At 37.9% G+C, this 288,358-nt stretch overlaps 3 protein-coding genes and 1 long non-coding RNA gene across 4 annotated transcripts; 2 read left to right on the forward strand and 2 right to left on the reverse strand.

Moving 5' to 3' along the window:
- Positions 1 to 1,098: 1,098 nt before the first annotated feature.
- spry1 (sprouty homolog 1, antagonist of FGF signaling (Drosophila)) lies at positions 1,099 to 4,491 on the forward strand. Its single transcript, XM_065275207.2, has 2 exons — positions 1,099 to 1,449; positions 2,761 to 4,491. Exon 2 carries the CDS (start codon positions 2,810 to 2,812, stop codon positions 3,749 to 3,751), a length of 942 nt encoding a protein of 313 aa, XP_065131279.1. The 5' UTR covers positions 1,099 to 1,449; positions 2,761 to 2,809; the 3' UTR covers positions 3,752 to 4,491.
- Positions 4,492 to 51,981: 47,490 nt separating this feature from the next.
- ankrd50 (ankyrin repeat domain 50) lies at positions 51,982 to 83,496 on the reverse strand. The gene is made up of 5 exons (XM_065275208.1): positions 83,332 to 83,496; positions 79,981 to 80,708; positions 70,060 to 70,277; positions 53,315 to 56,841; positions 51,982 to 53,153 (listed from the first exon to the last, which is right to left on the reverse strand). The coding sequence occupies exons 2-4, from the start codon at positions 80,451 to 80,453 to the stop codon at positions 53,318 to 53,320; spliced, it is 4,215 nt and encodes a 1,404-aa protein (XP_065131280.1). The 5' UTR covers positions 80,454 to 80,708; positions 83,332 to 83,496; the 3' UTR covers positions 51,982 to 53,153; positions 53,315 to 53,317.
- An 11,802-nt stretch (positions 83,497 to 95,298) lies between these two features.
- On the forward strand, positions 95,299 to 207,696 carry fat4 (FAT atypical cadherin 4). The gene is made up of 17 exons (XM_065275209.2): positions 95,299 to 100,823; positions 144,644 to 144,775; positions 150,108 to 150,369; positions 150,607 to 150,957; positions 153,911 to 154,833; positions 158,214 to 158,385; positions 175,018 to 175,198; positions 177,436 to 177,686; positions 177,777 to 182,129; positions 184,012 to 184,116; positions 184,341 to 184,648; positions 194,296 to 194,381; positions 195,746 to 195,925; positions 196,185 to 196,309; positions 200,271 to 200,488; positions 201,156 to 201,417; positions 204,627 to 207,696. Exons 1-17 carry the CDS (start codon positions 95,718 to 95,720, stop codon positions 206,513 to 206,515), a joined length of 14,904 nt encoding a protein of 4,967 aa, XP_065131281.1. The 5' UTR covers positions 95,299 to 95,717; the 3' UTR covers positions 206,516 to 207,696.
- Positions 192,693 to 194,256, reverse strand: LOC135752488 (uncharacterized). Its single transcript, XR_010533176.2, has 3 exons — positions 194,026 to 194,256; positions 193,211 to 193,317; positions 192,693 to 193,133 (listed from the first exon to the last, which is right to left on the reverse strand). It is a non-coding gene; the product is annotated as an uncharacterized lncRNA (long non-coding RNA).
- Positions 207,697 to 288,358: the final 80,662 nt, after the last annotated feature.

The following is a 288,358-nucleotide window of genomic DNA, read 5'->3' on the forward strand; positions in this document are numbered from 1 at the left end:
GACGTTTGTGCTAGGTTTGGACGGCTATTAGACGTCTTTTAAACGCAAAATTGCTGGGATATATAAGATCTTAAAATATTAAGAACCTTTGTATAAACGCAAGAACCCAGAAATGTTACAGAACCTACAGTGCGAAACGGCCTCTCAATTCTGAATGTGAACATGCCTTTAAAACAAATATATTTTGAATAAACTTAATATAATGCAAATAAACATTTTTTATTTATGTATTTATTTTTATTGTGCACTAAAATCCACCAGAGTTAATCAGATCTGTTATTTCGCTGTCGTGACGCTCGTTGTGTTGCGCTATTGTCCGTCTGCGCGCGCGGCTCGTTTCCATCTGAATGTAAGAAATGACTCTGTGTTGAACTTTCCTTTCTCATGTATCCGGATGCGGCACATCCGCCACACACACTCGCACACACACACAAATACACACACACACAAATACGCGCACACACACAGTAAGAGCTGGGGGGAGTCTTTTTTAAGGTCGCACTAACAGTGTGTGTTTGTGTTGTGTGAGTCGATGTAGGCTATCCAACAAAACAAAACAGTCAACACATTATTTATTAGCATAACTTGACAAAGACTTCATTTCAGAATAAGAAGTGTATTCAAACGTGTAATCTGGCATTAGTACAGATAATATTGAAGTTTTGATAAACAAACGAATTCTGTTGCGTTTTAAATCACACGTAGTCCTTTCATATATCTAAAGCGCACTGATAATAAAATCTATTGATAGATGAACACACAAGTGCAATTGTAAGTAAAACAACAAACAATAACCAATATTGAAACGAGTGCTTTTTGTATTTTGCTTTATGCTTATATTTTATTCTTATTATTAGCACCGTTTTTTTATTATTATTTTAAAGCACACCTACAGAATGTGTCCATTATTAACAGTGAGCAGCAATATAGTTCATTAATGTCGTCTATGTAGGGCGCTCAACGGGTATTCACTCTCATTCATTCCATTAAGAAGCGGATGTGAGTTTATTTCACGGTAGCCTCCTTAAAGAGCCCCTCCCTGCCCTTTGAGATCTACCCCTCCTGTATCTGCCCCACTGATCGTCTTTCACAACCGCCCTGCGCTTCATTCATCACACTGTGTGTGTATGTGTGTGTGTGCGCGCAAAAATCCATCCACACGCATTTGATCCGGCGCGCTCACGCAGACACTGGCGCGGCGCGTGGAGAGACAGACAGACGCGCATACGGAGCCGTGCGTGAATGGTGGATTTAACGGGATTTTTCTGATGTTTTACGGTCGATCAGACTCGCGAAGTGAAGATCCACAGTGCGGAATTTCTCCCAGTTCGGATAATATTACCACCGCAGCCATGCGCTTCACATACTGTTCTGGGATCATTTCAAGCGTCTAAATGGATTTTTGGCACACGGACTAATGGATTTGACATTACAGGAGTCTATTTGCAGGTATGTATTATTTCTCACGCGCACAGTTCATGTGAAATAACGCAAGTTTATAGAGAGAGATTTGCGTTTGAGTTCTTTGCCATTGAAGCTCATGCTGTCCACAGGCCGTGTGCGCAAAAACGTCCGCAATCTGCTTGTTAATAAAAACCATCTTTATATTTTGCCTTTTAGATGCGTGTGTGTTTTAGGCGGATCGGGTTGAACACGCACTCTCTCACTCTCTCTCCCCACCCCATCGGTGTTGTTTTCATTCATAAGTTTCTTTTCTCGGTAGTTTTTCCTCGCTGTAGTTTTACGCGAACGAGTTCTCTAAAAGTAAGGTCTTACTTTTTTTCTGACGGACCGTTTTAAGTTTCTTTTATCAATTGTGCGAACAAATGCAAGTACACATTTATAGAAAAATGCAAAATTAATGTGGAGGATAAAAACACGGGGGGAAAAATCGTTAATATAACAACAACACATCGGAAACAATCAACAAATGTTTAACAAATATTAACTCAACTTGTGCGCAGTAGCGTATGACGACGCAAAATGTAACGCATCGTTTACTTTTCAGTCTGAGATTCTTTTAGTCCGTTTTAAAGTTTAATGATTGCTTACTGTTGTCGATCCGATTTATATAATTGTATTTTTTCTTAGTCAGTGCATTGATTTACATTTCCAAACTAAAGTGCTTCGTGGAAACCTTTATTAGGTTGCGCGCATTACAGGGCGCGCTCATGAGCGTGTTTGATTTAAAGGCTTCCTGCGCATTTTAATGTTAACCAGGCATACAGATGCAAATCAGCACGGGAAGTATTTGTACTTTAGTTAGCTGTGTGCTTATTGAGGTCAGAACAAAGTCTTGTTAATAGTCAACTCTCTCCCTCTCTCTGTGCTCGGGGGTTAAAGGGGTCTGTGTTTATTTCTTAGACTAGTTTATGAGGTCTGTCTTCAAAACTTCAAATCTGTGAATGCAACCAGGATGTTTATAGATAATTATCCGAAAGAAACTGCTGATAGCAGGCCAGAGGTGAATATTTGTGACCCCCCTCCCCCCCAAAAAGGAAGTAACAACAAAGGGTTAGCTAAATGGAGTTTAAGCATATAGAGATTGCAGTTTAGTCAAAGCGGAGAGGTTTTTTTCATTAAGCTCATTAAAAAGATAAAAACTGTCACTATTAATCACTTTATTAAAATCTTAAAGGTCATTTGGCAAACATGTCTTGGGGTGCCATTTGGATTGCACAAGATTAAACAAAACCTTATCAAAGTCTTTATATTTTACACACTGATAATAACTAGTCTCTCTCTTTCTCTCTCTGTCAGGGTGTCAGATGAACTTTCTGCTGTTGTTTGGAGTTGCTGATCGTGTCTTATGGATCATCACGGTCAGCGCAGAGGGGGCGTCAGACATCCGGACCTCCCCTCCGGGGCCATTCTGTCCCTGGACCAGATCAGAGCCATCCGCTCTTGCAACGAGTACACAGAGGGCCCAGCCGTAGCACGCAGGCCGGCCCCGGGCCCCCAAGTACCACCGCGTAGCGTGGACAAACAGGAAAGGACTCACGAGGTGATTCTGGTAAACGTTAACAACAACTATGAGCGGCGTCAATCGAACCAGCGACCGCCGGTCCTCAGCCGCTCCACAAGCACGGGCAGCGCCGCCAGTTCCGGGAGCAACAGCAGCGTTTCTTCGGAGCAGGGGCTCCTGGCGCGCTCGCCACCGTCACGGACCAGCTCCAACCTTCGTAGCTACGCCCACAGACCCGAGCGAGCTGTGCGGACTCAACCCAAATCCCTTAACTCCTCCCCGCACCTCTTTCTGCCTCCGGACGTACCGTTCAAGCAGACGCAGGTGGAGAAGATCGACTCCGCTCACCAGTATATCTGTGAGAATTGTGGCAAATGCAAGTGCGGCGAATGCACGGCGCCCCGGCCGCTCCCCTCGCGGCTGGCCTGCAACGGACAATGTCTGTGTTCGGCCGAGAACGTGGTGGAATACGGAACGTGCATGTGTTTGGTGAAGGGAATGTTCTACCACTGTTCCAACGACGACGACGGGGACCCCTGCGCGGATCAGCCCTGTTCCCTCTCGCACCCCCAGTGCTGTTCTCGCTTTTTGTGCATGGGCCTCGTGTCCACGCTTCTCCCGTGTTTGCTGTGTTACCTGCCCGCTAAGGGCTGCGTGAAGGCATGCCACTCGTGTCACGACCGCTTGAACAGGCCCGGCTGTCGCTGCAAGAACTCGAACACGGTATACTGCAAGCTACAGAGCTGGAACCACACGCCCGGGCACGTGCCGGAAAAACCGTCCTGAGGAACTCGCAAGCGTACATTACGAGACGTTATAAAGTCATGTTATTTCGTTAGCTGGATGAAAGCTAGCTCGCTGCTGCAGGCCGTGGAAAAGATCTCGGGACGGAGGAGGTGCCAGATGACTAGGATGGGTTTTATTAGCAATATTCCATAAGCTCGGCCGCTCGTCTGGAATTTAAACCACTTTTCGATTATGCATTTTCAGCAGGTTTGCTTTCACGAACCCGTCTTTGACTTACCTGACTGTGCCTGGCTATAATCTAACACAATCTGCTGATCTGAGGTTTTAGTGACTGGTGCTTTGAAAACAACCAAACCTGTGAAGGACCATAATATGTAGCTGTTACCGGATCTCTGTAGCAACGTGGAATTGTTATAGGAGAGGTGTGGTTGTTGTGAAACGGTTTCTATGCATCTGCTTCACAAAGGTATTCCTAAGGGCATTCCATGCAACGTTCCCAAAACGATCGTGGCATTCATAGACTCTCTGTTCGTTCTCATTCTGTCGATGTATAATTGTATGTTGAAATTCAAGAGAGGAGTTATGGCTATTTTTAAAAGAAAATGTTAAAACTGTCTTCTTTTTTTGGTGTACAAATATTTATTATGTGAAGTTCTATTATTTTATGATATTTATTGCAAATGGCAGATTACTCATGTCTGAATATAACAAAATATCAACACTTACTACAGGAGAAAAGATGGAGACATGTTAACTTTAATGCAAAAATATACAAAATTAATGCAAAACTCTCTCGTCCAGTCTCTTATTTGATTGGGAAAGTGTGTGCGTGTGTGTGTAAGTGTATGTGTGTGTGTGTGTGTGTGTGGGTTTGGGCAGGGCTTTTACCACCTGTGTTAGGGTCATAAAGTGATTCTTCTTTTACTGCTTGTTTCCTGCTGTCAGGCGTTTGTGATCTGTGGATTTCATTCCCCTCCTCCTTCACGCTTTGCTCTTCTGCTTGTTGTTTGGGGCTTGTTTCTCAAAATCAAACCAATTGTGTAATATTACACATTTGCATTTTTTTTTCGGAAAGGTTGATGGGTTTTTTACATTTACGCTTGAGTGTGGCTGACCAACAAACTTTACATTATAACTTACTTTATAAAGTTTGATTTATTAACATTTAATACAACATTAACTAACCATGAACAATATGTTTTTACAGTGTTTATTAATCTTTGTTAATGCAAATACAGTTCTTTATTGAATGTTCATTGTTAGTTCATGCTGAGTTAAATTTTAAAGCTGCAGTGTGTAGATTTTAGCGGCATCTAGCAGTGAGATTGAGAATTGCAACCAACAGCTCAGTCCACCGTTCACCGAAACGCTTTGAGAACAAACAGGACAAACATGTTGTTGTTTAAGACAATATACAGTAGTGCCAAAACACAGTTTGTCCATTTAGGGCTACCGTAAAAACATGGCGGCACAAAATGGCCACTTCCGTGTAAGGGGACCAGCGGTGTATGTAGATAAAAACGTCTCATTGTTATAGGTAATAAACACATAACAGTTCATTATCTAAGGTCTTTATACACCACTGATATTATATTTATGTAGATGATATTGCATTTCTGTCAAGAGATCCTTATAAATGTTACACACTGCACCTTTAACAAATGAAACAAATCTCAAACCTTATTGTCAAGTATTAATCTTCACATATGTGACCCATGTACCACAAAACCAGTCATAAGGGTAATTTTTAATATTGATATTTATACATCAATGAAAAGCTTTTTTTTCTTTCAGATGATGGATGGTTTGTTATTTAGCCGAAATACAACTATTTGGAAATCTGAGGGTGCAAAAAATCTAAATATTAGGAAAATCACATATATTAGCACCACATATTACTAATGATAAATATTTTTTGCATATATTTACAGTAGGGAATTTACAAAATATCTGTAAGGCACATGATATTTACTGAATTTTTTTATAATTTTGACCCATACAATTGTTGGCTATTGCTGCAAAAATACTTATGTCACTTATGTGACCCTGGACCACAAAAAAGTCATGGCTGCATTTGCTATTAAAGGCTTTAAATTAATTATTATATTAATATTAAATTTATATTAAAAAGTGACAATAACATTTAGTTCAAGTGTAAAATATAACCTGGACATTTTTGGTGTCTGTCTGCATGTGTGGAATTTATATGTGCACTAACAAGGATGTTTAGCACCACAATAGTCAACAGGCAATAAGAGGGAACCCTTCTTCCAAATGGAGTTGTTAAGTGTGTGTGTGTGTGTGTGTGTGTGTTTGTGCTCTCTGCAGGAATGCACCTTTTGTTGTTATGAATAGCTTTGAGGATTAGTGGCCTGTCTGTTTCCTGGATCTTCAGAGAGCCATGAGGGTCCATTTGGCTCTGATAGCTTCACAGGGACACCATAAAACACACACACATACGGGACTTTTGTTAAAGGAAATTTGAAGCTGCTCTTAGCTGATTATAAAAGGAAACATGCCTCTGTTGTTTCGTTTTACATCAATGCAAGAATTTATCCAAAGAAAAGAAGTGCAATTAAATGGTCTTGCCCTGAAGATTTAATCCAAAAAAAGTTCAATTGGTTTTATATGAGGTTTGCATTAATGTAATAATAATATGTCTCTGCTGCGGCTGTATATCCTCAGGGTTGTGTTTACAGTTGGATCCTCTTTCAGCGTCACACACACACACACACACACACACATGTATCAACATGCATAGAAACCACTGTGAATTATATAGGAAGTCACACACACACACACGCACACAAGTTAAAACAGCATTTAAAACCATACAGGAAATCCAAACCATTCAGTTCCCTAAAAACACTTTTCACTATTTCCTTTGAGCATAAAAATAGATCTTGACTCATGCTACGAGTGTGTGGAAATAAAAGCCTTTAACCAGCATGAATCAGACCTCAGATTAAGTTAAAGATTATTATGTGATTATGTAAATGTGCGTTTGATGTTTGTGTGCTGACTGAACGTTTCTGATTGAATTTGTGGGGCAGACGTCTCATCGACGCTCTCGCGAACGTTGATCTCGTTCCCTCTCTCTTTCTGTTTGTGTATTCCACAGGCGAGCGTGTGATCTGTTGTGATCATCAGATAATCAGTGATTGATTTCTCTTCAGTGTAGGAAACGTTTCACGGGATTAAACTCCATCTGTGAGATTGTCATTGTGTGTGTGCTTAAAGACAAGACCGTGAATGATGATCTGCCTGTGTGCTTATATTTACATGGATTCATTTGTCAGATGCTTTTTCGCATTATAAGCTGTACATTTTGATCAGTCTGGGGATCGAACCCGTGACCTTTGAGCTGTTAGCACAATATGAGTCGTGGCATAGATTCAGACTCCGGTCAGATCTATACAGCAGAGACTGAAGGTCACACACCATCACATCTCCTGACGTTTATACAACAGACACAACAAGCAGCTGCTGATTCAAGAGATCCTGTCCAGTGTAATCTCACACAGTAACCACTTCAAAACTGTGTTTGTGTGAGAGAAAGCATTTCCTGTAGGATCAAACAGAAGACTTAACGTCCTATTAATGAAGAGTGGGATTGAAATGTAAATGTTCACCGGTGTAGTCATCACTTACTGATAACACTGTCAGGATCTTAAGGGTGTGATCATTTATGTAAGGAATAATTGACATTATTTGAATATAATGCAGATCCATGGTGGCGTCGTGCACTGCAGGTGTGCATTATGTTCAAATAATTCAACAGCCCGTCGTTGATTATACCACTAACATTGCTAAGACATCGCTCTGTTGGTTATTTTTCAAGTCATTTGACAGGTCAGCGTTTATCAAAAAATAATGTAACACAGTCTCACCCCATGGCGTCAATATTTGACGACACTTGACCATGCGTCAATATGTTGACGCGGAGGGTATACCTTTCGCGTCATTTTTTGACGAACTGGGGACTTCAATACTATTACGTCCGTTGCATTCTCTTTCCTATTTTCTTACCATTTTCGCGTCGGTTTAGGGTTAGATTACGCAGAATTAAACAGTGTACGCGAAATTAAACAGTTGTCACCTGGCGTTGGGGTTAGAGTTAGGTACGCGAAATTAAACAGTTGTCACCTGGCGTTGGGGTTAGAGTTAGGTTTGGGTAGGGATGTCATTATGTAAATCTAACCCTAAACCGACGCGAAAATGGTAAGAAAATAGGAAAGAGAATGCAACGGACTTAATAGTATTGAAGTCCCCAGTTCGTCAAAAAATGACGCGAAAGGTATACCCTCCGCGTCAACATATTGACGCATGGTCAAGTGTCGTCAAATATTGACGCCATGGGGTGAGACTGGGTTGAATAATGCATAGTTGTTTCTCAACCAATCAGAGTAAAGCATTCAACAAGCTCATGACTGCTCATCAGAGGGGCGCAAATTAAAAATATGTGTTCGGAGTGTCGTGTGTTGCTCATGTTTTCAATATATGTGTTTGTTGCGTCACGTGCATCACGTGTTTTGTCAAAATAAGTGCTTGCTGCACACGCGTCAAAACCGTTTATGAGAAAAGTGACGCTCATGTTCACAAAATACACGCAAGACACTCCCTTAACAGTAAACTGTGATTACGCATGACATTATGCGAATATCTGGCAAACACAAGCGTCTCTTTCATCATAAACTGTTTTGACGTGTCTTATTTTAACAAAACACATGGTGCACGTAGGATCACTCGACGCGCAGAACACATATTTTGAAATGACAAACCATACACGACGGGCTACATACATGTTGTGACGAACTTGGCAATCGAGCCGCTACTGTTCAACAGTCCTGTGGTATAAATATCAATAAAGTCCAGATTTTCAGACTGAGGAACAAATGTCCTTAAATTTCATCCTGAGATTTAAACTGTGTAGTCTGTCTGTTGGATAGGATAATAATGACAGATGATCTCAGTATGATAGTTGAAAAATCATTAGCTTAAGCTGTCGTTTGCCTGGAATTCAAGTGTTTTTCATTGCGGTGTAATGGCAGGACCCAGAGGGAAAGACCATTCTGAAGTCAAAATGAAATTTAAATTGTTTTCCCACACGGCTCGCTAAAGTCCAAAGATTGTACAGTAATTTACAGCGGGATAATGCGAAATCATTGGGACTTATCTTAGTTGCGCTGTAGCCAAAGAAAGAAAGAAAGAAAAAGAGAGAAAGAAAGAAAGACATTTGTTTAATATTTGCCTGTATTAAGTCCATATGGAGAGATGAACAGCGGTTTAGACTGATGGAAAGACTTTGTGATTTTGGACTTGAGACACACACACATACACACACATGCACACACATGCACACACGCACACGCTGTTATAAGCACAAGAGCAATGAGAAGGAAGTTTTGATTTAGTGGTCTGGCAAAAGAGAGAGAGAGAGAGAGAGAGAGAGAGAGAGAGAGAGAGAGAGAGAGAGATTATGGTATTGATGAATTCTCCAGAGAAGAGTGTTTCAAAGCCTATCTAATCTTTATGAAATCATTTTTTTTATATTTTCACCAAAATGCCATGTAGGTACTCATAGTTTAATACAGTGGTTCTCAAACTTTTTCAGCGTGCGGCCCACCTTGTGTACGGCGCATCCTTTCGTGCCCCCCCAAAGAATATTTATGACATAAAACATTGTAAAACATTGTAAAACTTAAAATTTGAATTAAACACAACATACAACATTGTTTAATGTATTCATCATCAATAATCGGCCGCGAACAAAACGGGTTTGGAGTCGGTCACATGTAGTGCTGTTGGTAAGTAGCCTTATATTTTTGAGATTTAATTACACAGAATTTACGCTAAAATTATTTGTTTTAGAAAAACGGGCCCCCCTGGCATCATCTCAGGGCCCCACATGGGGCAACGGCCCCCATTTTTAGAACCACTGGTTTAATAGACATTAGCTAAGTTTCCATCACGCAGATTTTATGCGCATGTTCAAGGATCTCATAAGAATCGAGTGACGGAAACGCCAGATTTCTAATAAAAATCTCTTAATTTCGCAAAAAAGTGTTTTACTCTCACGTGAGGTGGTTTTTTACTTATGCGAAAAAGAGTAAATGCGAATAATGGGAGATGGAAACGCATTTGTCTAATAAATTCTGACGTAGCGAACATTAAACCCACGTGACTGATCGTCTATCTATTTGCGCTGATGTTATTTTTACCATATATGGGGCATGATGTCATCGTAATGCATTTCTTTTTCTGTGCTCAGCGTTCAGTTTGGTTATTACAAGCTGCGGTGCTAGTTAAGTTATTACTTTCCAAATCGTATCAAAATGCAGTCCTGTCTCTATTTTCTAAGCGTTGCTAGGTTACCAATACCACTAGGATTCACTTTGTTGGGTGTTTTTGCGAATTTTGAAAAGATTCGCTACATGTTTGGATGGAAACCCCACTACAGATGGGTTAGTTCATCTAAATATAACATTTACATTACATGACATTACCTTACATTTAAGCATTTAGCAGACTCCTTAATGTACAAAAAGTAGGAAACAATAAAGCGATTTGTCATAGGGAGGAAATAATACAAAAAGTGCTTATACCAAATCACTAGTATCTTTTGAAAGAGAAAGTTCGTCTTTTTCCAACATGATCTCACGGCAAATCGTGTTATAGTCACGAAATATTCAATTAATTTATTCGTGTCCATGGCATGAAATGCAGCTTTATTTCGTGCCTTGAGAACGAAGGTCTTTTTCATATCACTTAACACAAATTTCTATAAATAGTTTTTCGTGTCCGTGGCACGAATTTCTTTTTCGTGTCATTTTATGTATTGTTTTTTCGTTTTTCCACAATTTTTAAATCATTGTCGCTTGGGGTTGGGTTTAGATTTGGGGTTTGGATATACTTTTATGTATTGGTTTATACATGTTTTTTTTTTCGCTTTTAAAACTATTCTCGCCTGGAGTTGGGGTTAAAGTTGGGCTTGGGGTTAGGATGTCTAAAAATGTAACAGAAAGTGATTCTAACCCCAACCCCAAGCAACAATGGTAAGAAAATAGGAAAAAACTATGAGAAAACTATACATAAAATGAAACGAAAAAGAAAGTTGTGCCACAGACACAAAAAAAATTAAACGAAAAAGAAATTCATGCCACGGACACGAAAAAGACATTTGTGCTCAAAGCACAAAAAAGCTGAATTTCGTGCCATGGCCACAAATAAATAAATTAAATTTTTTCATGACTATATCATGACTTTCCGTGATATGAGTCTGTTTTTTTCTTCTCAAGTTGACAAAAACTGCTACTTTTTTTTGTGTAATGTATGAAAATGTTGGAGAAAATATTGAAGAAGTTCTGTCATGTGGGTCAGTGAGAGCAAATCAGGACACAGCCCAAAATTTCATGAAAACCTGACCGACCCGGTCTCATTTCTATAAAAACACACACAGAAGAATAATGTTGAAGTTTCTCCCACAAATTCAAACGTGTCTGTCACTGGCAAATGTTTAAGTTTTTTTACCATGGTACAACCACGGTACCTTTTTATAAGAGGTCTTCTGTGGAAAAGTCCCATCAGAATCCGGTTAGATTCTCCTGGAGGCGTTTCACCCCTCGTATGTGTGTGTGTGTGTGTTGGGTTTGCACATCAAAGGCCGTGCGCTCAGACAGGACTGATCTGCTGTTGATTTAGCTCTCGTTCAGAGATGGAGAGAGTTTGTGGAACGTGTAGAAGAGTTTCTCTTCCTCCACTGTTTCATCTCTTCATCTCTTTCTTCTGCAGGTCTTTGAACTAAGAGCCCTTTATGTAGGAATATACGCCTTCAGAACCTAGTAAAGAGGGTAAACATGTGCTACCAGAACCCCCAGAATACAGAGAGAGAGAGAGAGAGAGAGAGAGAGAGAGAGAGAGAGAGAGGGGCTCAATAAGAAGCAAATGGCACCAGTGCTCTGAGACTCACATTTCTTACATTTGATCTCATTAATATTCCTGTGTGTTAGCACATATAGCAGAGGCACTGAAGTCAACATATGAACCTTTAAGACATCCAATTTATAAGATATAGACATAGAGATGACATTGTACTTTCCTTAAGAACCATTTCAGTAAGAAATTATTGAAAATTAGTGTACAAATATTATTAAAAAAGTATTACCACACATTTTAAACCGTTTATCCAGCAGTCTGTTTCTCGGATCAAGTGAACTTGTGTTGTGTGTGTGTGTGTGTGAGAGAGAGAGAGAGAGAAAGAGAGAGAGACGGTCTGAACCAGTGGAGATCTCATTGAGTTTGTGAAGTGAGCCGTGACTGAGCGCAGGAAGTGACTTTCATTGTCTGGCTGTCATGACTTCAGCAGCTAAACAAGAGACGTTCTCCTTCACTGAACGACACACACACACACACACACACACACACACACACACACACACACACTCACGTGAAGTTAGTGTGTGCAGGTGTCATATTTAAAACAAGATAATGGTTTATTGTGAGTTATGTATAATAGCTATAATAGACTTCCTGAATTTAGCATTCAAGTGTTTGCTTGAAAATATGCAGGAAGAACTTGACAGTGCTGTATTTACTTTGATTTTTTTACTTTTACTTAAGTAAAAAGTACTTTTGTACTTTTACTCAAGAAAAATAAAAGTACACAATTTTTATGTAATTAGGTATTAAATCAATTTTAATATGCAATATAAAAGGAATAAACAGTATGATTCTTTTGAAATTTGTTTAGTACAGTAAAATTTTTCCCAAGACAAACACTCTGATAAAGCACAGATGATTGGAACATTTACTTAAATACTCAAGTAGTGTCCGCCTCTGCGAGCGGTTCAGTAGTCATAGATATATATGCCGCACAGAGTCGGCACTGCTGCTTCAGCTTTACTTCTGTGACTCGAGCTTTTGCAGTGTGAATGCTCTATCAGTGCTGAATAAAATATATGCTGCAAACGCAAAACCCACTTATGCATGATTAAACTTATTTGCTACAGTGTTGAACTGATGAATGTAGCATCTATGTACATATATGTCTATGGTCCGAGGTGGTACGAAAGATATTCATATATTGTTATCTATGTCTGAGCTGTGCGATTGAGTAGAGGCTAGAGAGACTAATTTGCATATTCATAGATCCACGTATACTGAATTGGGGAAGGGTGTAAAGTTACATTTAAAGGCGCAAAAGAGGATGTTTTCCGCCGACTGAGAATCCAAAGACCGTTACTGAGTTTTTTAAATGAGCGCATGCGTAAGAACAGCCTCCCTCCTTCACAGCTCATTTCTAGGGATGGCAGTGATTGACAAGCCAGAGGGCCAATCGCTCATGCGATGATTACGTCAACGAATGGCTGATGTTTTTAAGGCCCTACCTTATTCACAAATGACATATATTAAATTTATTACTTTCAGTGCACCTAATAAATAGTCTTTTATCATTTAGTAAAGACAGTTTCAAGTAATATTGCAAAAATGTATTAACCAAAAATCCTCTTTTCCACCTTTAAGCGTTTTTGAAGCATGAAAAAATAATCACAGGGAAAACTTTTACATATACTGTTTTAATACTTTAAGAAGAGTTTTGATGGGGGACTTTAATTACTGTTAATTCAATTTTTCTGTACGTCTGCGTCCCATAGACTCAAGGTTGCCAGATCCACATAACAAACCAAACAAACTGGCCATTCAAAATATTCCAATCACTATTTATAAATACCCAAATACCAACAACTTATGAACCAAATCCTTCCTTGTCTGACAAGCAGAAAAACATCAAGCAGCAAACATTTTTTTAAGGAGCCCAATTCAGAACTCCACTAAAAGAACTGGCAACGCAGCATAGACTCCTAAATGTGATTTTTATTTGTTGAAAACTGAGGGTAGTTAAAATCACTGTATATAAGTAGAGGTGGGCTGATCCAATACATGAGATTGGTATTGGTCTGATCCGGACCTTTTTTGCTGGTTCGGGTGTCAAAAGTCAAACTATTATAAAAGCACCATAAACATTTTTATACACTATATTCAAAGTGTTCCTAATAAATTCGACAGCTTTATGCCAAAAACAAATGCATATATGAAGATTTTTAAAGTCACAAAAACTGAATTTATGTGGTGCTTTAATGCACTGAAGTAGCAGTGAATTAAACGCGTATACACACACACACAGACCATAACCGTATTTTATATATCTTATTAAAAAGTGGATGAATGCAATACACTTCGTGCCTAGGATAAGTAAAAGTTATGTATGTATTATAGATGTATAGAGCTTGCAGTAAACCAACACACACACTCGTATATTTCTCTGTCTGTGTGTGTGTGTGTTTATGGTACAGGATGTGTGTTGTATTTGAGTGTCAGATTGTAAACTGTGTCTCAGTTGTTAAGAACACAGTAAGCGCTGTTTCCTGCAGTGCAGGGTCATTGGGTCAAATCTCATAATGTCTAACCAGAACTTTACTCTCACTATAACATCTGTGTGTGTTTGTAAACAATGTGCAATCTTAAACTCCTATATTCAGCTTTAAAATCTACCATAAAAGCAACTTTTATTTTAATCTTTTAAAGCTGAAAAATTTGAATGACCTTATTGAGGCTGTGCCAGTTTAACTCCATTTACACAGAGGTGAATTACACCCCCAATATCCCCACACCCTCTTTAACCCATGCTTGTTTTCTTGCTTATTAACACCATTTGGAGTTTCCATTACTTGTGCATTCGCCTTTACCTTGCTTATTTGGGCAATACAGACATTTGGGGCCATTTACACGACATATTTTTCCACAAAAACTGGAAACGTTTATGCGGCTTGGTTGTTCGTTTACGCAACAATGTCGTTTTGGTTTCCAGAAAATGCTAACTTTGTATAAAAGTGCATTTTATTCAAGGTGCAAGTTTTTGAAAACAACGGGGTTTTCGTGTTAATGACAAAAATGCAAATCTATGAAAATGGTGATGTCATGCGCATGCATATTACCTGTTCAGTCATGCGAGTACTCGACAACCATAACAACAATGGCCGACTGAGTTTGTGCCGCTCAAGATGCAGAGTTTATTAATGCTTCTGTTAAAACATTTACAAAATTCTGGGCGTTTTAGAGTCACTTGTCATACATAAAACCTAAACCTCATTGTTCGTCCACATGAAATTGCATGATGTTTTTGCCATCTGGATTGTTTGGGTGTATCGCTTTACGCGTGCATGTAATAACAACTAACCTGGCACACATGATAAAACATTTTAGTTGTGGATCCGTGTGAACGGAGAGCGTAGTTGTATGTATGCGACATAAAAAAGCAAAGGACAATCTTTCACGTTTTTATTACTATCGTTGTTTAGACTGTTATTGGTTGTATGTGTCAATCAGATGAAAACAACTAAAATCCCATTGATGAACAAGAGTTACAGTATTCGGAAAATAACCAAAACATGCAGAAAATAGCATAAGCTGCTGTATATTGACTTTGAATTGCAACCAACGGTTCAATCCACAGCGACTTTCGGTCTCAAGGCCTTAAATTGCGCGGGCTTGCTAGTCTACGAGTCCATAGGGTGTCCCATCTGTCATTTTTACGCTCCAAGGTGTGCTCATCAGCGCCTCCTTTGCACCCTTGATGTGACAAAATGCACTTTGTGGAACTGTTTGTCCGTTTAGGGCTACTCTAGAAACATGGCATTGCAAAATGGCGACTCTCTTGAAAAAATCTTTATTTACCTTTGATAATATAGTTATGTATATTAAATTGCATTTCTGTCAAGAAATCCTTCTAAAAGTTACACAATGCACCTTTATTATATTTCATATTCTGCATGCTCTTATAGAGGACTACTTTGTTAAGTGTGTATGTACACTGCAGTTTAGAGTCGTTTTCATATTTTAGCAATTTAAAGCCTTTGTTTAGCATAAAGCTATTTCAATCTTGAATTTTGAAAGATAGAGAGAGAGAGGCAGAGGTGTGACTGTGTTGCGTGTTTATGGGAGTTCAGGATGTAACAGGAGATTTGCCAAATCCTGCTCCAAACAAAGAACTCTCTCTCTATCTCTCTCTCTCTCTCTCTCTCTCTCTCTCTCTCTCTCTCTCTCTCTCTCTCTCTCTCTCTCTCTCTCTCTCTCTCTCTCTCTCTCTGTGCGTGACTGCAGGTGTTTGTGTGGTTATAACTGTAACGCTAAATGACTCTGTGTAATTTAAAGAAAAATTTGGATTTGACTAAAAATCTGAAATTCTTATCAACAGTATTTTTTTGGCATAATTATTATTGCAGAAAATCTCTTATTGTCCCTTGTCGTTTAAACTCAAGCAGAAATTAAGTTTACAGTTACACACTTTCAGTATAAAAACTGGAGCGTTTAAAAGTTGCCAAAGAATGCATTGAAATAATCTGTCTATATGTCTATATTTACAACCCTAGGATTTGCCTTTAGAATGAAAGGTTCATGAATAATAATGTGGAGCTCTGCTCTGATTGGCTGTTTCACAGAGCAGCTCATTCAGTAGCTCTGTGTGTGTGTAAACAGACCTTATGTTCGATCCTGTATCAGACGAAGATACAGAATCTGAGGAATAATCAATTATTCAAAGATTGTTAATGGGCATTTGAGTGGTAATTTTGTGTCTTTTCTAGCCTGGGTTTCCCATGCTGCCTTACACGCAAATTTATTCACGCTGCATGGAAACCACGGACCAATTTTTCCCCCGAAATAGGGAACCAATCACAGAACGGGGAGGGGGCAGCAAGACGATGACGACGTCTATGCGACACACCGAAGCAGTTTTGTTTATCAAACATGGCAGCAGACACGAAGTTACTTTCAATGCAGTGTAGTGTTTTAAGTAGTTTTGAACGCAAGTTTATTTAAAAAAAGCAACTTTTGGCGTTAAACAATTTCATATCCAAGAAGGATGTTTGGATATGGCAAGGCATGATAGCCACTAAGTTTTACAGGACCAACCTGCTAGGCATCGTTGTCGACGAAGTCCATTTAACTTATAAATGGTAATTGTTATTTATTAATCATATTGTCATTATGCCTGTACTGTGGTTGTCACAGTGTCACTAAGTTGTGTTGCTTTTCAATATCAATATACAGCTACCGGTTTAGTTGCATAGCTTTCAACTGTGCGCGCACATACCCGATAAAAGTTGTTGATTTTTTGTTTGAATTGATGTCGCTCTACATACGTCATCTGGTATAATTGAAACGATTGGCTATGAGCTACGTACAGACGCATTTAATAGACATTTGTTGCGCCAATAAACGGATCTGGGCATTTGGCCTCAAATATGAAAAAATGAGCATGTGGTTCCCAGTCTGGTGTTAGCCAGTTTATGTCTTTTCAGTATGGACCAACAAAACGTAACTGTAACGTCAATAGTAGAACTTCAGCCTAAATGCTAGCATATAGCATTAACCATATAACGCTAACTCAGCAGCAGTCACAACTTTGTTTTTACTGTAACAACATTGTACTTAATTTAATGTGTAATTTATTGTTGGGGACGTACATCTCGAATGTGACATCACAGTTGGTGTTATGTTGAGATTGGTCTGTTTTCCAGTGTTTTGTTTTTTTTGCATGCATGAGGTTTACATAAGAAGGGGAAACAATCGTTTTTGAGGCTCATGTAATGATATGTCATTACGTAGGCATAGATAAATAATAAGAGTTTTGTACGCAAGTACAACTTTGACATGAGGACTGACTAAAAACAAGATGCTTATTTTGTCAATGTCCTCCCTGATCTGATAAAACTCTGCAAGGACAATACGTTTTTACATACAGTGCTATGTTGTTGCAAAAGTGCCGAGTATAAGAGGACTGAGACTGGGTTCGTATGAATGAATTTGCTCATCTGTGTCTATGGAGGGCAGACGGTCCGTCTCTGTTGCTAGGTGACCTCAGCCGTTTGCTTCGACTGTTGCAACTGTTAGTGAAATTGATCACGACTAAGTCTTGAATAATCAGAATACCGTCAGAAATAAGAGATCACACACACAAATACATCTATTGTGAACGAAATATGAATGAACAGTTTTTTAAAAGATCATTAACCCCCCCACCCTCAGAGGAAGTTTGCAATTACAGCTCACTCGCTCTTGGCAAACATTAACTACCCCTGAACCATAAAACTGTGTGTGTGTGTACATTCCTGATGGGTTGAATAGAGGCCTGGTCAGGGTACGAGCCCTCTGGACTCACTCGGCTTCCAGGTCCTGAACTTTTCCGAGGAGCTTTTCCAAAGTAATCAGCCATGCGGAGTGGGAATTCTCTCTGGGATCAGAATGGAGTCAACCTCACGGCCAACACACTCCCAAACCTCAGCCGAGGAAACATTCATAAACAACAGAAATCAGTTGCTGGGTTCGATTTTCGGAACAGTTTATACTTTCTATCCAACTACTCACACACACACGCACACGCCAAAGTTTAATATTACAAATGCATCATGGGACATTTGCTGCAGCCACATCCTGCATGACCGGAGGAAATGATCTGCTAATGATTTACAAATGTTTCTCTCTCTCTGTCTCATTCAGGTGTAATTATTCCAAGAGCGATTGTGTGTATCTCAGAGCACTAATGGATGTTTATAATCTCTTTCCTGTTCCTGTTGAGTCAGAAACATATGCATGTGCACACACAAACTCCTGCCGAGTGTTTGTGTATTAAAGACGGGACAGATGGAATTCTGGGAAAATGCTTTTACTCGCCACTAACAGTGAGTGCATTTAATTTTTTTATGTATCGGTTGCTATGATTGAAACTGAAGAAATAACACAGTTATTTCCATTCAAAAGCAATCACAAGCTACATTTCCATCACCAGGGCTTTGAACCAGATTTTTTCCCCAATTGGTTCGTTCCGAACAGTAACAGAGTTTTAACGTTTCTGTTTTTCAACCCTAAAATTGACGTTCCTGAACCGGTTAGAACAAAAAATTACGTTCCCGAACCGGTTAATAACGTTACATGTCAGCTGTGGGACATACAAATAAGGCTGATCATTAGGACATAACTTAAATTATTAGTCTACATATGTTATTTGAGGTTATTGTCTCCTTAACTCTTTCCCCCCCCATTGACGAGATATCTCGTCAATCAAGAGAAAACGCTTCCCCGCCAATGACGAGTTTTTCCGTCTTTCCGCAATACCGCTATTATCCACTAGGTGGCTTCCGCAACTTTTTAAACCCGGAAGTATTGCCCTATGGCAAGCTGCTGCATGTCCGTGTCTGTTTTAAAGATCGCTCTGAATGGGATCTCTATGAAAAGTCCGTCACAAAAATGGAATTATCTCTGCTTTTTGCTCAAAATGTGGTGTTTTTGCAGAAACCTACCCATATTCAAAAGCTGATTACAAAAGAACTACTGAAGGTAGGATGAAACGTTTTTTTTTTTTTTTTTTTGATAGCAGAGGGTCTGTTCTTTCATGTGGTATATTGTATGTTTATATATTTGAAGAAGAACATTTTCTGGAAGACATTAAACTTTTGTGAAAATCATGAAAAACGCTGGCGCTGGCTGGCAACTTTTTTAAAAAACACTGGTGGTGAAAGAGTTAAGATAAGCACGGACCTGGTTTCTGCCTCTAATCTATACATACACTTAAGACATAAATGTTTTTTTATTAGAAAAAGAATACTGCTGTATTTCCAGATCATTTTGTTTGTATGTGGCCTGTCAAGAACAGAAAGTTTGTTTGCTTGCTTTTTGAAACGCGTCACCTCGTGTATGCACTTTTGAGTGTACTTAAATACGCACACGTGCACACACACTACTGGTGGCAAGCTTCCCATTTCTCCAATGTGTCAATGATGCCCGAATGATCAAGTCATATGGCACAAAAATCTTTTCAAAGAACGAATAAATAATGGTATTAACTGGTTACCATTATTTTAAATAAACGATTCTGTTCCGGAACATATTTTTTAAAAGTTTCTGGTTTCATTTCTGTTCCTTGCAAAACATCAAAAGTTTCTGGTTTTACGTGAACCGGTTCAAAACCTTGTTCATGACCATGATTTTATGCATATTTTGAAGTATCGCATAAGAAACGAGTGATAGAAATGCCAAATTTTAAATGATTAAAAAGAGATTTAAAAAAGATTAAATGGGAATAATGGGAGATGGAAATGAATAAATTTTGACGTAGCGACTATTAAACCCACAAGACTGATCGTCTATCTGTATCAGCTGATGTTGTGCTTATGTGGGGCTTGACGTCTTCGCAATGCCCTTGCTGCTAGTGCCTGCATCAAAAATTCAGCATTCCTTCTTCTGTGCACATATACATATACACAGATATACACATAAATTATATGTAAAATTTTACATAAATATATACTAGGGCTGTCACAATTAATCGTGCAAATGTTTTTTAATGATTAACGGTGAAATCCCGGCACATCCCAAAGCCAGGGGGCGCAGAAACTCCCTTTGTGCCACAGAAGAAGTAGCATCACAAACGCTATTCCAGGAAATGTATATAGGAATATTTATATGGCTGTTCTTCAAATTCTTTCAGGTATTTTCATGACGATTAAGAATATTTTGAATGATTTTGTTTAACGAGTGTTTTGACAGCCCTAATTGTAACTAAATAGTCCTGTCTCCATTTTCTAAGCGTGCCTTGTTTTATTTACTGTTGGTTACTAGATTACCAATACCACTGTCATTCGCTCGAACAACACACCTAAATCGCATTCGTTTGTTTTTCTTCTTTTTTTGGAAATTTTGAAAAGATTGATTTCAAATTTCGATGAAAACCCAGGTACAGAGACAACAAGAAATTATTTATATATCTCAATCATACAATTTAAAACTTAATTTAGATTTTTCGGGGATAAAAGTGAATGTTTGTCTGCGTAACACTTGCCAACACAATGCCAGAGCAGGCGGTTGACAGAACTAATGGAAACATCACTAAATAATGATATAGTGTATGATAGACATAAGATGATACGTAATCATTCCCTTCAATCTGTGGTAATTTCAAATTCAATTGTTTCTTATAACAATGCCAAATTTGCCCATTTGATTTCTTCAGTGCACTTTGTTGCCAAGCAGCTATACAGAAAATAAATTTTAGCACATAACCTGTAGAGCCATGGAGAGAGACATGTAAAAAACATATATGAAAAGAGTTTGTGCTGTAATTTCAGACAAGCTTCATGTGGTTCAGTAGATGTTGAGAAATGTGTGGTTTGTTAACATTACCAGATGTTGTGCATACTGAGACGACGATGACTTTAATTGCTGTTGTGTCTTCAAAGAATAAAGAAACGCTGGTGGACATTACAGCAGCTGACTCTTTCACTATTCACTTTTGATGTTATAAACTTCCACTTATCTCTGACTCACTTTCTTGTGAATTATGAAACCTTCTCTTAAGAGTTATAGTTTGACATCAGACTGAAAAGATACGATTTGATCAGATATATTTTGAAACACATACAGTATATATTAGCTATGTAACCCTTATTAATTTATACCTGAAAAGCTTTAAATGAAAGTGCTTTTGATATTACATCGTAAATGTGAATGAGTAGATCTTGCTGTTTACACTTCTCATAAGTCATGAGTGTTACTATGGGAGCAGCTTTATCTCCAAACCAGATCCATTACATCCTTCCCACCCTCCGGTCTGCTTCCTTTGTGTTTGCAGATCATCTTTTCCCTGTCAGGACTGAAACACACACACACACACACATAGAAAGAGAGAGACACCTGGCCCAGCTGAACAGCTGCATGGAACATAACGTCATTACAGTCTGACAGAGAAAGTGTGTGTGTGTGTTAATTTATAAAATTGTTTCAAAGTAGCTTTACATAAATACATAGTAGAATGAACACACAATAAATATAGAAATGTTAAAGGTAAACACCACCGTTTTTCAATATTTTACTATGTTCTTACCTCATCTTAGACAAATTAATACACCCCTGTCTTTTTCAATGTGTGCACTTAATCTTTGTACAGCGTGTCGTGAATGTGTTAGCATTTAGCCTAGCCCCATTCATTCCTTAGGATCCAAACAGGGATGAATTTAGAAGCCACCAAACACTTCCGTGATTTCCCTATTTAAAGTCTGTTACATGAGTAGGCTAGTTACACCAGTAAGTATGGTGGCACAAAATAAACCGTGGCGATTTTTATGAGCGGATAAAAATGAGAACTATATTGTATGGTGGTAGAGCACTTAGTTTGCAGCACTTCGACCTTGGCGCGCAGTAACTGTTGACTACTCCCGCTCTCGCTTAAACTTCTGTCAATATTACTGCGCCCAAGTAATATTACTGTTACTTTATAAATCCCATTCAGTGGAAGACTGTAATAACCTAGGCATAGATAAATAATAAGAGTTCTGTACAATAAGAGTAATGACATATCGTGAGCCTCAAACGTGATTGTTTCCTCCTTCTCATGTAAACCTTGTGCATGCAAAAGTCAGCTGAAAACAGGCCAAACTCAACATAAAACAGACTGTGAAGTTACAGTCGAGATACACGTTAAATTAAATTAATTACAATGTTGTTACAATGCTAAAAACTAAGTAGTGACTGCTAAGTTAGCGCCATATGCTAGTTAATGCTATATGCTAGCGTTTAGGCTAAAGTTCTATATTTGATGTTACACTGTGTTTTTTTTAGTAAGGACCTACAAAACGTAAAACACAGAAACGTCCATAAACAATCTCCAAACAATTGTTTATTCCTCAAATTCTGTATCTTCGTCTGATCCAGGCTAAAACATAAGATCTGTTTAAACACACAGAGCTACTGAATGAGCGGCTCTGTGAAACAGCCAATCAGAGCAAAGCTCAACATTATTATTTATGACCCTTTCAAATAAGGTCATAATAGACCATTTCATTCTAAAGGCAAATCCTAGCGTTGTAAATGGACTTATTACACGGCTCTCTGGAATGCTTGATTCTGATTGGTCAGTTGAGACATTTGCAGGTTCGTTCTTTTCAAATAATAACCGCTCCAAAATAATAACGCATAGCCGGACTACTTGCACGAGTAAAATCGCTCCGCGCCAATAAAGATCAATAAAGATTACTGTCTGTTTGGCGCCATCTTGTGACAAACACTCGACAACCACGACAAGACACAGACAGCTTACTGAGACTGAACTTGACAAAATAGAGCATGACAGCTACGAAGCCAACACACAAAAAAATACAGAATGGGCATTAAAACTTCTCAAAGACTGACTAAAAGAGAAAAAATGGAGACAAGTATGAAGCAGAGGATCTTAATAAGGTATTACGATCATTTTATGCATATGTGCAAAGTTTCGCGGAAGGATAAAAATGTTAATTTAAAACAAATATGCCAATAAAATGTTTCAAATTCATATTCATGTCCAGTTTTTTTCTTATGTGGCAAGTAGCCGTGTAATAAGTGGGATAATGTAGAGGCAGCCGGTAGTTATTGGGAAATAAGCCCCGACAGTGTGATCAGGACCCGCGCTTCGCGTCGGGTCCTGATCACACTGTCGGGGCTTATTTCCCAATAACTACCGGCTGCCTCTACATTATCCCTTACATGTAAAACTGTCTATGGATAATTTTTGGACTAAATAAAGTCACATACCTTGTATGTAGATATCAAAGAACAATTTAACAGATTATTTCATGCATTCTTTGGCACCTTTAAAACCTTAAAGGAAAACGCGCACAAACACACACAAGCCTCCGGGTCAGACAGGTTTACAACAGATATATATTTTGAGTCTCAAAAACAGCTGTTGTATAAGGAAAAGTGGTTGCTGGAATAAATATTTTAGGAAGCTCAGGTGAAATTTATAGTCTTACACGAAAGGAGGTATTTCTCTCTCTGTGTGTGCGTGTGTGTGCGTGTGTGTGTGTGTGTGTGTGTGAGAGAGAGAGAGAGAGAGTAACAGCAGTAGTCTCATTTACATGTACTGAATAAAATTGTTTATTTCGGCGTTTAACAAGTTACGTTGTGAAACTTCCTGTAAACACTCAAAAAGTTCCCTTAATCCTGTTTTTTCTTCTTCTAGTTTCTGTGAAAAACTTAGCCATGTGCTTACAGAGTAACTAAGCTGCTTTGATATCTCTGTGTGATTATTACTCTCTTCTTAGGCTTCATTATTTGATTTTGTTATCATGTGTATCACACACACACACACACACGCGCGCGCAAACACATATGCACACAAACACGGCGCACACACTCCTGACCTTCCTTTATCAGAACAGGAAATAGTTGGACAGCTGAAGGGCTCATCCATCATGATCTGGGCCAATCTGGAGCCAGAGAGAGAGAGAGAGAGAGAGAGAGAGAGAGAGAGAGAGAGAGAGAGAGAGAGAGGAATGACACAGACAAATAGCTGGTTGTCATTTGAGTTTGTGTGAAAAAGAGCACACAGATAAATAATGAACTACAATCCTGATGTGCATCTGTAATACTTCATTTTGGTCCATTATAGTCCCAGAAATGAACTTTCTGAAATTACATCATGTTGTAATTATGATTTTTGTAACTGTAGGAACTTCCCAAAAGCTGTAAAGTTGCCTACGAATGTCTTTCCTTGAGGATCTTGTGGGACATCTATGATCTTCTATAACTGTTCATTAGAGGGCACAACACACACACAAAGGCAGGGAAACTCCTGACACACAAACACACACACATAGATAAGCTGATATGTGTTTGATGTGTTCTCGATGTGATGCCCTGCAGGCTTTAACTCCAGATGTGCGAATGTTTGGCATTCATTGGGTCCGACTGTAATTCTCTGGACTCTTCCTGAGACTCTTTGAGTACATGATCATTACTGTTATTCCTAAATGTTGTGAGAGCTCAGGATATCGGTCGTGTTTGGAGACCACACACAGATTTCTGAAACTGAACTTGTGCTCTTGTTGTGTTGCACACACGTCTATTTAAACTATCTAAACATTCAGGAGAAAATCGCTTTCAGGTTTATTCCGAAATTAAAGGATTCATAGGAGAGGAATGTTTGCTTATTCTTTTACTATTAACACAGTTCCTTTAGGACACAATTAACGTCATCACTTTCAAACACAAAAATGTGATATTTATAGCCATAGGCGGCGATTTCTTTATCCGCTCGGCACAATGTCACACCGCTTATTAGGTTGCTTAGCAACGGCAGACGCTACAGGAGCGCCTAAGCACTTTGAAAAGGAGGAGAAAAGTGGTGCAGTCGCGTTTTTCACACGGTTTTAGACGCAAAATGTTAAGTGACTTATTCATCAAAAACATTGTAGATATTACAACCACCAATCAGAGAGGCTCACGATTAAAAAAAAAAAAATGTATTCAAATTAAATGCCACGGGATCGGTGCTTATGCGCAGTGCTACCTGAATATGTCAGTCCATTGAGAGCAAAACAAAGCAAAGGTCAAAACTTTGAATCGGTTTAATCTGATTGGTGATCTTAGGACCACAAACCAACTGCAAAAAACGGTGGCACATAAATAAACCCCACACAAAACTCCAAAATCGTTGAAGGTTGTTATCATGGATCAGATCAATGGGAATTTTGAATTTAACTCTTTTAATTAAGAGAAAACTTTTCCTTGCCAACGACGCATCCAGACAAGTTTTTACGGTAATCTGTAATTCCGCTATTATCCACTAGATGGCGAATTTATAAAAAAAACTGAAGCAAAAACTAATTTTATTTAATTTTAAACTCCATGTATTTTTGATAATCATTCTGAATCTGATTTCTAATAAAATTCCTATACAAAAATGCAATTATTTCAGCTTTTTGCTCACAATTTGGTATTTTTTAAGAAACCTACCCATATTTGAGAGGTTATAAAAAGACAACATATACTGTACAGGATGAAACATTTTTTGCCGTTTTGTTTGTTTATTTGAAAGCATAGGAACTGTTCTTTAATTTGATATTTTTGTATGTTTATATTTTTATAGATTGGAAGGCATTTTGTGAAACTTTTCTGAATATCACAAAAAATGCTGGTGGGCAACCTTTAAAAAAAAAAAAGGGTGGCGGGGAATGAGTTAAAGGTAACCCCCCCTCTCTCTCTCTCTCCCTCTCTTTTTAAGGATTAAGAAGCAGGATTTTTTTCTTTAAAAATCATAAATTTACAAATAAAAAAATCTCTTTTCCTCAAACTGCAAGATTTCAGGTTAATTTATGTCTGTAACACAAGTGCTGCTGGATGAGTTACACATTCAACTCTTATGATCATTGGACTTTCTCCAGTATTATTTATTGTTATTATTATTATTATTATTATTATTATTATATTTCACTGTCTTAACAAACTGAGGGCACCTACAGCAAGAAATCTCACCAGGTTCATTTAGATGAAGATTTTGGGCTGAAGTTATGTTTTTGTTATGTACTTTTGTATCATTTTACCTTTAAATTCATGCATTTGTGTTATCCAAAGCGACTTACCGTACACATACTGGTATAGCTTTGATGTAATTTTTTTCAAAGATTGAATCCATGATTTTTGCACTGCTAATGCAATGCTCTACCAACTGAGCTACAGATGTTTTCTCTTTAATATTCATTTTAAATTTGTACTAAAGTATGCCCTTTGAAAGAACGCAGACTGGTAAAGGATACAACTAGAAACCGAATTTCATTGAAACTGATTTGTGGCTTTGTCAGGTTATGTGTGTGTGTTCACCTTTAATTGACTCGAGTTATTCTCCTGTTCTTTCCTCAGAGTTTACAAGTTGAATGTGGATGTTGTGCAACTCTGCGAGTTCAATATTTCAGGAAGGTGACAGGTGCTAAAGTTGCAGTGCTGTAATTCATACTGACAGCTCGATTCTGTATCCGCCCTCCTGTCGTTCGGTCAGCAGAAGCTCCTGCAGGAATGAATCTGGCCATCAGCAGTCTGTTAGTGTACGAGAGATTCTTCACTGCATGGCTCAACACGCCACAACAGCAAACACAACACAACTTGCATTTACCCACCTGCCGGTGTGTTTGTGTGTGTTAGATTAAAGCTTGATACACATCTCTATCACACACACACACAGACACGCTGAAAGCACATCGGTCCCACCCAGCGTGATGACAGCTTTTACCTGAAGCAAGGTAACACGTTTACTAAAACATCCTGCAGAGCGGAAGAGAACAGAAATACACACAGCTGTTTCATGTGCACACACAAATACACTCGTGTACCGACAGATTGACCTTAAAGTTTAAAACTAAGATCAGCTTAGATAAAGAGTGTAAGCCCATGCGTTTGAAGTTATTATTAAAACTCGACTGAGAGAAAACAAGCAGCAATATTTCTTCACTAATTTGCACTTTCGGATCAAAACAAAACCTTTAAAGTCGACATTAAATCCACAATGAAATGTATTTATCATGGCAGGTTATTATTAATACAAACTTTTATTATTATCAGACATAATAATGTTGATAATTACATCAACTTAATATTGTGTGTAACTTTAACTTAAAGGTGCCAAAGAATGCATAGAAATATTATGTTAAATTGTTCTTTGGTATTTACATAAGGCTTTATTAAGTGCAAAAAATATCCAGAAATGTTTTATAATTTGCTTTTAACCATTTTAGCGATATGTTACCACCTTAACCCTACCCCAAACCTTACCCTAAACCCAAACTCTTCTTATACAAAATGTTTAAATGCGTAATGTATTCTTTTTATATTATGCAACGTAACGGACAGATATGTTTAGAAACATATTAGTAACAATATAGAATTCAATAGATATTTTACGGTGCTACAGTCCTACGCAAAACAGTTTATTAAAATCATTTAACGTTACTGTTTAAAAAATCAAAACAGACAGACAAGTGAAATCACAACAACTTATTTATTGCGAATATTAAAATCAGTACCAAAAGTAGTTAAAATGACGATGTGCTACAGCCGCGGTCCTCTCTGGAGTATATAAAGTAAAGTAAAGAGAAGTATTAAAGTTATTAATCCAAGAGGTTGATCAGCGTTGATCCGGCTTCCCTCTGTCACGGCGCGCTTTTTTAATTTCAAACGTACACAAACGGAAATGGATATGGGGGTAATTTGATGCCAATATTATTGAAAATGGACAGACTAAAAGTCACAAATAGATATTACAACTTGTAAACACAAAACACAATCTACAAATAGATAAAAAATCCACAAACACAGTCCTCGTGATCCGCAAATGTAAAACAAGATCTACGAATCGTCTTTGTGATCCACAAATATAAACCATGATTTACTAAAAGAAATCAGTGACGCAAATATGTCACGTGGCACTCAAAGAGCCAATGAGCTTTTGATATCACTGCCGTAAAGCAATGTGTCGTGAGGCGCGATATTTGAATTCACATTAACGAACGTGCGATATGACTTTACGGTTGCTGATGAGAACTCGAATCAAGATCGCTGGATAAAGGGCTGAATTTGGATCTGTTCCTCGCAATCGTATGAATTTTAAAGATGTGGATTACAGCAAATGAATAAAAGTAACATCTTTTGTGAATTTATGTTGTATTTTGTTGTAATTATTGCTTAGTAGTATTAATAACGTACACTGTAAAAAAAATCTGTATAAATTACAATGTTATTGCAGCTGGGTTGCCGGTAATTTACCGTAGATTTAAATTTATGTTATTTACTGGCAAGAGTTTGTTCAAAGTTAAATAAATTTTAAATATTAACAAGTCTTTATCTTTACAGAATAAAACTATACAATAACAGCCTCATGCAAAGCATTCTGGGAACCAGAAATCATCATCAACCTTTTTCTGTTTTTTGCTTCAGATTTTGTTTCCCAGAATGTTTTGCTTGATGCTGTTTTTTTAGTTTTACTCTGTAAAGACAAAGACTTGTATATGTTTAATGTTCATTTAACTTTGAACAAAATGTTGCCAGTTAATAACATAAATTTAAATCTACGGTAAATTACCGGCAACCCAGCTGCAATTTCTACAGATTTTTTTTACAATGTATTGCATAGAAGACAACAGGAGAAAAGCAAACAAACTAAATATAAATACAGAAAGGCTATTCATTTTAACGTTTTAAAATGTTAAATATTGTGAAATATTATAATCATTTCATTAGGTAAATGGGTAAACTGTCTTAAATAAATAAGTCAGAAAATATGACTGAAAACATGTCATTGTTATGAGTAAGAAACGCCAATGCCCGCGATTTTAATATTTATGAATAGGAATAACTTACGTACAAATTTGTACGTTTGTAAAGCTGAAAATATGTAAATAATTTACATATTAGTCCTGTCAAAACGTCGATATTGTACGTTTCTGTGTGTTCTAAACATAAGTAAATGTACGTATTGTACAATCACACTGAAACGTAAAAATACACACGTATTCTCATGAGATCACGTTGTTTTATTTTAATGAGTGTACTGTTAGTGTTAAACGTGTCCTATAGCCTCCAGGTTTTGCAAAAAAAACTCATGTAAAGTTTATACTGCAAACTCGCATTCAGCTCCAAAAAGGAGTATTGTGCATCAGTATATTCAGAAATACAACACAGAATTTAAATGTGTTAAAAACGTTGCTTCATGTTTCAAAGCAGCCAAATAATCCATAGTGACCTCTTGAATTTATCTGATAAAAGCAGTTTCGGTCCTGTGTTGATGTTTTTACCGAAACTGGAAGTTTGGACATAAGCTTGAAAGTCTGAATATTTACATCTTCCTAATGCAAATCAATATAAGTTCCCCGTAAACAAAATTAGTATCACTATTGAATAATTTAGTCCATTTTCATGACATAAAAAGTGTACATTTAAAAAAAGCTTAAATCTCTTGCGAGATTAAATAAGACACACAGTAATCATCGTACACCGACAGAGAGATGTTTGTGTAATGTCAGTAGTGAAGAGCTCATGTTAGAAATATTCCTGATGGAGTCCTGCAGTCATCTCTGCGCACCATATTTGGACATCACAAATTCATTCAAAGCCAAATCTGTCATATGTGTGAGAGAAAATCTGGCTTCTCTTGAGCCGCTCCGACTGGATCCAGAAACATCTGAAGAAGACACAAAACAAAGCAGCTAAAATAACTCACTGACATCTTTATAAGTGCTGTTTGTCAGTGATCATTTAAAAGCCATAACACTCGGGCCGAAATACCCGTTAGATGTGCACAGCCATTTTGTAGTAGTGTCCATATCTATAGTGGACATACAGACTGCTCTTTTTCAATCCCATGATAATACACCTCAATAATAAGCGTACAATTGACGGCTAGTGGATTCGTCCTCCAACTATAACGAAAGTAAACACACAAACAGCGTTGGACTCGTTCACCCCGTGCATGTTGTTGTTTGAGAGTAAACATCTACGTTGGTAATAATTTTGTGCTGACAGATGCATTAAAGCTTCAGTTATTGTGTGCTCTCGACAGGTGCGACGCGACAGCTGGGTGATGCCAACGGCTTACGTTTGAGGGAAGATCATCTACAGGGGTCATTTAAGAGGAAGTGACCTCATGCACTAATGGTCAGGTTGTCATAGTAACAAGACCCTTATCTCTTTTAACCACAGATTAGCAAAATGAAAAATGATTTGCATGCAAGCAGAATTAAATTAACAATTTTACTTCATAAAGGCGGACCTCAGTAAAATCTCAGATGTATATCTGATAAATAATAAATCATTTTTATATAAAAATGTTGTCTTGTTATTTTGTACAGTGGTGTGAAAAAGTTTTAGCCCCCTTCCTGTGTGCACTTTTTCACACAGGGCCATGTGGGTTTGGATTTTGTTTTAAATAAAACCTTGTTGCATGTTGCGTTCACTTTTGATTCATATTTAAATTTGTTTCATGATCTGAAAAATTAAAGTATGACAAACATGCAAAAAAAAAAAATTCAGAAAGAGTGCATCTGGGAGAAAAAATTCAAGGCCCTGGGAAGTTGTTGAAAATATACATACAGAGATACAGGTCATTGAAAGTGCTTGAATCTATTTTATGCAAGAAGTTTTTTTTGGAAAAAATCCATATTATTCCCTGTGTAGTGTAGGATAATATCATAAAAATTCTAGACTTTTTAAGCACATGTGATAAACTGTTTGCTTTAAATGCTTATATCTTCTGTATGCGAATGTTGATTCATACTAAAATCTTTTTTGCATAGTTATGTTTGACACATGAAAACGTCTAGGGTTACGTATGTAACTGTTGTTCCCTGAGAAGGGAATGAGACGCTGCGTCTCCCTTGCCATATTTCCTGTGTCCCTGTAATGCCGTCTTTGGCAATATTTCAGATAGCGATATACTTCCTGGCTCCCACGTCAGCCTGTCTTTGTTGTTAAGCCTCACCATTGGTTGAATTTGATATACACATTCAGACGCACTTACCCCTGGAGGCGTCCCCAAAGTGTCACAGCAGTGACGCAGCGTGAGTTCCCTCGAAAGGGAACTGTAACAATATATCTTAAAAGGTAACACAATGTAACCTTGCTCTCACTTCAAATGTGTCCCCACATTAAGTCCGTAAATTTAAGGGATATTGGACCTGGAAAGTCCTTTAAAAGGTCCTTGAATTTGAAGTTAACTAAGGTGTGGGAACCCTGAAACATCATACACACATTCAAACGGTCCCCCCCTTTTTTTAAGGATTAAACGCCATCTTTCTTCTTTAACGTGATGAGTATTAAAGTTCTGGATCAAAGGAAATCTCCGAACACCTCACAGATTATTCATGAGTTTTGGATTATCATTCCTGACATGGCGTGAAATCTAAACATCCTTTCGCTATTAGACAAACACTTTCTCGTGCATTCACAAACATTTGAACCTAAACATGTTGATGTTGATAAAACAAAGTTCACGAGCATGTTAAGTGTCGACTAGCCAACGACAAACAGGCCGAAACAATCTCTGTTTAACGTCTTCAAAGTGTTCAGATATAATCGTGTAGTTCTGTGGCCGGTGTCGAGCACACGGGATGGATTTGATCCAGCAGAGGATTCTGGGAAAACGCCACAGCTGGTAAAAATATGCGGCTTGCTTTAGTCACACATGCCAAAGCAGATTTTCCCAGCCGCAGAACGAGCGCTCACACAGACCGACATCCACACGAATAAACTCCTTGAATAACTCGCTCGGAAACACTGGAAAAATCATGTTTTATAATGGGACTGCTGGGTTGACACAATACAGATATTGATGTCTAATAGTATAATGTGATGTTTTAATGCATATGTGTGAATTGTATTTTTGGGTACTAACAGGCAAATAATATAAACAACTAGAGCTTTAGATTTACTAAAATTTACTAAATTTAAAATTTGATAAAGTATATCATTTATTTTAATCAGCTTCCCAAACAGAAACTTTTAGGTACGTTTGTAATGGGTTTGTTGTTTTATATGTTGTTGGCTAGAATCTAAATAAGAACTTGATTTTCATCAGCAGGTTTTGTGTCATGGTACCCATTGTTGGTTTGTGTTTTCCAACATTAAACTCATCAGGGCTTTCACTCTACCTGTAGTGCAGGTAAGACGCAGCTGCAAGTCTGACCCCAGGTGAACACACACACACACACACACACACACACACACACACACACACACACACACACACACACATATCAAACGTCTAAACACACACGATAATGTATTATCGGTAAATCATACATGAGCACTGAAGCAAAACTTACACCCTCATCGGACACACACACGCACCTGCGGGGTATCCTGAGGATGTCAGAGCACACTGTACAATCATTCTGGATCAAAACCAATCAATGTGCATTTAATGTGTGGACGTTGTAATCATTGTGAGATTGTTATTCAAACGAAAAGATAAAAATGTAAAGTAACCTGCAATTTAATGTTTGAAACAGGGATGGCAAAAGAGAGACAAAACTTTTTGCAAATTGCAGATTTAAAGGGACACTCCTCGTTTTTCGAAAATATGCTCATTTTCCAGCTCCCCTAGAGTTAAATATTAGATTTTTACTGTTTTGGAATCCATTCAGGCAATCTCGGGGTCTGGCGCTAGCACTTTTAGCGTAGCTTAGCATAATCCATTGAATCCGATTATTAGACCATTAGCATCACGCATAAGAAAATAACTAAAGAGTTTTGATATTTTTCCTATTTAAAACTTGACTCTTCTGTAGTTACACCGTGGTGTACTAAGACCGAAAGTAAATTAAAAGTTTTTAAGATTTTCTAGACAGATATGTCTAGGAACTATAATCTCATTCTCGTGTAATAATCAAGGACTTTGCTGCTGTAACATGGCTGCAGCAGGCGTAGTGATATTAAGCAGTGCCCAAAAATAGTCCCCTGCCATTGAAAGTAACAAACAAAAATATCATTGCACCTCCTGCTGCCATGTTACGGCAGTAAAGTCCTGGATTATTGCGCCAGAATGAGAGTATAGTTCCTAGCCATATCTGCCTAGAAAATCACAACTTGTAATTTTCCGTCGGTCTTAGTACACGATGTAACTACAGAAGAGTCAAGTTTTAAATAGGAAAAATATTGAAAATTTTTGGTTATTTTTTAGCGCAATGCTAATGGTCTAATCAGATTCAATGGATTATGCTAAGCTATGCTAAAAGTGGTAGCGCCAGACCCCGAGATCGGCTGAATGGATTCCAAAACGTTAAAATTAAAATGTTTAACTCTGAGGAGCTGAAAAATTAGAATATTTTCAAAAAAAGTGGAGTGTCCCTTTAAAAATGCCAAACAACTGGTTATCATTTAGAGATGATAATTGAATCACTCTGAATTGCTCTTTTTTTACATACAGTCTATCATTCAAAGTGATGCTGAGGTGAGTATACTGAACAGGAAGTGACATCGACAGTTTGAAAACACACTTGTTAGTCTCTGTTTAGATCAGTGTTCAGGCATGTAGATGTGCGTGCGTGTGTGTGTGTGTGTGTGTGTGTGTCTTTCCTGCAGCTGCTGTCCAGATGAGTTACTCTGTGCAGGTTCTCTCTCTCTCTCTCTCTCTCTCTCTCTCTCTCTCTCTCTCTCTCTCTCTCTCTTTCCTGGTCTCCATCATGACTTTGGACTGAATCGTGAGCTAATAAAGGAAAGGCAAATATTTGACTTGATTCCCGCATGTGTTTCTCTGCAGATGTTTGGAGAATCTGCTCGGCTTCTGTCTGCCTGTATTCTGCTGATGTCCAACATGTTCCTGTGCTCATCTGTGATGCTTGGGCACTTACAACTACTACTACCATGGTAACAGAAGGATAAACCATAATCAAACATCTAAAAGTAGAATGATTATAAATTCTTCTTCAATATTTAAGTTCAGCACATATGTAAGTGTGGGAATTTGTATGTACAGGTGTGGCTGTACTTGTGTGTCCAAATGTGTACCGTCTTCACAAATATAATGGCACACATCATAACGTTATGAGGACATTAAAGTTGTTGTGTGCGTGTGTGTTTCAGCACATGAAAGGGTTCTAAATCATGTGATATATGATCTCCATATGTTTGTGTTATATTAATAATATTAAACACAGACTTGTGGAACTTTAAAGCAACTATAAAGGGGACCTTTAATTCTTAATGATCAACTCTTTGCAAAAAGTTCAAGATGTTTTACACAAAGTTAACTTTAATGGTAACTAACATAAGAAGTGGATATCACTGTGTGATATAATACGATCATATGACAACAAGGTATCCTATGGGTTAAGGTTTAATAATTAGCAAATATCTCAATTTAATGGTCTTGCTACATCCATAGTCACATTTTTCTCACTTGTAAGTTATCTATATTTTATGGTATTAGTGTAAAATATTTTATGTACATCATAGCTTCAATTTGTAATATGCTTAGAGTTGTATTATGATTAATATGATACTTTTTGCTATTTGGCTAATTATGTACCGATTCACTAGTATATAATGATTTAGTCCTATTTTTCTATGCATTTTTCTGAGATGCATATTTTCTTTATAGCTGCGCAGATATAATGATCATATTACAGTCCTGCAGGCATTAGTATCAGTAATATAGACCTTATGAAAATATGGCAAATTTGCTTTATTATTATCACAAATAACATAACATTCCAACTACATTTATGGCGACAATTTTACTGTGAGTATCAACATAGGAAATCCTGCAGACAACTGCTGATATACACATCTTATAGAAAAGTTAATACTATACACGCGCACACGCCTGGTGCTTCACTGCCATCTAGTGGTGTACAGAGGTGCTGCATTTCACTGATGTTGTGTTAAAGTGTATTATTCAGAAGAAAAAGATTAATAATCATCAGTTATTCAGCGATCTCAGAACAGCAAATATCAAGAAGTAAATACACAGAAATGATCAAAATTGTAATCTCATATCATCATGATTATTCTTCATCTACAAGTTACTCATCTGCTTTCATACTTTAGTCCTTCTGAGCCATACAGCAGAAAATTTTTAAACTTACTGTACATTTAAATGTATGTTATTTATTGGCAGCAGTTTGTTAAAGGTTAAATGAACACTAAACATGAACAAGTAAAAACCTCATGCAAAGCATTCTGGGAACCAAAATCTTAAGGAAAAAAAACAGAAAAAAGGTTGAAGAGGATTTATGTAAAGATAAAGACTTGTGAATGTTCATTTAACCTTAAACAAAATGTTGCCAGTAAATAACATACATTTAAATTCACAGTAATTTACTTATACTTTATATATCTTATCAAACTTGTATACTTTGGCCAGGAAAACATATTTTACAACCCATATGGCAAAAAATAAGAAATGTATTTGTTGCCCCTGAAATACATTTTGAAATATATGTTAATATATAAAGGTTAAAACTAAATTTATTTTCAAATTCAAAAATAGCCTATATTTAATTAAGGTTCACTTTCTACAAAATGTATTTAGCATATATTTTAAATATATTTTTGGAAATTTATTTTTTGCCGTATGGGAAGTGAAGGTCGTATTTTTTTGCTGTAACTAGAGACTCATTAACTTTGGCAGTATGATCAAATTAATAAAAACGGAACGGAATCATCCACAAACATCTCAAAAACTCAAAAAAGTGCACTATTAGTGTAATAACATCTCTCCAGCAGAGGTCAGTGTATTTCCACACTTTATCAGACCGCGCATTGACCACTGTGGTGCGTCCACGGCGCCGCCATATTGAACAGGTCAAGAATGCTTCACAAAGAGTGCTTCATTTACTCATCAGTGCCGATTTTTTCTCTTATTTGGCGCTTGCTGAGTGTTAATTTTAAGTGCAATCTAATGTGGTTTGATTTAAATACTTATCAAAGCAAATTAAGACCATGCAGTGTGAATCAAAGTGTGAAGAACATTCTGATATAATTACTAGGCTAAACATTATCATTACCAATTAGTGATTCATATTTATTCACCTCCTACTTTTGTTATTTCACCGTCTGAGATTCTTACGGCAAAAAAATTATTTCTCTGGGCAAAAATATGTTTTAAATATATGCTAAATACATATTTAATTAAGCTTTACTTTATACAAAATATGTTAATATATGAAGGTTAAAACTAAATATATTTTCAAATTCAAAAATATATTTCAACATGTATTTCAGGGGCAACAAATACATTCCTAATTTTACAACCCATACGGCAAAAAATATATTTTCTTGGCCAAAATATAAATGTTTATCAAATTTTACATTTCATACACTCTTTATAGAGTAAATTTTTGCGGTTGAAAATATACTGAATTTTAACCTTTTCAAATCTGTTATGCACACAAGTTTGTAACATACAAAGTTTTTCTTACAAATTTTAATGCATATTTATTATTAAAATATATTTCAAAATATACATTAAATTGGCCAAAAAAATATACTGATGAAAAACCATTTTTAGCACATATATTTTTGGACCATTTTTTGAAATATATTTAATATAATATTTGAAAATATATATATTTTTGCCGCATGTTTTAATCACCATGATTTTATGCATATTTTGAAGTATTGCATCAAAAATAAATAATGAAAATGTCAAATTTCAAATAAAAATCCCTTTATTGGCAAAACTTGAGGTGGTTTTTGACTTATGCAAATGCAAAAGATGGAAGATGGAAACGCATTTTCCGAATAAATTCTGACGTAAGGAGCAAACCCACGTGACTGAACGTCTAGCTTGCTGAGGTTGTATTTACCATATATGGAGCTCGACGTCATCGCTGTGCCCTTGTTGCTAGTGCCTTCATCAACAATTCAGCATTTTTTTTTTCTGTGCACAGCATTCAGTTTGGCAATTACAAACTGCACTGCTAAAAATGAATAACTTTCCCTATTGTTTGTGACTACATGCAGTCATGTCTCCATTTTCTAAGTGTGTCTTGTTTTGTTTACTTTTGGTTACTAGGTTACCAATACCACCGTCATTTGCTTGAACAACTTGATAGAAACACCTAATTAGCTTTTGTTTGGTTTTCTCTTTTGCGAATTTTGAAAAGATTCCCTTCACATTGTGATGGAAGCACAGCTAGTTTCACTCAAAACAACTGCATTGCCTTATGCATTTCACTCCTGATTATATAAAGGCCATAAGCAGAAATGTCATCTATTCCTTTAAAAGCCAAAAGAGACACATCTGAAGGCCATGTGTATCACACACACAAACATGCAACAAGGGTTTTTTGGCTTTTGGATTATTGTTGTTATGAAGACTTCTCTGGGTTGGAATCATTGGGATGGGTGTGTGAATGTGATGAAAAGTTTTCAAACAGACTCATACTGTAATCATTAGTGCTGTGCCAATGATGCCTCTCCTGCCTCTAGTGTTAACTACTGGTACTGCATGAAAAGTACAACCTATGTTTCAGCATCTGATATATTAAGCAGGATCATTATTGCTCATAAGTTAAGATACAAACATTTAACCTGATGTAAGTTTATCTTTGTAGTTCTTAGAGGAAATCGAAAGACTGAATTTATAGGTATTTTATTATAGTTAAAGTGATGTGTCATGGCTATTAATATGTCACCATGTTATACATTTACAATATGCAGTACACTACTAGTCTTATTATACTGTAACATCCTTTTATTTTTTTATTTTCTACAATCTTAATTATTCTTTGTTTATTCAAGTTCAAGATTTCATATAGAATTTCTTATTTACTTTAGATCAAGTGTTGACATACATAAATGACTATTGCGTATATCATTTAAATACTCTACAGATCTCTCAGTGAATTTACTGAGACTTTATAAGTCATTCATATGAGGTGAATCACAGCTCTGTAAAGCTGTGTGTGTGTGTGTGTGTGTGTGTGTGTGTGTGTGTGTGTGTGTGTGTGTGTGTGTGTGTGTGTGTGTGTGTGTGTGTGTCATAGACGTGGAAACAGAGCGAGTGCAGATGTGGATGGCTGTAGTCCAGTGCTTGAGACGCAGCCAAAAGACCAAGCCATCTGAGTGGAAAAACAACACAAAGACTTTAGTAGGTCAAACACACATTAGACAACCGACACAATGACTGCAGAGAGAGAGAGAGAGAGAGAGAGAGAGATAGAGAGAGAGAGAGAGAGAGAGAGAGAGAGAAAGAGGGAGAGAGAAACAGACAGACATATGGTAAGGTGATGTGATCCTCTCTGTCCTCTGCTCTCATTTTAGGCAAGAGAATTTAAAGCAATCTGTGGGGTAGCAGTCTCTCGTTTCCTATCTCAAAATTCCCCAGGACACTCCACAGGAGGCCGGACAAACATCTGGGATTTACATCTCTGTATCTAATGGAAAGAGAGGGAGAGAAAGTGGGATAGATAGATAGATAGATAGATAGATAGATAGATAGATAGAAGAGAGAGAGAGAGAGAGAGAGAGAGAGAGAGAGAGAGAGAGAGAGAGAGAGAGAGAGAGAGAGAGAGAGAGAGATGAAGACTCAGGTGTCACAGGTTATTCACAGACATCCAGATGCAGCTACAGTTCAAATATCAGACCACCCAAAACTTCTGACCTCTTGCAGAAAAAAATCATAATTTATGAAAAAAAAAACATTCAGGTTGTCAACTTATTGTGTTAACGTATAATTGATTCAAATGTAAAATGCTGGTGTTATTTTTTTTTACTTTCAAAGAGCCGTGTAAAGATTCTTGAAAAAGAGACACATTAAAGAGATCTTCATCTTATTAACATGTTAGGGGTTATAAAGGTGGTTTCCCAGACTAAAATGCATGTCCGGTCATAACATCTTAAATATATCACTGACCTTGTTTTGTCTGAAGATGCACACCTGTAATGATTTTTTGTAATATATGTTTGTAAAAACTACTTAAATGTCCTGACTCCTAACTAATGCCTAGTCTTGGCTTAATCTAAACTCTGCCTGGGAAACTGCCCAATAAGATTCCAGCAATAATAAACAGGTAGAGAAGAGCGGGGCATAAAGTAACGTTCTTTGGCTCTATAATTAAAAAAATATTTTAGTTAGATTAATCATTATTTTATACAATCAACACACACATCTCTGCTGCAAATGAACACATAGGGGTGGTTTCCCGGACAGGGATTATCTTAAGCCAAGACTAGGCCTTAGTTTATTTTGGAAATATAACTAGTTTTAACAAACATGCCTTACTAAAAACAATACTTGTGTGCATTTTGAGGCAAAACAAAGGGCACTGATGTATTTTAAGATATGTCAGTGCAAGTTGTTTTCAGTTTGGACAGCTCTTACATTTATTTTAGTCTAGGACTAGTCTAATCCCTGTCTGGGAAACCGCCCCTTAAAGGATTAGTCCATTTTCTTAAAAAAAATCCAGATAATTTACTCACCACCATGTCATCCAAAATGTTGATGTCTTTCTTTGTTCGGTCGAGAAGAAATGATGTTTTTTGAGGAAAACAGGATTTTTCTCATTTGAATGGACTTTAATGGAACCCAACACTTAACACTTAACTCAACACTTAATGGTTTTTTCAACGGAGTTTCAAAGGACTCTTAACAATCCCAAACGAGGCATAATGGTCATTTTTGACAAGAAAAATAAAAAATATGCACTTTTAAACCACAACTTCTCGTCTATCTCCAGTCCTGTGATGCACCATTAAAGTTAACTAAAATGAGAAAAATCCTGGAATGTTTTTCTCAAAAAACATAATTTCTTCTCGACTGAACCAAGAAAGACATCAACATTTTGGATGACATGGTGGTGAGTAAATTATCTGGATTTTATTTTTTAAGAAAATTGATTAAGGGGCGGTTTCCCAGACAGGGATTAGACTAGTCCTAGACTAAAATAAATGTAAGAGGTGTCCAAACTGAAAACAGCTCAGTCAGTGTGATATATATACAGATATACAGATTGATTGTTAAGTATGGTAACCAATATTTAAACACATTCCTCTATATGACATTGCAATTCATAAACACACACACACACACACACACACACACACACACACACACACGATAAAGTAGGCAGCTATTCACTGGGGGAAAGGGTGGTCAAACGGGTGACCTTTAGGTTACGACTCTCTAACCACTCAGCCACGACTGCCCCCCAATATATGTGGCCCAAACTTTCTGTCACGTGTCCAAGTATGCTACACAATACAAGAATGATCACATAACATTATTTTGTTTCTGATGCACAGCCATCAGAGGGATGTCAGGTATCATTAAAGAGACAGATGTGAGGGATATATCCAACACATTTTAAACATAAACCATGTGTGACAAATCATTAAATCCAAACCCTGAAAACTGTCATGTGATGACTGCCACGTTTAAGTAGATTATTATTTAATAAACTCAACCGGTCAACTTCAGAAATAAAGTTTTCTGAGCTTTTCCTGTTTAATAGTTTTCATTCCAAACACTCAAGATCAGAGATCCTGCGAGTTTTCTGTATGAAGTCAATCTAGCAGAAGGTCAAAGGGTTTCTGTTCATCTGTCTGATGAGAATCTGACACGACACAATGAAGAGGCTGAAACCCTAATGAGATTCACAGATCGATGAATCTGAACACACACACGAGAAAGATTATTGATTGTATTCTTCATGCTGGCGACAGGAATCTCAAGACCCCTCGTGTGAGGAAAAACCTCGGAGGGTCACAAACACAAACGGTGGGACGATCAGCGTCCTGAAATCTCTCATTCATAAGAGAAAATCAGTTGGACAGAGATGAAATGCAGCTGATGCTTGAACACATGACAAATGTGTTTCTAAACAGATAAACAAAGAATGACGATAACTACAAACAAATCAAAAAGATTAATGTTGACGATGATTACTGATGACAAAAGACTCTGGTGTAAAGCCCTTTCACACATAGATTATGGAAAATACATGGAAAATGCATCCGGGAAATGTCCAGGAACGTTTGATTTTTGGTTTATTCACATTGAGGGTGGGATTTCCATTGCCAAAGCGGCCATATTAACACACATTATCCCCTATTTATAGAAATAGGAGTGCTTAATCTTGTTCCCATATCTTTGATTCCATTGTCTAGTTCTTCCAAAAAAGCTTATTTTATCAAACTGGTGCCATTGTTTCCATGCAGTCAGACATATTAAAGGGGCACAGTATGGCCAGTCAGATTGAAACTGGAGATTTCAGTCAAGAATGATGGGCCTCATTTAAAAAATGCTGCGAAGAAAACGCAACCCACCAGAGCTGTAAGATGTATAAAGTATCAGGAGGTATCAGTAGGCGGCTTTGAAATGACCTGCAGTGAAAACAGCGTGACGTTTATTCTCTCTCGAACAGAGACACTTCACAGGTCCAAAACAGATGAAAGTAAAATCATAAATGAAAAGAGAGACCGATTTAAAAGTAGCATCCATCTATCCATCCTCTTCTTTTATGAACGAGTCCACACTAGCCGTGTAATCACATCTCTCTTTGACTGATATCTGGCTCTTTGAGAGATCTTTTGAAGACACGTCGTCTTTGAGAGGGTGTTTTGTCTTCGGGGCGAGTTTAGACCAGCACACAATCGCACACCTGACAGCTTCATCACAGGTAAACAGGGCGAGGTGCGGCGGCGGGGTCCATTCAAAATAAATCACTTTCTCTCAGTAAGTTAAACACGCAGGTGCTCAAACCATCTAGAAAAAGAGAGAATTGAAATGACAAAGTCAACAAGAAATAAAAAAATGAACGCATTTACGTTACATATGACATTTATCCTGCTGGAAAAATCAGCATAGCTGATCATACCAGCAAGACCAGCATATGTTGTGTTTTGGTATCACCAGCAAGACCATGCTGGTTGGTTGAACATACACATTGTCTTGCTGGTCCACCAGCTAAACCAGCATAGACCAGAATGGGAAAATATATTTTTTTAGCAAAAAGCTGAAATAATTGCATTTTTGTCAAGGAATCTTGTTAGAGATCAGATTTAGAATGATTATCGAAACATACACAGAGCTTAAAATGTGTAAATAACGTTTTTGCTTCAGTATTTTTTAAATAAATTGGGTAAGTGCTATCTAGGGGATAATCACGGTATTGCAGATTAACACAAAAATTCATCAGGAACACTTTTTTATGAAAATGTTTTTATGCAAATGAAAGAGTTAAAGGGATAGTTCGGCCAAAAACGATATTAAACCCATGATTTACTCACCCCCAAGCTGTCCGAGTTGCATATGTCCATCGTTTTTCAGACAAACACATTTTCGGATATTTTAGAAAATATTTTAGATCTTTCTGTTCATTAAATGTAATGTCACGGGGTCCAGCAATAGTCCACGACCTTCAAGTCCAAAAAAGTGCGTCCATCCTTCACAAATTAAATCCAAACGGCTCCAGGATGATAAACAAAGGTCTTCTGTGGGTAATCCGTGCGGTGTTGTTGTAGAAATATCCATATTTAAAATGTTATTAACGTTATAAACTACCTTCCGGTAGCGCCGCCATCTTAGACTCAGGAGAGAGTATTAGCGTAGTGTACGCACTTTTCTTAGTGACGTATGACAAATTCGGAGGGCGGGGGCACAGAGCAGCAGCAGAGAAACTCTGTACGCTGCGTAAGCTCTCATCCTGAATGCGGATCACTCCAAGATGGCGGCGCTACCGGAAGGTAGTTTATTACGTTAATAACATTTTAAATATGGATATTTCTACAACAACACCGCACGGATTACCCACAGAAGACCTTTGTTTATCATCCTGGAGCCGTTTGGATTTAATTTGTGAAGGATGGACGCACATTTTTGGACTTGAAGGTCATGGACTATTGCTGGACCCCGTAACATTACATTTAATGAACAGAAAGATCTAAAATATTTTCTAAAATATCCGAAAATGTGTTTGTCTGAAAAACGATGGACATATGCAACTCGGACAGCTTGGGGGTGAGTAAATCATGGGTTTAATATCGTTTTTGGCCGAACTATCCCTTTAATATACAAAAAAGTAAAAAATTTGTGCATGAAAGTAGTATAATTTTAAGTATAGGCTTAGTGCTGGGCAAAGATTAATAAAATAAAAGTGCATTTTTGCCCAATATATGTGTGTGTGTGTGTGTACTGTGTGTAATTATTATGTATATTTAAACACACACATACATATATAAATAAAAAATTTCTGAAATGTATATATCCATTTTATTGTTAATATATAATAAAGAATTATATATATATATTATTTATTTATTTATATAATATAATATAATATAATAATTACATATAGTACACACACACATATATTAGGCAAAAATGCACTTTTATTTTGTATGCGATTAATCGCGATTAATCTTTGCCCAGCACTAATTTGTATATATTTAAGTGTACTTAAAGTGTATTTTAGTACTCTTTTATCCTTGGTTTTATGTATTTATTGCAATATTCTGAATAGTGAACATAAAAGGGCAAAAGAGTATCTATTACATATATCAAATATGTCAACTATAATGATAAAAAAACATTGAAATAAGTACACAGTATTAGTCAAATGACAGATTTAAGGCTTTACCCTTGGTTTAATTTATGTAGCACATTTTTTATGTTATTTCGTAGTAGCGCCCCTCATCTATCAAAGGCAACTGTGGAAAAGTAACTTCATAAAAGTTAAGATGTTCATGCAGTAAAGGAATGAGCTGGTGAAGCCTGTTTGTTCTTAACCCATACATGCATATGTTAAATATTAGGCCTAGTTGTGTAATATGTAAGTCATGTGTTTATTGAATATTCAATTTAATTATTCAGCTTATGTCCAGCGTCTGTACACTGACGACTCTTATTATTTGGCACTGTGATACTGCAGATGTTATAGATCTTCAAATAACCATATTAAGACAAATGCTTTGTGAAAAATTCAACACTGAGTCAGAAAACATGGTTAAATGGTCTCAAGCTGTAACTGGGGCAGTACCCCTTAAAAAGGTCCTAATATGTATCATTTAGGTACAGATATGTATACATTTGGTACCAATATGAGGTACTAATACTCTTTAGGTGCACAAGTGTACTTTTTGAAAGGGTACTAACCCATTGACGGCTAATTTTTTGATAATTTTTCTAACAGTGTACAACACTGCAAAATCTTTTGTTGTTGCTTATTGGGACTATAAAGAAGCATCACGAGAATAACACTGAAGATATGATTTTCACAAAAAGCTGCTGATGAGCAGAATGAAGACGGTCAGTTAAATCCACACCTGCTTTCTATCATCACCTCCTCATTTTCAATAATTCAACAGTCTGTCATCAAGTATTCGTAACAAAATCTTTTATTCTAGAGTAGCAAAGACTGATGCTAATGTGAGTGTGATCGGTTTTAACACCTGCCATTGTTTCTCCTCCCATAATGCCCTGCTGCGTGACAACAGCTGACACCGAGATCTTCCTGTGCTCTCACAGACCCATTTATATGCTAATACACACACATGCACGCACACCCCGTCCTTAAATGAACCCGATCATTAGTCACAATGTGCATGCACATCTGACTAAACACAAACACATATACAATTTATTTTAGGGTTTAAATACGGCTTAAACATTTACAAATATTAACACAGCACAGATGAAGAAAACAAACAAAGGATTCAGTCCACTTGCACCAAAAATTCAGTGTCTCTCATTGATTAAGCATGCACACGCAGACACACACACATGTGCAAATGAAACGTTTATGCTGTGACCCTGCTTGACCTCTGAACTCTGTGTTTGACAGGGTGAGGGGTTGAAAAGCTTTGTTCGCTTATAAGCGTCTGCATGCATCACTCAAGTTGATATTGCAAAATGAAGATTGTGTTTGTTGTTCATATTGTTTTTGACAAACAAACGCATCATCACTACAAGTATGCACATGCTTTCTTTGTCAGTATCACAGAACTACTGATGATAATACCACAGTAATTTGACATAAATATTACTGAATAACTGGCATTTACATGTTACTCAAAAACTTTTCATGGTACAAGCATGTACTCATGTTTTTTCCAAATACTTTTGTAAGTATAAACCATGAAATTCAGGCTAATGTCTTGTAATCAAATGAGCCGAGGAGCATTTGATTTCATTCATTGTCATGATCTAAGTCAATAATGAGGCGGTTTCCCGGACAGAAATTAGACTAAAATAAATATAAATGTCCAAACTGACAACTTGCACTGACATATCTTAAAAAACATCAGTGCCCTTTGTTTTGCCTCAAAATGCACACCAGTAATGTACTTTTAGTAAGGCATGTTTGGTAAAACTAATTATATTTCCTAATTAAACTAAGGCCTAATCCTGGCTTAAGCTAATCCTCGTCCAGGACACCAACCAAAAATATGTTACTTACATTATGCATCATATGTATCATTTTAGGTAGATAACAGTAAATCACCAATAATGACTTTGTTACAAAAAAATTTCACCAATATACTTTTATGGCCACTTTTTATATTTAAAAAAATATTTTTAAGCATTTACATTCATGTTACATTTGAATAAAAACTTTATACAAACTTTTATACTTTGGCCATATTTTTTGCCGTATGGATTGTAAAATTAGGAATGTATTTGTTGAAATATATTTGTTAATATAGACGGTTTCAGCAGTAACAACATTCGGCTTTCGTGGTCAACACGTAACTTCCGGTAAACTCTAGGATCAGTGTTGGGGAAAGTTACTTTTAAAAATAATGCATTACAATATTAAGTTACTGCCAAAAAAGTAATTAATTGCATTACTTAGTTACTTTTCATGGAAAGATGCTTACGTCAGTGGTTCTCAAACTTTTTCGCATGCGGCCCCCCATGTGCACAGTGCATTCCGTCGCGGCCCCCCAAAGAAAATTTATGACAAAAAACTGTTCTAAAATGTAACATTTTAATTACACAAAACATATTAAGTTATACAAAGTAGTGCTGTTGGTTAGTAGCCTTATTTTTTAGGTTAAATTACACAGAATTCATGATAAATTAATGTATTTTATAAAATGTCATAAAATTGAGGCCCCCCTGGCACCATCTTGCGGCCCCCGGACCCCAGTTTGAGAACCACTGGCTTACGTTACTTTTGTGTTACTTTTTCATGGCTTAGGCTTGGTTTCATGGCATGGCAAGTTTTTTAAAGTAGTTAATTTATATAACAAGCAAAATAAACAACACATAGATTACCTAGGAAACCAAAACATTTGTTATTTTCGACGAGGTATTTGTTCAAGAGTTCAGTTTAGCAACTAGTCAGACCACAAAAAAAACCTGAAACCGGAAGTAAAGTTCGGATCAGATGTGTATCGCGTCACCACAAGTGCGTCCGATGAAACCGTCTTTATGAAGGTTAAAAATAAATGTTTTCAAATTCTAAAATATATTTAATTAAGCTTAACTTTCCTATTTAGCATACATTTAAAAACATATTTTTTGCCCAACAATTTTTTTTGCCACATGGGCTGCATATGTGGACAGCACATTTTTGTATTTACTGGAAAATTCATGGTATTCCCCAAATTACTGTGCGAAAGATGCTGAAAGTTTTTATGTTTTATGATAGATGTTTTAAACTCCTCCAGCTCCTGAATCATCTTGGCTTTTAGCATCTTTTCCATATTTTAAACCCTGTTCACCAGTGACTGTATAATGTTGAGATTTATCTTTTCACATGGAGGATGATCAAGAGACTCTACTATTCAATTATTACAATAGACACAAACATGTTTGTTAAGTTTCACATCCATAAGTGTAAGTTTTCTAACAAAAAAACTTGTTTTACAGTGTTTAATAAAGAGTTGGAAAATTAGTTGGAAAATTAGCTCCAACATAGTACTAATTGAAAGGGAATTAAAATGGTCCGTTTGTGCTTTTTATTTAAAATTATTTGAGTATCGTAAAGGTCATGCAATATATATAAGATATGCACATATTGTAGTCAATACTTTATTCGCTTTTTGACCATCTCACCTAAACACAAACACACATCTGCCCAGTTCTCACCTAACCCAACCTTTCAATATCAGGCATTTTACAAATGTGTGTGTGTGTGTGTGTGTGTCTTGACTACAGGATGTTCCAGCTGTCTGGAAGTTCACACTATAATTCCATGAAAAAAGGAAAAAGAGAAGAACCGTGTCCTCAGTTCACCTCTGAACACATGCACACAGCTGTTCAGATATTAGGATTTTGAAAAGGACCGTTCACACACTTTATAATCTATTCAGATATTTCCTCATCCACATCTCTCTATAAAGAATTCAGTGATAGTACTAAACCCTCTCTCTTTCTCTTTCTCTTTCGCTCTGTTCATATGGAAACATCAACAACGTGTCAATTCAGAAAATTTGGTACCGAAGGCCATTTATTATTTTTGATATGAACCCTGACATAAAAAACATTTAAACCTCTAAAATGTCAAGTGCTGGTGTTTCTCTGCTGTCTGCTACATGGGTCAGTGTCACTTAAGCAGTAAATCGGTGTGAGGAGGAAGGAAAAATTTAGACATGACGGGCAAAAGTTTGAGGTTTGAGCAGAACCCCCCCCCACCCCCCTTCACCCTTACCCGCTGCCACGTGCAGCACAAGACACTGGTGTGTAATTATTACCCTCACCACAGGATTGTGGAAAAGTGCAGTAATACCAGCATGACACGCTCCGGTCCTTCATCTTATCCTCTTTGCTTCTCTTGGAGCTTAAGGGAGATGAGAAAAGAGTGAGATGAGACCTTCAGAAAAACACAGTGACACTAATATAAACATGAAATTAACACCGATCAATTATATCGACATAAAAATAAATAAACAAAACAATAAAGAAAGATCTGTCATCACGGATTTACCCTCATGTTGTTCAAAACCTTTGTGACTTTATTCTGTGGAACACAACAGGACATATATGAATTAGCATCAAACTTGTTCTTGTCACATGTTTAATCAAACATAAAAACTTCTCGCATTACACAGATTCAGATCTTTGTTCACCGAAAAAGAAAGTCAAGTGGTTTGGGAATAACATGAGGATGACGAATGACAGACTTCTTATTTCGAGGTGAACTTGTACCTTTGAAGGCCTGCGTTCACACAGTCAGCCTTTGTTATCGTCTTCGTGTCTGTAGGTGAAGCATGACCTGTGGATGCAAACCTGAGGGGTTTTGAATGTTACTGAAATCTGTTATCAGACATTTCGTGTGTGCAAATTCTTAAAGATAACACTGACTCTGTCCTGTGAGAGATCCAGCCAAAACATAACACAACACATTACATGTTGTATTGTATTTTCATATACAAATACTGTATGGCTTACACTGAAAGAAATTATTCCAGTAGATGATTTTAAAGGAAAACACCACCATTTTTCCATATTTACTATGTTTTTACCTCAACTTAGACAAATTAATACATACCTATCTTTTTTCAATCCGTGCACTTAATCTTTGTAGAGTGCGTCGTGAATGTGTTAGCATTTAGCCTAGCCCCATTCATTCCTTAGGATCCAAACAGGGATGAATTTCGAAGCCACCAAACACTTCCATGTTTTACCTATTTAAAGACTGTCACATGAGTAGTTACACGAGTAAGTATGGTGGCACAAAATAAAACGTGGTGATTTTTAAGCGGATAAAAAATGAGAACTAATGTATGGTGGAAGAGCACTTAGTTTGCAGCACTTCAACCTTGGCACCGTAACATCATCACTCCTGACTACTCCCCTCTTGCTTAAACGTCCGTCAATATTACTGTGCCCTAAAGGTAAGAACCATTAGTAGTTCACAGAATACGCTGGCAAGTAATTTGTGTATTTATATGGTCTGTTAAAGTATTGTTTACAATGTTTGCATTATGAGTTTAATAAAAAGGGGAAAAAATCTATGGCAACTATGTCAACAGGTCATGTCAGCAGCATGCACCATAATCTCCTTGTGAACGTGCATATTATTATTATTACTACTGATGGCACATGGACATTTTTGCCCATGTCTTTCATTCTTTTCTGGGCTTCATTGTGAAAATCAATCTGCAGTCTATGGGCCTTTCGGCTGTCATCAAAAATATCTAAAAAAAAAAAAAAAAAAGTTCGACAATCGAAGGACTTTGTGGTTTAGAACAACACAGGAGTGATTTATGATAAAATTTTAATTTCAGGGTGAACTAACCCTTTAAAGTTCTTATTCTGTAAAAAAGCATAAATAATCAAAATATTCAGGTGCAAGGGATTATGGGTATTCCTTACAACATGTACTGATAATTTTAAGGTTATTTGCCTTGAAAGTTTTAGTTTAATGAATTTTATATGCTTAAAAGTTAAATGAACTAAGATTTTTTGAAGTATATGAATAAAACTCAAAATTTTAAGTGATGTTTACGTCATTGTTTAAGTAAAGACAGTAATGGGGCATACACACCAAATGTGAAATCAACGATTTGCGCGAGTAGATTACATACAAAATCAATGCAAAGATGCGATCAGACACGTCCTTGCGCGGAGCAATGCACGGTATGGGCGGCGTGTTAACCGCGCTATGATCGCCTAAAACTCATCCCAAGTTGAAAATAATCAACTGAAGCGAAAAATTCGCATAATACGAAGTTAAAACCCACGAGTAATCTATAGCGAGTAATGCAATTTCCCGCATTTGGTGTGTACGTATCATAACAGTGTACACAGACGGCTTAAGGCTAGTCCTAGACTAAAACACATGTTGCAATAACAGATCTTAAAGGGCCGGTTTCCCGAACAGGGATTAGACTAGTCCTAGACTAAGATAAAAGTAAGAACTGTCCAAACTGAAAACAATTGCACTGACATATCTTAAAAAACATCAGTGCCCTTTGTTTTGCCTCAAAATGCACACAAGTACGAAAAAAATTATTAATTCAATTTCCTCAATTTTTTAAGGTAAGTGGTCGCAATGGATTTATTTATGCTACATTTAAACAAAAAAATTAAAAACAAAACAAAACAAAACCTTTTGTTTAAATGTATCTTAAATGCAACCACTTACCTTCAAAAATTGAGTACATTTAATCATTTTTTCAGTGTAATGTCTTTAGTAATATTTCCTAATCAAACTAAGGTCTAGTCCTGGTTTAAGCTAATCCCTGTCTGGGAAACCACCCCAAAATGTGCCAGTGCCATTGATTTGTGTCAAGATGCATACCAGTAACATCTTTTTCTAAGGCATGCTTAAACATTTTAATTTAACTATATTAAGCTAAGGCCTAATCCTGGCTTTTCGTCAATAACAAGAAGAAATATCGCAGTGAGCAATGAAATGCTTTGGCAGAAAAGCAGATAGCTTTATTAAGCACTTTAATATGTCAGAAAATCGAGCTCAATATAATACAGGAAATACCATTTCGAAATGCAAAAGTTTGGTCAGGTATTCGTGACCATTTTTTAAATCAACTCCAGGCTCAGACAAAAACAGCTGAAGACAAAAGAAATAAAGGCAGTCAAACAAATGGCTTGAGTTTACTGAATACTGTCCAGGGTTCATCTTCATATTTTAAGTCTTTGTCTGTCTGTCCTTGCAGAGACGTCTCGGGCTTTCTAAAGTGCCTTTCTAAAAAACAACACAGAATATGGCCTCGCTGGTCCGAGCACACAGATGTCTGAAATCCACCCGACTGACCTTCCCCCAGTACGATCTATGGCTCGGGGACATCAGATCCAGCTTCAGTAGATGGTGGGCTTTTCTGTGTGTTCTCACTGTTTTAACTTTGGCTTGAGGAGTATACATTTCAAACTGCGTCCTGTAACTCAAATTTTACTTCAGTTCGCTGCTTGGCATGAGTAAAAAGCATCGATGAACCTTTGCTGACCTTAAAAATCCCTGACGATGTCCGCCACTTTCTCATCCTGACGACAACTACTGTGGACCGGTGCATTTCCTTCTGTCACTGAGAACTTTGCATTTAGCACCAAACTTAATGATACACCGTTTAAATATGTAAAAAGAAAAAAAAACAGGTCCCACAGGGACTAAATAATGAAGTAAAGGCAGAGTATCTTCTTAGTAAGGACACCGATAATTCAACAAACACAATACAGAGTTACAAATGATACAATGCATAGGCGACACAAACATAGCACCATGATTTTAGCCACACGCAATACTTTTACCCAAAGTAAATGTGTAAGTAAACAAAACCTTATATATGTGTATCTTGCATGAAGACTTGTAAGCCTAGGTCCATCAAGATCGTTTGAATTGTGACATTTTCATAGTTGCTGTACCGCCTTTTGTATTTCAATGCAAAATGTATTACAGTATTTTTTCGGATAAGAATAGTGGCAATAAAATGAATGTAATCAGAATACTCATTATAAAAACAAATACAAACAACAAAAGCATCCAGACATTACAGTAGTGATAATAGTATTTTGTGTGTTATGAGAATTTGTTAAAATTGAAAACGTCTCAATGCAAAACATCTTAATGGTCCAAATATATATATATATATATATATATATATATATATATATATATATATATATATATATGTATATATATATATATATGTATATATATGTATATATATATATATATGTATATATATGTATATATATATATATATATATATATATGTATATATATATATATATATATATATATGTATATATATATATATGTATATATATGTATATATATATATATGTATATATATGTATATATATATATATGTATATATATATATATGTATATATGTATATATATGTATATGTATATATATATATATATGTATATGTATATATATATATATGTATATGTATATATATATATATGTATATGTATATGTATATATATGTATATGTATATATATATATATATATATATATATATGTATATATATATATATGTATATATATATATATATATATATATATATATAATATACTTAGAGCTCAGATGCAAAACTCTCCAAGTGCATCTGACATGTTGTTTTCTAAATTAGCATTTTTTTATTACTCAATGGATTCCAACAAACCGGTATTACTGAATACCTGAGGCCGAGATTAAGTGGATTTAAAGTTAAAGTATTTGCTGAATGTATAATACTCCAAAGAGCATTTGGTTATTACCATTATCTTGTTTTTAATGTCAGTGGCTTTACGCGGCTTTTGCATCTGAACTCTTCATATATTCCTGAGGGTCATTCAAGTCAGATCGGGACTTCTTTAATAAGATATGACCATGGTCCACAAAACCAGTCATAAGTGTCAATTAGCATAGGACAATATTTGGCTGATACACAACTATTTGAAAATCTGAAATTTGAGGGTGCAAAAAAAAAAAAAATTAAGAAAATCGCCTTTAAAGTTGTTCAAATTAAGTCCTTAGCAACACATATGACTAATAATAAATACATTATTAATATATTTATTGATAGGAAATTTACAAAATATCAACTTAATATACGAATGATTTTTGGCATAAAAAAATCAATAATTTTCTCCCACACGATGTATTGTTGGCTAATGCTACAAATATACCCGTGTGACTTATGGCTGGTTTTGTAGTCCAGGGTCACTTATTGTCTTTATACTCATGACTTGAACAACCATACATATGCATGTGTTTGTGTGCATATATATACCATGAGATTTACATAAATATGACAGAAAGTTTGCAATGTTTATCAGAGGAAACAACGTACTCCAGTGGCACATTGCTGTCAGTTTGCATGTCTACAGGCCAGGACAAAACAACAAAAATGCACATGACTTTCAAACAAACAAAGCATCAATAGGCAAAAAGAAATACATTTTTAAATCTTTCAAAAAAAAGAGAAGAAAATATAAAAAGTAAGAAAGTGCATCCACTGCCAATTAAATATTAATGCATTAAATTAAAAGCGTCTGTGTGCATCATGGTCACCACAAGAAGGTTGGAGCATCGACAGGCACAAGTATAAATTTTCATCACCCTTGGGCAAACATTTCCCCCATTTGGTTCTCTCACGTTCCTTTCTTCTTGAGATGTTCCACAGTGAAGTTTAAGTTCTTTTGCAGATGAAAGCATTTGCTTTGGCACAGTCTCTTTCTGAACATCTGAAACGGCAACAAAACCACTTGGATCAGTATTTGGTTGAATTCAAAGTAGACAAGCAATCTTAAATGTTTCAATGTTGGTGACAGTGCACAGAATAAAACACTCAGAACTGCATTATTATAAATCCACATGACAGTGTATATATAGAAATATCACATACCAGTTATAATGGGGTCTCTTTTTTGCAGTTCATCCCAGGGTCTGATCCTTCAATCTGCAGCTGTAGGGCTTGTTTCAAGCTTATTTCAGTCTCCCCTACTGGGTAATTGTCTAAAAGGTCCTGGTGTCCCCTGCCGGGAACAGTTCTGGGTACTGAAACCCTCCCAAAAAAAACCTGGTTTCCCTGCAGGTGGTAATTGGGATTGGTCATAATCCCATTCCTCTTCTTCTCAGCACAACTCTGTGGCTGAATGTAAAACTGCTCCTGTGATTGGCCACAATCTAGGCCACTGGATTTGCCTACCAAAATCTTACACTGTGGATCCTTCACTGCAATGCCAGACACAAGCCTTTTATCAAACTGAGTCAACTCGTACTCCAGTACCTGACCCTGTGGATGAGAGCTGCTCTTGGACTTTTTCTTCTCATTAGACATTCCTTTCTTTGAGCAGTTGTTGCCATTCTTAGACACTTTAGTGGACTTTAGACCTGGCTTCACCTGGCTCCAGTCAAACTCGCTGTTAGGAGAACCAGGCTGAGTGCTGACGGACCTGGTGGTGGAGGAAGGAGACACAATGGATTGCCGACTGCGGCTGCGAGGCAGCGAATGCTGTTGAATCTGCTCAACGAAGGAAAGGGCATGAACGCTGTCAATGGGAACAGTCTGGGCCGTTGCAGTGGATGAAGTGGTCCTCAGTGAAGAGTTCTTGGAACTTTTGAGCGAGTTGTTGGAGAGAGAGGACTTTTGTCTGTCCACTGTTGAGTCCGGTGACTCTGACGGTGAGCTGAAAGCATGAATAGGTCCGTTGGATTGTCCACGGCCTGTAGGATGAACATCTCCAGCTCCTGTGCTTCCAGAGCTGCTGGACTTTATAGTGAGAGACTGAACTTTAGTATTAACTGACATGGGTGTTTGTTGCTCCAGCGTGTGTATAGGAGACGGATTGCAGCCATTGAGACTCGTGGCACCGTATTTCTCCAAGAGTTTAATAATGGATGAGTGACCACCTTTGGATGCAACTCTCATGGCAGTTCGGCCAAACTGATCAGCGTGATTAGGATCTGCACCGTGCTCAAGAAGTATCTGAACCACATTGATGTGTCCCTCCTGGGCAGCAATGCCGAGAGCGGTAGCCCCCTGGTTGCATGTGTGGTCTACAACAGTGCCATTGTCGATTAAAATTTGAACAACTTTTACGTTACCCTGCCAGGCCGCCGACTGGAGAGCAGATCGCTTCTCGTTATCACATGAGTTTATGTCTGCATGGTAGTTAATAAGCAACCTGACCATCTCTACGTGACCCTGCCAACATGACACATGCAGGGCTGTCCTTCCTTCTGTGTCACTGGCCTCTACATTGGCTCCATTTTCAAGAAAATACTCTGCCATGCCCAGCTGATTTTCAAGTGCCAGGATGTAAAGCGTGGGGCGACCATCTGCGTCCTTGTAGTCGATATCTGCCCCCTGACTTAGCAACAACTCCACAATATCTCTGTGCCCCTCCAGTGCTGCAACTCTGAGAGCATTTCTCCCATCGTACCCTCTCTGGTCCGTACACGACTTGTTCTCCATCAAGATGTACACACAGTCGTAATGGCCCTCCTGTGCAGCCAGAACCAAAGGGATACGTCCATCGTTGTCAACTTCTGAGCAGCGGGCACCCTGTTCAATGAGTGCATCGCATACTTGTCTGTGCCCCTCAAAAGATGCCATGTGCAATGGCGTCCAGCCTGCATCATCACGGTGGTTTTCATCCAGTCCTCTGTCCAGCAGAGTTCTGACCACCTCCACATTCCCCTGGGCAGATGCTATGCTCAGCACTGTTCTGCCTTCGCTGTCGATACTGTCCACGGCCGCACCCCAGAAAAGCAGTGTATTAACAACACAAGCATGCCCCATGGAGGCTGCAGCAAGCAGAGGCGTTCTTCCATTATTATCAGTGTGATCAACATCAGCTCCTCCTTCTAGAAGCAGATCTACCACATCCACATGACCTTCGTAGGCAGCTACCAGAAGCGGGGTCATGCAGTCTTTGTCACAATGGTCCACCTCCGCTCCACGGTCGATTAGTAGGCTCACGACAGCAGCATGGCCCTTGCTGGCTGGCACGCAGAGAGCAGCTACGGAGAGCGCCGTTCTGCCATCGACATCCTCGTGGTTCACCTCGGCCCCGTGATCTAACAAATGCTCCACAATTTCTCTGTGGCCCATGTAGGCAGCAGCAATTAATGCAGTTCGTCCTTCATTATCTGCCTTATTGACTTCAGCTCCATGCTGAAGAAGATTAAGGACAATATCTTCATGACCTCCCCAAGCGGCAGCTCTCAGAGCAGTTCTACTGTCTGCGTCTGCGCAGTCCACCTTTGCCCCTGCGTACAGTAGCGCAGATACTACCTCCGAGTGACCTCCCCAGGCTGCCGACCTAAGGGCGGTCCAGCCGTCGTGGTCTGTGTGGTTGATATTAGCATCGCACCCAATGAGACAGTTTACCACCTTGGTGTGACCCTGTCTAGCTGCTAGGGTAAGTGCCGTTTGTCCGTGGCTGTCCACCAGCTCCATGTTGGCTTTTCTGGAGATGAGAAGGTTTACGACGTCCAGATTTCCACTGTATGCGGCATTGGCTAATAGAGTTCTCCCACTGGAGTCAGCCTGATTAACAGAAGCCCCGTTATCTAACAGAGTCCGAATAGAGTCCTCGCGTTCCAGGGCCTGTTGCACAATGCATGAAGACTGATCGTCTTCATTGCTGACGTGGGCACCAGCTTTAACAAGTAGCTGGAGGACTTCTTGTTCCTTTGGTATGGAGGTGGACAGGGAATCTTTAGCAGGTGTGCCATTCCACACCATCCACAGGGCAAGATTAAAGGGCTCAATCTGCAGGTTAGAGTTAATCAGGTGGTAGGCAAACTCCTGCACCTCTAATGGTTTAAGCTGCTTCGCTTTGCATGTGTAACTCATGGCCATCATTCGATGTCCTTCGGCTGCATTGCAAAGATATTTTTGTGTGCAGTGTTTAACATCCAGCAGCCATTCAGCAAAACTGTAGTGAAACAACATCTTAGTGTTGCCCAGGCCATCAATAAGCAGCTTGGAGAGAATGTCCATCTTCTTCTGAAAATCTTCCATGGTCAGAGTCATGTTTTTAGTCCAGACGGCATGATAGAGCTCTCTGACCGTCAGCGGCCTGCAAGCAGACAGAATTACGTTTAGAATGGGCTGGACCTTGGCAAACTGCTTTCTTACAAACAGTCTCTGGCAGAGCCAAAGGTAGAGTCCATTCAGTGTCCCAGGTATGTCTCGAATTTCCCGAAGCATGATAAAGTTTTCAACCACTCCGTCGAGAACGCACTCAAGGTACAGAAAGCAGCCGCTGCTTTTAATGTGAAGCTGGTTCAGCATCTCCGCTGTCTCCTTGGTGAGGTGTTGCCGCAGTGCCTCCTCCTGGTCCAGCCGATGTAAAATGTACTGTTGCACATCTTTAACGATGTAGGCCTTCCTCAGGTCGTCTAGGCTGATCTTTCGAAATCCTGAGAGAAAGTACAGAAAGATAACAACAGGTTATTAGTTTGGCGTCACACTTTAGAAGTTTACACATACAAATTCTCAAAATAAAGAAATGCATTAAAGAAATAAGTTGTTATCACCAAGTGAAAAGTCCCTCATAATAAAGCATATTAAGGATTACTCTAAATGTACGGTCACAACGTGGTCGTCGAGAGCACCAAAGTGTCCGAAACTCCTTCATTCAGGGTACCCCCAGGATTGTCAAACCTAAATTCAAGGCTTTTTAAGACCTTTTTAATACCACTTCAAATGAAATTTAATACCTACATCGCACCCATTCGGGTAGAATAAATCATTTTAAATAACGTAATATACCTCAAATAATTACTATTTACAAGTGTTTGAACATTCATGACAACATGCCTCTGAAAGGCTGAGTCCAAGGCCCAAACGGCCTAACCCTTATCTTTACCCAACAATCAAAACCAACAATCAAATAGATTTAATAGATTTAAATGTACATTTATTGTAAATTTGAAAATCCCTAAATCAGGGATGGGCAACTGGAGGGCCAGGGGCCACATGTGGCCCTCCTCTTTATCTTGTGCAGCCCGCCACGTTTTAATATGACCATTATGTCGGAGAAGGTAATTTATGTTAAAACAATAGTATTTTTTTGCTGTTTAATATAGTTAAGATAATAGCAACATCTAATAACACTCATCAGAAATGCTCTGAATCAGAACAATACTGACAAAAAAAATTAACAATATGGCAAATGAAACAAAAACCCCTCAAATACAACAACAAATTAAAATGTTATGCTATTTTGACCATAAAAGACAAGAGATCTGTTCACTGCACCAAACAAAAAACTGCACACAAGCTCATATATAGATATATTTCTGTTAATCTTTTCTGTTAATCTTTATACAGGACCATACTAAAGTTTTCTAATGCTAACTTAGTGTGACAATGTAAATTTGTAGCCTATAGTATATATTGCAAGATGATATTATCTAATTAAACATTTAACAAAATATATAATAGCTTTCAAATTTGCGTTATTGTTGCAGCTTATTATTGCATGGATCACACAAGACTATTGTTTAACATATAAATGACCTTCTCCGACATAATGAACATATTAAAACGTTTCTTCTCTACCTAGATTTACTAGAGACGGATTGTGGAACAGAAGATTGTGTGTGTCACTGATTAAATCAAACAACCGATCACAGGTGCTTGGACACCCGTCATTGTCCCGCCCCCACAGTCCCAAAGTCAACTTGATCGAGCAAGTGCGTGTTGTGCAGCTGCGAGCGCATAGAGAAAGTCGAGCGAGCGCTCATCCCAGCCTTTACTTTATCATCTCAGCCTTTTTACTTTGCTCGCGTGACTGTGTTTGTGCGCTTTGAACAGAGGTGCGCTCTCGGGAGGATGTTTTTCTGCGCGCTAATAGTGTTCTGTGAACACGTGAGAATGCTTTCTCGCGCGCGAATAGTGTTCTGCGCGCTTGCTAAGATGCTTTTCCAAACATGATAGTGTTCTGCGCTTGTATCTGTCGCTCGCGAGTGGTTTTTGTGCACGCGAGTTTTGTGTCTGAATTAACAGCATATAAATCAAAATTGATCAATTGAAAAATTAAGACCTCCGTGAAAAATTCAAGACTTTGAGGTGAAATTCAATACCTTTTAAGGCCTTAATATGGGAAAATGAAATCCAATACTTTTTCAAGACTTTTAAGACTCCGCGGGTACCCTGTTCATTTCTCATGAGAGGCAGCGAGCTCAGGTGAACATTGGTGCGGCACGTCTTGGACGATGCGAGCGTCAAGGAAAGTTAAAATCAGGTCAACTTTATGGTAATGAGCTATGATGTGGTCCAGTGGCAACCAATCAGAAGGCGGAAACCAATAAAAGTCCTCTGCGGCCTGCCCAAGAGGATTCTAGAGGATGCATTTAATTGTCAAAGCGTCAACTTATATTTTTCTAGTGTTGTTGGCAGGGCACTCAGAGCGTTTTTGACGCCCTTGTGGGCAGCGGTGTGAACGTACAGTTAGAATGGCATATAAACTGCACATAATCTTACAGTATTTACTAAATTCTAGTACTGGAATGACAACACTTCAAATATAACCTTTGAGTGCAAATAAATGGTATCTTTATTCAACTTCATGCGCTATGAGGCATATTCAGAGGTCTCATGTAAACTGTGATATTTACAGAAGACAGCGAGGCAGAACCCAGGGTTTTACAAACACACACTTTTGCCAACAGATGTCAACAGCTTTACTGTTCTGCTTCAGATAACTGCAAATTCCATAGTTTTATTTGGTACAACATTCCTGTATAACAGCAAGCCAAAGGACAAAAACAAGCATTTTATGCTCAGATTTTTTTATAGTTCCCATGGTCTCAAACCCCCGGAGGTCAAGGAAAAAGGAAATACCATGAACTTCTCTAAGGCTGTTCACATACATCTTCAACGTTTTGCAGACCCCATCGGTGGCAGAGAAGAACGATTTTTTCCATTTAATTTAACAGGCCAATTACCGAAACAACCTCTTTCCCCAAGTCAATTTTCTATGGGAAAGAAGATAAAAATAGCCCACGTCCTGTATTTACAATAAACGTAAATTTCCAAAGTGTGGAAAAGTGATAAAGCGGTGACACAAAACAGAACACTGATTACATCTTTCCTGTATGAAAGGTCACAAAACCCCTTTGTATGAGATTATATTGCGTCTGTCTTTCTAAGAGGGCCCAGGAGTTATTTTCTTTGTCTCTTGTGCCCCAGGCCCGAAGCTGCCATCAACAGCTGAGGTTTCCCAAATAAAACCTGTGTGAAATTTAAACCGGAGCGCGAAAGACAACAGAGGCACACCTGTGGAAAATCATCCCACCTTCTGTAATGTCTTTCTGCATTCTTCTCTTTTATGCCATTGGCCTTTATTATCCGGTTAATGGGTAACATTTTACTTTAGTTTAACTCTTACAATAACAATCTTTAAATGTTGCTGACTAGTGAATATCATCTACACTGGCCGCAGGTTACAGCCATTTCTATCTTCGGGCACCGGTCCGGCTGAAGGTTGTTTTTGTCATCAGTAGGGTATTTTCCATGACTTGTCCCATAGGATACAATTGATTTGTGGCCAGACTGACCTGGCCCTTCACCCCAGCTATACAAAACACACACAGTCTCAATGCATCAGTTTGTGCGTCTCCACAGAGGAAGAGGCCATGAAAGGGGACTAAAAGTGGGGCAGTGGAACAGATGACCCACATGAGTTATTTAGCCAGCGGGCCTGCGCATAACTAACTCATCTGTTTAAAACTAAGCTAAAGGGTTGTTTGCGTTGAATCGCTGCCACCAGTTAAAACATTCATTGGTTTAAAATATATTATAACTGTAACACTGTATCAATTATTTGTCAGGGTATTTCAAATCTCAAAGTTATGTGCGAGTCAAACACCATCTGAAGCAGGGCTTTTCAAACCTTTTTGTCAGCCGAACCCCCTTGACCTAAATAATTAAGTCAATATTTCAATAATTTAATTTCATATTTGCATGTTTAATGAAATATAGATTTTTGTTAGAGAGTGTTTTATTTAGATTCTATTTATTTTTATTTTATGATTTAATTGTAATGAATTAATGGTTTTTATTAACTCACAAACCCTCTGCAATTCCCTTGCAAACCACTAGGGGTTTGCGAACCAGTTTTTTGAAACTCTGATCTAACGGGTTTAAGCTCATTCAAGATCCTCATCTTGCAAATTTATCTGGTCACAGACCTACACTTCAGTACCAATGAGTAGCCAACACATCCACTGCTTTTTCTTCTTCAATCACTGGCATGCGTATCCAGGAAACTCTTAGCGCTTTTCCAGTAAACGGGTTAGCGATGCCCAATCTGTCCCTGTTCTGCATGTTTCCACAGATGACACGTTTTCTTAAACATCCTGGTCCCACACCAGGAACCACTAAAGTGGCTGAAGGCCAGGATCATGTTCTCATCTGTCAGGTTTTTAAAAATAACTCCGTCTGGTTGGCAAGTCACTGCAATTGTAACTTACAGCCCCTTCTGTATCGATTCTGAGAAACTTTTGAAGGTAGGATGATTATGAGAAAATGTTTTGTTTTGTAACCATTATTAGTGGTGTGATGGATCGTAGTTGATCTGTGATCCATATGGAAGGAATGCATCTGACCCACATATTAAAGGGGACATTTCTCAAGACTTTTTAAGATATTAAATAAATCTTTGGTTTCCCCAGAGTACATATGTGAAGTTCTAGCTCAAAATACCATATAGATAATTTATTATAGCATGTTAAAATTGCCACTTTGTAGGTGTAAGCAAAAATGTGCCGTTTTTGGGTGTGTCCTATTAAATGCAAATGAGCTAATCTCTGCACTGAATGGCAGTGCCGTGGTTGGATAGTGCAGATTAAGGGGCGGTATTATCCACTTCTGACATCACAAGGGGAGCCAGATTTTTATGACCTACATTTTTACATGCTTGCAGCGAATGATTTACCAAAACCAAGTTACACATTTTCTAGGTTGACAGAAGCACTGGGGATCCAACTATAGCACTTAAAGGTGACATATCATGAAAATCGGGCTTTTAACATGTTTAAAGGGATACTTCACCAATTAAGCATTCAGCTTTGTATCAGTAGAAACCCGGCAGTATTTTTTCGCGATTTTTGCGTCATCTGAGGACTTTTTGGCCTAAGTCAAATACTACAGTCAGTAATAGGAGCTATTTCCGCATGTTTTCAACCCGCCCATAGGGGTTGGACGGTAAAGTATGAATCTAAATAAGAGTCAGCCATCTTGAATCTTCGCTAAGGCTCTCTCTTTTCAGCAGTAAAAATTTATAACAACTGGCAATAAACAGGGTCAGCTATCTTAGTTTTGGAGACGATATGGCAGAAGGGGATTTTGAAGATCTGGTGCGCGAATCCGATGGTCGTGGCTACACGTACGAGCCTCAATATATTGAGAAACAAGAGGATGCCGGGGCAGCTGGTTTAGCCGAGGAGCGAGCCTTGCCTGGCGGTCAGGAAGAATGGCCAGAGCCCAGGCAGACTCGAGCTGGGGCGTACTGATTATTTTATACTAAATCCAATGGATTATAAATATTTCTCATATGTAATACACTGAATAATACACAAATGGATGTTATATTGTGAACGCTTAGCATGGACATTTCAGCAACGCAAACTAGCCATTGGTTAGGACTGACGCGCTGTTTCATAATACAGGTATGTCTTTTTATGAACTAGTGCAGTGCCCGTGGATAATCTGTTTTTGTGTGTGTTTTTAGTAATAGTTGGTTTGGTGTGTTTGAGTGCTCATTGTTACAATTACACCGCAAAAGTTCAGTGACATTTTTATTTGTGCATGGTAAAAAGAAAATACTGATACTGACATAATGATATACAAAAAAGGGAGAAACAGAGTCCAGAGTGTAAAGTGAGTATTTTGTTTTTTTTTCACGTCCGTCAGCTGAGCTATGGTTGTTATATTTACATCTATAAACCGTCAAAACCGGCAAATGATGGAAACCTACTGCTTGTCCGTTCCTGGTTTTGACTGTACATCCCGGTACAAAGCAACTTATCACAATTTCGATGTAAAAAAATGTATTATTTAAAATAATCTATCAACTAACTCGTCACAGAGAATCACATTAACCGGTGTCATTTCAGTTTTTGAGTCAACTTGCTGGTAGCTAGCCTAGTTGAATGTCCCCTCCCTCCTGCCCTCTCGAACCGGTAGGCGTGGCCTCGTAGAGCAGCGAAGCAATGCACTCTGGGATTTGGTGTTTTTCATCCACATAAGCCAAAAACACATTTTCTAGCTTTTCTCGGCCTAGAAGGCACCAATTAAAAAAAAAAAAAAATCACATTTATACTACAAAGGTGACCCAATTTCATAACATTCATATTTAAATTGGGTGAAGAATTACTTTAAGTTTAATATAATAGAGTGAAAGTTTAGGCACATTCTCTCTCTCTCTCTCTTTTGATGAGTTTAGCATGAAAGCGCATTATATTGCAAATATCTCAACCTAAACTGCTGCGCAGGACGAGTAAGAAGCAATCTTATTTTGAAGTCGTTGGCGATACACAGCCCTAGTCTTTCTGCCGCCATCACTGCTGATGCTTCTCCAACAACATACATGACAAGCAGCTGCTGCTCCGGCTTTTGCATTGATACTGTGGGTTACACCAGTAATATGCCTGTCAACACTGCCTAATCGCGGTCTGCATGTCAACACAGAAGCATAAATGAAAACTGATGTGTAGCCTATGATGTAGAGGATACGGCATGGGTCCGAAACAGAAGTATAAATCAGGCTTTAGTTCTCAATAGTCTTCCCAAACCATCACCGCAACCAGAAAACAGACATGCTGGTGTACTATTAACAATCAAGTTCATGAGATGAGGGGGGGCTGTTTGGGGGGGGGGGGTAACTGGATCCTCAACCTTTAATGAATTTATCATATAACCAAACCACAGATTTGTGTTTTTATAAGCTGGGGTCATGTGAACAGCACTCAGGTGTGCTAAATGCTAGGGATGCACCGATACAAAATTTCTGTGCTAATACCGATATTCCTTACCTTAAATTATATTAGTTTACTTAGAATAACGTCATTTACAGATATATATAGATAACGATATTTTGTTTTAAATTAATATGTTGTGAAATCCAGAGCTTGCAAAATTGTCACCCAATTAAAAATAATCATGCGAATACGAGTTTTTCCACCCCTTTTGATTGCCAGGACATAATCTGCCCTGATTATCGTCAGTTTTTAAACAACCAGCCAATGTCCAATAGTGGTAAAAGTCAGCCATCTCAAACATCTCTCATCGAATTATCTGAGCTATACTATCTACATGAGTTTTACAGCTTTGCACTTTTTTCGCCTCTACGATCATCTGGAGTTGATTTGGCTTCTTCAGTCCAGAGATGTGACCATGAGAATCTTTGAACTCTTGACGATGGGCTATTTTAAGTCTCCGCACGTGTGGTGATGGTCTCGCATGAATGAAACGCCGCTCGTCCTCCACCAGCCTACATATTCAAACATGTTTATAATTATGAGTTGAGCTCCTACCAAAGAGAGCAAAGCTTCTGAAAATATACTTGAATCAGCCCAAGCTGCCCAATTCAAAGCTCAAGTGTGTGTGTTCAGATTACACACAAAAGCTTTAGCAGCGAGTGCATGTGTTTGAGTCTGAGGGCTGGGTCCCTCTCATAAGACAGACACATACTCGAAATCATCAAATACAAAGAGAAAATCAGGTACAGACATGTATCACTGCACCAGAACAACGGCTATTCAAGTTTTTATGCATCTGATTTTTTTTTACAGTTGACGCTGTCAACAAAGTCACAGTAGATTAGTACAACACAAACACTTTCCAGATAACCACTGTGGTGTAAAATGAATGCACAATAATAGTTTCTCTTATTCTGTCCGTTTGGTGTCAGACTACTTACTGGAGTGCTGCTCTAATGGTGCTTTTCCATTGCATGTACCCCGCGGTTTGGGTCGGGTCAGCTTACTTTTGGGGGCTTTTCCACTGGGTGCAGTATGTAGTACCCGATACTTTTTTTAGTAGCACCTCAGTTGGGGTTCCAAGCGAGCTGAGCTGATACCAAAACGTGACTCGAAAACACTGTAGATCACTGATTGGTCTGAGAGAATCGTCACTACCAGCGTCATCACTATAGACCTTTTGCGTGTTTGCAAACAGAGATGACGTTTTTTTTGTGGGCGGAGCCCAACTGGTGGCAGAAAGTGAATGCTTCTCAATAGCTGTGTGAAGTGTTTTAGCATTAAACTGTGATTTTTAAGGATTCGGTGTTCTGTAGAAGTCTGTTTCCCCTATATTTCTCTTAAGTGTAATGTTTCTTATAACGTTTTCACCAAGTTACGTTTATTTTTAAATAAATTAAAAGTTTAAATGGCTTGGCTACTGATATGTGTGCATGTATGTAATGTATATGTATTGTTCTTTATTGGCAAATCAATTATTTTTACAGTATGAATCGCTGAAGTACCTATAAGAGCAATACTATTATGTATTCTGTATAATATCATTTATTAAATATTTCATCATTTCCTGTTTTCATTTTCTTCCTTATATTTTTATCCTACGTGTTTGATCTAAAACTTTTATGTTTACATACAAATTAATTTGTATAGGCCTGTTTATATATTATTAACACTTTACACAGTGTGTGTGTGTGAGTGTGTGCTATGTTTATATATTTATTAGTAAACATCATAATTTAGAACAAACAGGAAGAAGACATAGGCTAAGACATAAGGTAAAAAGAAGTAATAGAAAACGAAAAAATATAAAAATAATATGGTAATATTATTGATATTATGAACTAATTCAAATCTTTAATCTTTCTAAATAAATTATAAACGTAACGTGATGAAAACGCTATAAGAAACACATAGAGGGATCAGACTTCGACAGAACACCGGATATCTTCTCTAATTATTTTCTATTCAAATAATTAAAAGATTTTCAGATGATTTCATCACTCCAGTCTGTCCGGTTGAGGGCTTTTATTGCAACCATAAACACCTACGTTTATCTTCAAATGGTGTCTTCGACGACGGTATAAAAATGAAGGTCATCTATTTTGGCATTCCTATTCTGACACTCAACAGCACAACAAAACATTTTGTTATAACTCATTTTCTAGTGAGTTATATTGTTCATTTCACTCGTGTCTCATTCATTTCCACTGTTTTTCTGCCACCACATGCGCGCGTGACGTAACTGTGACGTCGACTCGCAAAAGGTCTATAATGTAAAAGATTTGCTTTACCTTCGTGCTAGCTTGCGCTGTCTCGAGTAAACGTTGTTATCTGTGCTTTGCTGTAAGTTCCTAAACTCCTTTTAAGCGATGAAAAACATCCACAGGTTGAGAATCAGCAACACAAAAAGTTTTTCCAGACTTGCAGTTTGTGGCGACACATTCACGACACAACTGACGCCACTGGTGTTTGAACAGAAACTGTTATGTGAGACCGAGGTAGTAATTAACACGATGTGCAAACATCTTTTTGTGGTGGTCAATTAAAATTTTATGGTGGACTGAGAAATAAATAAATGTATGGGAATGTATAGCATTCCAACAACGCTCTCAATCGTATGATGTCACAGCAGTAGGCAGCGCAAATATAAAGACACGCCTATAATCCCTCCCACTGCGAAGTGATACTAAACTCGATGGAAAAGCTAACCAAGCCAAAGTGAGGTGAGCTGACCCGACCTTAACCACGGGGTACTATACAATGGAAAAGCACCATAATATTACGGGGGGTTCGTGTAAATTCCGATATTTATAATGTTTTCAATTTGTTACACCACAGAAAAATGGCAAGTAAATAAAAATAAGTTTTCAGCAAATGCTACACAAACTGTGGCAGGACCCTTTTTGAAATTACTTTCTATGGGCAGTGAGCTTTATCTGCGTGGAAAACGTTGCAGATACATGAACACTCGAACAGCTGATATTACCCACAATTCATTGCGAGAAGGACCATTTTACTAAAGCTAACTTAATTCAAAAGTGAAGCATCATTCAGGGTTTCCCGCAGAAAATGAGCAAGTATAAAATAAAGTGAGCAAGAGCGCTCAAACAAATAGATCAACAGGCACGTGAAACTAGCAGGTTCCTCAAACAACAAAAAAATCACCACAAGCCAACTTACTTTAAATTTGCAAGAACTATAGACTAATACAATAACAGGCTTAAATAAACCCAAAACATAAGTCCACTTACAGTTCTCACGGACACGTGTTTTATCAACTGGCTATCCTCCAGACAGCTATTCTGCGCTATTCTCCGAGATGCACTTGACGGCCTTTTTGTGCAGCGAATTTCTTTTTTTTTGGACGACCTAGTTAAGGGGGTAGGGTTTTCCCAGCTTAGGCGGGCCGCCCGGACTACAAAGTGCTGCGTGAAACCCTGGTCATTTATTTAACTAAATTTTATCGGAAAGCTGAAGTGAGAGGAGTTGCATAATTTGATATGTTTGCATATGTTGTACATCAAGGCAGCATTGGTCATTTCCATTACACATTAATATGATCCAATACTTGCATACTCTGCACACTTGAATGCAAATACTTTCCTATGACAAAAACAGTACATACTCTTAAGGCATAGGATAAGTGGGCATACTATGTAGGTATAGATTTGGTGATTTCTCAGTCCAGCACTGTAGCTAAGCAACAGAACCATAAATAAAATGAGTGAACACTAACACAACGCTGAAATCAACACAAAACGCTGACACAAATATACAGCATCATGCGCACATACGCAACACCACCACCTATTATACAAGCTGTGTGTTTCAACACAGCGTGTGTGTGTTTGTTTCTGTGTAGTACAGAAATACTTCTGTGGTTTGCAGAAAGCCCACCACCCACACAATGCAGATGAGATGATCAGACAACGAATCATTTATTAATTTATATAACAAAAGCATTCAGTTTGCTATGCTGCAAAAGTGTCCACTTCAGTCCAGAAGAGAAACTGCAACAGAAGCCACTGAACTTTCACAAAGGCCTGACGTCATGCTTATAAACGCACATCAACCCAAACTTGACACTAGGATTCAGATCTACCACAGCAGAGACGTCTAAAATCTACAGTAGCATACACGGATGGTTAATTGTAAGTCTTGAAGGAAAAAACAGTAATGAAAAACTGCAATGCAAATGACATTCCTGGTACAAGAAAGCCTGATGAAGAAGCTTTAGTGAAATTAAACAAAATGATAAAGAGGAAAGCAAAGCAACTCAGACTCATTATCTCTATAGAGACTCCATCTATACAGCCAAAACAAACGGCGGTGTGTATCTGTCCTCACACACACTCATTAGAAAATATTCACACATCTGGATCTGATTTCCTGCTGCAGGCGTTTGAGAAACTCATCCAAACTTACAAGATCGGCTCTTCTGTCATTACCACTGCTAAACAAAACTACACATTATTGTGTTACTTCTAAACATCTAATTATGTTTTCATTTCTATGAAAAGTAACACATTAGTATTCCTCATCTCAGACCTCACAAAACGCAAGGCCCTTGCAGAATTTACACATACATTTTGCATATGATCTGATAATAGACAGATGGTGCGAATAGTTGTCTGCAACAGAAAATATTCAACTGCAATAAACCATCTTTTTCTGACACTTTAAAATGCTTCCACACTGCACATGTTTGCTGCATTTAAAAGCGGCTGCGGCTTTCACTCTACGCTGGTTGATATTTGATCGCATCATCAAAAACTTTATTGTTCAGTAAAATGTATTCTCTCTTCACTTTTCCTGCCTATTTTCTTGTTATTTTCGACCGAATAGTTTTATTTGAACATTATGTGCATCCCTAGTATCCCAAGTAATATTAGCAATGCTAATATTTAGGGATGTTAATGTTGACAGAATAACCTTTAACGAAGGTAAGAATTTGACAGATTAACTCATTCCCCGCCATTGACGAGTTATCTCATCAATTAAGAGAAAAAATTTGCATGAAAAAAACTTGTTCCTGATGAGTTTTTATATTTATCTGTAATATGTGATTTTCCACTAGATGATGCTCTTACCCAACACTGAAGCAAAAAAGTTATTTATTAATTTTACACTCCGTGTATGTTATAATAGTCATTTTGAATCTGATCTATAACAAAATTTCTTCACAAAAAAACAATTATTTCACCTTTTTCCGAAACATTTGTATTTTTGAAGAAAAATGCCCATATTTAAGAGTTTATAAACAGAGAAAAAAATATAGAAGAAAAATGCCCATATTTAAGAGTTTATAAACAGAGAAAAAATATATAGATAGAATGACCCCCCCCCCCTCTTTTGTTTGTTTGTTTACTGTTTGTTTGAAAGCAGATGTTCTGTTCTTTCATTTAATATATTTGTATGTTTATATATTTTTAGAAGAAAATTTACCTGGAAGGTATTTTGTGAAACTTGTGTGAAAAATAACTAAGCTTCTCTCTTCTGCACAAACAGAGAAAGGCGATGCAAAAGCAAAACTTGTTGAAATGTGTCCTGCTTTAGAAATGACCACTATGGTGAATGAAAAAGAGACAATCGGCCCTCTTTGTATATTAATCCTCTAGCCTGATCGCACACTCTTTGATAACGTAATGTTGCATGAAAATACGATAACGATTCATGTTCGATTAACAAGCTGCAGTTGTCGGTGGGGAAAATTAACATAATAATAATAATAATAATAATATATTTATTTTGTATAGCGCCTTTAAAAGTTGCTTTCTTAAGACACTTTCCAAGAAAGCCACATAAAAGAAAAAACATTACAATATAAGACAAAATATAATCCAAATCAACAAGAAATAAATCGTAAAACAATCAAATAAAAGCAATAAATCATCAAACAACCACATAAAAGCTTTCCTTAAAAAGAATGTTTTGAGCAAAGTTTAAAAACAGCTAAAGAATTGGCATCCCTAGTGTCAGTTGGGAGAGCGTTCCTCAGTTTTGGAGCATACAATGAAAAGGCCCAGTCACCCCTGGATCGTATCCTTGTTTTGGGATAGCTAAGAGACTGTGCTGAGAAGATCGTAAATTGGGAGTTTGCGTGTGAGATGTTAAAAGATCTGCCAAATGCTGTGGAGCGAGACCATGCAAAGCCTTATATGTAAGCATTAAAATATTAAAATCTATTCGGTAATTAACAGGAAGCCAGTCAAATGTCTTCAAAACAGGAGTTATATGGTCGCAAGCCGTAGCCCCTGTTAAAATTCTAGCTGCTGAATTCTGCAAGTATTGCAATTTGTTAAGAGAGGATTTGGACACTCCAGCAGGAAGAGCATTGCAATAATCAATTCATGAAAAAAAATACATTTTCACAAACAGAAAAGGACAACATACGCGGAATACGTGCAATATTTCCAATTTGAAAAAATTCGGTCTTTTTATCTGTTCTTGACAAAAGGCTCGAATGACAAAGTGGCATCAAAGATTTCACCAAGATATTTTTTTGTCAAGATAAACATGAAAGATCAACCCTACTAATTTTGTTGACTTTTGCTAAATGAATAGATGTTAAAAAATAATAAACAAGAGATGCTACAGTATTCAGCCAGCTTACACACACACACACATCCACCGCAAAGGTAAGAAAGTTACCTGTGAAGAGTTTGGTGATGTGTTTGTTTTGTCTGCGGGCAGAACAGATGAGCAGAAGCCAGGGTGGGAAGAGATCGTGATGGGCAGCTAGCAGCTCTGCAATGTTTCCTGACCTCTGATCTCGGTCCCCTAAAGAAGAGTCCTCGTCCACTGAGTCCACCAACACAAACAGACCCTGTGGAGGAGCCTTACAGCTCAACAACGGCAATAACACACACCTGAGAAAGACAGACAGAGAGAACAAGTTAGACCGACAAGCAGTGGTGGACAGTAACGAAGTAAATGTAATTCGTTACTGTACTTAAGTAGTTTTTTGGCGTATCTGTACTTTACTCAAGTACTTTTATTTTGGGAGACTTTTACTTTTACTTTACTACATTTTAAAGTCAAATATCTTACTTTTTACTCTACTACATTTTGAAAATTCGGTCGTTCCTTTTTATTTATCAGTGGATAAAAAACTTAACTGGATAAAATAACGCTGCAAAAAAAAAAAAAAAAAAAAAAAAACGCACCCGTGATGCGTCAAACCACCAATCAGGGTACAGCATGTGCTTTTGAACTTGTTTTGGTTGCCGCGCTGGTTCACGAAAGCTAAGCGAGTGTAGCAGCCAGCGTATCGTTTGGAGAATAAAACTGCATTTAAAAACAATGGAGGAAATGACTTGACCCGCCACAACAACAATGGCCTTAAAAAACTCGCGTAAATAAGTCCTTGAAATAGAAGAAGGAGTCCTTCGTGTCTTCTCTGCCTTCCTTGAAACTGTGCTATTTCGTTTTACAGGAATATTCCTTCAAATCTAAGGAAACGCGTAGAGGTAAGCCATTTTTATTCTGGTTATATTTTTAAAGGAGCAATCTTAACAGTAGCTTGCAGAAAACTGTTTCATTGTGTAGTTAAAATATATACGATGTTATCATGAATGAATTTTAAGTAAGTTAGCTATGCAGGCTGGAGCTATTTTTAGCCGTATAGTTAGTGCTGTGTTATTGTGAAATGACAATCAATCGCTATCAACACTGTTGTAAAATATAAATGACATTTTGACTAGCCATGCAGTGTATTTTGCTTAAACAGGCAGGTGGATTGGAGTGGTCCTTATACTACATATTATAACTAATATTTTCCAAAGTTTTGCTTCCAAATATATTAATACATTTATTTATGTATTACAATATACATATGACATGCTAAAGCACATTAAATGTTTCTTAAATTATATTCTGTAAGGCTTATTGTATTTGCCAAAGGAAGGGAGACTGGTTTCTAGATATGTATTTAATGTCTGAATCTTTTCTTTTGCAGAGAAAGCATGGTAGCCAACATTAAAAGGTATGTTACTGTAACATCATCAAGGAAAAGAAACCTGGAAAGTGAGGAGGCTCCATCAACCTCCAGATAGTAAAAGAAAACTCCTGTGAACCTGTGCTTAATTCAAGTTTTTACTACACTTAAACTGTTAAATTATTTAACAAATAAATCTTGAAATGAGACTTGCTGCTCTCAAATCCTGTTATTTCATTTGGTGCTAAAGGAATTGTTTGGCATTAAAGTGACACCATGTAATTTTTCAACCTTCATAATACATTTTCAAGACCCTTGTGATAGTACATCGACTTTAAATAGGTTGAATGACATGTCTACCATAGCCTGACGGGGTCTGTATCACTTTTACTCGTATTTTAAAACTTAGGGTTTCTGGTAGTAACCAGAGCACAAAAAAAAACTACAAAATTCGACTGCTTTACGGCATACGTCACTTCCTCCACACAATTTGTTTTTAACGTGAATTTTGCTGGAGGCTACTTAAGGAGTGTAGAGAGCAGTTTCTAATATGTGACTCTGTGGCACAGTCTTTAGTGTCACGGACCTATGACACGGGCGACCCGGGTTCGATTCCCCTTTAAGGCAATTTTTTATATAAACTGTTGATTCATACATAAATGCGATGTTCTTTATAAATTACGGCGATTATATTGCATATAGTTCCCTGTATTCAGATGCTGTGTTCACGTATTTACCTTTCTTTTTACTGTGTCTATGATATTTACATTACAATCCAGGATGCTATAGCACTCAAACTTGCTCAAAGTGTAAAACCAAACCCTATTCATTCACCAATCAGATCCGAGCGTTTCTCTCTTCTCTCTTCCTCATTTGCAGCGTTCCGCTGTCACTCGCGTGACGTATTACAAAGCGGCAGACCTAAACGCATCGGTTTACTTGGATTTGGAGCGATTTTCACACAAAAAAGAGGAATAACGAGCGCCATTGCGGAAAATCCTGGTGGCGAGGGAGAGAGAGAGGATGCAACAATATTTGTTTGGAAAAAGGCAAGGAAATACGTCTGGTCGTTTCTGAATTGGAAGGCTGCAGCCTCCGGAGGTCAAATATGCAGGCTGCACACGTCGTCAAGCCTGGGTTATTAAGGTAAACTGAGCATTACATTCGCAGGTCATAAGCATACTGCAACAATTTACGATTAACTAAGTATAATAGTCAACTTTGTAATTGTTAATATTGTGAAATAAGACAGTCTTGATGACGTATTAGAAATACGACATCCGGAGGCTGCAACCTTCAGATTGAGAAATGGCTTCTGCCACGACGAGTTCCTCATCAGAAAGTTGTAACATGACTGCGTTTCTCCCTGTTGTCTCAAAATGTTGATCGTTTAGCATTTTAAATGTTTAGTTTTTAGTTTAGTTTTAAGGTTGGCCAGTTCCTTGCCTTTGCGACAGTGCTGCGGCGCTTGTGGGCTCTAGGGGCGCTAGAAGTGAAAAATACGTGTCTAGCACCCCCTAGTGGCCAAAAGTTTCATGGTGTCCCTTTAAGGTTTTAGGCATATGATAATTTTAATAGACATCAGTGTCTGAATAATTAATGTCCTTCTATTAATAGATAAGTGAGCCAAGAGAGTTTTTTCACATAATTTGAGTTTCGTGACAATATGATACAGACATAATAAATCACAGTACTTTTGTACTTAAGTACATTTTAAGGCAGATACTTTTGTACTTTTACTCAAGTAAAAATTTTAAGCAAGTACTTCTACTTTAACTTGAGTAAAATTTTACCCTGGGTATCTTTACTTTTACTCAAGTACATGATTTGTGTAATTCGTCCACCACTGCCGACAAGTAAACAGCCATTAGCTTTTTGTAACATTACAGCAAATGCGCCTTTGGTGACGCATATAAACACCCATCCAGTGAGCCATATATTAATCCAGTAAATATTTAGACTGAATTACTGATTCAAACCAAAAACCAAAAGTTTAAAGGTTCAATGAAAAGAGTCAGTTGGCCGTTCTGGTACCCAGAGAATAATTCTCATAACAATTCTCATTTAGACTGCAAACTCTTTAATAGGACATATCATGTAAATCACACTTTTTCCATGTTTAAGTGCTATAATTGGGTTCCCAGTGCTTCTATCAACCTAGAAAATGTGAAAAAGATCAACCCATTAACTTAGTTTTGGTAAACCATTCTCTGCAAGCATGTGAAAAGATAGGTGATTGAAATTTGGCTCCCCTTGTGATGTCAGAAGGGGATAATACAGCCCCTTAATCTGCACTATCCAACTGTGCAGATATCTGCCATTTAGTGCAGAGATCAGCTCATTTGCATTTTAAAAGGACCCACCCCAAAACAGCACATTTTTCTCACACCTGCAAAGTGGCAAATTTTAACATGTTATAATAAATTATCTATATGGTATTTTGTGCTAGAACTTCACATACGTACTTCGGGGACACCAAAGATTTATTTGACATTTTTTAAAAAGTACTGTTAAATGTCCCTTTTAAAGACCAATGTAGACGATAATTTTATCACTTAAAACTCTACCATCCTAATAACATGTAAAAGGTTTTTCCAGTCACAGTAAATTCTTTGTGCTTTAAAACATCTTGAATGTAACTTTGCACCCTTGCCTCTTTTAGTATACATGGATCTATGAATATGTAAATAGGTGCTACATTTGGCACACAATGCATAAGTGACTAAAGCAGCAGTGCTGCAAGCGTTTCAGCACCAAGTCTATAGCTGGGGTTTCATCACACTGATTTTATGCGCATTTTAAAGTATTGCATAAGAAACTTGTGATGTAAGTGGCAAATTTGTAATAAAAATGTTTTTGACTCATGCAAGTAAATGCGAGTAATGGGAGATGGAAATGCATTTGCCAAATAAATTCTGACTGAGCGAACATTAAACCCACGTGACTGATCGTCTAGCTGTTTCCGCTGATGTTGTCTTTCCCATATATGGGGTTTGACGTCATTGCAATGCTAGTGCCCGCATTAAAAATGCAGCATTCAGTTTGACAATTACAAGCTGCACTGCTAGTAAATGTATAACCTGCCAAATTGTAACTAAAAGCAGTCCTGTCTCTTATTTTCTAAACCTCCCTTGTTTTATTTACTGTTGGTTACTATGTTACCAATAGCACCGTCATTCGCTCTAACAAATTGATGGGGTTTTTTTGCAACTTTTTTAAAGATTCGCTTTACGTTTCGATGGAAACCCAGCTTATGCTGCATAATATTTATTGCTCAAACTGTTCCACTCGTTTAACTCTGTTAGAAAACTGAGGCAAGTATGAATGAGGGTATGAATGTCTTAAAAAAATACTCAGCAATGTTGTTAAATGATGAATTTGCACATTTGGTTTGTCTTAAAAGCATATTAAAAAACACCATATAGACACATAAACAATAAAAACTAGATTTTCACCACAGGAGGACTTTACCTCATCTGAAATTGAATTAGTTTTGCTGCAGGATGCACAGATTCAACGATTCAATATTCACAGATGAATCTAACAGTAATCAAACACATAAACACAGGCAGCTGTCTCAATGTCTGTAATGTTTCAGATTCAGTAGAGAGACAGAAAATCACATCAGCTGTGAGTGTGTAGGAGTTGTTGATTCTCATCATCTGCCATTACATCACAGAGTCGAGTTAATGGACCATCACTGCTAAAGTCGCTTTAAACACCCACTGAAGTGCCTTAAAATGCACAGCGTTGTTTGATGCGTTGACGTAATTTCAAATGAAAAAAGTTAGGATGGGGCATATTATGTCACATGTTTTGTCAATGTTAAAGACCACAGGTGTATGCATGTGTGGCACAACATGACGTTTTCCATTGTTTCCCACAGATCTGAAATTTACTTGTGGTGGTAGCTGGTGAAAAGGGCAATCATTATTATCCACCGACAAAAAATGGTCTACTATACATGTAACAAAGAACTAATAATGTGTGACACAACACAATACTTTGATTTATAAAACATTCATATTAATTTCACATTATAGTTCATTAATCTAACCACCCCAAACTTTTTTTGCCATAAACAAAGCTGACACTGTTTGTCAAAGCACCACGAAAACACTTTATGTTTTTGCACTGATATATGAAGCAATTTGATGACCCCTTTTATCAAACTCAATTATATACAATACTATGTATACTATAGCCTATATAGACAGTGCAGGTCTATAGATTATAAATGTGACTGATGTTATAATGTTAATAACTTCTATAAGATAGGCACTTTTACTGCTTCTGCTTTCTATTTCTCTTTTGCTGATTAAAAAAAAGCTTAATCCACTAATTATTTCAGATTTAAAAGTCTACTTGCTGTCCCAATGACAGACTTTACATTACAGCTTTGCGTTTTTTATATCCTGAGTCAGCTAGAGCTTTGCTCATTCAGTATTAGCACTGCTTTTTGCTACAATCTCTGTGCAAACTGTTTAGATTTTAGTAAAGATATTGTCTATTAATAGTAAGATTATTAAAAAATGGGATAAAGAAAATTAGGGGTGTCCTCGACTAAGGATTTACATATTCGAATCAGAATTTTCGAATCTTTCCATAGTCGACCGATAGTCGAATCATCTATGTTTGTATGCATGGGTTGGGAGGGGGCCAGACCAGGTACAAATTGGTAACTTTTATTTTCTTTCACAAACAGCACACATAAACAACTGTCTGATAAAGTGACCAAAACTGTCTTTCAAGTAATAAACGAAGACAAAACTGACGATGCATTTATATATATATTTTTTTAAGGTAAAATGTAAGGCAACATTTGTTTAATTATTCCTCATAACATTTTAAAGCCACGATCTACAGAACATCACACAAAAATACATTTTGATAACTAAACCTAAAAAAATAACAAAGGTATTCCTGCCTTGGAAACTCCGGCTACAATTACGGGTTTTTATTTAATTTGGAGATAGCGCGTCAAAGCAGTCATGACCAAAAAAACCCGACAAATGAGAAATGACAAATAATTTGTGATTGTGACTGTAAATGATAAAAACTAATCTTTATTTACAATTCATTAAACGTTAATTTATAACAAGAAAAACACTGAAATTAATGATTATATAGACACTACGCGTTATTATTTAGCACAGAAATACCTGCTTGCTTGCTTTGACTTTGATCATCTCTGTATTCACTTTAGATACAGAAAGACCGGATGATATTATTTATTTCAGGAATCTCTTTGCTATAATTTGAAAGTGAACACCGACTGACCATAATATTAAATCACAAGAAAGACATTCGTGTCAGGCAGAAATAGGTTCGGTGCAGATACTAGTTTCCATTTCATCACCGAAATAAAAAAAACGGCTTACCTGTTTTGTAGTTTAACTTTAAGATAGACAATATATGTTTTAAATACATTTTAAAAACTTATACTCGTCGAAAAACATCCGTTTTTTAATGTTTAGTTTGATGAACTCCTAAATATGAGACGCAGAGCACCTAACCGTTCGGCTAAATTACATGCGCAAGCATGGCCAGCACGCAATAGCGCAACATCGATACAACGAAAAGCTATCCAAAATTTACATACTTAAATTAGATCGGAATTTACGTTTATAATAAATACAATTTTTTTTAATAAAATAAGGTCAGAAGTAACAAAGTGCAGAACAAATATGCAAAATGCCTCAAGTGCACGGAAACAAAACACAAGCCAAATAGTTAAATCAGATAACCCAAAGTGATTTATAAATAAAATAAAATATAGAAATTATTAAAAGAACGAAAGACATAGTTTAATTTGCCAGCTTTGTCTTTTAAATGTCGAAACAAAGAGGCAAGGCTTTAATAACATAGAGACCTCTTATGGACGTGAAGTCCGGTCACAGGGGTTGTTGGATTTATTAACGCATTTTAAAAATATTAATTGAAAGCTGCTACTTCACATATTATTTGCAGCATTATCATAATATGCAGTATATTAATATATTGTGAGAAGGCTGTTATATGTGAAATCAGATAATGTGTGCACCCATACGGCCAAAATTAAATGATCCTCATTTCATAACACATCTGCGACGATTCGACTATGAGATTGGTAGTCGAATCAGGCTTCTCCTATCGATGCATCGAATCTTCGACTATTCGGGGTCACCCCTAAAGAAAATGAAGTGGCGCGTGGTCGTGACAAGAGCCAGTTGCTATCGCCATAGAAACCGGAGGCACGCTAAAACCTAAAACAGCACTCGAGCTTTAGCGCGGTAGCGCTCACGGCCGTTCTCCGATCGACACGGGTTTTACACACAATATTAATCAGACTTGGGACCCGAAGTAATGAACTAGGACCGACCCGGACCCATCTGACCATTTAAAATATAAACCCGGAACCGTACGGGTCCCGCGTCCTCAGTGAAGAAAGACCTCTAATGGTAAAACTCTGCTCAAGTTCAGAAACATGAAAGGATACAATGTGACACTGAGGTTGCTTCGCGTCGTGCCCAATTCATTGAGAAACAGAGAGCCATGAAAGGGCACTCAACCGGAGAGACACAACGTGCTTGCACGCAAAATGAAGCCAACTTAGATGCTATAAACACATATGCACATAAGCATATGCGACCATTTTGGTCGCAGTGTGTTCCCTGGCTGCTCCGTATGTGCTGCTGCAGTTGATCCAGTTTGCCGCGCTGGATGATGAGTTTATGACGCGTGCATCATCTTCACGGTCACCCGACCCCCACCTCTCTCTCGCGCTCTCTCTCTCGCGCTCTCTCTCTTGCGCTCTCTCTCTTGCGCTCTCTCTCTTGCGCTCTCTCTCTCGCGCTCTCTCTCTCTCTCTCTCTCCAAAACACGGGTCATCCAGTCGAGTTCAGAAAATATGGAAATTCGTAAAGTGATTTTTTTTACCTGGGCGGGTCGCAATTTACCTGGGCGCAGCGCCCAAGTAGAGCCTATGTATGGGAAACACTGCGTTTTCACATGCTCCAAATCTAACAATCATACAGAGGGTGTTTCTCACAAAATCTAGATTTAGAAGGTGTCCAGCATCAGAATTTTTAAAAAGCCCTTGAAGTCATTTTTTTTAAATGTTAGTTCCTTGAGGGCTTAAACAATGATTGAAAATTGTTGCGGAGGATGAGAAAATTGGTCATTTATATTCCTTACTATTGTCTCTACATTTACCAAACACCACATGTTTCTTTACTGTAAATGTTTATATTATAACATGCACTAAAGCTTTTAAATTTTTAGATTTTTTAATTATAAATATTTCCATGTCAAAGAACCCAAATCTAGTCATGGACACGTTGCGGTAATGAAAATGTTCCCCTTAAATGTGGAAAAAACAACAAACTTGGTTTGTATGATGTCATTTGAAATCATGTGCAAAATAGTACATGAGATGTTTGTACCTGCATGATTCTTATTTTGATACTCTTACTTTGCATTTACTTTTTTATCATTTATTTATTTGCATTTATTATTTCGCAAGAATCACCCACAGATTGAAACAAAATCAATCAACAAACAGAACATATGTGTTCACAAAACTGAATTAAACAAACATCACAGCAAATATCAAACAACTGTAGTAAAAACACAGTATCTTATTAAATTCTCAATGAACTCACATGGGTTTGAGCATTATTATCTCTTTGCACATTTAACTTATTGTGTAACATTGCTGTTTTAGCATAAAAAAGATCAGCAAAATGTATAAGATTGCATCTGAGATGTATAAGGCGATTACAAAACATAAAGCGCCTCAATCAGATTGTTCTTCTAAATTTTCATTATCGTGCTTGAGTTGATAAGGCAAACCTGATGGCATTGCAACAGTTTACACACTGGAAGCCAAAACTGTTTATGAAGTCTAGTACACGCCAAAAAACGTTTTAAAGTTATTTATTATTCATTCATGACAAAGCCCAAGCTGACGCAAACATGAAAAAACATCCAAAGCAGAAATTCAACTCTCTGCAAGGTCATGTTGGGTAACAGCCTCACTCCGAGAGTTAACGTCTCTCTGAAGTGATAGAGAGACCGATCGACCTTCATAGATAATGGAAATATTCCCACAGAGAGAGAGAGGAGAGAGAGATGCTGATCGACCTGCAGGTGCCAGACCTTCACTCGAGGTCACACGACTAACAAACACAAAACTGACAAACACATGCACGTCCCATTAGACCAATGATTCTTCCTACACAACCTGAAAGAGCAGAAATCAATACAAGCACTGATCAATAATTGACCACTATACACATGTGACCTGCCAACTATCCCACACAAACACAAATGTGTGATTTTGCTATGCAACACCAGATGCACATACAGCAGCATGTGTGCATGTTCAGACTGACTGACCCGAAACTCAAAAACAACCGGTGCAGACACCGACCAGATGTTTATATGAATATTTACACTTTTCTTTAATTAGCAAAGTGTATTTAAACAGAGACCAGAGAAATAAAGTCATATTCTTGTCTTTGAAAATCCTTATTGCTTTGCATCCTGCTTGGCTTGTTATAACAAACACAGACAGCACTACTGCTCAACAACATTGACATCTTTGAAAATACAAATAAATGTGTTTTACGTGCGAGTCATTTAGTATTTCTCACCTTTTGAAACTCTCCGCTGGGTTCCTCTCACATTCACCGGGCTGTAGAGCGCTCTGAACCGTCAGGTCTCTCACCTTCTCTTTGTATTCCGGGACGAGTTCAGACCGGCATATCTGAGACACCAGCCCACGGACAAACCCGCTCACGCACAGCGTGTCTGAGTCCTCTGCTCTACAGAAGTGAAACCCCAAACACTGCTGGTGCAGTCCACGGTGGACACCGGGAACAGAAGTGGGCCACAGCAACTCAGTACATATAGCAGTCTTTCCACTGCCAGGCCCGCCCACCAGCAGAACCCCCCATGACCCGCCCTTCCCCACTCCAGATGGCGGCCCGCTGATGGCATTGGGTGATTCTGCTGTTCCTGGACTGGCAAGGTTGTTGGTTTTCTCCTGGAGGCAGTGCTGAATCTTATGAAAGACCCACTCTCTGCAGTAGAAGCGTTTACCCTGCAGTAGGCTGGTCTGGGCCATGTTCTGTGTCGGCAGGTCAACAGGGGGTTCAGATGTTCCCGGTCATGTTCAAATCATGTGAAAGTGTCTCCACATACGCCTGTCTATCATCTTGATGTGATTGGATGGCAGCTCCTCCCACATCCAGGACACCAGAGGGTGAATGAACACAGACTTGGTTAGGAATGCTGATGGTGTCCTACACTGTGAGATCTCGCTCAAAGCTCTCCATGCCTCTGAGGTCATAAAGCTGCGTCAACAGGCTGATGAGACACCCTAAAACAGACACACCATTACCATTGGTCAACAAGACATCAAAATTTATTGTTTTTCAATTTACTTTCCAATACACATACATGGTCTTACTGTGAATTGGTGCCTGTTATTCCAAAGAAAACATATCTTTGCATTTATAATAACTTTTTTTTATTCTGATTCACTACATCATTATGATGCCCATAAATACTGCAGATTCACCAAAACACAATAGAGATTCACTATAACACTATAATAATTATAAATACTGCGTATTCACTGAAATTCTATAATGTTCATAAATACTGCTGATTCGCTATAAAGCTATAATTTCCATAAATACTGCTGATTTGCTAAAATGTTATAATGTTCATAAATACTGCTGATTCGCTATAACGCTATATGTCCATAAATACTGCTAATTCACTAAAATGTTATAATGTTCATAAATACTGCTGATTCGCTATAACGCTATATGTCCATAAATACTGCTAATTCACTAAAATGGTATAATGTCCATAAATACTGCTAATTCACTAAAATGGTATAATGTCCATAAATACTGCTGATTCGCTATAACGCTATAATGTAAATACTGCTGATCCGCTAAAACGCTATAATGTCCATAAATACGGCTAAAACGCTATTATGTCCATAAATACTGCTGATTCTCTAAAACGCTATAATGTCCATAAATACTGCTGATTCGCTAAAACGCTATAATGTCCATGTCCATAAATACTGCTTAAACGCTATTATGTCCATAAATACTGCTGATTCGCTAAAACGCTATAATGTCCATGTCCATAAATACTGCTAAAAAGCTATTTTGTCCATAAATACTGCTGATTCACTATAACGCTATAATGTTCATAAATACTGCTCATTTACAAAAATGCTATAATGCTTATAAATAATGCTAATTCACTAAAATGCCTCACAAATACGCCCGATTCACTACAAAACTATAGTGTCCATAAATACTGCTTCACTAAAATAACATAATGCCTCAAAAATGCTGCTGATTCAATGTAAGACTTGTAACACTCATAAATACTGCAGATTCATAATACTGTAATGCCCATAAATACTGCTGATTCACTAAAACACTATGGGCTGGTTTCCCGGACAGGGATTAGCTTAAACCAGGACTAGGCCTTAGTTTAAATACGAAATATTACTAGTTTTAACAAACATGCCTTACTAAAAACATTACTTCTGTGATTTTTCAGGCAAAACAAAGGGCACTGGTGTATTTTAAGTCATGTCAGTCCAAGATGTTTTCAGTTTGGACAGCTCTTACAATTATTTTAGTTTAGGACTAGTCTAATCCCTGTCCAGGAAACCGCCCCTATAAGCTTAATGCCCATAAATAAATACTGCTTATTCACTAAAACAATATAATGCCTTGCAAATACTGCTGAATCAATGTAAGACTGTAACATTCATAAATACTACAGATTTACAGTAACATCCATAAAATCTGCAGATCACTACCAAACTATAATGCCTCATAAATACTGCAGATTAACTACAACACAGTAATGCACAATAAATTCTGCAGATTAAACAATGCACTGTAATGTCCAGCAATATTAGATTCACTACAACACTATTACAGTGCCCCATAAATACTGCAGACTCACTACAATGTTCAATAGTGCTGGGAAATGTCCAATAGTGCTGATTCACTATAACGCCTATAAATACTGCAGATTCACTACAAAACAATAATGTCTATAAACTCTGCAGATTCACCAAAACACTATAATGTCTAAAAACACTGCTGCTGATTTATTAAAACACTATAAGGTGCTAAATGCTTTTGCCTCAGGGTGTTTTTATCATGACCAAAATTAGGTCTAACTAAAACTAGCTGTCTAGGTAGATAATTCACAAGGCTGAGACCGGACCGGTGATTCCTGTGGTCCCAAATCGATTTAAGATGAATCGCTTTATTGTTTTCCTCGCTGATAAGTCGCTTTATAAGCGTTTTCCAAATGCCTTAATGTAAACATCCGGCCTGTTGCTAAACTAACAAAACCCATTACAAGTTACCACCATTACTTTAGTAAATAATATAAAATCATCGCAAATAAATGTGGGATCTTAATCAAAAAGTGACAGCAGCTTTCACAATCTTTACTTCATGATGACAGCGGTGCCTGAGAGCAAATGACTGCACGTTACTCTAGTAGAGAAAGTAAAGTCTATGTTGTTTTAAGCGGAAACTTTGATCACCTCAGAACATTACAGTGAGGGACATGATCACTTTTAGCGCTGCGACGTAAAGCACCGATCAAAACAAACCCCGTGCAAACACCCACACCCCAAAACACGAACTCCGCCCGCCCGCCGGGTGACAAAGAGCCTGAACACGCACGCACACACATCTGACGCTCCGCGAGTTTCCTCTGACTCTCATACATCATCTCGTGATATTTAAACCGCTAACTGTCATTTCAGAGATACCCTGACTGAAACAACCTGTATGCACTCAACGCGAAACATCTAAACGACAGTTATATCTAAACGTCGATTATAAGCATGAGCGTTCTGCTTGCGTTGCGTCGCTCGCGTTCAAAAGAACTTCAGCTGATTGTTGGACGGTTAATACACCGTAAATATCTCATAAATGTCTTACCTTCAGCGCTTCCTCTTAAATATCATCTTTCATTCACGCACGAACATCCTTGCGGCGGCTTTCTGTCGTTACACGCAAGCCCGAATCTTCTGTTTCACATTTTCCACTCGGTGAGTACGTCGCGAGATCGGCGGAGCTCCTCAACAACCCGACACTGAACGAACACACCGACACTCCGCCCATTAAGCGTGACGCATGCGCAGAGGAGGACGGAGTCACACAGACGCGCAAAGTCTTATGGGAATCCGAGTTCTGCCCTATAAATCCTTTTTAATTGAAAAACATGTTTTTACAATAAAATATAACATACACTCGGAATGTACAGAAATAATGAGAATTATGAATTATATAAAACACATCAAAAGAGTTAGCTCACCCAAAAATAAAATTCTGTCATCATTTACTCACTCTGTTGTTACAAACCTGTAACCAAACTATTCATGAGCCCCATCGACTTTCACAATATTATTTTTTCCTACTATGGAAGTAAATGGGGCTCATGATCGGTTTGGTTACAAACATTGCTCAAAATATCTCCCTTCGTGTTTATCGAACAAATAAATTTATACAGGTTTGTAACAACATGAGAGTGGGAAATTTTTCATTTTTGGGTGAACTATCCCTTTAAATGGAAAGAAAAATGACTTTCTGTCACTTCATTTTGTCTTTAAGGCCATTATTATTATTGGTTTTTAAAAACGTATTCAATAGAAAACATGTACACTGATAAAAAACACAGAAAATTAAATGAAATATTCCCTCAGTATATGATATGTGTATTTGTGCGATTTTAAGATTCTTTGTGGCTTCAGCTTTGCTGGGTCACTATAGGCTACATTAGATTATTTCCCCAAGTGTGTAGCATAAATACAGATATGGGATATGTGTCACTTTAAAAAGATCATGTATGCTGGTAGTCAAAATCAAACAAATCTGAACTGGGCATAGGGTTTGTTAATTATTAATTCTTCATCTATTCTTTATCTATTTGTTACCTGCCTGATATTTTAATAATAATGATTAGTTTTACCAAACAATATCTGATAACATGTAATAATTGATTGTCCAGTAAAACAACCACATTAACATGTCAAATGGGTTTCAAAGGATGTCAGCACTTGCCCCATCTGAGCTACTTTGAGCAACTAAAAAGGTACCCTTATAACTATGGTATTACCAAAAGTAAAGTTTTTTGGATATTAAAGTTTCTTTATGGAACCATACCGCAGTGGCGAAGACAGAAATTTTAAACTGAGTGGACTGTGGTGAAATAGGGTGGACCTCAGTGCCTACTCTAAATTAATTTTACAATACAGTAGTGGTTAAATGGATTACATTATGTCTTTTGAGTCATGGGTCGAATATTTTTTGGATCAGCGAAAAAGAGAAATAAGGAAAAGAACAAATCTAGAAATTATGTGAAAACAGAAAAGAACAAAGTTACCAATAAAGTATAACAGGAGTATTTAGGAACAAAAATAGAATAAAATTAATAATAACACTGTCTTCTTCATTCTATAAAATAAATATAACTAATCTTTTTAAAGATACAGAAGTTATTTTCATTTTGTCTTCTGTTGTGGGAAAAATTAATACTATGGAAGTCTATGGGGCTTCTGATCTGTTTGGTTACAAACATTCCTCAAAATATCTTTCTCCGTATTCATCAGAACAAAAAAATGTATAAAGGTTTGTAATAAGATGAGAGTGCATAAATGATAATTTATTTCTGAATGATATGCATTGGAGCAATTACTATTAATTATACCAAGGGTCTGTTGAATGCTGTATTCTGATTGGCTGAGAAAAGTTCTGTGGGTATGCATTAATTTCTGATAACCGCACACCTAACTTGTCAAATGTCTTAAAAATAGGCACCAGAGCACTGTTTGTGGTAACCATGGTATAAGAGGAATAATTGACTCCGGTCCTTAGAATTATTTGAAAATAATGCACACCGGCGGTGTAACGGAACATTGCACCTTTGGTGTGCATTATTTTCTTATAATTCAATGGCCCGTCGTCAATTATTCCTAACAGATTATCATAATTTATGTGTAATTTCTCTTTTGACTGGGTGGGCCAGCCGTCAATCTGAGTAGGCCAATGCCACCCTGGCCCTTATGTAGCCTCGCCACTGCCATACAGCCAAAAATGGTTCTTCTATTGCATCACTTAGCACCTTTATTTTTTAAGAATGTAGCCTAAGCTGTGTTTGTTCAGGTGTCTCATAAAAGAACAGGTATTGTCATATACAGTGTGTGTAATGGTGTACAAGTATCTCTGTTTTTGTCTCAGTATTTTACGGTGTTTCTCTTCTCTGCTGTTGGCTAACGGTGAGTCACACACACACACACACTCAAACACACCTGCATGATCCAGAGGGACACACACTCAACAGGTGAAACAGAAACACCTGGTGATTACAGAGAGACGAAAGAAAGAAAAAGAGCAGCGTTGAAAGAGAAAGACAGAGAATATTTTTTTTTCTTTAGTTTTTTTAGTCACTGTTGGTAAATTGTAGGTTTGGTTCAAGGAAGCATTTATTCACCCTCATTCCAAACCCATGTGACACCACAAAAGATGCTCTGAAGAACCTTTGCCAGTGGATCGTCTGATGCTGACCAGGGGAAAAACACCAGTAGTTTACATGACTCATGCTATATTAAACACACACAGAGGACTAAACACATCATCACCTGAACTAACAGACTGACCTGTGATCAGCATTGCTGTGTCTTACAAAACATCTCAGTATAGTGGATGTAAGTATGTGTTGAGTGTGTGGGATGGATTAGATAAAAGCTCTCTGAATAATAACCGAGTGGGCTGCTTTTAATACACATTAAGGACACACTCGCTTTGAAACCAAAGTTTAATTGTGTTTGATGACATCATCAGTTCATTTAGACAGACAGACATGACGTGACATGAGTGTGGTTATGTCTCATATAATCTTCTGGTCTTTGTACAGACAGACAGACAGACAGAGAGTCGCTGGTCTCCATTACTGCATCCTCTTATTTCATTAAGCTGCTGGTTAATGTAATATTAAGCCTGAAATGATTTTATGCATTTCTCTGTGATGCTTGAATGTACATCATGATAATGTATTGACAAATATGTTAAAACACAGAATTTCTGGCCTTAAGGACCTTTTTACACCTTTACTCAGATACATCTTTAGTTGACATACACATCACATAGGGGTTAACAGCTCCAAGTGTGTGTATGTGAAGTCATAGACCTTCACATACTGTACATCTACACAGACCTTCTGGGGTTCATGTGGCTTTTTAACGTCTGTCCATCCACCAGCCCATCATGTTCAACCATCCACCTTAATGTTAGAAGATGCTTGAGATGAAGGTGTCAGCTCAGTACTTTAACATCAGCACTCACCCAGAAGCATTAAACACAAGGATAAAGTAACAAGTGTTTAAAGACAGATCCACACACACACTGACTTTGACGCCGCAGAGCAGTGAGAAATGAACTCAAGCATTAAACCTTCTCCACATCGATATAATCTGAGACGCCACAGTCATAACAGTCACACAACGTTCATACTGCTGATAACACTCACCTAACACACACTTAAAACACACACACGGTCTGGGTCAACACACCCTCACTGAACAATAACATATGCAAACTGATATGTTTTTAATTGTCCAGAGGAATGCAGTTTTACAAAGTACCATGGCTTACAAACTCTCCAACAATATAAATGTGACAGGTGTATAAAGTGAATAGTCCTCCTATAAATGACCTAATAAAAAAGCTTATTACAGATTTTAAGACTTAAGGTTTGGATAAAAATTGGATGATTGACTACTCACATTTTTTTTCACGTAATGTTAAAATGTACTTTAATACAATCATGTGTCCAGTAGCCAACACCCTCTGCCTTGTTAACTGACGGTAAGACGGCACACACATCAGCATCCCCAATGCATTATTGAGTTTTTCATTTGGCATTTTTTTTGTTTCCACATTATCTGATGGTATTTTGTTGTCTTTGTATATGACATTTTATATAAGCCTACTTAAATTACATAAATATAGTTTATAATTCATTCGACAGACAACTAAATTTTATAAATTTATATTTGCTGTTGTTCTTATGTCTCTACTGTTTGTTTTATGATGTATTTTTTTGTAAAGTTGCTTTGCAACAATGCAAAATTGTGAAGAGCGCTATAGAAATAAATTTGAATGAAAATTAAATTGAACTTGAAAAATCTAACAAAGAAACACATCAACACTGTAAAAAATATCCGTAGAAAGTACAATGTTATTGCAGCTGGGTTGCCGGTAATTTACCGTAGATTTATATTTTTGTTATTTACTGGCAAGAGTTTGTTCAAAGTTAAATAAATTTTAAATATTAACAAGTATTTATCTTTACAGAATAAAACTATACAATAACAGCCTCATGCAAAGCATTCTGGGAACCAGAAATCATCATCAACCTTTTTCTGTTTTTTTGCTTCAGATTTTGTTTTCCAGAACGTTTTTCTTGATGCTGTTTTTTTAGTTTTACTCTGTAAAGACAAAGACTTGTAAATGTTAAATGTTCATTTAACTTTGAACAAAATGTTGCCAGTAAATAACATAAATTTAAATCTACGGTAAATTACCGGCAACCCAGCTGCAATTTCTACGGATTTTTTTTTACAGTGAACACATCACTGTAAATAAATATGCAGCATTTCTTGTCAAATCAACATATATTTTTATGTTACTTTAAAGGCAGGGTGCATGATTTTTGAGAACGCTTTGGTAAGGGGAGTCGGGCCGAGTACCACTTGTATCCAATCTGCAGTAAGCGACGTGTCTACTAACCGACATTGTTGCAGAGATCGTGATTCGTGCACCCCAACAAAAAAACTTGATTTAAGTAAGATAAGTTATGTCAACTTTTCACAAGCCAGAACTTAAAATAGTAGCTTGAATTGACTCGGAAAGTTGTTTAAGCCTCATGTTGCAAACCTTTTTTTTTACAGTGCAGATGATAAAATTAAAGAAAACAAGATTTGACTTTCATTGAATCATAATTAATAAAGGTACAGCAGGGTTACCAAAAGAAAACGCATAGCACAATTCAAGTAATTCAGTAAAACTAAATAACATACACACCCTAATGTAAACATAATCAAGTATGTTGTATATCAGTGGTTCTCAAACTTTTTCAGCATGCGGCTCCCTAGTTGTACAGTGCATTCCTTCGCGGCCCTCCCAAAAAAATTTATTACAAAAAACTGTTCTAAAACTTAATTAAACAAAACATTAAATTATACAAAGTAGTGCCTTAGTTGGTCGCCTTATTATTTTTAGGTTTAATTAAACAGAATTTATGATAAATTAATGTATTTTTTAAAATGTCATAAAACTGGGGCACCCCTGGCACCATCTCGCGGCCCCCACTTTGAGAACCAAAAGGAAAAACGAATTAAATAAATCAAATATCATCAAATGGAGTGTGTTATAAAGACTGGGAATGCCATTTTACTGGTTTTCATAAGTTTATTCACAAAAATAATAAAGAAAGAAATAGAAAGAAATATATATTACACTTGCATTGCATATGATGGGGTCATTCAGACTAAGGCTTAATCGTATATCAGTTAAGGCTATACAGTAACCAGGTTTTCAGTGTAGCATATCTATATTTTCATGTTTTACAGTTGTTAGACGTTAGGTGCTGAGTCTTTGGACACAGGTCTTGAGGTTGATGAACAGATAAACAGTTTCTTTTAAGACTTTGAAAGATAAAAGATAATTGTACAAGTCATGATCTGAGTGAGTTTGTATGACGCTGTTTTATCGTTCTGTGTAATAACAGAGCTGTGAGTTTGTCTGACTGAGATCTCAGAGAGTCATCTGATACTACTGCAGTGCTCAAAACTTCAGTGTCTAAAAGTTAAATGAGGCGCCTCAGGACTCATGGACCAGTTCACATTCTCTTTCTCTCTCTTTTTGACTTCTCTCTATATGACAGTTATCAACATTTATGGATATAAATGAAAGACCCCCCCTCCCTCTTTGTCTCTGTATCGCTCACTTTTCTTAACAGCACATTCCTCTCAGATCTCATGAATGATATCATTTTCCATCACACCTCAGGTGTGCTGAACCTCAAAAGTGCTCCACAACAATTCACAGATGTTGAACTCCAGATAAAGACCATTATATGCTTGAAAATATTTTCTTATTTGATCCTATCATACATTTATAAAAACATGAATACAGAATAAACATTTAATTAGCCTATAGATTTACCATGCATACACTGCTATGTTTACTTGTAGACTATCGATTAGATTAAGGACGTATAAGCCTACTTATAACTACAAGGATAAAGAATTAAGTTAGTGTGCAGTAGCCTATTTTATTGTTCATGATGTTGCTAAAGCGCCCTCTGGTGCAGATTAACTATTACTACATAATGATGATGATTATGATGATAAAGAGAGTCAGGATTACAAAGTTACACAAAATGTAAAAACGTTAATGTTAAAACACTAATGCTACATATCAGGGACTTTATGGTTACAAAAAATAAATGTAAATATAGCAGTAGGCTACATCACTTTAAATACAATTAAAATAAACGCACTGACGATGCTACCAGACAACTCGGATTTAGGATATTTCCCATCTCAACTCGGAAATTACTCAATAATTTATTACATTTATGTTTTAATGTTACTAATACTAGTTTGTGCATTTGAATAGTACTAATACTAATACATTTTATTTAAGTCAGACGTTATTTCTGACTTAGATTTCTGTTTAATCCGAGTTTTCTTGAAAGCAGCAATAGAAGTTTTAACTCGCAAGATCTATAGACCATTTCAAAAGATGTAAACAACACTGGTCCAGAAGCACTTCCTGTTTCATTTTGTGACTGTTTTTTTAATTTCACACATATATCATTATCTTTAAGATGTTTTTTTTTTAACTTTTTGACTCAGTTCTATGTGTTCTGTTGGTTGTATTTTATCCCAACGTTTATCTAGTGTTAAAAAACTGAAACAAGAAGTGCTTCTGGACCAGTGTTGTTTACATCTTTTGAAATGGTCTATACACAGTCACACTGTGTTGATGATTGTGTCATACTTGCAGACGTCTCTCTCTCTCTCTCTCTCTCTCTCTCTCTCTCTCTCTCTCTCAGAGATCAGGTGATTTACATTTGTGTATTTTGCACTGTGCATTTACGAAAACTTTTTTGTTTAAGTGTAACTTTAGCACATCTTCTGTTTGTAAATTTTGCAATGTATCAGATACTGTGTTTCATATTTTTGTTGATTGCTATAGAATCATACCTCTTTTGAATATTTTAGAAAATTTGGATGGGAGTTTTCAAAAACAGTTTTTATTTTTGGTTTTAAATACCTTAAGTTTCAAAGTGAGTCCTGCACCTTTTCCAATTTTTTAATTGGTCAAGCAAAGTTGACTATTTGGAAAGCATATAAAATCGAAATTGATGATAAAAGATTTATTAATATAGTAGAACTGTTTAAAGCTTTGGTGGAATCCAGAGTAAACTAGAGAATGAATTTTATAAAATTTATAATGATATGTGGTGTATAAATGCTAATTTTATCTCTGTGAATGATGCTGATAATTTAGCGCTTCAATGGTAAGCCTATTGTGGAAAGTTGACAATTAATATTGAATTGAAAATATGTACTATGTACTGTCATTCATTGCTATTTAAGTAGTGTTATTTATTACAAAAATTTGATGTTTTTCTTATAACATGATGTAAAATAAAGAAGTGGTTAAACGTCTCTCTCTCTCTCTCTCTCTCTCTCTCTCTCTCTCTCTCTCTCGCACACACACACACGCACGCACGCACGCGGTCTAAGTCTGATTCATGTAGTAGGCTACATACGTTCATCTGTATTTGGGTTTTGCTTCATGTCTGTGTTTATTTCACCAATCAGATATACTGTTTAACCAACTAAACCTTCTCACTAAAGGTCATTATAAAGCTAATAATAGGTGACCGACAGTAAAGATGAACTGATACTGCCCTCTACAGTCCACAATAAACATACACCGTAAACTCAAATTTAAAGGGCAGTTCACCCAAAAATGAAAGTTCTGGCATGTCTTAATCAGAGGTGGAAAAAGTAATAAAATATTGTACTCAAGTAAACGTAAAGTTACTTTAATAATATGTTACTTAAGTAAAAGTAAAGTTACTTGTCTAAAAATCTACTCAAGTAAAAGTAAAAAGTAAATTATTTTAACTTTACTCAGAGTAAAAGTTACTTTTTTTTACAGCGGGAAGAGGTGGAGGATTTTAGTATAGTTCAAAAACGACAAGGGAATATAAATCTCAAACTAGTTGTTTTTAATTGTAGGAACATCTTTACAATTAAAGTGCAATAACAAAAAGTTAATAAAATAAAAAGCTTTTTTAAAGTAAGAAACATTTATGGAATTGTTTAATGATTTTTACATTTGAGTTATGCACTTTTGAAGGTGGTCAGCAGCTGGTAAATATAATCACTATAGTAAGTTTGTAATTGATGTAGGCTATTGCTGATAATATACATTACTTTATTAAACTATATATAGTTTAAATGAGCATATAATGAGATGAATGCCATGTCTATATACATTTGACACGTTTATTATCTTCTTACTTCCCTGACCTGGGTACCTGATGACCTTTATTCTCTCTCTCTCTCTTTCTTTCTCTCTCTCTCTCTCTCTCTCTCTCTCTCTCTCTCTCTCTCTCTCTCTCTCTCTCTCTCTCTCTCTCTCTCTCTCTCTCTCTCTCTCTCTCGCTCGCTCTCTCTCTCTCTCTCTCTCTCTCTCTCGCTCGCTCTCTGCAATGTCTAATGACCTGCGCATTCGAGGACGTTTTGAAGATGTGTTTGACTTGACGCGAAGCTGCTAGACCTCGGAAGATAATGCGCATGGTATTAAAAACGCGTCGTGCAATTTCGTACTTAAGAGCATGAATCCTACCTTTCATAGAAATGAAACACTCGCTGCGCGTCAGTGGAAAGTGGTCACTTAAATATGACCAGGGGTTTCTTTCATATGATTTGAACTCAGGCGGGTGTGCATTAGCGCGCGCCTGTCTCGTCCGTCTCCATGGTTCTTTTTGCGCGTTCCCCCGGGCCCCGCCCATTTACATCCGTTGCGCGTCTTTTATCACCTTGCTTTTTAAAATATTTTATACTCAGTAACGGATATGATTTAAAATGTAGCGAATTACAATACTTTAAATAAAACATACTTAAGTAAAAGTAAAAGTACAGATTTTAAAAACTACTCAAAAAAGTAAAAATACACAAAAAAACTACTCAATTACAGTAACGTGAGTAAATGTAATTCGTTACTTTCCACCTCTGGTCTTAATTTATTTGTTCTGTAAAAACGCACACACACACACACACACACACACACACACACACACACACACACACACACACACACACACACACACACACACACACACACACATTTGTAATCAAGCAGGAAACAGGAGCACCATTGACTTCCATATTAAGAAAAAGTACTATGGAAGTCAATGGTGCTCACACATTTCTAAAAAATATCTTCTTTAATGTTCAACAAACCATTCACACTTTTTTGTACTTAAGTTTTAACAATATTGTGTAAAACAGAAGCCTACCACATTGAATTTAAAGTATTGATGCTATTTTTTGCTACTGCTAAGTCATTAAGAATGTGCACTTTGTCTCAGCACCTTCTCCCATTTTAGACTTAAATGCACAGACAAACTAAAGAAATTTTAGATGCTGAGTGACTGTCTGAATGTGGTCTCTGAACAATATCTTACTGTAGTTTTACACACACGTTTACTCCCCCGTGATGTCATATATCAGTAGTCGCCTGCACTTAGACTCCACACTTGCCAATTAAAGTTGATTTCCTGTAACAGAGAAACTTAAGCGTTTGTGGCTTGGAAAAGAGGGAGAGAACAGATGAACATTCAGGGAGAGAGAGAGAGAGAGAGAGAGAGAGAGAGAGAGAGAGAGAGAGAGAGAGAGAGAGAGAGAGAGAGAGAGAGAGAGAGAGAGAGAGAAAGAGAAAAGAGAGAGAAAGAGAAAAGAGAGAAAGAGAAGATAATTTTAAGGAAATCATTCTTATGGTTGACTATAAAAAAGCGATGGGAAATTTACAGTTTTTTCAAAACATGGTGACACTATACAGCAGGCCAGGTTGCGACATTGGGGGACACTGTAATGACCAACAGTAAAGTTAATTTATGAACTGTATGACCATTCACCTCAAATAGTCTTTCATTGTTAACCGTTCCCCTGTATGCTAGTTTGACATTTACTACAACAAAACTATGATGTTATTAATTTGGTTTAATGACAGAATAGGGACAAAATACACACAAAAAAAATCTATTTATGTAAGACATTGCATGGCCTTGATGGGAATAAATATGATTTCCCAAACAATCCTTTATTATTCCAAACAGCTGTTGTGTGTTAGTGCTGTTGGTCTTTTTGATATAACTGTTGACACAAAGCTCTCTACAAGCATGCAAGCAAGAAAGAAAGAAGTACAGAAAGAAAGAAAGAAAGAAAAACATTGATTGCTACACTGTAAAAATTCTTTGCTGGCTTAAACTTTTTTCCTTTTCAACTTCTTATTACTTACCTTGATAAGATGATAAAATGAAGTTGACATATAAAAATAATATTTATATTTAAGTTATAATAACTCATATAGTCAGGCAAAACAAAAGTAAGTTTAATTACTTGTAAATGAGTTGGTTAAAAAAGTTTTAGTCACATTCAGATCTATATACTGTCTCAAAGTCTTTCTGATATTGGTGTGCTTGTGTGTTTATTAACTAGGTCAGTGGAACATGAATGATTCATTAATGGAGGCTAAAATTAACTGACTGTTTTAATTACAGAGGAATAAACATCAAGGCATCAGGGCCAATTAAAAGATCTGCACAAACAGAAGAACGCTATGGGATTTTACACAGAGAGATTAATGGAATGAGGTCAAGGGACAGCAGATAATCAGCATTAATGTGGCTATGCCTGCTGCTGGACCTGTTGTGATTTTGACTTACCAAACAGACCAAATACAGACCAGATTAAACATTTAATGAGCTCTCAAAGATTTATTCTGCAGTATCATGAATGTAACAGACCAAGAAATACAAAAAATAAATAAAAAATAGCTTTAACCTTTGGAGCACAGTTTTGAATGTTTATTGAACTGATATTCCTACTTAATCTTACCTATAAATATTATATATATATTTGTTAATTCTTAACAATTGCAATAAACATCATTTGAACTTTAAAGTTCTTCACATCACCGCTAGATGGTACCACTCGCGTGTTAATCTGCATACAAACTGTGGGGAGATTTCATATAGCAAAACTGTTGTGCCTTCTTTTATTAATAATTGAAATAATGAAATGCATGACCTGTTTCCTAGTCGAGCATGAATTGAATTAATTAAATCATGCCTTTATCAGCCGAAAATGTAAATAAAATAAAATATATAATCTGCAGATTTTTCTTGTGATATTAACAATCTTGACCACAGCACCAAAAAGGTTTGAACATATATAAGTCATTAATATCATAATAGTAAGACAAATACAAATAATTGTATATGACAAATATAAACAGTCAAAACAAATGCAAGTGTCATTATATCAAAAAAGTGTTCAAAATTCTTTAAAAAATCGCTTAAAACAAGCGTTTTGTGTAAATGTGTGTTATAATAGGCGTATAACGGTACATTCAATACCTGGAGCGCAACTCTTCTAATGCTCGCTCTTTACATGATTGACAGGTCCCTTATCCAATCATCAACAGAGTCAATGATTTTACAATAGAACGGGGAGCCAGAGTGGGGCGGGCTCAGACACAGAGAACCAATAGGGAGCAAGGAAGGCGGGTGTTTTCTCAGCTCGGGCTTTTGTTCTCAGTTAGGACAGTAAAGTGAACTTTGGTCACCGTTATTCTGCGGGACGTCCCGGTTCACAAGCAGAGGAATCTAATCACAACTCATTTATTTTACTCATGAAAACTTCACGTGTGTCCACACACTGCGTATATCTGAGGATTTCCTTCACGCGGAGTTTTTTCTGTTCTGCACAATGGAAATTTCATCCCTGCTCGTGAGAGGAACGCTGTGAGTTTTACTGGATGAATGCTGACAGGATTTTACCTCGCAGAAAGTTTTAAAGTTATTTCAAGGATAACGTTTGGGAAATATACGAGGTGTAAAGTCTTTGGTGCTACTTTGGATCCGGTTTGGAAAAGTTTTTCTGTCTTTCTGGGATATGATGTTTTTAATGTGAGGTGAATGTGTCAGGTTAGGGAAAACCCTGACTGGATTTGTGATTATGGCGCTTTCGGGGAGATCTCTGGACAATTTTTACCTCATTTTATTCATCGTATGGACTTTTTTAAGGTGCTCGCTGTCCAGCCAGGTTCGGCAGGAGTTTAAAGTTTTTGAAGAGCAGCCGGTGGGCACTTACGTGGGCACCATTGAAACCAAACCCACTTTCACATATAGATTTAGCGAACAACACAAACTTTTTTCCATAAACGCCACGACTGGCGTCATTTACACTTCATCCGTGATCGACCGAGAAGTTCTTCCCAGCAACATCATCAATGTGGTGGTTCTTTCCAGTCAGCCAACTTACCCCACTGAAGTTCGTATCGTGGTTCTGGATATAAATGACAACGCGCCCGTGTTTCCAGACGCGTCGATCGTCGTGTCATTTAAAGAAGACGCGAGCAGCGGGCGACAGGTGATTCTGGACACGGCGACAGACGCCGACATCGGAAGTAACGGAGTCGATCACACAACGTACCGAATCGTGAGCGGGAACGAGCAGAGAAAGTTTCGCTTGGATATCACCGTCAACCCGAGCGGGGAGGGCGCGTTTTTGCATCTCGTTTCCACGGGGGGATTGGACAGAGAAATTACCCCCTTCTACCAGCTCCTCATCCAGGTGGAGGATAAAGGAGAACCCAAAAAGTTTGGCTATCTACAGGTTAACGTCACCATTCAGGATATCAATGACAATCCGCCTGCTTTCGAACAGGATCAGTATCAGACCGATGTGTATGAGGATGCAGCCATTGGCTCAAGCGTTTTACAGTTAACAGCCACAGACCTGGATGAGGGAGCAAATGCTGATATTAGCTATTTTTTAGACGAGGGAACTCCATTTCAGATAGATCCTAAAGCTGGAACTATTATTATTAAAGAGGCATTAGATTATGAGACCAGGAAAGAGTATTCCCTTACGATACATGCTGTGGACAATGGCACTCCATCTCTGTCAGGCCGGTCGGAAGCAACTATAAAATTACTTGATGTTAATGACAATGACCCTGTTGTTAAATTTCGCTATTTCCCCACAACCTCTAAATTCGCATCTGTGGACGAGAACGCTCAGGTGGGCACTGTAGTTGCTTTACTGACAGTTTCCGACTCCGATTCGGCCACTGCTAATGGCAATATATCCGTCTCTATACTTGGCGGAAACGAACAGAGGCACTTCGAAGTTCATAGTTCGCCAGTCCCTAATTTGAGTTTAATCAAAGTGGCCAGTGTGTTAGACAGAGAGCGAATCTCCTCCTACAATTTGACCGTTTCGGTGTCGGATAATGGCAGGCCTGTGGCACGCTCCTCCTTTGCCAGTCTTGTTATATTTGTGAATGATATAAACGACCATCCGCCCATATTTCAGGAAGCTGTGTATAGAGTAGACATTAGTGAGGACATTCCTAAAGGCAGCTACATTAAAGGGGTCTCAGCCACAGATGGAGACTCTGGGCAGAATGCCAATCTGCGCTACTCACTGGTGTCTGGAAACAGTTTGGGGTGGTTTGCCATCAGTGAGAACAGCGGTTTGGTTACCAGCGCTGCAGCTCTTGATAGGGAAATAGCATCTGAAGTAGTGCTGAATATCAGTGCCAAAGACCAGGGCCTGCAGCCAAAAATCTCCTACACCAAACTGATAGTGAAAATCACAGATGTCAATGACCAGGTTCCCACATTCGCTCAAAGCACGTATCACATCTCCTTAGTTGAGCATTCCCCATCTGGCTCGGAGCTCGTGGTGCTGTCCGCCACAGATTCGGATCTAGGGGCCAATGGCACGGTCCGTTCCTCGTTTGACCCTGAAACACCTGTGAGCATTCAAAATCTGTTTAGGTTAGATGCAACATCAGGACGGTTGAGCACAGCTACAGAGCTAGACAGAGAAGTGGAAAGCTCCTATTTGTTGCACATCAAAGCCACAGATGCAGGCATGCCCCCACTATTTTCTCTCTGCAAAGTAAATGTCACAATTAAGGATGTTAATGATAACAGCCCAGTGTTTTATCCTGTGCAGTATTTTGCTAATATTAAAGAAAACGAGCCTTCTGGCTCATTTGTCACATCAGTGTCAGCTTCCGATCCTGACCTGGACCGAAATGGCACTGTTAAATATGCCATCACCGCTGGTGACTCTTCAAAGTTCCACATCAACAGCATTTCGGGTAAAATCACAACCCTAGTGCCTCTAGATAGAGAAGAAAGAACTGCCTATCAGCTACAGGTCACAGCAACAGATGGAGGGGGTTTACGTTCACACGTACAGGCTATAGTCACCATCACTGTAGTAGACACGCAGGATAACCCTCCTGTGTTCAGTCAGAAAAAATACAGCTTTGTTATGTTTGAAAATGTGGCTGTGGGCACCATTATAGGCACTGTGTCAGCCACCACAGTGGATCTGAACACAAATATTACTTATCTGATAGCATCAGGGGACCAGCGGGGTCTGTTTGCAATTGGTAGTGCCACAGGGCAAATCACAGCTTTAGGCCTGATAGACAGGGAAGAGCAGGCATTTTACCAGCTCAGAGTAATTGCTAGGGGTGGGGAGGTTACAGGGGATGCATTAGTTAACATCACCGTAAAAGATTTGAATGATAATGCCCCCCATTTCATTCACACGGTAGAGCATGTCAGCGCTGTGGAGAACTGGGCCACGGGTCACCACATATTCCAAGCAAAAGCCTCCGATCCAGATGAGGGGACCAATGGTGTGATTGTGTACAGCCTCAAACAGAATCCTAAAGGCCTGTTTCACATCCATGAGAAACACGGCTTAATCACACTCACTGGCCCTCTAGAAGTCACCACTAGCTCCTACCAGTTAGAGATTTTGGCCTCCGACCTTGGTATCCCGCAGCACACCTCTAGTCTCGTCCTCACTGTAAGTGTGTATGATGTCAATGACAATCCGCCGATATTTGATCAGCTTTCTTATGAGGTCACCATTTTGGAATCGGAGCCGGTGAACAGTCGTTTTTTTAAAGTTGAGGCCACTGATAAAGACTCTGGGCTCAATGGTGAAATTGTGTATGACATTATTAGCGGTAACACAAATGATGTGTTTGGGATCTTCCCCGATGGACAGTTATATATTAAAGCAGATTTAGATAGAGAAGTACAAGATCGATACAGTTTATTAGTGGTGGCCAAAGACAGAGCTGTTGAGCCTCTGAGCGCCAGTGTTAATGTGACTGTACTCCTTGATGATGTCAATGATAACCGTCCGCTTTTTAATAGTACAAATTATGTTTTCCATTTTGAGGAGGAACAAAAGCGAGGCTCGCCGGTTGGGCGGGTTTTCGCAGAAGATAAAGACTTTGGACCGAATAGTGAGGTCCGTTACTCATTTGAAAACCCACAGTCGAACTTTGAGCTTAACACCATCACGGGTGAGATCACCAGCACGCTTCAGCTCGACCGTGAGTCTCTCATGAGACAAAGAGGTGCTGCAGTATTCAGTTTCAATGTCATGTCTTCTGATCAGGGCCTTCCCAAACCTCTCAAAGACCAGGCCAAAGTTCAAGTATACATACAGGACATCAATGACAACCCACCGAAATTTACAAAAGACGTCTTTCAGGCCTCTATCTCTGAATCAGCCCAGAATCCAACACAACTGCTCAGAGTGTCTGCCTCAGATGTAGATGAAAATAAAAATGGCCTTGTTCGGTACAACATTGCGGAGGGAAATGAGGAAAAACAATTTAGCATTGACAGCAATTCTGGTCAAGTGACTCTAGTGGGAAAACTAGACTATGAGACAACACCCTTTTACTCCCTGAAAATTATAGCTGAGGACTCTGGCATTGTGCCCCTGTCGTCCACTTGTGTGTTGAGCATCACTGTTCTGGACGAGAATGACAACTCGCCCTTGTTTCCCAAACCTACCCTCACGGTAGATGTTCTGGAGAACATGCGGATTGGGGAGCTGGTCGCCTCTATAACTGCTACAGACTCTGACTCGGGTTCCAACGCTGACATCACATTCAGTATCTCTGCCACAAACAACCACGGTACATTCAGCATTAGTCCCAATACTGGCAGTATATTCCTGGTTAAAAAACTGGATTTTGAGACCCAGTCATTGTACAAACTCAATGTCACAGCCAGAGACAACGGAAGGCCACCAAGGTCATCCTTTATTCCTGTCATCATTCATGTACGAGATTTTAACGACAATCCTCCTGTTTTTACTCCAGGTGACATTTTTAAGTCCATCCCTGAAAATCTTCCCCAATCTACATCTGTCATGACTATAACAGCTCGCGATACAGATGCTGACATAAACGGTCTGTTGGAATATTCAGTCGTGCAGCAAACCCCAAGGGGTGGTCACTTCCGCATTGACCCAGTGTCTGGAGTTATTTACACAAATGGGGAAATCGACAGAGAGTTCTCCAACATCTTTGAGCTGACCATTAAAGCGTCAGACCAGGCTGTACCCGCTGAGTTTCGTCGTTTTGCTCTCAAGAATGTGACAATATGGGTGACAGACCAGAATGACAATTTGCCTGTATTTATCTCCCAGAATGCCTTAGTGGCTGAATCAAACATTGTGATCGGTTCCATTCTTACAACCGTCGTGGCCTTTGACCCAGACGAAGGTCCGAATGGAGAGGTGGAGTATGAGCTAGTAAGAGGAGATTTTGATACGTTTATCATGGATCGTTATAGTGGGGATATCAGACTAGCGTCTCAACTCGTGCCCTCCAAACTCATATATAGTCTGACCGTGTCTGCTACAGATCACGGCTCAGACCGCAAGACCTCACGGACCGAGCTCACAATCATCCTTCAGGGTACAGATGGGCCAGTTTTCTCTCAACCCAAATACATCACAATCCTGAAAGAAGGCCAACCGCCCGGAACCAACGTCATCTCACTGGATGCCTCCAGTCCACGTGGAACTGGTGCTAAGGTGGAGTTTTTTATTGTCTCAGTTCAGAGCGAAGGGAAGGCTGTAGGCCGGCTTTTCACCATTGGCCGTCACACCGGGGTGATACAAACAGCTGCAGAACTGGATCGAGAGCAAGGCTCAAACCTGTACTTGCTGGACGTGTACGCCATTGAAGCAGACGCAAACCAGCCCAGAACGCAGCACGCAGAGGTGAGTAACCATTGGCTTTTTATGAAGGTGTCTGTGTTTTTGATGGCTCCTGCATATTATGTGAAGAGAAGTCCAAGGGAATATAATCTGAAACATGTGCTGAAGTCATTTGTGTGAATGTGGTGGAAAAAACACACAGAATATAAAAAAACAACTTTAGTGTTGAATAACCGTATGTGCATTACTAAAGTTCCTGTTGTTTTTCCCTATTTTTTTAGATGATCTGGGTTGTATTAAGTATAAATTGCTTTGCACTTGAGAATGCAGGCTTTGTTTTTTGGCAGGCAAGATGTATTGTTTCAGCTCTGAGAGAGCACAGGTCTTAATCTCGGAGAAAAGAGCTTGCTGTTTTTTTTAGTTGCTCTGGCAGAGAGCGAGGAACGCTGGGTAAATCTTCGGGTTCCTGCTGCGAGCAAACCAAGCTCCCTTATCAGCACGTTCAGACAGTGTGATTACAGATATTAATAACCTGAATTCACAGGATGGTGTTGGCCGGTTCTTTCTTATTAAAATGGTTTTCTGGCCAAGAAAAGGCAGGCTAAGCAATTGAAAGAAAAATGAGTGGTGGAGAGGAGCGTGTGGGATTCAGATACCTGTCCCCCACAGAGAGAGAGAGAGAGAGAGAGACAGAGAGAGAAAGACAGAGAAATTATCCGGGCTTTGAGCGCTCCGGGCGATGTTGGAGCAGGGTGGTCCATGAGATTTTGCTTTGTACCACCAGCTTTGCATGAACAGGCAATAAGTGACCATTAAATTCAGCTGACCCACTAAGTCTCAGTGAATAGAAATGTATTTTCAGATGGGGCCGAGCAGAGTAAGCAGGAAAGTGAAGAAATCTCCAAAAGTGAAATCTAATCTCTGTGTTCAGTTGGTACATTGCGTCGCATCTGTGTCGCTGCCGCTGAACTCTCCCTCGAGGGATAGAGTTAAACTCTCTGCTGCAGTACCCAGATGAAATCCTACACTGGGCTTGTGGGTTTGTGTGCGCAGGCCTCTCCTCAAATGAAAAACAAATGTGATTCTATATATGTGTTTTGGAAATTTCAACTGGAACTGAAAATGTTATGTTATTATAGGCTTGATGATTCGCATTTATAAATTGGATTTTTTTCCTCTGGTGCAGTAGATCTCTGCTTGGTCCGAGGAAATGTGCTTTGTGTTATAGTTTTGAAAATAGCTTCTTGAAAGGCGTGTTCTCTGTTCCAAAAGAAAGAGTGAACATTAGTACGGCCCAAAACTGTTTTGTTTTCTTTCTTTTGTTTATTGAGGAAATGCCATGGTTTGTGTCAGCTACGGTGTGCTAAGGTAATTCATCATAAATGTGCTTGGACCCTCTTTAGTGTGTATGTGTGTCTATTCAAATGCAATAAAACATGTTAATTCTCACGAATGCAACCAAAATATATAACACGAATGTTTAATTAAACTCTTTAAAAAAGCCACAATCTCTAACAACAAACTAAGAAAAAATACACTTTTTTAATAAAGTAAAATAAATAATGAGGGAAAAAATGTCAAATAAAATCAAGTTTATGATGATAACATTCAAAGTCTTTTATGGTGTTTCAGCTGGTGCTGGCAAAGGTTTTCTGCCAATCTGTTTGTCCAATCCATTTTCCAAATACAAAATATTTCCAAACCCACTATTTGCCCCCAGAAGCAATCACAATATCATTAGACATTTAATTGATGCATCGATCCATATCAGGGCTCCAGACTAACTTTTTTCACTGGGAGCACAGTGGCCCCCAACTGAAAATTTTGGGGGCACAACCAGAAAATGTAGGGGCACACACCGTAAATCAACATGCTAACCAAATATTCACATTTCTACTAATTTCCAATGTATTACTAATAAATACTTTGATGATAGATGCAGAAAGTAAAATGTGCTGTTTTAAATTCAGTGTCACATCACAAAAAAAGGTCAAATTTACTGGTCGCACACGTGCGACTGGATGTAAAATTCAGTGGCACACTTTCAAATTTTGGTGGCATTATTTGGTGGCAGTCTGGAGCCCTGCATATCGATGGACCGTTAGGGTGAACGGGATTTCACCAAGTAGGATGTGATCCTAGATCAACAACATTGTTGGTCCTGGATCAACACTTTCACTAACCAATAATGGTCGAACTATGTTTTTTTATGGCCGATACGGATATTATTAATGATATGAGGCCAATATAACACAAATGTTATTACAGTAAATAAGAGACAAACTGAAAATTGGTGAACCGTGAAAATAAACATTTGATAAGCATAACATTTATAAATATACAATTCTAAAGTACTTAAACATATTTACAAGACATAATTAACGTGGATCTGAGATCTCACAGTACTGTTTAAATAAGTGTGTTGTTGTGTGTGTGTGACACAACATAACGTTATGTTAAAAAGTGAATAATGATTGATTATTTTACTGTCTGTCAGACTTTGGCTTTACATTGAGTGACGCTGAGTGTCTTTTTATTACAAACAACAAATTTGATGTAAATCCACCGTTTCTCAATATTTTACTATGTTCTTACCTCAACTTAGATGAATACATGCCTATCTTTTTTCAGTGCGTGCACTTTTAATCTTTGTACAGCGCTTCATGAATGTTTTAGCATTTAGCCTAGCCCCATTCATTCCTATGGCTCCAAACAAAAGTTTTATTTTGCGCCACCATACTTACTCGTGTAACTACTCATGTAACCGTCATTAAATAGGGAAAACATGGAAGTGTTCTGTGGCTTCTAAATTCATCCCTGTTTGGAGCCATAGGAATGAATGGGACTAGGCTAAATGCTAACACATTCATGAGGCGCTGTACAAAAGTGCACGCACTGAAAAAAGATAGGGATGTATTCATTTGTCTAAGTTGAGGTAAGAACATAGTAAAATATTGAAAAACGGTGGCGTTTTCCTTTAAGTAAGAGAAATTTACTGGCCGATTGAAAAGATTTATTGGCCGATGCGATAATTAAACAAAATCTAAATATCGGCCTATCACTACCCTTAATACGTACATAAATGCTACACTTAGCTAGCTGCTAAGTCCGGTTTCACAGAGCTTAATGGGCTGTGCGTTTTCAGCATTAATTACTTTTAGCGCCGATGTTAACTAGGGCTGGGTATCGATTCAGATGTTCCAGATCGATTCAATTTCGATTCACAAGCTATCAAATCGATTCGATTCTCGATTCAATTTTCGATTCCAAATCTCGGGTTGGTTTTTATATTCAATTCTTAATTCAACTCAATGAATATAGATTTAATACAAATACTATATTAATAAAAAAAGAGTGGGTAATTAATAAAAAGAAATTAAAAGCCACAACACTACCGTCGTCGTCTTGCTAGCGAAATCTGAATGCCTCCATACCTCTTACTTTTTATGAGAAGGTGGCATCAACGTCGATGAAGCACCCAAAACCGCCATTTTAAGGACTAAATGAAAGAATGACAGGCTCACCTCTCGCTCCTTGGTAACATCACGCAAGGCAAAAAAGAGGGTGACATCTAGTGAAGACTAGTAATTTGATTAATGTTAATCTTACGTTCAATGTTTGCAGGAAAAAAAAAAAACGATTTTGCTCTTTGATAATCGATTCTGAATCGACCACGTTTTAAAAAACGATTAATCGAAAAATCTATTTTTTTGCCCAGCCCTAATGTTAACAGGTTTGAGCATGCTCAGAAGTAGAGCTGAAGCAGCTGCGCAGTGATAGTTTCAGAGCGAGTCTATGCGGCACTTATACATATGGCTCGAAGTCGAACTACTGATCAACTTGTTCACCTGTGTTTTGATGTAGAAAACCAAGGCCATTTCAAACCGCAAGAATGAGTCTGTCCTTGGAAAACTCAAATTTTATGGAAAAAGTACTTAGCGATGGTGTTGAATGATTGAATTTGCACATGGTGTGTCTTAAGGCATATTAAAAACACCACATAGACATATAAACAATAAAAACTTGATTTTCACCACAGGGAACTTAAAGTTTTTAGAAATTATAATCTGACACCCATAGGACTTTTTTGTGAGGGTAGTGTTTTCAGGCAAAATGTGATCTTTCTTGGTCACCAGGGCCCTTTTGTTTTTACAGAAAATCAGAGTTAAAACATGAAACTTGTCAAATCATAAATGAGGAGGTTTCTGTAACACAGCCCTGGATGAATATCTGTTTGCTTAGAAAAGTAATATCACACAACAATGCATGATTTAAGGGTCATTCGTGATTCTGTGTAGTTTCTTTGTAATTTAAACAAACCATCAGTTTTGAGCAAAATAAAGCTGATGCTTGACTTAACAAACACCACTAAACATAATCTTTTCGTTATTTTCTGGCATACAAGTCGAGAGCTGGATGTGTTTGTTTCGTGCACACAGAATTGGATGTTTTCTTAAGTGTTAGCGCAGTTAAATAGTGACAGAAGCCGTCATCATATGCTGGAACAGTGAAACTTTAAAAAGAGAGAAATGCGGTTGTAATATGCGCAGGCGCATGCACTCATATGCATGATTAAAAACAGCTGCGTGTGTTTTGAGCTGCAGTTTTACAAACTCAGCATGATTGCGTCTCCTAACACTTTCTGTCTGTCTGTCTGTCAGCGTGAGAGTGTGTAGAGACGCATGGTGAGCGTATTGTGTGTGTGTTATATTGACGGGTGACAGTGATTTATGGGTGTGTTTGGGGTCACTCTACAGGAAGTGACTTTGTGAATAAACTCACTCAATTCAGTTTGATTTGGGTTTAGGGTCACACCTTTGTCCGTCAAATCTCGCTCTGATAAAAGTGCATAAAAGATGATGTAACACAGACCTTTTTGCCGGTGTAAGCAATTTTGGGACTTTTATTATAAACACAATAAATCTATTTAAAATCATTACTCTATAGCTTTTATATTTTATATGAATGACATTTTTAACCATTAATCGACTATTGGCCAAAAGTTTGGACACTAAATTTATGATCTCATTGCTTGTTTAATCTAAAGGCTTAAATGCATGTGTGTGTGTGTGTGTGTGTGTGTGTGTGTGTGTGTGTGTGTGTGGTTGGTGCTTTGGGATTATGAATTAACATCAGTTTGTGTGGTCACAGCAGGTTCCTCTTACGAATGCTGTGTGTGTGTGTCTGCATGTGTGTCTTCTCTGTGTGTCGTCTTTGTATGTGTGACAGCTGACAACGATGTGACGCAAATCATGATATGCTTATTATTTCCCATCATGCATCTAAGAAGTGACAGTGGTGGATTTGCGATGCGACAGGCTTTACACAGCAGTCTCACATCACACACATACACACACCTGCAGGCATGCTAATGTGTGTCTCTTTGGTCAGTAAATTATTTTTTCAAAAAAATCATTCTCATGTTTCAGATTGCTCACGTATGGATAAAAAGTGTTATTATTTCTGGCTGTCGGGTTTAACCACTTAAATGAAACTGATTTCAGTCCTGTAACACGAGACAGATCGTGTGTCTTTGCAACAGTTCAGTTTTCATGTGTGGTGACTTTACGTCTGGATTATTTTACTCGTGACGTCTCTCTTCTACTGATCTGATTCTAAACCAGCCCTGCGTTTATTAAATTTGCCTTTGAGCGAGTGGAATCTGATCTCAGACCTGTGCTTCAGGTGTTTTAGAGGCGTGTGTGCGTCTGCTTTTATTGGTCATCTGGAGTTGATCAGTGACTCTTAAGCTTGATCTTCTGACAGTCAACTGACCTGTCTGCCCTGCACATTAAGTGTGTGTGCGACCGTATTAGCTCGAAATGTTATTCCACTGTTTGCATAGTCGCCAGGATTGTGTGTCTCAAAATCCTTCAAACAGCCTCCAAAAATTAGAGCTGGAGCAACAAAACCTGCTTACCGATGATAATGTCTTCCATATGGTTTCAGGACGTGATGTTGAGCTGTGAATATGAATCCAGGGGCGGCCTTGCTCATAACTCAATAACAGTCAGACACTGGTTGGCTCATGCTTCGTTTTCTTTCCTTTTTTTTAAGGGATAGTTCACTAAAAATCAAAATGCAGATATTATTTATGCATCCTCATGTAAGTGACTTTCTCTTGTGGAGTTGTAAAAGAAGTGTTTTGCAGAATAAGCCTTTATATGGCTTATAAAGATGTATGGCACATGCAGGAATGATAAAGAGGCCATCTGGTTTTATTTGAGTTTATTTCTGGGCAAATTCTTGCATTGTATACATTGTGAGTTTTTATATGGAAATAGTCAGTATACAGTTTACATTGCACAATAGTAGCAATTCAATAGTGGCTAGTATTCAAAAACCCTTACGAAGGCCGGTCTGGGCTGAAACGGGTTGGTGTTGTTATTTTTATATAAAGCCCTGTCTATATATACAGTCGTTATTTTTATACAGTGGCGCCGGTGACTTCTCTTTCAAGGGGCGCGAATTCAAAATATGTGTTTGAACTTCGGAGTGTCATGTGTGTGTCGTTCGTCATGTCAAAATAAGTGTTCAGCTCGTCATGTGAACCTATGTGCATCATGCGTCATGTCAAAATACGGGCATGCTGCACACGAGTTGAAAGAGTTTATGATAAAAGAGACGCTCACGTTCACAAAATACTCTAGAAACTTACTTAACAGTAAACTCTGATTTCACATGAGATCAAGCGAGTATCTGGCAAACGCAAGCGTTTCTTTTGTCATAAATCCCTTCGAAGCATCTACAGCAGGCACGTATTTTGACATAACATAGGTTCACATGATGCACCGAATACTTATTTTGACATGACGAGCCACACACGACTGGCTAAATCAGGGCTCGAATGTGCGACCAATTTGACCAACCATGGGTGATCTGGTGTGTTTTTTGAAGTAATTACATTTAAATCTATCTGTCGTTTTTCTGTGCTTTTCACTGCTTCTATTTATGTAAAGCTGCTTTGAAACAATTGACTTTTGTGAAAAGCGCTATATAAATAAAATTGAATTGAATTGAATTAAACTAACAGTAACTTTGAATTAATGTAAATTAATGTCCAGTGTCCTCGTGCGGGTTTACAGGGTTGGGTGCTTGTAAAACTGCAGCGTTAAATGTGATGCAGTCAAAAATTTGGGTGCACCAAACTTTTTTTTCTGGTGCACCTAAGAAAAAAAAAGTTTGGCGCACCAGTGCAACCAGTAAAAAAACCAGTCTTGAACCCTGGGCTAAATACATGTTTTGACAATCTTCGCATCGTGCGCCCTCGAAAAAGAAGTCACCGGCTGCCTTTTTAATTATGTGAGTGCTTGGGTGTGGTTTTTTGCCCTTACAACGGGATTGTGTTTTCAACACTCTCTCAAGGTATTTTGTATGTTTTTACGAGGTGGCAATTCGTATTACTTCCTACGACCACATTCGCACATTTTGTATAATTTGCTCTTGCGACGTTGGGCTTAGGGGGGAGTTTCATATCAGCATCGGTTTTACTGATAATGGTATTAATTTCATTCAAATTCATAAATATTAGCCACCTCATAAAATACGTACGATTTCTCGTGAGATCAGGCTGGAAAGCTATACGTAAAATGGTAATCGTGTGATTAAATCTTAATAAAATATTCGTGTTGCTGCTCCCAGAAAACATTGGTTTTAGTTATTAGTGTTTGGAAAACAGCGATGATGTTTGCATGACAGAATCTGATATTTAATATGGAATTAGTTTGTAAGGTTTGAATGTTATACACCGGTAACTTGTTTATTTGTGTCATCTGTGTTGTTGAAGCAGTCTTGTTAAAACAAAATTAGTTTTGTGTTTATAAACAGCTGTCAGACCACTGGTGTAGATATATGAGTGGCTGCTATTTTCCAAAGGGTGTTTGTTTGTCTTACCAACAAAATCATTACCTCTGTGTTTTACTTGAGCAGTCGCTTTAAATCATCTTTCATCATATACATGTTTGTAAAGTTAAAGATGGCTGAGGTCTGTTAGCGTTCTTCATATTCCATCATTCCTGAGATCTCGATACTTTGGTCTTCTGTGATGCGCTTCTTCTGCTCATTATAACTCTCATCGGGGTAATTTGGAGGAAGCTTCATTAGAGCTGCTCTTTATTTATGATGTTGTTTGTTATTAGTTATGTGCATAAATCAGAAACTCATTAATTACACAAAGCCGAGAGGACGGAGAATTCCCAGGACGCCTCGCTAAGATTTAACCATACACAAAGATTCTGATCTTCATCCTTACAAGATATTCTGAATCCTGTTTTCCTCTTCCACATCTCTTTTTCTCTCAATCTCTCACTTGATTGGCTGTGTATTGTCAGAGGGGGATTATGGTGTCATTATTGTCTTAGTTTGTTATCTCGTTTACCGGCTCCTCCAGATGTCCATCCATTTTTTCCATAGTGTGTTCACATGAGAGAGAATAGTTATATACTGAAGAGCTCATTCCAGGTTAATTGAGGTTTAGACCTAAACATTTTTTTAGCAAGGAATGAGTTTGTTGTTTATATTTAATTTTGTATGTTTCTGAAAAGTGTGAGAAGACTTGGATGTCAAAGCACAACTTACAAAAGCCTTTTTTACACAGAGATTACGGAAAATACACGGAAAATGGGATTTGTTCGGGATTTGTCCGGGATCATTTGATTCGTGGTTCATTTACACTGCCAGTGATTTTCCGGAATCTGTGCATGCATACACACACATACCGTAAATATCTTGTAAAGACATGTGACGTTTTTTTCCACAGCATCTGAGGTTTGCTAATAATCTGTGATTTCTTTTTCTAGAAACGTGCATACATTTTAGTTTATGACAACATCGTAAAGAGCGCGTGACGCGCTGTTCTGTAGTGACGATTTCCTAATCTCTGCTTCAGTCCAATTTGCCGACATTTCTCGACATGAATGTTGATCTGCATTTAAATCCCTTTGTCAAAGAGCTAAACCATAAATTATGCTTGTGATGGCATGCCCTTACAGCATTGTTTTTGCGTCTAGTTCATACAGAATGCTTTCTGTGCATGTTACGGACAATGTCACTAGGTCAGCTTTACGGGAGCGATCCCAGAACATTAACAGGATGCGTTTAGCCTCTCTGCCAATTTTATGGAGATTTTCTGGGACCAAAGTGCTGTGTGAATGAGGTTAAAAACTAGTTCAGTCCCAATTCTGGTCCTCGAGGACCCCCTCCCAAAACGTTTTAGATATCTCCTTATTTAACACACCTGATTTAACTCATCAGCTTGTTAGTGAGACATGTTTACCATTTTGGAAGGAGGCTGATTAGTTGAATCAGGCGTTTTAAATAAGGAAACATCTAAAACTTTTCGGAACGTGGTCCTTGTGTATGTCTCAATCAGATCCCTTGTTCAGTAGTCAGGGCACTGATCAGGGAGTCGGCCATTTTAAGTGCTGTCTCAATTGCAAAATCCTTCCAGTGCACTGGAACGTTCGTTCCCTAAAATTCCCACAATGCAACGCAAAAACCAGTGAGCATCGATGGTCCCTATGTTCCCTTACCGGAAATCACGTGACCTTTTTGAAGCTCGCCAACCGAAAATCACGTGATCCAACTCAATAAACTTTATGAAATGTGACAGAAGTTTTAAATAGACAAACGTTTGTTTTAGTTTTAAATATAAACACACATCACTACACAGTAAGGGACCACAATCTACTCATTATTTAAAATAATAATATTTATTTTAAATTGTAAAAATATATATATATATTTAAAATTAAGTAATTATATTCCGCAATTTTATAAATATGTAAGAGAATTATGACAGCGGTTTTCACAATGTACTGTTTAAAATGAAGTCAGAGAGATGTTGGTTTTGCCGGTTGTTGATGAGTAACAGCTGTGAGTGATCACAACGCGCTTAAGCAGCCACGTGACAGAAAAATAAGTGAACAGTGTCCCAATGTCAAGTGAGCTAGGGTCCTTACCAGTGCCCGAACCTGTGTACACGATATACTGATTCACGACCTCGGGAGCTAGGGAACGAATTGAGACACTGGGCAAGATTGAGAAGCACTGAACTAGTTGTATACTTCTTCTGAAGTTGCTTAAATGCTATAATATAGGTTGTGAGATGTGTAGCATTTGAAACTTCCCACTGGCTCTTCTGTTTCAGTCAAATTCCTGCAATTTTCAGGGAATTAATCTTTTTTTAGCATGAGCATCAAGATGCCGTCAACAAGTCTTTAGAGCGTAATGCTCTTAGCTGCTCATTAAGTTTTTTGAGCGTGTAACAGCGGTTTGAGGCCAACACTGAGCGCTTCTGTGTCTCCTCTCTGATCATTGACACTTTAATAAAGTCGTTTTAAGTTCAGCCGACTGAATTTTGCACCTTTTCTGCCGTTGCCATGGCGTCTTGGAAGCGAGGAGCATTCAGGGCTGTCCGCGAGCTTTTACATGCAAATGCGGCGAGTGAGAGTGTGAAATGTGCGCAGAGAAAGAGCTTTCACTCGCATCTGACAGCAACGAACTAAAGAAACTCTTAAAGCGTGAAAAACGCTTCACATATCCTCTCTCTCTTTCTCTGTCAGTTGGGTCAAAAAGTTGCTCTTCATGTTCACTCTTTAACGTCCCTCACATTCCCGCCATATTCACTTCCTCTTCTGGGCAGCCAGATAAAGAGGAAAACTATGTCGAATCGGTCACAATCACATCATTTACAAGTGAACTGACTATGAAGGAAAGCATTTTATTTTGGCCTGTAGACAGAGAGGAGAGAGATGAGGCGAGGTTGATGGTGTCGGTCAGGACAGGTCACAGTGAGGTGCGTGATGGGAAAAAAGGGAGAAAGATTTGTCCCATCCTATGATACACATTGTAAAATATATTTGTGCCATTCCATAAAAATAAAAATTTGACCAAATAATTAGTGAAGTAATGATGTATGGTTTATGTCTAGGCAACATTCATGATCAAACATACATGATAAAAATCTGACAACACATCGTTTTTTCACATTTTTAAAGTATACAGATCAATAAATGTAAATTTTTTGTAGCTTAAATAGCGGTAAGACACAAAATAATGTTTACTCATGATTTTTATTTATTTACATCATAATATGTGAGTCTAAGAATAAACAGGAAAAAGTTTTAAACTATTTTCTTTCTTTGTTTTAAGACAAAATTCTGGGTTGTTTTAACCCTTGTTGGGTCCAATAAAAAAATCTGGGTTAATTTAAGGGTCAGTGACAAAAACAAGATGGCAAGTTTGGCAAGATGAGAAATTCAAAGATCTTAAAAAAAATCTTGTTTTAAAAGCATGCATGCACCAAAAAATGAGAAATATTAAGGGCTCTATCTTGCACCCAGCGCAATTGACTTTGTCAGTGACGCATGTATCATTTGTATTTTGCCCCGGCGCACAGCGGGGTTTTTCCCTCCACAGATGCACGTCAGCAAACTAGGGAATGAACTTGCGCTCCCTGGGCGGTTCAGCGCAAAAAGGAGGCGTGTTGCGGCGCAAACCATCTCTTATGCTATTTTGCAGTTTCAAAAAACAATTGCGCTACTAACCAAAAAAAACTGGTCTAAAGTCAGTGGCGCGTTGCGCGTGGTTCAATATGCTATTTTAAGGGCGCATGCTTGACCATAATGTATAGCGTGCATAACGCGCATTGCTTATCTAATCTACACAGATGCAACAGTTATTTTTGCAAATCATAAATTGTTACAATAAAAAATATTAATACATGAGATAAGGGAAATCATTAAATCATAAATTGTTACAATAAAAAATATTAATACATGAGATAAGGGAAATCATTAAATCATAAATTGTTACAATAAAAAAGATTAATACATGAGATAAGGGAAATCATTAAATCATAAATTGTTACAATAAAAAAGATTAATACATGAGATAAGGGAAATCATTAAATCATAAATTGTTACAATAAAAAAGATTAATACATGAGATAGGGGAAATCATTGTGGTGTTCACGAAGATGTGGAGAAAATAGGCATAAATGTAGCTTACTAATTATTCAGGCTAATTATAGTAATGACGGATCAGACCTGTTTGCCCAGAAGTGACAAGACATATGTGTATATAAGGACATCTGACAAATTGGTTTGTCCGTCAAGAACCAGGAAAAAAATCGGAAGACTGCGAAATCACCTTTACCATATGTAAGTACATTAAAAACCTTAGTATTCAACTTACCAGTTGAGTTTGCTCATATTTTTTTATTTTGCACAGTAAGATGGAGTATGTCTTGGGACAGAGAATTAGACGCCGGAGGGAGAGGGTATACCGGCCAAGACTTACATATCTCTCCCTCAGTGAGGAGGAATGCTTATGCAAGCTACGCCTGACCCGCCAGGCTGTGACAGACATCTGTCATCTCCTGGCAGATGAGCTGGGGACTGATGCACCCTCTCCATATGCCTTGCCCGTTGCAGTAAAGATTACAGCAGCATTACATTTCTATGCGTCTGGGTCGTTCCAACACCCCCTTAGCTCCATTGGAGGCATTTCACAATCTGCCATAAGTTCGGCCATACATGCAGTTACCTCAGGTCTAGTCCGACATGCTGGGGAATACATCAAATTCCCCGTCACACCTGACAGCCAGGAAAGAGCAAAGCAGTCATTTTGTGCGAAGTATGGGTTCCCTGGTGTCCTTGGTTGTATAGACTGCACCCATGTGCAGCTACGTGCCCCATCAGAAAACGCACTTGTATACATCAACCGCAAGGGAACCTATTCAATCAACGTACAAGTGATTTGCGATGCTTATAGTAAAATCACCCATGTCTTTGCAAATTATCCTGGCTCGAGCCACGACTCATTCATACTGGCCAACTCTTCCATTCCTGCCATCTTCGAGGGGAATCCCCCGTTGGATGGTTGGCTGTTAGGGGACAATGGGTATCCGTTAAAGACATGGCTGATGACACCATTTTTGATGCCAGCAACAATGCGTGAAATGCAGTTTAATCGAAAACACACACAAACACGCTCTGTAATTGAACGAACGTTCGGCATACTGAAAATGCGCTTTAGGTGTTTGGATAGATCAGGAGGCACTTTACAGTACAGTCCTCAAAAAGTCGCAGCAATCATTGTGGCGTGTTGTGTTTTACATAACATTTCCATAAATCAAGGTTGTGTTGGTGACATAGATGAGGAAATATTAGAGGACTTAAGGAGACGTGATGGTGAACTGCATGTGCCGATGCCACTTAACCCAAATGCCCCAGCAGCAGCACGGGAGAGGAGAGCTTATTTGGCAGAAGAGCTGCTGCATCGTTTATAGTGAGGTATGCAAAGTTATCTCAGTCTAATGTTATACTAAATTGCAAAAATATAACCATACTCGGGTGGTGATTCAAAGAGAACGAGTCCAAAACATTCAAAAGTATTTATTTGTAACATTGATTTACATTTAGTCAAAAAGAAAACTCAATAGCAAACAGTAATTAATAAAAGGAAAATGAGGTTAAAAATATTTAAACAGAAAAACTGTCATTCTTTTTCCCTCCTCTAGTTTTGCGACGCGCGCTTCGGCGGGATTGGACACCTGAGGGTCCGGGAATGGCATTGCGCGGTGTGCGTCTGGTGTAACGGGTGGACGGAGATGGAGTGAGGGAAGGAGGAATAGGCACAACAGGAGGAGACACAACAGGTGGTGGTGGTGCGCTTGAAGGGGCACGCTCCATGGCTGCAGCAATCCTCTCCAGGCTAGAGGAGATGCGTCCGAGAGGCCGCAGCAACATCGCCACCCGGTCAAGACGGGCATTCACACTTCGCCGCATCCCGGACAGCTCCCGCTCCAGCATTTCAAATCCGGTTTGCTGGAGCTGCAGGAATGGGTGGTCTTCTGGTCTAGCGATGCTGCCACGGCGTGGTCTTGATTGATGCGCTGTTCCCTCCTCAGATGGCCCGTGCGCACGGCCCGGGTCTTCCTGCGAAGCTATTACATTATTTTTATTTATTGTGTGGCTGCATTAAAAAAAAATTATGCATATAACTATTAAAATATTTTCTTAAATTTGTTGTGTGGCTGTATTACATTTATTTCATGTAAATAATGATAAATAAAATGTTTTCATAAGAAACCTTAATGTATGTGAACTTGAATTGTAAGTGTACCTTGGGGTTGGAGTGCTTGCGTTTCTTGGGTGCCGATTTCAAAGCCCCCAAACCCTTCAACGCTTTCAGCGGTGAGAGTGGACGCAGCGATGTCCTCTGCTGGCGTCAGGTCCTGTGTAGAGGCAGATCCACCACCCGTTACACGGCGTGCCCGATTTATGCTGGCAAGCTTGGACTTCCCCCGTCTCCTAATATCATTGTAACGCTTGCGGCACTGGTGCATGGTCCTGGGGATGCCAGCTGACGAAACAATTGTGGCTATTTCCTCCCACGCCTGTTTAACCGACGCTGATTTGGGCGGGTTTCTCCCATCCCCATACAAAATAATTTCTCTTTCTTTGACTGCCCTTACAAGAACGTCGGTCTCCTCGGCTGTGAACCGCTCCTGGCGTGCGCCTGGTAAATCCGCCATAATAATAGCAACCCGCCATGGAACTTGCGCCCTTGCTTTTAAAGGGAATGTTGCATGACGTTCTGATTGGTTTATTTGACGCTACGCCCAAACCACACCTATGAATAATGAACCTAATTCAGACCAACCCCTTATTGATTTGCGCCCGGCGCAAGAGTTATTTCTCACGCCGGGAAAATAGCAACAGCGCCCAAGATCCGCCCACAAACTCACTTGCGCGTTGCGCTTCGCACTTGCGTTTCAGATCGTTAAAATAGGGCCCTAAATATTTTATCCACCTTGATGGCATATAAGCGTAAATAAAAAAATAAAAATTTTATTAGTTATTTCTAAATGTAAATTTTAATGCGTTTTTGTAATATTTGTCTGACAAATGCTGAACAGCTCTGTTTTAAAAAAAATCTTTGACAAATGATGTAAAAATTTATGTAAAAATAATATTACAGTAAACTTGATGATTATATTTTATTCCACATTTTTATGAATATATTTATAAATATTAAAAAAATACTAATTACACCAACTGACACAGACTGGTTACACCACATTGACATTTTTGCAATTATCCCCCAAATATTCTTTCAAAATGAAATTAAACCAGAAATTTTTGACTTGGTCCTCAAAAAAGAGAATGTATGCAAGTAATCTGCAAATTTATATAGAAATTTTAACCCTTTTACATTTAATTGAACTATACGGACACAAAATAATTAACATTACGTCATTGACCCTTAACCCAAATCTGGATTTGTCCCTTTTTGACCCAACACTGTGGTGAAAATAATCCAGCTTTTTATAGTGTATTATATAATTTGACAATTAACATTTTTGCTATGGTTTAAGACAATTCAATTCAGGTTTATTCGTATAGCACTTTTCACACTTTTCTGTCGCAAAGCAGCTTTACAGATTGTGGTATGGTATACAAATTCTATTACATATACACTTTAGGGTCTATTAAATATACACTTTAGGGTCTATTAAATATACACTTTAAGTTTAGGGTCACTTACTTGCAAATGAATATATTTAAATACATTTCAGATTAACAGTAAACTCATCAAAAAAATGAATAATTTTATAACAAAATAAAATTAAACTTATTTTTTTATCATCTTCAATGTAGACCATTGCATCAACAGTGCAAAAGGTCATGGGTTCGAACCCAGGGAACACGCCTTCTTATAAAAATATATATACCTTGTAATGCACTGTAAGTTGCTTTGGATAAAAGCGTCTGCCAAAGCATACAGTAAATGTAATGTAGTTCATGTAGTGTCTCAACCTGAGACCCCTGATTTTTAAAGAATATTGACTAGGGATGCACCGATAGGATTTTTTTGGGCCGATACGATACATATTTAAACAGACAACTTCTGGCCGATACCGATATTAAACACTTGTATACAATACTATACAGTTGGTCTATTAGCTAGTTTATTTATGCTTCAAATAATTTTTACTGAACATGGATTGGATCTAATTAACATTCAACTGACCAACACAATAAGAGAGGCACAAATTAAGCTAAAACAAATATAATAAGACAGCATGACAACCTTCAAAAGTGGTTTTTGCTATTCAGCATTTATTTTATTAACAACATGACCTCATTTTTTTTTTTTACATATAATGGATTTCTTTATGCAGTTAATTAATAAACATTCGGTATCGGCCTTTCTCGTGCTATTGCCGATATGCCGATTGTTTCAAATTCATCAAAAATCGGCCGATAAATATCGGCGGCCGATACATCGGTGCATCACTAATATTGACTGAGATCCCATCTATTCTGGACACCTATTGGCTGTTTTTTCTTCACTATTCAGTCATAGTAATTCATTTAAAAAGCATTTAGTTTTTAACAAAGGAAATTAATATGTTGCCACAATAATATTTATCTCCACATAGCTAATTTCAAAGACTAATGCCTTCAGATCAAAAGCTTTTTTAAGATCATGAAAAGCATTTAAGTCAAGTGACTTTATATCTCTCTATATACCAACATATGGTTTATTTTTATTCCATAAATTAAACATAACATTTTAAATTTGAATCTGGACTTTTAGAGACCCTGGTATATGCGGGCTGTGGAGAATAAGAGTATATGGAGGTGTATGTGTGTTTGTATTTGTGTGTTTGTGGCAGCAGTATTGTGTTATTGTGTGAATGGAGGGGAACATGAGAGGGTTCACACAAAGACCTTAAATAGAACACTAGCCCCAGTGTCCTTCTTCATGTGTGTGTGTGTGTTGCTTGTAAAGTTGAAGTGCCACTTCCCCCCGGTCAACACACAGTGTAATTCTCTGTTTGCTCCCAGACGCTTCGAGTGTCGCCCTGATGACCCAACTGCACCTCCATTGAGTGATGCTTCACAACTAATGTCATAAGAAAGAAACATTTTCAGAAGATTTGTGACCCTGCCTGTAAAAACTCAGCTAAAGTAATTAAAGTGATTAAAAGCCATGCTTCATAACATACGTTCTGTGAAAATATAACCTTGATATTTTATATAGACTGTGTAAGGTCATGCCAAAGATTGAAATCAATGTGAATTCAATGAGTGAAATCAAACTTTGATGCTCCACATCCCATCATTAGATTATGAGACTTCACAGGCGGGTCACATTTCTCTTTAATTTTTCAATTCTTCCTCCTAGATAGAAGTGAGATCGATGACAACCGATTTTTCATTTTTTAAATAAACTATTTTTTATAAAGAAGATGACAATTATAAGCCAAATTTCAAATGGAGACTTCTTATCTTGGTCTTCATCCTCTCAAATGTCTCTTCTGAGATGACCCAGCTAATCCAACGTGTCTTCTCCAGATTTTTAATGGAGATCCCAGTGTGTTCCCAATGGGATCCCACTGTTCTCAAATGATATGCCATAATAAACAGTAAAATATCTCAATAAGAACTTCAACATTCAAGTTCTTCTAATAAGGGGTACTCACCAGACACAAATTCAAGGTTTCGTGCAAGTAGATTACATATAAAGTAAAATGCAAAGACAATGAGAATGCAAATTGGGTGGCCCAATTGCTGCGAAAACACGTGCTATTATCCTCAAAGGTGTCTTCGCGCAAGTTGAAAATATTCATCTTAATTGAAAAATTACTATGTGAATCAACATCTGATTTAAAAAAATTAAATAATGTGTCCAAACCATTGAACTTTCCCGTTTATAGTTTTTGTTGTTATAATGTTGACCCGCTGTCACTGTAACTCCACTGGATGCCGCCTGACCTCAAAGCTCCCCGGGTTTAGAGCAGGAGGCTTCCCCGACCTTTGACCTCTTAGGGAGAGCTGGTCATGTCATTCCTGTGAATAAGTTATCTCCTACAGAGGGAGGCTTGATCTCCACCAGTGTGTGACTGTAAATGGCTGTGGGCGCGTTTGATGTCCGCTGCGGCACCAGGGGGAACCTGCAGCCCAAACACGGCGCTCGTATCAGGGACAGACTCACTCTGGAATGTGCTCACGTGCTCCACTGAGCCCAGAATTAATCACATTAACGTCCACAGAAATGGGTAAGACAGTTCCCAGGATGGACCCTTAGGAAAATTTTGTTGCTCTTTCATGCTTTGAAACAGACTTAATGGAGTTTTCATCCACGCTTCATTTCAGCAACAACTTCAATTTAGATGTTTTAACTACTTTATCATGGGACTGTGTGAGATCATTTATATACACAAGTTTTAAAGTAGCAACAGCAGTCTGAGTTAAGCTAGATTCGTTTTTACCGAGGGACAACCTTCCGATCTCTCGATGAAGCCAATACGGAAGTGACGTAAACTGCAATTCATCAACTGGCCGCTTGAGCCTGGCTCCATGTTAAAATGTCCAACTTTACAGTGAAAATAAAATGTTTACAGTCTGGTACAAAAAGTGTTTTTGGTCTGTATAGCTAATTTTACCCTTCATTACAACTGTAAGGGGGTGAATTTTTTTGTAACACATCAGTTTAAATTATATTAAGCCTTAAAGTTCTGTATAATTAACTCTTTCACCGCCAGCATTTTTCATGATTTTCACAAAAGTTTAATGTCTTCCAGAAAATGCTCCTCTTTAAATATATAAACATACAATATATTAGGCCTGGGCGAAAAATCGATTTAATGAATTAATTCGAATTTTTTGTTGTGGGCGATTTAAAAAATAAGTAATTCGATTTTTTTGTAATGGCGCATTTTTGGCTGCCCGGGGCTTCCGTAGCGTTATTATAGCAACATCAACAACATCATAGCACACGTGAAACAGCATCAGCAAGCGACAACATGGCTACCGGCGAGAGTGGGAAGTTTGTTCCAAAGAAAGGAATAAAATCATTTGTCTTGCTTTTGATTAAATAAAAGCAAAATTTGCTTTAAGTTGTCTGCCGTTTGTACTTATTCCTTTTCTTAATAAGTGGGGGGAAAAAAAATCGGAAAAAATCGGAAGTCGAATTAAAAAAAATAAAATCGGAGAGCCCAGCACTACAATATATATAATAAAAGAACAGACCCTCTGCTTTCAAACAAAAAAATCAGTTTTATCCTACCTTCATGTGTTCTATTTTTATCACCTCTCAAATATGTGTAGGTTTCATAAAAACAAAAACAAATTTTGAGCAAAAAGCTGAGATAATTCCATTTTTGTGAAGGACTTTTGATAGAGATCAGATGCAGAGCGATCTTTAAAACATACACGGACATACAGCTGTTTGCCCTTAGGCAATACTTCCGGTTTTTATAAGTTGCGGAAGAGCGCCACCTGGTGGATAATAGCGGTTTGCAGATTGACGAGATAACTCGTCAATGGCGGGGAAAGAGAAGTGTGTGGCCACTTGAATGATGGGTGAACTGCCACTGCTGTCACTAGAATCGAGCTAGGTGGGCGTGGTTTCAGGCACAAAGGATTACCACCTCAGCTTCACCCATGTCTCGCCTCTTTACCCATTTTCGGTTTTCTGTGAGGGATTCGTAGTGACGCGCAGCCAAGATGGCGACGGCACGCAATGCCTACTTTAAGCTTCAAAAACGATCTTCACAAACCAATGGGTGACGTCACGGACACTACGTCCATTTTTTTACAGTCTACAGTTTTTACACATGGGGTGCGTCCACGTATAGGCGTGTGATGCAAATTTCGGCATCAGAATAGTATGCGCACATTGTTAGCGCACCTCTGGATTTTCATCCATACCGCTCATACCTTGTACACATAGGTCATGCATGTGTGCAAAGGAAAATATAGTATGTAGCCCAGGAGATGCTTACTTATTCTTACTTACTTATTCATTTAGCTGACGCTTTTATCCAAAGCGACTTACAATTGCTATATATTTCAGAGGTCGCACGCCTCTGGAGCAACTAGGGGTTAAGTGTCTTGCTCAGGAACACAACGGTGTGTCACAGTGGATTCGAACCCGGGTCTCTCACACCAAAGGCAAGTGTCTTATCCACTGTGCCATCACCAACCCCAGATGCATTGCATTTTGTCAAGTGTCGTACATGTACTAGTCCAATAAACTATGCTTTGAAAGGCTGTTTGCTCAACTGTGTGCGTACATTCGCGTACATGTACAAAACAAACTATACTCTGAGCTTTACTGGCACAGAGATTGTTTCCAATTACTATTAAAAACTAGATCTGACCATAGTTAAAACTTTAGGATATGATCACTTCTTTTTCTAGCCGTAATGATTACTTTATACTGAAGGAATTTGATTTTTTAGGAGAACAATGAAAGAGAGACAGATCTCTCTCACTCGCTCTCTCTCGCACAGACAAAGGTTCTGCGCAATACATTCACTTTGGTAGCAGACCTTTTTAACAGACACTATAGGCACTGATTGTGGGTCTGCTGAGTTTCCTGCTTTTGTAGTGTTTGAGCTCTGAACATAAACACACAACACATTTCCTAACATCACATTCCTGGCAGATCTTAATGCTGCTAATGGAAACCACACACAGACAAATTCAGTTCTGTGCTCAGGATTTATACGATTGCACAGATCTATAACGTGATGATGTTTACCTGTTGGACTGTGCTCTGTTTATTTGTCTGAGATCCAATCGCCAATCTAATCCTTAAAAAATAACTGCAGTTCTTATTGTAGTGAGTGTGGTAAGTTAGACACAACAGCATTATTAAAAAAACTGAACACAGAATTTGATGTGGCCAATGTTATTTTTTCACTACTTGTTGAGCCAAATTGATGGGTTGTTTGTTTTAATCCATTGTTGGGTCAAATATAAACATTTTTGGGTTAATTTAGCCCATTGGGTGGGCTCGTCCCTTTTTGACCCAGCGCTGGGTTGAAAATTAACCAAGATTTTTAGTATTCTTCTGAGGTTTAATTGTAGATTTTATGATGAATTAATGTATTTTTTAAGAAAGTAAAAAGTTTTGTACAAAGCTCATTGATTTGAAAAGCTCTATGTCCCTGATTGGCCAGCTAATCTGTACGTTGTGATTGGCCTGATTACCTCTGACGTCAGCCGGAAATGTGACGCTCCTTACCATGTTTAAAAGATTCGGTCACAATGCAATGCTAACAGGAGTTAACTTACAGGCTGAGTCCGAGCAGGAAGAATTATGATAATGTCGGTTTTGTCTACATCATCATGAAGTATCCCATGAAGTTTACTGTTGCCTACAATCTGTGTGTTTGTTGTAGTCCAAGAAAAGTGATTTATGTTGGAGATGATAACTTGCGTTATCGTTTACTTTGTACATTTTGCATATCGTTAACATGTACTAGGGGAGAGCGGGGCACAGCATAATGCTTTTTGACTTTGGCTCTATCATTCCAAAAATATTTATGTTAGATAAATAATTTTTTTACACAATCAACACACACATCTCTGCTACAAATGAATACTTAAAGTTTGTTTGTGGGACCTACCGTTATCGTACAATTACACTGAAAGTGACAGGAGTGCAAACGTTACAACTTACCCCCATAGGTGGGGTAAATTGTAACAAACAGAGGGTTTGTTGTAACACCTGCTAGAAAATTTGGTTAAAAGACAAATAATTCAAACTAAAGGTGGATATTGTTTATTAATCTGTCTATAATAGATAGATATCCACACATTTATCCATCTATGGTCCTTTATCTAACCATCCTTGTATAAGGCATCAGTGCATATAAATAGAAAGGGCTGCACAATTAAGACAAAAAAAAAAAATCATAATAGTGAGTTATTTCCCCTGATATTGTATTAACACTATTCAAGTTATCACTTTGAATAGTAGTATTTACATTGTTTTCATTTCATTATAATTTTATACTGGAGGCTTAGTTGTAACACTGTTACAACTAACCCCGCTGTGTAAAACATTATTTCAATCCCAGCTATCAGTTACTAGGGGTTGCTGACATGTTTCAAAATGGTGTTATGTTTTAGGTAACAAGACAGTGATTAAACTAATATAAAGTTGTGTTTGGTGACTTACACACCCAACTCAGAAATCAAAAAAGCATAAGATGAAGAAATTAACTTTTATGCCTCCAAAACACTCTTTGTTCAATATCTTAACCATCAAAATTTTTCAGAAATTCATAGGAGATCCTATTCTGATAGTGGGAGAAAAAGACCAAAAGCACAGATTGCTCGGTCCTGTATAAATATGTAAAGTAGCTACGTTTCAACTAACCCCACGTTAGTTTGTGTCCTGCTCACCCCTAAAACACAGTTGCACACCAAAGGAAAAAAATCGTGAATCGGACCACAAGGGCTCTTTAAATTAACAAAGAAAATGTTTAAATTTCACCCCAGCAATTTTTAGACTATACAACAAGGAAGGCTTGTTTATTTACAGCATGATTTACTCAATACCAATAAAGAGCGAGCTTCATAAATACTAAGCTTCAGGGTCAAATAAGGCTTAAATAATGTTATCAGGTTTAAAATCATACATAAACATAAATCACAAAAGTGAGTTTGTTTAAAAATGAAAAGTAAAAGAAAAAAGTATAAACAAAACAGATAATTGTAGTGTAGTGAATTACAGTGTTTAAAAGGAGAATGCACTGTGAATCACCACCAAAGATTTTTGTGTGTAGATTTCAGTACTGCTGTGTTGATACTGCAGTCTATTTAATACAGGACGTTTAATTGATTCAGGAGCTCAGGGACACAAATGCTTTCTTCATGAGAGACAACACTGTCGTCTCTGGTGGTCTTCATTCTGAAACATCAGTAATTACAGCTCACAGTTCTGATGTTCCTGTGAGAGTCCAGCTAGGGGTTAATAACCAAACACCTTCAGAAAAGAGATTACACACTATCTAGCTCTCTTTTCACATCGTCTTTCCTTTGTGGTTTTGTGTCAGGATTTACGGTGTTGTGTATGAACTTAAATTCGGGTTTTTGTAACGCTTTACAAAAAAGCGCCTTACGTGGTGTCCAGGGCCGCATTCTTTCACCATATAATTACAGGGTTTACTTCACTATAGGGAATCAAACATAGACTCGCACAGTAGGCGGCTCGAAACTCTGAAAACTGCCTCACAATCATTGGTTATGCTGATCGCCTTTTTATAGTCCTTATGCCACTTTTTTTTTTAAATATTATTTTTTAAGTACGAAATAAAAGATTCATAATTAAGGTCAGCATTTTTGTTTCCTGAGATTTGATCTGGGTCATTATTGTTTTCCTTTTCTTTCACTATATCTTTCTTTCATAAAAATTACTTCAACATGAAAATATTGTTTTCTCTCACTCTCAAAGCACAGTTTGGTCATCCAAATGCATGATATGGATGAGCACGTCCATCTGTCTTTCTCTCTTTCTTTCTTTCTTTCTGTCTGTCTCTTTCTGTCTGATGATAGTCAGAAGGGTGAGTGTGTGAATGGAGGTCTGACGGATGGTGCTCTTGTTTCAGTCAGTGTGAGGGAAGCCAAGGACCCACACACACGTTCGGCTTTTAAATAGTGTGAATTAATGAAGTCTGCCTCATGAGAATGCCCAGCTACCCCCCAGGCCTGTAAATGAACAAGGGAATAAATAAAGAAAAGAAGAGCCACTTCCTTTGCATTTCTATAGCATTCCCAATCCAAAGGATTTATGAGTGAAGACTTATCACACCACTATTTGTGTGTGTGTGTCCCAGTCATTGAACCCAGACAATGTTTTAATGTTCTGATTTACAACTATCAACATAGAATACTGTAGATTACAGTGAAACCATAAATCTCTTCAGTTCATCACATATAACTTTTACATGTGTGGAGATTAATAGCTCAATGTATTGTTGTGGGTAAACTATCACAAAGACAGTAACAGTGTAGTGCACATGTTTTAGGAAAAATTGAGTAACTTATATATTTATTTATTTTTTGACTGAAGACGCGAGTGTCATGCATTCTTTCCAGAGATGTATTTTTACTCTACTCAAGTACATTTATAAGTATGTCTATACTTGATTTGAGTTTTTCTTTGGAAAAGTTTTACTTCACTACATTTTAAAGGATATAATCATACTTTTTTATTCCACTACATTTCTTAAAATTTCATTTATCAAATTACATTAAAGGGACAGTAAGTAGGATTTTCCCCCATCTAGTGGTGACATTGTATTTTGCATTCAAACGAATAGTGCTCTCTAGCGCCTCGCTTTTCCAAATGCGCGTTACAACTACAGTTGCCGTTATGTACTCACTGATCTCCTTGTCCGTTTCAGCTGATTCACGTGTTCTGAACGAAAACACGTTGCGGTAGGCAAGTGCTTTTTGTCCCTCTCTGCTATTATAGTTTTTCAATATGGCGGAACGGCATGGAAGGCTTCTGGACTTACCCGTTCAATGTAAATAAAGAGAAGAAATTCTAAGCTTACAAAGAAAAGTCAGATTATTGGCAGAGGTCATTTGACACCAATAAGGACATATTTATGAATAAAGACTTTGACCAATAAAATACTTAAAAAACTACACACTTGTCCGTTTAAAAATGTAGTTCTTTTTCCTTTAACTCAGATAGGTTTTACTTTAGGAATTACTATATTTTTATTGTACTTAAGAGCCTGTTTACAGATGGATTCATCGTTTTGGTTGAGTGGATAAATCCGCCTTGCGGATTCATGTGTACAGCCAATCCGTATTTTTTGTGATGCGACGATGTCATCAGCCCATGTCTCGACCCTAGTCAGACATCGCTACGTCGCGTAACAGCAACAACAACAATGGCGGACTACATGCTTGTGTTTGTGCTGAAGAATGTAGTGAGCCTATTAGCTTTACTAGAGCAACAAATGATTATGGACAACAGCGTTTATTGCGCATCCTTCAAGTCGTCTTTTCCGTTTTGGGTGTATCTCTTTTGCAGAATTACAGCACCAGATAGTGGTCTGCCATGTTTACTACATCGATTTGAGTCTTAGTGGTTTCGTCTGTATGCAGATATTTCTTGAGACGAAGCTGTGTTTACAGACTTTGCTCTGGCTTCGTGTGGATGTGGCCTAAGTAATAAATGTAAAACAACAACTTTATTTATGAAATGTAGTGGAGTAAAAAGTATGATATTATGCTTTGGAATGTAGTTAAAGGTGTAGCGGAGGATTTTCTCGAATTTTAGAAAAGAACCGCCTTCTCCACTTTTTACAAAATGCAATTGCGCAACACTCCTGATTGACAACTAGGGGGACCAAAAGTCTTGATGATCCACCCGGAAAAAGAAAATCCTCCGCAATACCTTTAAGTATGTTTTCCAAAGAAAAACACTGATAAAGTACATAGTTGAAAAATGTACTTTAGTAAGTAAAAATACTTCACTACTGTCCACCTCTGGTTTTCTGGAGTTTGTTCATAAGTGTTTCGTGCGACTGACTCAAAACATTAATAATCACAGTTCACATGAGTGACGCCTGGCTAGAAGCGGCCGTAACAAAGTGGATTTTTATCGGAGTTCTGCCACACTACAGACCCACATTCACTAGAGTCCAGCTTGGAAAACCACTCAAATCTCATTTTTCCTTCGTCTTTCCGTCTGATGACGATATGTGATAGTGTCTGATAACTTTTGGAGACAGGTTGCCGTCTGGCTACAGAAATCTCAATGTCTCTCTGTAAATGCTGTTATTAAGAAATGTTTTTCCATTTATGTTACGCCTTATTAACCCAATACATTCATCAGATTTATTTTAGGAATTTAAAAACTTGTATTTGAACCCAAATCTGTAGACAAGCTGTGCTATACATTAAATGCATATTTCTATATTCCTATTATATATCAACACATTTTTGTGTGTCTACAGAGGAATTTTAGGAGACATTTTTAAGACAAAGTTGATACTTCAATCATGCGTAACTGAGAATGCCATTAAGTCTCCTGAGCTATGAAAGAGCAACATCTGAGCAATGAAATGTCTCAAAGGGAAGATTTGTCTCCTTTCATTCTGTCTCTCTTTTGTTTATCCACATGGTTGTAAAATTAACACTATAGTGTTTTCTATTTCTCTCTCTCTCTCTCTCTCTCTCTCTCTCTCTCTCTCTCTCTCCCTCTCCCTCTCCCTCTCTCTTTCTTACAGGCAAATATTTAATGGGGTTTGTGGAATTTTCTGGTCCATTTAGTTTTGATGAAGAGGACAGATCTTCATACCTCTGAAGTTCTGTTCCAAAAGCAAGTGAGCTGTATCACTCTTTACTGTCTAGTTAGGCAGCTGCCTTCTAAGGCAACATCCCAGCTGAAGTGAAACCGTATAAGATTTAAAAGACTTTCTATGGGTGAATTCTGTGAAAACTGTTAAGATCATGTGTGTATCATTATGTTTCCTCAAAAACAAAAGACAATAAGAAACTTTTTTTCACCATTATGCAAAAATAGAAGTATAGATTAATTGTTTGATTGATATTATTTCCTAGAGACAATTCAGTGGTCATTGGTTTTTGGACGTCCCTTGTGTCCCTACCCAATTCAATGCCCTTGAGAGCAGCAGTTATGCCCTCTCTCTTGATTTTTGTCCGTCTTGTCAAGTATCACACACAAAACTCATTTATTTATAGCTTTATTGTAGTTGTATCTTTATGGGTGCTGACCAGCACTGCGTTAAAAGTACAGATTATAGTTTGTGAGTTTGAGGAGATACGCAGCGATCAGGACAAAGCAGAATAGTTTAGCACAGATGCCAAACATAACAGCAGAGGGAACGTTCAGAATAGACAAACATTTGCCTTCTTGTCCTGCATTGCTTCTTTTCTTTCTTCATTTTTCTTTCGTTTAGTGGTCTGTTGAACTACAAAAACCTCACAAAACTTTATACAAACACGCACAGATGTTGTTAAGTGTGACTGCTGTGTTGCAGTTTGTTACGGTTTCACTTACATTTTTCATTAAAAAAATCTGTGAAACTGGATTAGCGATCATGTCTGTCTGAATAATGAGATGTATGCAGTGCAATTTGTCTGTCTGAACAGTTAGACAAATGCATTGAAATCTGTCTGTCTAAACAGTGAGACATGTGCAGTGAAATCTGTCTTTCTGAACAGTGAGACACATGCAGTGAAATCTGTCTGTCTGAACAGCAAGACACATGCAAGTGAAATCTGTCTGAACAGTGAAATGTGTGCAGTGAAATCTGTCTGTCTGAACAGCGAGACACTTTCAGTGAAATCTGTCTGTCTGAATATTGAGACACATGCAGTGAAATCTGTCTGCTTGAACAGCAAGACACTTGCAGTGAAATATGTCTGTCTAAACAGCAAGACGCATGCAGTGAAATATGTCTGTCTGAACAGCAAGACGCATGCAGTGAAATATGTCTGTCTGTACAGTAAGATGTGTGCAGTGAAATCTGTCTGTCTGAATATTGAAACACGTGCAGTGAAATCTGTCTGTCTGAACAGCGAGACACTTTCAGTGAAATCTGTCTGTATGAATATTGAGACACATGCAGTGAAATCTGTCTGTCTGAATATTGAATCACGTGCAGTGAAACCTGTCTGTCTGTACAGCAAGACACTTTAAGTGAAATCTGTCTGTTTGAACATTGAAACACATGCAGTGAAATCTGTCTGTCTGAATATTGAAACACGTGCAGTGAAATCTGTCTGTCTGAACAGCGAGACACTTTCAGTGAAATCTGTCTGTATGAATATTTAGACACATGCAGTGAAATCTGTCTGTTTGAACACAAAGACGTTTGCATTGAAATATGTCTGTCTGAACAGCAAGATGCAGTGAAATATGTCTGTCTGAACAGTGATGATGTGCAGTAACTGATGTGAACTGTAAGACAAGTGAAGTGAAACCTGTCTGTCTGAACAGTGAGACACATGCAGTGCACTCTGGCTGTCTAAACAGTGAGACGCATGCAGTGAAGTCTGTCTGTCTGAACAGTGAGAGTCATATGCAGTGAAATCTGTCTGTCTGAACAGTGAGACATATGCAGTAAAATCTGTTTGTCTGTATGAACAGCAAGACAAGTATAATGAAATTTGTGTGTCTGAACAGCAAGACGTGTGCAGTGAAATCTTTCTGTCCTTTTTGATGGTATAGTAGAGGTTCTGTCTTTATTGTGTATATCTAATTTTCTGGTCTAGTGTATGTTAAATTGTGTTAATTTATTTCCGATCAGGACAAAGCAGAATAGTTTAGCACAGAGGCCAAACATAACAGCAGAGGGAACGTTCAGAATAGACAAACATTTGCCTTCTTTTCCTGCATTGCTTCTTTTCTTTCTTCATTTTTCTTTCGTTTAGTGGTCTGTTGAACTACAAAAACCTCACAAAACTTTATACAAACACGCACAGATGTTGTTAAGTGTGACTGCTGTGTTGCAGTTTGTTACGGTTTCACTTACATTTTTCATTAAAAAAATCTGTGAAACTGGATTAGCGATCATGTCTGTCTGAATAATGAGATGTATGCAGTGCAATTTGTCTGTCTGAACAGTGAGACAAATGCATTGAAATCTGACTGTCTAAACAGTGAGACATGTGCAGTGAAATCTGTCTTTCTGAACAGTGAGGCACATGCAGTGAAATCTGTCTGTCTGAACAGCAAGACACATGCAAGTGAAATCTGTATGAACAGTGAAATGTGTGCAGTGAAATATGTCTATCTGTCTGAACAGCGAGACACTTTCAGTGAAATCTGTCTGTCTGAATATTGAGACATATGCAGTGAAATCTGTCTGCTTGAACAGCAAGACACTTGCAGTGAAATATGTCTGTCTAAACAGCAAGACGCATGCAGTGAAATATGTCTGTCTGAACAGCAAGACGCATGCAGTGAAATATGTCTGTCTGTACAGTAAGATGTGTGCAGTGAAATCTGTCTGTCTGAATATTGAAACACGTGCAGTGAAATCTGTCTGTCTGAACAGCGAGACACTTTCAGTGAAATCTGTCTGTATGAATATTGAGACACATGCAGTGAAATCTGTCTGTCTGAATATTGAATCACGTGCAGTGAAACCTGTCTGTCTGTACAGCGAGACACTTTCAGTGAAATCTGTCTGTTTGAACATTGAAACACATGCAGTGAAATCTGTCTGTCTGAATATTGAAACACGTGCAGGGAAATCTGTCTGTCTGAACAGCGAGACACTTTCAGTGAAATCTGTCTGTATGAATATTTAGACACATGCAGTGAAATCTGTCTGTTTGAACACAAAGACGTTTGCATTGAAATATGTCTGTCTGAACAGCAAGATGCAGTGAAATATGTCTGTCTGAACAGTGATGATGTGCAGTAACTGATGTGAACTGTAAGACAAGTGAAGTGAAACCTGTCTGTCTGAACAGTGAGACACATGCAGTGCACTCTGGCTGTCTAAACAGTGAGACGCATGCAGTGAAGTCTGTCTGTCTGAACAGTGAGAGTCATATGCAGTGAAATCTGTCTGTCTGAACAGTGAGACATATGCAGTAAAATCTGTTTGTCTGTATGAACAGCAAGACAAGTATAATGAAATTTGTGTGTCTGAACAGCAAGACGTGTGCAGTGAAATCTTTCTGTCCTTTTTGATGGTATAGTAGAGGTTCTGTCTTTATTGTGTATATCTAATTTTCTGGTCTAGTGTGTGTTAAATTGTGTTAATTTATTTCCCTCAGTAATGTTATCATGCAATAATAAAGACAACTGTGTCAAAGAGGGATAAATTCAATTAGGTGCTATAACATCATGAACATAGCCAAATTGTAATTTTCTTCAATCCAATTAAAATTATGCTACACTGGAGTCACTGAGATGTTGACGTCAAAGTCCCACTACAGGTCAAATAACAAATGACAACACTAGACTGAGGTCAGGTCATGACCCCTTGGTCATGGGTGCTTCCAGACTGTCACCTCTTAACAGGACAAATCACCGCCTATTGACCTCCCCGCTGATCCCGACATCTACAGCAGAGAGACAGAAGACAGAGAGAGACAGGGTGGAGTCTACCGTAGTAATGTGTTTATGGTTAATGTTTCTAAAAGAGATTCACACAGATTCTTCTTCCTCTATTCGTGAGAAACAAAGAGTCTGTCTCACTTTTCGAGGGGCAGACAGCTAGTAAAGGCCTCAGTGCTGTGGGTTACTGATGATGTTCTGAAGGGTGTAAATGATGAAAACACAAAGACTCAAAGAGACAAAACATCTCATTCGGAAGATAGGAGTCACTTTTGCAGGGTGACCCGGTCACATGAGGAAAAAACCTCTCACCTCCTCGCTCACTGTGGCTTAACACTCTCCGTCTGTTTTGTATATGAGAAAGGAACGAAGATTAGGAAGACAAACAGTTTTTCCTCTTAGGAACAAAGTTCATTGATGAATCGAATAACAAAACCACCAGGAATGTGTATTAAGAAATTGAAGAGTCGGCAGTTTTGATATCTTAACGTTTGTAATAGGATCACATACCATCCACGTCACCAACATCATGTTTGCAATTAAACAACTTGACGGGTCACGCACAGAAAACACCATGTGTGTGTCGAGACAGAAGAAACTTTTTGTGTTTTGTGTTAAATGACAAACACAGAGAGTCTGCTGATCTAATCAGATGAGAGAGGAATATAGTTATTAAATTAAAGAGTTTTCTTTGCTAAACTGAAGAGCATGAAACACTCGTCCTAATGAAGATAAACGACTCTTTTCTGACGAGAAACAGACGAGCCGCATTGTCCACACGTACTGAAAGACACTTCACTTGCTTTGTGTGTATTCTCTCTCTCACACACACACTACCCTCCCTTCTGTCTGTCTCTCTTCCTTGGTCTGTCTTTCTCTCACACTACCCTCCCTTCTGTCTGTCTTTCGCTCTTTTCCATGAATAGTCTCAGCAAGAGGAATGGTCTCTTTGGCCAAGAAACGTTTGTGAGTCGCTCATGTTAAACGCATCAACATTTCTTTTTCAATTTTCCAGTCTGAGACTGAACCCAGATATGCTTTCTACCCCTGATCTGGAGAGAGAGAGAGAGAGAGAGAGAGAGAGAGAGAGAGGGAGAGGGAGAGAGATATAAATTTTTTAAGCCCATGGAATTTTATGACTTGAATTTATGAACTTGATTTAACTCTGTCATGTTATTTTGCATCATGAGGTCAGCATCAAACTGCACTAAAGCTCACATAACACATGCTGTTTCTGCATTTCTGATGTACCTATAGAGTAGCATCACATCCTTTATATCTCCGAAGAGTCTTTAGTTTAATCAGATTTATAAAAGAAAGATAAGCTTTACCGATTCTTTCTGATACGTCCGAAAAAATGAAGAAGGAGAAGTTATACCGCGGGAGGAGCGAGTACGAGTCATGCAACACTATACAACACTGTTTAACTTATGATTCACTACATATTCGTGTCATTTATATAATATGCACGCGCATATTTACAACATAAGACAGAAGTCTTACTTACCGCATGCAACTCATGCCCGGTTGGGACTTTTCAATGAAATCAAGCGCATCAAACAGTCCCTCCAGAAAAACGCGATTATGCGATCACATGATTTAACGCTTAATCAGCCAAAATCCGCATATTTATGCGGGGACGCATTTTTTGTTAAAAAATCCGCCACACTTTCGCAGCATAAATTGCAGATTTCCGTGCGCAAAATATGCAGGGCTTGCATGATTTCATAATCCCCACATTTTCGTAGCAAAAAGTTGAAAAATGTTGCATTTACCTCACACAAGCGCAGCCATGTCCCCTGTTGCCATAGGTACGTTATGAAGTGACGTGATAATGTGACGTGAACATCATTGAAAAGCTGCAAATGCTGAAAACTGTTCCCGCAGTTTTTGCAAGTTCCCTTAATTTTTGCAAATTCCCACAATTTCATCCCATAAAATTGCATAAATATCTTGCATATTCTATCATATTTTTTAATAAAACGTGCCACAAGATCAAGAATTTTTTGCCCACAACAATCACAAAAAAAACTCTTTTTTCTGGAAGGACTGATCAAACACACACGCAAAACTCCGCTGCTACCCCAGATAATAAACTATATCCATTGTTTCCATAAGGCTGGCTTTCTTCTCCTTACATCCAAAAACACTTCTTCATTCGTGCCATTGTTGAGTTTTGAAATTATAACAAAGCTGTTGCATGATGTGATAAGTTCTAGCATCTCTCGCTGATTGACGGGTGGGCGGGGTTTTCCGGGGAAGTGCCCATAAAAATAACAACTGCTTTTTTGACAGGTTTGCCTATGTTTAGCATGAGGAACGTAAATAAATAAAGATGTTAATAGATGTAAACTTGTGTGGGGCGATGCAAATGACGTAAATGTGGCAAAGCGATTGAAGATTCGCTGTTCGCTTCAAATGCATGTTCTGCGCAAGTTGAAAATAAAGTAGACTCTGTCTGACTAAGCTTGCGTTATTAAAGGTGGTGTGGGTGGAGATTTTAGCGGCATCTAGTGGTGAGATTACGATTTGCAACCAACCGCTCACCCCTCTATTTCAAAATGCTGTTTGTCCGTTTAGGGCTACTGTAGAAACATGACGGTGACTTCCATGTAAGGTGTACAGTATTTAGATAAAAACGTCTCATTCTAAGGTAATAAAAACAATACCGTTCATTATGTAAGGTCTTTATACATCACTGACAATAGAGTTATGTATATTGTATTGCATTTCTGTCAAGAAATCCTTCTTAAAGTTACACAATGCACCTTTTATGCGCACTTCCGGTGTGTGATACCTGCAAGTTGTTCTGTACACGACGCATCGTTGCGCTTCTTGTCCGGTATGCAACCTCCTTTTAGGTCTAAATTACTCAATATAGCAGTATCAGCATTGCCATGGATGTTTAATGTGTGCAAATATACACGAAAAAAAGAGATGTAGTTCATAAGACAACTGTAGCAACTATGTCTGTCCACTTTCTTGAATCTCTTTCTCTGTCTTTCTGTCTCTCTCAGGATTCAGCTGTTGTGAAGTTCACAGAGTTGGATTTTCTCCACAAAATAAAAGCAAAAACATGCAGACAAGCAGACAAGCAATTTCAGTGTTTCTCAGGTTCTGCTGTGTGTGTGTGAGAATCACAGGTGTCTGGAATGACCCAGTCTAAAAGGAAATGATGATAAACAGATTTACTTTGAAGTATGAGCTCAATTTCAGATGCAGGGCTTTGTGCTCGGATTGATGAGTGGCGTTATTTGACTAATTTTACTAATTTATCTGACTAACCAAAGGTTTTTGGTTCTTTACTTCCGCAACAATTGGCAACACTTCTTCAACATTTAGTTTTTTTTCCTCACTTGTACACTTTTTGAATATTACTATGAATACAGCATTTTGAAGAAAATCCTATTGACACCTAATTGACAAGTTCACACTAATATTTACATTATTATTACATTTATATATTCGGCAGATGCTTTTATTCGAAGGGTCGTACAGTGCATTACAAGGTATAAAGATTATTAGTATATGTGTACGCTAGGGTTCGAATCCATTACTTTTGCGCAGCATTTATATGAAGAGTTTGGTTCCAAAACGCAATAAATCCATTTTGACAAATTTTGGTAAAAACGTGTTTATTATACCAAGAAAGTGACAAGATGAAAACCACTATTTTCTGTTACAAACTTACACATAGCATCTTTAGGTTATAAAAACATAAAAAATTCAAATCCATAACTTGATTTTCAAAGATTTATTATAAAAACTGATATAAATCCGCAATAAATCCATAACAAGTTTTTATTCAAAATGCTATAAATCTATTGAATCAATAGCCTATATAAATGTGCATTCATCTTTGCCATGTTATATTCATTTAGTTGACTAGTTGTACACACTAATTAAAAATATAAACATTAATGTCATTAATCAAAACACTTACTTTGTCATATTAAGAACACTGTCATTGCTGCGGTTATACTTGACGTCGTGGCTTAACGTTTTTCACAGCGATCAGCTGTAAAATGTTTTGGTCCTGCTCGATTTTCATTGACTTTGAGTAAAATTATGGAAAGTTTTTCATAAGATCCCCTGGGGTCAATGTGTTATCATGACAGAAACTTGATGCTGTCGGCCCGGACAAACAAGCACCCGTCTCTTGCGAAAATTATTAGATGTTGATGGCTTACGTTTCTTTCCCGTCACAGAAAACCATCACAGGTTTATCAATGCCATTAAAGTATTATTTTGTTTTTGTTTGTTTGCTGATCAGGAAGTACATAGTTGATGAGGAAAACTAGGATTCCGTGTACTCAGCGCGCCACCATTGTTTGTTTACATTGCGTGAATGGTGCGCTGCAATCTGTGGAGTGGATTTATGGCATTCTGTAGAAAAGGGGGAGTGGCGTTTATTGCATTTTGGAAAAAAAGGGAGAAAACATGACAGAATAACATGGCGGATAATGGATTTTGCGTCAAATTAAGAATTTACTTTTTAATACTGACCTGATATAATACTGATTCTGGCAGTAACTCATTTGTGACCCGTCACGGAAACCAGGGACTCAAGTCGGCAGCACAAGTTTCGAGAAAATGAGAAACAAAGTTTTTTTTTTCGAAATTTGTGATTTTCGTTTTATTGCAGAATCTGTTAGTTGAGATCACGAAGAAGCCTCTCCATGTTTGAGATAGCAGTTTTTGTATATTTAAAAGCGTACATTTTGCGGTTAAAATAGGCTTGTTTTTCTGGAGATTCTAGCGTGCAGCGGGGGGCGTCATTGTCTGTGTGTATATTTACATACTGTATAAGCTTGTGTTTTCGCCTCCGCCCCCAAAGGGAACAGCGTGACTACTAAATAAGGATAGTTCGCCCAAAAATGAAAATAATGTAAGTAATGACTCACCCTTATGTCGTTCTAAACTCGGAAGACCTCCGTTCATCTTCGGAACACAGTTTAAGATGTTTTATCGTTAGATTTAGTCCGAGAGCTTTCCCCTTCATTGAAAATCTATGTATGGTTTCCATGTACAGAAAGTTAATAAAAACATCATCAAAGTAGTCCATGTGACATCAGTGGGTCAGTAAGATTGTGTTGATGCATCGAAAATACAGTTTGGTCCAAAAATAGCAGAATTACGACTTTATTCAGCATTGTCTTCTCTTCCGGCTCGAGCGTGAAGTCACGTGACTGTAGTGACGCGCTGCCCTGTTCCTCAGATATGTTTGCCAAGTTTTTTTTTTTTTTTCAAACTTATAGCCTGCGTCTCCCCAGACTGTAAAGCTCGTGCGCACAAAACAAAAGAAAAATAAAAGAAGCTGGGGCGGAACAAATAACAGTCAGCCGCATCGTACGTCAGCCGCGTCACTGACTTTATGCGGTGCCGCAGTAGGATGACGTCAAAGTACCGCGAGAGCTCTTCAAGAAATCTTACGGAGTAGTTTAATTTCGACTCGCTCTCGCGGTACTTTGACGTCATCTGTATGTCAGTTCTTGCAGCGCAGCATGAGTCCAAACACACAGAAGTTACACAGATATCGTTGTATTCTTCATATAATTGGCTACATGTTTTGTCTATCAATATTTTCCATGAAGTCATTGGCTGATGGAGGAACGAGCGAGCCATTGGTAACCTCTCTAAAGGATGTCACGTTTTCGACGGCGCTGTTTGGATGATCTATTATACTACTTCCCTATTTTAAATACAAACTTTGAAGGCCGGTTCATGTGTTTAACGGAGTGTAAGCTCATATACCCTTACATGTTACGATTTAAATAGTCTTCAGATTATATATTATATTGTATTACCAGACATTCATGCGAAATCTGATGTAAACAATCTATATTTCACGGATTATACGCATTTTTGGACAAATATGGTCATTGGATAATCTGAAACAGACTGGATTCGACTTGTGATCCCCACAAAGGTAAAAGAGTCATGTTTATTTTTGCGGGTTGTCATTTGGTCATAAAATACTACATATGATGCTAGAACATCTCAAAAAGGGTTTTACAGGGGGCATGGCTTAGCTAAATGAGATGTAAATGAGCCCTATTGTCTCCCCCAGCTGAAAAGAAGAGTCCCTTTCGTCTCGATTTTCTCGGTTTGAGTATTTCTGAGTTCCTATATTCAAATGGCCACAACTTCTCCAAATCTTATCAGATTTCCATGTGTTACACATCGTTGGAAAGCTTAGAAACTGCACTTTCAGAATCTGTGAATAACTCAAAATGCCCAGATCCGACTTGTGTCCCTACTTTCCGTGACTGGTCACATTTTTTTCAAAAATGGCATTTATTGCGTTTTGGAACCAAACTCTTCATATATATATATATATATATATATATATATATATATATATATATATATATATATATATATATATATATATATATATATATATATATATATATATATATATATATATATATATATATATATATATATATATATATATATATATATATATATATATATATATATATATTTTTTTTTTTATATAATTATCTTATTTTCACAAAGAAGCCAAAATGTTTTTTGTTCACTACTAGCATTTGATCCAAAGTGTGAGTTCAATGATGTAAACTATTAATGCCTATTTCAAAGCTTTATAATTTCCTGGCATGGTAAAAATTGTTCTGCTGTTCATCTGCAAAATTTTCAAAGAAGTCATTTGATGCAGCACCTTTTGTATAATGAGGTGTGAGATTGTGTGCATTTAAACACTAAACTGATACGTATTGCGTATAGTGATCGCACAAATCAAGGCTGTGACCACAGACTTTATTTTGTAACATTATGAATGATGAGGTCATGATTAAGTAGGTCATATTTGGGTTTCCATAATACCATTCAAACTGCTCCGTAGCATTCATTAATACTCAGAACGGCCGTCTGCTGACAGAGGTTTGAATAGAGAGAGACATTTCTCCTTGGCTGTTTTAAAAATGAATTTGAAACTTAAAAAATGTATTTAATGATTAAAGTTTGCTTTTGTTATTTAATATGTATGTTAAAGTAGGGTTGTTCCGATACCAGTATCGGAAATGCGGTCTATACCACAAACATTTTTTGGCATCGGAATCGGCGAGTAATTGAACCATGTACCCCATCAATACCATTTTTTTAAACAAGACCTAGGCTGCGTCTGAAAACTGAGGCAGCTGACTTGTTGCCTCGTTGCCTCATGAGACAATGACTTAGGAGGCATGAAGGCAGTAAGAGAAACGCTCAGACACACTTTAAAGGCAGCCTGTTTGAAATATAAACAGAGAGCGCCTTTGTCATAACTAATCACATATTTGAAAACTACAATACTAATTTCTCGCTAAAAATGCAATTAAAAGGTGTAAAAAGTGAACTAATGAAGGTAGGATTAAATTTTTTTTGAAAGCAGAGGGTCTGTTCTTTCATTTGGTATATTGTTTGTTTATATATTTAAAGAAGAACATTTTCTGGAAGGCATTAAACTTTTGTGAAAATCATGAAAAATGCTGGCGCTGGTTGGCAACTTTTAAAAAAAAAACGCTGGCAAGGAAAGAGTTAAAAACTGAAATAAGTTTTATAGAGATTATTTTTCTTAAATTATTTATATATACAATATTTTTATATTGCTTATTTGTTTTTATACAGTTATCAGGGTTTCCTGCAGAAAATTTGTTAGTTAAGGTGGTAGGGTTGTGCGTATGGGCGGGGGCATGGCAATCAAGGGGGCTGGGCGTACGCGTCATGATGAAAATATATTTTTTGAAACACTCAAATAAAACTCAATTTTGAAGAAACTATGACAGAAAATTAACACATACTAGATTATTAATTAATTAAATGTTTTATCAACTGGCTAGTTATCCTCCAGACAGTGACGGACCATGTCTTTCTCTCATTTCGGCCATGTGGCCATGCAGTTCTTTCTCTAAAATAAACAATATTACTGTCAAATGTATTTGAGATAATGATAAATACTCTAGTTCACTGTAGATGTTTTATTAAGGAATAAGTCTGAAGCACACCATTAAATAATTATATCCGTTCATACAGGGCTAGTAATACAGCTGTAAATACAGATACGCACCAGATACTCTGCACCCAGGTATCAGAATTGGTATCTGGAAGAGAAAAATGGTATCAGAAAATCTATAATGTTAAGACTCTTTGAATGGTTACATTTGCATGACAGTTTAATTTGCACAGCCCAGATCCTATTTCTAAATCTTAAAATATACAAAAAAAAAAAAAACAATAAATGGCAGACATACTTGTAAAAATCAAAATGGTTTACATATTTAGGCCATTTGTGACCCTGGACCACAAAACCAATCAAAAATCAGCTTTCCATTGATGGATGGTTTGTTAGGACAATATTCGGCTGAAATATAACTATTTTAAAATCTGGAATCTGATGATGCAGTAAAAATATCTAAATATTGAGAAAATCGCCTTTAAAGTTGTCCAAATGAAGTCCTTAGTAACTGCATCCACTCACGAAAATAAAGTTTTGATATATTATTTTAATGATACTTGGCATAAAAAATAATTTTGACCCATACAATGTATTGTTGGCTATTGCTACAAATATAACCGTGCGACTTTAGTTCAGAAACTAGAAATGTAGTTTGTACGTCACCAAAGATAAAATATTTTTAAACTGAAAAATAAACATTTAAAGTTATTTTGCTCCGAATAATCAACTGTACTGAACTTAAGCTCACCTCACTGTAACTTCAGCCAAATACTACAGCACACACCATAGACACTGTGTGTGTTTAATAATAGAGTCAAACAGGCCATGAGCGGGTGAAACTGAGACCTAGAGAATGGAAACTCAATCTGTTGGTGTGTGTGCTGAAGTGATGTATTTCACCTGTGTATATTCCCATTAGAAAGCGCTTGGTTTTCCTGCTTGTCCTCTTCATTTCCGGTTTTTTTTTGGCACTCTCTGCTTTGATACGGTTCTCTCTGGGGATTGTGGGTAAAATAAACTCACATCAGCATGTGCAATTATTTCTCGTCCCTCTTGATGATGCCTCCGGATTATTTACACATCAAAGTCGAGCCGCCCAGCATAAATATTCATCGTTTGTTGACTTTAGCGCGTCCCGGCCACGCGGTCAGAACGGAGGACGGCGCTGCGCAGACAGATATTTCTTCTTTCCTTGCGTTATTCTTGGCACCTGAACCATGAGGACCACGCTGGTGTGAAAACAATCAGCTTTTCACCTCCGAATGGAGGTCAAAGTCTTTCCAGTCTCTAAACGAAAGACGCAGATAACTGATTTATATTCATGAATGTTAGTCACTGGGGTTTGCTAATGAGCTACAGATTCACTAATGAGGGGAAACTCAATCTCACAAAAGCTCCTGCTAATAATCACAGCAATTTGGCTTCATGCAGAAAGACCTTTTGCAGGTTGGACATGTTGAATGTTTCCTGTAACAACATCTGTGGTGTTTGCGTTTAATAGATGATATTCTTTGGGATCCACAAAACATTTGGATCTTTCATTTCCATCTTCTGTTCTGAAAAAACAACATGCAAACACGCAGGAACCCATAGTGTCCAAAACAATGATTAATGCTTTGAGTTTCCTGCATCCAAAACGTGTGCGATTGTTCACTTTACGACCTGTGCGTTTCCAAATCTCTTTCATTTTGATCATTCTGTTCCAAGCTGAGAGCTTTGTAAAAGTGTAGGAAAGTTGTAGAGCTTGCGAGAAGCCAAAGGATCTTAAACCCACATAGGAAAAATACACATATACAAGAATCCCATGGAAATTGTTGCCAGTATTAGATCTGTGTATATCCTGCCATAAATCCTTGACTTTCTGTAGCTTCCATACTATGAATACTGCTTACTTTTATGTTATGAAGCATTAAGTACAAGCACTTATGTATCGTAATCTAGCTAATATAAGAGAATTGTGTGCAATGTATGGAAAATTAAGTTTTCCTCGAATGTTTATAGGAACCACTCAATACTGTTTGGTCTAAAACTTCAAAGAGTCTACTGAGATACTCAGTTATGATTGGACTAATGACCGTGATGACTGATGTCCTACATACAGGACCTGTGCCAATTTAGTGGTGTTATATCAGTGTTGTGCAGAGAAAGAAATTTATGTTTTAGTTGCATGACATTGGTTAATGGACAGCCTGATCTCACGAATTTCCGTGTTATAGTCACAGAATATTTTGCTCATTTATCCATGTCATTGTCACGGATCTCCGAATTTTTCCGTGCCAGACCACGGACTTTCTTTTCCGTGTCAGTTGTTTTTCCTATTTTCTTACCATTGTCGCTTGGGTTTGGGATTAGAAAGACTTTGTTACATACATCCTAACCCAAACCTGACTCTAACCCTAACGTCAGGTGACAATTGTTTAAAAATCTGGAAAGAAATAGTATAAACCAATTGTTAAAGTGACATCCTAACCCAAACCCCAAATCTAATCCCAAACCCAAGTGACAATGGTTTAAAAATCTGGAAAGAAATAGTATAAACCAATTGTTAAAGTGACATCCTAACCCAAACCCCAAATCTAATCCCAAACCCAATCAACAATGGTTTAAAAATAGGAAAAACAATTGATTAACCAATACGTGAAACTGACACGGAAAAGAAAGTCTGTGGTACGGACACTGAAAAATGCAGAGATCCGTGACAATGACAAGGATAAATGAGTAAAATACCACTATACCATGGAAATTTGTGAGATCAGGTTGTTAATGGAAACCAATCATTTTGCAATATTTTTTGTTGACAGAGTTTAGAGGAATAGCGCTACAGTTTTGCGCAACTCTTTACTAGAAACACAGTCTCATTTCCAGGACATTTGGGGAGAGGAGTTAGCCTGGCTCCGCCCTCCTACGTGCTTCCGCTTAATTTTCATTTCGCTTCAGTACTACGTCTGGGACTGCTGTGTAGAGTTTCGTTTTCTCCTGCAAAAATCTGCAGGTCCAATCAGTGAACAGAGAGGGGGTGGCTAAGAACGATGACGTTGTGGTCGTGCGTCAGTTTGAGTTGTAGTTCAGTAATGGGAGCGAAGAAAGACGTGAGAAAAGCTTTTCGGTCCGTTGTTGCAAAACTGCCGAATATACAGAAGTTAATTCCGAAGCAAGAACCAGGTTTGCTAAATTTTCTTGGTCTGATTATTCAGACTTCTTGTTTCCGGCAGGTTTCGGCGCATGATATACGTCACAACCACACGTTAGCGATCGCCTATGGCAGATCCTGAGTGACTCTGGGCAGATCCAATAGTTTTAAACTTCAACAGAGGACCCTCCTTAACGGAAGTAACGCTTTGCAATGGAGTGTGGCCAGACTCTCTGTACAAATGAAATGAATGTACGAGAGTCTGGTTGGAGTAAGATTTTTTACATTTAATGAAAGACATAGATATAGCCAGAATTCAAAACAAAACTGAGATTAAACTAGCACAAACAAATCATTTTATTTTTATTGTACTAAACACAACAATTAGAATCAAGAATGTAATCATGTTAAATTGTGTTGATGTAAAATATATGTTTGTATTAAATTAATGGAAGTGCTTGCTATCATGAATTCAAAGATATGAATGCCTCACACTTTAAAGCTTTGACTAGACTTCATTTTAGATTTCTTAGATGCATTTTTCCAAAAAAATACCATCAAATTTAAAAAGCATTGATATTTATTAAATAAAACATCTAAGAACAAAAAACCTAAACATGTCACATATCTTTGGAAAGTTAAAGGAATAGTCTACTCATTTTCAATATTAAAATATGTTATTACCTTAACTAAGAACTGTTGAATCATCCCTCTGTCATCTGTGTGTGTGCACGTAAGCGCTGGAGCGCGCTGCGACGCTACGATAGCATTTAGCTTAGCCCCATTCATTCAATGGTACCATTTAGAGATAAAGTTAGAAGTGACCAAACACATCAACGTTTTTCCTATTTAAGACGTGTAGTTATACGAGCAAGTTTGGTGGTACAAAATAAAACGTAGCGCTTTTCTAAGCGGATTTAAAAGAGGAACTATATTGTATGGCGTAATAGCACTTTTGGGAGTACTTCGACTCGCCTGAAAAGTCCGCTCCCCTTCTCACTCTCATAATGGGAGAGGGAGAGTGTTACTGCGCCGAGTCGAAGTACTCCCAAAAGTGCTGTTCCGCCATACAATATAGTTCCTATTTTAAATCCGCTAAGAAAAGCGCTATGTTTTATTTTGTACCACCAAACTTGCTCGTATAACTACTCGTCTTAAATAGGAAAAACGTTGATGTGTTTGGTCACTTCTAACTTTATCTCTAAATGGTACCATTGAATGAATGGGGCTAAGCTAAATGCTATCGTAGCGTCGCAGCGCGCTCCAGCGCTTACGTGCACACACACAGATGACAGAGGGATGATTCAACAGTTCTTAGTTAAGGTAATAACATATTTTAATATTGAAAATGAGTAGACTATTCCTTTAACATTCTTGTGACTCAAATGATGTAAAGCATTTGGGATACAATCAACACAGAAGGTACAATTAGTGTCCTTTATAGGAATTTTAGGCAAATTTTACAGAAATGCTTGCAGTTACTAATAAGTTTTAGAGTTGTCATGAAGTTTACAGTCAAAGCACTCAATGTTCCGCCCATGGTACATTGGAACTTTATGAGGTTTAGCACATTAGGATGGCTTGGGATTAAGGCAAATAAAATGCAATTTTCCGCATTCGCTGCAATATCATGATGGTATTAGGGGTGAACGGTATGACTAAAAATCATATTACGAGTCATTTTATTTCACAGTAGCGGTATATTTCACAGTATACATGTTTTTCAGTTTATATTGTTTTTGGAATATAAAAATTTGCAGACATTTGCCACTCACTATAGCTTTTAAATTATTGCTCACCACAGTTTTAAAACATGGGAGAGTTAAAGCTAGTGTTAAAGTGAAAATGCTAGATTATAGATGGTTTAATTTACATTTTTATTATACTTTTTTGCCTTTATAGTGCATGCCACTGTCTCATATCACACCACATTACTTTTCTAATTAATAATTAAAAAGTATATACTCAAATCAATATTTCATGAACCTTTATTTTATATTTGGCAACACAATTAAGAGTGACAATACACCAACAGTCCATTAATATCTCACAATTACCCTGTACAGCGTGACTCGGTGTAAATACATTCGTCACTCTTTTTCATTTAAATGCATCCTTCCCATGTGCAGAAATGTTCTGGAACTGTTTGCACACTTCCTGCAGACCACAAGCTGTAATTCTCATAATCTTTTAGATCTCATCTCGTGATCACATGATCAGATGTTATTCTGACCTACAGTATCTCATTCTGGTATAAAATGTCTGCGTTCGAATGAAAATGAATTGAAATGTTCTGAGTTGATGGTTGAGATGAAGGTGGACTCATTTGAAAGGAAACTCGCGTGAGTTCATAAAGATTTTGATATGCGTGTTATGATCACATTTAGACGAGAAACAAACACAGAATGCAAAGAAAGTTCTGTTATGGTTTAGAGTAAGCCGTTTGTTTACTGGATATTTACTGAGCGCACCGGATCAGATGTACCTTAGGGCAAAATTTCTCCTTGTGGGTTGTTGGCACTGTATAATACTCTATATTTAAAAACTCATCCTTCGGTGTTTCTATAACCGGGTTTCTGCTCACAACTATGATTTTAAATGCGCCTGATATTAAACTTCTTCAGGATGAGGTGTGAGATTTGGGAGCTGGCTGCTGTACTAGTGTTTTTTCTTTTTTTTGTGAGAATAAAACTGATAGGGGGGCTAGGAAGGAATGTAAATGATGTGAACGACACTAAGACTGAGTTATTTGTCTCTATGGCAGCACTGACATGTAGCCAAAATGAATCCATATGTGGATTTATTGTTAATGACAGTAAAATAAATATCACTACATTATTTATGGAGTTTTCAGTGACTACGGGAGGCCGAATGATGTTGATTTCTCAACGGCGGGTGTTAATAAATTTCTCTCTTTTTCAGGTCGAGATCACCCTACAGGATGTGAACGACAACCCTCCAGTGTTTCCCACAGATATTCTGGACGTCACCATCCAGGAGAACATCAGCGACGGCTTCAGGATAATGCAGCTAACAGCCACCGACGCAGACGAGGTAAAGATTCCTTCTGGAATACCGGTCGGCCGCGCCAGACGCTTTCCTACATAAACTCTTGCGGACATTTGAGTGAAATAAATGTCTAAAAACAAGTCAAACGTAAGTCATGAGGTCTATACAAATAATCAGCATACCGATGGGGCCGTCTCTGCACATGAAACGTGTCATATATGTTGATTGATCTCGGCTAGCAGAAGTATGGGCGGGTTTGTTTTGGCTCCACCTCTAGACACGTCCACAGCGTCCAAAGCAGACGATGCGCAACGTTTGACGTGTTTCCGAAGCGCTAGATAGATTTTAATCAAGCCGAAAGGAAGGGAACGATCTGAAATACTGATGTTCTGTGACAGAATTCAGACTTTAGAAATGAAATTCATTTCCTGTGTAGCTCGTCCTCAGAGTTCACTGTTTTCCTTGCACACTGAGGTCAGGTCACCTGACGTGTGGAATGGTAAATATGCAGATTCCTCTCGAAGTGAAGCTGTGTTAGCAGTCGCTGTAGTTCATATTACATCACTGGATTTAGTCGAAACTATTAAAGCACTCAGTCTTTGACAGCTCAGACAGGAAGACGACATTAAACCGAGCGCTGAGAGGAATCCAACCCTCCCATGAGCTCAGTTACATCTCTCCACGGCTTTATTTTTCCATTCTCCCGCACTGATCCTCATGAAACCACAACACTAATTTCAATTAATACATTTAATCCTTTAGGAAACACAAATAACAGCACACAACAGATGTTATTTAAAGCTCACAGAAGCTAACGTGTGCAAGTTCTGTGCCATTAGAATCACTAAATACAATTGCAAAAGGTTCAGGTTCATATCGAGATCTCTGACATTTCATTGCAGACTTTGACATGTTGGCATCTCAAGCATGTGGGATGCAAAAGACTTCAGGAAACGTTGCCAATGCATTAGCTTAAAACAAGCAAGACGTTGAGATATTAAAGAGATCTTTTGTTTTGAGATATTGGTGCCGTGTTTTTTTTTAAGAACAAACTCGGCATAATGGTCAGGAATTGTGGGATCCACAAGGCATCTGTTTTAGAGTTGGCCACTAACAACATGTCTGAATCCCATCCAGGGTTATTCCTGTAGAGTTTTGTGCATCCAGATCTCTGGCCACATCCGTACAGAAAGCCCAAAGCTCAGGATCGGCTAGCAGGGCTGGATCAGTCTCGGATGAAGCCGTACGTGTGATAAAGACGATGCTTGCCAAACGCTCGAGCTGATTGAAGACCCAAAATGATCTCTTATGCTCATCCACTCCACATGTGGGACTGTGACATATCCATTAGTCATAGCCTGAGAGAGAGAAACATGACTATAATAAAACCAAGGATTTTATAAGTTGCACTGAACTCTCAAAAGCACATTTCCCTGCTGAAAAATAAAGTTTAGTGGGGGTTGCTGCTTATAGCTGGTATTCCTTGGTTTTGCTGGTCTCCCAGCGTGGCCAAACTGTTTTTAGCTGGTCTGTGTCCAAACCCCGCTCTCAAACCAGCAAAACAGAACACACTAACCAGTTTGGCCAGACTGCGAGACCACCCGAGGCTGGTTTCAGTCGAGTTTTTTCAGCCGATGTGTGTTTCTTTTCTACGTTCTTTCATTGCACAGGAAACTCTGTGAACGTTCCCTCTCCATCTTTTCTCCTCCCGTGGCTTGAGTGACTTTCCGTATGTTTTGTTCAGTCTGTGTTTTCATTGGCTGGTGGATGGGCCCCGCCCGCACAGAGCCGTTAAACTCGGGCGCTCTTTAGTGCGAATCACACGAATGCTTAAACTTCAGCTCTGAGAAGCCCATCACAGCATTAGCTGGCTCCTGGGCGGAAGAGGGGGCGGGCCCAGGTGGCTGATGGGAAATCCAGAGGTCTGCTGTACTGATCAATGACAGAAGATTAATACTCGCTCCTTTTTTTCTCTCTCTCTTTTCCAGCCATGGCTCCAGACAAAAAAAATCAACTAAGGAGCCACTGGTTCATGTGAGGCAAAAAACAGGCACCAAAATACTTTAAGTGCCACATAAGAATGAACTTTTTTCATTTTTGTACGTGTACTTTTGATTATCGTCGTCTTTTCTCATGGCACATAAAAGTTATAGCATGCGAATTTTACAATTATAACGTGTAAATTTCCATAGTCGCCAGTGGCAAAGTCCTGAAACGGGTCGGGTACCCGCGGGCCCGCATAAAAGTGTCTAAAATGGGTGGATTGTGATCCCTAAAATGCCAATGATAGGCTACTTGAATGGGGCAAAACAAAGCGCACTTTAGCCTGTTTCATTAACCCATTCATGACGCTGCTGTGATGTTGAGAGAGGTACGAGATAAAAAATAAAGCACTTTAATTGTAATGATTTTAGCGTGTGTGATTTATGCGTGTGCGGGTCGGGTAACGGGCCAAATATTAACGGGTTTGGGCGGATGCGGATTTATTTTTCATATTAACACGGGTGACGGGTCGGATCTGGTGCTGAACTTTGCGGGTACGGGCGGGTCTCCAAAAATGGACCAGTGCAGGACTCTGGCCAGTGGCAATCTAGGCAAAAGTATCGAAATAAATTTTTTGTTGCAAATGTGACAATTTTAGGCAATTTTTTTTTTCTTTTTCAAAGAAAGACAAATAGAGGAAAACAAATTATAAAAAGATATAAAAAGACATGCTCCAAAACCGTACTGTTAAAGTATATGATTATAGTTTCATGGTACATCTCTGTAAGAGGAGTCTGCTAGGACAGTGGTTCCCAAACTTTTTCAGCGTGCGGCCCCCCTTCTGTACAGTGCATTTTTTCGTGGTAAAATGTAATATTTTAATTAAACAAAACATATACAATTATACCTAGTAGTAGTTTTTAGGTTTAATTACACAGAATTCATGATAAATGAATATATTTTATAAAATGTCATAAAACTGGGGTCCCCCTGGCACCATCTCCCCCCCCCCAGTTTGAAAACCACTGTGCTAGGATAGATAAACCAGTTATGAAAGGCTCTAATGTTTTTCTACTGAATAAGTCAATCGTCTTTGATGTTCTGTAGTATCTGTTCTTTACTGCGCCTGATCCATCTGTCTAAACTCATATTGTTTTCGGCTCGAACAGGGACGTCACCATCTGTCACCAGTGTTATTCATGTGCCACGTTAGATTTCTCCTCCTTCAGCTCGCCATGGTATCAGATGTTCAGCGCTTGTGGTACCAGGGGATATATTAGCTGAATTTATAGAGGAACCGTATATCCCCACAGTTCAAAGAATGTGTCCGGCTCTCAGAGGACACTGCCAGACAACTGCTGGAGCTGTCTCTCTCTCTATGGCTTAGTTCACACTGCAGGTCTTAATGCTTAGTTTGGATTTTTTGCAGAAATCAGATTTTTTTGCGCTGTTATGTTAACATTATCATTTAAATGCGACCTAAAGTGACCCGCATGGGCAGAAGACGACGTGACATCAGACGCAACACACTGTGTTTTGCAGAAATTACATTGATGCTGCACGTAAAAGTCAGATGAAATGCGTTCAAAATAGCCGTTCAGAATTGAAGTCTTGTTGCAATACATCAGATATGCATCCGATTTAGGACCACATATGAAAGTGGCCCGAGTCTGATTTGAAAATATTGTGCAGTTAAGAAAATTTGATATGGGTCACATTTGGGCAAAAATTTGTGCCACTTTCGCCTGCAGTGTGAACGTTGACTATGTCAAACTGTCTCTCTCTCTCACACACGTGATGATCATAGCAGCGTTTTTGTGTTTCTCCACCGGTGACGACTGTCAGCTGCAGACTGGAATCGGATCTCAGAAACTCAACACCAGTTTGGAAATTAAATACTTAGCACTCTCACTGATTGGTGCAACTGGAATCTGAAGTTCAGTGCTCTGAATGTCTGTATTTATCTGGAGGGACTATATGTAATGACACACATAATATATACTGTACCTGGAAAGCGTTTGGACACACTTTGAATTATTGTTTCTTATGATCAAAAAATGTTCGTTTTGAAGGGTGATGCTTAATGCTTTACATAAGTTTTCTTAAAAACTTGTGTCTGTGGTTTAATTTGTAGTTTTAGAAATGATGATTAAGTTTGGATGGGTGGGATGGAAAAGCAGCCAGAAGTTGAAAAGTTAGGAGGATCCATTAAAAATTATAGGAGGACCACAACTCATCCTAAGGATTAAAAGCTTGAACAATCAAACTTGATCTTAAATTATTTGCCAAACACTTGACTTGTGCTTGGCCCGTTTTTAACATGCTCTTATGCTTAAAACATGTAGATTCATGGGGCCTTTTAAAAAACATTTAATGTTATTTTAAATTATTTATTTTAAATTCAGTTATTCAAATTTATTTTCACAAATACCATTTTTTTCTGTTTTAATTCTTCTGAATTTTGTATTTTCACCTTTAATTTTCTTTAATAGGTAATTCCATTTTACTTAGCAAACAGCATGTTTGTTAAACTGAATTCATAAAATGTAATAATTTATATTTTCTAAAATAATCACATTAAACAAAACACATTAATTTTCATCAAAACATTGCATTTTTATTTTTTTGTCAAAGTGCTGCAAAACAAAACTTTAAATAAAAAATGAAAGAACATTTCTTTTGAGTTTAATTTTATTAATTTAATTATTATTTTTATTATTTTAAAAGTAGATTTTACTATACAAGAATTTTGTTGCAAAACGAACGTTTTTTTTTTTTTTTCAGAAATCTAGTTTTTTAGTTGTGCATTCTAATTAATATCAATTCAACTGCAATTGGTTTGTTTTGATTTAAACCTTCATAACTTAAAAATACAGCTAAGTAGCACCATAAAACAAAATAATAACATGATAACATCATAATAAACGTTTTTACAAAAATGTTAAAAAACGGATTTATCTCATTTTGCAACGAAACTCTTCATTTGAAGATCGCATTTCTCATTGAAACCATAAAATCCACGTGAACTTGAACTACTACTCTAAATATGAACTAAAACAGCACAAAACTGAGTTATCCATGTAAATTTTAATTGGTCTCTATGAGACGTTCGCTAATTATTCCACAGTATATGCAAACATTTCGTAAGGAAATTAAAACAGGTCGCACCACATATTTTTGAGGTTGCGCCAATTAAATTTCAGGAGCATATCCAACCAAAATGGTTGCAGTTTCGAGCCCTGTATGTCTTATGTAATTTGCTACAATAATACAACATAAATCCAAAATGTGCATATACCTGTATATGTATATTTTTTATTAACTTTAAAGCAAGAGAAGGTAATTTCTACGCATTTGAGAGAGCCACACCTGAAACCATGTGGTTTGTGTCCAGGGTCCGAATGCTTTGGTGACCTACGCCATCATTAGTGGAGCGGATGACAGCTTCCGCATCGATCCCGAATCCGGTGACCTGATTGCCACAAAGCGTCTGGACAGAGAGCGCCGCTCAAAGTATTCTCTGCTGGTTCGGGCAGATGACGGGCAACAGTCGTCTGACATGCGGGTCAACATCACCGTCAGTGATGTCAACGATCACATGCCGAAGTTTTCTCGCTCCGTGTACTCCTTCGATGTCCCAGAGGACATGGCTCCTGGTACGACCCCTTTGCCTATAAATGAAGTCAAACATCAAGTCAGAAGTCAGCAGATAATTTGTTTAGTATTAAAGAGAATAAACATTAAGTCATTGAGTCTTAATAACACTTAATTTTGGGCCTTGAAAGCAAAAACAAACTTTAAAAGTTAAATACAGTTTGAATGAGAAGAATATTTAACTATTGTTACCACACACTGCAATTAATGATGTGAATATTATTATTTTTTTGATTCAGGCTCTATCGTGGCAGCCATACTGGCCAGTGACTCCGATTCTGGGCTGAACGGTGAGGTCACATATTCCGTAGAGGAAGATGACGAAGACAGCACCTTCCTCCTGAACCCTGTAACCGGGGTGTTTAACATCACCCGTCCTCTGGACTATGAGTCTCAGCGGTTCTACATCCTGACGGTGCAGGCTCATGACGGTGGAGGGCTCTTCAGCTTCGTCCGAGTCTACTTTAATATTCTGGATGTCAACGACAATCCGCCTGCCTTCAACAGCTCCATGTACAGCACCTCTATTCTGGAAAGTTTGAACCCAGGAGCGGCCGTCCTTACCGTGAGCGCCAGAGATGCAGATGATGGTATGAGTCATCAGCCATTCATTATTTTTCTTTATACATTTACGGTTATGAATTTGGCAGGCACAGTGCATTCCAGCTATAATCTTTGTTTCGTGAGATCAAAGCCCTATGACCTTTGCTTTGCTAGCACAATGCTACACCAGTTGAACTACAGGAACATACCCTGAACACTGGCACATGTCTCACCCGATGTTGTTTAGAGGTGGAAATCAGACATCTCATCACAAAACGATATGATACTGTTTCTCTCAGCCAGCGATACAATTTTTAAAAGAAATCCGTGATACGATTACGATTAATTTCATGGATATATTGATACATTTTTTTTTATTAAGATAGCGTCTGGCAGCAGACACAAAGTTTTCTATGTCTGTCATTTCGCTGCTACCAATGCTTTGCTGTTTTATCGCTTTCTGATGCACAAGCTGTCAGTATTTTCAAGTAAAAAAAATGGACGCTTTGGCAGAAATGCATAGATGGACGTTATGTGAACATAATACATGTTCCATCGATGTATTATAAAGTCATGGGTTGGAACCCAGGGAACACAAGTAAAAAAAAATATTCCTTGTAATGCACTGTAACTGTGGGTTCACACCAGATGCGAGTTCAACGATTTGCGCGAGTAGATTACATACAAAGTCAATGCAAAGACACGGTCAGACGCTTCCTCGCGTGGGGTGATGCTAATGACGCGATATGGGCGGTGCGTTTGCCGCAAAAACACGCGCTATTCGCCTCAAAAGCGTCTTCACCCAAGTTGAAAATATTCAACTCGACCGAAAAATTTTAGTTAAATCCCACGAGTAATCTAGAGTGAGTAAGGCGATTGCCCCGCATTTGGTGTGTACGTAGCATAAGTCACTTTGGATAAAAGCAATTGGCAAATGCATAAATGTAAATGTAATGTTCAGTGTTGCAGATCTAAAAACAATATACATATGCATTAAAGTAGCTCTGGAGTCACCTAACATTGAGTCATCATCTATAATGAATGATGTGATTCTGGATCATGTCAGTCTCTATTCACAGATCAAAGATGTCAGTCGCATTTGACCTTAAAATCCACAGACACAGTGACATTTGTCATTACAGTGGCTATGTTTACATGCACAAAATTTTGTCAATCCGATTGCAGGTTACGTCAGTTTACATCGTTTACATGTACCCTAAACATTGCAATCTGATTAAAATGTTCGTTTACATTCTATATAATCCAATCCAAATGTCTGCACAAGCACACGGCCAAGGTTGCCAGATTCGAGAATCAAAACCAGCCCAGTGGACATTCAAAACTATCCCCAAAGCATCCCAATGACTTTTCACAGCCCAAATTCCCATAACTAACTAATTAAATTGTTTCATCTTTAACCTGCAGTAAAAAAAACAACTTCTGGAAACAGTTTAAAAGTTGCCCAAATCTGAACTCGCCAAAAAGCAGAGGACTTGGCAACGCCGCACTCACTCTTCAAGTTCACGCTTTATCTCTGGATAAATGTACAAAGTAAAAATTAAGTTGGAGAAAGTTGTTCCTAAGAAGTTTTCAGATATATTCAGTAAAACACTATTTATGAATTGTAATGATGATTTTCATTAGATTCTCATTTCTGTAACACAGTGACGTTTTTATGTAAACTGACATCCATTCAAGACAGTACAGTAGATGAATAAATACATTTATGGCTATCTGTGGTCATGAAAAATCTGGAATTATAAAGTCCTTTTAAAATGATGATTACCAGGCCTGGAAAAATGTCATAGAAATCTCCATGATCTAATGTAGTTTTGTTCCAAAGTATGTCAAAAATTGGAAATTTGTTTTCTGTGAGTAAAATCTATGTTCCAGTAATGGTCTGGAAGGGTAATGAACATTTAAAGACTTAAGGTAAAAAATTTATAAAGACATTTAAGGAAATATTTAGGCTCTTAAAAAATATACTTTTTTGTTTCTTTATTTTATTCTAATATTAAGTTAAGACATGTCCTCAGGGCTTAGGTTCAGTATAGCTTGTTTCTGAGTCGCTGGGTTAATCTCATGTCTAATGTGGTTATGGTGACCTAAATTCCTGCCTGTGGCCTTCCTTTCCTCCTCTGTGCGAGCTCGTCCCTGTATGTTCCTGCAGAGAACCCGCAATGCATTTCTATCGATATGAGACCAAGACATTGTTAGCATATCCTGACCTCTGACCCCTGTGGCAGAGGACATAGTTTTAGTTCTGAAGCCGGTTGAGATGTTTTGTAAACAGAGCGAGTGTGGGAAGGTGCCACAGCGTTCCACATGAGTAGCAGCGCGACCGGCAGTGTGGACGCTCAATTAGACCTCATTTACTGTGTGCTGATATTTCCTATCACACACTCACTGTACCATTATAGCTGATTCAGCACGACAGGAAAAGAAAGATTTCATGCCAAGCTAATGACCCAAATACACTCGTTATGTACAATATACACTACTTCTATATGTGCTGGATGCCCAGTTTGAATTTCTTCAGGACGGGGGCAGTCATGGCGTGTGCTTATACTCGATTGACACTATGATCGATGTCACGTCTGTTTCATAACCGTGTGATCCCATCCTATGTTAATATACTTGGATATAAGCTTGTCTTAGTTAAAGGACATCTACTTCACTGCAAGTCATAAACACACACCCGGAGCAGTGGTCAGTTATCATTGCAGGTCCCAGGGAACAATTGGGGGAAAGGCGCCTTGCTCAAGGGCACCTCAGTCGTTTCCTGTGGTCTTGGGAATCAAACTGGCGACCTTCGGGTTACAAGCCCGACTCTTTAACAACTATTCCACGACCGCCTCTAGCAGGTCACTCAGCCTTGTCAAGTGTCCATAACCTTTTAAATAATAATCAAAACCAACTTCACCACATTGGTATTGGGCTTTGTTTGCTATGTATCAGAATAATAACCATTTGTTATTTGATTATTTTTGTGTTTTTCAGGGCTGAATGCAGAGTTACATTATGCTATTGTGTCAGGCGACCCACAATCCCAGTTTTCCATAACTAACACAGGCGTCCTACAGACTACAAAGGTTTTGGATAGAGAGACGCAGTCTTTCTACAACCTGGTTATCACTGTCAACGACTTGGCTCCGCCTCCCATGACCCGCTTCACAAGTACCGCGCAAGTGTCAATCATACTCCTGGATGTCAACGACTGCCCACCAACCTTCATCTCTCAAAAGATGGCATATGTTCAGGAGAATACCCCCGTGGATACTGTGGTGTTTACTGCCCAGGCTACGGATGCTGACAGCGGGCCAAACAGCTATGTGGAATATTCCCTTAAAGGGATGTTTGGAAACAAGTTTAGCATTGGGAACATCAACGGGGAGGTGGTGTTGGTGGGAGAATTAGACCGTGAGGAGATGTCAAATTATACACTTACAGTCGTGGCCACGGATAAGGGAGAACCGCCTTTTTCCTCCACCATGGAGGTCACGATGATTGTGTTGGATGTGAACGATAACACGCCCAGCTTCTCCCAAAACATCTATGACATAGAGATCGAGGAGAACACGCTCACTGGAACCGATGTGCTCCAGGTTTTTGCCAGCGACGCGGATGAGGGAACCAATGGGCAGATTCGGTTTTCCATCGTCACTGGGAATGTGAATTCAGATTTCCGGATCGACTCTGTAACAGGAGTTATTTCAGTGGCGAAACTCCTTGATCGGGAAATGCAGCCATCGTATTCTCTGGTCGTTCAGGCTGCAGACCGTGGCAGCAGCCCCCGGACGGATCGATCTACGGTTAACGTAGTGCTTTTGGATGTAAACGATTGTGTGCCAACGTTCGAGCTGTCACCCTACTCCGTCACTGTTCAGGAAAACTTAGGGAACCTGCCCAGGAACATCTTACAGGCAAGTACACAAAACAGGTCAATTTTTTAACATTTTTGTCAAAACATGTTTATTATTATGTTATCATGTTATTATTTTGTTTTATGGTGCTACTTAGCTGTATTTTTTAAGTTATGAAGGTTTAAATAAAAACAAACCAACTGCAGTTGAATTGAAATTAATTGGAATGCACAACCAAAAAACGAGATTTCTGAACAATTAAAAAAACGGTGTTAACTCGTTTTGCAACGAAACTCTTCATATTTGTATAATAAATATTTATATTTATATATTATATAAATTATATGTAAATATACAAATGTATATACACATGCAAATATTTCTTAAATAAATACATGCATGTATGTGCACTTATATATACACATAATTATTATACACATTACACACACATTTAAAGGTGCAGTGTGTACATTTTTGCGACATCTAGTGGTGAGGTTACGAATTGCAACCAACGGCTCAGTCCACTGCTCACCCCTTGCTTTTGAAATGCATAGAGAAGCTACGTTAAGGGGATCGCACACCGGCCGCGCAGCGCCGTTCTAAATCAACTGAACACATTTTCTATGAGTATACGCACACCTGCGCCGCCAGGTGCCGCCTGTCCACGCCGCCCAGCTGTGACTCAGGAAGTTGCTCAAATCCCTGTCGCGCCACACACCGCCACTCACATAGTTTAACATTAAATAACATCATATTTGTCCCAAATCATTAATGATTAACATTGGCTGCTAACGTATATTTTGCATTTTGAAGTAGACGCTATCTGACGAAGCTCGCGCTATTTAATGTGCACTTCCGGTTTACAATACCTCCGAGTTCTCCTAGGCGCGACGCGGCACTGAGCTGCGCGGCCGGTGTGCGATCCCCTTTAGCCTCCACCGGACAAACATGTAATCGGAGACAACGTAGTAAAAAATTTTATCCATTAAGGGTTTCTGTAGAAACATGGTGGCACAAAATGGTGACTTCCATGTAAGGGGACCCTTGGTGTATGTAGATAAATACATCTCATTCTAAGGTAATAAAAACATAACGGTTCATTATGAAAGGTTTTCATTTAGCTTTGTATAATATTTAGCATTTTATGTCAAGAGATCCTTCTAAAAACTACACACTGCACCTTTAATATGTAAACAAAACCTTTTATTTTGTCGTGACTACTCGTTAGGCAGCTCTAATTATCATGTTAAAATTATACTAAAAGTAAATCAAATAACTAAAATGAAGTTCTCATACTTCTAGAAATAGTACGCACATAAAGAATCGATTCAGGTAATCAACATTGTTTTGTTAAATTGAAGATAACAGTTGCTCATTAATTTAAACCCAATCGATAATTTTGCTGCTTATAGACGGGTTTAGAGGATGCAGGTGTGATGTCGTGGAAACGCCTCAGAGGCCGAAAGATAAGTTTTACCCTATTTGTTTAAAGGGACCATTTAACATGTCCGCCCAAAAAAAAATCAATTCATACTCCACACTCCAAACAGACGGGGGCAGTATACCTCCAGAAAAGTGAGTTGGTCTATTTTAATTTAGCAGCTGCAAATTTAGCAGCATATATCAAGTTTGATTTACATTAGCAACTAAGTTATCATTAGTCAAAAAAAAAACATTCGGTCTCATTAAAATTGCAATGTTTTCCGCTACGTTTCGTGCGTCCATTTGGTGTTCATTATAATCGAAGACATTTCAAGCTTCTTAGCTAATGTTACATTTTAGCATCAGCTTGGTAGATAACGGGTGAAAACCGGATCGGATCCGTGGGTAGAGCTAACTATTAAACGCTAACAGCTAAGGATGCGCAATAATTTGCATGCGATAGTCATTGCGCTTCTCGTCAGTGAAGCCGGTTTCTTGATTAAAAGTGAATCGCCATCAGCTGCTTTCAGATGGAGCCATATTTACTGCACAAAGCCGTAGTTCATGTACAAGCTGAGCATAGGTTATCGCAATGCCTATTATAAGTGAACTTCTAGCGAAATACTAACAGCATCTTACTTACCAACGAAAATAAATGTTGTCATTTCGGAGTCGAACCTCATTTCTTTCATGTCCATTAGTGGTCTCCAGCGATGAAAAGCAGTGCCAGTATTTACTCTGGTTCGGTTACTTTATTTATCATATTTTATTTGTGATTCCGAGCGCGCTGTTCCCTGCAGCAAATGTTTGTGGTAGTGGTAAATGTCTCTTGCTTTAGCCATTCTTCCGCTCTCTTCCCTGAAATGAAATACGTCCGAAACCCCTATTGCAAGGCAGGAAGGCATCAAGGCATGTCCGAATCCATGGCTGTCCGAATTGCATTTCTCTGAGCTGCCTTCATGAATCTTAAGCCAACAAGTCAGCTGCCTTAGTTTTCGGACGCAGCGGTAGTAGTAGAGGGCTGTACTCCCACACATGCGACTTATTCGTGTATTGCAGTTTGGCTGGCGGTTATGTGCGTGGCCCGCAAACCGCCTCCCATGGTCGAAACTGGTATTACAACACCAGTCGGGCTGTAGCTAGTAATTTAGCATGCTAATTCAGATTGATATTTCTGCAGCACTATACCTTGTCATATTTTTAATGACATCTTTGCCCTTATTTATTCTCATTCTTTTGATGCGTGTAGCTAATTTTTTAAAATCTTTTACCTCAATTATTACAAATGGCACCTTTAATGGTCTGACTAGTGGCTAAACTAAAATCTGGAACTTGTATACATATAGTACACATTTTACAAGGTAAAGATCAGTTTAGTTTTTGATACGCTTTAGCTATTATTTGAGCTATCTACTTGTTTATTTAGCTTGTTATCAGAAATAAACTACTCTTAAAGGACTCTAAAGGATTCTTTGCGTATTTTTCCAGAAGTTACGCTTGTTTCACGAAAGCCGTTTGTTTATGTTTTTACTGCTGAAACGTCTATAGTGCTGGTGCGAATTGATGCCTTTTGCGTATCAAGTGATCAAGTCCAATATTAAATGTGTTTTCAATTTGTGACACCACAGAAAAATGTGTTATTAACCACCCAGCCAAATTTTAATGAATAAAATAAGTTATCAAAATCTTGGAAAAACAGGCAGGATTCTCTACTCTCAAGGCCCGGAGCGTGTCAGTTGTTGGCGCTAAAACCACACCCACTCACTGGAAAGCTGCCATCTCTCTTAACTTTCAAATACCGCTACAACCTGAAAGGATGCTCGAGATTGTGTTAGGGGAGGGGCCATACTCTGTGTTTTAGCCCTGCCCAAAAACTCCTGAACACATAATTTTCAATATTTCCTTTTTATTGTTCTACATGTTGCTAAGCCATCTTAAAATGTTGTCTGCAAGAGTGTTAAATGTTGCATGTTTAAGTTATTTGTAGTTTTTTAAAAGGTTTATGTTGTGTTTGGCAGGTTGTTGCCCGTGATGATGACTTGGGTACTAACGGTCAGATCAGCTACACTCTGAGTGGTGATAGTGATACGGCATTCAGCCTCACCTCCAACGGTCAACTGAGTCTGATCCAAACGCTGGACCGTGAGACACAGGACAAATACACGCTCATCATCACAGCTCATGACTCAGGTAAGAACAGCTGGATCACGCCTCCAGACCTCCAGATACAGCTAATGAATTTTTTCATTATATTTATCACTGCTCTTTTCTAAATGTCAGATCTAATGCATTGAATTAGTGTCACCATCTCATTATACCCCCCAAAAAAACAAAAATATTTGAAAGATTTTCTTTTTGTTGTACTATGGTAAAGTGTGTGACGTGTAACGCGTGTTGTTGGAAAGTGTTTTTCTCTTTGGTTACTGGTTATTCAATCACATGTCACATGACCTCCTATAATGACAGGGATTGGCATTGGACATAAGCAGGAACTTTGGCAAGTTATATATGGGAAGAGAAAATGTCTGACTTAAGCTCAAAGAGAAGTCGTAGTATGTTTCAGTTCACTGTGGCTTTTCTTTCACGGCTATATACTCTTAGTCAACATGAAGTCACAATCATTTCTGTGTTTTAAAATGTGCGCTGCCTGATATTACCTCCATTAGTTTGTGGTTTTGTGATAGGACATAAGAACTGCTCTTTTCCAGTTTGTTTCCTGGCTGTGGACTTTTATGTGTTCTGGAATAATTACTTGAATTTAAGACAGAGGCATAAACGTTTATCATAAAAGATGATTAACGTTGCAAATGTTTATTTGTCTATCTCTGTTTGCATTGCTCTCTACTAGAAAACTTCAGACATTTTCAACTCTATAGGAATAAGTATATGTATAAATGGCTTTTGTGCCCTAATAGTCAAATATGGAAGAAACCTGCAGTCTAAAAAAAAAATTGACCAAGAATACTGAATGACTTTCCCATTCTTCCATTTCCAGTAGATTTGTAATTTAGGTCACATTTTCTTCCACAAACCTCCTGACACGTTCACCAGACTGACTCCTATCTCTCTCACTCACTCTTTCTTTCTCTCTCTCGGGACAGGTAGAGGAAGTCATTATTTCTGATAATAGATGTAAGAAACTGATGTTGGGAACTTGTAGGCTTTTTGTAAAGAGAGTTTGTGTTAAGGATTTTAGCATATTCCAAACTTCATTATATTAGTATATAATATTACTTTTCCTGAAATCAATTTATTACGTAATTCAAGGTTTCCTGCACCAAAACAATGGTAATGTAGTTTTTATTGACTATTTATTGACTATACAGTACACTTTTTTTTTTTACTTTCACCATTTGCATGCAAATGCATCAGACAAAAAACACAAGATATTTTGCTGCGTACCAAAGTCCAATCTGGTGAACTCTGACCTGCGAATTCATATCTTGTGGAGATATGCGAGCTGTAGAAAACTGGTACTTTACAGCATGACCTTTCTACTCAAAAGCAAAAATGGACAAAGCCAAAAAACTTATACTAACAAAGAGGTTCCCGCCCATATTTGCAGTAACGTTTGAATCATATTCGCATGCTCAAAGTCTAGAAAACATCTTTTCTTCATATAAATTCTTAAAGGAACGTTTTCAATTAATAACTTAAGTTCTATCCATCAAAACATTTGTGACAATATGTTAATTAACAAATTAAATAAAAGTTTTACGGTAATCATTTTCTGGTCACAAACTGAGCTTAACATTGGCATTGAATCCGTGGCATTCAGATCCTCTGGAATCCTCCGCTGTATTTCTCACTTTCCTAACCTTTGACCTCACACTTTTTCTTTGTCTCTGGAATTCTCCCCAATATCTTTCCATATCATTTCTCTCTCTGGCAGCTGGTTGGTGCTGTGAGGGAGGGAGGGAAAGATTTTGGCAGGCTGCAGTCATTATTTGGAAATGTGTGTTTTTCCTGCGGAGTGTGGCGGAGGAGCCAGCAGTAAAAGGTGCTTTACGAGAGAGAGAGAGAGAGAGAGAGCGCGAGCAAGAGAAAATATTGAGGGCCTGTTCTGCGCTCTGTGGAAAGATGTTGGCAGCATTTCTGAGGAAAAACATGGAGTGCTTGGCAGACGAATGAAGAGAGAGGGAGAAAGAAAAGAATTACAAATGAGACCTTTAATATTTCAATTATATCTTCTAGAAATCCCTGAGATTCAGTGGAGAGCAAATTGAGACAAACTGCAGGCACTGGTGAATCGTCTGATGAATAAACAACTGAATTGCAAACTGCTCACAAACTATACTCAGAAATCTCAATTTTAACTTTAGCCCCCCCCCCAAAAAAAATTTCTCAGCCCCCCTAAAAACTTTTCTATGTTATAGCTCCATAAACTCTATAGAAATTTGTGAACGCTTCAGTCCCCTTTAAATTATATTTGAAAACGGCAGCAGGGCAGACTTCGGGCTCTTTTCCCTCTGCAACTTTCAGCACGTTCAGCCCATCTATGCAATTCAGTGGAATACTCCAATAAGGAGTTAGAGGGGTGTTCAGGGTGTCCAAATATAATGCGCTACTTTCACTCCCTCAAAAAAAAAAATTCCTGTTAATTGACATGTTTATTTCGACGTGCTGCAGCACAGCACATTGTTAAAAACATTGTAACATTGAAAAAATGTACGTACGTTGGAAATTTTACATAATGATTTCAACGTAGGGTGGAAGAGGGGGCATAGTATTTGTCTTTCTGTGGACTGAATAAAGTCTACGCTTAAAGATTGAACTTTCTTTTCTTTTACAACAAAACTCGATGCCATATTTTTATTCTTGAAGTGATCTTTTTATTGTGTTGATGAGATTAACTGCGTTGGACTGGACTGCTGCCTTGAACTTGAAAATGCATTGTTTGCGCGGCACGACGCTTCCTACCCAACAATAGCACGTGCGCACAGAGCAAAAAGAGTTTATGTTTGTGTCTTTCGGGTTTACGGACAAACACACATTAACATATCTCAAAATAGATGTCTTAGTGAGTATCATAGTAAACAATTGATTATCTTAAACATTTTACTGCATTCGGTCTTATAGGCCTACCTGTTGAAGTCTCTTTCATTTAAGGTAAAGGGATAGTTCACCCAAAAATTAAAATAATGTTATTAATGACTCACCCTCATGTTGTTCCAAACTCATTAGACCTGTCCAGAACGGTAATAAAACATCATCAAAGTAGTCCATGTGACATCAGTGGGTCAGTTAGAATGTGCTGAAGCATCGAAAATACATTTTGGTCCAAAAATAACAAAAAATACTACTTTAATCAGCATTGTCTTCTCTTCCACGTCTGTTGTGAAGCATGTGTGCATTTTTTATGACTCAACTTGTATACTTAAATGTTATGATTTCATGAATTCAATATTTGGCTTGATTACTACATCTGGTGGAAATTTTGTGTCAATAGCCCACTTTGAAATCTCTTTTCTGATAAAAATGCTGATGTGCTATATATATAGTATTTATTTATTCTATTATACTCTCATTGGGTGGCTGAGCCCCCCTAAAATGAAAATTAGGGGTGTACCGATAACTATTCTGAATTGCACAGACGATGTTATTCACAGCTATTTTATGTACTATGGCTTTTGATCAGTAAGTCCTTATCGATCTGAAATCTCTGTTAGTTTGAGTCGTTTATCACATGCATTTGAAAAAGCAACACTCGTCAAATATAATCATTATGCATATTCTTTATTATCATGAAAATACCTGTAAAGGTTTGAAGAACAGCAATATAAATATCCTTATGCAATTTCCTGGAGCTGCGTGTGAATGGTTCTTCGTCTACAGCGCATATTGAGTTTCTGCACAAGAGCGCCCTCTGGCTCTTGGATGTAGCGTCATTTCACCGTAATTCATTGAGATGCATGGCAAGCATCATCGGCTTAGCAAAATCCCAGAATCGCCCCTGATTCAGTCATATTCTTATTGGACTATACTCTTTCTTTTTATTGTTTTTATGTCTCCTAAGGAGAAACAACTAAGGAAAAAGTCCATGAAGCCTTCTGAGTTAGAAAACATTTCCTTCTCTTGATAGTTGTCTTTGACAGATGTATTTTATAGTTTGTGTATACTTGAGACCTTACAAAAATTTTTAATTTACATTTTTTTGTAGTTTAACTATGGTTAAAATCAAGAAACTAGGCCTCCACGATGATACAAGCAGGACTGACATGGCTGTGTTTTGCTTTTCCGTGTTGTAAATTGTGATATGAAAAATACTGGATGTCTTCACCAGATGACATGAAAAGCTCTGCTTGGGAGGATTTAACTTCTGCTTTGCATTTCACAGATTTTTTTTAAAGAGAATTCTGTGATTACTTTCTGTCATTTGAAACCATTTTCGTATAGTGTATCACTAGCAAACCCATCTGAACTAATTTTCCTTTTAAAATAAATGTTCTGTGATGTAACTCTTGCAGATGAGCACATTGCTGTGTCGATGTTGAAACTATATATTATGTAGGCCTTCAAGAAACCATAGTTACTCTATTATTTGCCAATAGTAATACCCCCAAAACCCCATGGTTCATTTTCGTAAGGGAGATTAACAGAACAGGAAGGTAAGATCATTACTAAAAGCATCACCCCACTTATTCTGCTGTCTAACCACCGATTTAAAACACAAACATGTGCGCATGAAGGACCTGGAGCAGTTTATCAAGTGCATGTAGAGATTACAGAAATAAAATCCAGCAAATGAGATATGAGAGAGAAGGTAAAAATACTCCAGCACATTGTTCTGAGAGGCATTAGAGGTCTACAGAAGTTCATCTGAGGATATTTTCTCTGGCTACGTTCAGCGTTTGCTGGCGGACGACCGGCTCTACGCTGAGCGAAAGATTCACTGCAGTAAAACCTGAACAAAGACAGGCTCCTGGTTTAACTGTACACTGCAAAAATGCCTTCATCAGTTGATTTCTATTTTTTTCAAAGACATAGAAACCTATTAAATAGGTTGTTTGCTATGTACCTGATCATTTATGGAAGGGATTTTACGTTGCGGGGCTAAAATGTCCCCGAACTTCTCATCCGAGGAAGAAAAGACGCTGTGTGCATAGCACACAAATGAACTCATTAGATGTGCTGATGGACGGGTTCGAATTCTGCTTCTGGAAGTGTTTAAAGGCGGATTCGGTGCCAGAAAACAGAAAAGCCTTGAGTCTTTAAACGGACCCACAGTCATTAACATTCTTTATCTTCTAAGCGCTGAAAAGTTACAGGGCAAACAGAGCTGCTATAAGTCCCCTGTGTGTGTGTCTATAGGCTGGATCTGAGGGATTTGTGTCTCTTTAATAAATCTGAAAAAACACTTTTAAAGCCGAGCGCTCACAAACCTCTTCCGTCCGTTCCCATTCTCACATTCTCTGTGAACCGTATAAAACCCTTGGTACATCCAGATTATTTAGTAGGAGACAAACAGTGAGTCGCTGGAGCTATATAACGAATGTGTATGATGAGGGTCCGATCATGTGATCGTGGAAGAATTTGATGAGAAATTTTTCAGGTGTTTTTAAGATCTCTTTTGTGGGTTTGCTGAGGTCTTTATATCAAGAGAAGTAGACCTCAGTCAGCACACATCTCTATTTGCTTTCCTATTCAATTTACTTCTAAATCAAAGATTTGCGCAAACTTTAGCGCTATTTGCTAAATGTCGACATAAAAAAAACTATTGTGAAATGAAGGCTTTTTCATTAACCGATGTTATGCGATGTGACCCATGTCACTGTGCAGACCGACATGTGATTGACGTCAAAATATCACAAAAACGACTTGAAAGAATAGACGTTTCAGCAGTAACAACTAGGGCTGGACCAGAATATTCGTTCCGTGGGTTGACATTCGATTTTCAGTTTTGAGATTCGAATATATATATAAATATTTTACAGCGTTAATGCAGAGCTTTTGCCAAGAAGGAAGTGCGCTTCACGCTCCCGCTCAATAGGTGGCGCAGAGAGACCAACATCCATAGCCAACAGCCACCAAACGCCACCAGTGGAAGAGATCGCCTCGAACGTAAAGCGCGCTTCCTGCTTTGGCATTCACGCTAATAGTGTTGTAAATAACGTTCCGTTTCTTGCAAAAACTGATTGATTTGCTTCACAAGACGTCAATATGTCACATGGAGTTATGTGGGATTACTTTTGTATTGGATATATATGCTTTAGCTCTTAAAGTGTGCGGATCGGTTGACTTGCATAACGGAGCACTGGGGTTTCTGCAAAATATCTTCTTTATTGTTCTACTTATGAAAAAAACATATTGGATGGTGTAAGTGTTATAAATACACTTGATTTTGAAAGTATGCTACCGTTTTATTACAGTTTGTTGAACTTCGTTCATTTATTTTCGTTGTTTTATTTAAATAGCCTACCCTTTACGATGTCAGTAATTACTGTTAATTTCTGATACAGGAATGTTTGTTTGTTAGAAAAATGTTAGGCTACCTTATTAAAAGTAATGCTCTTGTGTTTTGTTTCACTAATGCTGTTCTCGCAGGACGCGTGACAGGCACGCCGCTTCCGGCTTGCGCTGTTCTGTAGTATTTTTTAAGTTTATTAATTCTAAACGTGTCACATGTCCATATTGCACGAAAAAAGGCACTACACTGCCTTGGGTCTGCAGCAACACATCCGCCACATAATAAAACTGTAAACAGCCAGACACACACGCATACACACACAGAGAGAGATTCCTGCCTTTATTAAAGAGAAAAATATGTTCAGCCCCTCCTTCCGAAGCTTCAAATATTCGATTTGATTTCTACTAGAGCTTCGAAACTCAAAAAATGGTATTCGGAACAGCCCTAGTAACAACATAAACAAGCGGCTGTCATGGTCCACACGTAACTTCCGGTAAACTCCGCTAAGAATAAATAACAACAAAGTTCTTTAAAGGTGCTCTAAGCGAATTGAAGCGTTTTAGACCATAAAACATTTTTTGTTACATACCGGAAACATCTCCTCACTATCTGCTTGCTGCCTGTCCGCTGATCAAACTGTAAAAAAACGCGATCTCTGTAGACAGCCCAGGCTTCACAAACGGCAATATCAACAAATGGCCAAACCTAGCAGCATAAAACAAAACAAAGTATTCCAGCCAATAAACGACAAGAAGGATTTGGGGGTGGGGGTTGGGCGCGTTCATGAAAGCACGAAAGGGAGGGGGAGGGGGAGGAGTTAGCTACGCTCTGTCTGTTTGAAAACAGTTCAAACATCAACAGGAAGTGACGTCGCACATTATTCGCTTAGAGCGCCTTTAAACGTAGTTTATTTATATAACAAGCAAAAAACAACACATAGATTACCTAGGTAACCAAAACATTTGTTATTTTCGACGAGGCATTTGTTCAAGAGATCAGTTAAGCAACTAGTCAGACCATAAAAAAAACGAAATCGGAAGTAAAGTTCGGATCCAGACTTGTATCGCGTCAGCGCTCGTCCGTCTGATGAAACCGTCTATATAGAGCAGTCAACTCCCGAATTGTTTTTGTGGTATTTTAAAGAATATTTAAAGAATAATCATGTGATCATCAGGTCACCTGTAAATGCGAAAAAAAAAAAAACGTGCACTGTTTTGCCCTATACTCTTTTTTTTTATTGCCACGTCACCCGAGCAAATTTTTTTTGCGATATTTGGGAGGTTATGCAGAATTTTAATTTGACACATTTTCAATTCGCCATTTCAATTCGTGCAATTTGAAAGGTAATGGAAGTGCAGCTAATGTCTGGGAGAAAGAATTAAGAAGAAAGAACTCTGTTACGGAGGTCATAGTTTCTCTGTTTTAATCTCTGCATTAGGTGTCACTCATGTCTGGTGGGAGTCTTTACTCAGATGTAATTCTCACATCCAACCGCTTGATGAAATGCAAATTTACTGGAGAGATACACTGTGCACATGTTTCCTAAGCAAAATTAAAAGCAGTAAAGCTGGACATTTGAAGTGTCAGAGAGAGCCGAGTGTGTTTGATGTCTTTCTGTATTCAGAGCTCTTTAAGATATACTGGAGGTGCAGTAACAGGGCAACAGATCGGCTCACACAAACATCTTCGCTTTCGGTGTTAACTGGAGTTTAATTGACTCTTTAAAGAACTCTCTCTCACTCTCTCTCTCTCATTTAGATGCAACAAGTTAAATGTGTGTGTGTTTAACTGCCTCTACACACACCCAAGAGTCCCCATAAATACTCGTTTCCATAATTTATGGGGACTCTTCATAGACACAATGGCTTTTATACTGTACATCTGTATCTTCTTCCTGTAATCCAACCTCTAAACCAGGGCTCCAGACTGCGAACAGTTTTTTTAGACAGCATGAGCATTTTTTTACACGAAGTACACGAATATGGGACCTGCAAATTTGGAATTTCTTCTAGTTGTTATTTCATGTTGAAAGACGAGTAAATTGTGAGCCCACAAGTGTGCTATGGTGGATTTATGCATGGGCGACATGGAAAGCTGCCCAGTGATGAATTTTGTGTGGGGAACCTGCAACAAAAAACAGAACGGGCGACCAGGTTTAACCACTATTTTGCACGACACTTCAATCGTTTAATGTCACCATGCGCTCAGTTACTCTACTGATGGGTCTGGGCAGCCTCGCGTGAAGTCGAACACGCAGGGTTATTAGACATTGCAGAGATATGCACTGTCTACGCTGAGCATAGCTGCGCCTGGTTGTAGTTTCAGAAGGTGCAACAGGCGTAAATATTTTTCACAAAGCCAGACGTTGCTAAGCCTGACATAAACTTTTTTACATCCAGCTGGTGCAACCGGCCCCAGGTGCCCAGATCCGGAAAACTGGGTAGAAGATGAGAAACGTGTAAAGGATAAAAGTATGCATATAGCCATGCCACTCATCTGATTACAATATGCTAACTGGATAACACTGGATATAGCTTATTGTATATATAGTTTAATGAAATAATGTTACCAGCAACAAATTTATTATAACCTAACTAATAGTGATCAGCATAGGGATTCTCTTTGGCTAATCTAAAAGACATCTAGATTTTGCTGATATTGTTGTATGATTCTTTGGTTCATAACTTCCTATTCTAAAAGTTTGAACAGTTGTGCATGATAATGACGTGTGCGACAAATGCATTTAGGGGCGGTTTCCCGGACATGGATTAGACTAGTTTAAAGTACATCAGTGTCCTTTGTTTTGCCTGAAAATGCACAGAAGTAGGGATGTCCTGATCCGATTTTCTGGATTGGTATCGGGGCCAACCTGGGCTTTTTGGCTGGATCGGATATCGAATTTATTAAAAGGACAAAGTATTATAAAAGCACCATAAATGTTTTATGCACTATATTTAAAGTCTTTTAATACACTCAATAGCTTCATGTAAAGGAACAAATGCACATTTAAAGATATTTAAGATCACAGAAACACTTTAAATTACTCGCAAACTGAGTTAATCCACCAATGAAGCGGATAGATGCAACACGTTATTCACAGACACACGCACACACAAGATAATTGTAGGCTAATTTAAAGATCCCAGTAAGCCGTTGGATGGATGCAATTCACTTTGTGCCGAGCACATGATGCATTTATTCTCTTTGTGTTTAAAGGACAAGTTCGGTATTTTAGACTTAAAGCCCTGTTTTCAGATTGTTTATGGTCAAATAGAATGGTTTTGACTGAAATTTCGACATTTTCGGCTGCCCTGAGAATTTTCGCGTGTTTGTGTTTCAGCTCAGACCTCTACAATGGGTTTATAGGTGCACTGGAACAATCCTTCCTAAAATGCATTAAACTTTCGTTTACAAAGACGTGAAACTCACCGAGTGGTCAGGGGTGTTCACTGATATGCTCACACAAAAATCGCTGCAAAAGATGCTTTCCAACAGCTGTTTTAGCATTCGTTGTTAACTTGTGGACCTATTTCCCCAAACGCCTCACACCCGTACATTCTTCCGCTTAGAGCTTGAATAATAAACACTCCAGCCCAGGTGGTGGCGCTAATCTGCCTTTGCCAATTGCAAGAATAGAAACAAAGTTCCCGGCGCGGAGTAATACCGTACCTCACAGGACGTCTAATACAGTCAATGGAGTTGGTAAAAACTACGATAAAACCTGTTGGAATGCGTCTTTTGGAGCGATTTTTGTGTGAGCATACCAGTGAACACCCCTGACCACTCGGTGAGTTTCACGTCTTTGTAAACGAAAGTTTAATGCATTTTAGGAAGGATTGTTCCAGTGCACCTATAAACCCATTGTAGAGGTCTGAGCTGAAACACAAACACGCGAAAATTCTCAGGGCAGCCGAAAATGTCGAAATTTCAGTCAAAACCATTCTATTTGACCATAAACAATCTGAAAACAGGGCTTTAAGTCTAAAATACCGAACTTGTCCTTTAACAGTTATAAACTTTCCATTGCTCAAGTGCATCAATTCTGCACCCAGAAAGCCCATGATCAACGTAGCGTTTATATGACTTAGGCGCTTCAATTCTGCACCCGGAATGTGCATAAAAAGTCCGGTCAAGCACATAATTCCCAAATAACCATCTGCACACTAAAACTTTAGTTTTACGCAATTAAGGAAAAAATATTTCGCATACTTAATTGATCAAACGTACGTATTATATGTTCTTCTAAACAATGTCATGATTTATATTTACTAATGTTTCCTGTAACTTGTCAATCATTTTAAATTATTGATTTTTACATTTAAAATTATACTAGATGTAACAGAAAGCACTATACGCATTTAATTACAGTAGTATCGGACAGATATCGGCTGATATTCGGAATTCTGGTATTGGGACATCCCTACACAGAAGTAATGTTTAGATAAGGCATGTTTGTTAAAACTAGTAATATTTCCTAATTAAACTAAGGCCTAGTCCTGACTTAATCTAATCCCTTTACGGGAAACCACCCCATAGAGTTAAGCTTATATACTATCAAAGTATTTGTTAGTAATATTGCAAGAGAAAACTTTAGTTTGAAGCCCTGATAAACGCCACATAAAACTTTTTCAGCATTTTTACATTTTCAAATAAACATAATTTAGGTTTATTTATTAGCAGTTGTCCTCATGGGGACCAAAAGTCTCCAAAATGTCATAAATTATTCCTACCTTTTGTGAAGACATTTAGGGATTAGCGGGTACACACACACACAGCAGGTCAGTAGTAATGTTGGCTCATAAGCTGCTTTAGGACGTCCATATGTTTGTGTGAGGGAGTTTGTGGATTCAACAAAAGACTTATAGATCAGGAACTCCGGACAGATGGAGCAGTTTGTGTAGCTAAGAGAGAGAAAGAGACTGAGCTGTTTGTTCTGGTCTGATCTGTCTCTGCATGTGATGATTTCAGTCCTCTCAGATGAACTTAATCAGACCTGCTGTCTGATACTAGTTTACCCAGACACATTTTCAGGACTTAAGCACACGGCACCTGCAAACCAACTCAGTGTGTGTGTGTGTGTGTGTTTTCAAAGAAATTCATCTGCTGCATTTATTTGTCAGGAAATGAAACTGTTATCTCCACCTGAAGGCCACAGTGAGAGATTATAAGTGTTTCATTATAAATGTGAATCGTTCCTCTGTTACTGGACTGTGACCCTGATTTACTCCTCCGAAATACAGGCGGTATATGGGGACAGTGAATTGATAAGTTATCGTAGCATGAATACATCGTTTTGTTTAATTCCACCGAACACACACGCACACACTGTAGTGACAATATTTGTCGGTTTAGAAATGCTTTAGGAGCCAGTGTATGTATAAAGTTTAGATATTCACCCATTTAGATTCATCACCCTTATCAGACTGTGACATGAGAAGTCCCATGTGAACGTGGCATTAGACATGCATGTACATGAGTGTAGGTCAGCCTATCTGTGTTTCACATGGAGGTCCACTGCTAACGCTCACCCAATGTCATGCTTGTAAACAGGTAATGACATCACTTCCTGTAGTCAAAGTCAAAGCGTCTGGAGCTCGTCCAGCAGAATCCTGCAAAATGAAAACAGGGTTTGGTTTTGATACAGAAACAATGGTAGGGAAATGTTGATGCTGTGTGTGGCCTGTGTGTGTGTGTGCAAAATATTAGGCCATTTACACTGTTATGGTTTTTAATCCACCCTGTTTTTGTGAAATCAGGTATAAAACATCTGTACAAATTACAATAGGGCAAATGTATGAAAGCAACAAAGTAAAACTTAGAGGCTGTTTATATTAAGATGCGTCTTGGTCGAACGAATCACAGTGGATGAGAGAGATAAATTCATGTTTACACCTGGTATTTTAATCCGTCTCTTTTGTTCACTTTCAACCGCTTCTGTCCTGATTACTGAGGGGATGGTCTGTGGGCGAGTCCCTTTGCTTCGTTTAAACGCAAGAGGGAGAAATGTCCAAATCGCGGCTTGTGTTGTTGGTAAACATGCTGTTCAACGTTTTGCACATGTATACAGTACATAACAGCTTTCTCTGATATTTCAGCACAATTGATGAAATAAGCTCACGCAACTTTAAGACTGCGCTGAAGATTGTGGGCTTGTGCTAGAAGTCAGGATTGACGTTAAAACATTGTGCTCGGTACATCATTATGTGGCTGTTCATACACATTCGACCTACAAGACAAAAGCAATCTAATCGAATGCGTTTTCGACTACCTCTGAATGTGGTCGAAAGTAAACAAGCTCAAAATTTATTATACCCCATTTAAACCTATATTTAGTGTCATCCATTTGTGATCCGATTGATCAAAACGCATCTTAATACAAGGTGTAAGCAGCCTCTGAGAGATGGGCACATTGAGAGAGAGAGAATGACAGATATGATTCTACTGTATGCCAGCAGATTTGAATTGATCAGATTAAGTGAATCAAGCGTCTGATAATCCACCTGAGTAATGGAACACCTGTCACATGTACATTACATACACCTGCATCATTGAGACATTAAATGTCTGTGTTCTCATTAAACTCATAAGAGAAAATCTTCCATTTATGCTGTGTATTAAAAGTGTTTAGGTGTAGACGACACACAAGTATGAGGGCGAATGTAGAGCAGGAAAATTGCGTGATGTTGTGTCTCTTCTTTAAAAGTTATCTTTTATAAAAAAAATCTAATAATTTACTTACTGAGGAAAATATTCTAGGATTGTTCTCAATATAGTGGACCTCAATAGTTTATAGTTTTAATGCAGCTTCAAAGGGCTCTAAACAGTCCCATCCAGGGATAATTGTCTTACCTAGCAAAATGATTGTCGAAAAAGTAAGTACTTTTTAACCCTTCCCCCGCCAGCATTTTTTGTGAGTGAAATTTTCTTCTAAACATATATAAACATACAAATATATCAAATAAAAAACCGACCCTCTGCTTTCAAAAAAGTGCTTATAAACACTTAAATATGGGTTTTTATTCAAAAAGAAAAAAAAATTGCAAAAAAAGCTGAAATAATTGCATTTTTATGAAGATAGTTTGTTAGAGATCAGATTCAGAATGATTATCAAAATATACATGGAGTTTATAATTTATTAATAATTTTTTGCTTCAGTTTTTTTATAAATTGGGGACGTGCAGGGCTGGTTTTAGATATTTGGAGGCCCCAGGCAAAATTTATGTTGGAGGCCCCTTACACCCCTCTAATTTTCAGAATAATACGAGAACGTGTTTTTCTACCCTGTAAGATATCATTTAAGCACTACAGTTATTAAACATGTTTTTCCCCATTACTTTTCCTTTTAATGTTTTTGATTAAATTGATTAACTTTGTTAAAATTTAATTAGAAATTATGCAAAACCACATGTATTAAACATTTTAAGGCGGTCAAATTTATTAAAAACACCACCTTTTTCGGATAATCTCCAAAGAGTAAAATTAAAAAGACAACAGTACATTGCAAAAATCCTAACCGTAAAAAACTACAGGTGAACACCTCCTAGAAAACGTATAGTGTTTTTTATTTAAGCTGCGTATAAAGTAGAATTTCCCTCTTACTGAACCAATATACAGTATAAAATTATCTATCAGACTATGTATATATTCATAGATTGCAATACCTTTTTATAGGCTACTTTAAATATCCATACAAATCAGCTGCCACTAGAAGTTAAACAGACAAACTACTTTCATGATTTGAAAACTAAAACTAAGTGTGGAGGACTTACAAAATATACAGACAATTTACTTTAGGTAATGCCAGTTTTGTTTGCTGTTTGACTTTAAATTCCACCTTTTTCAACTTGACTATTTTGATAGTCTGCTCCCCATGCAATGCTATCGTGCACACGCTTTCAAAGTGTCTAAACAGAGTCAGCAACGCTCAAGTTTGATCTGTCCTGAAATTATATTGATACACAGAACATAGCCAAGTTTATTTTTAAAAAGCATTATTTCAAAATACTGCACTGTCTTTGCATGACGCTTTTGCTAAGCATGAAGCAAAGACGTTGTAGCCGCTTTCAGTCACTTAAAGTCGGTCAGCTGCAGAGATTTGAATGCTGTTTATCTAGGCTTCTTTAACTTCATGAGTCGCTGCAAGAACCGACAAGTGGATGATATCAAAACACCGGGAGAGCAAATCAAGAAATCATACAAAGGAGTCTGCTTATCAATCGTTCTCGCGTTACTTTAAAGTCATCCGCCTGCGGTTCTTGCGGCGTCGGTGCCACATAAAGTTGAACTCACCTTAAAACTTTATCTATTGCTGTCAGTAATGATTGTCGAACTAGTGCACATGGACTTAGCAGTTATGGAGGCCCCCCCTTCCAAGCTTGAGGCCCTAGGCATTTGCCTACTCTGCCTATAGGTAGCGCCGGGCCTGGGGACGTGCGTAATCTAGTGGATAATCGCGGTATTACATATAATCCGAAAAACTGATCAGTAACACGTTTTTTTATGCAAATGTTTTCTCTTAAATGACGAGATATCAGGTCAATGACAGAGAAAGAGTAAAACAACTTCTCGTCTTGCACTAGCCTTGTGATGCACCAGCATGATTACGTAATCAGTGTTTAAGTGTGGAGAAAGAGGATCGTTCAGACATTGTTGTAAGTGAAATGATACTAATTAATGTCTTTATGTCAGTTTATTGTTTAAAATGGTCCGCAAGTGTAAAGCGTGACCTTTCGACGTGATTATGTAATACATAAGGTTGCGCTGGCGCATCACACGGCTAGTGCATCACACGGCTAGTGCACGACGAGAAGTTGTGGTTTAAAAGTAATTTTTTTGCGAAAATGACGATTGTTATGAGGTCCACTAAAGTCCACTATATGGAGAAAAATCCTGGAATTTTTTCCTCAAAAAATGTTATTATCTTTCTACTGAAGAAAGAAAGACAAACATCTCGGATGACATGGGGGTGAGTAAATTAACTGGATTTTTTATGAAAGTAAAGTAATCATTTAAAGGACCAGTTTACTTTAAAACATAAATTTCATGATAATTTACTATTAAATAAATCTTTGTTCTGCTGAACACAAAGGAAGATATTTTGGGCAATGAACTGTTGTTGAGCACCATTGACTTCTATAGTATAATTTTCTTCCTACTATGGATGTCAAAGATGCTCCTGCAGCAGAAAAAAAAATTAATGTATATAGGTTTGTAGCAACTTGAGGGTGAGTAAAGACATAATATTCATTTTTGGGTGAAAATAAATTGCTATCTTTTTAAATGCTGTGACAGCTCACCTCATAAATGAAACACAATAAATGACTGAAACATTATCAGTCTGATCATTCTGAGCACTCAGTCTCTCCTCTCACACACGGTCTCTCAATTAACAGCTATGCACAGCATGCGACGAGTCATTAACAAATGTTGATCCGATGACTAGTCTACTGCTCTTCTGGGAAACTGGTTGACTACTCACACTAAGCAGTCCAGTCCATTATGCTAGCCCATATTGAAGACACGTTTTCCTCCTGCTCATCAGATAAATGCTAATCTGACACCATGCTAATCTCTTTGTCTTTGCAGTGAGGATGAGGAGATTAAAGCGTGTGCTAACAGCTTATAAACATGTGTTATTAATTACACTAATCTGCAGAAGCACCAGAGGCCTGAACAACACATCTCTCTCTCTTTCTTTCTTTCTTTCTTTCTCTCTCAGCCTGTAATTGATTGCACACAGAGAAAAAATGTTGGGCTACGGTCTTCCATGTCTCTTTTCTGTGTCCTTTGTTTTCATGAGCTGGATTTTCCTCATTATGGTGCTGTACAGTGCAGCACTTGAAGCGTATGATGTTATCAGAGGTTAAATTTATGCGAAGAGCAAATTCATTTGAATCACATTCATTCACAGCGAGAGACAGCAGATGTTTAAATCACTTCACTTTTGTCTTATTGTCATCTGCTCTTCATTTAACTTGATCCCCGCAGACCCATTGGACCGGTTCTCCTCACTGGCCTGCGGGCTTGATTTGTGCTGAAAATAGCATTCTTTCTCTTCCAAATCTTTGCCGTGTGCCTCACTGTTTTAAAAAGCACGATTACATCTGTAAAACTCTTGCCACCCCCCGCAACGTTGCAGATATATTTAAACATTCCAGAACGCTTTGGACACGGGGTAAGTGGGAGTAGGCGGGCAGTCGGCGCTGTGGGTTACTGTATAGGAGGGAACACATGGCATGGCCACTTGATCTGAAAGCCAAGGTGTTTTGGATGTTAATCTGCGATGCATGATTCTGAAACCATGTGTGTTTAATATCTTTTGTTTCACCTAAATGTTTTCACACATGGCCAAAATGGTAATGGTCAATGTTTCTCTGTCCACACATAAACACACACGTTTTTGTTTGTGTCTGCAGGTTCTCCATCTCTGAGTGGTTCGGGAACAGTAATAGTGTTGGTTGGTGATGTTAATGATAATATTCCATCATTCAACTCGATGTCTTTCTATACAACCATTCCTGAAGACGCTCCCACTGGTACAGACGTCCTGCTACTCAACAGCTCAGACGCTGATGTGGGACTCAATGGAGTGATCAGGTAACACACAAAAACACACAAACACACACACGTTTATCAAGTTTAAGAGATTTTGAACAGGAGTTTATAGATGCTCTAGAGCAGGGGTGTCAAACTCATTTTAGGTTGAGGTAGTTTTTTAACTTTGGTGTGTTGATAATTGTGTTAACATTAACTAAACAAACTACAAAATAATTTGCAAGAAAACTAGAAAAACACATTGACACGCGTCTAGAGGTCTCACGGCGCGAATGAGGCATTTAACGCAGCATAGTAGATGCGATTCTGCACGAATTGAGCATTGCTGCAGGAAACACGCGAGAAAAAATTTGAACTTTGGTGGAAAAACGTGCCGGGTTAACCAATCAGGAGCTTGCTCTAGTAGTGACGCGATTACAGAAAACGAGTAGAGTCGCAGAAGCCCCTCCCATGATGCAAATTTCTGCGTGAATGTCTCGATGATTAGAATTTCACGCGCGAATGAAGCGAGTAAACTCAAATGTTCTAGCAGCAAACTAGACCCGGTAGGGCTGAAAAGCCTTTATTTAACTTCCTCTGTATGGAACCGAATTATACCTTATCCTCTCTGTATTGTCAAATAATGACAAAATCATTCAGAAAACATGAACATTTCTGTGGAATATATTTGTAATGAAAACTGTCATTTAGACAAGAAAGTTCTAGAGTCATAAAGTATTACAGTACCTAATTATTATCCTTTTAAATCATGCTTCCTTACATTTGTTCGACTACCGTATCAACATCACCAGTTTTGGGGAAGTCGCCTCTCTCATTTCCAGACGTTATATATGTGTGTGAGTCCTGACCAACCATGACATTTAAAAGAAACCGTTTCTAAACTAGAACCCACTACTGTTCGTCGCATGTCGCCATCGCGGCTTAAAGCAGAAACTGATTCATGGCTGTACTGATTCATACACAGTATGCTGCGCAACCGTTGCAAGGCTGACACTTTTTTGCCGTCTGCCGCAAAAAGCCATGCCTGCGGAATCGGCAAAAAGTTTGTGTGCACGAGGACTATGTGATGTCCGTCTATGCTTCGCATGTGAAACTGAACGTATGTTTTCTATTTAAACTTAACACACGTGACTGCCGCCTGAAAGGATTTTTAAATTATGTTTTAAATATTTAATAATAAATCATCGTGCGGGCCAGATTGGACACCTTTGTGGGCCATATGTTTGACACCTCTGCTCTAGAGTCTGTCTCTGTAATACAGCCTCTTGTATAGATATGCCTCATATTTTTTACAACATAAGCTTCGCCAATACAGCCACAGAATATAATTGATTGGTTCAAAAGCACGCACACCCAGAAAAATGCAGACACTAACATATACAAAGTTACATGCCAGTCATGTAAATAAAGTGACCCCCTCCCACGAGCTTAAGGACTGGGTGGACAACGTGTTCCACTTTTCTAAACAAATGCTAATGAGGATAAAAATGAGCACTGACAGACAGATCAGAGGGCGTTGGGTGGAACAGCATGGGGCTTTAGTTCAAAATACTTCACAGGACCAGCGCCATCCAACAACTCAACACCACAGTTCCCACAGATCAAGAACGGATGGGTGCGTGACTGGATGTTATCTTCTTAGGCTCATTTTTCGCACTTTGTTCTGTCATTCGTGGAAATTGTATCTCGCAGACACAGAGAAGTTGCCATGTGCGCATGTAGCTGTCAGTTTGAGTTTGTGTCCAAGACCCTTACTGAAACTCAAAGCTGCTAAAAACGGCTCAAAAGTAGTGCTTTTGATCAGGGCGCTATTGCTGATACCTTTAGCTCATGGGATGAATGAAGGATTCTGAACCCTTAACTCAAATTAAAAAAAAATATCTGGAAATGAGTGATTTATGACTGTCATATTTAAAAAACTCAGCGTTTCTGCCACATGTGTCCTAGTTGTTTTCCAGTAGCTGACTGTGAACTTGAATCACTTCTGCTCAAATTCTGCTTCTGCAGAGTACAGACACAAACGTGTTATCACATAAAATGGAGAAACAGACAAGATTAAAATTCCTTAACATTTACAAACGTACACATAAATGTCAAGCCATGAGTAATGACAGCTGCAGTCACAGAAGTGCTGTTTTTTAAATTTTCCAAAGTCGCATCCAATCAAAATCACATCAAGGCTCTCTTTTATTACGTTATGTGACATAATAACTACATACAGGAAATCATCTTATCTTGGGTCTGTCTGTACCTTCATCTGGTTTGTTTTTGATTTACAGTTACAGCCTCAGTGGTGGAGACGGTCAGTTTTCAATAAACCCATCCACAGGGCTGATCATCACCAGTTCCCTGCTGGATCGAGAGACACGGGCAAGTTACCAGCTGCTGGTGGTGGCAGTGGATGGTGGACAGCCCACACCCCTGTCCAGCTCTGCCACAGTGTCTGTGGTGGTGGCTGACATCAATGACAATCCTCCACGCTTTCACCATCATCCCTATGTCACCCACATACCTGCCTCTACCTCCACAGGTGTGTTTTGTGAATCTGTGTGTTTAAGGTTTATGGGTGTTTTCATTTTATCTGACTGCTCAACGTTATCTTCTGTTCTGTTGCTTTCAGGTTCACTAGTCTTTGCAGTCACGGTAACAGATGAAGATTCTGGCTCAAATGCTCTGCTTCACTATTCCCTCTCTGGTCGAAATTCTGAAAAGTTTAACATAGACCCAATCAGAGGTGCTATCATTGCCAATGAAAAACTTACTGGGAATTCAGAGGTCACCTTCACCGTCCATGTGAAAGATGGAGGCGCCAACCCGAAAACAGACAGTACGACTGTTACAGTTCGTTTTGTGACCGGAGGAAACTTCCCCTATATTAGACTCAAAGAGAAGACCTTCACTTTCCCAGAAAACCAAGCCACAAACACTGTTGTTACTGAGGTCACTGGAACATCACCCAGGGCAGGCCATTTGTCATTTTACATTGCAAGTGGAAATCTGGATAATGCATTCCATATAGATCAAGTTTCAGGGGAGTTGTCTATTAAAAAGCCTTTGGACTATGAGAATATTGAGAAGTACGTTTTATGGATAGAGGCACGGGACCAAGGTTTCCCTCCTTATTCAGCTTATGAGAAAGTGGAGATTACAGTGCTGGATGTTAATGACAACCATCCTGTTTTTGAGCAAGAGCCATTCCATGCAGAGATTTTAGAAAACCTTTCACCTCAACGTGTGCTGATAGTCTCTGCAGTCGACCAGGACAGTGGACCAAATGGGCAACTGGAATATGCGATCATTGATGGAAACAAAGAAAACAGCTTCAGCATCAACCGTGCAACTGGTGAAATCCGTTCTACACGACCTCTGGATCGAGAGAAGGTTGCTCAGTATTCTTTGAGAGTGAAGGCGACGGATAGAGGAAGCCCCCCTAAGAGCACCGCAGTCCAAGTCTTGATTAGCGTGCTGGACGTTAATGATAATGCTCCCAGATTCTCCAAAATCTTCAGTGCTACTGTGCCTGAAAATGCCCCAGTGGGCTTTACTGTTACACGAGTAACCACCACAGACGAAGATGCAGGCGCTAACGCTATAAGCCGATACTCCATAAGTGATGCAAGCCTCCCCTTCATCATTCACCCTAGCACAGGAGACATCACTATCAGTAGACCTCTTAACAGAGAAGACACTGATCACTACATTGCCAAAGTCTCAGCACATGATTCAGGATGGACCGTTAGCACAGACATCACAATATTTGTGACAGATTTGAATGATAATGCACCCAGATTTAGCAAGCCATCGTATTACTTGGACTATCCTGAGCTGATGGATGTAGGATCTGTTGTGACTCAAGTTTCTGCCACAGATCCAGATGAGGGATTCAATGGCAAAATATTTTACTTCATCAGATCCCAAACTGAGTATTTTCGAATCAACTCCACTTCTGGGGAGATCTTCATTAAGCAACAGCTCAGGTATCAAAACTCAACTGGCCATAGCAATGTCAACATAAACCGGCATAGTTTCATTGTCACTGCTTCGGACCGAGGTATTAAGCCACTCATGAGCGAAACTACGGTTATCATAAACGTAGTTGATAGCAATGATAACCCACCCACATTTGAATCTGCCTTTTACTTTACTCCTGTCACTAAAAGTGTGAAGGTAGGCACCAGACTTCTCCAAGTAAAAGCCCATGACGAGAAGGATTTTGGTCTAAACTCTGAAATAGAGTATGTTGTATCTGGAGGGAACAGCTCTAGCAAGTTCCGCTTGGATAAACAAACTGGATTTGTTTCAATAGCATCCTCCCTCACAGCAGACACCAATAAAGTATATGTGCTTGAAATAACGGCAAGTGACAAAGGGAACCCTCCCCTCTCATCAAAGACAACTGTCAAAATAGTTGTTACAGAGGAAAATCATCATACTCCAGAATTTTCACAAAACCAAGTAACAGTCACAGTGTCTGAAAGTCTGACCGTCGGCACAGCCATCCGTACCCTTTCAGCTAGAGATAAGGACAAAGACAAACAAATGAATGGTCTAATTACATACAACATCTCCTCAGGCAATGAGGATGGCTTATTTTCAATTAACAGTCAAACAGGTGTTTTATCCCTTGCAAAACCACTGGATTATGAGAAAAAGCAGAAGCACGAACTAAAAGTTTCAGCAACAGATGGAGGGTGGATTGCCAAGACGAGTTATGTTACAGTTAACATCCATGTCACCGATGTAAATGATAACCCTCCAGTGTTTGACCCTGTTGAATACTTTCCAGTCGTGCAGGAAAACGTCCCCAGTGGCACTACTGTAGTAAAAATGAATGCAACAGATAAAGACTCTGGCCCAAATGCTCTGATGGCATATGTCATTCAGTCATCCGACAGCGACCTATTCATAATTGATCCGAACTCAGGAATCATCACTACACAGGGTTTCCTGGACTATGAAGCAAAACAAGCATATCACTTAACAGTCAAGGCTTTTAATGTGCCAGATGAAGAGCGATGCAGCTTTGCATACGTAACCATTCAGTTGAAAGGAGCAAATGAATATGTCCCTCGCTTTGTATCAAAACAGTATTACTTTGAAGTCTCAGAGGCTGCAGCTAAAGGCACAGTCATCGGGGAGGTGTTTGCTAGTGACAGAGACTTGGGAGAAGATGGCAGAGTTTATTACTTGATTTTTGGCAGAAGCAGGAAAAAGGGGTTTAGCATTAATAAAACTACAGGCCAAATCTACGTCTCTGGACCACTTGATCGTGAAAAAGAGGAAAAGATTTCTCTCAAAGTCCTAGCTAAGAATGCTGGAAGCATAAGAGGGGCTGATATTGATGAAGTGCTTGTAAATATTACTGTCCTGGATGCCAACGATCCTCCTGTGTTCACCCAAGAGCTCTATGATGTTCAGGTGAATGAGGGACTCTCTCCTGGAGGCCTGGTAACATTTGTCAGTGCTAAGGATTCAGATTCTGTCCCTAGCTGGAGCAGATTTACTTATGCAATTGCTTCCCACAATGAAAGAAATAGCTTTACTGTAAACCCACAGACGGGACAAGTCTCTGTGGCTGCAGAACTGGACCGCGAAACTGTTCCTGTATACAACATCACTCTTCTGGCTGTAGACTCTGGTTCTCCAGCCGCCACCGGTAGTGCCATTTTAATTGTGACCCTGGAGGACATTAATGACAATGGACCAACCTTGCTGACTACAAGTGGAGAAGTGATGGAGAACCAGAGGGCAGGTACACCTGTAATGATGCTGAGCTCGACTGATCCAGATCTTGCACCAAACCAAGGCCCCTTCTCCTACAGCCTTATCAACACTGGATCTAGCTACTACTTTTCTCTCAGTCCAACTGGGGAGCTGACCACCAGCCGGGAGATAGACAGAGAACAGACAAGTGATTTCTACCTTTCTGTAATGATCAAAGACTCAGGTATTCCTCAAATGTCCTCCACAGGAACCATCCATGTCAAAGTCAATGATCAGAACGATAATCCCTCTGAGTCTCGCTCTGTGGAAATCTATGTCCATTATTTTGGAAATATGTTCTCTGGAGGATTACTGGGGGTTGTGAAGCCACAAGATCCAGATATACAGGACACATTCCATTGTTCTCTGACTCCCCCAGCAGCTGCCCTTTTCAGCATTCCCCCAGGAACCTGTGACCTCAAGTCAAACAGTCGCTCCACGGATGGCACTTTTGATTTGACTGTGCGCAGCAGCGATGGGGTCCATGATGCTGTTAACAGTCATGTGCGTGTTTTTTACATTGGGTACAATAATGCCACAGTAGAGAACAGCATTCTGATACGTCTCGTCTCCCATAGCGCCAGTAACTTCCTTACCAATCACTACCTCAGTTTCTTACGTATCGCCAATTCTCAATTGGCTGGTTTGGGCACCGGGGTTCAGATCTATGGGATGTTTGAACTAAACAACAGTACTTTCCTGATGGCAGCAGTCAAGCGTAGTCATGGGCAATACATCAATCCAAGTGGAGTGGCCACTTTCTTTCAGAGCATCAAGGAGATTCTTCACAGACAAAGTGGAGTTAAGATCGACTCTGTGGACCATGATCCCTGCTCCCACAACCCATGTCAAAATGGGGGCAGTTGTAAGAGACGTCTGGGTGTGGAGCCAGTCATGAAGACTGATGAAAGCGTCCCGGTCATCCTTGTCTCGAATCGTCCCCTAAAGCCATATGCCTGTGATTGTAGACCAGGATACGCTGGAGCCCTTTGTGAGACTGACATTGACGAGTGCCAGCCATCACCCTGCCACAATGGAGGAACTTGCCAGAACTTGGTGGGTGGATTTTCCTGCTCCTGTCCGGAAGGTTTCACTGGGATGGCTTGTGAGAGGGATATCAACGAGTGCCTTTCAAACCCCTGCCAGAATGGGGCACTGTGCCAGAATTTCCCTGGGGGTTTCAACTGCTTGTGCAAATCTGGATTTGCAGGTACAGTCTGTCATCAGTTTTACATTTTTCAAGTAACATAGCCACAGATGTTAGGCAAGGTTATACACTCCATTAATGTTTTAGGGCAAGACAAATATTTGCTTCTGAGTGATTGGAGAGGTGTTGTAACCCAAACATACAGTGGACACTGCTCCAAAAAAAGTTTATAGTTAGGGTCACAGATCAGGAGGTATCAGATCAACTTGTCATGTTTACTTTAATGAAGAGTGATGATCAGAATTGAGAACCTAATAAGGATTTAGCTGTATCCAGCTGTTGTTGTAACTAAATTTTATACATCTGCTATGCAGTTAAAACTTGTATTTTGTTTATATTTTAAATAGTTGATCAAGTTTAATTTACATTTAACTTCGACTTCAACATCACCAAAATATACAGTCATCGCAGTTTTAACAAAAACTTTAACCTAGAGTATTTTTTGAAGAATAATAGGATTTGTGTTAAGATTGATTGTATATGTGTGTGTATGAATCGCTCGTTGGTGTTTTAAGCCCTCAACAGAGCCTTCAAGGCAGCTCCCCGCCCCCGAGCGTTTCAGCCAATCACATCACTGTCGCTAGATATCGAGCCTTCGACCAGCTTCTGGCAGTCCGAGATATGGTAAGATAGTAATGTGACTGTATTTCAATTCAGCTCGAAATGTTTAGAGCATTTAAGTTCTGTGTTTTCACGTGTCCGTGGGACAACTTTCTTTTTCGTGCCAGTTTCATGTATTGGTTACTCAATTGTTTTTCCTATTTTCTTACCATTGTCGCTTGGGATTGGGGTAAGAACGACGTTGTTACATAAAATGACATACTAACCCTAACCCAACTTTAACCCCAAGCGAAAACAGTTAAAAAATCTATCAAAATAAACCAATGCTTAAAATGACATCCAACCCCAACCGAAAACGGTTTGAAAACCACAAATCTAACCCCAATCCCAAGCGACAATTATTTGAAAAAAGGAAAAAAATTGAGTAACCAATAGAAAAAGAAAGTCGTGCCACAGACTTAAACGCTCCAAACATTTCAAGCTAAATTCAAAAACAATCACATTCCTATCTTACCATTTCTTACCTGACCAACGGTGAGCTTGAACTGCCAGAAGCTGGCGGAAGGCTCGATATCTAGCGCAAGTGCTGTGATTGGCTTAAACGCTCTGGGGCGGGGAGTGCCTTCTAAGCAGTGCTGCCTTGAAGGCTCCGTTGAGGGCTTAAAACACCAACAACCATATGAATCATTGTGTTGAGAAAGTTTGAATAAGCATGTGTGATAGCATTATGTTATATCAACTCTGTTTGGGCAGGTGTGGCTTGAACTTTTGGATACTGTTTTCCAAAAGGAGCCATAACAGATGTTTTGTTTCAAGCTCCGAGTCATTAAGATTGTTTTTTTAATCTGATCAGAACAAATGACCACAGTGTGTTCACATCGAAGGCCTCAGATAAATAGCGCTGTTAGAGAATTACACCTATTGACTTACAGTAGTGTGCATGCACTCCAGCTGAACCCCTGACTTTCTGTTTTGCTAGTGATGATGGAGCTGTTGTTCTTCATGCTTCATCCAGGCACCACAACTTTCAATTTGTGTTGGTCATCCATTCTGTTTATCAATCACAGTTTTCAGTTTATTTGTGTGTACAAGAATCTCCCAGAACCAGTGCATGTGATGTGCTGAGCTAAAGCCTACATGACAGATTTGTACAATCTCTTTTTTTTAAACTTTAGTCTGTTTACAAGGTGTAAGACTACGGAGTGTTTACATTAAAAAAGATTAAGTGCGCTGGAAATGGGAGAGAGAGAAAAATCAGGGGGTTCTGTTTTTGTGTGTCATGCTCACCTCATTGTTTTTCATTGGTGTTGTTTCATGAATTCAGGGAAAGCCTGTGACTCCATCATCAATTACTGTGAGTGTAACCCCTGTTTTAATGGGGGTTCCTGCCAGAACCGAGTGGAAGGCTATTACTGTCATTGTGCTTTTGGTAAGTCATCATTCCAACCCCACCTGCAGTGTCTTACGTCTGCTGTTATTAATTCTGGACTGCAGAACTGTAATGGAAAATAGAAGACCAATGTGTTCTAGATTAAAGATAAGCAGGAATTATAGTGTGTAAAATTTGGCAGCTCCCACGTAGTGTGCTAATGTTCAACGTTATTTTTTAAAGTTTTTGTGTGTTGTACCACAAGTATCACTTTCTGTCTGCAGGTGTTTTTGGGAAGCACTGTGAACTGAACAGTTATGGATTCGAAGAGCTCTCGTACATGGAGTTCCCCAGTCTTGACCCAAACAACAACTACATCTACATTAAGTTCGCCACGCTAAAGGAAACCGCTTTGCTGATGTACAATCACGACAACCAGACCGGGGACAAAGCAGAGTTTCTCGCCCTCGAGATCCTGGAAGGCCAAATGAGGTTCTCATTTAACTTGGGCAGCGGCACGTATAAGCTCATGACAAGCATTCGGGTTTCAGACGGCCAGTTCCACACCGTCATCGCCAGACGGGCAGGAATGGTAAGTCCTGTCTACATGGAAATTAAATTAACTCCAGCTCACAGTTAGTTTGCTTTTTAATTCGAATTTAATCCATTGTCTGGCCTATCTTGAGCTTTGGCATTTAGCTTGAGCATAGCACGTTTGTTTTTTTGTAGGATGAAACTGTAACTGCATTTTTAAAGTCTGCAGGCCTCATGGAAGGCCCGTGTATCATAAGAACCTGGCCCCTGTGGCGCAATAAAGAGAACCTGATCCGTGTGTTTGGAGAGGCGGATGTGGGTCAGTTCAGTGGTTCTGTAGGGCCGTGTTTTTCCCCTATCTAGACGTGAGCTTGAGCAGATGTTAAAGTCATACGTGGCCCCTTGTATTCCCCCGTGAAGAGAGCTGAAGTCAAGGGTACTTTTGTTTAGTTAAGATGTCCTAGTTTACCCCACAGCCAGATGAGTTGGGTTCTGGCGCGCTGTCTCAGGCCTGCGGCTGTTGTGTTTACAGGAGAGTTGGAGTTTATCTAGAGCTGGTCCGCTGCCATGTTTTTGGTCTTCAATTGTTTCCGCATTGTATGTAGCGACGAAGGAGGTTGATAAATGATAAATAAAGAAAAACAGAAATGTGCTCGCTTGAGTACCGTACACGCCGCATATGGAAGCATGAGTTTCCAAACACGCTTCGCACGGCTCACTTCACAAATCCAGCCAAAAGTATTTAATATACAAGGCTGGGTCCCCTTTCAAATTCTCAGACTGCAGTGTAGTCGAGCTCAGAGGATGGGACAGTGCTAACTCAAAGCATTTACTCGCTCGGCCCGTCTTCACACGGCATCATTCTGGTTCTGCTCTGCGAAATATAAACACGCATTTGCTATTCATTTTCAAAAGCAACACCGTTTCCCCTTGTAGAAATGCTTTGCAGTAGTGTGTGACTCCTGGAAAGGGAGTGGGCTGTGGTCTGGTTCCATCTTTTTGAAGTTCACAGAAGCATTAATGTGACGGCCAGACGTTGGATCTGGGCAGGAAGTCATCTGTATCAGCACTTAGCAGTCATTTTTCACTCGTTTCCATTGTAAGTTCAGGATTTTCTTCCTATAGACTAATATTCCACTCTGACGGAAAAGAAATGCCATCTGAGCATCAAGGTTTTGTTGACGACTGCTCTGTTTGTGTTGTTGTGGTGTGGTGTTTGTGTAGAGCTCTTTACTTTACAGCATCTTTGCACTCTTTGAATCTCCTTGGAGACTTTTCTTCTGCATAGGACTCATAAACCACCCAGAAGACAGGAAAGGATGTGGTTTACTCGAAAACATCCATAATTTTTGTTAGGGAATATATAACTTCAATGTTTGAGTAGAATCCACAATCGCTTAACTAAAGAAGCGAAGTAATCTGTTTTTATTGACCCTGTCTTTACAGAGACATTATTTTTAATCAAAGACAAGTATGAGCCATATGTGACCCTGGACCACAAAACCAGTCATATGGGTCAATTGTTTGAAATTTAGATTTATAATTAATAAATAGGCTTTCCGTTGATGTATGGTTTGTTAGGATAGGACAATATTTGGACAATATATGCAACTATTTGAAAGTCTGGAATTGGAGGTGCAAAAAAATTAAAATATTAAGAAAATCACATTTAAAGTTGTCCAAATGTAGTAGTCCTTTACATATTACTAAAGATATTTTTTATATATATTTACAGTAGGAAATGTACAAAATATCCTCATGGAAGATGATTTTTACTTAAATATCCTGATTTTTTGCATAAAAGAAAAAGCAATAATTTTGATCAATACAATGTATTGTTGGCTATTGCTACAAATATACCCACGCGACTTATGACTGGTTTTGTGGTCCATGGTCACATATTTGTTGGGTGTGTGCTATTAGGTGTCTAAATCAGTCCCTCCAGGATTTTTCGATTTATTTTTGATTTTTGCGATCAAAATCACAGATTTTGCGGCAGTAATTTTCAAAAATTTAGATTTCTTTCTCTCTCTCTAATTAGGATACCAATGCTTGTCTAATAATAAATTATTATTAAATAGTAAATAAATAATTTAGTAAACACTCGGGTGGTTTCCAGAAAGGGATTAGCTTAAACCAAGACTAGACCTTAGTTTCTTTAGGAAATTAGTTTGAAAATGACTGACCTACATTAATGCACAATAGCCACAACTCCAAAACTACCTATTCCCTAATCTGTGTGTTTACTTGTTATTATTATGCATGTATGTGACTGTTCAAGTGCAACGCCCAAAAAACGGCTTGAAAACAGTTCGGTTCTAACGTGGTGACAGGCAGCATATGTGCACATGTTTGCAAACACTGAGGCCATGTTTACATTAGAGCATTTGCGTTTTAAAACGGCATTTTAAAATGAAAACGATCCTCGTTTATACTGGCATTTTAAAAATAATCTTCATCCACACTATACACCACCATAAACGCATGAAACATGACCAATCACGTAACTGGGCATGCGCATAAAAGTGTAAAATAACTTATTACTCTAATAATAGCTTACCTTTGCACGTTTATGCAGCCTAGGGGTGTGCGATATTGTCAAAAAGTCATACATGGGTCCTTTGCTGGCAACTATAACAGACACTATTTTTGAACCTATAAAAATGTGTTTGGGAAAGTCTTATACTGTTCTATTTCCCCCCTACAACATATTAATATGATTAATAGGTTAATTTTGATTTTATAACTAAACAGAAAGGTCTTTATGATTTAAAAAGAAAGCATTCAAGTGAACAGTACTAAACAGTAGCGAACTTGAAGCAAAAATAAATTTCAGCAAATGCAAACTTCAATCAAGCATAGTAAGAGGTGAAGTATTGTTTTAGCCTACCAGAAATGCTTATTGCATTAATTTTTAAAAGTGTGCGAGGACCGTGCACTTCCTCCGCTAGCAACACACAAACAGCTAATAGCGCAAGCGCCTAAACGAGCATTATATTAATGACGTTGAGTTTATTGTTTTTATTAATTTATATTCACAAAACGTATCAACAAAACATCGATTAAAATTAAGAGACAAATTATCTGAAACGAAATTCATTTTAAAGTAGCAAACAAAACTTACATTAAACTGGAAAATAATGTCTGACCCATTACAATTCTCCCTTCATATTGGCCTTTACAACGCCTATATGGCGTTTAAAATTACAGTCTATCTTTCGTAAGCTAACTAAATTTAAACAAAACATAAACACTTATACTGTTCTAGCTCCCCCCTACAACATATTAATATGATTTATAGGTTAATTTTGATTTTATAACTAAACAGAAAGGTCTTTATGAATTAAAAAGAAAGCATTAGAGTGAACAGTACTAAACGAACTTGAAGCAAAAATAAATTTTAGCAAATGCAAACTTCAATCAAACATAGTAAGAGGTGTAGTATTGCTTTAGCCTACCAGAAATGCTTATTGCATTAATTTTTAAAAGTGTGCGAGGTCCGTGCACGTCCTCCGCTAGCAACACACAAATAGCTAAAAGCCAAGCGCCTAAACAAGCATTATATTAATGACGTTGAGTTTATTGTTTTTATTAATTTATATTCACAAAACTTATCAACAAAACATCGATTAAAATTAAGAGACAAATTATCCGAAACGAAATTCATTTTAAAGTAGCAAACAAAACTTACATTAAACTGGAAAATAATGTCTGACCCATTACAATTCTCCCTTCATATTGGCCTTTGCAACGCCTGTATGGCGTTTAAAATTACAGTCTATCTTTCGTAAGCTAACTAAATTTAAACAAAACATAAACACATTAAACCCAACAATACTCAAACATTAATATAAAACAGACATTATCTATAAGGATACATGTTAAAACAATCCGATATAGCGTTTATAATAGGTTGGTAGATGTTTACTATTTTTGGCAAAACCTCCGTTGCAAACCAACATTTACATGAATAAAATAATTTTTACTTTGAAAATGATGCGCTGTCACGTTAACGTCAGCTGTTCGTTTACATAAGACTCCGTCTACGTTCATTTACACTCAGAGCAACGTCTGAGTTCTCAAACTAAAACAGGGTCTTCAGCGTTTGCGAACGAATCCGTTTATGAGGGTCGAAAACTGTGATGTAGTGTAGATGAAAGGCGTAAACGTAGCAAAAGTAACGCGTTTTAAAGCATAAACGCATTAATGTAAACATAGCCTGAGATGATAGGGGACAGATGCGTTTCTTTTGTCTTCCAAGTTTCCAACAATTTAATATAAGGACTACAAAACAGTCAATTGTAATTTATTATGAAATTGCTTCAGCCAGTTTTTGGCATTTATATGAGACAGCAAGTGCACCACGCAGGTTTTACACAGACATTTCACGTATGTATCCTCATAAAAAATAATGCATTATACTAGCTTACAATTAAAATCTTTAGAATTAAAGAAGATAATTTAGTGATATGTGCTCAGGGCCTGGTTTTTCAAAAGGTTTAATCCGGATAAAATTTATCCGGATTTAGTAATCCTTTTTTTTGCGATCCGTGATCATGTTATCCAGCTTACTTTTGAGCCAGTTTTTCAAAGCAACATCCAATTGGATCGATCTGATCTGGATAGGAACTTTTCAGGATAATCAGTGCTCAAACAGGATATGAAATCACGATGTAGAACTAGATATGTAAAGAGCAACATGTAGAATAGCCAGTGTGGGGTCAATATAAGTTTATTTTTATTTGAAATGAAAACACACATTTAAAAAAAAATAAAAACAAGAACCCCACCCCATCATCTTCCAGCAGTCCGCAAATCTGAGACCTACAACAGAAACACTGAATTACATATATATATAAAATATATATATTAGTGATGCACCGATGTATCGACCACCGATATTTATCGGCCACCAATATTTATCGGCCGATTTTTGATGAATTTGAAGCTATCGGCAATAGCACGAGAAAGGCTGATACCGATTGTTTATTAATTAAATGCATAAAGAAATCCATTATATGTAAAAATTGAGTTAATGTTGTTAATAAAATAAATGCTGAATAGCAAAAACCACCTTTGAAGGTTGTCATGCTGTCTTATTATATTTGTTTTAGCTTAATTTGTGCCTCTCTTATTATGTTGGTCAGTTGAATGTTAATTAGATCCAATCCATGTTCAGTAAAAAATAATTTGATGCAGAAACAACCTAGCTAATAGACCAACTGTATAGTATTGTATGCAAGTGTTTAATATCAGTATCGGCCAGAAGTTGTCAGTTTAAATCGGTATCGACCCAAAAAATCCTATCGGTGCATCCCTAATATATATATATACACACACACACACACACACACACACACACACACACACACACACACACACACACACACACACACACACACGCACACACACACATTCTGGTTTACATGTTTTGTGGGGACATTCCATAGACGTAATGCATTTTATAACATACAAACTGTATATTCTATTCCCCTTACCTGCCCCATTCCCTAACCCCAACCATCACAAAAACCTTTCTTGTACCTTAGATTTTCAATAAACATCATCTTGTTTGATTTATAAGCTTGTTTCCTCATGGGGACATCAAAATGAGGCTATTTTATGAGGCCAAACTCTTTCTACTTTGCTGTAGGCCTATAGACCTTTTGCGTGTTTGCAAACAGAGATGACGTTTTTTTGTGGGCGGAGCCCAACTGGTGGCAGAAAGTGAATGCTTCTCAATAGCTGTGTGAAGTGTTTTAGCATTAAACTGTGATTTTTAAGGATCCGGTGTTCTGTAGAAGTCTGTTTCCCCTATATTTCTCTTAAGTGTAATGTTTCTTATAACGTTTTCACCAAGTTACGTTTATTTTTTAAATAAATTAAAAGTTTTAATGGCTTGGCCACTGATATGCTTGCATGTATGTAATGTATTGTTCTTTATTGGTAAATCAATTATTTTTACAGTATGAATCTCTGAAGTACTTATAAGAGCAATACTATCATGTATTCTGTATAATATCATTTATTAAACATTTAATCATTTCCTGTTTTCAATTTCTTCCTTATATTTTTATCCTACGTGTTTGATCTAAAACTATTATGTTTACATACAAATTAATTTGTAGAGGCCTGTTTATATATTATTAACACTTTACATCGTGTGTGTGTGCTATGTTTATATATTTATTAGTAAACATCATAATTTAGAACAAACAGGAAGAAGACATAGGCTAAGATATATGGTAAAAAGAAGTAATAGAAAATGAAAAAAAAAATACGAAAACTTTAATAAATGGTAATATTATTGATATTATGAACTAATTAAAATCTTTAATCTTTCTAAATAAATTATAAACGTAACGTGATGAAAACGCTATAAGAAACACATAGAGGGATCAGACTTCGACAGAACACCGGATATCTTCTCTAATTATTTTCTATTCAAATAATTAAAAGATTTTCAGATGATTTCATCAGTCCAGTCTGTCCGGTTGAGGGCTTTTATTGCAACCATAAACACCTACATTTATCTTCAAATGGTGTCTTCGACGACGATATACTATAAAAATGAAGGTCATCTATTTTGGCATTCCTATTCTGACACTCAACAGCACAACAAAACATTTTCTAGTGAGTTATATTGTTCATTTCACTCGTGTCTCATTCATTTCCACTGTTTTTCTGCCACCACATGCGCGCGTGACGTAACTGTGGCGTCGACTCGCAAAAGGTCTATACTGAAAGGCTAAATATGTTAAAGCCTACCTAATCACTGTAGCTGGACAGATGAACAAATAAAATTAAAACCTTATAAATAAGATAGGATATCTTGTAAGACAGTGGTTCTCAAACTTTTCTAGCATGCGGTCCCCCTTGTGTATGGCGCATTCCTTCACGGCCCTCCCAAAGAAAATTTATGAAAAGAAACTGTTTTAAAACTCAACTTTTGATTCAACAAAACATGATACGAAGTAGTGCTGTTGGTTAGTAGTCTTATTTTTTAGGTTTAATTGCACAGAATTCATGATAACTTAATTTATTTTATAAAATGTCATAAAACTGGGGCCCCCCTGAGACCATCTCACGGCCCCCCAATTTGAGAACCACTGTTGTAAGATACTGCCTGATCCAAATATAGTATTATTTGATACATTTTTAAAGTTTTCATAAAATTTTGGCCATGAAATCCACGCTGAATCCACCCTTCAGATTTTTTGATCCAAATCCTACAAAAAAGTTGTGGAAAAACCCAAACTAAAGGATTGATCCGGATCAAAACCAAGATTGGATTACGTGATTGAAAAACCGGGCCCAGGAGATTGTGATTGACTGTTAATTGTGTGGTTGCTGGTAGTGGGGTGCAGCGTGCTGGAAAGAGAGATGTGTATATTAGTAAAATAAAGCCAGAAATGTGGATTTTGTGCTGTGTTCATCATGAAAAGTGTGAGGTACTGCTAAACAATCACACCTTATGATTTGTTTCTTTTTGAATTCAGATTAAATAATAATTTAAATATTGAAGGTGAGACTACATTACTCACTAAAAACAGTTGGGTTAAAAATAACCCAATAAATAACCCAATGGTGGGTTACTATAGCACCAACCCATTGTTGGGTTATTTTAACCCAATGCATTGGGTAGAAAGTTTTACCCAATTAGTTGGGTTAGGAAATAACCAATTTGTTGGGTTATTTTTGCAATGCTGTTTTAACCCCATTATTATTATTATTATTATTATTATTATTTATTACTATTATTTGCTTTATAAATAAATAATACAAAACTTACAAATACATTTATAATGCTTTATTTTCATTTAGTCATTTGCACCTGCATTTAAATGTATAAATACATACATGTATAGAAGCATAAATACATACACACATACATAAATATATACATACATAAATAAACAAAAACATAAGAACAAAACAAATCTACTCAATCTTATCCAACTACAAACTGCTTAAAAGCATAGTTCACACATTTTGTCATCATTTTCTCCCTCTCATGTTGTTATAAACCTGTATATAAGTCTTTACTTTGATAACCACATATTTCAAAGAATTATGAGCCCCATTCGTTTTCATAGTATTCTTTTTTCCTACTATGACAGTCAATGGGGCTCATGATCTGTTTGGTTTAAACATTACTCAAAATATCTTCCTTTGTGGTCATCAGAACAAAAAAATGTGTACAGGTTTGTAACGACAGGAGAGGAAGAAAATTATGACAATTTTCATTTTTGGGGGAACTGTCCCTTTAAGCAGGTGACAGTGTGTTCAGGAAACATCACATGGTACAAAATGTATTGTGTGTTACAGAAACTACTTAACAGTAGTGAAAGGCTTGGGATACTCTGTATAAAATGTAAAAAAAAAAAATTAAAGCATGTGTCAACTGCTGGTCTTGCTCCTGGGCCATGCATGCCTCCCCACGATAACAAAGGCTTGTGATTAGTCGAATTCATCCCATAGGAGGACATGGGGTCTTCGTCACACTTCCTCCTCCAAATACTGAATTATGTTTGTTTTCTGGCCTGAAGACAGAATTTTCACAATGTAAATATGCACACATAAACAGGATAAAAAACTAAGTGTCATAAATGATACTTACAGGTTGCAAATTAATAAATGTTTGCTTTGCCTCTTGGTACTGTAGGAAGGCTGAATAATCTTGCTGGCCATTTTGTAAGGTTTTTAATGCAACATCTCCAAGAATGTCTACATTTAAAGAAAATAATAATTAATTAAATCTCAAAGCAAACACATCTGGCACGCTGAATAAATACTCTACTTTGACAGTAGATGGCGCTGAATTGCAAATTCAACCGTTACCGGGGTTACAGTAAACAGTACGTGCAGGATTAAACAGCGCTTTATCAGGGATTATACTGAAGTAAGACGACAATAAAATGCCATCGAGTCATTTCTTAAGACATTTACATTCAGAATCACATTTATATTACAGCTCTGTGTCTATAACACAGACCGCCAAAATAAAATATTTGGAGTAAAAAGCAGCCGGTTGCATCCCTTACAAAAGTTAAAAAACGTTTTTTACTACACTTTAAACCAAAAAACATTGTCTGTTACAGAAAGCATGGTTAAAGCAATATGGCAATCAATACGCCATGAAACTAACGTTATACTACTAAAAGAAGAAATGATTCATTTTTGTAAGGGGCCATGCTGTTGGTGCTGTTTAGTATTAAAATAAATTGCGATGTCTCTCTACGTTTATGATGGCTTAAAAATGCGTTTGGCATCGGTAACAGTTAATGAATGGAACAGGTGTAACGGACAAAAACTAGACAGCAGCGTTTTTGTACACTTATTTAAACGTGACTGATAGTTTACTGTGTTTTAGAGCTTAAAGACACTTTGTAGCAAAATAAAACATTACACAGAGATATATATTTTAAAACGTACCTCTCGTGTCTGTCCGCACTCAGCAGTGGCACCGGTCAACCGTTGAAATTCAAAATGCGTGACGTGAGCCCGATTTTAACCCAACTCTCTGGGTTGTTATGGAAATAACCCAATACAAGCTAGGAATAACCCAACAGAACAACCCAATACGTTTAACCCACCTATTGGGTAAAACAAATAACCCAACGGTTTTTAGAGTGTAGAGGTGGACTGCAGTATCCTCTGCATTGTTGTATCTGTCTGTTCACCTGTCTGTCTGTTGTTTTGAAGGCGGCGTCTCTGACTGTTGACCTTTGTGGAGAGGAACAGGAACCAGGATACTGTGCCGTGAGCAATGTGGCCGTTAATACAGACTGGTAAGAAATACACAAATTGCTGTAGACTGCCCAATGATATTCAACATGACATCAAACAGATTTCTGGTCAAATGAATGCATGCATTAGGGATGTCAATTTATGCAATTTCCCATATTCGATGATCATTTAAATTAACGATCAATCAATCGAATAATCGTTAACAGTAATAGTGCAATAAGCCTTCACTGCAGTGGCATATAGCCAATGACATAAAAGTGTGCATAAAAACGACAACTTCCTCACGCGAATTAAAATTTTTTATTTTGTCTAAATAACATGCTAGTGGGATTGTAAAATGAGTCAATGTAGTTGTTGTTTTGATAAAATCATCATTATCTCGTAATGAAATATAATGACTAATAGACACAGTGTATAACTCCGCCTCACATGGGCACTCTGCAACAGACGCATGAAAGTCCATGTCAAAATAACAGTTTTATTATCATCAAGTGTTATTTATCAAGTTGTTTACCTCGCTTTCCGAGTCGTTGATACACTGTTTGTAATTATATCCAAGAAGCACACGAAGTGCACTTTTCTCGTCGTCACCTCAGCTTAGACGTACTTTCAGCAAAGATGCTTATATTACGGAGATGTCAACCTTCCATTAGAAAACACGCAGCGCCTCAGCCAGTCAATAATGATGATCAGTGATATATGTTGCGGGCATTCAGGGTGTAACGACAGTCAGTTTACATTTGACAGTTTCTTGCCATAATTTAAGATTACATTTTAATCTGTTCATTAAAAACGGCTTCTGGTCTCCTTCTCTGTATATAGCAGCGTTGCTATGCTAATCTTGCAGGCTTCCCTGAAAGAGGGTCTTTGCTTTCGGTATCCTAAACGTATTTGCATTTTCTCCATCGGACCCTCTCAGATCCACTGCGGATGTCATTTCGTTGCGTTGGCAGCCAGCCAGCCTCGTCTCGCATGACGTTAAAAAGCACATGCGTGTTCTTGGCATCGAGCATCGTTGTGATCATAGCTAGTAGTTTAACTTTTGCGCGCTCGCTTAATTTTTTTTTCTCCGACTGTATGTGTTTTGCGCAGGCGCCGCACACACGTGCATGATCTTGTTTTTCAACAATCGTTAAGTTTTATCGAGTAAATTCTTATCGGCAATTAATCGAAGATCGATTAATTGTTAACATCCCTAGCATGCATCTTAAGTTTTATCAGTAGTCTTAACTTACGACCTCTGAAACAGATTTACAATCTAGTGTGGCACAATTTTATGTCATATGTTTTACATATGTTGTTTCAGTCCAATTCACATTAGATTATGTAAACATTTGATACTACAGAATAGTCTTGAATAATTATCTGTCTTATTATAATGTTGTTTACAATGTGTGTCTATCAGGATTCTGGACGTTCAGCCGAACCGTCTGTCTGTCGGAGGCGTTCGTTCAATCGAAGCTCTCTTGCATCGTAAAGGTCAGGTGGCCACGCATGACTTCGTTGGTTGCATCATGGAGTTTGCGGTGAACGGGCGACCTCTGGAGCCATCTCAGGCTTTAGCTTCACACGGCGTCCTCGATAGGTCTGTTACCGAGAATACACACCACACTTTAAATCCCTGAGTCACAGTAATTCAGTCTTGTCAGTCCCGTGGCCTCAGGCCTTATTATCATGGCATTTCACAGTTGTGAAGCAGGTTTTTATTTGACCTCAGATGGCTGCTGCTTTACCGGAATGTAAACATTCATGTTGGCGTCTGCAGTCTTGACCGCTTGGCCCTTGGACTTTGTTCAGATTCTTTCAGCTGTTTTTACAGTTCATGGATTTCTTTCTGTCCACAGATGTCCCAGGTTAGAGGGTGCTTGTGCTTCTGATCCCTGTAGACACGGCGGTACCTGTCTGGACATGTGGTCATGGAGACAGTGTCAGTGTGCCGAGGGATTCACTGGACCCTCCTGTGACAAATGTGAGTATTTCAGGTGTCAAACATGAGGCAAAAGCTTGGTATGATATTGGGTAAAAATAATTAAAGGCGGGGTGCATGATTTACAACAAAAAAAAAACACTTTGGAAAAGGGAGTCAGGCCAAGTACCAAAACACACTTGTAGCCAATCAGCAGTAAGGGGGGTGTCTACCAACCCACATCATTGCCTGGGTAGCTTATGTGAGGGGCGGGTCTATCAAAAGAAGGTCCAGATTCTATTGGGTTAGGGGTGTGTTTGTTTAGGTTATTTTAAATGTCAACATTGGCTTTCAGAGATCAAACACCCCGCATTTATATAAAATATTTCATAGTAACTTAATGCCTTGAAACTGTTTTTATTAATGATAGCAGGATCCCCCAATTATAATGAACTGTTTCCGTGGGCCCCCTTTGTTATTATATATATCCATTTATATTTTAGTTTGTATAAAGAAACAATAAAACTATGTTAGATAAACAATAATTATAAAGACTAAAGCTCATTGTTTCTGTATTTAAATAATTGGCGACACAGTAGACTTAAACTATTTTTGCTTTGTCTTTTTATTCTAAAATTTTTGGGGACCCCTTAGAACCTACAGGGGTCCCAGGACCCCAGTTTAAAAACCCCTGGCCTAAAAACATACACATATACATACACACACACACACACACACGTGCCCCTGGACCACAAAGTTATAAGTAGCACAGGTATATTGTAGCAGCAATAGCCAACAATACATTGTATGGGTCAAAATTATTTCTTTTTTTAAAGCCAAAAATCATTAGGATATTAAGTAAAGATCATGATCCATGAAGATATTTTGTAAATTTCCTACCGTAAAAATATATAAAAAATGTATTTATCATTAGTAAAATGTGATGCTAAGGACTTCATTGGACTGTGATTTTCTCAATATTTTGTTTTTGCAGTCTCAGATTCCAGATTTTCAAATAGTTGCATCTTGGCCAAATATTGTCCTAAAGTTTATTTATTCATGATGAAGACATTTTTGTTTCGGGTTTTAAAACATGCAGGAATTAGAAAATATAGTGCAGGACTTGCTTAATGTTAAAATAGAGAGATAAAGTTCGAATATAAAGCCGATTATTTGTTCGATTAATCGATGAATCGGATAAAAAACAAAAAACAAGAAAAGCATTCATTTCCAACCCCTTATTCAAAACAGACCTAAAATCTTTAGAAATTGCACAAACATGTTGCTCCTTGAACACACCTGAGCTGTTACAATAATAATAAAATAAAAATGGACTAACACAAAAAAATACACATGTATGCTTTACATTTGCCAAATATATAGACTTTTTAATGATGCATTTCCCATCAAGGGAGGCTTCATCAAAAGAAGGATCAAAAAGATAGTATATGAGTACACTCTCAGAAATAAAAGTACAAAAGTTGTCACTGGACAGTACCCTTTTAAAAAAGGTACACCTTTACCAAAAAGTGCATATTACTTTAAAAGTACATATTGGCAGTTCAAAGATACATATTTGTACCTAAATGGCACATATTAGGACCTTTTATAAAGGGTACTGCCCCAGTGACAGCTTTGTACCTGATATTTGACTTTATGTGTTTTCTCTGATCGGATGTCTTTGTTAAAACCATTTACATTTGGGCACATAAATGCGTCTTGTGAAAACGGAAAATGCGTCTTCTACTCCCGCGCAAAATTCAAATACACTTCATTACGTAAGGGATAATCCACGGCCAGCCATGCATTAAAGGGTTTTAATGCACGACGTAGAGGCGAAGAACCACCCGACGCGTAGCGGAGGGTGGTTGCCTCTGCGAAGTGCATTAAAACCCTTTAATGCATGGCTAGCCGTGGATTATCCCGCTTATACCTTGGTTATTTGCCAAGTTAAAGCTGTAATTAATGTTTACAGTGTAATTTTAACCGACAGGTAAAAAATGACGGTCATCTTCTTAAGTTAAGGCTCGCACTCCATCCGCTTTAAATAAAGTAGTGCCATTGTATTGCATTTATTTAAATGAATTATCATATTTATTTAAACTCATTAAATAATTTATGAATGACAGCCAACACTGACAATGACAAGGCAATCTTTATTTGAACTAATCATTTATTTAAATGAATTATGTAAAGTGTGAAATAAAACCGACGTCTCTAACCACGATTACTATATAAGGACACATTACATTTATTGAAATGGATTAAATTAAATGAAAACAAAAATCAAACAGTTGGAAATCTCTCTCTCGCTCTCTCTGCAAGTGTAACTGTGTTACTATGGTTACCAATGTTTATAGTAGTGGATTAATTTCTAACTTTAATCAAACTGACTGGAACTACCTGTGCGTTAAACGGTTTTAATGCACACCTTCCAGCCAATCAGAATCGAGTATTTAAACAGACCATGGTATAATTCGCCTTAAAAAATGTATTTAAGATGTTTATGCAACAACGGGCGGCACTTACTGTATGTTGTACTGTATATTGGGCCGGGCACGCGCGTCTCCTTGCTCGGCTGGAGCGCGCAGTAAAGAACAGCAGGAGAGTGACGGCGCGATGATTTAACATACAGGTCCATGACGGGGAAAAGCGTTCATACAACGCTCTCTCTCAGTTTTATTTCTTTGTTTAATATCATTGGAGTTTTTTATTCGTTCTAGAAACTTTTTTTACTCGCTGTCGTCGCTCCATAAAGCATAAGCGTGTCGTCTTTGTTTGTTTACCTCTTTGTCGGCTATAACTTCCAGGTGACGCACTTACGTTTGGGAGGAGTAAAACACTGACATGTGGTTTTCCTCTACCTTTGCTGTTTTTTTATCTTTTCTCCGTCCTGTCTATGAGGCGCCGAACTCTGCAAGCAACAGTGCGGGAGAGAGACCGACGCTCCGCCCCAAACCGCATACTTCCATACTATATAGTAGGCAAAAAGCACTACTTCTCGTACTCTTTGCCTACTATATAGTATGGAATTAGGCGGTTTGGGACGCAGTGCAAGTGTGTTCACTCCGCTTCGCGCTAAACTGAAGTTTTTCCTTTTTTTTTATTAAACGTCTCTGCGTCACGCGACACAACGAATCCATTATGAAATTCGTTGCCAACACTTTTAGTAATCGATTTTTATCGATTTAATCGATTCGTTGTTGCAGCCCTAGTGTTTTTCTTAAGATACAATTTTTTTTGCAAAAAGCTGAAATAAGTGCATTTTTGTGAAGGAGTTTTGTTAGAGGTCAGATTCAGAATGATTATCAAAACATACACAGAGTTTAAAATTGGTAAATACGGTATTACAGATTAACATAAAAACTCATTAGGAACACTTTTTTCATGCAAATGTTTTCTCTTAATTGATAAGATAACTCGTCAATGGCAGGGAAAGAGTTAAAATAGTTACGAGATAGATACAGTTCAGGACCTGATTTATGTTAAGAGTTATCGAGAGCAACTAGACATGAAAACGACCTTTCTTGCGCTGACTGACAGATCCGAAGCATGAACAGACGCATGATATATAGACATCTACACATAAATACAGTTTTAAACTTATCTATTTTGGCAAAAATTAACACAGATATAATCTGTTATGTCTTAAGTGAATGTTTGATTAACGGTTGGGGAAAAATATCTGATGTGTAACATTATATTACATCCTTGCATTACAGTAGATCTTACAGCTGTCTGTCTCAATGTCATTCAAACAATAAAAGAAAGAAAAAAAGTTTTTTAAACTTTAAACAGGTGTAGCTCTCTTATTTTTTTATATATAATAGAGAAAGTCAAAATATAAAAACTCATTTTAAAAACTTGACTCAAGTTTGCCGTCACTGGTCACATGTAAGGTTTAACGTATAGCTATGTGGATTTGGATCAATGAGATTTCACCCAGAGCGACAACATCATCTTTAGAATCAGAATCACCTTCATCGCCTCTTTTTACATCTCTCTCTTTCTCTCCATCTTTCAGATATCACAGCAGACACGGCTCTCTCTCTGGATGGTTCTGGCCGTCTGGACTACAGTTTAAGTCAGAGCCGAAAGAGAGACATATTGCTGTGGAGAGCCCTGCAGGACTCCAACCGACCCGACTCAGAATACAGCAGCCTGGAGCTGAAGTTCCGCACGCGCAGCGCTTCTGGAACACTGCTGCACGCACAGGAGAACTCAAACTACACAACCATAAGGGTACGACACACAGTTGTGTGTGTGTGTGTTTGTGTGATTCTGGGCTGATGGCCAGCTGGCTAAACTCTCTCCCCCGCCTCTCCGTCCAGTCGTCTGCTGTGGCGTTCTGTACGACTACTGAGGCCACAGAGAGCTACTACTCAACACACACACAAACACAACAACACACATGGACCGTATTTCACTGTAAAATGTCGGACATCTCCGATTTGTTCTCCAGAAATTGCTGCTGATCTTTATTTGGTTCATCTTGGCAAAACAGATTTTCCATGTCCAGATTTTGTAGGACTTTAAATCAGTTTCCTCTCAACTGCATGTTACGGGAGATCCTTTTAGATTGCTTTTCCATTCAGTAATGAATCCGTCAGATTTTTGCATGCAGATGTGTTTTTGATCATGAAAAACACACAGCGAGCAGACTACCTAAACAGCACAGGAATCAAAGACGAAGTTTTCACAGCAAAAGCTGTCTTTTAAATCTATACATTTACACTGAAGATCAAATGTAAAGACTGATTTGAAGGCAGCTGCCAATGTAGACCGCAGTGCAGTAGGGTTTGGAAACACGGCTGAGAGAAATGTTTTTATCTTCTTCTGAAAGAAAAAAAGCACATTTTAGATTATTTATCATTTTCTTTCTGTCTTGTTTTCACTATCTGTTTCTTAGCTGAAGAACGGTCTTCTGCAGTACGTGTCTGATGCTGGTGTGGCCGGTAAAGTGGAGAGGATTGTAGGAGATGTAGTTTTGTCCGATGCACAGTGGCATACGCTGAAGCTTCAGAGAAACGGATCGTCCACCGTCCTGCGCATCGATGACTCCAGCTCTAGAGTCATTCTGCACAATACGCAGGACTTCGGAGGGATTGAAGTTCATACGCTCTCTCTGGGAGGAGTCCCGGGACGAGTCTCTCAGCCGAAGGCCGCACCAGGTCAGTTTAACAAACAGATTCATCCTAAGTGGTATTCATGGTGTTTTTAGCATCACTACTGACGTTCAGTACTACAAAGTGTGTGCAAACTTAACTCATTCCCCGCCAGCATTTTTTGTGATTTTCACTAAAGTTTCACAAAATGCCTTCCAGGAAAATATATAGACATACAAATATATCAAATGAAAGAACAGACCCTCTGCCTTCAAACAAACAATAAACAAACAAAACGGGAAAAAAACATTCATCCCATCCTATCTTATATACCGAGCCCCTAAGGTGACATTGGAGTAAAAAAAATCTAAAGTTTAGTTTCATGTGCTCACGCGAAACTGTCATGTGCTCACGCGAAACTGTCATGTGCTCACGCGAAACTGTCATGTGCTCACGCGAAACTGTCATGTGCTCACGCGAAACTGTCATGTGCTCACGCGAAACTGTCATGTGCTCACGCGAAACTGTCATGTGCTCACGCGAAACTGTCATGTGCTCACGCGAAACTGTCATGTGCTCACGCGAAACTGTCATGTGCTCACGCGAAACTGTCATGTGCTCACGCGAAACTGTCATGTGCTCACGCGAAACTGTCATGTGCTCACGCGAAACTGTCATGTGCTCATGCAAAAACTTTCGCTTTCAGGCGAGCACGCGATAGTTTCGCAGGCGAGCACGCGATAGTTTCGCAGGCGAGCACGCGATAGTTTCGCAGGCGAGCACGCGATAGTTTCGCAGGGCGAGCACGCGATAGTTTCGCAGGCGAGCACGCGATAGTTTCGCAGGGCGAGCACGCGATAGTTTCGCAGGGCGAGCACGCGATAGTTTCGCAGGGCGAGCACGCGATAGTTTCGCAGGGCGAGCACGCGATAGTTTCGCAGGGCGAGCACGCGATAGTTTCGCAGGGCGAGCACGCGATAGTTTCGCAGGGCGAGCACGCGATAGTTTCGCAGGGCGAGCACGCGATAGTTTCGCAGGGCGAGCACGCGATAGTTTCGCAGGGCGAGCACGCGATAGTTTCGCAGGGCGAGCACGCGATAGTTTCGCAGGGCGAGCACGCGATAGTTTCGCAGGGCGAGCACGCGATAGTTTCGCAGGGCGAGCACGCGATAGTTTCGCAGGGCGAGCACGCGATAGTTTCGCAGGGCGAGCACGCGATAGTTTCGCAGGGCGAGCACGCGATAGTTTCGCAGGGCGAGCACGCGATAGTTTCGCAGGGCGAGCACGCGATAGTTTCGCAGGGCGAGCACGCGATAGTTTCGCAGGGCGAGCACGCGATAGTTTCGCAGGGCGAGCACGCGATAGTTTCGCAGGCAAGCACGCAAAACTAAACTTTACTGCACATTAAGGGTTTCGCGTGAGCACATGAAAGTTTCACGTGAGCACATGAAACTAAACTTTATTTAATTTTTGCTCCATGTCCCCTTAGGGGCTACGTACTTATAAACTCTTAAATATGGATATTTTTCTTTAAAAACACTTTTTTAACAAAAAGTTGTAATAGTTGCATTTTTGTAAAGGAATTTAGTCAGAGATGGCTTCAGTTTTTTCATAAATTGGGTAAGTGCGTGGATAATTGCGGTATTGCAGATTAACATTAAAATTTATCAGGAACGCGCAAATGTTTCTCTCAATTGACGAGATAACTCTTCAATGGCGTGGAAAGAGTTAAATAGCGTGCACTGTTGCTTTTCTGTTAAAGCATCCAAAAATGCTCAAACTTTCTTTGAAGGGACCTTTGCCATATATGAATACCAGAATATTATAATGCTTTCTTTTGATTGGCCATGCAGTTTTGTATGGGCATGCAGAAAACAGCAAACATTTTACTTATTGATAGCTGTATAGAGAAGCATTATAGAGATGCATTATAGAGCAGCACGTTTAACGCCAAAGAAATAGTCTGTGTGATAAGTGTACAGTTTTATTTAATAAAATCTGATATTTCCTGGTTCAGAAACAGAGAAAAAAAACACAGTATAAATTATGAAGTAGACTTTAGCACAGAGAAATTTCTCCTCGCAGGCCCTTGATGCATTGTAGCTTCGTTTACATTTTCTTCCTGAAACAAAACTCAGAAATGTTTTTCTCTACAAGTAAATGTGACAGCAGAAGGTTGTGTGTGCACGTGTGTGTGTGTGTGTGTGTGTGTGTGTGTGTGTGTGTGTGTGTGTGTGTGTGTGTGTGTTAAGTAGGTTAGGTTGAGGGCTGCCAACAGGAAAGAATGTCTGAACTTTCCTCCTCAGGACCAATAAGCAATTTAGCAAGCAAAACTATAATCCATTTAAAATGCTTTTAGGAGAGAGAGGGAGAGCGAGAGAGAGAGAGTGAGGGAGAGTAAGGGAGAGCGAGAAAGAGAAAGAGAGAGAGAGCGAAAGTGCGCAAGCGATCCCTGTTAAACCTCAGCTGGTGATAAGACCGTGAAATCTTTATATGTGCTTATGAGGACAGCAGACGACCCAAGTAAGATTTGTTCGGACAGGTTATAAAGAAAATCACCCGCACATGCTCTTATATGGTCAAACTGAGCAGCTGCTTTTTAACTTACAGTGTAAATCAAAATATCAAATAAAATTATCCAAAACTATCTTAAGGTAAACATGTTTTATGCACGCAAGGTCATGCCATATTTAAAATCAGTCTTGGGCTGAAAGAGAGAGCGAGTGCGGTAGAATTGGGCCAATCAACTTTTTCCTTTTTAATAAATAGAACCAAATGTTCTCGGTTTGAATGGGGCACAAATTCAATAAACATCTATTTACGTTGTTGAAGGTTCGTCGTTAAGCAACATGATAGTGCAGGTCTGAATTAGTGACATCAAGATTTTTCCCAGATGGAGCATTGCTGAAAGGTTGGATTTTTTTTTTTTGGCTTGCAGGGTCTTGTGTTGAAGAGAAGAGTCTGTTTCTCTTCTTAGCAATGTAAAAACGACCATTTGTTGACATGTTTCCCAGGGGAAAAATTTGGTTCTATGTTGGCTGATGCTACAACAATCAGAAACCCAAACAAAACGTCTCCCTGTGTAGCGTTAAACTAAGCAATGTCCATTTACTCAAATCAATCTCTAGTTTCTTGTAGCCAAACTTTCGATTAGCAGCGTAAAATCCGGTTAAGTTTGCAGCTTCTTCAGGCCAAAACCACACACTTCAACAGGAATAGGTCCATCACGAATAAAAACTAACATTAATGTTTTTTCTCTGTTTCTCCCTTGCTAGGTTTTGATGGGTGTTATGCCTATGTGAAATATAATGGAGAGATGCTCCCATTTAGTGGTGACCACAGGACCGTCTCCATCTCGAAAACGAACCCCTCGGTGAAGATTGGCTGTCGTGGCCCAAATCTTTGTGAAAGCAGTCCATGCTGGGACGGGCTAATGTGTGTTAATCAGTGGTACACCTATCAGTGCGTCTCACCGGGTGACTGCGCCTCAAACCCTTGCCAGCACGGTGGCAGTTGCGTGCCCGGCCGTGGAAGAGGATTCACCTGCGCTTGCGATGAGCTCTACACCGGCAGAGTGTGCGAGAGTCTTGTGGCCTGTCTGGGTGTCCAGTGTCCACAGGGTACAGAGTGCAAGCTGGGAACCAACAGAGAGTTTACCTGCAGTCCGAGCGCCAATGCAGAAGAGATGGTTCTGCCTATCTGGGCCGTGCCTGCAATTGTGGGCAGTTGTGCGACAGTCCTTGCTTTGGTGGTTTTGAGTCTCATACTGTGCAACCATTGTAAGGGCCGCAAGAAAACAAAAGTGCCAAAAGAAGAGAAGAAAACAAAAGAGAAGAAGAAAAAGAAGAAGAAGGGTAGTGAAAATGTGGCATTCGATGATCCAGACAACATTCCACCGTATGGCGACGACATGACGGTCCGTAAACAGCCAGAGGGAAACCCCAAACCTGACATCATAGAAAGGGAAAATCCTTACTTGATTTATGATGAAACTGACATTCCACACAACAACGAAACCATTCCCAGCGCCCCCTGTGCTCCGTGCCCAGGGCCGGAGGCTGACATGGAACACTACGATATTGACAACGCAAGCAGCATCGCTCCCTCAGATGCAGACATCATTCAGCATTACAAACACTTCAGGAGCCACACACCCAAGTTTTCCATTCAGCGCCACAGCCCACTAGGCTTCGCCCGCCAGTCCCCTCTTCCGCTTGGGGCCGCCAGCTACAGCTACCAGCCCGCCTACACCCAAGGGCTTCGTTCCACGCCCCTCAGCCATTCCGCCTGCCCCACGCCTAATCCTTTATCACGCCACAGTCCCGCCCCCTTTAACAAGCCATCTTCCTTCTATCGAAACACTCCTACCCGTGAACTCAACCTGGCACGACGTGAGGGCAGTCCTCTCGATTTCCACGGCGATGTGTGCCAACCTGCCATGTTCAATTATGCCACAAGGTTGGGGCGCCGCAGTAAGAGCCCCCAGACGATGGCGGGACACGGTTCTCGCCCCGGGAGTCGCCTTAAGCAGCCCATCGAGCAAATTCCACTGGAAAGTGGGCCACCAGTGGGTCTCTCAATAGAGGAGGTGGAGCGGCTCAACACTCCTCGACCCAGAAATCCCAGCATTTGCAGTGCCGACCACGGGCGCTCCTCGTCCGAAGAGGACTGCCGCCGACCCCTCTCTCGTGTCCGGAACCCTGCGGATGGCATCCCAGCTCCGGAATCTTCTTCCGAGAGTGACTCCCATGACTCCTTCACCTGCTCGGAGATGGAGTACGACAGAGAAAAACCCGTCTCTTACGGTTCTCGCGTGCCCAAGCTCTCCCAGGTCAACGAATCAGATGCAGATGACGAGGACCACGGCGGAAGGCTGCGACAGCGCCGGTACTCCAGCCGACGTGCAGAGGGTGGGCCCGGCAGTCACCACAACACTCTGTCTGAGCATCAGCATCACACTTTACCCCACAAACTGGGCCATGGGTCTAACAACTTCAATTGGGACAATCTACTGAACTGGGGTCCTGGGTTCACTCACTACGTGGATGTTTTTAAAGACTTAGCACTGCTTCCTGAGGGCGCAGCTGCAAACGATGTCGAAATGAAGAGCGGTGATGGATCTGTTACGATTCTCAACGAGGGCGAGGCTGAACAGTACGTATGAGGAGCACAGACTCACCATACTCGTACAAAATACTGATTCTTTTCAATATAAGATTAAGACGAACTTAAATGCAGTAAGGCAGAGCACTGAATTGAAAGAGACTCTCTGTTAACCAGTTTACAACTACAAACTTGTCTGAGCATTGGACTTGATAGAAACAGCAAAGACCACTGGTGCTGCATGATGTATGGCACGTTATTTACATTAAGGTTTGGCATTGATACTGTGCTTTATGACCAATTGATCTTACTTATTCAAGTCTACCGAAGTTTAGAGTGCTGTATCTCTGCTAGAAACACACATGAAGTGAATCAGAATCTGTCCAGTCTGACTGAGATCATAGAGCTGAAACCAGCTGGTTCATGATGAGAGGTCAGCGTGACCCTACTGCACTGAAGCTCTGAGCTCGGTCCATTTGGCTCATGTTTTTGTGTTAATGCCTTTAGGAAAACAGGACCATGAGCTTGGTGCGAAGATCAAGGCTGAATTTGGCTCTAGTGCTTCATGCTTCAGCCAAGAACGGGTGTTTCCCTTCCTGAATAAATAGTAACAAAACCTTGAGATATGAGAGAAATCAGGCATCTGTCTTCTGGATATTTGAGGATTATTGACTGCGGACACTATCTGTGGACTCGGTGTATTGCAGGTTTTATATGAAAATGTTTGACCTGTCAGATGCCCAACTGCTATAAGACTATGAACATTTTGTATTAATGAAGCTCATTGGAAGTCAGTGTTCTCTTTCTTGTTGTTTTTTTTTAATGTGATCAGTGTTTATAAATGTCCGTTTCTACTTTTTTACTGTTTATTAACTTAAAGGTTCAGCAGCGTTTTTATGAATATTTTTCAAATGCTGGAAATTCTTACTTTCAGCTGGAGTAAGATGAAACTTCTCGTTTTTTTTTTTTTACATTTGTTACTTATGATGTCGACAGTATTTTCCACTATTTTGATAAAACTATAACAATGTCTGATTTATACATGTAAAAGCCAATAACAGAAAATAAAATATTTATTTAAAAAAAAATGTTAAACTCTGTTTCAATGCAATATTGACGTGAACTTATTAAAATCAGGTTGGGGAAGGATTTTAAGTTGGTGTTTGCTAAACTGTAAACAGATCTGTGAGGAATCCAAGCAAAGTTTAAATAAAGTTTGGAATGAATTGAATAAGAGCTCTGAGGTTTTGGATGAGAATGAGCCCTGATTCAGCCAAACACAACACCGCCATCACACACACACACCCACGCTAATGTTTGATTCATTATAGAAGTGAGGACATCTCCTAGACTTTCTCGTAGAATTGGTCTCTGTTCTTCAAATAAGCCTCAGGTGTAACGTCTGATTTTGCACAAATGTACCGAAACTTATTGTAAATAAACCCCCATTTCAGTGCTACAGAGCTAATATTTAAACTTGTCCCAAGCTGGCCAACGGTTTGACGTGTCAAACAAATTCAATTTTATTTATACAGTGCTTTTCACAATTGTTTCAAAGCAGCTTTACATTAATAACAACAAGAGAAAATAAAAAAATCATAGGACAACAAAGAAGCAAAGTACAGCAGCTAAAATTAAATTAGTGAGCGGAGTCATAAATGTTACATATGTAACGTAAATCCAAGTTAAGTTAATGTCAGCTGACTCCCAAGGGGATAAAAAACTCCTAGGAGAAAAACCCTGTGAGGAAAAGTCTTGGGAGAAAAAAACTTGAGAGAAAGCCAGACTTAGCTGATTCTATAGAACATATAGTTTATATTAGATAATATATTATAAACATTTTATGGGAATTAAAAATTTAAATTAAAAGTTAAAGGAAGCGGCTGATTGTCGCTGGGCATACTAGGCGATCTGGTAGAAAAAATACTATATTAAATATTATATATTAAAAACATATATATTAAAATCTATACTATAAAATTGAATAAGAATTAAAAGAATAGATATTAAAGAGAAGCGGTCAGTGGTCACACATCGCTGGGCATCACGATGAAGGAATACCAGTAGATCAGTGGGGTGATGAGGGTCTGTTAGTCTCAGTGTCCTGGGGTCCGAGGACGAGACCGGGAAAGAGAAATAAAATCCTACAGTATTAGCATAGTGGGCCGCTCTCAAAATGAGTTAAAAGCAAGACTATAAAATAAGTTTTGAGATTAGATTTAAAAGTCAAAAGTGTTTGGACCCATCTTAAATTTAGAGCAAATGATTGCACAATTTTGGGGTTGCCACGCGTGTGCAGCAGGTACTTATTTTGACAAAACACGTGATGCACATGGTTTATATGACGCAACAAACACATATTTTAAAAAACACGAGCAAAACACATGACACTCCAAACACATATTTAGAATATGCGCCCCTTAGAAGAGCAGTTTTCCCCTCATCAAATGATAAAAAATGTAACGCCATTTAAGTTTTAACATCCTCAAGACACTCAAGCAGTGGTGTGATGGAGTATGAATCTTTCCTCTTTAATGGCAGATAAAGCTGTGTATCATATGCAAAACAGTGAAACTAAGTCTCATGTTTTCTGAAAATAGAGCCTAATGGAATTAAATCTAATGTAAAAAGTATAGGACCAAGAACGGACCCTTGAGGAACACCACATGAAAGATGTGCAGAAGAGAACTCAAAATCCCAGAGACGAACTGAAAAACTTCTCTCATGTAAATAAGATGAATAAGATTGAAAGATATATCTCTGTAGTCAGACTTAAATTAATCGACTGCATCTGATTCTCGAACATTGTTGAGTAATCATTTCAGAGCTGGGGGGCTAAATAAGAAAATGATCTAGACTTTAGTTATTTTTGAAGATACGGAGGCCATTTAATGCTTTATAAGCAATTAGCAATATTTTAAAATGTATGCAATATTTAATCGATAGCCAATGTAAAGATTCCAGAGATTCTTGATTGGGTGTGATCATACTTCTTAAATCGAGTGAGCACTCTTGCAGCGGCGTTTTGAACCAGCTGAAGCTTGTTTAACTGATTTGCGTGACACACTCCCGAGTACAGAGTTACAAAAGTCAAATCATTGCGTTTACTAGATTCATAATGTTTAAAAGAACCTATACATACAACATATGATCAAATAAAATTTAATTTCTTTCTACAGTATTTAATTTAGCCCCGATGTCACAATGCATTGCTCCTATACACACAGCTATTCCATTTATGCAGTGAATATACAGGTAAAATTATGTGTCTGCAGAAATAAAAATCCAAAGCAACTAAGCTTTCCACGGAGTTATACAGTATGATATTACGTGCATTTATAATAAAGTGTTCTGCTTACATGGACCCAAGATCCATGGATCACTTTAAGGAAACCCAAACGTATTGTTTAGAGGTTTCACAGCCCATGTCATTAGCGATTCGGTTCCAGGACAGTTTGGCTCAAATTTGATCAAAATAAAGATTCGATCCTGCTGAAAGTTCTCAAAGTCTTTCAGCAGGCGTGTTGAATGTTGTCCAGACGTGGTGAGGTCATGCATGCGATTTCAGTGTCGAGTCCGGGCTGCTTTCCAGCGTGCACATTGTGTTCAGTTAGATCTCCATTAGAGACACTGGAGTTCATTAACACAGATGTCCGACCGCGGCATGACTGAACGCACACTGAACACTGAAACATGAACTTCACACTGGATAAAAAAACACCAGGAGATTCTGCAATGACGGTGAGATACAAGCACCCTTTTCACCGGCCTCCTGGACATCGTATGAGAAACCAGCGCTTGCTGGACAGTCTGGTGCTGCTGTGATCTTCACAAGGGCGATCTTTAAACACTCTGAAGCTCAAACTGGTTGGATTTGCCAAAGTATGCGGGGTTTGTGGAATCGAATCTTGGCAAGAGTTTCCTTCCTGTTTAAGTGAAAGTTCATGGCAATAATAATCTGCAGAAGCACCATCTGATACTACAGTTTGTGTGTTTGAAGATGTGCTGACACACATCTGTGTGTAATTTGTGATTTTGTGAAGAACAGCATCAGCATTTAATTCAAAGCTTTAATTGAACACATTGCTGACTAAAGAAAGTGAGCGCCCATTAACCTCGACACCACATCTGCCTTTGATGAATGAACAAGGAAACTTTTACTGTCATTTCATACTGATATTTTTGTGTCTCTATAAAAATGTATCCATGTGTCTGTTCTGTGGATGTTGAGATCACTCAATTGTTGTTAACCCCTCAAAACAAAACTAAGATGATAAAATCAAATAATTTCAACCCTGATTTATAATCAAGTAAATGATTGCATGTGTTTTTGTCGGTACCAGATTATTTTCACCACTATCAAGTCTGGAATTTTCACAATGAAATGTTAACGGTAACTGTTTCTCTTCAAGGTCTGTACAAATTTGATCAGTTTACAGTTTAACTGTATCATTGCAGTTTAATAGTTTCATTTTAAGATGTATGATACAGAGTCTCTGGTGGTCTCTGTTTTTGCCCTGCTAAAAAAACAGCTTAAACCCTGACCGTGTACTGCTCTCAACTGCTTTAGGCTTGTGTATTATCAAACCAATGGTTTTCACAGACAAGGCTTCGCTAAACTAGATTAGACTAGATTAAGTGAGCTGAAACTAGCGCAGCTTTTTTACTGTACTTACACAGGGCCGACAATTCTGTGCTTTTAGTCTTTTTCTCGCTGGGGACACACCTAAATGACTAATGACTTGCTAAAACATTCTAGGACTGGACACAACACACTTAAGGACTGTAACTGTAAACAAAGACTGAGCACAACTGGAAAAGACTTATATGTCCAAATGCATTCATAATTTGTGCAAAAATTCCCAGCTTTTAGTCAGAAGACAATCTCACATGCAATTTTTTTGTTATTATACTGGCCGAACAGTTTTTTGGAGGCAAGAAAGTAAATTTCTTCATCATACGTTTCGATTTTGTCGAGTTGGGTGTGTAAGTCACCAAATCCAACCTTATATTATCTTAATCACGGTCTTGTTATATAACACCATTTTGAAACATGTCAGCAACTCTTTGTAACTAATACTGTAGCTGGGTTTGAAAACACACCAGGGTTAGTTAAAGTAACAACTACGCCTCTTGCAGGTTTACAGCGATAATGAAATGAAAACGATGTAAATGATGCAAAAGATGAAGTACAATATCAAGAGAAATAATTGTCAATTATTATTTTTTGTCTTGGTGGTTGTGTGGATATCTATCTACTGTATTACAGACAGATGTCCAAACAATATCCACCTCTAGTATATTTTAACCCAGTGGTTCTCAAACTGGGGGCCAGGGTCCCCAGGGGGCAGCGAGATGGTGCCGGGGGCCCCAGTTTTATGACATTTTATAAAATACATTCATTTATCATGTAATTAAACCTTTAAAAAATAAGGCTACTAATCAACAGCACTACTTTGTATAATTTAATGTTTTTTTTTTTAATTAAAATGTTAAGTTTGAGAACTGTTTTTTGTCATACAATTTTAGGGGGGGCAGCGAAGAAATGCAACGAACACAAGGCGGTGTTCGGTGCATTCGCTAAAAGAGTTTGAGAATCACTGTTTTAACCTTTATTTAACCAAGAAATCCATGAATGATACTTTTAAGAAACAAACTTTATGGGGTGGTTTCCTGGACAAGTTTTAGATTAATCCAGGACTAGGCCTATTAGGACATTCAAGTAGTTTTTACAAACAAACCTTACTACAAAAGACAATGTGGGTGTGCATCTTGAGAAAAAACAATGTAAATAATATATGTCAAGATATGTCAGTGCATGGATTTTTTAAAATAGAGCCCTGTCTGGGAAACCGCCCCTGAGTGTTTAAAACATGTTACAATTTCAAGGCAAGATGTGGTATAGTCATAAAATATTTGATTAATTAATTTATTTGTGATCTTGGACACGATTTTCGTTTTTTCGTGCCATTGTGCACGAATGTATTTTTCTTGCCACTCAGCATCAGTGGCGGCTGGTGACTGCTCTTTTGAGGGGCGCAAATTCAAAATATGTGTTCGGAGTGTCGTGTGTTGCTCGTATTTTCAAAATATGTGTTTGTTGCGTCATGTGCATCACGTGTTTTGTCAAAATAAGTGCCTGCTGCACACGCGTCAAAACAGTTTATGATAAAAAAAGAGACGCTCACATTCACAAAATTCACTAAAGACACTCCCTTAACAGTAAACTCTGATTATGCATGAGATTGTGCGAGTATCTGGCAAACGCGAGAGTCTCTTTTATAATAAACCCTTTAGAGGCATCTGCAGCAGGCACTTATTTTGACAAGACACGTGATGCACAAAGGTTCATTCGACGCGCAGAACACATTTTGAAATTACCAATCACACACATGATGGGCTACATACATGTTGTGATGAACTTTGCATCATGCGCCCTCGAAAAAAAGTCACAGGCCGCCACTGCTCAGCATGAATTTCTTTAAATAATTTTTCGTGTCTATAGCATGATTTTTCTTGTCATTTTATGTATTTTTTATCTTTTTTTGTTGTTGTTTTACCATTGTCGCTTGGTGTTTGAGTTAGAACGACTTTGTTACATTTCAGACATCCAACCCCCAACCGAAAATAGTAAAAAAACGGAAGAAAAACACGTAGAAACCATAAAATTACATCCTAACCCAAACCCCAACTCCAAGCAGCAATGATTTAAACATAGGATCTTTCAGTTGATTAAATGTAATGTTAAATGTAAGTCCAAAAAAAGTGCGTCCATCCTTCACAAATTAAATCCAAACGGCTCCAGGATGATAAACAAAGGTCTTCTGAGGGTAATCCGTGAGGTGTTGTTGTAGAAATATCCATATTTAAAACTTTATTAACAAAAATAAATACCTTCGGGTAGCGCCGCCATCTAGTCGCGTCCGCATTCAGGATGAGAGCTTACGCAGCCTACGGAGGCTACTCTGCTGCTGCTCTGTGCCCCCGCCCTCCGAATTTGTCATACGTCACTAAGAAAAGTGCGTACACTACGCTAATACTCTCTCCTGAATACAGAGGAGTCTAAGATGGCGGAGCTACCGGAAGGTATTTATTTTGTTAATCAAGTTTTAAATATGGATATTTCTACAACAACACCGCGCGGATTACCCTCAGAAGACCTTTATTTATCATCCTGGAGCCGTTTGGATTTAATTTGTGAAGGATGGACGCACTTTTTTTGGACTTGAAGGTCGTGGACTATGGGTGGACCCCGTAACATTACATTTAATCAACTGAAAGATCTAAAACATTTTATAAAATATCCGAAAATGTGTTTGTCTGAAAAACGATGGACATATGCAACTCGGTAGGCTTGGGGGTGAGTAAATCATGGGTTTAATATCATTTTTGGCCGAACTATCCCTTTAACATACACCAGTGCCATTGTTTTCATTGTTTTTTTTGTATTATTTTTTGTAAGTTATGTTTGTAAAAACTACTTATATGTACTAATATAACTAAGGCCTAGTCCTGGATTAATCTAAACCTGTCCAGGACACTGCCAGCTATAAAAGTTTATCTTAAGAAGCACACATATTAAGCTTAGTAGGCCTACAAAATTAGTAGGCATGAAAATAGTACATTTACTACAGTAACTGTACTTAAATAAAGTGCATTTTAGTGCACATTTATCATCTATTTCTGTGAGGGTCTGAGACACCTCCATCAGTTTTTTTCCCTAAATTAAGTGTAGTTCTTCACATTTATATTGAATGCCACAGGTTAATGTGTATGAAGCACATAACGCTTGAGTTTGATGAACATTAATGATGTTGTTTCAGTCAAACAGTGATGTGTGTGGTAAGGGTTTGAGAAATCCTAAGAGTCTTCATCAATAAAGTCTTTCATGAGCTCATCTCCTGTTAAAATAAGCAGCAGTTCAATCCTTAATCACTTTCTCTCATTCTTTAACGCATTTTCCTGCGTATTTAAGCAAAAACAAAACCTCCTGCACGGTTCACATTCCAGCCTGTGAATCGGGAGAATACCGAGCTCCTGGCAGCAGCACAACACGACATTAATTTCCACGATCACATTCATCTGTCTGTTTTTTTCCCAGGCTCTCCGCGCTTTTCTGCTGCACTTGTGCATTCATGCTGTCAGTGACGGACTCAAAGCTTTGCTCTTCATGCTCATTGTGTCTCAATAAGATCTTCTCCTCCCACTGCTATAATGCACATTAACACGCATTCAGCCCGCGGCGGCGCGGCCTCGACTCTCGCGCTCGGAGCCGTGTGAGGTCACGCGCGGCGCACGATTCGAGACGACCCAGAGAGAAAAATACTGAATGAGTCAAAGCAGAAGCATCGGGACATGACGTCACATATCGAGTATTTCAAGTACTGTAAAAGGGATACAATAGGTTAAAATAAATATTCACTTTATAAGTTCCTTAAGTTTACACTGTAAAAAATCTTTGCAGAATTTTTTTTTGTTGAATCCACTCAGATTTACAAGTCATGTCAAATTTTATTTATCTTGACAAGAGACAAGTTGCTACAACTTATTAAATTTAGTTGAAAAAAGTCAACTTCATTTTACAAAATTATAACTCATCTCTGGTCAAGATAAACAATAGTATGTTGACATGACTTGTACATCTGAGTTGATTCAACAAAAAGTTAAGGTAACAAAGAATCTTTGTACAGTGTAAACAACTTGAATTAAGTAATTTCAACTTTTTTCTAGTTAGAAGTTGCTATAAATTATAAAAATGTAACTGTAATAATTTAAGCCCTTTAACTTTTTTAAACTTATACCAAAATCCTAAGCTCATAATGTAATATTTTTTTGCAATGCAACACATTTTCACATAATGTAATAGGTTTTTGTATGAGAAATGTATTATTACATTATAAGTTGCCACAGTGTGTTCATAATGTAATCGCGGTTCATAAGGTAATACCAGCGAATCATTTAAAACAACTTTTACAATACAATTATTATTTTTCAACATAAATAAACAAATGTTACATTACGACATGTTTTTGGATTCATGCCATTCCAGCCCATACATTTAAAGCCATGATTTTGTATTCTGTTTTGTCAGTTAGTTACGAATTTCCACAAACTTAATAAATATAGTTTCTGTTCCCAAATCATTACAGTCTCACCTTTTAATTTCGCAGGTTTATTTTCTTGTCATTTTTATTCCCTGTTTTTCCATTTCTTATTGTGGTATGCTGGTGAGAAATAAAAACATGTATTGTGTCTTAATCAATGACTTGATTACTTTTTAAAGTAGTGCCTGCCATGGCAAAACTGGGGACATCCTGTTAACATGAGTCAACATCTCTACAATGTTCTGATACATAAATATTGCTAGGTGGTTGTTAGGTTGTTGCTACTGTATGCGGTTGCTAGGGTACTGGGGGTGGTTGCTAGGCTGTTGCTATGCAGTTGCTAGTGGTTTGCTATTTGGTTGATAGGATACCCGGGGTGGTTGCAAGGCAGTTGCTATTGATTACAATCCAAGCCACAAAGTAAACGAGACCTACATGTCCCTACAATGTTCTGATACAGAGATATAGGTCTTGCTTAACTGGTTGCTAGGGTACTCTGTTTGGTTGCTAGGGAGAGAATTGGAATCCACCAGTGATTGCTTAGTGAAACAAACCCACCCTCATGTTTCTACGATGTATAATAATAATGCTTTGCAAATGCAAGCACCACTAATATAATACTTTTTCAATGTTTGAAAAGCCTATTATAGTTATGCTTTTTGTGAATTATAATCATTTTGATTATATTACAAGCTCAAGTTTTTTACATTTTTAGAATATTACACTATGAACATTTCATTACAATAATAATGTAATACATTATGTGCAGTTATTACATTTAAATCTAACATTCCTTTATTAACTCCTTATACTGTCCTCTGTAATAAGCCCCCGTTTCCCACCTTGAATCAGTGGGAATGTATATAAAGTGTATGTAAGGAATAATTGACGACGGGCCGCTGAATTATAAGAAAATAATGCACACCTTCACGTCATGCTGTTACATTGGGGGTGTGCATTATTTAAGGATAATTCAAAGGACCAGAGTCAATTATTACGCTTATACCACGGTTACCAAAAGCATTGCTCTGCCTATTTTTATGACATTTTACAAGTTAGGTGTGCGGTTTACAGAAAAATAATCAACACCCATGGAACATTTCTCAGCCAATCAGAATCAAGAATTCAACTGCCCCATGGTATAAATGTATATAAATGTTTGTATGTATGTAAGGTGACATGTACAGAAGAATAATACGGCTGTATGTAGTCATGATTATAGTTTATAAAGTTTTAAATATTTTTTTTTTTACAAAATCTCATCAATTACCCTTAGAAGGCATTTTTTAACCCCTCGGAGCCATGTGGATTACTTCTGTAAAGGATGGATGGGTTTTTTTGGGCTTTAAAAACAAAAGCATCATTTACTTCCATTTAAAAGCTTGGAAGAGCCAGGACATTTTCTAATATAACTCGATGCTCAGTGTTCGTCTGAAAGATGACAGTCATATACTGTACATATTGGATGGCTTGAGGGCGAGTAAATCAAGGTGTAATTTTCAATTTTGGGTGAACTATCCCTTTTTATGGAGGATTCTTAATCTTTCTTGTGAGGAAAAAACTTTAAAAGCTTAAACCAGTGGTTCTCATACTTTTTCTGCATGCGGCCCCCCTTGTGTACGGTGCATTCCTTGGCGGCCCCCCCAATTTATGACAAAAACTGTTCTAAAATGTAACATTTTAATTAAACAAAACATATTAAATTATACAAAGTAGTGCTGTTGGTTAGTAGCCTTATTTTTAGGTTTAATTACACAGAATTCATGATAAATGAATGTATTTTATAAAATGTCATAAAACTGGGGCCCCCCTGGCACCATCTCGCGGCCCCCCTGAGTTTGAGAACCACTGGCTTAAACAATCAAACTGTTCTGGTGATGTAATCAAGGCCATGTGGGTGGGGAAAAGTAGAATTAACCAATAGTATCTCATGATCCCATCAAATCCAACTTGCATCTTACCATTATTATGCCAATAAGTCGAGAGAGAGAGCGAGAGCGAGACACACAGAGTCCAATTAGCATGAATTGCTTCCATATTGTTTCTATTTCTGTAATTTCTTTATTTCAGAAGTTTCTGCTCATGCACACATTCAGCAATCTAGATGTGAGTTTCATGTTTGTTTAAATTATGAAACGCCTCATTTTAGACTAAAATTGCTCCCTAATTAAAACAGTGGGTAAATATTTTTCTTGTGTCTGCTGTTGTTTTGGGAAAAGCGTGTGTACGTGAGTTTATCTCTGACCATTTCTGGGGCTGTTTATACAGTATGTGATATTTATTAATCATTCAGATAAAGAAGATTTGCATGAATCTAAATAAAACCAGAAATTAATTTAATGAAAGTTTTTTTTTGCGAGGCTCACATTTTATTATGCGTGTGTCTGAACTTGTCAGTTAAGAGTTCGGCGCGTTCACACGCTTTTATAAACAAAACTCACATTTCGGAGCCTACGGAGAAACAGGCCGCTCGCTTTGTTCGCTCTTGTGGCCTTGGCTTTGTTGTTATTCAATGCTTTAATTCATGTAAATCCAATTTATAATCTGCAGCTCCAGAAAGTAAGGTTAAAACAATACACTGTAATTCATGTCTCAACTTTTTCTGTTTTCTTTGGTCACTGTTGATGTCACAGTCATTAAAATGCCAAATATGACTTAACAGCAATTCCCATCCAAACCAGAATCGGGAAAACCTCTCCACAGGCACCGCGTGACCTCTAAAAGTAAGGACATGTTTTCTTTCACATCTCAACAGATCAGACTAAATATAGTTTCATCAATGAGCGTTTCCTTAAACAAACCATCTGTCCATCTCTCTCTCTCTCTCTCTCTCTCTGTGTGAACTCGGTGTTGGATGCGAAATTCTCTCACATGAAATAAACACAGCCTTTATTTTCTTAACAACAAAAACAACATAACAGAAACGAATCCTGCACTATAATGTTCCCTCGTTGAACACACACACACACACACACACACACATCATCTTAAAGACATTTAACGGCTCGTGAAGCCGAGGTCTGTTTTTGTACGCTGTGACCGAATGTGTCCGATGGATGAACCGTTCGATTCGGAGCTCCTGTCATATTCTGGATCTCGTCCTTTAAAAGATTTCCTGTATTTTCAGAAGGTCAACAGACTGGGAAGAAAAACACGCTGGTGTCCATTTCACTCCTCTTTAAATATCGAGAGTATTTTAGTAGCTCTTCTCTTTTGGTTCTGGCTCGGGTTCTGGTGTTTGTGCGCTTCATTGCTTTTGTTTGAGGCCACACAATGCGGGCCAAAGCCTTCATCAGAGTTCTGGAGCAGAACGTCAGAGCAGAACCTGAAACACCAACAGCTGGAAACACTCAAAGTCCACAGCTAAAAGAGATTCACATCACAGTATGTTAATAAAACTCTCTCTCTCTCTGTAAGTCAAACCAAATATCAGTCTCTGTGTCAAGGGATCTGGGTTTATCAAACACTGACGTGGGTCTTAAATTTCAGCGGCTGTGATAAAGTTTTGCCCTCTGAAGGGCGTACAGGGTCAGGAACAAAAGACATGAAAATGTAAAAGTCAACATGATTTTTTTGCAAACTACAGCATTTCTGAGTGAAAAGGGATCTTTAAAGAAGAACATAAAATGGTACTTTAAATTTAATCTCTGAACAACTGACAAAAAAAAAAAAAAAAAATAATAATAAATATAGCTGCAAGCAGCGATACGGGGTCAAGCACCTTCAGCGCAATGAGCACCCAAAGCACAGCAAAACGGCACGACGCAGCAAATGCGCAAAGCGCAGAAAGCGCGCAATACAGAGCCCGAACCCAAAGTAAAGCAAATGCAGAGCAGAACCACTGCAGTGCGGAGCAACAACAGTAAAGATGGCAAAAATATAACACGTGTGGAAAACCAGACAGGTCGAGAAGAACGTGTTAAAGGGAACAAAAAAGGAAATCTCAATAAGTGAAAGTAAGAGCTGGGTTTTGAACCCATGACCTCAGGTTCCCAAAGCAACGCACTAACCGCATGCGCCACTGAGTAAACGATTAAACCACTGAGTTGGTGTGTCCAAGCTATAGAATAGAGATTTAGAACTGTAAACATTGATATCCAGCAATTACTAAAAGTGCAGAAATGACAACAGAGGGCACAAATAACTGAAATACAATGTATTGTATGAAAATCACAAAACTTAAGTGAGAAAAAAAGTTAAGACAAAAACCACTGCACATGGGATTCGAACCCATGAACTCGGGTTCCAAAAGCACAGCAGTTACCGCATGCGCCACTGAGTAAACGATTAAACCACTGAGTTGGTGTGTCCAAGCTATAGAATAGAGATTTAGAGCTGTAAACATTGATATCCAGCAATTACCAAACGTGCAGAAATGACAACAGAGAGCACAAATAACTGAAATACAATGTATTGTATGAAAATCACAAAACTTAAGTGAGAAAAAAGTTAAGACAAAATATCACAGCCCATGGGATTCAAACCCATGACCTCAGAATCTCATGGCATGTGGTTAACCAGATGCGCAACTCAGTTAACACAGCTCAAAGGGCAGCAATAAACAGCTTAGGTGCTGCAAGGATTGACATATGCCAATCAACACAGATGCAGAACTGACAGTGCAGAGCAAAACTAACAGAAATACAATGTATATGAGAATCAAAAAGCTCAAGTGAGATTGAAGACAAGAAGATCACTCTGTATAGTAATGCTATACAATGTAATATACAGGAACATTAATTTACTATGACAAATAGACAACGTCACAGGCACGGTCAACTTTGGAGTGGTATTTCTAAGAAAAAGAAAACAGAATATCAAAAATCTGTTCAGTCATTTCTGTGCGGATTGCTCCAAACATTATACGAGCAGTACCTGGCATAAAATAAACAAAATTTGTAAAAAGAGTAGCGAAAAAATCATCTACCATATGCTTTACAATAACACATGAACAGAATGTTGGAAAATGACAAACGAGGTATCGTTGCATTCGGCATAAACCAGTGAATACAATTTCACAAAGAAATTAATATCAGACAAAGTATTCAGAAGTTATAAGCAGTTCCATAAGAACTGTTATAGTTTATAACCCATAGGTGGCGCTATACTCTGACTTCCAAGGTACCTTCAAGACATCATGCTGAATCTCCCTACTGATTTTTGCACGGATATGTCCAATAGTTCAAAAGATATAACAATTTATGACAAATTTCAAAATGTCGGACAGATGTGTGTGGTCAAACCCGGCATAATACACATCGACAGATGCGGCATGAGGTAAGAAATCCATAGACATCAAGATCATAATTTTCTGACAAACAGTTCAGAAGTTATGGGCAAAAATAGCCTATTTTATTATCTCATGACCCATAGGTGGCGCTGTCACCAAATTTGGCATGGACCCCAAGTTCATGGTCCACATGAAGTGTACCAAATTTAATTTCAATTGATCAAAGAATGACTGAGCTACAGCTTCAGAACCATTTTTGCGTCAACCTCGTTAAGTTTGCGCATTTATTACTTTTGAACAAAGATAAATATCAAAATTCTGTTCAGTCATTTCTATGCGGCTTACTCCAAAGATCATCTGTGCCAAATCTCATAAGAATTGAACAACATTTGAAGGAGGAGTAGCGAAAAAATGGAATACTGTACATTTCAAAATGGCCGCTACTGTAATGGGTGGAGTTTTACTGTAAGGTATTAAAAGCAACAAGCATGAGGAGAGCAATCACGTGTACTAAGTAGAATTTTCATAGATCAAGCGGATCAGAAGTTATAACCCTTTGAACATTGAATTTTTGCACTGCTGGTGGCGCTATAGAGTTAGTACTAGAGACCCCATTTTTGGTCACATGACTTTTTAAGACCACCACTACAACTGGGCCAAATTTCATCATTTTCCTATGTACGGTTCATAGGGCTGCCATAGACACCTATGGCTAAGAAGAAGAAGAAGAAGCAGAATAATAATAATAATAAATATAGCTGCAAGCAGCGATACGGGGTCAAGCACCTTCAGCGCAATAAGCACCCAAAGCACAGCAAAACGGCACGACGCAGCAAATGCGCAAAGCGCAGAAAGCGCGCAATACAGAGCCCGAACCCGAAGTAAAGCAAATGCAGAGCAGAACCACTGCAGTGCGGAGCAACAACAGTAAAGATGGCAAAAATATAACACGTGTGGAAAACCAGACAGGTCGAGAAGAACGTGTTAAAGGGAACAAAAAAGGAAATCTCAATAAGTGAAAGTAAGAGCTGGGATTCGAACCCATGACCTTAGGTTCCCAAAGCAACGCACTAACCGCATGCGCCACTGAGTAAACGATTAAACCACTGAGTTGGTGTGTCCAAGCTATAGAATAGAGATTTAGAACTGTAAACGTTGATATCCAGCAATTACTAAAAGTGCAGAAATGACAACAGAGAGCACAAATAACTGAAATACAATGTATAGTATGAAAATCACAAAACTTAAGTGAGAAAAAAGTTAAGACAAAAACCACTGCACATGGGATTCAAACCCATGAACTCAGGTTCCCAAAGCACAGCAGTTACCGCATGCGCCACTGAGTAAACGATTAAACCACTGAGTTGGTGTGTCCAAGCTATAGAATAGAGATTTAGAACTGTAAACATTGATATCCAGCAATTACTAAAAGTGCAGAAATGACAACAGAGGGCACAAATAACTGAAATACAATGTATAGTATGAAAATCACAAAGCTTAAGTGAGAAAAAAGTTAAGACAAAAACCACTGCACATGGGATTCAAACCCATGAACTCAGGTTCCCAAAGCACAACAGTTACTGCATGCGCCACTGAGTAAACGATTAAACCACTGAGTTGGTATGTCCAAGCTATAGAATAGAGATTTAGAGCTGTAAACATTGATATCCAGCAATTACCAAACGTGCAGAAATGACAACAGAGAGCACAAATAACTGAAATACAATGTATTGTATGAAAATCACAAAACTTAAGTGAGAAAAAAAGTTAAGACAAAAACCACTGCACATGGGATTCGAACCCATGAACTCGGGTTCCAAAAGCACAGCAGTTACCGCATGCGCCACTGAGTAAACGATTAAACCACTGAGTTGGTGTGTCCAAGCTATAGAATAGAGATTTAGAGCTGTAAACATTGATATCCAGCAATTAACAAACGTGCAGAAATGACAACAGAGAGCACAAATAACTGAAGTACAATGTATTGTATGAAAATCACAAAACTTAAGTGAGAAAAAAGTTAAGACAAAATATCACAGCCCATGGGATTCAAACCCATGACCTCAGAATCTCATGGCATGTGGTTAACCAGATGCGCAACTCAGTTAACACAGCTCAAAGGGCAGCAATAAACAGCTTAGGTGCTGCAAGGAATGACATATGCCAATCAACACAGATGCAGAACTGACAGTGCAGAGCAAAACTAACAGAAATACAATGTATATGAGAATCAAAAAGCTCAAGTGAGATTGAAGACAAGAAGATCATTCTGTATAGTAATGCTATACAATGTAATATACAGTAACATTAATTTACTATGACAAATAGACAACGTCACAGGCACGGTCAACTTTGGAGTGGTATTTCTAAGAAAAAGAAAACAGAATTTCAAAAATCTGTTCAGTCATTTCTGTGCGGATTGCTCCAAACATTATACGAGCAGTACCTGGCATAAAATAAACAAAATTTGTAAAAAGAGTAGCGAAAAAATCATCTACCATATGCTTTACAATAACACATGAACAGAATGTTGGAAAATGACAAACGAGGTATCGTTGCATTCGGCATAAACCAGTGAATACAATTTCACAAAGAAATTAATATCAGACAAAGTATTCAGAAGTTATAAGCAGTTCCATAAGAACTGTTATAGTTTATAACCCATAGGTGGCGCTATACTCTGACTTCCAAGGTACCTTCAAGACATCATGCTGAATCTCCCTACTGATTTTTGCACGGATATGTCCAATAGTTCAAAAGATATAACAATTTATGACAAATTTCAAAATGTCGGACAGATGTGTGTGGTCAAACCCGGCATAATACACATCGACAGATGCGGCATGAGGTAAGCAATCCATAGACATCAAGATCATAATTTTCTGACAAACAGTTCAGAAGTTATGGGCAAAAATAGCCTATTTTATTATCTCATGACCCATAGGTGGCGCTGTCACCAAATTTGGCATGGACCCCAAGTTCATGGTCCACATGAAGTGTACCAAATTTCATTTCAATTGATCAAAGAATGACTGAGCTACAGCTTCAGAACCATTTTTGCGTCAACCTCGTTAAGTTTGCGCATTTATTACTTTTGAACAAAGATAAATATCAAAATTCTGTTCAGTCATTTCTATGCGGCTTACTCCAAAGATCATCTGTGCCAAATCTCATAAGAATTGAACAACATTTGAAGGAGGAGTAGCGAAAAAATGGAATACTGTACATTTCAAAATGGCCGCTACTGTAATGGGTGGAGTTTTACTGTAAGGTATTAAAAGCAACAAGCATGAGGAGAGCAATCACGTGTACTAAGTAGAATTTTCATAGATCAAGCGGATTAGAAGTTATAACCCTTTGAACATTGAATTTTTGCACTGCTGGTGGCGCTATAGAGTTAGTACTAGAGACCCCATTTTTGGTCACATGACTTTTTAAGACCACCACTACAACTGGGCCAAATTTCATCATTTTCCTATGTACGGTTCATAGGGCTGCCATAGACACCTATGGCTAAGAAGAAGAAGAAGAAGCAGAATAATAATAATAATAATAATAATAATACTAACAATTACAATAGGTGTCTCAGCACCTTCGGTGCTTGACCCCTAATAATAATACTAACAATTACAATAGGTGTCTCAGCACCTTCGGTGCTTGACCCCTAATAACAGGTCGTGCTTCCTCACTCCTACGACCTGGAAATCAATTGAGCTTTGCCATTTTTTAGGACATCTCAATTCTTTAATTTTACCACGAAGAGGCGAGGACAAGGAGTTAGGAGGTTTCTTGAGGAGTGTTTTATCAACTAAATCTGACGCATGTATAAATCTCATCCCCTTCACATTGTCACGTCTTTAAATATGCATAATTCTTGGTATTAATCAGTAATTTTTGTAAATGTAGACTCGTTTCAGACACGGTTTGGCAAGATGAGAAATTCAAAAATCTTTATAAAAAACTTGTTTTAAAAGCACGCATCAGGTATGTTTCAATGCACATAGTGTTTTTTATGCAATAAAAAATAACATTTGCACCATTTTTATGACAGTTAAGACTGAATTGACCTGAAAAGGTGTAATCGCCAATTGCATCAAATAATGAGAAATATAATTTTTTTTAGATACCTTGATGGCATGTAAGCAAAATCATAAAAAAACAAAAAACAAAATAATTTTATGAATAATTTCTAATGGTAAATTTTAATGAGTTTTTGTAATATTTGTCCTGATATATAGTTAAAACATCCCTGTTTTCTAAATAATCTTAATTTGAAGAATGATGTAAAAACGTATGTAAAAAAATCATATTACACTAAACTAGATTATTATAATTTATTCGTCATTTTTTATGAATATTTATATTTCATTTAAAAAAAATACTAGTTACACCAGTTGACACAAACCGGCTACACCACAATGACATTTTTGCAATTATCCCCAAATATTTTTTTAAATAAAAAAGCCAGATATTTTAGACTTGGTCCTCAAAAAAAAGATAATGTATGCAAGAAATCTGCAAATTAATTTAAAAATTTTAACCACTTCTGACATCCAAATTGATCCAAATTTCAATGACCTAATTTTTCACATGCTTGCAGAGAATGGTTTACCAAAACAAAATTACTTGGTTGATCTTTTTCACATTTTTTAGGTTGACAGAAACACTGGGGACCCAATTACAGCACTTGAACATGGAAAATTCTGATTTTCATGATATGTCCCCTTTAACAATGAATAAAATGCATTACTTCCTGGCCATCTGGGATTTCATTATGAAGATAATGGTTAGGATCATAATTTTTACTGCACTGTGAGTGTTTGTATAGTTTGTTGTTTGCTTAAGGCATCTGATGGAGCATTTGGACCTGAAAGCTGCTGCCAGACTTGACTGATAAAAATCTACACCTCTACACCTAAGATGGAGAAAGAAATGTTTCTTCTTCAAGAGGAACCAATGATTGAGTCAAAACTACTCCCAAACAAATCTTTGCATCTTTATCCTTTTTTTTGTTAACATTTTCTGTACACATACACACAACTTCATTCAACACACATTTCATTTCCAAACTTGGAATCAGAGCCCCACAAACAGAGAGGTATTAAAGTTTCTCATTAACTTGTAACACCTGATTTCATTAACTAGCCCAACCCACATCATTTAAGCTAGTTAGCAGCTTGTTAATAGACGTTACTTGTACTCTTCCACCACATGAATGTTGACAGGGATTTTTAAATAAATTCATTATATTGCATTACACTGCTGACTTTTGTAATAGTGTAAATTTTTGTGTGACTTGTTGAAATCCACCAGCAAATCTAATTTTTGATGCCTGATGTAACAAAGTCTCAGACCATGTATCTGCATGTGTTCATTGTTTCTTCTGTGCTTGTGTCTTTAAAAGTTTAGACATGTAGGTGTGTTTGACTTAATGCCGTGCTGCAAGATGGCAGATAACATCAAAGTATCGTGAGAGTGATCAGAAATGAGACTTTACAGTATGATTTCTCAAATTGCTCTTGCGGTATCGTGACGTCATACAGCTTTTGGTTCTTCCGGTGCCACATTAAGTCAAACAAACCTTATGGCATTCAGTAGCAACATCAGAGATGTCATGGAGAAAAGGAAGATTGGGAGCAGCTATTGTTTCCCTTTCCACAATAGCTGGAAGTCTGTGTTTTTAGATGAGAGGAAAGGAATTAAAGACCATGGTGTGAATGAGATAAATGGTGTTATGTGAGTGCAAACGTACTGTAAAATGAGAGAGAGAGAGAGAGAGAGAGAGAGGAGTTATGGGAAGATTTGAAAGTCCAAGAATTCCTAAACAGGCATAAGGTGTATTCGAGTTTATGCGGCATGTACATTTGTCAAAAACTATTTTTTTTAATAAAAGGTGCAACCAAAAACTAAGGAGCCCCTAAGGGGACATGGAGCAAAAATTAAATAAAGTTTAGTTCCGCGTGCGCACATGAAACTATCGCGTTTAGTTTCGCGTGAGCACATGAAACTAAACTTTAGATTTTTTTACTCCAATGTCACCTTAGGGGCTTGGTAAAAAAACCTTTGAATATAAAATTTAATATTTTAGTTGCTGTTTATACTGTATGCCCGAAAATAATGGAAAAACATAGATTATTAAAATACCAATAGTTTTGTCTTTAGCTTTATTTGTTACATAACACAATATAACATATTCAGGTATATTAACTATTTCCCCACCATTAATGAGTTATCTCGTCAATTAAGAGAAACATTTGCATTAAAAAAGAGTTCATGATGAATCTTTATGTTAATCTGCAATACTGCAATTATCCACTAGATGGCTTACCCAATTTATGGAAAAAAACTGAAGCCAAAACGCTATTTACTCATTTTAAGCACTGTATTGTTCTGAATCTGCTCTCTAACAAAAACTTCTTCATAAAAATTTAATTATTTCAGCTTTTTGCTAAAGAATATTTTTGATGAAAAATACCCATATTTAAAAGTTTATAAGCAGAGAAAAAATATAGATCGGATTAAACGTTTTTTTCCCCTTTTGTATGTTTGTTTTTGTTTGTTTGAAAGCAGAGGGTCTGTTCTTTTATTTGATATATTTTTATGTTTTTATATTTTCAGAAGAAAAATTTAATGGAAGGCATTTTGTGAAAATCACAAGAATTGCTGGCGGGCAACTTTCCAAAAAAAAAAAAAGGCAGGCGGGGAATGATAATGATTTAATAAATCTACCAACTAGGGATGCTAAACAATTAATCGTGATTAATCGTTAGCAGAATAAAAGTTTTTGTTTACATCACATATGTGTGTAAACTGTGTATAATAAATATGTATATTTATAAATATGAACACATTCATGTATAATTTTAAGATTTTTTTTTATATATATTAAGTATTTATATTTATATATAATATAAATTATACATAAATATACAAATGTATATACACATGTAAACCTTTCTAAAACATATACATGCATGTGTGTACATTTATTTATACAAAGTTATTATACACAGTTCATACACATATATGATGTAAACAAAAACTTTTATTCTGCTAACGATTAATCGCGATTAATCGTTAAGCAACCCTACTACCAGCATCTGTCGATGTGATGTTTGTAATGACTTATCGCGAAAGTGATCGGTTAGTGGAAACAGCGTCATTTCACAAAGTTTTTTTTATCGACATTTAAATAATATCATATAAGTTTTGCGCAAATATGTAATGGAGATGCAGCTACATATTCAAGCGTCTATATTTGATGCTTTCCGTTGATCATTTAGCAAAGTTTTTTTAAGATCTTCTTGACATTGAATTTCAGACTGAAAACAAAAATCAGACTGTATATGCTCATCTCATCATCTTCTCTTTGGGATCTGTGTGCATGTGTGTGTGTAGATGTATGAGTGTACGTGTGTGTGTTTTTGTGTGTTTAGTGATAACAGCACTTTAAAGGAGTGAGCGCAGCTCTGATTTGATAACACGAGCTCCAACAGATGATAAACTCCTACAGGATTGTTTAAGTGTCCCGTGGAGGATATGTGAATGTCTTTTTTTCCATCTGCTGTAAAAACACTGAACAGAAACTCTTCAGATCCTCTAAATAAGTAAAGCCAAGGGCGGCGTGTCTCCCCAGAGAAACTCCAGTGAATCCGTTGCCAGCCTCTTCATGTTTAAAGCATTTAAAGCAGACATTAGAGTTAGATTGAGCTCTGAAACACAAGTTTCTCTCCTCCTAGCAGAAAATCATGAGGTATTAAGCAGAAAACTTCTTTCTTATGAAGTTTTTTGAATGATTGGACACACACGCACGCACGCACGCGCACGCACGCACACACACACACACACACACACACACACACACACACACACCTGTTTTCATGACTGTGATTGTAATTCTGTGTTAGACAGATATGTGCTGGAGTAACAGAGCCCAGATGGCAGGCAAGAGATTTCGGCTCAGATTGGAAGCAACACGCCTTTAAAAAGCACCGTGGCTTCAGGAGGTGTACCGTATCTCTTTACACACCACGTTTATGAGCTCCATATGGCCGACTGAAGACTTTACACTATAAACACAGCACCTCTTATGAGCTCATGTAATGAAGTAAACATGCCTTTAACTGCAAGGAAATTAGACTGAGATTTTACTAAGACGCTCATGTTAACCAGCGTGAAATGTGCCGTACACACGAGAGAAACATGAGCTATCGTGAATCAATGAGAAACATCAAACAATAAAAAATACCCCCTCTCTCTTTCATGTTATATAAGTTTTTAAAGGGTGTGGTCAAGAATAACTTTCTTTTCTGTAACACTTTATGTGGTGGTTTACCGAGAGATAAGCTTAAACCAGGACTAGGCCTTAGTTTAATTAGGAAATATAACTAGTTTTAACAACAAAACAAAGAGCACTGATGTATTTTAAGATATGTCAGTGAAGTTGTTTTCAGTTTGGACAGCTCTTACATTTATTTTAGTCTAGGACTAGTCTAATCCCTGTCTGGGAAACCGCTGCTATAAGTTTAATGATTGGAATTAATTTAATTATAAGTGATGGTGCTTAATTTAGTATCTTCAAATGGTTAATATTAATAACTACTTTTTCATTTCAATTTAATTCATATTTTTTCTATAGGACTTTCTATAGGAAAGCAGCTTTATAAATACAGAGCAGTACATGCCACATAGATATCAAAAGAGTCACAAAATTTTGGCAATCCGACTGAATTTAAATCCGATTGCAGGTTATGACTGTATAGTTTATATGTACTCTAAATATTGCAATCTGATTAAAATGTTTGTTTACATGTATATAAACCCAACCAAACATCTGTGCAAGCGTACTGCCAGGGTTGCCAGATTCGCGTATCAAAACCATCTCTATGGACATTGAAAACTATTCCAAAAGCATCTCAATGACCAACAAAATCCTTTTATCTTTAACCTGCAGAAAAACATCAACTCCCTGAAACAGTTTAAAAGTTGCCCAAATCTGAAATCCGCAAAAAAGCAGAGAACTTGGCAACACAGCGCACAGCATCTCTCGTCGAGTTCAATCTTTATCTCTGAATAAATGTACAAAGTCATAGTTGAGTTGGAGAAAGTTGTTCTTAAGACGGTTTCAGAAATAGGCAAAGAAAACACAATTTTCAAAAGGCATTTATGAAAAGTTATAAAAGACATGAACGCTAATTTAATAATATGCGTGTTGCCATTGCCTTGCTATTGCATGTTTCTGTGACAAGAATCATGTGATACGATAAGAGTTAAATATTAAACATGAACTCAAGCACAATTCTGCGCATGTGCACAAGGTATTTTTGCATCTGATTGAGAAAATAAGAAGATTTGTGCGTTTACATGCATACTTTTCTCCTGATGATTGGATCACAGATCGGACTACACCACCCTTTTCAATACGATCAAAATTTGCATCCAATAGACCTCAATTGCATTAATTAAGGTGTTTACACAAATGGATTACTTTATTGCATATAAACATGCATTTGCACGTATTACTGAAAAGTACTACCTGTAAAAATAATTGTCTATTGGTATCTAAATAAAAAGATGATGAAAGTCCCTTTTCCGAGACTATGAGACATATAGTCAGCATAATAGATAGACTGGTATTTAGTTTTTTTTATTGCTAAGACACAATTTTTTTAAGTATGACTCTTTTTTTTCTAAACTCTACACAAAACATGTACACAACATGCAAAACATCACACTTTTTTATAAACACTTTCAAAACTATTTCACCTCTTCTAAAAATTTTGTTTTTGCATAATAACCATAGACTGTAAAAAAATATGGACGTAATGTCCGTGACGTCACCCATTGGTTTGTGAAGATCGTTTTTGAAGCTTTAAATAGGTGTTGCCTGCCGTGGCCATCTTGGCAGCATGTCACCACAAATCACTCGCGGAAAACTTAAAATGGGTAAAGAGGGTGCACAAATTCTGTATGTAATGGTGTCAAAGGTAGGAAATGTAGTGACCACATGATGTATGACTACAAATTAGTAAGACTACAAATCCCATGAGTCTCTACATGAGTAAATATAAAAATGGAAACTAAACTTTTTGGGCTTCTTCATGATGCCAAGTGCTGAGCATGACAAGTGTTTAAGAATGTGGTGTGCAAGATGGTGGGGGGTTAAATGTATATAAATTGCCATTCATATTCAAAATATTTTAACTATAAACAGAAATGCAAGCGGGAACCAGATTTCACTACTGTACATTTGAAATACATCCAGTTACCCAGTGTTGGGTCAAAAATGGACGAACCCAAACCTTTGGGGTTGTAACTAAACTTATTTCTGGGTTTTTTAACATGTTGGGCCAAATCAAAACATTTTCTGGGTTAATTTAACCCAACAGCTGGGTTTGTTCCGTTTGACCCAACCGTGGGTTAAAACAACAGCATAGGTTCAATTAAAACCCAATGGGTTGGGTTCTCCCATTTTGACCCAATAATGTTTTTAGGGTGTACTGTAATGAAATGAATCTACATCCTGCCTCCATCCTGACATCCTCTTCTTTGTCCTCTTCCTCTGCCCGCTTTTACTCCTCTTCCTCTCACTCTTCTTCTTTTAACATTCACCCCAAAATTGTGAGTGTGTCTCTGTGTGTGCTGCTCATCGGCTCAGTCTCACACATGACTGGTCTCGTTGTGATAAAGCTGTTCGCTGGCTCAGCTGTAGATCAGTATAAAAAAGTAAGGACAATGTCTAATCTCTTATCCGTCACTTTGAACTCTTAACAACATGCCCAACAAGCCAATTCTCACACCACGGAGAGACGCATGAATGCGGAGAGAAAGACGTCCAACCGAGAGCTCATCAGAAGCAGAACAGAGGATTAATGAGCTCAGGTTGTTCAGAGACGAACACAGAAGATCCAAACAGAAGCCGTCCTCCGTCAGGACACAGCTAACACGTAAGAGCATTAAAAGACGCTCATTAAGATTCAACACACAGAAACATCACACACACTTACTAAAACAAAGACTTAACAACCCAATTTGATGGTTTTGGGGTTACAAAAGATGAACAACTGTTTAAAATTAACAAGAAAAAAAATAAAATCTACTAGTAGTCAGAAAACACAATATGGAAACCACCTAAATCAAATCTGACACTGTACATGTCAACAGAGACTCGCTGAACTGCTGTGTCACATAGAGAAAACAGCAAAAATATGCAGCGTTGGGTGAATTTCAGCGCCAGGACTGCACACAAAACCACAATATGGAAATACGACACTAATAAAATTAAAATATCTTTCATGAAAATCATTCACTACCAGTTTACTGCGCATTTGCTTTCTATCATCAGATTCCTTCAAAACAATCTCTGCTATCATCACATGACACTGTCTCGTGTAAACACACTGCTCTTATGCTGTCTGTGATTTGCATGTTACTCTTGACAATATTTCTGACTGCATTTAAAGAGACCGCAGTAAGAGCGCAATTTAAATTTCTGTCAGATTTGTTATAAATATTTGATGTAATCTCACTGCGTTCATCATCTACTCGTGTTCACAAAGACTCAAGTTATTACTTTAGCATTTTTAATACTTGGCTAAATTTCCTTCAAATATGTTCGGTTTGGAAAAAAAGATGGACATAGTTTCTGTGACATCACCCATAGGTTTCTGAAGATCATTTTTCTGTCGTCGCCATCTTGCCCACGCGTCAACGAGCATCACTTGCGGATATCTGAACATGGGTAAAGAGGCGGGACGTGGGGGATGCTGAGGTGGCTGGTTGCTTTAACCACGCCCCCCTAGCTCGACTCTAGTGACAGCAGTGGCTGTTAAACCGTCACTCAAGCGGCCACGCCCTTAATTATGCAGAACTTTCAGTCTTACCATGGGTTCACACCAGCTGTGTTTGAGGCGTCAAATTCGCGTCTACCGCGTCTAATTTGCCCCTTGAACATTTTAAGTTTACTCGCTTTAAAATTACTCGCTTCATTCGCGTGTGAAATTCTAGTCATCGAGATGGGAGGGGGTTCTGCGACTCCGCACATGTCCTGTAATCACGTCCCTACTGGAGCAAGCTCCTGATTGGTTAACGCTGCGCGTTTTTCCGCCAAAGTTCACATTTTTCAACTCACGCGTTTGCCGCAAAAAAACTCAATTTGTGCGAACTAGATGCGCTAATGAGGCATAATCGCGTCTACCGCGCCGCGCTAAACGCCTCATAATGTGACAGTGACAATGTGCTTCACAATGCCATTTAATGTAAAATTACCGAAAAAAAATATTTTTGTTTTACAGAAAATTTCTGTCATTTATTGTGCCCATTATTTTATGGTATTGAGCGTCAATGAGAGAATGAGGCAGACCTCCAGACGCGCTTCAATGCATCGTTACATTGACTTAATATTGAAATCACCCCGCGTTTGCCGCCACTACTGCGGCTGGTCTAAACACAGCATTAATATAATTTAAACGGGTGAGTTGCAAAAAAATTCACCCCCATCACAGTTGTTATGAAGGGCAACATTGGCTATACAGACCAATAACAATTTTTGTACCAGGCTGTAAAGATTATTTTCTACTGTAAAGTTGGCGATATTAACATGGAGGTCTATGGGATTGACTCCTTTTGGGAGTCAGCCTCTAGTGGCCAGTCGATGAATTGCAGTTTAAGTCACTTCCGTATTGGCTTCATCAGAGAGATTGGAAGGTTTGGACATATGGCACTGGTATAAAATAATTTTATACTTTCTCTCTCTCTCTGGTATGATAAGCTGTAGATGAGCTCTTTGCATGTATTTTAACACTGAATCAAATCTCTGTACAGTTTTGGCTCCTAGCAGCTTCTCTCTGTCTCATTTCTCCTGGTTCACTGCGTAAGTTCATCTTTGTTTTGTTTAATTGTCATTCCAGAGAACATTCCCCAGCTCACCCAGATTGCTTCACGATGGCCAACCTGGGAAAGAGAGAGAGGCGAATCTATTATAAGCTCAGTGTTTGAACAAGACATGGTTTGGTCTGAGCACAATAGTGTAAGATAAGTATTAATCACAGGTGGTTTAACATTACACTCTTAAAAATAAAGGTGCTTGAAAGTTTCTTTGGAGGTTAAAGGTGCACGGTGTAGATTTTAGCAGCATCTAGTGGTAAGGTTGCGAATTGCAAACAACGGCAAAGTCCACAGCTCACCCTTCCCTTTCAAAATGCTTAGTGAAGCTATATGGTTGACACCAGAGGACAAACATATCGTTGTACTAGAAAATATAGTGATGAAACGCGCTCTGTGGAGCAGTTTGTCCATTTAGGGCTACATGGCGACGCAAAATGGCGACATCCATGTAAGGGGACTTGCGGTGTATGTAGATAAAAACGTCTCATTCTTACGTAATAAAAACATAACGGTTCATTATGTAAGGTCTTTATACACCACTGAAAACATAGTTACATTGGATTTCTGTAAATAGATCATCTTAAAATGTACACATTTCACTGTAAAAAAACGATACAATTCCGGCAGCTGGGGTGCCGAAAAAATTGCGTAAAATAACGGGCAAAATAAATTAGACATTTTCTGTAATACAAAATACTGTTTTTTTCTGTAATTTTACATTAACATTGTAAAAAATTCAATTAAAAAACGATACAATTCTGGCAGCTGGGGTGCCAGAAAAAAACAGTAAAATAACGGGCACAATAAATTACAGTAATTTTCCGTAACACAAAAATACATTTTTTTTCTGTAATTTTACATAAAATGGAATTGTGAAGCACCTTGTCACAGTCACATTAAATACTAACTGAATAAAAAAAAAATTAAACAAACATCACTATCCGATAAAAGAACTGCTACTGTTGAAATGGATGATGTCTGAACATCAAGGCAACATTTAGAAAATAAACTTAGGCTTAAAGGCTCTTCAGTGTAGATTGACTGTTGCATTATTGAAATGTCATTTCAGATATTTGTGGGCACTTGTGTTGAATGCAGCTCAAGAGACGAGACGAGAGACGGGGCTTTTCTATGGAAAGACATTCATACTCTGCATACTCGGGTGGAGACAGACCGATCTGACCTCAGTGTTGTGACTACAGATGCATCAATATGAATATCTGTATTAAACAGTGAGTTTATAAAGCATTCTGTGCAAATCTCGACAATCATCATAAACATGCAACAAAATTAAATGGAAATTAAATGGTCTGGATGTTTTTCGGGAGGAACATTTTTGACTGCGTTAACATCCCACAAAAGCCACATTTAACACTGAACTCTAAAACCCACAAAAATAAATGAGGAATGAGCACAAAACTCTTCAAAAGATATTTCTGATCAGCTTCTTAATAATTAAAAATGTGGCTTTGAACATCGCTTCTGATCTATGAGTTTAGACGTTTGTGGCGTCTTAAAGGAAAAATAAACAAGGGTCTTGAATAATGACTATAACCTAGTTTAATATGAAACACTTCCCTGAGGAATCAAACGCCCCAAAAAACATTCCCGGGAATCCATGACGATGAATTTCTTCACATGAATATTACAAAGAAGAGCCGCTGAAACCAAACCAAAACCAAATCTGAAACCAGAGTAGGTCCAGGATTACTGCTGCTCTGGCACGCGCACACACACGCACGCACACAAAAATGTAATTCTTACAGTGTTAATCATGAGCTCAATTTATTCCAGATGATCAGATTTACTGACACTCAGAGTTTTAGTCTTTTTACATTTGCTTTATCAGCCTAAATGTAACACCAGACCATCTGAAGATCATCAATGAAAACCATCTGGTGTGTTTCAGGGAATACAAAATGTGTGATTACAGATAACACACACACATTTCTGCATTTGGTTGCGTTTTGAGTATTTGCAACACATTTCTGCATTTGGTTGCGTTTTGAGTATTTGCAACCCATTTCTGCATTCGGTTGCATTTCGAGTATTTGCAGCGCATTTCTGCATTCAGTTGCGTTTTGAGTATTTGCAGCATTTCTGCAATCAGTTGTGTATAGAGTATTTGCAACATATTTCTGCATTCATTTGCACTTTGAGTATTTGCAGCGCATTTTTGCATTCAGTTGCGTTTTGAGTATTTGCAACGCATTTCTCCATTCGGGTGGAACTTTGAGTATTTGCAGCGCATTTCAGCATTCAGTTGCGTTTTAAGTATTTGCAGTGCATTTCTGCATTCGGTTGCGTTTTGAGTATTTGTAGCGCATTTCTGTATTCGGTTGCGTTTTGAGTATTTGTAGCGCATTTCTGTATTCAGTTGCTTTTCGAGTATTTGCAACGTATTTCTGAAGTCATTTGCATAATGAGTGTATGCAGTGCATTTCAGCATTCAGTTGTGTTTTAAGTATTTGCAACGCATTTCTGCATTCGGTTGCGTTTCGAGTATTTGCATCGCATTTCAGCATTCAGTTGCATTTAGAGTATTTACAGCGCATTTCTGCATTCGGTTGCGTTTCGAGTATTTGCAGCGCATTTCTGCATTAGATCATTCGATTGCATTTCGAGAATTTGCAGCGCATTTCTTCATTCAGTTGCGTGTAGAGTATTTGCAACGTATTTCTGCATTCGGTTGCGTTTTGAGTATTTGTAGCGCATTTCTGTATTCAGTTGCTTTTTGAGTATTTGCAACGTATTTCTGCAGTCATTTGCATAATGAGTATATGCAGTGCATTTCAGCATTCAGTTGCGTTTCGAGTATTTGCAACGCATTTCTGCATTCGATTGAGTATCGGGTATTTGCAGTGCATTTCTGCATTCGGTTGAGTTTTAAGTATTTGCATGATTTCTGCATTCAGTTGGGTTTCACTTATTTGCAATGTTTTTCTGCATTTCGTTGGGTTTCAAGTATTTGTAGTGTTTCTGCATCCGGTTGGGTTTCAAGTATTTGCAGCGCATATCTGCATTTGGTTTTGTTTTGAGAATTTGCAGCACATTTCTGCATTCGGTTGCGTTTCAAATATTTGCAGCGTTTCTGCATTCAGTTGTGTTTTAAGTATTTGCAGCATTTCTGTATTTGGCTGTGTTGTGAGTAATTTGCATGTGTTTTCTGAAGGGCTTTAAGCTCTGTGGGCCACCATCATTTTTTACATATGAAAACATTATTTAGGATGTTTTTAAATGTTTTCCTCATTGGGACTATAGGCTGCTCCCCACACTCTCAGGTTTTACTGTAAGTGTGAGAATATCTGACACACACAGACACACACATACATCTTGGTGTATGTGGTTTACAGGGACATCTCCATAGACGCAATGCATTTTATACTGTCCAAACTGTTATATTCTATTCCCCTTACCTACCCCAATCCCTAACCCCAATGTCACAAAAAAACCTGTTGCCAGTCTTTAATCTATGAAAAACTATCATTTAGTATGTTTTTTTAGCTTTTCCGTTTATGAGGACACTCTCTGTGTCCCCGTAAACCACCTTTATGGCATAATAAACATTATACACTATTCACGTAAACCACATAGACCAACCCACACACACACACACACACACACACACACACACACACACACACACACACACACACACACACACACACACACACACATATGTGTGAGCTCTGTCCTGCTGGGATAATCAAAGTGCTGTGTGATCATGTTTAACACCATCAGACAGGCTCTTTTAATCAAAGCACAACACTTTACAGACCTTGACGTGACAGAGATGTTAAAGCAGTTCACCCACAAGTGAAAATCTCACCAATGACATTTCTTTAATATCTCTATAATTATTTCTCCAGGACCACAGTATTTACTCAACTAGATGATATTTCAAAAGATTTATCAACAATGTTTTAAATTGTGCTCAAGTGTGCCATGTCTGCAATTAAATCTCAGAAAAAAATCTCAAACATTTCTCATCTCAGAAGATGGAAATGCATGCAGGTTTGGACAGAGTAAATAATGACAGGTTTCATTTTTGGCAAAAACATTTCCTTTTCCCTCTCTCTGAGAAACCTGTCTAAGGATTCGGAGCGTCCAGTGATCAGCATACAGCAAACTCCTCTTTAAAAGCTTCCAGGATCTGTCAGCAGCCTGTGTCATATTTCCCACAACTGTTGGGCTGAATTGTATTTTTTTAACAGGTGTAAAGCTCCCAGTAAATTTAGCAGTGGACAGCCGAAGTGCAGCAGATCTGGTGAAAGCAACTGACCTCCAGAAATAATGTTTAACCAGCTGCAAACTAAATGCGATCCTAAATTTTACATGCACATGCTGTATTACTGCATCAGCCGGGTATCAAGATAAATATAACACACAAACACCTTCATGACTGCTTATCTGAGCTGTGTTGCAACATCTCAACACATGCTCATGTGATCAACAATGTCTGACCAACACCATGAATCCAGGCTAGACACGGTCCAGCTGTGATGCTGTGCAGGCGTCACCTATGACCTGATGTAGGGTTACATGCAGTGGCGGTTCTACACGGAGGCCAAGGGTGGCCCGTGCCTCTGTAGACATGTCCCTGGCCACCCCTGTGGCCACCCCGTGCTGACCAAATAAAAAAGTATACATTTATTTAGATTTTACACGCGAGCGCCAAAAGCGGAACTAGTGCGACGCAACGTTCTATACGGGCAAATTAGAGCGGCGCTCCCAATCACTGTAGCCGGCTGCGGGTGATGCTCGGCGAATTTGTTCCCAATCTCCCGATGTTGAGAATGTGTATGCAGGTTTGGGCACTAGTAAGGACTCTAGCTGACTTGACATTGGGACACTGTTCACTTGTTCTCCTGTGACGTGGCTGCTGAGGCGCGTTGTGATCATTCACAGCTGTTACTCATCAACAACCGGTAAAACCAACATCTCGCTAACTTTTTAAAGTTTACACATTGTAAAAAGCGCTGTTATTATGCTCTTACATATACGTGCATACAATTGGAGGAATTTAATTAAATGTTACATATAAAAATTTTTACATTTTAAAATAAATATTATTTTAAATACTGATTAGATTGTGGTCCCTAACTGTCTAGCAATGTGTGTTTATGTAAACTAAAACAAACGTTTGTCTTTATAAAAGTTTGCATTTCATAAAGTTTATTGAGTAGGGTCGCATGATTATCGGTTGGGGGGCTTTAGAAAAGAGCCCAGCTCCCCTTTTGCACCTGCACTCACTCTTGTATTAAATACATATTTATATGATTGTAAAGTAAAATAACGTTTACAGGGCAGTTTCCCCGTAAACTGAAAACAACTTGCAATGCCATATCTTAAAATACACCAGTGCCCTTTGTTTTGCTTCAAAATGCACACAAGTAATGTATTTAGTAAGGCATGTTTGTCAAAACTAGTTATATTTCCTAATTAAACTATAAGGCCTAGTCCTGTCTTAAACTGATTCCTGTAACCACCCCTATTATCTTTAAATATAATTTCTTGCCATTTTTATGTGCCCCTCTTGTAAAACACTGGCCCCTCCTCGGCCCCCCTAGTGAAATTTGTCTAGAACCGCCACTGGTTACATGTGAAGGTGTCTAATCATACTTTACACCTTACGCATGCACATAAAGATTTTTTTTAGTTGGGTTAAGGAAATGAGCGTAAAGTATGGGGGTGATAAAAAGTGGTAAACTGAGACTGTGTTTGGACCATTTGAGCTTGGTTAAACTGAACATTACACCAGATTTTTAAATAGGCGGTGTCATTTTGAACAGATCAATTTTGTGATCTTGTGTCTTGTATCTAAGCGACTGGAATTTAATGATAAATGGACATTTTAATCATTGGTTGTGAGTTGTGTGTCTGGTATTTTATAAAATTAGTTGCAAAATGATTGTAAATCTGTAAACATGCGATGCAAGAGGTCATGTAACAATTTAGCATTAATTGGCTATTGATACATAATGCACACAAACGTCATGCAGGTTACTAATGAATAATCTGTTTGCCAGATTAAAAGAACACGCCAAATTTTTGGGAGTTCAGCTTATTCACCGGATCCCCCAGAGTTAGATAAGTCCATATATACCTTTCTCATCTCTGTGCGTCCCGTAACTCTGCTGACGTACCCACTGCTAGCCTAGCTTAGCACAAAGACTGAAAGTAAATGGCTCCAGCTAGCATACTGCTCCTTATAAGTGACAAAATAACGCCAAAATTTTCCTATTTAAATGTTGTGTATAAGACACAGCCATCTTTTAACCGTATACATACTGGGAACTATATTCTCAGAAGGTGAAGAACTACTACGTTGGTGAAGTGATTTTCTCGCAGCACCTAAGAAGCCCCGGGGTGAGGAACAGAGCATTGGCGCAAGTGCTGTGCTAATCACTCCTCCCAAGTGTTTTCGTAGATGGCTGTGTCTCATATGACCTTGTTATTTGTACACGCTGTGACTATACAAATCAAAAGATATAAATAGGAAAATATTGCCTTTATTTTGTTTGTCACTTATTAGGAGCAGTATGGAGCCATTTATTTCCAGTCTTTGTGCTAAGGCTAGTGGTGAGTGCGTCAGGTAGAGTAATGGGATGCACGGTTGGACTTATATAACTCTGGGGCAGGGGTCTCCAACCTTTTGGTGAGCAAGAGCTACCACAATGGATAAAACAATCAGGAGGGCTACTCAAAAAATTTTTTGGTTTACTTGTTGATTTTATTTTATTTTACTTGTTGATATGTTTTAGTATCGTTAAAAATGTTAACATTCATAAAACAAGACAAGCTAGATTAAAATATGTAATAAATAAATGTTACATTTAAGACTATTAATAGCATGTGCTCTGGCGGGCATCTCACAGACTCTGTGCTGGCACCACTTTGGAGACCCCTGCTCTGGGGGATATGGTGAATAAGCTCAAGTCCGAAAAAGTTGGCAGGTTCCTTTAAGGTGCTTACTACATACACTGTATACAGTACACAGTCAAAAACAATATATTGTTTTGCATTCATATTTCAGTTTTGTGTTAAAATGTCTTAACTGCACGCTCTGATCTTTGTGTGTGTGTTTGGCTAGAGCACTGGAAAGCTACAGTAGATATATGACACATGTACAGTGAGTATGTCTGAATTACCTCCACGAGAGAGAGAGAGAGAGAGAGAGAGAGAGAAAGAGAGAGAGAGACTTACTACTACCATATGCGGTGGCTTTAGTCCAGGCGGAGTTTGTGTGTGCGTGCGTGTGTATCTTTGTGAGGACTGATGTCTTTTTTCTGCAAGACATTTTACATTTCTGGTCATGAATGTTCGGGTTAAGACTTGGATTTATGGTTAAAATTAGGTTATGGTTAGGTGTAGGGTAAGTGATAGTTGGAGGTGAAGATTAGATGTTGCATTATGTCTATGAATGTCCTCACAAGAGCTGCAACAACCATGGCAAACTTCTCTTCAGGATCAATTCTTTTAACCATCTGTTTATTACAGACACATTTACAAGACACCCAGCCAGATCCAAGAGGAAACACAGAGAGACAGACTGAAGCCTGAAGCCAAGTGTTCAGAGGTCAGATGAAGGAGAGATGAGATCTGAAGGGGGGGGGGGGTCTGAGGGAATCCAAAGTTTGGCATTAATCCACAAACCACATGAAACTGAGACCCTACTGCTGTGACTTAACCATCATCCAGAGGAGACGCACATCAGACAACAGTTACACACACACATAAATTAAGGACAAACAATCATATACTGTATGCAACTCCTTTACTGTCAGTTTCTGGTCCTCCAAATCACCTCAGGTTACTCCAGACCTGTAGGACTACCATGAACCCAACATGAACTGCGCTGGTACCACAGAGATGCTATCGTATTTATGAGCTATGATATTTACAAGGCGCTTTATTGTAGTCTGTGACATCTGTTTGAGCCACATGTCATGAAACTTCCAGAAAGAGGTGAGAAAACATCACAGTCTGGTACTCTGAAGTCTCATCTTACACATTTAAGTAACTGAATAAACCTCAGATCATCTAAACAGAGGTTTCCTCAACTCCATGTGTCATGTTTTATCAGAGGCCCCGTACAGATTGCAGCTAAATTCGGTTGTCACTTTACATTTTAGGATTTAATCCAATTCTGTACACACACTTGAGTGACAACCGCATTTTACTACCGAAATTAACTCGCGCAAAATGCAGGTAGTACTAACCGCATTAACAGAAAGTCTGCGGTTGTACAGACCAAACTGAACGACTAGTTGTGGATGATGTATTTAAATGTGTATCATGGACACGTCTCTCTTCCGAAGAAATAAATACCTAGACAGGGAAAATGTCTTTTGAATGCAGAGTGCAGAAAATCACAGAGGTAGGAGCATTTTCTTATGAGTATTGCACAAAAACAGCTCATAACAAACCAAATAAATCCAAATGCTTTATCTAAAAAGACCAAAATATCGTGACGGACATCTAACTACTTTAATAATGTCAAAAAACTTCATGAGCCAAGGACAAAAATGGTTACAGTAGGTGGCACCATGGTACAGTTAAGCCCAAAAAGATGTGGACATGTCAACACTGCAAGACGGCACTCTATGAAGCAGCCTCACAAACACATGCAATATAAAATGTCAAGGTTTTATTAAAATCGAAGAACAAAGTGCTGTAATATTTTGTCAAAACAACAAATGCTAAACGCACGACACGGCAGAACGTTGCTATGGTTACCTCTGTGTCAATCATTGCATTTTCGGGAGACTTGCTCGGTAAATTATCATTTAGAGAACATACTCCCGATTTTCACTTCGGAAACTTTGCAGTGCGTAAAGCCTGGGAAAAACGGCATAAAATTTGTTGCTGTTCCAAACAGAAAGATTACAATCGTGAAACAATCGTGGCGGTTTCTGTGACCGTGGCTTTTCAACGGTGACCCTATGTCGTACAGTGAGAGAGATTTTCACATTTTATTCTACGGCATAAAACACACCAGTAATAATCCCACTCGTGAATTTTTAACTCATTCCCCGCCAGCCATTTTCTGAAAAGTTGCCCGCCAGCAATTTTTGTGATTTGCACAAAAGTTTTACAAAATGCCTTTAAAAAATATATATATAAACATACAAATATATAAAATGAAAGAACAGATCCTCTGCTTTCAAACAAACAATAAACAAACAAACAAACAAAATGGGAAAAAAAACGTTTTAATCCTATCTACATTTAACTCTTAAATATGGGTATTTTTCTTTAAAAATTCAAATCTTTTAGCAAAAATTTGAAAGAATTGCATTTTTGTGAAGGACTTTTGTTAGAGATCAGATTCAGAATGATTATCAAAACATACACAGAGTTTAAAATTAATTAAATAACGTGTTGGCTTCATTTTTTTTTTCATAAATTGGGTAAGTGTCATCTAGTGGATAATCGCAGTATTACAGATTAACATAAAAATTCTTCAGGAACATGTTTTTTTTGCAAATGTTTTCCTTGGTGGGGAAGGAGTTAAAGCTTTTATGTTTCTTAAAGGTATAGCGGAAGATTTTCCCGAATTATTTAAAAGAACTGCCCCTCCATATTTTTAAAAAAATGCATACGCAACACTCTCCCTCCTCCCGAGAGGGAACGCCTGTTAAACGCGTGCACGAGACAGAGAGAGAGCATGCAGGAGCTCAGTTCTTCTCTTTGCTCTGTTTACAAGTTGCTGTCGGCATGTTTACCGTGTCTGTGCGGTTCGTGACTTGCGCCAGGGCTAGCATCGCTAATCATAGCTTACATCAACTTTTATTTGCAGTGATTTGATTTTAAATGGATTTCTCCAAATAGCATGACAAAATGTACCTTTCCAGTAGAAATTTCGCGTGGGAAGCCCAACCTGTCCTTTTAGCTCACGCCAGCGGCCAGTGTGTAAAATAGTCTCCCATAAACACTCTGGTCTTGTTTCTTTCTTCATAGTCCCTTCCCTTCTTGTCATACAATTCGTAGACACTTTTTCTCTTGCGACCCTCAGACATTTTGAAAAAAAAAACAGTGAGAACGCGACCTTCAATGAATGGTTGAAACCGTAGCACAACACACATACACATGAAAGTGCGCATGTGCAGAAAGGGAACCTAGAGGCGAGGACGTACGACAGTTATACGTCAACATATAATCAGAATGATTGACATCTGGGATGACCAATAATAGAGGTGATCCACCCGAAAAACGAAAATCTTCCGCTATACCTTTAACAAAAACAAATGCAACAAACATTCATCCACACAGTATTTCCTTATCAGACAAGGAACATGTTTTTAAATTTGTTTATAAAGTTTTAAAGCGCTGTCAGAAGCTTGTTGATGATGACTTTGATGTCGAGAGACTGCGGTGCAGTTCGATGTAGCCTAAGAGGGTGTGCACACCAAAGCTTTTAAACGCGGCTGAAAATGCCTGGAGGACGCCGGATGCCAGTATCAGCTGAACGCTTTGGATGCTGTGATACTTCTGCTTTGTTTATCAGTCGTTGTACGATGCGCCGGTTGGTTGTTGTGATATTTGTCCCGCCCCTCCTTCACTGTGATTGGTTGGCTGTGTGAGAACAGACATTGAAGAGCGGAGCTTTTCACCAAAAGTTGAATATTTTTCAGCTCTCGTGTTTAGCGTTGAGTGCGGAAAAACTGCAGCGCGCAATTGAAACATACGCCGGGCATAAAAGCTTTGGTGTGCATGCCCCCTTAGACCTCAAAATTCATAAAAGTTGTGTCCATCTGTTAAGATTAACAAAACAAGATAATTTCATAAGCTTTTGTTAAACACAGAGCTTATTTTTACGTAAATTTTTTATGGGAAAAATTTATTAGCTTTACGTTCGAGGGAACCAGTGTCCCGCTAACCTCCGGGTTGGCCTACGAAAAATACGTCATCCCTGCGGCACCCCATTTCCAAAATAAAATATGTATGGCTGAAATGTGTTCACATTATATTATGGTGCTATGGCAGATCTAAACAGATCTCAAAACTTGACATCTCACAGAACACCAAGAAGCCCATAAAGACAAAACAAGTAGAGACGTTCTGCGTGTCGTCTGTTTTTGTGCATAAGTTCGAGTTAAAGAGCAGCAATGATTCAAGAGGCAGAAACCACCGAATCCATCAGTGTTTAACTTACTGGAACCTTCAGAAGAGGGTGAACGAGATGCCATACTGACATGTTTGGATATTAAAACATTACTTTTAAAACCAACCACCTCTTCAGTTTCATATATACATAGAGCATAATCAAAGAATAAATGTCCTGTCAGATTTGAAGTGCTGAATATCAGGACATAAAGTCAGTGTTTATCATCAGTTTTAATTCCTGTTTATGGATGGATAATATTTGATCCTTTTGTTTATATTTATAAGGAGACACATCTTACAACTTCATCTCAGTTTTGTTTCTTTATGGTTTTTAAAGTGCACATTGTTTTAAGGCAGCGTGATAGAAAAACATTTTACTATAAATAACTTAGATTCCAGAAGGTTTAGAAAGAGCCCATCTCGTGTAAATTTAGTGTGCACTAATCTGTTCCTCGTGTAAGATTTATTTATTTCTGAAATTTTCGGATTCATGATAATGTTCATATTTCGTATGGTGGGATCATTCACCGTCAAATCAAAGTAGAGGAGGGGCAGGACAAACAGTACATTTGACCAATAATCATACGCAACAAATGCCCATTAATATTTTTATATTTAGTAATAATTTTCAAAATAAGATATTAGTAACATAACTGTTTTGAATCAAAACAAGCACCACCATGCTGGTCGTTTTCAGAAGAGCGCCAGATATTATTTCAGCTTGCTTAAAATGCTTTGGTGGACACAATTTAATTGATTAATCTATTGGATGGCATGTAGCCTATTAGTCTCTCATGCATTTATCCAATATAATGTAGCCAAACCAGAGAATGGAGTCCAAAGGATTACAGCATTCCAAGATAAGTAATTTACGTAGCTGTAGTGCATAGACGGGATTATGCTAATTGTGAATCTGTTTACGAATGATTGGAAATCATTAACATACACACATTTCACTATCAAATCTTACAAATGAAAGTTAGTGTATCCAGAGAAAAGGTTTCCAGAAGGTCCGTTTTACTAATATATTTATATTTATGAAGGTTTCACGAATGAGGCAATTCACATTCATACTGCCAAACACCTAAATGCAAATGTGTTGCACGCAAAAATCTCATAACTGTAGTTTTGGTTTATATTCTTACCCTCTGTTGAAGTCATATAAAAGTTATATTGACAATCATTTGGTATACACAAAACATCAATCTTTATATGAATGTGTGATAAAACATGATTCAGATGATAAACCTTCATCACTGTCAGGATGGGTGTTTATTTACATCTTCAGGAGAACTTTCCATCATCCAGTGAAAACAATGTCAGATGGCCAGAATGTTGTACAGATTGAATTTCTTTCCTCCTTTTATGTTCATATCTCACAGACATCCACGTGTAATTGAGTGATTTATTTAGCCTGTAGTTCCTGTGGTAGACATATGGAGCAGCAGATGGACAGGAGAGGTGTCTGAGGTCCATCACCTGAAGTCCGGAGGTCCGTCACACATCACTGAAGCTGAATACATTTACAGGCCGAGCTCAGATTTCCTAAGTCTGCATTTTAAAGTCAACATTATTCAAGATTTTAATAAGGCCACCAAATACTTTGAAGTGCTGCAAACTAAGTGCTCTTCCGCCATACAATATAGTTCTCAATTTTATCCGCTTAAAAATTGCCACGTTTTATTTTGTGCCACCATACTTCTCATGTAACAGTCTTTAAATAGGGAAAACATGTAAGTGTTTGGTGGCTTCTAAATGTATTCCTGTTTGGATCCTAAGGAATGAATGGGGCTAGGCTAAATGCTAACACATTCACGACGCGCTGTACAAAGATTAAGTGCACGCATTGAAAAAAGATAGGGATGTAATAATTTGTCTAAGCTGAGGTAAGAACATAGTAAAATATAAAAAAACGGTGGTGTTTTCCTTTAAACATGGCTACTTTTTGCAAAACTGGGTCATCTTTGCAATACAAGCTACAATCATTAAGATTCAAAATATGAATATACGTATATACCTAATTTATTTTTACCAGTTGTCTTATTTGTATACATTTCGCATTTGCAGAAAATACACCTCTCTTTAAAGGCACACATGGCAAGTCTGAGTATAATTTATCTACTAGCTCCCCCTAGTGTCTGGGAGTAAATGCTTTCTATATCTGAGACTTTACAGACGGAAGGACACCGGGTCGGATACAGCGAACTTGCAAGTGGGGTATTCTTCCTACAGACGGTAGGGGCGGGCGAGAGAGTCTTCATTCGTCATATAATGAGTTTAACCATATACCAACTTACGAAGATGATTTATTAACATAAAAATGCTGCCTTGTGTCCCTTTAACAACAGCAATGAGACCAGCTGAAGACTTTAGCGACTCAATATGCTTCAACAGAAATCTCAACAGTGTCTCGTGCCACCCAGACAGCAGACGACTCTGGGTCGGATCTGCTGACTTCGGTGCGGATCCGGTGCGGTCTGGCCCAGAGTAGTCTGCTGTCTGGGCACGTTACCACTGTACACCGCATTTGGACACGACTGTCAGAGTTCGCCCCCTAGCTGCAGTGGTAATAATATTTTAGTTTAATCGTAAATCTGTGACTGTCATCATAAGACAAGGTCAATATTTTTTTTAACGAATAAGGTATAAATATTAAATGTATAATTTATTAAAAAGGATTCAAGTGTGGCTGATAAAGTAAAAAAAAAAAAAGGATTTACTGTATAATTTTTCTTTCAATCCACCTGATGTGTGCGCTGTAGTCGCACAAGTAAAAGAAATTGTTTAACGCATCCAAAGCTCAAATCGGATGCAAAAATTATAAATCCGCAGATGGTCGGCAGCCCCTTTGCGACTCTACATAGGAAATTTACTCTTTCTCCACCATTGGCGAGTTATCTCATCAATTAAGAGAAACATTTGCATGAAAAAACGTGTTCCTGATGAGTTTTTATGGTTATCTGTACTACCGCGATTATCCACTAGATGGCTCTTACCCAATTTATAAAAAACTGAAGCAAAAAGTGATTTACTAATTTTAAACTCCGTGTATGTTTTGATAATCGTTCTGAATCTGATCTCTAATAAAATTCCTTCACAAAAATGCAATTATTTTAGAAAAGTATTTCTGAAGAAAAATACCAATATTTAAGAGTTTATAAGCAGAGAAAAAAATATAGATGGGATGAAAGTTTTTTCCCGTATTGTTTAAAAGCACATGGTCTGCTCTTTCAGTTGATATATTTGTATGTTTAAATATTTTTAGAAGAACATTTTCCTGGAAGGCATTTTGTGAAAATCACAAAAAATGTTGGCGGCAACTTTTCCAAAAAAAAGGCTGGCGGGGAATGAGTTAATGACTTCTGGCGGTCGTTTGTCGTGTACATTTTAAATGCAGTTTAAGACTTTGCTAAAATATCTGACGGTAATCTCTTGTGCGCTTTTTTTAAGGGAATCCCCATAACATTCAGCAACTTAACCAGAGCCCGACAGCCACATAACAATCACAAATGAATTACGGGTAAAATCTGAAACGAGTGTTTAGATGTGCATCAGATCACCAGATTCAAAAGTGACCCAAATCCAATGCCAAATAAATCTGATCTCCTCTGTGATTAGGCTGTTTACACACATGAGGTGAGATCTGTGCCAGATATGACTGAATAAATCTCTAGTCGGAGTTTGTGATTCATCTGGGGTTTTTGCTTTGGCTCTCCTGCATCTCTCTTTGCTGGCGATGGATGTGAAGCATGCTGGTCTACATTAGCTTCTTGTGACCGTCTGGCAGCCGTTTGTGGGGTCTGAATGACTAATTTAGATTCGAACCCCTGAGTGCTCGGAGCAGACGTCACGCGTGACTGTGTCCTGTCAACACAATCCCATTTGTCATGTCTTGTGTGTTCAGGGTCATGATAACAGATCTGTGTTTTGAATCCAGACCGCCTGTGTTTGACACACTGCACTTTACTCCGAGACACTTCATCATTGTGGCTTAAAAGAAATTCTGATCAAGTCCATAATGTTATTGACAGATATGCATTTGTTTTATAACCATTTGCATACATAACATATATTTATCAGTATAGTATGTGCATGTCCCGATAACCCAACCTGTGACCTTAGGGTTGCTCTACCAGCACAGGAGAACCATCTTTTAAAATGTCAACAGATATTAATTATTTTAGGCATCCTTCATCAGCTCCATATGTTTCCTAGCTGGTATAATTCGTCATTATAACGTAAGACCTACGTAAGACAAGACAAAATTGAAAAACTGGTTATCCTCTTTATCAAGACTACTACGTGTACACCAAAAATGTGATTTATTATTGGATTAACAATTGTGGTTTATATACACAATGCCCAATGCAAAGATTAACTCACATAAACGTGTCTTGTCAAAATAAGTGCCTGCTGCAGACGCGTCTAAAGGGTTTATGATAAAAGAGACGCAGAGTTTAGTGTTAAGGGGGTGTCTTGCGTGTATTTTGTGAACGTGAGCGCCTCTTTTATCATAAACGGTTTTGACGTGCAGCAGGCACTTATTTTGACACAACACGTGATGCACATGGTGTGCTGTGTGGAGTGTAGTTTAAAAACACATAAAATAATCGTACTCGGTTCGGACAGAAACACTTTCCAGCATCCTTAGCTACTTCCAGAATGCCTATGTGGACTTGTATGTCTCAGATGTGAATATACTGTGTGTATGTGCATGCATGTGTGTATGTGTGTGTGTGGATGTGGAATAATGGCTCGTTCTGGATGAAGTCAGAAAGAAAAATGTTATTCTGGCAGGAGTAAAAATGTTGAAACTGCCCTAGCACAGCAGAAAGAATAAAACAGCTTTAACCTGATTCAAGCTACTGATTCTTGTGGTTGGAAACACATTTGCTGTATTTGGTGCTTCAACTGAACTTTAAACCACAACAGTACAAAAGAGACTGACATCAGAAGAAAGACCTCCAGGCTAAACGACGAACCAGTCCAATGCTTAAACCATGATGTTAACACAACACTCAATGCAATGCAATGCAATGAAACACACACACACACACACACACGCACGCACGCACTATGTTACCCTGAGTATGTATTTAATTTACAGTTTTAAACTTTGAATGTTGAAGAATGAGATGTTTATACAGAAAGGGTGCATCTCAATTCAGTGGCTGCAGCCTTTTAAGGCCGCGGACTTTGAAGGCAAGGCGCGATATTTGAAGGTGGCAGCCTCTTAAAGCCACAAAGCGAACTGATGGTGTCACCGGGCCGCGACGAAGGCTGTCTGAATTCGAAGGCTCCTTCACACAAGCCTCCAAATGTGGCTCTTTTCCCCCCTGAAACCAAAGATTGATAGATCGATCCTTCACAACCTTGGCTTTCCCAAGATTCAATGCGTGCCCATGATGTCTGGCTCTTGGGTTTTTTGAAATAAACATTCAAAGCAAATTAATTAATAGTGTATATTTTGCAAATTAAAGGTCCTTGTCACTGTTTTATTATTATAAATAATTTTTTAGTGATGTGAATTAATATTATTGCTGCAATATTGTGCGTGTTGCTTTTATATATTTTTAAGATTGGTAAATTATACATACTGTTGGATAGTCTAATCTGCATCAATGTGTTATATATTCAAAAAAAAAAAAGGAACAGGAAGTGACGCAACTCCCCCCGTAGGCTAGACCGTCTCATTTCAGTTCGCTTCGATGCCTTCAAAATCCGCGGCCTTAAAAGGATCTAGACCCTGAATTGAGATGCACCCGCTGTGATGGATACATATATCGATCCTTGTTTTCAGGGGGAAAAAGGCAATTTGGAGGCTTGTATGTGAAGGAGCCTTCGAATTGGGACAGCCTTCGTTGCGGCCCGGTGATGTCATTTGCCTTCAAATACGGCATTGGAAGGCTACTGTCCCTGAATTGGGATGCACCCAATGTGTTTCTGAGTCTTGTGTAAGAGATCAGGAGACAGCTTGGACAGAGTAGGCTACATCATATTTCATTTAAGTATTTAATCTGTTCCTCCAATGTTCACCACTAATGTTGACAAAGTTGGGGTGGTGATGGCGCAGTGGATAAGACACTCTCCTTTGGTGTGAGAGATCCGGGTTCGAATCCACTGTTGTCCCTGAGCAAGACACTTAACCCCTAGTTGCTCAAAAGCGTGCGACCTCTGACATATATAGCAATTGTAAGTGGCTTTGGATAAAAGCGTCAGCTAAATGAATAAGTAAGTTAACTTGTCAGCTAAAAATATTTTCTCATCACAGAGACCTATACAATTTCCGTCAAAATGTATGTTTATATATTTTATTAATTCATGAAAATACATTCTAATTATTTAATGCTGATGGGGAATTTCGATTTTACGTTTATAATGTAAGCATTTTACTAGGAACTGAAACAACACTGTAAAAAAATTCCGTAGAAATTTCAATGTTATTGCAGCTGGGTTGCCGGTAATTTACCGTAGATTTACATTTATGATATTTACTGGCAAGAGTTTGTTCAAAGTTAAATAAATTTTTAATATTTACAAGTCTTTATCTTTACAGAATAAAACTATACAATAACAGCCTCATGCAAAGCATTCTGGGAACCAGAAATCATCATCAACCTTTTTCTGTTTTTTGGTCCAGATTTTGTTTCCCAGAATGTTTTGCTTGATGCTGTTTTTTAGTTTTACTCTGTAAAGATAAAGACTTGTAAATGTTTAATTTTCATTTAACTTTGAACAAAATGTTGCCAGTAAAAAACATAAATGTAAATCTACGGTAAATTACCGGCAACCCAGCTGCAATTTCTACGGAATTTTTTTACAGTGAATGTTTAATTAAATGTGCTGCTAAATGTGCAAAGCTGTTACAAGTGGCATTCCCTTACTATTTTACATCTGCAATCATTTCATTTTGCAGTAATCTGTTCATCAGTGGCAAGGCCAGAATTTTTTAACTGAGTGGACCTTGGAATAAGTTGGACATCAATGTGTACATGTACTCTCAAATAACAGAATTTCACAATATAGTACTGGTTAAATTAATTACATTATGGTTTTTGAGTCATGGGTTAAATCATTTTCGAATCTGCTAAAAAAGTGATGGGGAAAATCAAATAAAAACAAATCATGAAATTAAAAGCATATAAAAAAAGAAAAGAGCTAATAAAGTAAGATCTAACAGTAGTTATAGATACAGAAATAGAATCGAATAAATAATAATACTTATTTTGTTCTATAAAATAAATATAATCAAACTTTATAAAGCTATAGAAGTGATTTTCCTTTTGTGTTCTGTAGTTTGATTAACATAATGACACAAACATAAGCATTTCTTAAGAGGAACTGTTCCTTTAAGAACGGATAAGCGCAGATCCATACTGACACATCGGATTTCTTTCTGAACTGTTCACTTATAATAAATGACTGTTTTCATGAAAATACTTGCCAAGACTGTGGTATTACAAGATAAAGTGTGTATATCTACTGTCAAGCGCAAAGAAATTATGTGTTTGTGGGCTTTTTGAAATGCCTTCGTGCGTGGGCTTCTGAGTTTGTGTCCATGAGTGTTGTGCATCTATAACAGCGCACTTTAGCATCTTTGTCGCTCAAATCGTCTAAAATCGCATGATTGTTAACATTTGCAAGGCTTATAAACACATGCAAATGATACACGTTCTACATAATTAGTTATTTCTGATTTATGCTTATTTGATCGCTAATTTTTAAACTGATTAGTATCATGTATGCGTGATTTTTCTAGCCTGGTTAGCCAGACCTACATCAAGATGTAAGGTCTGGCAACTCTTCACACAAACGGCTCAATGCAAGGGGCGGGATATAAGGTTGTCCCTCAAATGGATAGCGCTATGACGGATCAGAGCAACGAAGAAGGTGACGTAGTTACCGTAACCAGTCGGCAAAACTCCAAACACATCTTTCTTGCTTAAAAAGGACTTCAGTAGGGTTTATTTGCTCTTCTCTCAAAGAAAAACATAAGTCTAAGTCCTCCAGAGTCGCGGCCAAAGCCGCTTCAAAAGAAAGCTGTTCGCCAGCAGCAGCAGCCATTCTTTGTTTTCAAGTAGGAACCGTTGCAGCTCTGTCGTCATCATGTTAAGCCCGCCCCACAGACGCTACACACGATGTGATTGGCCTGACCAAATTTTGGTTTTTGGACCGGTTAAGTGTATTGTGAGTGCCTAGACTAAACCCTGGCAGCAAATATATTTTGCGGCCGCTAGGGTGCGTCTAGATTTCTAGGATATGATTTTTCTGCTTTCCAACTAAAATGTTTTGTCTTCTCTGACTGGGTGGACCAGCCATCAATCTGTCAGCATTAACCAATTTGTATTAACATTTAACAATATTTGATGCAATATTTTGCAGTTTAAGCTTATTTAGGTATTTACAGTAGGCTAGTAAACCAATGTGATTTGCAAGCGAGGAGTAGCCAATGTCCATCATTTGTTCCAATTTATTTCAATAAAATTCTTTTAGGTCACTTTGCAATGTCAGTTTATGTATTTATGTTGTTTTAATTGATATCATTGACGCCTCAGAATTCTACAGTGGTTTTACAGCGGTTTGCGTCTTATACTCGCTTAATGACTTTACGTCTGGAATGTAGTCGCTATATGCATCCTCAACAATGAGCGCATACCCCCCCACCATCACAAAAATAAAACTCACCGGATTTACATGACCTCAGGTCCTCCCACCGAGGTCAGAAAATACGGAAACCCATATTTATATGGACAAATCACATCCCTGCGTTTATTACACTATATTTGTGTTATGAACAAGAACGTCATATGAGTTTGAAACAACAAGAAGAAAAAAATTTTACTGGTTGAACTATTCCTGTAGAGGCAACCCAGAAATGTAGTCACAACATACAGTATATTAAACAACATTAAAATCTTTCCCAGTCATGTCTTATCATTAGATAAGCATTCAGTTTAAAGGTATTGACACTCCAGTCTGCAGTACAGATGAGACTCGATGTGTGTTTTATAGCACTGCTCCATTAACACAACATGCCGAGTGGAAACCATACCGTAGTTTCCCACAGTCTGTTCAGACGGGCCATATAACTGTCCTGAAATGATTTGCTGAACGTACAGTAAATAACACACGGTGAAATACAGTGAATAAATACAAGGTTTGGAACAGATTGTTGGATCAGGACTGATAAATGTCTTGTTTAAAAGAGAATTAATCTGTCCAATTTAAACGTCACTTACTATGGAAAACCCGAACCTTAAATATTCTGAATTTTTATTCTGAATTGTAATCTTCTCTGTGCTGAACAATAAATGTGTGCGAGCGTCTCTCTGAGGTCTCATTCAGAAACTTCATATGATGGCAACACTTAAATATCTTAGGAAAAATGTCTTGTGTGACTTCTGAAACATATAGGGGCTGTTTCTCTGACTATAGGTTTATAAGTCTCAGATGCATGTTTGAGCTGTCTTAACTGAAAACAACTTGCATTGTCATATCTTAAAATATATCAATGACATTGTTTAGTTCTTTTTAGGCCTTATCCTGGATTAATATAAATCCTTTCCTGGAAACAAAGTGTAAAGGCCTTATCACAATGCAACACCAGGCACGACAAAAGTGTTTTTGCCTGTTTCAGCCTGACTCAGTTATTATTTTCGAATTGCCTTTTTTAGTTTGGTTCATTTGAGTAAGTCTAACTGTAAGTTCAAACCGCCACCAGCGAGAGCGTCAAAAAACGCTCTGACTGCCCTGCCAACGACACTATATTTTCTGCGCTCCGATTGGTTGACACCGAACGTTTCCGCCTTCCAATTGGTTGCCGCAGAACCTCGTCATAGCTCATTACCATAAAGTTGAGTTGATTTCAACTCTCCTCAATGCTCACACCGTCCAAGACCCACAAGGGCTCACTGCAGCCTATTATTGAAAACGAACGACGTTCGGCCACTATGATGCTGTTGCCGGTGGCGGTGTGAACGGAGAGTAAAGCTACTTTGGTGCACACCAAACAAGCGGACCGATGCCTTTGAATGGTGGGTGTTAATTTACTTGCAAATGCACAATGGTAAATGGACTGCATTTATATAGCACTTTCATAGACCCATGTCCATCCAAAGCGCTTTATAAGTTTTGCCTCACATTCACTCACTTATCGTGTGAAAGGGATGCAGGAAGTTTGGCAAGGGAGATGCAGCGTCTCGTTCCCTTCTCAGGGAACAACAGTTACATACGAAACCCGAGACGTTTTCATTTGTCAAACACAAATATGCAAAAAAGTATTTTGGTATGAATCAACATTCACATACAGAAGATAAAAGCATTTAAAGCGAACAGTTCAGCACGTGTGCTTAAAAAGTCTAGAATTTTTATGTATCCTACACTACACAGGGAATAATATGGATTTTTTTCAGAAAACTTCCTGCATAAAATTGATTCAAGCACTTTCAATGACCTGTATCTATGTATGTATATTTTCAAAAACTTCCCAGGGCCTTGAATTTTATCCCCCAGATTCACAAACTTTCAAGGTTTTCAAGGACCTGCGGCAACCCTTACTATTGACCTTATTTATTCTCTTTAAACTCATTCCTATGTAGCCCAGACATTACTCCAAATCCCATTTTTATTTCAATAATAACAGGGTGGGGGAATTCCAGTTGTATTTTATATAACTTACTGAATATGCTGTTTCACTCAAAAACACATTTCAGAGGTAAAGCTGGTTGAATTCTAAGTAGACGGGTCATATTTTCCGGATGTTTTTTGTCTGAAGCAGGTATATGGAAAACTATGACATCACCACACTTGCTATTCTCTCTATTCTAATATTCCAAAGGAAAGCTGGAGCCATCAGAATCAAGCTTCCATTTGGAAACAATTCATGTATCTGGCATGTGAAAGCCATTGGCATTGATAGCATCACACATTCTCAAGAGTAACAACTCTCACATATATTCCTCTCAATGATAGCATCGACTGCAGCTGCGCGCTTGATTACAGAATAATTACTATCAGAAGAGAAAGTTTTAATGTCATGCGTCTTTCCCAGGAGCTCTGCGCAAACTAAATCTTATGGCAGATCATGTTCAATCTTTATAACACTTTTGTATTTGGCATCGTTTCTAGTTTATTTTAGTGAGAAAAGATTTGCCCATCTCTAAAAACATTTGTAAAGTCAAGTGAAAAATGTCTGATAGGTTATTGTGTTAACTGAGCATGTCATTATACTTCTGCAATTGAAGAGTTCAGATGCAAACCCTCTAAGTGCGTCTGACATAAATGGACATTTTTTATCAGGCTCTTATGTTTAGGTTCAGTAATTTGTACTTTAATGCTAGTGAAAAAGTTATTGAAGTAACTAAAAAATGCCTTATTTTCATAAATGTCACCTTTGTAATTTCAATGGTATAAAATAGCAAAAAAAAACCTCGAGCATAACATTCACAAAATAAAATATAATTAGTTAAATTATAATGTTATCAAGTATGCCAAAAAATAAAATACACGTTTAGTGGATTTTTCTGAATGGCCTGAGGCCGGGATTAAAGAGCAACTATTGTCCGATTCATGTTTTTACATTTTCTTTGGTGTGTAAGTGTGTATTAGTACATGTTAATGATACGCAAAAAGTACAAACCCCAAAGTAAACGATGATGCGAGTTATCCTCTCCAAGGTAAATCTTTTTTCTTGGACTACAACAAACACACGGATTGTAGGCAACAGTTTACTTCCTGGGATTGGTGATGTAGACAAGACCAACATTATCATAATTTCTCCCGCTTCGGACTCACAGCCTGTAAGTTAACTTCTGTTAGCAACAGTGGTGTAGGGTCTGGGCATGCAGGGTATGCACATGCAAATGGGCCCGGCCCTGGGCCCACCCCAGCTTTTAATTAAAAAAAATTTCAATTTAATTTGTATTTGTGGCCGCAATAAATATATTTTTGGATGCATATCATGTGTAGTGATTTCTTATTTCTCTGTAATGTCTAGTTTCTCTGTCATTTCTTGTTTGCGTTTATTTTTTTTGCACTCCGCGGCTGCCGTAGACTACTATGCCATTTTTTTACATGCATCGCCGCGCCAAAAAAAAGAAAACACAGTGTGAGAGGTTACTATAGCGGCTATCTACATGAACATTAAGGATGGACAAATATAAACAAAAGTGGAGCCTTAAAAAGAAAAGAGAAGGCAGAGAAGTTAGTCATGAGTTAAAACTACCCAAAACATTTTGTTTTTCTTTATTTAAATCTACCTTTTAAATTAAAAAAGTAAAGTAAAAATATTTGACTACCTTATAAAAAGTATATGTTGTTAACAGACCTGCGCGCAACAGTTAAAAGTGCCAACGGGCAAGGTTGTGGGGGGCTTAGGCTTAAGGGGGCCCGTAATTTTTTTTTTGCATATGGGCCCGGGACTGACTTTCTTCGCCACTGGTTAGCAACCAAATCTTTCAAACGATTGCTGGGTTCTGATACAGAAGCATTTGTATGTAAAAGACTTTCTGGATTTCTGCTGTAGTCGGTACACTTTGATTTTATAGCGGCACATCTGAACTCTATACTGTATGGGTTTAAGGAAAGAAGCTTATGAGATCATTTCAAATGGTCAGGAACGGCACCATCTGCATGAGGTCTGGAGTTGATCCACTCTTTGGTGTCTTATTATTTAATAGGCGAATGTACCGTTTGGGGAATGTATTTGGATGGCTTGAATGAACCAGAAATTATTGACTGACTAAAGGCAGCAAACAGCTGTGGAGGTTCAGAACTTTACAACTTCACAGTAGAGAGAGATGAGAAAATCTGAACCATCGATAAGAAGATCAGAAGAAATGACACTGAAGATATTTAAAGTGGCCATGTCACAAGACTTTTTTAAGAAGTAAAGTAAATCTTTGGTGTCCCCAGAGTATGTGTGTGAAGTTTTAGCTCAAAATACCATATGGATAATTTATTATAACAGCATGTTAAAATTTACACTGTGTAGCAAAAATGTGGCATTTTGGGTGTGTACTTTAAAATGCAAATGAGCTGATGAAATTCAAACACTGATCGCAATGATGGTGGTTTGATGCAATTTAAACTCAATTGCACTGTGAACTATTTTCTCTCTCTCTCTCTCTCTCTCTCTCTCTCTCTCTCTCTCTCTCACTAAATGGCTGTGCCATGGTTGGATAGTGCAGATTAAGGGGCAGTATTATTATAATAAGAGCTCCTTATGACATCATAAGGAGAGCCACATTTTTCACATTTTCTAGGTTGATAGAAGCACTGGGGGCCCAATCATAGCACTTAAACTTGGAAGAAGTCAGATTAAGTCATATTTTAAATATTTGAGAAGAGCAGAACATTAAAACTGTAATGATAACTGAAGGGATCGATTATCATCAAACTGCTTTTAACTTTACAACCAATTCAACTAAACATTCCAGTTTAAATGTTTGAGAATTCAACAGAAATATTGGTATAAAAATGAAACAATTTGAGTAAACAGATTCCAAGCAAACAATTTAAACTTGAATAAATAGCATCAAATGTAATATGAGAGACATTTAGAAGAGGCGCAATGCGATAAGACTCTAGCAACAAGCAACTTTAGTGTTCACACACGATACAACTGCAAGTTTGAGACAAAATCAATAAAAAAAACATAGATAAGTACATAATCTAAATAATAAATATGACACCATTTAAACATTATTAAAAATATATTTGTTACTGAAACAATCTTTGTCAATACACTTGTTTGTTCACATTAGTTGACAGTTTAAACTTTTTTTTTTTTAGTATGACTACGAAGTTGGGAAGGCAAAATGATATTCAAACTCACATTAGACACTTTTAACATTATATACAGCACACAAAGAAGAGTACCCAAGATTACAGTACCAGACTTTCAACCGGTTTCATAGACAAGGCTTAAGGCTAGTCCTAGATTAAAACATATGAGAACATATGTCTCAACTAAAATAACTTGCACATACAGATCTTAAAATATGTCAGTGCCATTGATTTGTCTAATGATACATACCAGCAACGTCTTTTCTAAGGCATGTTTATAAAAGATGCTTAAACGTCTTAATTTAACTAAGGCCTTGACCTGGCTTTAAGCTAAGCCTTATGAAATAAAAAAAATTCTAAAATCGAATTGTCTAATATAATGTGACAAAAGATAAGATGATATTAGTGTCTTTGTAGCAGACCTTTTGTATTAACTGCACAAACTAATAATTTATATGAACTTCTCATGAGAAATGAAAATAATGAGAGAGACAGACCAGAGAGAGAAAAAGAGAGAGAGAGAGAGAGAGAGAGAGAGAGAATCAATAGTGCTGAATGTGTACACTCTAAAAAAACAAACGGTGCTATATAGCACCAAAACAGTTGCTTTGGATCGTAACGATAGAAGAACCATTTTAGTGCCATATAGCACCGGTGAAGAACCAGTGAAGCACCAGTGAAGCACCAGTGAAGCACCAGTGTAGAACCATATAGGGGCCATATAGCACCACATATGGTTCTACATAGCACTATATGGTTCTACACAGGTGCTTCACTGGTGCTTCACTGGTTCTTCACCGGTGCTATATGGCACTAAAAATGGTTCTTCTATCGTTACGATCCAAAGCAACTGTTTTGGTGCTATATAGCACCGTTTGTTTTTTAGAGTGTAATGGTGTGACTCCACCAACACTTGGCAAAGCATGCCGACCAGAGGCGTAGTTTCCGGGAGGTAACCCCCCAATAATCAAAACTAACAATTAACCCTCAAATATTTATACAATGATTAATGAAAACATATGTACACTTCAACCCCCCTATGTTTAATCCAAATCTGCGCCCTTGGATCCAGCCGCCTGTTTTTTTGGTGTACATAAAAAAAAACAAGAAAAACCTACAACTTCACATCATAAAGAAGGTGTGTTTCGTCTGGTCCTGGTAGGGATAATTTACCCACTCACTCTCATGATGTTCTAAACCTTCTCTCTTATGTTAAATACAAAAGAAAATATTTTTATAAATAATGGTAACCACACAATTGATGGCACCCATTGATTTCTATTAGCCTATAGGAAAAAAGCCTTTTTTAACTATGAAGCAGCAGTCTATCTTTAGAAACAGCCTACATTACCCAGCATGCACTCAGTAAACTGCCTGAAGTCATAACATGGAGTTACAGCTCTATATAAAATCCATACTATCCTTAAGTCATGTTTTTCCACAGATATGACACAGTTCCCTCTGGTCTATCTCAGTCATCCTATAAAGATGATTTAATAATGGAAATCATTACAGGCAAACGCTGGCATGAGAAATCTTTTAAATGCACTTTAATTTACGACTGAACTTTGACCCTTCCCAGACTCCACACTGTGGTTCTTAAAGGAGCCATGACAAAAGTAGAATTCTCCAAACAGGTTTTCATTAAAGATTTGCACAAAACTTTAGCAGTATTTTCTAAACGTCGATAAAAACTTGCGAAATGATAGCGTCCCCAAAAATTGATGTTATGATGTTCATTTTTTCTCACGTTAAGTCATTCCAAAAACCATGGTGACGTGTGTGTTTGACTTTATACGGCGCCGCGCAGACCGCTTGTTGGTTCTTGCAACGCCACAACCACATATGTCCTCCAACAAACACATTTAAAGAATGATCATGTGACTTTTACGCACATCAGGTGACCTGTAAATGCGAAAACACTGTTTCGTATGCAGTTTTGCAATATTTTCCTTTTTTGTATTTCCTGCAAAACCACCTCACCCAAGCAATGTTTGATATATGGGAGTTTTTGCTAAATTTAGGTTTCCATTAGGCACTATTTTAACTTACGCAATTTGAAGGGTAACGGAAACGCGACAAGCTAGTAGAAGGTGTAAGAAATTAATATATGGAAAAAATTATTCTTTTCCAACATATATTTTAAATATATGACAAGTTAATTTTATAAAGTATATTTTTGAAGTTGAAAATATTTAATTTTAACCTTTTAAAACAGTTAAGTTTACAGGTTTGTAACATAAACAAAGACCTTGTCAATTAAGAGAAAAAAATTGCCTGAAAACGTGTTCCTGATGAGTTTTTATGTTAATCTGTAATACCGCGATTAATCTCTTAGCCAAATTATACAAAAACTGCAGCAAAAAATTATTTATTAATTTTAAACTCTGTGTATGTTTTGATAATCGTTCTAAATCTGATTTCTAACAAAATTCCTTCACAAAAATGCAATTATTTCAGCTTTTTTGCTTAAAAAATAAAGATGTTTGTTTGTTTATTGTTTGTATGAAAGCGGGGGGTCTGTTCTTTCATTTTATATATTTGTTTGTTTATATATTTTGTGAAACACAAAAAAATGCTGGTGGGTACGGAGCCCCTAAGGGGACATGGAGCAAAACATTTAATGAAGTTTAGTTTCGCGTGCGCACATGAAACTTTCGTGAGCATGTGAAACTAAACTTAAAAAAAATTCTGCACATGAAGGTTTCGCGTGAGCACATGCAACATGAGACTAAACTTTTGATTTTTTACTCCAATGTCACCTTAGGGGCTCGTTAGGCGGCCACCTTTTCAAATAATAATAATAATAATAATAAATAAAAAATAGGCTGGCGGAGAAAGAGTAAATGCTTTAAAATTTTATTATTTTTCTAAATATATTCTAAAAATACACAAAATAAATATATTGGTAAAAAATGTATAAACATATTCCAAAATATTTTTTTTGTATATTTTGAAATATATTTAAAATTAATACTTTTTTTTGCCGTATGGGACTGGTCACCATGTTGTGTTCAGTATACTCCTACTCATTATTTAAGGATAATGAGAATGTGTTTGACAGTAAAATGCTCTGATAGATGTTTCTGCTCGATCTCTGGAGGTTTGTCAGGTTTCTCCACCTGTGCTACACTAAGTGAAAATGTTAACAACTTACAACCCCAGGAAACATTGAGTTACACAACTGTGGTGTGAAGTGACAGACACACATGATGAGATCAGAGATGTTTGGGGACTGTATGAAGTTTTGCATTGGTCCTATCTGATGTCATGTATGAGGGGAGATGTTTTGGTAAACTGCTTAGATTAAAAAAAAAAACAGATCACAAACATCATATTTCTACAGCTGCAGTACTTTAAGGTCACAAACTCCTGCTGTTTTAATCTGGTGTCTCTAAAAGATGAATCGTTAAAACGGTACTGTATGTGTGTGTATGAATGGAAACAGAAATGCAAGAGTAGAGAGACTGTACAGACAGAAGGACAGATTTGTCTCATCTGTAGATGAGATTTGAACAGCTGAGATATTTCCACTGACCCAGAGACAGCAGCTTCACAGACGAAACGTCTCAATGCTTTTACAACCGATTTAAACATATAAGTGAACCTGACAAATCATATGAGCTGTAACCTTTCCACAGACAGACAGAAACACTGAAAGACCTTTGTTTTCATGGCTCTTGTGAGGTTTGACGGAGAGAGAGCTCAAGAGTGTCAGCAACAAATCTGCATTTACTGGAGTGGAGTGCAGACCGATTCCACTGAAACTCACCCGACTGTCATACATTTCATCAAATGTACATAAACTAAAATTGCTTCAAAACACAATGCATTAACTCATAGATTAATAATAAAAAAATACAGAATTCTTTACATGTCTTAAGGCTGTTTCACATGGTACGCGGCAAGTGGCAAAATCGCCACGCGGCTTCAGCTTTTCTCTTGTATTGGAAGCGTTTTGTGCAGCGTTTTGTGCAGCATTTAGTGCAAATATGTTTATATTCAATGGCGCCTGCCATGAAGTGCCATGTCCGGAGAAGAGACAGGATTTTGGGTGCACGAGCAAGGCGTGTGGACCAACGCTGCTTCACCTCTGTAAATGTACATTCACACAGGGTGAAAGCGTTAACGTTGACGGAAGCTTGTCTGAGTGTGGCCAACAGCCAATCACTGTGGCCGCAGCACATGCTCCGGTCTTTCATAAACGTAATTGGCTGGCTCTGCCTAGGTTATTTGCATAAGGCAATCTGATTGGCTGATGCACGCGTTGCCGCTTGAAAAGTTGAGAATTGTTCAACTTCTGCCGGGAGCAACAGCACTGACGCGGATGGATCCACAATTCAGTTCGGCAACGCATGAAGTCACCCATTAAAAGTGAATAGAAAGTGTTAACGCTTATGCCCCATCATGTGAATGCACCGTAACTGCCACTGTTTTGCCGCTTTCCGCATGTCTCCTATTGAAAAAGAACTAAACACTTGCGTTTGCCGCCTACCGTGTGAAACGCCCTTAACCGTGCATGCGTCCAATGAAACTGTCTATACAATACAAATGGTACAAATCAGATAATGCGGCATTTAATGATCTAAAAAATTAGACAGACAGACAGATAGATAAAGACAGACAAACGGTAACTTAAACCCAACCCTTAACCATGGTTTTACTACAGAGTATAACAAAACAAAAAAACATGGTTACTGTAGTAAAACCATGGTAAAAAAACACATTTACTACACTTTTACCACAAAAAAAAAAACATGGGTAATTTTTGTAAGAGATTTGTTAGTGTTATTTCACTTAAAGAGCATCTATTTTATTGCTAAAAACAACATTATTTTGTGTATTTTGTATAATACAATGTGTTTGCGTGGTTTATGGTTAAAACACATTATTTTCCACATACTGTACATTTTGTAGCTCCAGATTTCCCTGTCTTCCTTTGTACAAAACTAACCCTGCAGCTAACCTGTACATTGTGATTGGCCTGAATACCTCTGTCGTGAACCTGAAACGTGATGCTCCTTAACATTTTTAAAAGATTTGGTCACAATGCTAACAGGAATTATGATAATGTCGTCTTCTCTACATCACCAATCCCAGGAAGTAAACTGTTGCCTACAATCCGTGTGTTTGTTGTAGTCAAAGAAAAGAGATTTACGTTGTAGACGATAACTCGTGTAATTGTTTACTTTGGGGTTTGTACTTTTTGCTTATCGTCTACATGTACTAATACACACTTACATAACAAAGAAAATGTAAAATCATGAAACGGACCATTGGTGCTCTTTAAATCATATCTGTTGGCTCAGTGAGAACCAGAAACATGATTTCATCGTTACTGCAGGAATTCAAGAGCTTCTCAGAGGGCCGAAGCTTTACTGAAACAAAATGACCATTTCCTTCAAACATAAAGCATCCAAGCCAAAGTTTTTCCCAAAGATATTAAATGTATGGAATTCATTTGTATTGCAGGTTCTGGCAAAATAAAAGCTACACTCACTATAAAGAAACTGGGCAAAGAACCCAAACACGTAAAAATCTAACTTAAAAATTCACAATGTTACTAACAAAATCACAAACCATAAAAAGTTTAGCACTGTGCATCGCTGAAAGTGACTGATGTTGTGGCTGGAGTCCACCTCATGCTCTCCAACAGCACAATGTTCACACACTATGGGTGTGTCTCAATCAGGTCCACAGCTCCCAAGGTCATGAATCAGTATACAGTTTTTTTTATTCGCTTTGGTACTATTTTCACAAGTAAGGTGTACATTTTCAAAACTCTTAGTACAAAAATCCAAACTGATCACACTTGTAACGCAGCTAGTCATTCTTTCAAAACTGGATGTAATGCTTTCAGTAAGTTGCACATGTTTTCAGTCCACATAATCATTGTTTCAAATGCAAGATTATTGTAATATGTAATGAGAACATTTGGTTTAATCACCGAAACACAACGGTATGATCTTCTTTCAGTTTAGTACTTTTAACAATCAGTTCATCCAACAGCAAACAATGCAAGATACATGTTTCAAATCAGCCTTAAAAGTGCTGAAATTAATATGCTACAGTACTAAAAAAATACATATTACACAGTTTCACATTAGGCAATACACTTACATTACTTACATAATCTATAATTTCCAAAATATCCATCCTATGTGTAATCAAGTGAAGGATCAATGAAGACATCCTCTACAATCATTTGAGCAAATTACAGTAGTTTTTATTTTTCAGATATAATTGTAACATAGCTATACTTTCTATAATGTAACTGGATGAAAACATAAAATTTAGTGCACACATTACATTACAGTAATTTGGATCAAGCCTGTCTTGAGCATTTGGCAGTAAATTTTCGTCCACCTCTTTGACCTCTCTGTGGGTGCCCATGCCCACCTCTTTGACGGATCCCTTGTCCACAAGATCTTCTTATTCCTTGCTGTCTGTCCTGCTCCATGTTGAAATAAATGGCCAGTGTTTCACCCCCACTTTTACAGTAAACTGTTTCTACAGGACTGTAATGACCAATTTTGGTTACCACTATGTAAAATCAATTTGCAATAAAGAGTATTTTATCATGTGTGGTTACACATAATTTATATGTTCGTACAAACAGAGGTTTTATTTCTGTAGTTCTCAAAATCCATATACTGTATATTGCTAAAATGAAAATATATAGGTTTACCAAATGGTTCAGTGATTAACCATTAAGATCAGTTGGATTTAGTGCTGGTCAAATGTATTTACGCAAATGAGATGAGAAGCATATCAAAAGTATTGTGAGCATTGCATTGTGAAAGACAATTACTTCATATGAAAGGTATTTCTTTGATGACACAATGATTAAGTGTGGTGAAAAAGTGAATGTATAATTTTGTGTGTTGTACTAAGTCAATTGAACATGTGATTAAATGTTTGAAAAAACTGACTATTTGATGATCTGCCTTGAGTTTTGTACTAACAGTTGTGAAATTTTACCACATACTTGTGAAAATAGTACCAAAGCGAATAAAAAAAACTGTATTGTGTACACAGGTTCGGGCACTGGTAAGAACCCTAGCTCAATTCACATTGGGACACTCTTCACTTATTTTCCTGTGACGTGGCTGCTTAAGCGCGTTGTGATAATTCACAGCTGTTATTCATCAACAACCGGCAAAACCAACATCTCTCATCATTCATGTTTGAACACTTGTTAAAGTATATAATGAAATACACTTTCATTGTTCACTTACAAATCCGTACATAAATTTAGGGGCGGTTTCATGGACAGGGCCTAGTCCCAGACTAAAATGCATGCATGAGCTGCTTTAATTTGAAAACACCTTGTCCTGACTAATTTTAACATATATCAGTGACATTGTTTTGTCTCAAGATGAATTTTTAGGAAACAAATGTTTAAGTTCACTGGAAGGATTTTGCGATCGAGACAGCTCTTAAAATGGCTGACTCCCTGATCAGTGCCCTGACTATTGAATAAGGGATCTGATTGAGAAGCAGCGTATCTTAATTTTTTTAAAATAATTTAATATTGTCAAATTTACATAAATTCTTTAAGAAAAAAATAATGTAAACAGACTTGACATTGCCCACAGCAGGAATGTAAAAATTAACTATGGCGACACATCCATCATCCTACAAGACACAGACATGCATGATAAAAGCAAGTTCTTTATCTGCAAGGAAAACATTCAGTGACCCAAGAATCCTTTACTAAGAAAATCTGCAATTTAAAGATGACCGATCTGTACTGCTCAAGGAGTAAGAAGGTGTAATGAGTGTAAAGTGTGTAAGGAGGAGTGTGTAAAGTATCAGTCTGCTATGTGTGTAAACAAACTCCCTAAGCAGTAAAGTGCCTCTTTCCCTGCCAGTCAGCGCCAGCATTTTTTATGATTTTCACAAAAGTTTAATGCCTTCCAGAAAATGTTCTTTTTTAAATATTTAAACATACAATATATCAAATGAAGGAACAGACCCTCTCAATTATGGGTAGGTTATTTCAAAAATACTAAATTTTGAGCAAAAAGCTGAGATAATTGCATTTTTGTAAAGGACTTTTGTTAGAGAACAGATTTAGAGCGATAATCAAAACGTACACTGAGTTTAAACTGTTTGCCCTAAGGGGTTGCTTCCGGGTTTTTAAGTTGGGTAAGGGGACGTGCACACCAAAGCTTTTACGCCCACGGCTGGCGCATGTTTTCAATTGTTTCCAATGGAAGCTCTATGTTTTTCAAAACAGCCAGCAGCTAGCATTTTTTTTCGCGCTCGCACAGTACTTTGGTCGCAGAAAATGTCCGTAAAGTTGGCAGAGAGGCTTCTGTGTGAACACAAACACATCCCGTAAATGTTTTGGATCGCTTCCGTAAAGAAGACCTAGTAACATTGCCGTAACATTTACAGAACACATCCTGTGTGAACAAGAGGCAGAAACAATGCCGTAAGGGGCGTGCCATAGTAAGGAAGTGCGTGTTATCGCAACAAAAAGTTATGGTTTAGCTCTTTAACAAAGGGATTCAAACACATGTTCCTTATGATCTTGTCAAAAACAAAAATGCACACGCCTGGTTTCTTTAAAGAGAAATCACGGATAATTAGCAAACTTCAGACGCTGTTGAAAAAACCTGCCAAGTGCAGGATTTTTAATATGTGTCTTTACGGTATGTGTGTGAATACATGCGCAGATTTGGAAAAATCATTAGCAGAATGAATGAACCAAAAATCTAACGATCCTGGACAAATCCCAGACGCATTTTCCGTGTATTTTCCGTAATCTCTCTGTGAAAAGGTCAACACACGCACACACGCGCGCGGGACAGATTTATCTCAACAGCTGCAGTCAGTCTGCAGAAAGATACACTATGAAATTAATTTAAAATGAACACTAAGGTACTTTATAGCCCTTACGCCTGCTGGAATCGGATTGGTGTTTTTTAGCTTTACAGTGTGTGCCAACCTGTAAGCCAGGGCATTGCAAGGTGGCTGGTTGCTAAGGTGTTCTGGGTGGTTTTAATATGTTGTTACGAGCAAAACTCAATGACATTCTGGTCTCCAATATAAATCTAGATGTCAGATAAAAGTAACAGCACATGTTTCAGCAAGGCAATTTATTTGAAATATTCACATCTGTAGCACAAAAGAGCCTAATTTCACATTTTAAGGGTTCGTTCAACTCAATACAAGCACTCTTGATACTTGCTTAAACAAATATCACTGACTAAATAAAATTAAGTTTCTACTTGTCACCTCAGGAGCTCATGCATGAATCACATTCAAAGAAAATAAATGAAATCTCACTTTTCTGAAATGTAGTTTTGGACTGAAACGCAATGTGTAGATGTGTGCTGAAGCACAAGGCAATCCCAAAATGCAATTCAACAAATTCAGTTTTCTGAGAGAAACACTCATTCCCTATATTAGTTCACTAATATAGTCCACTTGAATGAGTGAATTCGGACACTAAGCGGCAAAAGTATTGCACGCACCATCTTGTGTCGAGACACGAGTTCATTTGACTTCTAGCGTACATCGATTGTACACTCATTATTGCGATGCATTATGGTGCACTCAATAATGTCCACTATAATTTTGGACACCACTGCAATGGCTGTCCCCTTAAATAGTGCACTATTTAATGGTATGGGGAGCTATTTCAGACAAAGCCACAGACTCTTAATAGAAGCACATTTTATTGTTAGAAGAAAAACAATCTATCTGAATGTAACTGTAATGACTGGAGGTGAAGTGATTAATATGGCATAATTTGACCCATATGCAGTTTTTTTCTTGCACACGGTGGTTTCATTTCACTGTGACTGATCCGATTTAAGATTCATGTTCAGTTAAATCATGTGTTATTGCTCGCTAAGAGCCGGCTACACCTCAGCAGTACCAGTCTTGTGCCGGTCACGACCTGCTCCTCAAAAATATTCCCTCCTAAATATCCTGCCGTGTGTTTCTCTTACAACTCGGCCGACAGCGCGGCACGCAAATCTTGCTGACGTGCCCCGGGAGGGCTGCTGGGAGACGTTCGGACCCCAGACGCAGCATGATACTCGACCTCACAGACCTCTTCATCTTCTGCTTCATTTCATTGGGCTCTCTGTCTCACATCAGGCCTACAGCAAACGCTTGTGACCCGACCAATAACTCACCACTGCTTATTTCCACCAAACTGTGAAACTTAACAGCATTATAAATGAGATAGAGAGAACTTCATGAGTTTGGAGCACAAGCTCATCCTGGACCATATATCCTGAAACTGTTGCCGTGTTATTAACTGTAAATATTAGAGCATTAATGCTTTAATAAAAGACTGGAAGACTGTAGACAATCTACACGTCCTGCATGTCCTGTAGTCGATCAACAGGACATCTAATCGCTCTGGATAACAGCATCTGCCAAATGAATAAATGTAAATGTCTAGATCTGAATATCATCAATCCATTCTCCAAAACTTGTTTGACCTCTACAATTCCTTATAAGATAAATTATTTAGTATTTTATTTATCTAGTGACATTTGCATAAAAACTGTGTTTCTGAATAATTTTTATGTTAATCTGGCGATGATCCACTAGATAAATAATCTTACCCAATTTATTATATAATTTATATAATATCATTTTAAACTCCATGTATGTTTTGATAATCGTTCTGAATCTGATCTCTAACAAAATTCCTTCACAAAAAATGCAATTATTTGAGATTTTTGCAAAAAAAAAAGAAAAATACCCATATTTAAGAGTTTATAAGCAGAGAAAAAATTAAGGATGAAACGTTTTTTCCTGTTTTGTTTGTTTGTTTATTGTTTGTTTAAAAGCAGAGGGTCTGTTTTTTCATTTGATATATTTGTATTTTTAAATATTTTTAGGGATGTCAAAAGATTAATTGCGATTAATCGCATACAAAATTTTGTTTGTGTTTGCATAATATATTTGCGTGTGTATTGTGTGTAATTATATATATATAAACACACACATACATTTAAGAAATTTAAGAAACATGTTATTTATGTTTATTTTTTTATCTATATAAAATAAAATATGAAGAGTTTTGTTGCAAAACGAGATAAATCCATTTTTAACATTTTTGTCAAAACATTTCTATTATGTTATTATTTCGTTTTATGGTGCTACTTAGCTGTATTTTTTAAGTTATGAAGGTTTAAATAAAAAAACAACAACTGCAGTTTAATTTATATTTATTGAAATGCACAACCAAAAAACAACATTTCTGAAAAATTAAAAACACGGAGTTATCTCGTTTTGCAACAAACTCTTCATATATCAAAATCTAAATAAATATACAATTTTTCTTAAATACATACATGCATGTGTGTGCATTTATATATATAAAAATAATTGCACACACATATTATGCAAAAACAAACTTTTATTTTGTATGTGATTAATCACAATTAATCTTTTGAGATCCCTGTTTTTAGAAGAAAAAAATTCATTTTTGTGAAAATCACAAAAACTGCTGGCGGGGAATGATTTAACATAAACATCCATAACTGTAGTTAAATAAAAATAGGCATCATTTACAAGGTAAAGAGGCATACACGCGTTTTCTGTGGTGCATTCTTTCTTCCACATATGCACTTTTGAAAAATGATTGCGAGATCAAATTTAGGATGGTTTTAGCATTTAATAAATGAGGCCCATTGTCATTGTCCCCCATGACCTTCCTAGAAGAACAATGTCCATGAATTTCTGCTGACTGTGACAGAGGATTTGTATTATAAATGACATGATCAGTAGCAGCTGTATACAGTAAATGCACTTCCTCACTCATACAAGAAGAGGAAGTCCTTACAGTAGGCAGGGATTGGCCAAGGTCTCAAGGCCAAGCTACTATAATGGTTTCAAATAGGAAACAGTGAGTTCAGAACTGTGTCCAAGTGCGACATCAAGAGTGTGTCATGAATCACAACATCATTTAAATCTCATCCGAAACTTTACTGCAATTTACACCCAACTGAGATTCAGCCGCAGCCTGTGACTGTCCTTATCCGCCCCTTCCCACCACCAATTTGACTTTCTTATGAGCAGACACAGGAATTAAAACCTCCAGCGTGAATGTTATCAGTCGATGTCTCATTCTCAGCGGGGAGGAAATGCTTCTGAATGTGCTCCGGAAAACAAAGACAAAAAAGGCTCAGTGCTCTCGGCCAATCATGTGACTCTTTCAGCAGCACACCTCACTACAGAACGTTCAGCTTCCTGCTGTGTCATTGAAAAGATCCGGAACAGTGATGTCATCGTTAATTGGATGGGCGGTGCACGATCTGTGACGCCAGCTGGTCTGTTAATTATCCGGGTGTTTAAAAACACAGAAACGCAAACCCGAACACACAAACACCCTCGGGCGAGGAAAACCACAACACAAAGTGTGTAATAGAATAATTATAAATTTGAAAAACCTCCAATTTTAGTATAATTGGTTTCCCACATGACTGGCCCGACACAATCTTCAAATGTTATGATTCTTTATACAACTTAATTTACGTAACTCAAGGAGATCTCTTTTATCACTACTTTATTTAACAGCGATTACATGGAACTGGCCTGGATATACGATCTGCAACCATGTCACTTTTTAACATCAAATGAATATCAAACAAAACAATCAAACAAAGAGCTAACGCTAATCTGGTCTATTGAATCTACATTTCATAATTGTAAAAATATTTAGTAAAAAACAGATGGTTTTATTGCTCCAAAGGAATCTTCAGTAAGTCATCTCGGACATTTGAATAAAATTTGTAACTTGTGTGCTATAGCTACGGCAGAAGGCTGTTCGAATCACTGCGTAGCCTGGCATGCACCTCTCCAAAAACATAACGCATCAATTCTACGTGGTTTGAGACGGTAAAAACAAAGATAGACCAAGCTGGGGAACGATAGGCATGTGAAATTGCACGTCGACGCAAACAACGACGCAGAAATATAAATGAAAACTGACACTGACCTGCATAATAGGTCCTATGCAAAAGTATAAATCAGCTTTTATAAATAGGCAGAGTTTCACGTTTGTTCTTGGGGGGCACCTACCGGCAAACAAGGGTACTGCAATACTTTAAGATTAGCAAGGGTGCGGCTTGATGGTTTTTAGAAATGGTTTAAATTAATTAGAACAATAAAAGCGTCAAGTTAGTTAGTCTACCCATTAACTCTTTCCCCGCCATTGACGAGTCAACTAGTAAATTAAGAGAAAACATTTGCATGAAAAAATGTGTTCCTGATGAGTTTTTATGGTTATCTGTAATACCGCGACTATCCACTAGATGTTACTTTTACACAATTTATAAAAAATTATTTATTCATTTTACACTCCATGTATGTTTTGATAATCGTTTTGAATCTGATCTCAAACTAAATTCCTTAACAAAAATGCAATTATTTCAGCTTTTTGCTTAAAAAAACCCCCCATATTTAAGAGTTTATAAGCAGAGAAAAAAATAAAGAAAGGATTAAAGTTTTTTCCCAGTTTTGTTTGTTAATTTTATACTTGAAAGCAGAGGGCCTTTTTTTATTTGATATATTTGTATGTTTATATATTTTTAGAAGAAGACCTTCCTGGAAGGCATTTTGTGAAACTTGTGAAAATCACAAAAAAATGCTGGCGGGCAACTTTTCAAAAAAAAAAAAAAAAGGCTGGCGGGGAATAAGTTAAAATAATAAGATTAGACAAGTAAAATATGAATTCTCATATTTCTATTTCATTATTAGCTCGAAAAAAAAAACAATCATAATTGGATCTGGTCTGAGGGGCAGTGCCCCTCTGGCCCCCCTCAAACTCCGCCTATGCCTTTACATGAGAACACAAACCTGCTGATCATTTGCCTAGCATGACAAACAGAAATCACAAAATCTCAACAACTAACATGTGAAATAAGATGATGGAAGCTCTTTTTGATACTGATATAAAAAATAATTCAAATGATATCTTATGAAGACAAAATTAACTTGTCTATTCTGTGGCAGTGTCTCTGTGCTAAGTAAAACTATCACACAACAATAAGATTTAAAAGACTCAACAATTTAGTAAAAACATTTATACAACTAATATTTCTTTCAACTTTCAAGATGTCGCTCTCTTTCAACACGCGTGCACACAGACCTAATGCTAGATCAACAATCCTCTGTTTTTCTATTGCTAATGTTTTACATCCCGTCACATCTCAGTGATACGGTTTATTTAGACTCCTGTGTGAAGCTTCTGTCAGGCGTCTCTCACTACTGGACATTAAGATCTCCTCTCAGGAATGTATGGATACATATCAATCAGTGCTGAGAAAAGGGCAGAGGCGTGAGGAGATAACATGAAGCTTCACAGCACTGTAAATACACACATTCACTATGAAAACAAACCCTCCTCACTCGACCTTACACCTCTCGCTCTCTCTGAGCGCTCAACATAAACACATCAGGTTAAATGTTAAAGGCAACTCAACTATGTGACTGATGTTTGTCTGCAAAACTCATCAGTTGCTTTGCTAAGGAGTGTTTACGTGTAATATGCTGTAGTTTTTTATGCATAAGAGTCTTCTTCACCCATAGGCTATGTCTCTATGATATTTTAATCTCTAGACATATGACACAAGTCCAGAGGCGTCATGCCCATTCAAACTGAGGGGGCACCTGCCCCCTTGGTTTTTTTGAGCCAATGGATTTTGCATCCAACCTCAAAATCAAATAAACGTCCATTAATCTGTTATTTGACTTTTAATCTGTTAATATGCACAATATTATACATTCTGTGCTGCATCCTTGTCACTTTTCGGAGATTTTCGCCGTTTTGATCGTGTTTTGATCATGTTACATTACTTTTATTCTGGCGGCAGCTGGCGCTGCAGTCAGAGCGCAGCCGCAGACGTCATCAGTGTCTGGGCGCGCTCACGAGCTCTCTGCTGTTGCTGGCTTGCTGCTGCATTTGGCTATCTGAGGAATTAAAACGTGTTAGAAACGCACACAACATTTCCAAACCCCAGTACGGTAATGTGCAGTTAACCTTCTCTGTGTAGAAAATGTATGGTTTTAAATGTGACCGTCTCAACGTTATATTAGCAGAGATTCATCTTCTTGGCACAACGCCAAAGTTCGCCAAAGTTCACGCGGGCGCGGAATCTCACATGCTCACATGAGGTAAAATTTAATGCAAAAATCCGTTCCTCTAATAATTTTATCTAAACATATTTTTTAAAATCATTATTGAACATTAAAATCAATCACGTGGCTATAGCTTATGTCATTTTCGTTGTTTATATACTTTATGGATTTAAAATTACATTAATTTTATATGATAATGTAGTTGTTGTGCAAAATGCATTAATTACACAATTAAACAAGCCATTAAGACTTAAATAAAACATGCCGTTTCAGATGTGAATATGATGCAAATGTGTCATTATTCCGATTGAATAGTATTTGATATGAAAGTTAGTCATCACTTTTATTTTGGAGGTTTTTGCATGAAAGCAGGGGTTTTCAGATTGTTAGAAATGTAAGTGCCATGGAAAAGACTGAAAGCTCTATAATATTTCGTTTGATGTCTGTATATGCACAAATTTCTGTGAGCTGTTGACACTGTGCCCCCTTAAAAAAAATTGGTGCATGACGCCCCTGCACAAGTCCCTTTCACCAAGAACAACAACTTATCACTGAGAAAAGTAACAGTCACATGATTTGAGGATTATTCATGGTTGACATAAAGTGGGGCAGGACTAGTTACACATTGGATAATACTTCAGGTTATTTAGGTTTATAGCAGGGGCGTCAGTTTGTTTTGAAAAGTGGTGGGGACAAAAGATCAGATGAAGAAAACATTACAGCAGGACAAGAAAAATGTTGAATAACGGCCCATCAAAAGTGGGCAGGCCAGTCAACAACACGAAAATACTCAGCATAAAACCCTCAACAATGTCGACTGCACATCTAACAGTCCCTACAACACCAGCTCAACCGAACAGTGCCAAAGCACCATACTGCAGAAAACAGCGCGTAAAGTCAATGATTACAATGAAATTCATTATTATGTAAAAGAAAACACACTATAAGCACACAACACAATATATGTGACCCTGGACCACAAAACCAGTCGTACACTGCAAAAAATTATTTTCAAGAAAAAAATTCTTATATTTTTGTCTTGTTTTCAGTAAAAATATCTTAACACTCTTAAATTAAGATGCTTTTTCTTGATGAGCAAAATGACCTAAGAAAATAAGTCTAGTTTTTAGACCAAAAATACTAGATGTAAGTGATTTTGTGCATAAACAAGCAAAAAAAAATTGCTAATGGAGTAAGCAAAAAAATCTTGAAAATTTTTTAAACACTAAATTCAAGAAAAATTCAAGAAAAAATTGCTTACCCCATTGGCAGATTTTTTTGCTTGTTTTATGCACAAAATCACTTAAATTTGATATTTTTGGTCTAAAAACTAGATTTTTTGCTCATCAAGAAAAAGCATCTTAATTTAAGAATTTTTTGATATTTTTACTGAAAACAAGACAAAAATACTAAGATTTTTTTCTTGAAAATCTGACTTTCTTACTTAGTATTTTTGTCTTGATTTCAGTAGAAATATCTTAAAATTCTTAAATCAAGATGTATTTTCTTGATGAGCAAAATGACGTAAGACAATAAGTCTTGTTTTTAGACAAAAACTATACAATTTAAGTGAATTTGTGCTTAAAACAAGAAAAAATATCTGCCAATGGGGTGACATTTTTTTGCTTAAGTGAATTTGTGATTAAAACAAGCAAAAATATCTGCCAATAGGGTGAGAAAAAAATCTAAAAATAAGATTTCTTTTTTCTTAAACACTTAATTTAAATTGTATATTTTTGTCTAAAAACTAGACTTATTTTCTTTGGTCATTTTGCTTATCAAGAAAATACATCTTGATTTAAGAATTTTTAGATATTTCTACTGAAAACAAGACAAAAATACTAAGTAAGAAAGTCATTTTTTGCAGTGTAAGTAGCACAGGTATTGTTTAATTTTTAGAACATTTTAACCAAATGCTTTCAAAAAGTGGTGGGGACAAAATCAGCCATTTCAAAAAGTGGTGGGGACATGTCCCCAGCGTCCCCAGTGTAAATGACACCTATGGTTTATAGTAATAATGGTAATGCTTCATGTGTAAATCAAATACTGGATTTAGAAAGATTGAGCAGTCTTGTTATTACTACCAATACAGGGCAATTCAGCGCTTAATATGGCCTTTCTAGTTTAAAGAACCAATCATTAATCAATAAAGACTGATGATTCTTTGGGGTAGGCACTTGCCAGGTTTAATTGGTGAACAGAAATATGTTATTTAATTGTGATTTCAGCATGCGACTTTAGAGATATGTCTTTCAGTAGATGGGACTGAATTGTGCTGTTTATTAAAGGGTAAAATACCTTTCCTATACCTGTTTAAAGTCACAATGACACGGAAGTAGCGATTATCTTAATTTTTTTGTCATTCTGAAATGAGAAAGAAAGGTAGGACGGGACTTGAATTTGTCTATTGAGAATTGATTAGATTGTTGGAAGTTGGGTCATGTGCTGTTTGCTAATCGCTGAGATATTTTTTCGGGCTCCGCCGATCTGAAAGCTCATCGATCTGAAAAGCTCTCTGTCCCTGATTGGCCAGCTAATCTGTATGTTGGGATACAGAAAACATGTAAAAAATATATAGACGGTTTCATCGGATGCACGTGCGGGACGCGATTCCGTGTCTGACCGCAACTTAAAGGAATATTCAATTTTCTTAAAAGAAAAATCCAGATAATTTACTCACCACCATGTCATCCAAAATGTTGATGTCTTTCTTTGTTCAGTCGAGAAGAAATTATGTTTTTTGAGGAAAACATTGCAGGATTTTTCTCATTTTAATGGACTTTAATAGAGCATTTAATACTTAACACTTAACAGTTTTTTTCAACGAGTTTCAAAGGACTCTAAACGATCCCAAATGAGGCATAAGGGTCTTATCTAGCAAAACGATTGAAATATCCGAAAACAATCTCAATAGACTGAGGTAGGTAGGATGTCTGTATACTGTATGTAGTGTTTGGCTGATTACCAAATTAGATGCACCTGTGCTTGATTAGTTAATTATCTGATCGTGCTCCTCCCGAACCTTGTTAATAAAACATCATAAAGACATCAACATTTTGAATGACATGGTGGTGAGTAAATTATCTGGATTTTTCTTTTAAGAAAATGGAATATTCCTTTAACCTCCGGTCTCTGTTAGTTTAATGGTTTGACTAGTTGCTTAACTGAACTTTAAACAAATACCTCATCGAAAATAACAAACAATTTCGGTTTCCTAAAGACGAGGGGAGACGGCGATCATGGATTACCGCTATTTGATGGGAGGTTTGGAAGATGATCTGTAGTTAAGATTGCTTACATTTATATACTACACATTTTACACAGTAAAGTTAGCTCAGTGTAGTTTTTGATACGCTTTAGCTATTAATCTACTTTACCTACTGTTTATTTTGCTTGTTATCAGAAATAAACTGCTCTAAAAAGACTTTGATGTTACTGATTCTTTGCGGAGTTTACAGGAAGTTATGTGTGTTCCATGAAAGCCCCTTGTTTATGTTGTTACTGCTGAAACCGTATATATACACAAATTATCTTTTACCTGAAGGTTCGGCAACATATTGTCGTGTCATCATGTTTTATTCTTCTGCTCTCAGACACATCTGTAGCTGGGTTTCCATCCAATCGTGAAGCAAATCTTTCCGAAATTTGCACCAAAAAAAGAAAAACAAACAAATGCTAATTGTGCGTTTCCAACACATAATTGGTATCCTAGTAACCAACAGTAAACAAAACAAGGCACGATTGGAAAATGGTGACAGGACTGCATGTAGTCACGATGGGACAAGTTATTAATTTATTAGCAGTGCAGCTTGTAATTGCCAAACTAAAAGCTGTGCTTTTTATGAAGACAACGTCGAGCCCCATATAAGGTAAAGACAACGTCAGCGAATACAGCTAGACGGTCATTCACGTGGGTTTAATGTTAGCTACGTCAGAATTAATTCGACAAATGCGTTCCATCTACCATTATCCCCAATGTACTCTTTCGCATAAATCAAAAAGCACCTAGTGAGCGTAAAACATTTTTGCAAATTAAGGGAATTTTAATAAAAAATTAGCTTTTTCCATTACTCAATTTTGATGCGATATACTTGAAAATGCACATAAAATCATGGTAATGGTGGCTGAGGTAAATATGTGAAAAAAAAATTCAAGATAACATATTGGTATAAAGTTACAGATCGCGTGCACGGTCCTTACTTTTTCATAAAGAAGCAATCACGACCGTGTATCAAGTTCAAAACAGAATGTTTTGTGTTATTAATTTTGATTAAAAAAGTTTAATCGAAGTAAATCGTGCTCAGGCATATACTGTAAAGTGAATGACTGCGTAAAATGAGAGGCAGCAGGACGGGCTCGAATAACATTGTAGTACAATATTACGCAATGGAACATACGCTTATAATTTAATATAAAACATGTTTCTAATTAACATTACGTACGTGCGCCTGCTGCTGTGTTTAAGCGCGCGATCAGTTACCCAAAAGACGTTTTGTCAAAACATAAATGTATCTTTGTATGAAATACATACTTTAATAGCAGAGAAGGATGTCTTGTGTTGACAGTGGCCGTTTCTCATTTCGACGGCTGCAGCCTCCGGTTGAATATTGAGGCATCATACGTCATCAAGTCTGAACTGAGCATTACATTCGCAAGGCATAAGCATATAACAACAATTTATGATAAACTAAAAACAAAAGTCAACTTTATAATTGTTAATATTATGAAATAAGACTTGATAGCCTACAAATGCGACCAATGCAGCCTACGGATTGAGAAACGGCCATCTAATTTGTAAAAAAACAAAAACACGTCACACTGACCTGTTGCACGTCACACCGAGCATGTATGCACATCTGTTTAAACAAGATATGGCCCAGTAATTAAAAGGAGAAATCACATCAACATATAATGAAATTAAAGAAAAAAGGCACAAAATTAAAATATAAATAATATCAAACATGGAATAAATTATAAATGTTTTTACCTTCTTATTAACAGACACTCAAATTATATTTAAATACAAATTCAGTTCTTACTTGAAGATGTTAATGTGTGGTTTACTTTTTCTGTATTTATATTTATGGATTAAAAATTACAATAAGAAAAGGAGGTTTACAAAAACTTAGATTCCTGTCACTAATATAAAATATAAAATAAATTTTAAAGAGAAATATCACTCCAAAAAGAATGGATACTAAAACAAGTGACCTACAGTTTCAGAAGAAACTTTACAAAAACAACAGTGGGTCTTTGAAATTTCCAATATGATGATATTGGACTATGGTTTATGTTGTACCACAGTCATTTTTTCAGTACAGGTATACGACTCACCAATTTAACTGAATAGTTCAATTAAACACACAAGTTTTAAAATCCCCTACAGATCTTCATTGACATAAACTGCTGGAAATGAATGATAAGACCTGAGATGAGTTATGTGTTGAGTTTTTTGCCAAGTTGTGTGTTAACTTGTGTGTTGAGATTTGTGTTTGAATGTTCAATGGTATAAGGGGTTTGTCTAAAGATTTGGGTAGATTTATGATGTTTCGGGTCAGTCTGCAGTGTGGTTGCTGCTCTCTTGTGTACTGTGACCCCACATACCACACTTGTGTGTGTGAGCGCGCGTGCATGCGTGCGTGTGTGTGTGTGTGTGTGTGTGTGTGTGTGTGTGTGTGTGTGTGTGTGTGTGTGTGTGTGTGTGTGTGAACGCACATCCTGAGAGGAACAGGGCAGTAACACAGTAACACAGGAAAGTGGCAGCAGAATCAGACTTACTGCTGCATTTCACCCTCTATTAAATCAGACCTGATCCGATTACAACAACATTTGATTTTATGACTTAGTATAACATAAACACTCCTCAAAGCTTAGCTGTCCTTTAAGAATTGATGTCCTTTACAAGCATGCACACACTCACTATCACACACACAACACACACACAGACAGAGAGAGAGAGAGAGAGAGAGAGAGTGGGTTGAAGTGGAGACACCCAGTGATAAGGGTTTAGCGTCATGTCTGGCTTCCATTACACACATACACACGTGCGCGCGCACACACACACACACACACACACACACACACACACACACACACACACACACACACACACACACACACACACACACACACACACACACACACACACACACACACACACACACACACACACACTACACTTACAGTCATCCATTAATCTAAATCTTGTTGACAAAAATAATCCTCATGAATAGACATAATTTATTAAATACATAAATGCATATTTTTGAAAGGGTTATACTCAAAACCAGTTGTTATGTAATTGGTTTAGGGTTAAATAATGCTTTATTTGATGCTGGTTTGTTTAGTGAATGAATGAGTTGCTGCCATCTAGTGTTAAAAAATAAATGCACACACTACAGCAGGACACAAGCTAGAACAAAAGCATGTGACATCACAGACTCTAACAGCACTAGACTCTAAACTAACCCATACATGCATACATTTGTACTACGATAACATATACAAAGTTGTAGTATGTGTAATTGTAATAAAATAAAACAAATCTTAAACAGTGCTAAAGCTTAAGTTTGTTTCTCTGCTGGTTGTGGTTTATAGTGCTTAAATGCTTTAATTAAACTTAAATCTTATCTGTCAATCAAATAGTGTTTAATAATAGTGAGTTTTGTTTTAGTGTATTAAAGCTATAGGTTTATTTTCTCAAGGGAAGTCCAATACTTTCCTGTACCGAGTATAGCCAAAACTTCACTTCACTTTAATTTTCCTGCTGAGCGTACTGTATGTCTCTTATCTGCAGGTTGTACAGGGTTCAGTCTTAAATCAGTCACACTCATATAACTGGACTGTGTTTACTGCTCATCTGACGCTTGAGTTTCCATCCAAAGTAACCAGACTGACCCGCGATCCACAGCTTAGCTTCAGGTCAGAGACACAGAGTGTGGGCCGTAAATCAGCTCTGTTGGCAAAGATAAGAACGTAATTTTAGTTTTATTGATGAGCGATTTGTCTCCTAAAGCTGTGTTCAGGGTTTTTTATCATTGAAATATAACTCACCCCATCAGTGATATTACTGGACATGTTTGTGTGTTTTAGATGAAGGGTGTTGTCACTGCTGTGATGATGTGAAACAGGGTTTTTTGCATTGATTTAATAGCGGAGAGATTAATTTAATATCTAGTGAATTATCAGTTTTCTGCTATATAGAATTCCTGTCGTGATGCAGTCTTAAAGGGAAATTTCACTTTTTTTGAAAATAGGCTCATTTTCCAGGCCCCCTGGAGTTAAACATTTGATTTTTACAGTTTTGGAATCCATTCAGCCGATCTCTGGGTCTAGTGGTACCACTTTTAGCATAGCTTAGCATAATCCATTGAATCTGATTAGACCATTAGCATTGCGCTCAAAAATTATCGAAGAGTTTCGATATTTGATATTACGCAGTGCCTGAAAATAGTCCCCTTGGTAACTTTCAAAAGCTGAGAACTATTTCCGGGCACTGCATAATATCAAATATCGATACTCTTTGATCATTTTTGAGGGCGATGTTAATGGTCTAATCAGATTCAATGGATTATGCTAAGCTATGTCCCTTTAAAAAAGTGTTTAAAATGTTCTTTACAGCGATGCCATTGAAGAACCTATTTTGGTTCCTCTAGGAACCTTTCAGTCAAATTTTCATTTTAAAATCTTTTTTCACTATTAGAACTTTTGGTTATCAAGAAAAAAAACTGGTTGTGTCAGTGATGTAGTCGGCTTTTTTGCTGTTGTGTTGCACACACAAGACTGTTTACATTATCAATAGTTAATAGCATTGATTTTATTATTTAACCTACCTGTCAAAAAATATGTTTGTGAGTGATTCTCGCGAAATTAGACTTATGAAACATTTTGATAAAAAAGTAAATGCAAAGTAAGAGTATCAAAATAAGAAGCATACAGTTACAAACATCTCTTAATGTACTATTTTGCACATGATTTCAAATGACATCATGCAAACCAATTTTGTTGTTTATTCCACATTTAAGGGGCAAATTTTCATTACCGCAATGTGCCCATGACTGGATTTGGGTTCTTTGACATGGAAATATTTATAATAAAAAAATCTAAAACAATTAAAAGCTTCAGTGCATGTTATACTATAAACATTTACAGTAAACAAACATGTGGTGTTTGGTGATCATTGGTAAATGTAGAGACAATAATAAGGAATATAAATGTGTCCAAGACCAATTTTCTCATCCTCCGCAACAATTTTCAATCATTGTTTAAGCCCTCAAGGAACTAAAATTTTCAAAACAAAATTGTTGGAAGGGACATAATCGATTGAGACACTTAAGATGGCTACCAGGTAAGCAGTTCTTATTTTTACTCTCCAGAAAAAAGTTGAAATTTGTTTGTCATAGTACCTAGACAACTTTTTAGTTCTCATTACCGAAACATGAGTTTGTGAATGCATATATTTAATGTAATATCATGTTGCAGTAATGATAATTTTTGATAATGATAAGCTAAAAAATGTAATAATTCTATAGGAAATATTTTTTTAATCCTCTAAAAATTGGCTTCAAGGGCTATTTAAAATATCTGGTTCTGGACACCTTCTAAATCTGGATTTCGTGAGAATCACCCTTTTATGTATGGCTCTCATATGTGAATAGCCTGTGAATGGTTAGAAGATTCAACACTTTAAGAATAACTTTCCATTAACTAACGGTAACCCACTAGTAATAACTCAAGTGTTACTACAACCTTCCAAAGGAATTACTAATGATTTGGATCAGTATTCTAAAGTGTTTCCAAAGCATGAATTGGAAGTCATTTTGTCCTGGTGCAGGAGAAAAAGCATCTGCGTGTGTTTAGATCGAGGGGAGATAAAGTAATTTTTGCTGCAGGTGCAGAGAACAGAGCACTTCATCTCTAAACACAGATGCTGATTTGTGAAGTTGAACTAACATGATACATCTCGTGTCTTTGTGTAAAGCCTTCACCCCAGCGAGTGCTACAGCTGAATGCAGGACTGCAGCGGGGTCGGGTCACGTAAATGTTAGTTTCTGTTTGAAATAAATTAATGTTATAACTCAGTGAAGAAAAAACCCATCTGAGATGAAACCGTTTGCTCTGTGTTATAGCACCTGCAGTATTTCTTCATCATGATGAGTGCATTCTGGTACGTTTTCCTACACAAGTGCCAAAGTAAAAATGATCCACAGAAACCTCAAAAATGTTTTTGACTGCATCTCTCTGTCTGTCTCTGTCTCTCTCTCTCTCTGTGTTTCAGTAACTGTTTTTCAGTTTTTCCTAAAGTTTTTTTATCTTTGTAAGGGCAATTTTTAGTTCTTGTAATGGTAGTCCAAAAGGTTGTGGGTTCGATCCCATGAAACACATATACTGATAAATGTATACCTTATAATGCACTGAGTTGCTTTGGATAAAAGTGTCTTCCACCCCGGGGACATTATAATGATCTGTTATGTTTAATCTATTAAGTTTTGCTATATACATGACTGTGTCTTTTGAATTAAATTTAGCAGTGAACTCTGTTGCCTTGAAACTTATGCTGATGCCATTCATTTCATATTCGCTCCTGCCTGTCCATGCCTGCCAAAATGGCGAAGCAAACAGAATGGGTCACATGTGGTTCAGACCTCTATTACAGAGTGATCTCATGCAAAGTCATTTCATAGTCACAAATTTTTTTATTAATTTATTTGTGTCCGTGCCATGAAATTCAGCTTTTTTTCGTGCCTTGAGCACGAATGTCTTTTTCGTATTACTCAAATTTCTATGAATAGTATTTCGTGTCTGTGGCACGACTGTCTTTTTTGTGGCATTTTATGCATCGTTTTCCCATAGCTTTTCCTATTTTTTTATCATTGTCGCTTGGGGTTGGGGTTAGAATCACTTTCTGTTACATTTTTAGACATCCTAACCCAATCCCCAACTCTTACTCCAACTCCATGCGAGAATAGTTTTAAAAGCGGAAGAAAAACATGTTGAAACCAATACATAAAGTACATCCTAACCCAAACCCCAAATCTAACCCCAACTCTGAGCACCAATGATTTAAATATAGGGGAAACAATTAGAAAACAATAAATAAAATGACACGAAAATGAAAGTCTTGCCACGGACATGAAAAACTATTTATAGAAAGTGACACGAAAAAGACATTCTTGCTCAAGACATGAAAAAAGCTGATTTTTGTGCCATGGACACGAAAAAATTAATCAATTTTTTGTGACTATAACACAACTTTTCGTGAGATTATGTTGTCTATTACTATGAATCGGGAACATGCTACGCTCAATATGGCTGCTCTGGCGACTAAGGTCCCGCCTCCCAGTTAAAAGAACCAATCAATTATGGTACATTTGATGTCAGATATGGTACATGTTGGTCAGAAATATATTGTTTAATTGTGATTTTGGAGATATCTTTAGATTTTTAGTTTGCATTTCATGACTAAAATAACTGCCCGGAGGCATTGCAAACATGGCCGCCTAGTGGCACGACTTCCCTAAAGAAACTTTGATTGAACCTCATGTGATTGCCACTATAACCCTTCCAGTGTAGACACTGTGTGAAAGACTGGTTTTAATTTCACCAGCTAGTTAATCAGTAGGCAGTGGTTATGTGGCTCTGGGTGGTCTCATATCCTTTTACAGAAGCTCATATCTGATGTTCAGTTTACAGGTCTCAGTAACAGCAGGGCTGCAAGACGTCATTAAACCGCTTTCTAATTAAAGTTATATTTCTTGCCTATGGAATTACTCGGTTATGAGTAAAAAAGAGCTATAAATATAACAGACATTTATGAGTGAGGTGTAAATAATGCATCACGTGTTATGATATTATCTAACTAAACAAACATGAAAGGTCACGGTATCTGCCCACAGTTGACACAAAACATATTTGCAGTTTAACTGTGAATTGACGTGATGTATTGCTGTTTTGAAGAACGTGTGGAGTTCACAAGACTTTTTGGGGATGTTTCGTTCAGTTTGTAAATCAAACACACCCCTGCATCAGAAAATTACTTCATAAATCCGTCAGTATGTGGCTGCAACTTACGATTTCAAACAATCCAGAATGATTTGCGCTATTCGCTGTTAAGAAGAAGCCACAGTACAATGGACGTAAGTTTAAAAAATATTTTTATAATATCTCTATTGGTTTTTTTCGCAAAGACCCATTTTTTAAATATATTTAAAAATATACAATAAATGCAAATATTGAAATATATTTTGGAATATGTTTACAAAAATATATTTTTTACAGATATATTTGGCCATTTTCGATATTTTGAAATAATTGCAAAAAATAAATACATGTTAAAGTATTAAAAAATATATTTAGCCCTTCATATATTTTAATCCAAAGAAATAAATTCACCTCACTTTTGAAGAAAAACTTTTTTATGCTAGGAACCTGAAACATAACAGTTTTAAAAAGGTAAATTTTAAATATATTTTCAACTTTAAAAATATACTTTATAAAATTAAAATATATCTTGGTAAAGAATACATTTTTGCCATATGGGATGTGAAATTAGAAATGTATTCGCTTGCCCTTTAAAATACTTTTTGAAATATATGTTGAAATGATGGTTAAAAATAAATATATTTCCAAATTCAAAAATATATTCAATTGAGCATTACTTTCTACAAAATGTATTTAGCATATATTTAAAATATATTTTTGGCAAGAGTAATGTATTTTTTGCCAAATAGGGACCCTGGTAATGTCACGTGTTGCCACTAGAGTTTTGGAGGAGAAATCAAAACGAACTCAAACATTTCGCAACGAGACAAGATAACCTGATCTGTGCTCTCAGCATTGTTTTAATAGCTCTGCACTTTTACTGTATGCCAACAGTTTAAGGAGAAACATCATATTTGATACCTTGAAATATAATTGAGTCCTCCACTACTGTAAATCTTCTGAGCTATAAAAGAGCAGAAAGACAACAGTGTGTTTGTCCAGCAGAACCTGGACGCTTCGCTTGCGGTCTTAATGAAAGGAAATTCTGCAACAGTGCAGCGAATCAATCAAAAATGTCAGGGAGAAGAGACGACAAACTTCATCCAACCGAAATACCTTGAGCAGTTAAAGGGCAAGGCATCGCTCCAGACGAACGCTGGCTGTGTTTCTGGGCTTGTTTGGAGAAGCCAGCATGATATATCGAATAGTTCACAACATGTGACGTCCTGTATAAATTTACAACATTAAACTTGTGCATGCGTGTCACAGGTTCAGTTCTGCTCACATTCTGTCCTTCAGAGGGCAGCGGCATAACTTACAGGAAACTTTCACACTACTCTGAATTTAAGTTTGTTGTTTAAATAAATTTTAGTTTGGCAAATGTTTTTTATCCAAAGCTGCATTTACATTGCATGTTTAAAATGACTCCATTCCAGATATGACCCACGGATGTGTAAGCAGGAAAAAAGCACATAGATTCCAATATTTTCTGATTGGTTTCAGTCCTGGAAATAAATCTGATATGAATCGGATACATGCATTTGTGTCCGCAACGTAAGCAGACAGAACAGATATTCCCATGTCAAGACGTGTCGTGTGTCATTTAAAATGCGATGCCGGCAAATGAAGTAAACAACACCTGCGATAACATGACTCTTCTTAGCAGCGCAATGGAGTACAACCGCTCCACTTAGTGGAGTAATGCTAAAATTGTATGTCTTGTTACAGAAATAAAGCTCTACAATCGTGTATAATAATTTTGTAATTGTTCGAAATTTAACTTCCTCTATGGTTTAAGCTGACCTGTGAATTTGGATAATGTGGAAACATTTGACAAGTAGAAAACGGGTTTGTCAGGGTGTGGGTTTTTCACTTTACTGAAAAGCAAAGATGGACAAAGCGCACCCCGCCAACTTCCTGAAACAACGTCCGACAAATATTTGCATGCTTAAAATCTAGTGTGACCACTGCATTAGACTCAATATTAATGAAAAAGCACACAATAATATGCCATAATAGATAAACTAGAGGTCTTCTCGTGTTCAAAAAAATGGACCCTACCCAAAATCACTTTTTACCCAAACTCGACATGCAAACATATATTTTTTTTATAGAAAGACCTGATACGAGAAAAAACGAAAAAATTAGACCAGAGTCCAGCACAGTGGCAATTTTTTTAAAACCCTAAAGTGAGCAGCATTTTTTAAAAGTGTTTTCTGACGATTACACAAAGGCTGCGTTTACACTTGGCATTAACATGCGACCTGTATCCGGATGTTGTCCACATACACATTGAAAAGACAAGTGTAAACGCGTCTGTGATCGGAATGTTATCCGATCTGTGTGTCCTGATGCAGAGGTAGTCGAGGACGCTTTGTGATCGGATCTCATTGTAATGTAAACGCAATCCAGCCATCGTATCTGCATTTGCAGGCCAACGTCACACAAAACCCCGCCCACTATCATCTCATCTCACTGACAGCTGTAAAAAATAAAGGACGTTAGGTCATGGAGCGCAGGTGAGAGACGCCCAAATTTATATTTGTGGAGAAATGCTAGCTAGCTTAAACGTATCTTGAAATAAATCGATATACAAAAGCATGTTAACACTGTTGACTGTATTTAACTTATTCAGTCATATGTTTAACATGTTTCCTCTATTTATGGAGGGATTTAAAATTTAATGGCAGAATTGAATAAATCGTTATAATGTTTGAGTTTCCATGGCGACATATTAACGTGAATGTTGCGCTTCTTTCTGGTCAGTCAGCAGTTTCTATCTCATTTAACACATTTTAAGTTACTTGAAAACACTTACAAACCATAATAACATTAACCAAATACATTTATTCAATGTTGGTTTTATACAAAGTAAGTTACTTTTTAGGAAATTGTTAGCTGTTTTAGTTAAATCATATTCGTAAATCATAAATCAAAAACGTATGAATTCAGACAGACTAAAAGGTCGGGAAGGTCATCCTAATGTTTCACACGGATTTTGTTGTTGATGAAAAGCATGCGGGTGAAAGTCAAGTTCAGGTAACTGAAACGTGCATCCTGGCGCGGACGTTGCAGATAAACAAAGATAAAGCCTTTAAAAAAAAAAAAAAATAAAGCTTAATATGTGAACATCACGGTTTTTGGGTTTGCTAGTTATTCTCTGCTGTTTGCTTATCAGTAACACTGTACAATACGGGATTGCGGTTACCGCGACAACCCTAAATCATGTGGCGAAAGACAGCTGTAGCCATCTGTGATTGACAGCTATCCACCCAGCGCGCGTCTCGCTGAACGGGATTCGATCACACATCCAGATACAGAAGCCACATTTATGTGACAAATGTAAACGCGCCGTGTCCTGATATACGGATGATCGGATCTGCGTGAACGGATCACCGAGATTGCATGTTAATGCAAAATGTAAACGCAGCCAAAGGTAACCGCTAAAGCGTTCATTTAAAATTGATTGACAGGTCTGGCTAAACGAAAATGAGTTGTCGCAAGCGCCCTTGGCAAATGAGGTGGTGGTGGTGGGGGGGGGGGTTTGGAAAAGGACTCAATGCACACATGCAAGGTAATTCAGGTTGTCTCAGGTCCGTTTGGCGAAATACATTCATTTTAAATTACCAAAGACCCAATGTCACTATTATAATACTCGACCCGTGTCCGAGGCACACAAGAAACTATTAGGGCTGGA

Source organism: Paramisgurnus dabryanus, chromosome 16 (assembly GCF_030506205.2).
Source record: "Paramisgurnus dabryanus chromosome 16, PD_genome_1.1, whole genome shotgun sequence".
NCBI lineage: Eukaryota > Metazoa > Chordata > Actinopteri > Cypriniformes > Cobitidae > Paramisgurnus > Paramisgurnus dabryanus.

Bases quoted from the DNA above. Each gene is read 5' to 3' on its own strand.
- fat4 (XM_065275209.2), top strand. From the start codon at position 95,718: ATGGCGCTTTCGGGGAGATCTCTGGACAATTTTTACCTCATTTTATTC. The intron at 177,687-177,776 runs GTGTGTTTTGTG...TGTTGCTTTCAG, and splicing joins ACCTGCCTCTACCTCCACAG to GTTCACTAGTCTTTGCAGTC. The intron at 184,649-194,295 runs GTAAGTCCTGTC...GTTGTTTTGAAG, and splicing joins TCGCCAGACGGGCAGGAATG to GCGGCGTCTCTGACTGTTGA.
- ankrd50 (XM_065275208.1), bottom strand. From the start codon at position 80,453: ATGGCCCAGACCAGCCTACTGCAGGGTAAACGCTTCTACTGCAGAGAG. The intron at 70,278-79,980 runs GTGAGAAATACT...TGTCTTTCTCAG, and splicing joins CCAGCGGAGAGTTTCAAAAG to GTGTGTGTTATTGCCGTTGT. The intron at 56,842-70,059 runs GTAACTTTCTTA...ACTTTCTCTCAG, and splicing joins CATCACCAAACTCTTCACAG to GATTTCGAAAGATCAGCCTA.
- spry1 (XM_065275207.2), top strand. From the start codon at position 2,810: ATGGATCATCACGGTCAGCGCAGAGGGGGCGTCAGACATCCGGACCTC.